The 288,358-nt window shown below is 42.1% G+C and overlaps 2 protein-coding genes and 1 pseudogene across 3 annotated transcripts; 1 reads left to right on the forward strand and 2 right to left on the reverse strand.

Moving 5' to 3' along the window:
- Positions 1-5,523: 5,523 nt before the first annotated feature.
- Positions 5,524-158,008, reverse strand: CAP2 (cyclase associated actin cytoskeleton regulatory protein 2). Of its 2 annotated transcripts, XM_030314789.1 has the most exons (13): positions 157,791-158,004; positions 132,623-132,744; positions 128,386-128,486; positions 97,224-97,301; positions 43,485-43,628; positions 43,097-43,182; positions 39,601-39,706; positions 19,726-19,915; positions 18,576-18,751; positions 17,330-17,453; positions 17,150-17,232; positions 10,737-10,877; positions 5,524-6,461 (listed from the first exon to the last, which is right to left on the reverse strand). In XM_030314789.1, the coding sequence occupies exons 2-13, from the start codon at positions 132,741-132,743 to the stop codon at positions 6,378-6,380; spliced, it is 1,434 nt and encodes a 477-aa protein (XP_030170649.1). In that variant the 5' UTR covers position 132,744; positions 157,791-158,004; the 3' UTR covers positions 5,524-6,377. The 2 variants fall into 2 exon arrangements, with proteins under 2 accessions (XP_030170649.1, XP_030170650.1); XM_030314790.1 differs by lacking the exon at positions 97,224-97,301 and having other exon boundaries at positions 157,791-158,008.
- Positions 158,009-215,327: 57,319 nt separating this feature from the next.
- Positions 215,328-215,597, forward strand: LOC115515052 (annotated as a pseudogene).
- A 9,596-nt stretch (positions 215,598-225,193) lies between these two features.
- RBM24 (RNA binding motif protein 24) lies at positions 225,194-237,366 on the reverse strand. The gene is made up of 4 exons (XM_030314791.1): positions 237,102-237,366; positions 235,802-235,925; positions 234,354-234,408; positions 225,194-227,460 (listed from the first exon to the last, which is right to left on the reverse strand). The coding sequence occupies exons 1-4, from the start codon at positions 237,267-237,269 to the stop codon at positions 227,097-227,099; spliced, it is 711 nt and encodes a 236-aa protein (XP_030170651.1). The 5' UTR covers positions 237,270-237,366; the 3' UTR covers positions 225,194-227,096.
- Positions 237,367-288,358: the final 50,992 nt, after the last annotated feature.

Consider the following 288,358-nt stretch of genomic DNA (forward strand, 5'->3'; position numbering starts at 1 on the left):
GAATTCTACCAAACATTTAAAGAAGAGTTAACACCTATTCTCTTGAAGCTGCTCCAAAGGGTAGAAATGGAAGGAAAACTTCCAAACTCTTTCTATGAGAAGAATTACACATCGTTAAAGGTGTACCTGCGTTTGTCACACGGACACACCTCTGGGTAGTAGCACATCCTGGATCTTCTGACTTCCATGCCAGCGTTCCTTCTAATTAGTGCAAGGCCTGCTTTACTCTCTTGAAGAGTTAATGAAATATGAGCTTTTTTTCCTCAGAAGATAAGCCCTGTTGGAAATATGCCTATCTGGTGAGATGTTGAAGACACTTATTTCTGAAAACTAGAGAGTATGGAATTGATTTAATTTGATGTAATAGTTGGATAGCCATTCAGTAGGAGCATCTTACAGAATGTAGACCATATTGCTGGTGTAGTTATTTTAGATGCTAACAAACGAGAGAACATTTTGATAACTCCTTAGAGAACTGGATTTTGGTTGTTAATCATGGGACATCACTCTCTGAATTCCACATCCACTGAATGCGCTTACATTAAAATATTCCTTCTTTATTCAGATACTCGCATATCAGCAGCGTTTTAGTATATATATACATAGGGAAGTTTTGACCACTTATTTAATGAATGTAGGCAGGTGATTTGGATAACTTAGGTTTTCAAATACAATTTTTAAAAAAGTTTACTTATTTATTTTGAGAGAGACAGAGAAAGAGAGAGAGAGAACAAGCAGGGGAGGAGCAGAGAGAGAGATTCCTAAGCAGACTCCATGCTGTCAGCACGGAGCCCTACGCAGGGCTGGAACTCATGAACTGTGAGATCATGACCTTAGCCGAGATCATGACCTCAACCGAAATCAAGAGCCATATGCTTAAGTGACTGGGCCACCCAGGCGCCCCTCAAATACTATTTTTTCCCAGTAGGCATATCCAATTAATTTTGTTTTGCCTCAATTAGATAAATAGCAAAATTTCTGTTTTGATTTACCATTGCCGTCAGAGCTGACAAAGTAAGGTCTGTAAGAGTGGAGGAAAATTCCTGGTTATTCGTCCAACTTTTCTCTATCCCAGGATATGGAGAGTACATAGGACATACAACTCCTATAAATACCATATTGCCATATATTTCTATCTTTTTCCTGAAAATACATATCATATATGCCTCTTTAAAATATTTCTCTAGATCTCTGTACATCTTGCAGTAATGTTACAGGGCTGTGTCTCTAAATGTCCATAGAGGATCATAGATTTTAGCATGCTTGATCGCAGATGGCAGTCAGTCACCTGGAACCAGCAGTCTGCACCTGCCTAACTCGGGTATTTTCTTCTGAAGAAGAATGCCCGAAACAGGGGGGTGTCATAATATCGGCTGCATGCAGGGCAGGCTGCTGGGGGACATGTGTCATTAGCTCACCCCTGCTAGGACATGTGTACCATTCATTATGTGTAAACATAATGTCCCCCACAGGACAACGAGCAGGAAAAAAAATAAGTCTTCCCCAACACATCTCACTTTCCCAAACAAATCTACAAAACTGTTATGTTCATGGGAAGAAGGTCCATTAGAAGTCTATTGATTTACAAGTTGAAGAAATGAGGCCATGCAGTTATTATTAAAAATAACACCCCCCCCCCTTTTTTTAAATGCACACCTCTGATTAGTTTCCAAGATGGATTATTGATGTCATGGGAAATTTGTAACTGAATGTGAATAAGGCACACCTTTGTGATATTGGTGAATGGGATTTAAAAATACACATTATGGTTTAGTAAGTGTGGTCAACGATTCATTTCTTTTACCTGGCTCTTCATGAAAGTATGGGATACCATTTTTTGACTGTGACGGTCTTAATAAAAAGCAAGGCATTGCAATAAAGGGGACTTAGAACTCAAATATTCAAAATTGTACCTTTGGGCAAAAAGCATCTTTCGATATAAAGTGTTAGGTTGTACTAGAGGGAAACGTGAAAAAACTTCTCTCCTGATAGGCAAATGTTACCCTTTGTTAGTTGCATGTTCTGTGCAAAGTCACAAAACAAACTGTAGAAGAATGAAAACCGTTTGGAGAAATCTGGATGGATCATCATTGGTTAACTAGAGCTGGCTTACTTTTCGCTTGTAGCACAGATACAAGCTTATATCAACTTGTCTGCCAAAGCCATTAAAAGTCCTTAAATTGTATCTGTATCTGAAGTACAGAAAGTGCCAATGGTTTAAAATAATTGTTTTGAAATGAGTATGTTTAATGAAAGTCATTTTTGGAACATGAAACTTAGGAAATGCTTCCTAAAGATTTCATGTCGCAGGCATTGGAAAAGACCCATAACCAACTGCACGCTCTTCATTTCCAATTAAATGTCACAAAGATATCCGGAATTAAGCACATTTAAGACTAAACCATGGTTCCTTCCAGATCTGGTTCTCTTTGGGTGTTTCCTGTCACAGGAAATGTCCGGTTGTAGATCTGTCAATGACAATTGACTGCAGCTAGAAAGGCAGACGAGGAAGATACGGATATGTGTGGCAAACGTGTATTAATTTTTGGCACGGGGAATGCCCTTGGGACAGGCAGGTAGAAATAGTCTATGGGCACTTGGAGTTAAGACACTGGGGACACTGGAACTGGGCTGGGGATGTGGATTTGGCAGTCATCTACACAGAAGTGATAGATGAAGTTAAGCGAGACAAATGGGCATCTGAGAGGGAGAAAAAGAAGGGAGAGGAACCAGAGATGTTTACTGGGCATCACAAAATCAAATGGAGTTTAACAGGGAAACGGTAGCGTCCACAATTTCAGTGGATGAGGAGTGGGATAAAACCACTGGATTTAATGTCCTTGGAGAGTTTTCAGAAATGTGGTGAGACTCAAAGTCAAATTGTAGTAATTATCAAACAGTTATAAAACAGTGTTGCTTGCTTTATGCAAGTTGCTAATGTCACTGGACCTCAGTTTTTTCTTCTTTAAAATGAAGGGGCTCTTTAGATAAACTCATCTAGACTCTAAGAAGTTGAAGTAGACACTTTCAACTGAATGAATGAGTGAATGAATAAAACTGTATGTATTTCCTACCAGTTCTAGAAAGAATTTCCATAAATAAGGAGAAGTGGTTTGTACGGACCTCTCACTTTAAGACGTCTTGTGAAAATAAGACTACGAGTAATAGATATATCTGATGGAAACTATATTGTCAAGGAAAGAATTTTCAAAACAATAGACTCTGGATTCTTTAATCATTTGATTCTACAAAAGGATAGTTGGTAACATCACAAAGCAAAGAGATACAGGAGACCCTTGCACTTGATTTGCTGACATTTATTTTTGCTCTGATTTTTTTGGTGAATGTATATGACATTCAGTTGTGCTACTCTGGATTTCTTACCCCTTTGCCAATATTTATTAGGTCCTCATATCACTGGTAACGCTGCAGTTCCATAATGTGCAAGAAAACAAGCATATTGCAAAAGCAACATTGTCTTGGTAATTATTTTCCTATATATGCCGGTTTTATTTTTTTTTTCTTTCCTTTTTCAATAAATTCAACCTACTCATAAAACCAGTAGGTAACTTAGGGCCCCAGGGCTGGTAAAATAATTGAACCTCAAGTCCAAATTCTCAGTATCTGTAATGAAGCATTTTGAAAGCCTGATACAAGCCCAAGGCCAGCCAACAGAGTCTAAGAATTTTAAGTGAACTTTTTCAACATAAAATTAGGACTACTTTTTTGTTATTATGACATTTAATTTAAAAAATTATTTATTTAAATTCAAGTTAGTTAACAGTGTAGTATTGGTTTCAGGAACAGAATTTAGTGATTCATCACTTACATATAACACCCAGTGCTCATCCCAGCAGGTGCCCTCTTAATGCCCACCCCCCATCTAGCCCATCCCCTAAGAAGCCTCCCCTCCAGCAACCCTCAGTTTGTTCTCTGTATTTAAGAGTCTCTTATGGTTTGCCTCCCTCTGTTTTTATTTTTCTTTCCCTTCCCTTTTATTCATCTTTGTTTTTTAAATTCCATATATTTGTCTTTTTCTGACTTATTTTGCTTAGCATAATACACTCTAGTTCCATCCACATCGTTGCAAATGGCAAGATTTCATTCTTTTAGATTGCCAAGTAATATTCCATTATATATATGAACCACATTTTTGTCCATTCATCAGTAGACAGACATTTGGGCTCTTTCCATACTTTGGCTATTGTCGATAGTGCTGCTATAAACATTGGGGTGCATGTGTCCCTTCGAAACAGCACACCTGTATCCCTTGGATAAATGCCTAGTAGTGCAATTGCTGGGTCGTAGGGTAGTTCTATTTTTAGTTTTTTGAGGAACCTCCATACTGTTTTCCGGAGTGGCTGCACCAGCTTGCATTGCCACCAACAATGCAAAAGAGATCCTCTTTCTCCGCATCCTCGCCAACATCTGTTGTTGCCTGAGTTGTTAATGTTCGCCATTCTGACAGGTGTCAGGTGCTATCTCATTGTGGTTTTTGATTTGTATTTCTCTGATGATGAGTGATGTAAATTATTACTATTTAATGGATATGTAGCATGTCCTTTTTAGAGTCTTCCCACTTAAAATTTTTCCTCTAGAAGTTTATTTACAAATTTATTGTAAGTTATTTTTCCTTATATTGTACATTAAAATATATAGTATATGTATTATTGTATCCTACTAAAAAGAAAATTCATTTTCTGGGATATTTACATTAATGAAGGTCTATGAGGGGGATTTTCCTAGTGAAGAGGACTTGAATTATGGAGCTGGATTCTAGACTTTTCTGACTGACAGTCATTCCAACTGCAAATGGCTTTATCTGGTACGTTGAAGAGGCCATTCTTCAGGGAAGCTGATGGCATGTTGGATACATTCCCCAATTCAACCAGAAGGGCTCAGCCGTCTTTCCTGAATCTGACATATCTGACACACGAGCAAGGGGGCAAATCAAAGTGGAAAATAACAATTTTAACACCCAGAATTCATCACAGGATTTAAACAATTAGAATTTTACTTTATTTCAGAATAAGTTTACAGTTGAAAAAAAAGATATTTACTAAAGCCACGTAATTCATATGAACAAAACTTTTATAGCAAAACCTTGGTACATGAGCATTAGTAATTTGAATACTATATGGGTATAGAAGGTATTTAAAAAACGGAAACGACGTATCCCAAAGGCTGTAGGAGGCACAATATATATATGCTTGTATTGGGTCTGCAAGCATTATACTAGAATTCATTACACTGATCCAACAAGTTGTGGATTGTTCAGCGCTGTGTACTGGAAGGATACAAAGGAATATGCTAGTTTCTCTTGTACTGAAAAAGCATGTTCTATCAATACTACAAAATAGGAGCAGCAAGTCAAGCCAACAAACAATTTCTTAGGTTTTGGAAGAAGTGTTACATCTATGGCTTTTTAACTCTCATCGTTTTGAGACTGGTTAGAAGTCTGGAAAGTGAAAAAGGAAGTCTATAATAAAACATTAATGACATACTTTACAAGGCATCTGATTATTCATTCAACAGGTTCAACACTGGGAAACAAAAAAAATTTATGAGCTTGATCTTTGAGCAAAATTGTGAGGTAATCTGTCTGCCTCCTCCCACCAATCGTTTGGCATAAAAAAAAAAAACTTTCTGCAGAAAAGTAAAAGTTTCCCATTTGACAATGGCAGAGGAATATTTTAAGAAAAATTAGAAATGACTTTTAGTTTTAAGTTTTAGTAACTGTAAAGAATACAAGTCTTCTAAGGACCAAGAAACTGGATAATGGTCTTTAGGATGGAATTTTCTTACGTTTTGTAAAAAAAAAAAAAAAGTGCCTTGAAATATGTATCATGCTGACAATGTATCCACGCTGACAAAGGTGAACATTTGGTAAAAACGAGGGAAAAAAGGTCAAAACTTTTCAGAGCATATTACTACTGCATCACACTGAAACTGTCTCAAGGGTAAAAATGTACATCTTAGATTCTCAAAGGTTTTATTTTCCAACTAGCAATTAAACCGAAGTGTCAAATTGAATCATGCAGTATTTTTACCTATCAGCTACTGTGTTCATGATATTAGGGGGACAGAATTCTCCCCTCCCCCTTAAAATGTGTAATGCTCACTAGTCATCATGTGGAACTCAAATTACACACAAAGGCAAATCATGAAGAAACGTTAAATACTTCAAAATGCCCACGAAGGCATGCCAGAAATGGTGCTGTTTCTAGAACACAGAACTGCTGGAAGCCAAAACTAAAGCAGTAGGTGTTCCTGCGACTTCTAGGTCTTCAATGCTGCTTGTTTTTTTGTTTTTTTTTGTTTTGCTTTTGTTTCTTTTTTTGATGGGTTCAGGTCAGGGGGCTCAGTCTCTCTGGAGGTTAGCCCATAATTTCTGCAGGTTCCGTGACCAACTTGGATCCATCCCAGGCTGTCTTGAACTGTTCTGGAACAGGAAATTCTCTCTGGAAGAATGAAGAACAAAGTTACTTGAACCCGGGCTTTCTTCTGCAAACAGATGGGAGCCTGAATAGCGTCACATGATGGACGAAGACATTTTAGGGGACCCAAGCGTGTGTTGTGGAGAGGTCCTGTGTGTCATGTGGAGACCCGGATAGTTATGTGTCAGTTCTGTGACTGTTCGGGCATCGTGATTAAAGCTGGATCCTCCTGAGGTGCCTGGGGGGCTCAGTTAGTTAAGAGTCTGACTTTGGCTCAGGTCATGATCTCACAGTTCGTGAGTTCGAGCCCTGCATCGGGCTCTGTGCTGACAGTGCGGAGCCTACTTCGGATCCTCTGTCCCCCTCTCTCTCTCTCTGCCCCTCCCCTGCTCATGCTCTCTCTCTCTCTCTCTCTCTCAAAATAAATAAATTTGAAAAAAAAGGGTGTGTGGGGGGGAAACCTAGAACCCCCTAAGAATGAGGCATTCTTCTAAGTACTAGATATACAAGGACTCAGTCAATTGATAGCTCTGTGAGTGAGGTGTTACTGAGACGCCATCCATGGGAAACAGGTCTGGGAGGTCAAGCAACTGGCTTAAGATGCTATTGCTGTGAGCAGAGCGGCCAGCGGTGGACAGCCTCTCCACCAAACTCGAACCTGCACAGGATCAGCTGGGGGTCCTGTTCAAACCCAGATTCTGGGGCCCCTGAGGGGCTCAGTCGGTTAAACATTGGGCTTGGTTTCAGCTAAGGTCATGATATCACAGTTCGTGAATTTGAGCCCTGTGTTGGGCTCCTGTTGGCAGCTCGGAGCCTGCTTGGGATTCTCTCTCTCTCCCTCTGTCTCCACCCCTCCCCACCTCCTCTCGCAAATAAACTTAAAAATGCAGATTCTGATTCAGGAGATCTGGGGAAGAGAATGGTCATCTGTATTTCCAGCAAGTTCCGAGGGGACACTGAGGCTGCTGATGTCCAGTCACGCTGAGTAGAAAGGTTTTATCCCGGTGTTATTGGTGTACCCTTTGATGAAATAGGAAAATGTGCTTCGGGTTATAAATTTCTTACTCTGCATCCTGCCACCATCTCTTCCCACTGGGAAATATATGCCCCAGAGAGAGAGAGAGAGAGAGAGAGAGAGAGAGAGAGAGAGAGAGAGAGATGTGTGGGGGATGGAGGGGGGATGCAGGAGAGCCAAAACAAATGTAGTTTGGAATCTCTCTTTTCCCCAGAAAGTGATTCTGCGGTCATTTCAGGAGAGGATCCAGGGCACCTGGGTGGCTCAGTCTTTCCCGTGTCCCACTTCACTTCAGCCCAGGTCATGATCTCCCGGTTCGTGACTTTGAGCCCCGCGTCGGGCTCTGTGCTGACAGCTTGGAGCCTGGAGCCTGCTTCGGATGCTGTGTCTCCCTGTCTCTCTCTCTGACCCTCCTCTGCTCGCTCTCACTCTCTCAACAACAAATAAACGTTCAAAAAAAGAAGATGATCGAAAAGGAAGGTGAGAAGCAGTACTCTTGATGCTGGCTTCCATGGCCTCCCTGGACTTCCTGAACACACAGAACTGCTGAAACCCCAAGTATCGGACAAGCTGGTGTCTGCATTCACCCATCAAGGAGATGCAATGTTTCAGTGGAATATACACGCAAGTCTGTATCTTTTCAGCTGTGGGATGCAACTGCTTCTTTTGGAACAAGCTATATTTATTTTAAAGGGAAAGCCCTTTTTTAAAATTCTTCTTCTTCTTTATTTTATTTTTGGGGGGCGGGGAGAGAGAGAGCACAAGTGGGGGAGGGTCAGAGATCAAGGGAGACAGAGGATCCGAAGTGGGCTCCACGCTGACGGCACAGAGCCCAACGCGGGGCTTGAACTCACAAACAAAAATTAAAATTTTTTAATTTTAGGGAAGGCCCTTTCTCTAAGGAGCGATGAATTCTCCCTGAGTGAAATCTGTAGTGGAAAGCCGTAAGATGAAGCAAAGAAGCTGAAGTCTTCATAACCTAGTGTGTGTGTGTGTGTGTGTGTGTGTGTGTGTGTGTGTGTGTGGTCAGTATCCCATCTGGGTCTCTTCCCGATGAGTAGACAAGGAGGCTTGGTGGTTGCTCTCAAGAACAGGTCAGGTGGGGAGTACCCCGGAGTGGAGGTGCTTCTTTGCTAGTAACCATGATTCAGCTGCTTCACATCTTTTTTGGGAGTGAAGTGACAGTAATGTGATGACATTCTTCTCTGGGCGACTGATTTCCTTCAGGATGAGTCATCCCCACCATCCACCCCCAGACTGCTATGCCCACGGCTGGACCCGTGTATTGCTTCCTTCCACCTCCAACTAGAAAATGTAAGAAGAGAAGCTGGATGGGGCGCCTGGGTGGCTCAGTCGGTTAAGCGTCTGACTTCGGCTCAGGTCATGATCTCGCGGTCCGTGGGTTCGAGCCCCGCGTCAGGCTCTGTGCTGACAGCTCAGAGCCTGGAGCCTGTTTCAGATTCTGTGTCTCCCTCTTTCTCTGACCCTCCCCTGTTCATGCTCTCTCTCTCTGTCTCAAAAATAAATAAATGTTAAAAAAAATTAAAAAAAAAAAAAAAGAAGAGAAGCTGGAATGAGGGCATAAGATAATCTACCTATAAAGGGAAGACTCCTTTTTCAGCCTGGAAGCTCAGGTTTTGACCCCTACTCATGCTTTAGGTCAGTGGATCTCAAGCTTGGCTCCATGTTGGAATCACCAGAGAAGCTTTAACGAATGCAGATCCGGGGACCACGCCCAGGGATGCTAGCTCAATCACTCAGGCAAGGCGGTCCAGACCCACTGTTTTTCTTAGAAGATCCAGTTCCCGTGCAGACTGAGCCTTCTGCCTACACAGCTTCAAAGGCCAGGGACACCCTAAGTTTCAGCTCTCTTATCCGAAGCTGCTTTGTATTAGTTTTAGCTCCTCAGCAGTGTGGAGATGGAGAACGTGAGAAGACTCTTCCCCAGCTCAGGGTTATACCGGCCAAATACCGAGCTGGGAGGCATGGCCCAGTGCTGGCGGACTTCTGTTTTTCAGCCTGACAGGATGGATTCTAGGCTGTGCTACTTAGCATGAGGCTGGGGAGTACTCAAGACAGGTGGACAAAGAGAACGTGTGAGCATGGATGTCGTCTGCCTAAGGAGATCAACCTGAGTACTGACTGTGTAGACAGTCGGCTGGTGTCTGAACCACAGGCTGATGCAGTGCCTTCAAAGTTCCTTTTTCTCCCATCCTTCCCTGCTTCCCTGTCCCTTCTCCCCCCCTCCCCCTTCCTGCACAGTTAGAATCAGAGGGAATCGCCTCTGGGTTGATCTGTACTCTTCCAAGAAGCAACAACTAGAAGGAAGCAATAACTTGCTTCCAAGTTGCATCAACCACCAAGCTCACCACACTGAATGATGCAGAAAAAAGTATTCATTTAGACTTCCTTTTCGATGTGTGAGAGCATCTGCGTGCTTCTTTTAGGGGTTGCTTTGTTGGGGAGAGGAGGCATAGAGAAGAAATAGTTGCGGAATCAATTAGGCTGTGTTTCTCAGAGGGGCTGGATGGGCTGATGGCATCAGAATCACCCGGGATGCCTGTTAAAGTGCAGATCCCCAGACCCCGCCCAAAGCCCCCTGAATCCAACCTGCAGGTGCAGACTTTGGGAGCTGACATTTTCGTCAAGCTTCTCAGCTGATCCTTACACTGAGTTTGAGAACCCCTGTTGTAAGTATACCTACAGGAAAAATAGGTCTACTTATTGTCGACCTCCCTCCCATTTTTTCCCCAAGGCATTTCTCCTTCCTTTCTGTTTGCCTCCACCCCAGCAAAGGAAAACAGTCAGTCCTCAATACCGTGAACTCAGATGTATGGGGTACCATTTGAGAAAAGCTAGCCCGTTAAGGTAATTATCAGTGAACTTCCTAGAGAATCACAAATCCAGAAATGAGCCCAGTCAGGAAACTAACAGGGGAGAAGAACTGTGGAAGGCAACTCTCCGAATTCCTCTTCTGCCTGTGAATTATTCTACAAATGAAGTTCACAGGTTGGGAGCTGATTAATCAATCTCTAAGAACGTTAATAAGGATGGGGCGCCTGGGTGGCTCAGTCAGTTAAGCATCCAACTCTTGATTTCAGCGCAGGTCACGATCTCACCACAGTCTGTGAGTTCAAGCCTCGCATCAGGCTCTGTGCTGATGGTGCAGAGCCTGCTTGACATTCTCTCTCAAAATAAATAAACATTAAAAAAATGAAGAAAAAAAGAATGCTAATAAAAAATGCTCAAGAAAAATTCTTTACCGGCTTTTAAAAGGTACTTACATAATCACCATCCTGAGGAATCAGGACATTCATTTCAGATGATTTGGCACTCACGATCTCACAGTCCAGTGCATCTTCACTGAGGTAGATGTGGCAACCTTCCGTCTTATTAATGGAAATCGTTGGCACTTTCCCCATGACCTGAAATAAACAAGAGAACAATCCTGGGACCAACGTAGAGAAATAAAAATTAGAATGTCCTCGAATAAGTATGGTGCATGGGCTTCCCGGAGCTTTAGGAAGAGCTGGGTCAGGGCTAGTGAGGCTGCTTAATGGCACTGTGTCCAGGCTGAACTGGTGGGTGTCATTTGGGGACAGAATGAAAGGACCACACAAAGGGATTCTCAAGCTGCAGGGTCTCTTTCCTGAGACAAAATGAAGGGATTAATGTGAAAACAGCAGCTAAGTGTTCAGAAAAAGTCTCACCCCCCTCGAGTGGATTTGCAACATATATTTGATTTCATGATAAAAACAACAAGGAGCATTTGCTTTTATTTGCTTACAATTTTCATTCTGACAAATCTATCAATCTTAGGTTAAAACAAATACTAATATTGCCACTTAAGAGTAAACACACTGTTCTGTAATCGAGTAGGTTTTTCTTGAACCTAAATAAGAATAAATAAGAAACACTACAATTCTTTTCCCATAAGTCTTTTGCCGGATAAAAATCTCACTGGCTGAATGTGAAGCCTGAATAAGACATTGAGCGTCTAGGTTATTTTGAAATGTATTAATTCCAGGAGCCAAAACCGGGGACTTGGTTGAGGCCACTCACTGAGTAGATAAACAGGATCATACCCACGAGGGGGGGCGGTTCTTTGTATTGTTTGCAAATATCTAAGTGCTATAAAAATATTGCTCAGTTTCAAATTTCTTGTTTTAACAGTTTTGAGACATCCCCCCCACCAATCTCTATAGGGGCAGCCTGTTCCCCAATGACCATATTACAACTCTATAATTTTCCTTCTTGTAATGGTAATTGGAAGTGATAAAGACATCTGCTGTTTCACCCTGAAGAAAAGGCTGGGTTGCAAACCCAAGGAGCAGCTCCTGTCGATGGTGCAGGTGATGTAAAGAATTCCTCAGGGGGAGTCTAGCCAGGTCACCACACTTCTCTGTTTTCTCCCTCTCTCCATAGAAACTGGACACCGAGTTAGCAATGAGCCCCAGTGCCAAAAAAAAAAAAAAAATGCAGAGGTAGTTCAAGGTCAGGTAAGCATGGGATTTGCCATAAATAAACTAAAACAGTAACAATACATAGATCTATATTTCAAAAATGTGTCAGCAGTAATGTTTTGGTGATTTCTCCATTTATCTTCTAGTGATGAAAAGCATTTACAGTTGCCTAGAACGATATGGAAGCCAGGCAAGTCAAGAGAAAAGATAAACTGTCAGTGGGTCTTTGGTGATTTGTTTGTGAGGCAGAATGGGGACCCTTGAGGCAAGCACAGGACACTAATCCACTCTACTGATATTTATATATTGCTATATTGTATTACAAACGCATAAACACTCCATGTTTCCGAAAGTCTGAAAAAGCAACAGCAGACCTTAAACCATTGCCCCAATATGGTACGAATGTCCTTTTCCACAATATTTTGGTCAACACTGCATGAGCATAGATTGTAGACATGCTCTTTGTGCCCTGGTGGTCTAGGAGCACTTTGGGAACAGAAATGGCTTCTTATCAAGGGAACTGGGTCCAAGAGTCGTTCCTCTGCTGAGTGACAGGTGACGTGTGACCTTGCCCAGGCCAATGCTCTAGCATTTAATCTGTTTCTGTATTAGTTTGGTTTTTCCATAAATGTATTTCTCTACAAAAAATTTTTTTTAAGATTTTATTTTTAAGTAACCTCTACACCCAACATGGGGCTCAAACTCACAACCTCAAGATCAAGAGTCACACCTCCACAGACTGAGCCAGCTGGGTGCCCCTATTTCTCTATAAAAATTTAAAAAATTTCCATAGAATATCTGAGTCTCTTTTCTTTCTTAAAATTTGTGTGCATTTTTTGAGGGTAGTTTGCCAAAAACGGAATTCCTGGACCAAATCATATGAACTTAGGTGAATGCCCCTTTGTTCCCTTCAACCTTTTTTAAGTCATTGAGGTTAAATCCGCAAACACAAAATTCACCTGTTTCACGTGCACGATTTAACGGTATTTGATAGGTTTACAGATGTCTGCAACCATCATTTCGCCTCAGTTCTAGAATATTTCCATCACTCCCCAAATATCTCGTGCCCAATTACAGTCAAACCCCGTCCTCACTCCCTGGCCAACCACTCATCTCCATTGTAACCAAGCCCCTTCAAAAGAATGTATTAGAGGCGCCTGGGTGGTTCAGTTGGTTGAGTGTCCGACTTCAGCTCAGGTCATGATTTCACAGTTTGTGGGTTCGAGTCTCACATCGGGCTCTGTGCTGACAGCTCGGAGCCTGGAGCCTGCTTCGGATTCTGTGTCTCCCTCTCTCTCTGCACCTCCCCCGCTCCACTCACGCTCTGTCTCTGTCTCTCAAAAATAAATAAAGTGTTTAAAAAAAATTAAAAAAAATAAAAGAATGTATTAAATGTTTTAAATAGTTAATGACATTCATTTGATTTTAACATCCAAAAGCTTGGAAAGGATTCAAGAAAATGTCTCTCTCTGGTCTCTGAACCCCGTTGCCAAGTTTCAGTCCCTCTTGGACAGATAACCACGGTTTATCCTTCCAGGTTATTTTTAGAATGATCTATTTCAAACATAGCAACAAAGAAAATGTAACACGCAAATATACATATGTCAAACAGCTTTGTCAGGGTTTAACGTTTTGGTTTCTTTCTTTCTTTCCTTTTTTTTTTTTTTAGGACTATAATCTTACAGTCGAGTCGAAGTCCCCTCTGTATTACCCACCACGGCATTCACTACCCCTCTCTCATTTTCGTCTCTTCCTTTTCCAGTTTTATATTTCCCAATGATTTTTCTTGTCATTGGCTGGGTTACAACTCTTAAAGCATTATGGAACAAAGGCAATGATAGAAGAATTTTTTCTTTATTTCTGACTTTAATGGGGAATTCTGAAGATTCAAATGAAGTTTGATTTTCACTATAGGATTTTGATAGATGCCTTTAATTGGGTCACAGAAGGTAGTATATCTTCTATGACTTTTTTTCTAGGATTATCAGATACAAATATATCTGTGTATATATATGTGTGTGTATATGGAAAAATGAAATCATGCTCTACATAATCGTACAAAAGTGTTCTTTCCTCTTAACAAGGTTATCATGGATATCTTTGTAGATCACTTTTAAAAATGGTTATGCGGTAGCCATTTTTATATAGAGTTCAGAAGTTAAAAACATTTTTTTAATGTTTACTTATTTATTTTGAGAGAGAGAGAGAGAGAGAGAGAGAGCAAGCGAGCAGGGGAGGGGCAGAGGGAGAGGGAGAGAAAGAATCCAAAGCAGGCTCCACACTGTCAGCGCAGAGCCTGATAAGGGGCTCGAATGCACAAACCGTGAGACCATGACCTGAGCTGAAATGAAGAGTCAGACACTTAACCAACGGAGCCACCCAGGTGCCCCAGAAATTTAAAATTTCTAAGTAGACATAGCTTTCTTGATAATTTCTTCTATTACTTCTCAATTTAGAATTATTTCTCCAGAAATTTATGAGTATTTAAAACTGTTTTCTTCCACTTTACTATAGCTTCATGTTTTGTATTTAATTCAATTGGTTTTAATTTTGAACGTGATGTATTTTCATTAAAAAATGCTAACTCCTTATATATCATCAGTGCTACCCAATCTCATTTCTGTAAGAATAAAAGGAAGCTTGAAATATACTCTCTAAAATTCAGAGGGGGTAGATTAGATTATTTCCAGAATACTTTTCACCTGGTTAGATATATGCTCTCACCTCAGTCACAGAATATCATTTCTGTGACTTTGGGGAGGGGAGGGTTGCTTAAAAATAATGTGAAGTGAGAGAAAGCCTGGCTCTTTGTGTAGAAACTTCACTATCCAAAATAGTTCTTCAGAAACTGTGGACTTATTATTAGGTTTACATGAACCATATTTATCCTTGAGTATAATAATATACCCTTGGACTTTTCCTTTCCTTTTTTTTTTAACGTTTATTTTCTTTTGAGAGAGTGCACACGTGAGTGGGGGGGAGGGCAGAGGGTGAGAGAGAGAGAGAGGGAGAATCCCAAGCAGGTTCCATGCTCAGCACAGAGCCCAATGCTGGGCTTGATCCCACGACCCTGGGATCATGACCTGAGCTGAAATCAAGAAGCAGACACTCAGCTGACTGAGGTACCCAGGCACCACAGAACTGGACTTTTTCTGATGATGAGTGATTTCCTTAAAATTTTCATGCATAATGCTTTGGGAGAAATAGAACTATTAGATAAATGGATGGATGTGGTTTTCAGAAATGCTACATTAGAAGGTGGCATTATAGAATGTAAGCTTCACGAGGACAAGAATTTTTGTCTCGTTTGCTCACTGGTATTTGTTGTGCTGAGAACAGTACCTGGCACATCAGACACATTCAACAAACATTTGGCAAATGAATGAATGAAATGAGTGTGTTACATGTTAAGTGGCCTTGAGCACACAGCTCACATTAAAATTTTTAAAAATATTTATTTATTTTTAAGAGACACAATGCAAGGGGGGGGGGAAGGGCAGAGAGAAGAGGGGGGACAGAGGATCCGAAGCGGGCTCTGCACTGACAGCAGCAAGCCTGATGTGGGGCTTGAACTCACGAATACTGAGATCATGACCTGAGCCAAAGTCAGACACTCAACTGACTGAGCCACCCAGGCACCCCGATAACTCATATTTTTGAAACTAAAGTGTGAGCTGAGGATTCCGGTCAAGTTTCCCTGTGTACGTGGTGAAGATAACAATATAGTAAATGCCTGTGCGGAGTTATTTGGTTGCTTTCTCCTAAGTAGTTTTCTATCAGGAAATTAAATTTATGAAGAAATGGAAGCAGAATGGTTAGGGAAGGAGATTTACACAGATGTACCACAGACAATACATGGAACTGAGTGAGAAAGAGATACATGTATCCACAGAGCCTATGTGGCAAGGATATTTAGAATTTGGGCTGCAGAGGACTTAGAATCCCTCAGCTAACCTTGGGTTTCAGGGCAGGGAACTCTGAGTCAGAGGTGAAGCCAACTGCCCAAATGCATATGGCAGGTGGGGACAGAACTGGGGCCTTGCCCAGGGCTCAGGGTTCAGGACTCTTTCCATTAAATGGACGCACACAAAACCATGTCTTAAATAGTAGTGAGTGAAATGTAAAATGTCCATTCAAATGTACTTGAAGTAAAAGTGGCAGTGGTGGGGTGTCTGGGTGGCTCAGTTGGTTGAGTGTCTAACTTCAGCTGAGGTCATGATCTCATGGTCCATGAGTTCCAGCCCTGCTTTGGGCTCCACACTGACAATGTGGAGCCTGCTTAGGATTTTCTCTCTCCCTCTGTCTCTCATGCACTTGTGCTCTCTTGCTCTCACAATAGATAAATAAACTTAAAAAAAAGTGATGGTGGTAAAAAGCTCAGTAAAATGAGAGAAATATCTGTAAAACCAGAATCCATTTTTAACAAACATTATCAGGAAACATCAGGTCACAAGGGGTTAATTAAATGTATGAAACCTGTCACGGTAGAGCCTGTGATTCGGGAGTTGAGTGTTTGAGCCCCATGTTGAGTGTAGAGATTACATAAAAATGAAGTCTTAAAAAATGAAGAAATAATAAAAAATAACAACATGAAGAGAGTGTAATCGAAGGTGGAAGTTATCGCTGGCCAAAGGCAGGAAGCCCATTAACTCTTGGCATACTGTAAAATCCCACTGGGTTAAACCAAAATTTACTAAAGGAGTGCACATTTTCTCCTAGTTTGCAAATTCAATTCCAACCCTACTTCCCAGGTTGTTAGTCTGATAATCTCACCGACTCTTCACAAAAACTCTACTTCCTCCTTACTCAGAACCAACTGTCCCTGAGAAAAGAAAATTCTCTTCGGGATGGTGCTATCATCTAGGAGAATCTCTTAGAGTCTGTGTTCATTCATCAGTTGACTCATCCCAATCACTACCTCGCCAAACATTTACTGGACACTGACTATGTGCAGGGGCTGAGCCAGTGTCTGTGGCTGCAAAGATTAGTTATCTGCTCTTGAAACAGGCATGTGCAAGATAGGATGTGTTAGAGTCTAAGAGACTGAAAAGGCGGAAGTCACACTGTCTAAGAAGAAAGACAGGGCTTCAGAGAGGAGGTGATGACAGAGCTGTGTCTGGAGGAAAGGAAAGAAGAATTCTCTAGGTGGACATGGCCAGCCCCTTGGGGGGGCAGCTGGATCATCAGAGCAAAGTGGCAATGGGTTCAGAGCGCACGCTTGACAGGCCACCTACCTGCATTTGAATATCCTTGGAATTGATCACTTCCACAATGCCTACCACGTTGTCAAACACAAGGCCAAACTTCTTACAGTTGTCTAGAGGAAGCAAACAGAAACACAGCTCTGTTAGGCACACGCATCATGTTTATGCAAAGCAACTGACCATCCTAAGCGACCCCGGGTGCTGCCCTACCGACTGTAATGGAATTTATTTTTCCTTTCATCTGTAGAGTGGACTTGTTGCAGCTGAAAATGTAAGCCACTTGTTTCAGTTCGGTCTCCGAAATCACAAGGTCATGCCTGTCCTCTTGATATTCCTAAAATGAAAACACATGCAAATACTGAATACAAGGACGTATGCAGATAAATGGAATCCTCCGCATGTTGAAATTACTGTGGGGTTCAACATTAATTCTAGCTTTTCTATATGCCCTTCCTTTCAGAACCACTTTTTAATAGGCCAAACCATAGGTCTTACTCTGTTTTTGTAATGATGGGAATGAATGGAACCGCTCCTTGGAAGCGGGCGGCGGGGCGGGGAGGGGTGGTCAGTGTCCATTTGCAAACCAATATCAGGCACCCAAGAGGCTGCTGGGTGGTGGGCTGGAGCTTTTTGTTCAGTCTGTATGCTGAGTCTGGCCTTAATGCTGCAGTAAAATGTGCTGCGTCAAGGAGTTGGGCAACTAGGTTGGTGACGACCGTGGTGTTAAGTCCCTGTGTATCTGCAGCCCAAGACAACCTTTCTCGGGAATTTGGTCTTCCGGAAACCTTTGGGGAAGCTCCACGGATTGGCAGGGAGCACCAGGTCTCGTGCACATTCTCTGTGTCTCTGTCCTGTTCACACAACCAGGCAAGTGGTGGATGAAGCAGCAGATGACATCAGTGCCTCTGTCCATGGCCCTGAACACCCTACATCCAACCAGAACGGGGAACAGATTAAAAGCTTGTGGAAAGAGTTGTCAAATCCGTAGAGACAGAAAGTAGAAAGGCTGTTGCTGGGGGCTGAGCGGGGGAGTGGGGAGTTGTTGTCTAAGGGGTACAGGGTTCCAGTGTGACAAGATGGAAAGAGTGCTGTGGACGCGTGCTGATGGCTGCACAACGCGAATTCACTTGGCGTCCTTGAGTCAGTACGCACGCTTAAACGTTAGGTGTCACTGAAATGCTAATAAGATGGTAAATTTTATGTGTATTTTACCACAATGAAGAAAATGATTTTAAAAACGTGAAGAAAAGGATGCATGAGAAATAATGAAAAACCAAAAAGTAAAAAAAAAAAAAAAAAGTTGATGGAAGCATTCAGAAACACCCCGGTTTTTGCTCTAGCCAGAGGCTTGTGCCTTTGTCTTTTCACTCAGAAACCCTGAAGACCTGGGTAAGCACTTGGTCCCGTCACTGGAGCATGCCAGGAATGAAGGTTAAGGTTAAAGGGCTTCACTCACGACTCTCCATTTCTTTCCTTCCAACTCGAACACGGGAGCATGTTTCTGAGGAGGATGAGACGGGGGGGCCCTGGAGCCTGGAGAGAGGCTTTTGGTAGGAGATGGAGTTTGTCCTCCTTGAGTCCGTAGGCTGGGATTCTTGTATGTCTTCTGGTCATCTGTGACGTGCCGGAGCCCTGGAAAGGGAACACACTGCCACGTTTCTTCGTATTTTATGCAAAGGGAACTGTCCCTAACTTCTTGGATGAATATAAACAGAACAAGAAATTTTGGTAATGCTATTCTCAAGGTTAATAATATGCACAGTCAGAGACCTTATAGATTTAGAGTTAATTAGAAGCACTGTAAACATATTTTAAATTTGAGGGAACTTCTTTAAGGAGGTAAGATACATAAAAATTCTATAAAAAAGCAAAGCACCTGGCCAAAAAAAGATCACATGATTTACTTCTTTTCTCATGGCTAAGGCTTTCCCCAGGTGTAGCCTAGAAGGACAGGGGATTCCAGTAAGTATACGCTATAGAGTATGGAATAGACTTCAGGGTTATGAGTCCATTCTCTTACTTTGCAGATGAGGGGACAGCCCAGCCAGCTGGAGCCAGAGGAAAATTTAGAGTTTGGGGCTCTTAGCTCCTAGCTCAGCGCACAGGGACAATTACACCATAACTCCTATTACTGGTCTAAAACAAAAATACATTTGCATAAACCTTACTGTTCAGAATGCATGTACATCCTGATATATCTTAAAGGTATGATTAAAAACAACCGTTCACAGTGATGACAAATGTGCTTCAATGACAGAATTATTTGGCAAGCCGGTCCACTGCTTGAGGACAGAGGTACTACTGTTTGTCATTTTATTTCACTTGGTCTTAATGCCCCGGTTGTACATGGTGCCAAAGCATCGAGGCTGCTGTGAGTGGTGCTAACTTGGAACCCAGAGTCTCTGAGTTCTTCCTAATGGTCCACGTAACAGCCCACCGAGCCCGTCTCCCTCGAGATGAAGAATGCTGCAGGCTTCTGTTTCCCCACACAGCTCCCCGTGTTTTGGGGATGGGGATGGAATGATGCATCCATCACTGTAGGCTCTGGGGGGAAGCTATGTGCCTTGGAGGCAGAGGGAGACAGAGTCAAGGTCCAGTTTTCTCACCTTTTGTAATTCCTTCCCCTTGGTTAAGTTGGGCAAATAGAGCTGAGCGTGAAAGGGAGGGCTCCTCTCTTCTGTCTTCATTCTCAAAAAGTGGAGGTGGCCCTGGAGGAGGGGGTGGGGGAGGGGGCGGAGGAAGGCCAGGCCCAGGGGACAGGACAGACGATGCTGATGCGGTTGATGCTACTGGCCCCTGAGGGAGAGAGAAGACGGAAAGCATTGTCTTCAGACTCACGCTCTCGCTGAGAGTTGGGATTTCGCCACTGTCACTCAGAACCTGCTACCAATGAAGAAGTGGCGTTCAAGACTCACAACGGGCACCACAGGTCTGTCTGGAGCACTGGGACCCCCCGAGGGCGGGGGCGGGGGATGCACCTTGGGAACAGAGCATGACTGAGCTGGAGGGCCCTGTTGGCAGAAACTGCATGCTCTGGGTTCACGGTGCCAACTCAGAGGCAAACAGAGCCATATTCACAGGGTCACATCCAAAGCTCAGGACTTGAATGGAACCAGGCCTTGGCCAGCTGAGAATCATAAGAAGAATGTAGTTCAACCGATATGAGGATTCGCTCTTTTGGGCTGCTGGGAATCACAACCACCAATAAGAGAGAGAGAGTGGCAAAAATACTCAGTGGATATTAGGTGTTTCTGAACCTTTTTGAGCAGCTCAAGAGAGAGATACTGAAACTCTTTCTCTGGAACTCATTTTCCAAGTATGCATGCCTCACACTGACCCCCAAGCGGGGGCCGTGTATGGCCTGGATGCCTGTCAAATCAGGGTCCAGGACCCATCTGATGGTTTCACGCATCTAATGTTGATTGTTAATGAACCAATTAAAAATTGAATCCTTTCTGAGCAAGATCTAGGCTTACTTATTTTCGCTGCTATGTGCAATTCAAGGTTTGTTTTCGGTTTGAAGTTCTAACAAATTCATATGACAGTAAAAGGTGCTAGACAATAGAAGAGTATGTTTGAATGTTTTGAGAAAACCACCCCCTCTCCCCCATGTAAACACACATATACAACAAACTTGGGTGATGCAATATTTTACTTTTAAACCTAAAGCGGAGGGGTGCCTGGGTGGCTCAGTCGGTTAAACGTCCGACTTTGGCTCAGGTCATGTTCTCACGGTTTGTGGGTTTGAGCCCCGTATCGGGTTCTGTGCTGACAGCTCAGAGCCTGGAGCCTATTTCGGAATCTGTGTCTCCTTCTCTCTCTGCCCTCCACCCCCTCCCCACCCAATCAAAAATAAATAAATGTTAAAAAAATAAACCTGAAGTAGAGCTCTGTATCTAGGATAAGGCATTATAAGTGAATTCAATGAAAAAATAGAAAATTAAAAAAGTTGAGAGTAATGGACATGTGGTTTAGGCTCATGTATTTCCAATGCCAAATATAAAATGTAAAACATCTAAGTGCTAAATATTAACGAAGACAGCATATTCTCATTTTCATAAGCAAGTCAGTATTCCCAAGTGTCAATATTGGGAAGTTTTAATTGGTAGTAGTTTTCAGTTGAAACAACAACAAAAAAAAAAACCCAACATGCTATTTTCAAAGTACTTATATAATCTCTATTAAGTGCAGAATTACTCTAAAGATAAAAGATTCTTCTCTTATTCAGAATGCATGTCTGAAAAACTGAGTGGGCTGGAGGTCTTATCTCCTGAAGCTGTAATTTGTGATGGCTTTTTGTTTCTAAGGAAGACCAGCCTGACTCCATCAGAATGCTTGAGTCAAGTAAACCAGGACTGCACAATTCATGAGGCCGGCCAATTTTTCTTTCTTTGTATCCTAAATGTTTCCCATTATGTTGCTAGGGTGAAATTTGAGAATTTGCTCTGAATCATCAATAGCATGGAAGAGAAGCTTTGCACATCAAGCAATATTCCAGTCCTTAGTTCCAGACCCTGAAAGCCCCACTACCCCCACCAACATTACTTTTACTATTAAGCACGTAATAGCTCATAGAGTGAGTGGAGGGCCAGACCCCTTCCTCACTTCTGAAACGCTGCAGCTTTGCAGTCCTATTTTGTGGAAAGGATAGAGGATACTGGCTTCTCTATCTCAGACTGATTTTGATGGCGCCCCTGCTCTCAGAATTCAGAGCGTCTCTCTAAGAGCCATTAAAAGGACACTGAAACCAATAAGCTACAGATACAACTTTTTGGAACTTTGATACCTTCAGATGGCTGACCCAGGAACGCCAAACAAAGGATTTACTGCAACAACTGTTGAATATAAAAGCCAAAATATAAGAGAACTCAGGACCAGCTGAAACTCAACTTATCCTGAGTGCCTTCTGGCTCAGCCCCAGTGACAGCACAAAACTAGGCTCCAGTTTCCAAGGGGACTTTACAATCAGCATTCAGGGGCTTTCCTGCAGACTCAAAAGCAAACTTGGTAGGCATTCCCTTGACAGGCCTCGGGGGCTACTTTGTAGCAGAACCCGGTCTTTACCTCTTTCTTCCTCCTCTTTTCCTCCGGCAGGATCTCACGGCACCTGGTAGCGAGCACCAGTACAGAGTGTTCTGTATTCTCACATGTGCCTGGCCACGAGTGGCAGTCACATCCACTGAAATTGCAGCCCAGCACTAATCTTCAGGTGTCCCAGTAGAGACAGAAGGGAGATGGTCAGGGAAGGGAAGGGAGCCAAGAGTTCTGGAAAGTCTAGTATTTCCAGGTGTCGATTACTTCTGTTCATGTAACAAGACATTTAATGCTCAGTATGGGACAGCCTCTATGCCTCTATTCCCAAACTTGTGTGAGCATTCGAATCATTCTGAAATCTGTTAGAAATTTAAAAACCCAGCCCGTGTGCTAGAAATCCTCTCTGGGGAGGTGGGAAGCATCTGTTTTTTTTAATTTTTATTTTTTAACATTTATTTATCTTTCAGAGAGAGAGAGAGAGAGAGAGAAAGAGCACGCGTGAGTGGGGGTGGGACAGAAAGGGAGGTAGAGAGAGAGAGAATCCCAAGCAGGTTCCATGCTATCAGCACAGAGCCTGTAGTGGAGCTAGAACCCACGAACTGTGAGATCATGACCTTAGCTGAAATCAAGAGTCACTCACTTAACCAACAGAGCCACATCTGTATTTTTTGAAGCTTCCTGGGTGATTCCAGTGCTCAGCCAAGTTTGGGAAGAATCACTCCATGCTACGTGCGGAGATTAATCTTAGTCCTCACAATAATATCATTAGGACTGTCTTGAAATCCCTCCTTAACAGAAAACAAAGCAGGAAATCAGAAAGGCTGACCCAATATTAAATGGCTAGTAAATGGCAGAGACATAATTCAAGCAATCTGCTTGATTCTAAAGCCTTCTTCAGGGAAATCTTTTATGTTATATTTAGAATATTTTTTTTTAAAATAGTCACTAGTGAAATTAAAGGGCCAGAGGTATAGGCTACGTCAATACATATGTAGTGTTGTTCTTGGGCCTCTCGCTAGAATATACATGACTCAAGTATGGGGAGGTGGTGTAAGAGGGGGCTTAATTTTTATCTCCACTATTCCTTGCTCTGTTTCTCTAATGCCTCCGTGGCTGACTGAGCTCCTACAGCCAACTCTGGGACCAGGACCCCTATATCCTATGGAGATTTAGGAAGTCTTGGGTGTTGACAGTGGCCCCTCAGCATCCAAACATCCTTGACGCTGGATTGTTGTGGCTCTGAGCCTGTGCTTCTAGAAACTGGCCTCTTGCCTTATTCGCTTTTCTTGAGTACCTACTGGTTCCAGTAATAGGGTGTTTGCACCCAAATCATGGCTCCTTGCCTTAGGGTTCAAGTTTTTCTGGGGTGGGGGCCTGACCCTCCCCCCACCGGGGACTGGAGATTTAAGGGCATCACCTCTTGGTGTGACTTCCTATTACAGATAACGCACCAGCTGGTCTAGACTGAAGGAGACGCGGTGGATCAGATCAGGGCTACGGCCTCCGTGGCCTGTGGAGTGATCCACCACAACCCGCTGTCACTGCGATGTAGGCCCTGTGGGAAGCAGAGCGCAGAGAAGAGAGCAGCACGGGGAGGACACAGTGCACGCTGTGAGCTGGGTCCCTGCAGGGAGACAGGAGGACGGCTCCCAGACGGGCAAGCCTGCCTGGAGGTGCCGGGAGCAAGAGCCGGGAAGAGCCTTCGGACCAATCGTGCCTGCTCCAGGAACATGAGGGGTCCGGGGAGAGTCACAGGGGAGAGCTTTTAATTAGCCTGCAGACGGCATTCACTTCTTAGAACACAGGCTGTGGGGTCCCACGTACACATGTGGATTAAAATAAAGACATTCAGGGGCGCCTGGGTGGCTCAGTCGGTTAAGTGTCCGACTTTGGCTCAGGTGGTGATCTCACGGTTCACGAGTTCGAGCCCCACGTGGGGCTCTGTGCTGACAGCTCAGAGCCTGGAGCCTGCTTCAGATTCTGTGTCTCCCTTACTCTGCCCCTCCCCCACTCATCCTCTGTCTCTCTCTCTCTCTCTCTCTCTCTCTCTCAAAAATAAACATTAAAAAAATAAAATAAAGGGGCGCCTGGGTGGCTTGGTCGGTTAAGCGTCCGACTTCGGCTCAGGTCATGATCTCACCGTCCGTGAGTTCGAGCCCCGTGTCGGGTTCTGTGCTGACAGCTCAGAGCCTAGAGCCTGTTTCAGATTCTGTGTCTCCCTCTCTCTCTGCCCCTCCCCTGTTCATGCTCTGTCTCTCTCTGTCTCGAAAATAAATAAACGTTAAAAAAAATTATAATAAAATAAAATAAAGACATTTAATAAAAGATGTTGTTTACTTGCAAACTATCTGAATATTTCTATTCCTTCTAAAAGAAACTTTTTCTTAATAAAAAATTCCGTTACAGTGTGCTTTACCCTAACAAGTGAAGAATCGTACATCTTAAAGCTGAAGACCTACAGGATTATGATATCACATGACTTGCACAAGGTCACACAGACCAGAAGGTGAAAGTGGGGAATGATGCTGAGCCAGCAGGAAGAAAGGCTGAGCCTCACTGGGCAGCAATGACCCCACCCCCACCCCACCCCCGATACACAGATGCTTTTTAAAAATACTACTTTGAGGGGCTCCTGGGTGGCTTAGTCAGTTAAGCATCTGACTTTTGATCTCAGCTCAGGTCATGATCTCACATTTCCTGGGTTCAAATCCCATGGCCGGCTCTTCATTGGCAGCTAGGAGCCTGCTTGGGATTCTGTCTCGCCCTCTCTCTCCCCTTCCCTGCTTGTTCTCTCTCTCTCTCTCTCTCTCTCTCTCTCTCTCTCAAAATAAATAAATAAACTTAAAAAAATCCTTTGGTATTTGTATTTGGTACAAAATACTTTGATACATTGATGTCTCAAGTATCTTAGAGCCCCAGACTGGTAACAACTGAAATATACATTTTATCAAAGTCATTGTAACAATGGCTTATAATTTAAAGAAAAGCAGCACATTTAGGACTTTATTTTGTTTATTTGTTTTTTATTTTTCTTTTAAGTAGGCTCCACACCCAGTGTATAGCCCAACGCAGGGCTTGAACTCACCATCCTCAGATGAAGACCTGAGCTGAGATCGAGTCAGATGTTTAACTGACTTTCATGTTTATGATTTTAAATGGCCATATTGAAGGTGCAAAATTCACCCATGTTGCAGCAAGAGCACAGCATAAAACCTAGAAATGCTGCTTTCGAAAGCTATTCAGATTAATTCTGAGAGCAGATGTTTGATTGTATACTTTTCTTTGGAGGTGGGGAGGGCAAAGACTCAAAAACGTCTGCAAATCTCTTCCTCTAAGTTAATTTCAACTGTCCTGGGAACAGCTGCTTCCTCTGATTTTAAATATATGAACTGTAAAATAATGAAACCATTGTATGCAGCATGTGCAAAGCTTGTCATGTTGCAGTTATATATGCCATATACATATGTGATAGTACAAGTAATATACAAGTAATACAATTGTGTACTAACATGTGCCAAAACTTTTCATTAAATGTTACTTGAATTAATAACTAATCATTTTATTACTTTAGAATTTATATTTTATTCTGAAGAAGCAGCTACTTCGGGCTCTCAAATGAAGCCTCCTCACTGTTTTGCTGCTGGTAATTATGGACGTAATTAACAACTCACTTCTTTCCCCAGTGACAAACACCAGTTTGGGTACAGTGTAGCTTTGGATCTATCTAATTTACCAAAAAGACTCCCATGATCCACTTTGTTGAGTTTGTAGAAAGTGGGTCTAATGCAGTAGAATTAGACAGAGGTTTTTATCTTTGTGAAAAATTAAGCCAAAAGTGAAACATAGCCGCTTAAGTAAAAAAAAAAAAAAATCTATTTCTCTCTCCTCTCTCTCTCTTTCTCTCTCCCTCTCTCTCTCGGCTAAACATTTTCCACCAACACAGCTGCTTAAGTAAAAAAAAAAAAAATCTATCTATCCTCTCTCTCTCAGCTACCAGTTTTCCATCTATGATTTTTCTGCTCAATAACTGACTTGTTTGGAAATTTTCAACTTTCACATTTTAAATTCCAAGATTTTTCAGGCCCCACAGTAAAGGTAGCAGGGGATTGGTCTAAATAGAACTTAACTCTTTAACAGATAGACTGATAATGAATCAGGATAAGGAGGTTCGTCTGTCAGTCCATTCAACAAACATTTACAGAGCGCCTCCTTGCAAGGAACCAGGCCTGCCGTGAAGAAGCAGCAGACGTCCTGTTTGTTAAGAAGCTCGTCATCTAGGAGGGGTGTTAAGGGCACAAATAAATAATTGCAGATGCAGTTTGGTATGTGCCGTGTGGAACATGAACAGGGACATGAGGGCACAGAGGAGGGCATGACCGGCTCTCCTCAGGAGAGTGGGGTTAGCGGGGCCGGAGAAGGGCTGCTGTGCCTAACCTGGGCCATTACCATCGAATGTTTTGTAGAGGACAGGGGTCTATAAAGAGAGGTATGAGGGAGTAAGAGGGAGTAACGTACATACAGATCACACTAATCTCCACCTTTATCTTATGTTATTTATTAAAAAAAATTTTTTAACGTTTATTTATTTTTGAGACAGAGAGAGAGCATGAACGGGGGAGGGGAAGAGAGAGAGGGAGACACAGAATCAGAAGCAGGCTCCAGGCTCTGAGCCGTCAGCCCAGAGCCCGATGCAGGGCTGGAACTCAGGGACCACGAGATCACGAACTGAGCCGAAGTCGGATGCTTAACCCACTGGGACACCCAGATGCCCCCCTCCTTTTTTTAAAAATTAATCTCCACCTTTAACAACAGGTCAGCCAACCTGTATCTTGGCCTGTGTTTTTACCAGTTTTTAGAAAAGCAGAGACTAAGAAAATAAAAATATCACGGGGCAGCCTCTTGGAAGCAGTGGATTGTGTCCCATACCACAGAGCTTTTGTTACAATTTTCCTCTCTGAAACCAGCTTAGAGATAGTAATATTTTGAGCCACCTATCTTGCTAAGTATTTGTGAAGATTACAGATCAAGCTACAAAAGGAACCATCTGACGTGCAGTGGCACTGTTTATGGGTTTTGCCAGCGCCCACAGCCCCCAGCCATCCTCCTTGTGACCTCCACCCTGGCTCCCCTCACACGCACACGCACAGATGGCTGTCCTCTGATTCTTGGTCAGATTCTTTCTCGAGCTGTCCACCTCAGGGCCAAGCTGACCCATCAATCCCCTGGCGTAATGGTTTACTTATTTTTTATATTTTTGTTTAAAAAAATGTTTATTTATTTTGAGAGAGAGAAAGAGAATCCAAGCAGGTTCCATGATGCCAGCAGGGAGCCTGACACGGGGCTCGAACCCACAAACTGTGAGATCAAGAGTCAGACGCTTAACCAACTAAGCCACCTAGGCACCCACTCTGGCTTATGGTTTATGTTCTGCAGGCAGCAGTGAAAACTTACATGTGCCCAATTACACACTTCAGAAGCAGTTTTAAAATTACAAAGCCATTTTAGTCGCAAATATACTTTCATTAACATGCGACAGCTGCGGGAATGGACGATGTTTTACAGCTGAACTTTGGGGTCAAGTGCTGTTTGTTAATTTTCCCAAATACGGCACACAAAATACGAGTGTGAGAAAGCCACTCATGTACCAAAACAGGAGGGAGGGATTAAATGAAAGACCCAGCACTTTCAGAACTAAAGACTTTCTATGCGCAGAAGTCAGACCGTTCTCACTGCAGAAAAAAATACTTCACAAATTTATGATTTAGGGTTTGTTTATATTTTAGAATCAAAATTTCTATTTTTTGCAAGATGCACTTTGATCGAGAACTTAGTGAAATTGATACATTTCCAAATTTATCAATTTCTATAAGTACTTGTGAATTTTACTTTCATATTTACATCACACTTTCATTGGCAGACAAGTATCATCGAGAAAAAAAGATTGCACATAAACTAACAGATGACCATCCCGTACAACATAAGGATAAGCCAAAGAGAATTATGGCTTTAGTCTCTATTTTCTTATTTTTATCGCTTCCTGTAATTTTGAGACTTCTTCTGCCAAAGAAAACAAAGTTTCTGGGGGCCCTTCCAAGAAAACAGAATTGTTAAAAATACTACAATGAAGTACTACATAGTATTTTAAGCACCTGCTTATTAATAATTGTTAAAAAGTCAATTTAGGGAGTATTTCCTATTTCATCTATGGAAACAGAACACTGCTTGAGTTTTAGGTTTCCACAAAGCACCAATGGCACTTGTTGAAGTAAGACCATGGTCTCACAATTATGAAGGGAATGTGGGTCCATGTGGATCGCTTTTCTTCAGAGGCACGATTCCAAACACCCTTATCTCAAGAAGTATGAGAGCAGGGTGCCCGGGCTCAGTCTGTTAGGCAGCTGACTCTTGATTTCGGCTCAGATCATGATCTCACGGTTCCTGAGATTGAGCCCCATGTCTGGGCTCTATGTTGACGGGGTGGAGCCTGCTTGGGATCCTCTGTCTCCCTCTCTCTCTGCCCCTCTCCTGCACATGCGCGCTCTCTCTCTCTGTCAAAATAAATAGATAAACTTGAAAAAAAAGAAGAACCAGAGGAAGGGTCATGAAAATACATCTCACGGTCTCGTCCATGACTTCTGATGGTTTCCCTCTCATGGAGTCTCTGTACATCATTCCTTTGAGAACCTGGAGGGGTGTGTGAGCTATGGCAGTAGATGAAGAAAAGACAGAGCAACAAACAAAGTCCCTTCAGAGAAGCTTTGAGGTGGAACACGGCTGGGGAAAAACATACATAGTCTATGTGAGTTTGGGGAAACCAGTTAATTTACTGTTTTTTCTTTCTTTTTTTTAAAACAGTGCATTTAAGGGGCACCTGGGTTTGAGCCCCGGATCGGGCTCTGTGCTGACAGCTCAGAGCCTGGAGCCTGCTTCAGATTCTGTGTCTCCCTGTCTCTCTGCCCCTCCTCTGCTCCCACTCTGTCTCTGTCTCTCTCAAAAATAAATAATAAAAATTAAAAAAAAAAAAAAAAAGAAACTCTTTTGGCTCCATCTAATGAAGCGAGCATTTAGTGAGTTTCTATCAGCTGGGAATTTGTGGCAAGCAGGTGGCAAGGGACAGGTGCAGGGGAGGCATCTGTGACCAATATTCCGCCGCCTGTAATAAAATGCACTGTCCATTTCTGTTACCGCCATCTGATGGAAGAAGTAAAGAAATATTACATATGCGGCTCTTGGACAAGGAACACAATCCGTAGTTAGTTAATGGAATAACATGGTAGAAATTTCATTGCGAAGAAATGTGATTACACATGAATGCGTTTCACTTAGCAAATGTGACCGGGCACTGTGTTTAAGGCCCCGTAGCAGCCGCAGCTGCTGGTTCCCAGCAGAATGGGGAAAGCGCCCTGCTTTCAGGAGCTCCCGGCCTCGGAAGAGAGACAAGACACTTCTGTGTTCCCAGACAACAGGCACTCAGCTCTTGCCTTCATGTCTTTGCTCAGGCTATGCCTTTGTTTAGAAGGCTCTTCCCCAACGTATAATCTGGAAAACCCTCATAGATCCTTCAAGGCTCGACTCCAACGTCTCTTCCTTTTTGTACGTTGTCTCTCCCAAGAGCAAATTTCCTGTTTCTCTGTTACGAGGACCCGTGAGGAACACGCTTATTAGAATCCTTCACGCTACACTGTAATTATCTGTCTGTGCATTCAGGTTTGGTCATGAGCCTGAGCACTAAAGAGTCACTCATTATTCATCCCAAAGTCACTGGTAATGTGGCCCAGCGCCTGACACCTGGTAGGTGCTTCGTAAGTACTTACTGAAGTGAGTAAGTAACTGCTTTATAAGGTAGAAAGTGCTAAGCATCATAAAAGAAGTACAAATTTTAAGAGGTGCCAGGGGGTGGTCTGTGGAGGGAAAAGGATAACTTCCAGCTTCGGGCATGGAGATGAGCAGAGGAGATAGGCGACTCGGTTCTTGGGAAGGAGGCCATGTGAAAATGGCACTGAAGGTTGGATGGGTCGGATCTGGCACAAGGAAGCAAGAGGAAGGGGGTTCCAGGAGTGTTGTCGTGACAACAGATAACTGCAACTGAAATGTTAGCATCACACGAGAACTGACAGATCCACGTTCATGTTGCCTTTCCAGGCATCACCTTCTGAAGTGACACACTTGTTTAACCAAACTACCACTCCTCAAGACTCTCCTTTAGGACTGCCTGCAGATCTGTTTACAAAAACATAACGCACCAAGCAATCATTCATTCCGCTCTACTCTGCCCCTTCTGACTGCAAAGAGTATGACTTGAATTAATCCCTCTCCAAAGAGGGTCTCAAAGGCTTCTGGCCATTTGAAAAGATAAAAGTCACTTAAAAAATATGTTTGTTTTTGAGAAAGAGAGCATGGGGGAGGGGCAGAGAGACAGGGACGCTGAGGATCCGAAGCAGGCTCCACACTGACATCAGAGAACCCGATTTGGGACTCAAACCCACAAACCATGAAATCATGACCCGAGCTCAGATGTTCAGGTCGGACCACGGCGGGGACCACGGCAGGGATTCCTGGGGGGGGCCTGGTTTCAGGAAGCAGGCAAGTCCCCCAGGAGCAAGGGCTGAGCTTCGCCCCAGAGGTGTGGCTCCTTGGGGGTGAATGAGAACCCAGGCCTCAGCTCAGCTCTGGGCTCAGCTCTGGGCTGGACTGACAGTGGACCTCATTCAACACCTCCTCCTATTCAGGCACCCCCTGCTTTGCTCTAGGGAGCACCTCTGTCTGCACCCCTAAATCACAACCTCCTGATTTTCCTGGGAGGGGCTGAAGGAGAGGGCAGGGAACAGGACAAGGCCAAGTACATCACTGCCTTCAATGTCACACGTGAAGGAATTTTAAATGAACGCACTTTAATTAAAATATTCCCAAAGGTGATGGTTTAAATGAATTAGGAAGGTGTATTAATTTGCTGGCCCTCAGGTGAAGAGAGTTCAAGTTCTCGGTTAGAAAGAAGTTCTAGTAAATAAAATAACCCTGATTGTTAAGGTTGGCAGTTTTAAAAGCTACTACTGCTTTGATTTAGGAAGAGAAAAATTTAAGTACTCTAAAAAATTTATGTATTGTTATCAACCACCAATAAAACTCAAGAATATTTATGAGATAATAAAAATGGTTCTAAATATAAAAGGTTTACTTAGAGCTTCATAGTGCAGCTAATTCTAAACTATTGTGTATGAAATTGTAGATACTTATTTTTGACTTACGCTTACTCTACTGAAGATATAGCTCAAGTAGAAATAAAGTCCTCGGACAATCCCCAAAACTTCAAAAGGCAGAAATTGAAGCTTTAAGCAATCCCTCATTAAATCAGACAACTGGTCTACAAATGGTCAAGACATCATTACACAAAGTCAGTTGTGTTCCTTTGTTCTACAAAACTGCACCTACCTCTAGCTCTCTAGAAAGGTTGCTTTCTAGAGGTCATTAATACATCACAGCATTATTTACAATAGTTAAGATATGGAAACAACCTAAATGTCCACTGGTAGATGGATAGATAAGGAAGGTGTGGTCTGCACGCGCGCAAACACACACACACACACACACACATAGACACAAACACACACACTGGAATATTACTCAGCTGTAAAAAATGAGTTTGCCATTGGTGACAACATGGAAGGACCTAAACAGTATGATACTAAAGGAAATAAGTCAGTATTATACTAAAGGAAATTTCACTTCTATGTGGAATCTAAAACACCAAATCAAACGAACAAACGAAACAGTGCAGAAACAGACTCATAAATACAGAGAACAAAGTGGTGTTTGCAGGGGTGGGTGGAGATGAGCAAAACAAGTGAGGAGAATTAGAAGGGACAGGTTTCCAGGTACAAAACAAGGAAGTCACGGGAACCAAAAGCTCAGCCTAGGGGATATGGTCAGTACATTGTAGTAACTCTGCGTGGTGGCAGGTGGTCACGAGACCCGGCGGTGATCACTTCATAATGTATGTAAGTGCCGAATCACTGTGTTATATGCTTGAAACCCATATAGTATTGCACTACACTTTAATAAAATAAAGGTCACCAATAAGGTGGATGATGGCAGCTTTTCCCTAGTCCCTACGTTCCCCACATTGTCACAGTGGATAGTGGCAGCCAGCCCACACTTCTTCAAGTCTGGAGATCCTGGACTCTGGTTTTCTTCTCCTCCTCTTCTCTTGTCTCTTTGACGGATTGACTCCACTCCCCAGAAAACGCGGTCCCCCGGGGTGTTTTCCTCCACCGTGTCCTCCTTTTTTGTCTCTGCATCCACTTAACGATCGTCCCTAGGCCTCCCCCTTGGTGATGTCACCTGCCTGCTGCACCTCTCTATGGAGAATGTCTCACCTGCACCCCAAACAGCACGGGGAAGGCTCATGTCAAGGCTGTCTTGCTCCTCTGTAGAGTTCCCTGTTGTACTGATGTTGCTATGATTCTCCCAGATTTCCAGACTTGGAAACTTGGGTGTTTAGGTTTGATCTCTCTCTCTTTCAAAGGAAAGACAAAGTCCTCATCTCAGCATCCACTCTATCTCTTTCTTCCCATTGCCGTCCCCACCCTCCAGGTCACGTACGAATTGTCCCAGTCCCAGCTGTCCATTAAAGCCTCCCAACAAGGATCGGGGGGCCTCTAACCTCCTCCCCTTTTCCGTCTATCTTGCACAACTTCCAAATCACCATCTTTTTGCTCAAAAACCTATGATGAAGGAAAAAACCCTGCATACCACATATAGACCCATCTTTTTAGGAAAAGACATACAGACAGATTTCACCATCTGGCCCTAGTTTGCTTTTCTGGCCTCAATTCTCACCATTTTCAGCTCAAAAAACGACCAGCTTTTCTCTCAAAGTACTTTGTTCATGTCCTATATGCATGTGCCGAATTCTCTGCTAAGAATAAGAACTGCCCTTTCCCGGGGCGCCTGGGTGGCTCAGTCGGTAAAGCATCCGACTTCAGCTCAGGTCATGATCTTGCAGTCCATGAGTTCGAGCCCCGCGTCAGGCTTTGTGCTGACAGCTCAGAGCCTGGAGCCAGCTTCAGGTTCTGTGTCTCCTTCCCTCTACCCCTCCCATGCTCATGCTCTGTCTCTCTTTGTTTCTTAAGAATAAATAAACATTAAAAAAAAAAAAAACCTGCCCTTTTCCTTACTATCTACCTAGGGCTCTCCAAACTCCTATTCATCCTTCAAGACCCAAATCAAACATCAGCCCCTCTCTTGTCTTTTCTGCCTACCCAGGAAGTCTAACTAGCAAGGTTTCTTTTCCAACACAGCCTTGGTTATTGTAATTTATTTCTGCATCATACTTAAAACTTGCTGCTTGATGGCAGAAACTGTAACATAAATAGAATGTCTGTTGTATGCCTTGTACATGGTAGGTAGCCAATAAACGGCTATTAAGTAAATGAATTGCTAAATAAATGGATGAGTAAAAATCAAAGATCTCTGGACTCCAACTTGAATACATTTGAGCAGTGTTTTTCAAACTTTACTATGCATATAAATCACCTGGGGAAATCTTATTAAAATGCAGGTTCTGATTCAGGAGGTCTGGAGTGGGGTGCTGTATTCTGCATTTCAAACAAGTTTCCAGATTACTGCCGGCCCCAGAACCACATTGCACTGAAGGATTGTGTGTTCCTTCCATGTTCTGTGCAAGCATCTGTGCTTTGTGTTTACTGGTAGTGTGACAGTTACATCACGTTGTATCTGTTTATATGTTCCTTAGGTAGAACGTGAGTTTCAGTGGACAGAAATGTACGGACTGCATCATATACCCATTCTCTGCATTGTCAGCACCTGGCCCAGAACCTGCTGCATGCTAGGTGCTGCATACTACACTTGTTTAATTACTAGTGTCTCTCAGGCTGAACTCCAAGCCATTTCCAAGTTTACTTCATTATCTGTGCATTTGGAGCTGCTTTGTTAGTCAATGATACTCCTAACTCCCTCTGAGCAGTCTGGATCTTTTCCATAAGAGAACAAAAGTAATTGGCTACCCAAAGCCCCAAAAGGGAGCTAAAAACCCAGGAGCAATTAAGTCGACTGAATGCAGCTGTGGTCAAGGTAGACTGGAGACAGCCACTCCCCGCAGCCCCAGAGCCCCATGGAAGAGATCAAGGAGCTCTGTGATCCGGACAAGCAACACGCCGTCTAAGGCTCTACCAATTCACTTCGATGAATGAATGCAACGCACAGGATTGGTACAAGTTCTAAATGAAAATTTCGATAGAAAAGACGGAGAACAGTTTTCTTTTGTACAAATCAAGAGGGAGCCAGAGGGGCCAGAAGACTGGAAAACTTATAAGACATACATATTTAATGCGATGCTACAGGGCCTACATTATTTATAAGTCAGAATACCCTCTGGCTGAGTTTTAATTTGCTCACGGCAAACTGTTACACTTTGCGCTTTGTTAACGAACATTTGGCCTTTCCACCGAGAAAGAGGCCGGAGAGAAAGATCTACCCTGAGAATAAAGGAGTGAAGCAAAATGTCTGGCTTCGAGAAAAATAAAACCCCACCTTGTCTATGACTGTAACACCCCCAACTACCTGTCTCTTTCTGGAGGTTCGGATGACTGACAACTAACTACGTCACCATCACATAAGACTTGCTTCACGTTCGCGTATGTGGAGTTTTATCCTTTCCACACCTAATTATACCCTAGGTGTTCCCAATGCTAAAGGAATTCAAGAAAGACATGAAAAAGGACAGAAAGATGTCAGCAAGTTTAACCCCAGAAAGTGAAGAAAACAACCACATTTTATCCCGTTCATGGAATTCTTTTCGTGACCTTTTTCTGGCCAGATCCACACAGAACGGAACCATAGCCTGAATGTTGATCTGGCCAATGCATAGAAAAAAAAAAAATCAGTTATTTCGGTAATTTTCAGTGCAAAGATGCGGCCTTAGCCGTTCAATGCTTATTATCTCATCTGCAGGAACTGCCGACAAATATCACAAACCCGACCGACAGCAAGGGATGATAAGTAACAGTGTCCCTGCTGGGTTCCTGCCAAAAAGCTGATTTATCCAGCACAGCGCGTTTGAAACCCAGTGCAGACGAAACCGTGCAAATTAATATGTAAAAGAGTTGCCAGTAATTAAATGGAAAACTACAAGTTGTTTCTGGCATACAGTCCTTCTGGACCACGGTCACGTTGAAGAAAAGCTTACAGAAACGAGAAGGTTCCATTTACCACAGTAAACGTCACCAGAAATCCTACGTGGATCACTCCACAGCTGCGTCTTCCTCCAAGCTCATGGTCCCCACCAGCGCCCGCACACCTGTGCATAGACCCTCGCCCTGCAATCACTGTCCCGGAGAATAACCGGCCTCAAAGTTTTACATTCCACCCTGACAACTGACGGGAGCCACAGTTGCCCGGCACAGCTGTGGTCTGAAGGCCAATGTCAGGAGGTGGGAGCTGGCAAATCCAGTTCCAACTGTCAACTCAGGGGGAGCGATCCCTTCTTAGGGCAGTGCGTTCTTGGAAGCTCAGGGCCCTGGGCAGCTAGCTCGATGCTGGTCCCTGAGACTCCCATGGGGCTCTAATCTCAAAATCCAATTTGAAAACAGAGAAAAAAAAAAAAAAAAACCACGGTGACTCAAAATACTTGAGATGTTAAGTCACCATCAGCGTTTTGACTGTGTCCATTAAAAAGGAATGCGTTTCCCAAACCTTCTGAATGTTGTGATATCAGTGAACATGAACACCTCATCTTCCTACCTGCTCTTGGATCCTTAACATCTTATAAATACGAACTGTTTGCACGATTGTGAATAAACGAAACGAGGGCAAATAAACGAAATTATTCCTATTTATTTTTTCTTCCCAAAGGCCATTTAATCAGATCATTCTAACAGTCCTCGCAAGAATGCTGTGATTCTGGCTACAATCGCTTATTGTTCATTTTGCCGCTACGTTGACACATCATCGTTAAGTGAAGAGAAATTAGTTTGATTTAGGCTGTGGATTATGCTTTGAAATCTTTTTAAAGATGTTTAATCTTTAATTAAAATGTTTATTTATTTATTTTGACAGAGAGAGAGAGAGCGCGCAAGCGTGCGAGCAGGGGAGAGAGGGGAAAGAGAGGGAGAGAGAAAAATCCCAAGCAGGCTCCTCGCTGCCAGCACAAAGCCCCACCTGGGGCTCAATCTCACGAACCGTGAGCCAAAATCAAGAGTTGGATGCTTCACCGACTGAGTCACCCAGGTGCCCCTGTGTTTCGGAATCTTTTAAATAGATTTTAGTCATTTACGTTTAAAATTTAAAACTATGGTTTTTATAACACAGTTGATAATGTATGTATTTTTATCCCAAACTTTAGAAGAAGAGGACAAAAATATTAGGAAATATACTTCATATGTCTTAAAGCTTGCTAAAAGATTATGCATTGATGATGTTATCTCTGAACTAACACTTTCTTACCATAATCATTCCTCACTTTTAATATCTGGCCAACACTTTACCATTAAAGAAGTGAAGTAGCTGCTCTGCTTTGTAATAACTGCCATTTTAAATAGAATTTTCCCATAGCATAACATGCTCAGTAAATAACAGCCATTATTATTATGGCAATCTACACTGCCCAGTGTCTGCTCCAAAGATTATATATACGATTATTCATTTTTGAGAGACAGAGCATGAGCAGGGGAAGAGCAGAGAGAACGGGAGACACAGAATCTGAAGCAGGCTCCAGGCTCTGAGCTGTCAGCACAGAGCCTGATGTGGGGCTCAAACCCACGAACCACGAGATCGTGACCTGAAGTCAGATGCCTAACTGAGTCACCCAGGTGCCCCAGGATTATATTTTATATAACATATATACACGTTTGTATAAATATAACATTTATGTTTTAAAAAATGTACTTTGTCATCCATTAGTGGGTCATGAAATCAATTTAGTGGGTCTCAGCCAGAATTTTATAAAAAATGAAATAAAATAGAAAACATATTTGAATGCATTTCATGTGGTAAGAGACAGAACTGTTTCACGAAACATGTTTTAGTATTATGAACAGGGTGTGTGTGTGTGTGTGTGTGTGTGTGTGTGTGTGTGTGTAAACTGTATTTCTTACCACTAATTGCCTTTAAAAGTTTGAAAGCCATTGTTACAAGGCTTTTATTTCTCATGAAAATAATGAAAACACAGTATTCACTCCAGAATAAAGGAAAATAGCTACATTTATTTTTCTATAATTAATATTTGATTCTTATCTTAAATATTCAAAACACCATTACTCAGAGGTAAAAGGTATTGAAAGCATTTAAGAGAATTTTCTATTCCTTTTCCATGGGCGCCATTAGAGAATTAATGAGCTGGTGTTTGTTGACATGATTATTTTCCACAAATGGGTTCTCTTTCCTTTTCCATTTATCTACCATGAAATGTAAGACATCCAAGGACTCTTGCTGTTTAGTTTACTGTTCTCTAGTGGTGACCTATCTCCATGGCAAATACATGACAGTCTCCCTTTACAACAAACTGAAATAGCATCTCATTGGAAGTGTATGTAAAATAACACTAATCCATCCACCCAAACACCCACCTGCATCATGGTCACCTTTCTGTGTTAAAACCCTTCGAGTGTCTGTGAACTCTCTTCTCAGAAATCATAATGTTCTGTGTTAAAACCCTTTGAGTGTCTATGAACTCTCTTCTCAGAAATCATAATGTCGTGGGCAGAAGAAAAAGAAACAATTAGTTGCACTTTACAACTGTGCGTTTCTGCTTGCGGAGAAAATAGGCAAAGTAGAAAATAAAAGGAAGGGTCTGCCTTTGGGGGTCAATGTTAACGTTTGTTACAAGTGTTAGGGAGCAAAGGCAGGAATCCCACACTCCCTTGGAAAGTCGCAAACTCTGTGTTGCTATTAAGCCTACCTCACTGACATCAACATTCAGGACAAGGGGTAGGTGCTGGAGCATGGCCAACCAGAAGAATGGGGGGGGGGGGGTTCTACCCCTGAACGGAATTCACAAATATGCCCCTTCACTTTCTCCAGATTCACTCTGGTTAGATCATCCACCGTGACCCCTTAAAGGTAACATTCATTTCTAACAGAAGGGGGTTTCCATAGGAAGTCTTTCTATGACAAGTGCCGAGACTTAAAAGGGCAAGGAAGATTCTAAGAGTCCCCTGTCTCACAATTTAGTTCAAACCATTTACTGAGTACTTACTCCGTGTCAGGTACTGTGCTAGGGACTGGAGACAGAGATGAGTTTCCAACTGAGTGGGAGAGACCCCAACACACACGTACAAATGACAGTCGCATGAGCTGAGCTATACTCGAAGTACAAAGGGGGCATAGAGGAGAAATACCCATCCCAGATGGAGAGCCGATGCACATCAATGGAAGTTTCTTAAAGTGATGTTGGAGCTGAGTCTTGGAGAAGAGAGACAGGTGCTTCCCCCCAGGGAAGGTCAGACAGCATGATGTATGTTTGTTTGGGATGTTGCAAAAAGGCTAAACCATATGAGATTTGCAAGCTTTGAAACAACAATTTGATTTGGTTTGGCCTAAGCACTGCATGTGCTGAGGATCCCACCAGCAGTTTGGGAGTGCTGGGAAGCAGCGAGATACGGGGAGAGAGGAGAGACCACGCTGAAGACAGGGCAAAGGTCAGGCCAACCTCTCACAGGCTGGGATTTTGTCCTAGGGCTAAGATAACGCTTGAGGCGCTAGGATTGCCTCAGTGTTCAAAAATGTCATTCAAAAAAAATTTTTAAACATGAAAAAAAGACATTTAAAACATTTAAAAGGACATTTTCTTAATCATTCTATCTTCTTAAAATTGTAACTATTTTCAAACCTATTTCCTTTAATTTTTTTATCACACAGTTTCTTTACATATGCCATTTTAGTATGCAAAACCTTTGCACTTTAGCACGTTGGGCTGGTAAATCATTTCCCATGTAGGCATCATATATGTTATTACTTTTTTGATGTTTATTTATTTATTTTTGAGAGAGAGAGAGAGAGACAGAGAGAAGAGGGGAGGGGCAGAGAGAGAGAGGGAGACACAGAATCTAAAGCAGGCTCCAGGCTCCACACTGTTAGCACAGAGCCTGATGAGGGGGCTTGAACTCACAAACCCCAAGATCGTGACCTGAGCCGAAGTCGGATGCTTAACTGACTGAGCCACCCAGGCGCCCCTCATATATGTTCTTTTGAATGGCTGTAGAGGTTTCATTGGGTTCTCACCATGACCAACTTAACCATTTCCTTTCTGCATGTCAGGTAGGTAGTCTCCCGATTTTCTCATGACAAACGACACTTCCATAAAGAGTTTCTACGTATCTATTTATCTTACGCTTTCCTTGAGGTAAATTCTAAAGTGTAAGGATCCTAGGCTACCAGGAATGAACACCGTTATGGCCTTTTTTTCTCCAGGGGGCAGACGGCTTGGTACTTACAGTTTTGCTCCAAGTCAGGCCGGTGGTATGGTGTTCCTTGATGTATGCTTGCAGAGCACTCCAAATGTTCAAATAGGACTTCACCCAATCCACATGGCGTAAATCGCTTTGTTATAAAAGAGGGTGGAAGAGAGTAAAGTTAGGATCTAAGATAAATTTAAAAAACACTAACAGGAACGTGGTAATCCAGTAACTAAGGCTCAGGAGGACCCTGGACCAGTTGTCTTTCTGGGTCAGTCACCGTGAACCAATTTCCGGAAAGGACCCTGAAAGGCTGGTGGCCCAGCTCTCGCCTGAGGGGAGCCGAGTGCCCTCCCTGAGCTCCAGGTGAGGGGCCGAGGGGACCCCGGGGAGCAGATCCAGCAATTTGGGCCGTGCGCCCTCACGTGACCTCTAACTAGAAGGTGACCATGGAAGAGACCTCTCTTTCTGTACCCGCTTCTGGTGCAGAATGAGAACAATGTGTTTCGGAGGGGAGAAGGGTATTGGAAGAAAAAAAAAGTCCTTTGGCTTTCTAATAATTTGGTTGATTTATTTGGCCAAGGGAGTAGTAAGGAGGATGCTGTTGCAAGGAGACGATTTTCCACAAACAGGTAACACCCAGTCCCTAACACAACGTGGGGTTTGTAGCATTGGGCACAACCGCTCAACCAGACCCCCGTTTCCAAGGCAGAGCGAGCAAACTGTATGAGGGGAGCACGGCACTGTGGCTGCTCTGTGTGGTTTTGTTTTGATAGAACAGCTTTGTTGACATACAACTCACATCCCATACAATTCATCCATTGATTTAAAAACTTTTTTAATGTGTATTTATTTTTGAGAGAGAGAGAGAGAGAGACAGAGCACAAGCAGAGGGAGGGGCAGAGAGAGAGAGAGAGGGAGACACAGAATCGGAAGCAGGCTCCAGGCTCCGAGCTGTCAGCACAGAGCCGGACGTGGGGCTCGAACTCACAAAACGTGAGATCATGACCTGAGCCGAAGTCGGACAGTTCACCAACTGAGCCACCCATTTGCCCCTCAATTCACCCATTTAAAGTGTATAATCCAATAGTTTAGGTCAGCAGCCATGCAATCATCACCACGGTCAACTTTACATTACATCACCTCAGAAAGAAATCCCATACCCATCAGCCATTACTGCACATTTCCCCCAAACTTCCCCAGCCCGGGACAATTCCTAAGCTACTGTCTGTCTCTACGGATTTGTCCATTCTGGCATGTCACAGAAATGGAATCGTACAATATGTGGGGTTTTCTGTGTGTCTGACTTCTTTCACTTAGCCTGTTTTCAAGCTTCATCCATGCTGCTCTTCTGTCAATGATTCGTTGCTTTAACGGCCGAACAACATACCATCGTATGTGCATACACATTTTATTTATCTGTTCAGTAGTCGATGAACATTTGGGTTGTTTCCACTTTGGGGCTATTATAAACAATGTTGCTACAAACATTTGTGCACAAGCTTCTGTGTGAACATGTTTTATTTCTTTTAGAGATACACCTTGGAGTAGAATTGGCGAGTGTGTCTGGTTTTTGCGGTAAAAAATATCAGGACGTATTTCTTTTTTTTTTTTTTTTTAAGTTTGTCTATTTATTTTGAGAGAGGAGGAGAGTGTCCGCGGGAGAGGGGCAGGGAGAAAGTAAGAATCCCAAGTAGGCTCTGTGCAGTCAGTGCAAGAGCCCCACGTGTGGCTCAGTCTCCCGAATCGTGAGATCGTGACCTGAGCGGAAATCAAGAGTTAGATGCTTAACCGACTGAGCCACTCAGGCACCCCTCGGTACATATGTATTTAAATGTTTATTTATTTTTGAGGGGGGGAGGGGCAGAAAGAGAGGGGACAGAATCTGAAGGAGACTCCATGCTGTCAGCACAGAGGCCAACGCAGGGCTCGAACTCGTGGACTGTGAGACCGTGACCTGAAGTCAGACACTTAACGGACTGAGCCACCCGGGCTTCCCTGTACGTATCTCCTACACTGAGTGGTGGATATAGGAGTATCTTTTGTGTTGTGATTATATTTTCCGTATATTTTATAAATATTCTTTCGTATCTCCTCAATGCTTCTGAAAACTGAAAATAACCTGAAACAGACGCAGTATTGGTCAATGGCCTGGTCCTCACGTTTCCTTCCCACTGAACAGTCTGGGCCGGCCGGTGAGGTGCGGGAGCCCCTCGATTTGCTGACCGACCAGCACTTCCACTTCTGCCGCCTGAGGGCTCAGAGGGGGAGCCGCTCTCCAGCCCAGCGCCCAGGGGGTGGATGTCTCTTGCTCTTGTTTTTGCCTCATTCCTTCCGTGAATGACTAGACATCGGCCCCATCACGTACAGCCAGCTGTTGACAGGGCCGGCCATGACATTATCGGAGGGGAAGGACTCTCATAACCCTTCCTGCAGCGGAGACACTGCGGCTTGTCTCCATTCAGCCCATTTTCAATTCCAAACCCAGTGTTAAGTGTCTCCAGGACCTATTATTTGTGCTGTGGAATGCGATGTCTATTGAAGCTGGATCTGCAGGAAAGCTCCTTGGTTGGGGCTCATCTGTACTGCCCTTCTTAGAGATGTCTCTCCATCCGCCCCAGTTGTATTTCGTCTCCACGCCCTCGCTGGTTCCCCTCTCAGGGGCCTGGTTCACTGTCTCAGCTCACTCCTGTTCCTCACTCACACTTCATCTCCCGATTCCTCCTTTCTTCTCTCTGCTTGCCCACCAGCCCTGTTTGGGGCAGTGTGAAAGAGCTGTGCCTTTACAGGATGGGTCCACCGCGAACCATCACAGAGCCCTCTGGCCGCCATGGGGACACGTATGGAATGGTGAGAGGCCTGAGAAAATTGAAACTTAAAAGCTTAAGTTACGGGAAACTGAAACCTAACCAAGCCTAACCAGCTTGTTCCGCCTCTGTACAATTGCTTGGCGCGCCCATGTATTCCTGATCAATCATTGTGATACCCGTACCCCCGGTTGTGGTCTGACCTAAAGGCAGGAACCAATCGAATACTGTTAAGTGTCCAACTTTAAACACCAACCAATCGCAGCTCTGTAACTGTGGAAAATTCCTGATTTCCCCATGACTTGTTTGTACCTGTCTATAAAAGGGGTGTAAAAACCTCTCTCAGGGCCTCTTGGCGTCACCGGCAACGGGGGCACAGAGGTCCAGGTTCGAACCTGCAATAAATGACCCTTGCTGCTTAGCTTTGACTCTGGACTCTGGTGGTTCGTTTTTGGGGGTCTCTTAGACTCTGGGCGTTTCAATGGCACGTATTCAAGTGGGGAGTTTATCATCACGAGAGAACTGCGGCAGATTTTCCAAAGCACATCCATTATCTGGATAACTGGCCTCACTTTCCACTTTGCTTTAGCCGCAAAGATGGGCTCTTCCCTTAACATTTACCGTAAGCTAGCCTTTGAAAGGAATCAGGAACGCACTACATTAAGTTTGGGGACAGATGTTTAACAAGCGAGCACCTGAAAATTTGGTCGGTAAAAGAAGGGACGTACCTGTGTTTGTAGTCCTTTAAGACTCTGTTAGTGTAAAAGGTGGCAGCCTCATTCATCTCCTTGACATAAGGACCGGGTTTGGGGGACTGGGCAGAACAGGACCATCACCCCAGCATAGAAGAAAAAAAAACAGGATAAGAAAGAAAATGTCTTAAGGATGAAGAAAAGCCATGGAAAGTTGGAGACAAACATTTTGTTCTGTAAGGGTAAGTGAGACACTTCCACATCTCCTAGCACAAAGCACCGAACTGCAACCAGGGTAAGAGAGAGCTGGTGCGTTCACCCCGAGAGGAATCTCCTGGGGTGTAGCGGACAGGAAGGAGCCCGAAGGTAGCCCAAAGTTCTCCTAAACACTCCAAAAAATGACAGGTGCAGGGGCCAGACTCACCACAGCTATCCACCCAAGGGCAGGGATGCTTTCGCTGACGGCCGAGAGATGATTAAACATTTTACTCCCCCGGTTTCTCTCTCTGAAAGTTTGGATTTCCTGGATCTTTTCTGAGATTGGTTTCAGAAGCGCAGCGACATCATTCTGCAAGCAAACATTGAACATTGTCACTAAAGAGCAGGGCAGAAGTTCAGGTCTCCAGGCTGGCCTCAGCAGGAGTACTTGCCATTGGTCAGGGGCTTTCAGACCAGAACAGAGGGCTGTTGTTACCGTAATACTATGTTTTCATTCTTTGAAGTGTGAAAATTGTACATATTTTTAACATTATGAACGCCGTCTCCTGAGACATGGAAGAAACCCAGCATATGATACAGCGCCTGTTTTAGAGTGCAGCATGAACAAGGAAATTGAGTGTGGTCAGTTTAATTTCGAAATGGAATGTATAGGCCACACACGTTGGAATAACACAGGTCTAAAATCCCGGTGGGTGATGGGGGCGCTTGGGTGGCTCAGTCGGTGGAGCATCTGACTCTTGGTTTTGGCTCAGGTCATGATCCCAGGGTCGTGGGATCGAGCCCCATGTTGGGCTCTGCACTGAGCGAAAAAAAAAAAAAAAAAAAAAAGATGAAAATAAAATCTGGGGTGGGGGGAGACATTAGCAAAAAGGTATCTTCTTGCTCCTGTGGGAATAGATGCGAGGGAGGGTCTTGGTTTCACCAGTTACCGTAATCCACGTGAAAAAGTGGAGATCTTCCACGGTGGCTCTTTTTTAAAAAAATGTGATGGCTTACAATATTTACGGTTACCTTAGTCTGGTTTGGCTTTCTACGTTGTGCCTCGTGAACCTGGCCAACAACTACTGGTTACTCTCACTTGTGATTAATTCAACAACTGACTTCTCTAGTCATGCAGAAAACGACTTTCAAAATTATGTGAGCGGGTTATGAAGTATCACAGACACAGGGGCCTATACTCCCTCCCCATCCACCCCTGGAGCAGTCTCTTCTCTTTGGTTTTGAAGTAGATACAAGATTACCAGTTTGTTTTTTTTGTTTTGTTTTGTTTTGTTTTTCATGTGTTCCAAAGAACTAGAAACAGCTTGTACTCCGGCAATATTTTACTAAATGGTGTTTGCAGAATGTTAAATGGAAAGGCCCCGAAAGCTCTTTCATTTCTTTTACTGAGACTTCAGAGCAAAGGTTCTCAACCTTGGCCACACATTGAAATGATACGGGAGCTTTGAAAAACAGAGGGCTGGGTCCCACCCTGAAAGACTGTGATTTCACTGGTCTGGAGGTGGTCTGGGGTAGGGGTGTGGGGGGAGGGGGTTGCAAATGCTCCCCAGGGGCAGATTTTAATCACTGCTACAGTGATGGCTTAGCACCCCAAAGGGCAGTTGTTCCTGCCAGGGACGGCAGACCGGTTGGGGAAGAAGCCACAGTCGGCCACAGCAGCTTCCAGACCTCACTTCTCCTTCTTGACCCTTTTATATACCCTTCCCTACAAGAAACGTATGTTAAGAGCTGACACTGGTTCGAATCTCAGCTCTGCCACTTACTACCGATGCGGCCTTGAGCAAATGACTTAATCTGAGCTTTGGTCTCCTCATCTGTAATTCAGAGATAATACCTACAGCCTGTAGACTACAGGACATACAGCATTTCAAGCTTGCTTTCATTTCATTTCATTTCATTTCATTTCATTTCAAGATTTACTCTTATGTAATTAGCTCAGTGAGGAAGTAAAAGGGATGTCCTCTAGCATATGTAATACTCATTTGCTTCAAGTAAGTGTCTGTGCATTTAAGATAAGAGAGGCTCCAAATAAATATCCACCTAGGTTAATAGGATTTTAGGATTACAGGAGTCCAAACTGGGTCATCTAGTTCAGGTTCTGATAGAACCGTCTGAGTAGGTCATGATCAGTGTTTTAAAAAGTAACTGAAACAGAAGAAAAAGTATCAGAGGGCATTCACATGTATTTCATGTGGGTGGGTGCGTCCCAAACATTTGTTTCAGTTACCCAGTGCCTGTGCGTGTACATGTGTGTGTACAATGTATTTCTCATCATGAATCTCAGTCTAAAATTTTAAGAAGTGTGGATGGAATCCAGTTCTCCCATTTCACATAATTAGGAGACAAGATCAGCTAGCCAGTGTTAGTAGAGCTGGGGCTAGAACCCAGGTCTTCTGGGAGGCCCTGAAACAACTTTCTGCATCCGGTGCTCAGAAAAATACAGTTAGCTCTCCACGCACAAGTTTCCTCCCTGCCAGCAAGAGTAGGGGAAGGTATTGTGAAGAGATTAAGGGCTCAGATCTGGAAAGAGACCACCTGGGTTCAAGTCCTTGCTCCCCAGTGTACTAAACCCCAGGCCATTCCTCAGACTACCAAATGTGTCTATGATTCCATGACCTCATCTGCAAAATAGTGTTGATAATGGTACCCACTTGACTGGACTGTTAGGAGGAGTGAATGAGAGGAAGCTGTCTGTACTCGGTATAGAGTCAGGTGCACTGGGGTGCTCCGCAAGCAGGGCGTGATCTCAAGGTCTCTGCCAGGGAAGCCTCCAATTACCCACATTCACCGCCCAGTTCCCTCTTATCACTTGTATGCAAGCACAAGAAGAGAGATTTCCTAGTTGGGATATGCAAATGGACAGAGGCATGCTTTTTGTTTTGTTTTGTTTTGTTTTGTTTTGTGTTGTTTTGTTTTGTTTTTGACACCTTGATTTAGGACTTCCAGGCTCCAGAACTGTGAGAAAGTAAATGTCTGTTGTTTAAGCCCCCCAGTCTGTGGTACTTCCTTTTGGCACCTGTAGAAAAATAACCTAAGGGCGTGATGGCTTTATAGGAGAAGCAAACACCTCCAAACGCCCAACAACTCCCAAATCAACCTCTGAATAAAACAGTCACCCCCACCAAATACTCCTTGCCTCAAAACTCCATGCCTCTTCCATGTTTGTTTGTTAATGGCAGCCAAAAGTCAGGTTTAAATGCTCTCCCTGGAATTTCACTATTTGTTTATTTAAAAAAAAAAACTTTTTTAAATTAAGTAAATACTACCCACGATGTGGGGCTTGAACTCACAACCTCAGAATCAAGAGTCGCATCTTCTATAGACAGAGCCAGTCAGGCACCCCTGGAATTTCACTCTTTAGAAGGGAAACATTGCCCTCTTTCAGGGGTTCTTTTTAGTCCAAATCCTACATCAGATCCAAGGTGTGTTATAGGTATTTCTAGAAGGCAGCTGATTTTTGCTTATGGCAAAACTACTAAAAAGCATCCTAATTTCCTCCAACAATTTGCTAAGCTGTAATATTCTTGATGCAGTGACATTTCTGAGAAAGGCCAGAATATCTGAATTGTTGGTGATATCTGGCCTATTGCCCCAAGGGGAAAAATAACCAGAAACACTGTATTTACAATGTTAGATAGATTTATTAAGGCCATCTTCATTTATCTCTAACTTCCCAAGAACAAACTCTAAAGTCTGAGGAGACAGAAAGATATTATACATTGGTTATGTGATGAAAGCATCATAAAGATTGAGAAAAGTTTCCTTTTGCCTTGGTTTGGCAATTGCACAAAGAACTGTCCTCATTAAGATAGACATAGAGAGAGAGAGATGAGGAGATCAGATGAGAGAGAGGAAGGAATAGATGAAGGAGGAAGAAGAAGGGAGAAAAGAGAGAAACAGAAGAAAAGAACGAAAAAGAAAGAACAAGATAGAAGGAAGGAGAACCAAAACAAGATGCAAAAATAAAACAGCAACAAGACAAAAAGCCCCAGCCCAGAAAGAAACAAAGACAGAAAACGAAAAAAAAAAAGGAAGAAGAAAAGAAGACCGCTCAGAGAACTAAGTAAAACAACTATTTGCATAACCTTAATAAACACTATAGCTTTTATTCGGTGCCAGATTTCTCCTGTACTGCAAGCTAGGCTAACACTCTCCAGCTCATCCTGAACGTTCACAGCTGGAATCAAAAACAGAGAACGTTAGGGTTATGGTGTGATTTCCATCAAGGCTGACTGTGTAGGGATGTCAGATGAAAGGCAAATGGGAGAGAGGCTTTCAGTTACAAGTATTTCCACCTGTTAAGTACTGAGCAGGTACTAGGCGTACTCAATAAATACAGGCTGAAAGGCACATGTCAATGAACACTACAAAAGGGCTTTCCACTCGTAGAAGGGGATACATTTAGGAGGTGTCCTGGGTTGTTTCAATGGATGCATTGGTGATGGCTCCTCAGACCGCATCTAGCTTTAGGCTGACTTGGGATTGGCCAGTTGTACCCAGGTCTCATTCAGATGACTTCCTTCCTTCCTTCCTTCCTCCCTCCCTCCCTCCCTCCCTCCCTCCCTTCCTCCCTCCCTCCCTCCCTCCCTCCCTTCCTTCCTTTCCTTCCTTCCTTTCCTTCCTTCCTTTTCTTTCTTTCTTTCTCTCTCTTTCTCTTCCTTCCTTCCTTCCTTTCCTTCCTTCCTTCCTTCCTTCCTTCCTTCCTTCCTTCCTTCCTTCCTTCCTTCCTTTTCTTTCTTTCTTTCTTTCTCTCTCTCTTTCTCTTCCTTCCTTCCTTTCCTTCCTTCCTTTTCTTTCTTTCTCTCTCTTTCTCTTCCTTCCTTCCTTCCTTTCCTTCCTTCCTTCCTTCCTTTTCTTTCTTTCTTTCTCTTCCTTCCTTCCTTCCTTCCTTCCTTCCTCCTTCCTTCCTTTTCTTTCTTTCTCTCCCTTCCTTCCTTCCTTCCTTCCTTCCTCCCTCCCTCCCTTCCTCTCTCTCTCTTTCTCTCTCTCTCTCTCTCTCTCCCTTCCTTTCCTTCCTTCCTCCTTCCTTCCTTCCTTCTCCCTTCCTTCCTCCTTCCTTCCTTCCTTCCTTCCTTCCTTCCTTCCTTCTTTCTTTCAAAAAATTTTTTAAATCTTTATTTATTTTTGAGAGACAGAGTGTGAGCAGGGGAGGAGCAGAGAGAGCGGGAGACACAGAATCTGAAGCAGGCTCCAGGCTCTGGGCTGTCAGCACAGAGCCTGACGCAGGGCTTGAATTCATGGACCGTGAGATCATGACCTGAGCCAAAGTCAGACGCTCAACAGACTGAGCCACCCAGGTGCCCCAGATTACTTTCTTTAAACTCAGGTTTCTATTACTCTGAGAGACCTTTCCTTGGAAGAAAACCATTTTGCAAGGTTCAAATGAAGGGTTAACTGGAAAATCTTCTCTTCCCCTTCCCCCAGTTTCTGTGGGCTTTAACAGAAGGAGAAAATGACCAAAATGGAGGAGAGAGAGAGACATCAGCTGACTGTTAGTTTCAGGAAATGTTCTACAGGACTGTCTCAGCTTGATGGGACTGTGCTTTGGAGAGTATTTCAGGACTCGGTGTCTTTATGACCCTAGTTTCTGCCTTGAAGTTGAAGAATTGAGATCCAGTATCATCAACTTCATCTCAGCTTAGTTCCAGAAATAATTGTTTTGCAGAAAGTAAAATTAAAGAGCTTTATCAGCAAGCTCTGTAGAAACTTTACCCAAAAAGGAAAACCAAATTTCCACTCACGCTATTTTGTGAGAAATGGAACAGACTCCCTGGACTTTGACCTCAGAGATGTGTCACTGAGTGGAAGGAAATAAGCCTATTCCTGGAATCCAGGGTTTTCATGGGGTCCTCTTCACCAGGTAGAGAACGGATCAATCTACCGCTACTCCTTTTTAAATAATTTGTTTTTTTCTGGTTATAAAATTAACATACACTCTCTGTGAAACGCTGGGAAAAAAAACAGATGGGAAGACGTCGGTGAACAATAAACATGCTTAATTCCGCCACGTGAAAAAAAAGCCCTACTTGAATGTTTTATTTTTTTTTCTGGCACATAGACTTAGTAGAGCTCTCTTGAAAAAGAACAATAATTACTTTAAAAATATTGGCCATTAAGACCGTAAAGAATGGTCCTAAGAGTGGGATTCCAGCAGTTTCAATGAAAATAAGCAAGGACACAAATAAAATCCCATCAATACATTCTTGGCAAGTACTGTGAGAATTCTGTAATTGTAGAAAGGATGTTCTAAATGTAAATACTACAAAAGCATTACTATCACAATGCAGACAAGCTCAACAGCATTAAAGAAAGTATTTGATTTTAAATATCTGAATCCTACTTACATTTAAAATTCTAAGAAAACTTACATCAAACAGGAATGCTTAGCCAAGCATGCCACCAAGTATCAATCATTATTACCTTGGCTAATGTGTTTTTGTGCAAAGTTTTACCAATTGATTCCACTTAGGTGCATGTGTGAACATGTGCATGAATTATAGCACAAAAGACATATGGAAACATACACATCAAAGAGTTAACATTAAAATTTTTCTTATTCAATCTTGTAGGTTTATTCATATATTTTAAATTTTCTTTGTTGAAAAAATTTTTAAAAAATGTGTATTTATTTTTGAGACCGAGAGAGACAGAGCATGAACAGGGGAGGGGCAGAGAGAGAGGGAGACACAGAATCGGAAGCAGGCTCCAGGCTCTGAGCTGTCAGCACAGCACAGAGCCCGATGTGGGGCTCGAACTCACGGACCGTGAGATCATGACCTGAGCCGAAGTAGGATGCCTAACCGACTGAGCCACCCAGGTGCCCCTTCATATATTTTGAATTTTCTAATCTGTACACCCATTTATTCTGTTATTAGGGGAAAAGTTTTAAAACATACTAACCAGTTCTGTACCTTCAGTGGTAGAAAAGAATTTAATGGGTGCTATTAAACTTACATGTATCAAAAAAGATTAAGCCTCTTCCTTACCATGAGGTAAGTCGTTTCAGGAAACCATCTTCAGAAATTATCAGAATGAGCTATTCAGTTGAAGAATACTTATAGCATTTTCTCAGGCAAAGGTTACCCAAATCGGGAACAGTATTTGTTTCTAAAAATATGTTATTTGGGCACGTTTTAATAAAGGAAGCAATTGTTTTCACCATTTTAAGTTAGGAGCAAATATTTTTTATCAGAAACATTAATTTGAGTTCACTCACTTTGGTGCAGTTGTAGACACTTCCCTAGGCTAGTTTCCCTTAATGTTCCTGTTACATAAAAATTTTCCACTGTCCAGGAACATTTTGGAGGTTTGAGAATATGCCTCATGGAAATACTTTCAGAAACACTGGTACAGTTAAGACAACTTGGAAATTGAAAACAATTGCAAAACTGTCACAGAAGTCAATCTAAATAAACGAAACTTACTGAGCACTGCAAACATACATGATATTGTAGTAGTTGTCATTATCTTGCATCGTGACAGTTTTCATAGAAGATATTTTTTATGTTCATAAGGATTTACATTCCATATCTTATTTCAGCGTTTGCTAAACTCTCCTAAAAAATACACTTAAGCATCCTCGGCTTTTGCTTATATTCCTTAAAAATCATTTAAAAATTTTTTTACTTGTTTTTTTTTTTTTTTTTTGAGAGGGGGCAAGGAGGGGCAGAGGGAGAAGGAGAGAAAGACTCCCAAGCAGCCTGCACGCACCCAGTGTGGAGCCAGACGCAGGGCTTGATCTCATGAACCGTGAGACCACAACCTGAGCTGAAATCGAGAGTCAGACGCTTAACCGACTGAGCCACCCAGGCACCCCTAAAAATAATTTTTAAAGAGTAAAACCATGGAGACTTGGGCTCCTTGGGGAATGAATTGCTTTGGAGAGTTGCACTGTCCTGATACCCAAGAGAGAAGCTCCTAACACAAAAACTCCTGCTTAATTTTTTAAAGTTTATTTATTTATTCAGGGAGAGAGAGAGAAAGAGACGGAGCGAGAGAGCTCCTACTTAAATTTTTAATGCAAATCTTTCAACAACCCATTATACTCATCAGCACTTTTTCTTTCAGCAATTTTTAAAAAACAAACCAGGGGCGCCTGGGTGGCGCAGTCGGTTGAGCGTCTGACTTCAGCCAGGTCACGATCTCGCGGTCCGTGAGTTCGAGCCCCGCGTCGGGCTCTGGGCTGATGGCTCAGAGCCTGGAGCCTGTTTCCGGTTCTGTGTCTCCCTCTCTCTCTGCCCCTCCCCCGTTCATGCTCTGTCTCTCTCTGTCCCAAAAATAAATAAACATTGAAAAAAAAAATTTAAAAAATAAAAAAAATAAAGGTAGAACCGTGCGCTTGCAGTTACAAATCGGGCAGTTTTAAAATTGAAACATAGTTGACATATACGATTCTATTAGTTTCAGGTGTATAATTAATGGTTTCATACTAGTCTGCAAATCGGGCAGTTTTAAAATTGAAACATAGTTGACATATACGATTATATTAGTTTCAGGTTGGTTTCATACTAGTCTGGCTCATATCCACCAGCACATGCAGTTACAAAATATGTTTTCTCCTGGTGCCAAGTTTTAAGGTTTACTCTCTTAGCCACATTCGCATATGCAGTACAGTATTATTAACTCTAGTCACCATGCTGTATGTTACATCCCCACAGCTTCTTTCTTTTATACCTGGAAGTGTGTACCTTTTAATCCCCTTCACCCACTTCGCCCACCTCATTCTCCACCCCTGACCCCTGGCAACGACCAATCTGTCCTCTCTATCTATGAGCTTGGTGGTTTTTGTTTTCAGTTCTATCAGTTTGGTTTTTTTTTTTTTTTTTTTTTTTTGATTCCACCTATAAGTGAGATCATATGGTATTTGTCATTCTCTGATTTATTTCACTTAGCATATGCCCTCAAGGTCCATGCATGTTGTCGCAGATTACAAGATTTCATTCTTGTTTATGGCTGAATAATATTCCATTGTACATGTATCCCAGTTCGTCCATCCATCCTGATTGATACTCAGGCTGTTTCCAAGTCTTGACTATTGTAAATAATGCCACAACGGACACGGGGTGCAGATACCTCCTCAAGTTAGTGTTTTTGTTTCCTTTGGAAAAACATCCAGTAATGGGATTACTGGATCATATGATAATTCTAGTTTTGATTTTTTTCCCACACACGCATTTAAAAAAATGTTTATTATTTTGAGAGAGAGAGAGAGCGAGCGAGCCTGACCGGGGGAGGGGCAGAGAGAGAGAGAGAGAGGGAGACACAGAATTGGAAGCAGGCTCCAGGCTCTGAGCAGGGGCTCGCACTCATGGACTGATAAATCATGACCTGAGCCGAAGTCGGATGCTTAACTGACGAAACCACCCAGGGGCCCCTATTTTTTTAATTTTTGGGGGAACCTGTTCAGTGGCTGCACCAATTTACATTCCCACAAATTGGGCATTTTTAACGTAAAATCTTTTCTGCAAAAGCATTCAGCAAACCACAGGCTAAAGAGCCTTCTCCAAATAAATGTTTTAATTGTTCAGATAATACTACAAATAATAATTTGCACTGTTGCTACCGACACATTGTAAGTTATATGTTTTAACATTCAAAGCCTTATTTAGGATTTCACGGCCACTGACACTGAGCAGTAGACACTTTGTCAGTCCCCACTTATATTTTTGTCTTTGCCACTGTTCACAGGGATGAGCCTTATCTCTCATCATTTCTAGTTTTTGTTGTGTACTACCAAAACCTACAATTGATTCATCAGAACAAGAACACAGTTCTGCTGACATGATATGTGGACCACAATTTTCTCTAAGCTCTCAATGTTTGACATGTCTCAGAAGAGTAGGTATGAGATATAAAAAGTCAAGTTCAACGAAAATCAAAATGTTTACACAATGACCCACAACAATTTGTGTCCTTATAACACCTCATATCCTGAATCTTGCTGCAACAATGGGAGTCAGAAGATGGAAACAACAACAACAACAACCCTGTAACATTAACTGTTCTCTCAGGTTGAGATTTATTGTTTTCATTATAGTTGTTCTGATAGGTAGAGTCTTTCACCGGTAGTACAAAAAGAGAATAGTCCAGACAGAGAAAACACATCTTTTGTATTCACGCATGGGTGTGCAGGCTAACAAATTAAGTTGAAAATCAACAACTTAACCTGGTTACCCACAGAGAGCACAAGAGAGGAGACTGGGTGGCCGAGAAGAATCTTATCTTGCACTTTGTTATGTTTTCAGCTTATTTTATGGGTCCAGCTGAGAAGATATCAACTCTGACCCCATCTGGGGAGGTATCACCTGGCATCTAAGAGTGATGAATTTTGTAACGATCTATAATTTTACTTTATGGGATACTGAACACTAGAGAGGAGCAGCAGGTCTCATTTTGTGCTTTACTCAAACGCACAGGGACTTCACTAACAATCTCTACGGGCATAAATTGGAGAACACTGCCAAAACTGTCCAGATTCACCAGCTTTACAAAATCTACAACAATATATACTATGATCAGAAATTAGTTCTCTGCAAATGCAAAAAACAAAAACCAAAAACCAAAAAACACACAACTGAACTGCCATTAATCTTTTTTTTCCTATTAACATTTGTTGAGCACTAACTGTATGCCAAGCACCATACAGTCACTTGTGTCTACTTTCTAATGATAAATCTCAGTTTATTTTTTTTATTTTTGATAAATCTGTTTATTTTTTTAAATTTTTTTTGATAAATCTCAGTTTATTTTTTTAAATTTTTGCTAAATGTGTTTATTTTTTTAATTTTTTTGATAAAATCTCAGTTTATTTTTTTTAATTTTTTTGATAAATCTGTTTATTTTTTTAAATTTTTTTGGATAAATCTCAGTTTATTTTTTTAAATTTTTGCTAAATCTCAGTTTATTTTTTTTTAATTTTTTTGATAAATCTGTTTATTTTAATTTTTTTTGATAAATCTGTTTATTTTTTTAAATTTTTTGATAAATCTGTTTATTTTTTTAATTTTTTGATAAATCTCAGTTGATTTTAATTTTTTTGATAAATCTCAGTTTATTTTTTAAATTTTTTTGATAAATCTCTTTATTTTTTAAAATTTTTTTGATAAATCTGTTTATTTTTTTAATTTTTTTGATAAATCTGTTTATTTTTTTAATTTTTTTTGATAAATCTTTATTTTTTTATTTTTTTGATAAATCTGTTTGTTTTTTTTTAATTTTTTTTTTTTTTGAAAAATCTCAGTTTAAACTATCAAAGCATCATTTGAAAAATCCCAGCCTAGTCAACTGGATTTACCGGGTTATTATCTTCCCCCTCAATAAGCGGCCCATGGTAGAGGCACGGCTAGATCTCCCTGAGTTTCATTTATGCAGAATATTGCTGAGATGACCCAAATCTATAGTTTCCCTTCCAAACTCAGGAGATAAGAAAAATTTCAACAACTATCCTGTGAGTCTTAAGTCACATGGTAGGTGAACCATTACTGTCTCAAGCTACTAATGCTTAGCTCCAATAATCCTTAATTAGAAACTTGCTTTTTCTTTTAAGGTTAGCACAATCTCCATGAGATTCCACTGTCCGATTTTATCAAGCACAATGCTTCCCACTGGGCATCCAGTTTGGTGAACAGCTCAGCACAAATAGTGCTTCCTGGTCAACGGAGTTTGGTATCCCCCTTTTGGTGAGTCATGATTCACCTCAGAATACTGCTAGAGAAGTACGAAAGAAACCTATTTAACTTTGTTTAACCTGATGTTTCCACAGTTTTTTGTTTTCGCCCACGGAACCTTTTCTCTTCCCCACCCCTGGTTTTCTAGGGAACTGATACTCTGTGGGACAGAGCGTGGGAAATGCGGTTCCAGGGAGTCCGTGGGGGCGGCTGCAGGAACTCCCAGAAGTCTGTAGGGCTGCTCATTGGGTATCCATCATTCCCCTCCTCTCCACTTGGTCTTGCTCATTACCACTGAGATACTTCCAAGGGCATTTAATGGAGGTAAAGAAGTCTCTAGTCCCCCTCCAACACCCACACCCACACCCACACCCACACTGGGAGGGCTGTTGGCACAGCCCGCCCCCCTCTGCACTGAGATTCTGTCTTCTACTGCCATCCCCTCTGCCAGTCCTTCTCTGACTCGCCTGGCGCCCACCTCTAATCACGCCCACCATTTGCAGCTCCAGTCTTTCCTCTCCCTTCTCCTTAGCGTCTTTGTTTTCTTTTTTTTTCTCTTGCAGACCGAACCCTGGGTGGAAAGGCAGACTCCCTAGAAAACACAGCATTCTTTTCCTTCTGCAGAGCAAACTGATGGCTAATGACATTTGCCTTTGGTCCTTCCAGGTCTTGTGCTGTCTCTTCTCCCTGGGCTGCCCCATGGCCATGGGATGCTTCTTGGTATCCAAGAGGGATTTCTGGCTGCTTCCAGCTGCAGAGAAGTTTCCTGATTTAAGGTTTCCTTATGTTGTAGATCTCATGGGCTCAGTCTTCTCTGTGCTTATAGATTCCTGTGCCTGGTGTTTCACACTGACTTCTAAGGGGAAGTGCGGCTAACAGGGTGTGTGAAGCTAGCACAAAACGTGATATACACCCAGAACGACTTTCTATGAGGTATGTGCAGGAAGACCATCTTTGATCTTTGACTCAGTTATTAGACATAAGGCCTACTGCTCTTGACTATGTAGTAAAATGGAGATGATTGTATTCATTATGCCTCTAAAGAGAGTCATCTTGTTACCTGTTTGTTTCTTCATTTATCCAACAAATATATGCCAAGGGCCATCTATGTGCCAGGGCCGGTCAGAGGTGCTGGGGTAGGGCACCCCAATACAGACAGTTTGCAGCAGCAAACGATACAGCGACTCTTACGTCCCTGCCCTCTTTTGTTCGAGCGAGGTGGGGAAGGAATTGGCTCATACGGGTTTGGAGGTGGGCAAGTCCCAAGATCTGCAGGGTGAGCTGGCAAGCCAGAGACCCAGAGCTGACGGCAGAGCTCCAGTCTGAAGGCCGGCAGGCTTGAGACACAGGAAGAACTGGTGTTAAGTTTGAGTCCAAAAGCAGAAAGAAAGCTGATGTCCCAGTTTGAAGGCAGTCAGACAGGAGGAATTCTCCCTTACCCAGGGGAGGGTCAGGCTTTTTGTTCTATTTGAGCCTTCAACTCATCAGATGGGGCCACCCACATTAGGGTGCTTTATTTATTCAACCTACTGATTTAAGTGCTAATCTCATCCAAAAACATCCTCACAGAAACAGCTAGAATAACGTTTGACCAAATATCTGGGCACCCCAATGGCCTAGTGAGGCTGACGTATAAAGTTACCCATGACAACAGGAGACAGAGTACACTCTGCGGGGAGCAGATTTCTGATTAAGGATGATTGGAGCCGGGTATCAATAAGAACAAAGAATAATAAATAACTAAATTATATAGTATGTTAGGTGTTAAAAGCCACTGGAAAAAAAGGTGGAGTCGAGTGAGGGGGATCAGAAATACATGTGGGGATGGGTTGCAATCTAAAATAGGATGACCAGAAGAGGTCTCATGAGGGAGGTGACATTTGAATAAATACTTGGAGGAGGGTATTAGCCGTGGGGCTGTCTGGGGGAAGCAGAAAGAGCTCTTCAAGAGGAAAAAACCATCACAGGGGTCTTGAGGCTGGAATGTGTCTCCAGGGTTCAAGGATCAGCCAGCAAGACCAGTGGAGCTGGAATGAGTTGGAGGAAGAGGTGGAAGAGGAAATGGTGGGGAGCAGGGGAACGAATCACATGGGCTGTCGACAGGACTCTGGCTCTTATCCTGAATGAAACAGAAATCGCCACAGAGTTTTCAGCACAGGAATGACATGATGTGATTTTCTTTTATAAGAATCATTCTGGCCGCTGCGCTGAGAATAGACTGGGGGAAGGGGGAGGGTAGAAGCAGGGAGATCGTATTTGAGACTTTGCAAGAATTTGGATGAGAGACAGAAGCAGCTGGGGCCAGCGTGACCGTAGCGGAGGCCGTGAGGAGATTCTGGACTGGACGTGGGCTATCTGAGCGCAGGAGGAGTTAAGAATAACTCCTTGGTTTTTGACCTGAGCAATTAGGATGGAGTTGTGGTCACCTGAGAAGCAGAAGTTGAAAAAGGAACAGATTTTAGGAGGAAGACCAGGAGTTCAGAGTTGACACACTCTTTAGTCTACCCTTAACCTTGCCTTCCCAAGGGCCACACTTCACTAAGATTGTCTGCAAAGCGGCTCCCGATGTCCTTAACTCCCCTCCTTGCTTCTAAGCTTGATTCCTTTCTGGTTTCCATGCTCGGGAGCACGTTCTCCCATCTCAATTCAGTGCAACACAGTGTATCATGTGTTGCTCCTCATACACAAGGATGGTGCCTTTGGCCCACAATCAGCAGGAGGTGAGCTCGGTGCCGTTTCTCTCCTGGTGATGGTTTGTGCTGAGTCATCCACTCTGGCCAGCAGCAAATGTCTGCGAGACAAGTCGCCTGGATAATGGGTACATCCCGGGGTTGGCGGTAAAATTTTTTTGTTAATTTCCCAGGTCAATTACTCATTCTATCCTGAAATTAGCTGGCCCACAGAGAGCTCAAACCTTTGGACTTAACTTCATCTGTGCCATATTTTAACTAATCAGAATAATGGATGGAGACATACTGTTTAATATGGTTGATCTGGGGTAGACCCGATCATGTCGTATGCGTGTCTGTGGGTGATCTAGCTTTCTTTCTTTCTTTCTCTCTCTTTTTTTTTTTTTTTTTTTTAAAGGCTTTACTTTCAGGTAATCTCTACACCCAACATGAGGCTCAAACTCACAATCCCGAGATCAAAAGTGGCACACTCTACCTAGTGAGCCGGTCAGGCGCCCCCTTGCTTGCATTTTTTATGCTAAATACAGTGCTTGTCACGTAACAGGTAAATGAATAAGTAAACACATTAATGTTGAAGTAATAAATAAAAATGAACCTTCTGAGAAGTGAGACGTGATCTGGATAGTAGAAATAAACTTATTTACTTACTATGGCAATAGTTTATCCTCTTTGATACACGTGTTGTTTTATTCATAAGTGAACACAACGATCAGGTATTTTCTTCTATGTTTTCTTCCTCTGTTTTCCTTCATAAGCTTTTCCTTGCATGGTATCCACCTTGATCTCATCAAGCTTTCTTGTTCCTATTATCTGTTAAAATATTTATAGAGCACCTACGATATGCCAGGTTTAATTCTAGGTATTTGGAATATATTAGTGAGAAAAAGAGAGACTTCCTCTACTGGGTTTGTAAGTGGTGAACGGACAGCAAATAATATACATGATAAACACATCTTACGTTGAAAAAAAGTAGAGCAATAAAAAGGGATGTAGGTGCTGGGGAGTTTTATTAACGTAAAAAGGCTTAGGTAAGAAGGTCTGGCTGACTGAAATATTTGACTATTTGGTGAATTCTGTTTATTCCAGCCAATCCTGTCACATGCTAGCAGCTGATCAGAGTGGAATATGGAATTTCAATGAGGAGAAAATAGGAATTGGAAAGGAATACAAGTTGCCCCCCCACTCCCACCCCAGAACTGGCTAACCTGGATTCAGCCACTCACAAAGCTAGAGTTCATTTTCAATTCCAGATAGTCTTGACCTTGGCATACAATACAGGATAATATGCTTGCTGCTGATTAGCATTACAGAATAAAATGTGCCAGGTACACTTTCTAGTACGTGCTTGACCACCTCTGTGTTACCAATCTTGATTTTTTTCTTGTAGGTACATTTTGTCAGCTCTGGGTCCTTCTGACTTCCAGTGCATAGCGTTACTTTATTAAATTAAATATACTCAGAGATTTTTTTTTTGGTGACCCCAAAATACAAAATTAAAATGTGAATACATGTACCCTACCACTGGGCAACATCATAAAAAGTTGGTAAATTTACAGGCAGGGAAAATATACAACTGTTTCCCATGGTTGGTTTTAGGAAATTTCTCTGAATTGCTAAGATGTACCTTTCCAACATCACACACTTGCATTGCTAAGTACAAAATACAATGCCTGCAAATGAAAGGCTGAAAGATCAAACTCTTTCCTTCCTTCTGGCACATTAGATGCTCCTTCCAGAACACAGAGAGATAGGCTGAGGCCAAGAGGAACTGACCTGGGCAGTCAATGGGATTTGTTCCTCATCATCAGGCCATGTTAGGAACCCCACACAAGTCTGTATAAGACCTTCAGTGGTGAACCTCATATGGGGATCAGTTTTGGGGTAGGGAGGACATGAATTGCCTACTATCAGTCAGGTACTATACTTTGCATTCTATATCTTAATTAAACACCACAAAACCTTGGAAAAATTAGCATTATTATTCCTGTTTTACAAATGAGGGGATAAGTTCAATACATACTTAGTGATATGCTCAAGGTCATCTGGACAGAACTGGGATATTGAATTCAGATATGTCTGCTTCTCAAAGCTTATGTTCTTAGGCATAACGAAGAAAGCATTGGCTTTGGAGCGGGGCACATCCTGGTTTAAACCACACCTTTCACACCCGTTGGGGCTAACTTCCCCTCTCTGAGCCCCAGAATCCTTCTAGGAAAGGAGTAATACTCATCTGTGACCAAATAAGATAACGTGTGTATAATGTCTGACACATACACATCACAGAGACCTAAAGATGGGACCTGTTGTTATTTTCACCATTATTCAAAGATTTTACTGATTGTATGTATGAATAAACAGTATGTCATTGATAGCCAAACAAAATGTATTGCTCAGTGAAACATCACTGGTAAGAGAACCGACAGCCCACAATTTGTAGTCACAAGGACGAGCTTTCAGCGCAGGCCGTCCTGGATGAGGTAGAAACTCAGGTCTTCTCTTCTGAGACTCCCAGACCACTTACTCGTGTACTCCTAGATACGACATAGGCTGAAGCACTGTGACAATGACTGGAGCACTGACGAACAGTCTTTGGGAGAGGCTGCCCAAGGTCAATGCCAGGTGGAATTGTATCACCTCTCATGTGTTGACACCATGCTGGATTCTGAGACCTCGCTCTTGCAGTTGCTACTGATTAGTCGTCACCGTATCACTGATTTTCTTTAAAGACAACTTCTCTTGTGGCCATCAGTTTTGTAAATTTTGGAACTCATATCCTTCCTAGACTTGCTGGTACAAGCGTTTTCCCGTTAGTAAGAGTGTGCCACAGGCAAGACACATGGCAGCCTCTAGTGGGAGAACGTTCTGTTTGCTACAGACCTGTCGGATATGAAGGGCAGCACAATGGAGTTGCCATGCACTGCAGGCACCAGAGTCAGTCTCGGATTTTAGTCTTTTTTTTTTAATTTTTTTTAACATTTTTATTTATTTTTGAGACAGAGAGCATGAACAGGGGAGAGTCAGAGAAAGAGGGAGACACAGAATCTGAAACAGGCTCCAGGCTCTGAGCTGTCAGCACAGAGCCTGACGTGGGGCTCGAACCCACAGACCACGAGATCATAACATGAGCTGAAGTCAGATGCTTAATGACTGAGCCACCCAGGCGCCCCTCGGATTTTAGTCTTAACTCTGCCTCTTACTGACCAAGAGAATAACATTCACCTCATAGAAGAGATGCGAAGCAACAGGTGTTCCATATTCATTAACGCCCTTCCTCCTTACGCTTCTGGAAGGTATACTTTGAGACCAACTGTGACAACTCAGAGGGCAAAGTCCAATGACTAACACAAACTACTACCTAGTGAGATGCCTCTGAGTGACTGATACTTCAGTGTCTACCTTGATAGATGCTGATTCTTGCTAATGACTTTGAAATTAAGTATTATTATCCCATTGTTTCAGCAGACAAAACTGAGGTTTGGGCACACTTACTAATTTATCTCTGAAGTTGGCCTTTATTATAAATGATTTTTTTTAAAAAAGGGGAATGGGAAATGGGAGGCAAACCATAAGAGACTCTTAAATACAGAGAACAAACTGAGGGTTGCTGGAAGGGAGGGGTGGGTGGCAGATGGGTTAAATGGGTGATGGGTATTTAGGAGGGCACTTTTCAGGATGAGTACTGGGTGTCATATGTAAGACATGGATCACTGGGTTCTACTCCTGAAGCCAAGACTACACAGTATGTTAACTAACTTGAATTTAAATAAAAAATAAAATAAAAAAGGGAATGAAATTCATTGAACAATTACTATTAATTGCATCAATGACCACATTCCCACCACCATGCTGTTACCAAAGGAGTAAGAAGGTCACACGAATGCACAGCTACAGCACGGTGAGATGTGGTCCATGAAGGAACTGGGGAGGACCTGGTCTGAGGTGGGTGGGGTCAGGTGGGACAATCCAGAGGGGCCAGCTTTGCTTGTTTTTTTTTTTTTCATGTTTATTTATTTTGAGAGAGAGAGAGAGCCTGAGAGCACGAGCTGGGTAGGGGCAGAGAGAGAGAGAGAGAGAGAGAGAGAATCCTGAGCAGGCTCTGTGCTGTCAGCATAAGAGCCCAATGTGGGGCTCGATCCCATGAACTGTGAGATCATGACCTGAGTTGAAACCAAGAGTCGACGCTCAACCGACAGAACCACCCAGGTGCCCGTTTGCTTGTTCTTTAAAACTGAGAAGAAATGTGCAGAGTTCTAAGCTGGGAGAACAGCAGGTAAAAATACACACACTCCTATAAAAAACAAAGACACAGAGGCATAAAAAGTCACAGTGTGCAGGAAACAATAAATTTTCCTGGAAGGCATGGAATGCAAATCCTGCGGGGAGTCGTGGGTGATGAGGCTGCCAAGCCAGACAAGGATCTGTACCTGGGGAGCCCCACGTGTGGTGCTGAGCAAGGCGGATTTTAGAGAGAACTCCCGGGAGGGTTTTAGGCAGAGCAGTGCCCCAACCGGAGACTGAGAGTAACCAGCCTGGTGGGGAGGAGAGACTTAGAGGAAGGCACGGGGGTGGGGCCAGCACCAAAGCAGAGGCAGCAAGGCCAGTAGGAGGTGTTTCTAAGGCATTGATGAGGGACTGACGAAGGCAGTGGCTAGGGTGACCATGAGAAGGGGCCGGATCTGAGAGGCATGTAGGACAAGAATGCCTTCTGTTTCTATTCTGCTGCCTCTTGAGGACCCAGCACACAGTAGGCACTCAATAATTGAGTGCTGAGTTGATGAATGAGGTAAAAATGAGAAGTGACAGCAGACAGAGACACAGAGGATGACTCCAAGACTCCCTGTCTAGAGGACACTATTAAAACTGCTGCTGCCTCCTGCTGATAAAGTCAAGGAAGCTGCTGGATTCCATGAGCAGATGGAGACGGCACCCTCCGTCCCCAGCAAATCATCTTTCAAGCCAAAGGCAACCGTAAGAACGTGGCGCACAAGGACTACCAAGCATGGGCTTTCTGCAGGATGCGGAATGAGAATTCAAGCTCTTGTCTGAGTCCTAAGTGGAAGAGTCACTTCAGCTGGCCTTTGGGTTGTGGTCACAGAGTCGATAAGAGAAAACACTTCTAGATTGCTAGCCTTTCATGATCCCATGTGGTGGTGTCTGGGATCCTTTTTAAGAAGTATTCCTATAGTGTTTTCATGATTTCCTTGGCCACGCTTGAATATTATGTTCTTTACCTAGGTTTCTTGCCTGAAGATAGTTAAATTATAAACACAAAATCCTGGAGTCCTACTTCCTATTATTTTGTCGGATTTTCCTATTTTATTGTTTCTTAGAACATGTTTGGTCACAAACATAGGGGGCTATTGTAATAGGAGGAATGTTTAGGTTCACGGAACTGCCCCATTTTCACTCCTTCATTCTTTGAGCAGTATGGCACGGTGGATGGTGGGAAGATGCACAGCTCACCCTCCCCCATTCCTTCTTTCCTTCTCACTCCTCATCCCCAGAAGCTCCTGCACTATGTGGGGACCCCACAGAGCCTGCCATGGAGGTGGTTTGAGGGCTACTTCAATAGAACGTTCTGGGAGTCTCTGGCTCCTGACAATGAAGGGAAGAGCATTTGAAACAGGAAAAGGAAGTTAAGACTGCAGAGACATGGTTGCCATATGGATTTTCCTTCCACAATCCATTTACTTTTTGGAAAAGAACAACCTTATTAGTAATTATTAGCCCCCATAGTTATCAATTAAGCCCTTTTTCAGGGTCAATGCAAATCAACCAAGAGCAATAAAGGGGCCGACAAGAAAGGAAGAAGAGTGGATGTGACGTGGGAGCCTGCATGACAGGAAAAGTATGCTGATATGGCAGCCAACAGGGTGATGCCCACACTCACCCCATTACACCCAGGGCCCAGCTCTCAGGACCGGGCTCTCAGGGTTAGCTCCCTTGCCATCTTGGGCCACAGTGTCACTGGCTACCAAACCTGGCTGGAGAAAGCTGGTGGCGCTGGGAACCGGAAGCTTGTGCTCTAGGCTGGTAAAAGCCCCACCGATCATTGCAGGTCTCTGGCAAGTTGTGTAACGGAACATCTGTGAGCTCTGGTGTCTCCATCTGTAGATGGAGTGTAACATTACTACCCACGCACTCCTGTGTGACATTATGGAAACTAACAGGTGATAAAAGAATCTCGAGATCCTCGAATTAAAAGGTTACTGGGAAATGTTCACACAAAATGCCATCGGTATTTATGCCATTTACATCAGGAGTTGGGGGAAAAACCCTCAGGACTGGGAAATCCGTTGATGTTACTATTTCTATTTTCCATTCTACTTATCTCAAATTCTCTGCCCGCTGAATCCCACCCCCCCCCCCAACTTCAAAAAGAAGTACTGTCCATTCTATATCTGCACTTTTATTGAAAGCAGAGAAATCAGACAATGGCATTTGAGTCTGGCATTTTGGGTTCATTTAGAAGAATCTTTATACTAGAAAATAAGACAGAATGATTTTCAAAGGCAGCGAAAGAAAATCATCTTCAGTTAAGGGCAGTTTGTGTCCAGAGAAGCAATGGGGATGTGGATCCTGGGACAATGACATAATCCTCCTTCTTCTGTACTAGGGAGAACTCCGGGCGTCTACAGGCAGCTGTTCAGTGGTCTCAAAACCATTTTGTTTATGGAGTTTCCTGACTCCAGACAATTCTACGGTGTGGTCACGGTCAGATTTCCTGGTCACGCACCTATGCGTTGCTTGTGCTGGACCCAGTTCCACATAGAGGTCCCCCAACACTTGACCGACACTCACAGCACACACCCTCAGCTCCATATGTATCCTGTTTGACTTTTCCATTTGTAAAACACCTGGGAACACGTTAGATCCAGATGAAAAGCAAGGTGTTTACAAACTAGTAAAGAAATACGATATTTATCCTGTCAGCTGAAATGAACGTGACAGATGTATTTTTGGTTAAAATTAAGATCCCGAGTCCTATCACGTTACTCCCGGCGATGTCGCCAGATGCACAGCGTGTGTCTAACAAAGACACACCCTATGGTCATTTGAGCCAGGCTGCGGGTTCCAACAATTCACGGCAGGGAGCTCGTGACAAGGGCCTGCCTGAGAGGGGGCCCCACCCACGAGTCGAACCCACTGGAGTAGACTCTTGAAAGCAGTGTAGAAAGGATTCTCTTCTATCTTGCCCTGCCCACAAACATCTTCGCTGTCAGGGAAGGGTTCTGGGAAGAAAACACATGGAGTCTTCGATTTGGGTCTACAAAAGTGGTTCTCATCTCGGAGCAGCAGACTAGACACGTCCCCAAGGACATAAATATGGGAACAGACCAGTTCTTCCCACTAGGCTCGCTGGGACTTTTCTTCCCACCAGATTTGCATAACTCCAAATAAGAGTGACTTGTGCGTGCACAGAGGGCACACAGGGGAGACACAGGAGAGAACCCACGGGGCTATTTTCTAGGGCAAGCTCTTCCTCTGGTTCTTTTCAGGGTCCCCTTGTCCATAGTTTATGAGCCCGGTCTACTTCTCTTACTGACCAATGAGCTGGTAAAAACAATACTGTTGGCAGTACAGGGAAAGATAACTGAACTGCCTTTAAGGCTGGCCTTCCTGAGGGCTTTGTGTCTAGTGACAGGACCTGGGCATGTGAGAAGGCTCTACCAAGGGGTCCTAGGGTTCCATGCAGGTTTGAATTTCCATCTTTCCACACCTCCCTTTATGGACTGGTATTTGCTTCTTTTGCACAGGTGCCTAATCCCAACTTTATCCCACTGTAATAATGATAGTCAAACTGGGTCCTTTATCGTTACCTCATCTGCACTCTGTAGAGCTAGTCTACCGTAGGTTACGTCTCCCTGGGGTGTGGCCACCTGCCCACCAATGAGGTCTTTCCTCCACATTGATATGCATTCCATGTGTACACATGACATCTTAGGAGTCACAGGGATTCTTATAGAGCTGTCCAGAAAAATTAGAAAGGAAACAATGGGGAGGGAAAAAAAAGAATGAAAGAAAACAGCTGTTTGTTATGTACCCTGGACTCTTGAGAAGGAATTTGGGGGATGGTAGCACCCACCCTCCCCATAAAATGATTTGAAATAGAAAAACAAGAAACAAAAAATACCATATAATAAGTTTCATAAATAATAAGTAAGTCAAACAAATAAAATTCACCAATTCGCAGCCTGAGTCCCATGTAAAGTTTTGCAATTGAAGAAGGAATGAGCAAAACAAACAAAGAAACAAAAAAAAACCCACCACCACCAACAACAAAAACCATGGACCTGGGGCTATCGACCTAAACATGTCCGAATGAGCTCATGACAACAGCTTCCAAAGAGAGAGAGAAGAAATAATTGTCACTATGAAGGAATCAGGAGGGATAGGAAGCTCAGCAAAACTTGCAAATTTATAGACAAATAAAAACACCAAGAGAAGAATTCGTGCAGCCCAGATGGTTAGTGTTACCATGACAAACCAGAACAACTGGCCCAAAGTATGGCTGCATCACACAGATAGTAACACTGGAACTGTCCCCGACAAGCCTAGTGTTAACCGCTGAATTATGCCTCCCCTAGATTTGTATGTTGAAATCCTCACCACAAGTACCTCAGAACATGACCATATCTGGAAGCAGGGGTGTTGCAGATGTAATTAGTTAAGATGAGGTCATGCCGGAGTAGGGTGGGCTCCTAACCCATTATGACTGGTGTCCTTACAAAAAGGGGAAATTTGGATAAGGAGGCACACACGCTGGGAGAGCACCATCTTGATTTTGGAGTTCTGGCCTCCACTACTGTCAGACAATAAATTTCTGTTGTGTAAGCCCTCAGTTTGTGGTCGTGTTTCGTTATAGCCGCTCTGGCAAACGAATACACCTGACTAATAGGCTGGAGAATCTCAAGCTTGGACGAATAGGCACATGGTGGAGTCAGGATTGTGATAAGCACAAAATCAGGAGCAGAGATAACAGAAAATTTTCTAACCGGGAAGGGAACTTTGGCGTGGATGTCGGGAGAATCCCGACAAATCTACTCAGTAACGAGTGACTTGGCATGCCCATATTTCCCTTCACAGGCTTGTCTATCACTTAAAAAAAAAAAAATAAAGTAAAGGGAAAGTTTTTAAGCGACCATAAATAAGGGAAGTTGGCATTTAATGATTTAAGGAGAACAAGTAATTTGGTTTCTCTCCTTAGACTTTGGAGGAGAACAGGCCTGGGTGGAGAAATGACAAACCCAAGAAAAAATACTTGACCAGGGTCATCTTGATCTTTAAGGGCAAAGGAGAATATTTTAAGATTTAGTGGACTTGAAACAATGACCAACTAAAAATAGAAACAGTGGGTCACAAAGACTCATACCCATTATGTCGCTGCAGGAGATAATTAAGGCTAGACAGAGACTTAAAGATCTCTTTGAGAAACAAATGAATTAGAGTATTAAGCAAGGATTAATTAATATGCTTTTCACTAATAATGAAAACAGTTGGTAAGTTAGCAAATAAATTCTTGGAACTCTCAAGTATTAGCAGAACCCTAAAAGGATCTCAGATAATAACTATAAAGAATGAATACTAGAAGGGGAAACAAAGACTCTTTCTGATTCCTAAAAGGGAATGAAAGTTTATTTAGTTAATAGTAGAAATAAATAGAAGCAATTAAAATGGTTTCTCTGAAATACATTAATGTTAAAATGTTAACGAACAGACCACTTAGGGTTATCCTTTGGCCTAGCTCAAAAAGAAATAAAGAGTTTAAAATCCAGCACAGAAAACACAGAAATGAAAAGAGAAAGCATTAAACGACTACAATAGGAGATAAACTGATTGGGCTCAAGGATAAATAATGTATCAAAAATAAACAAGAACAGCCTGAACTTGCTTATTATAACAAAAACAGTAGTTGACCAGATGAAAAAAAATAAAATCCAACAATCTGCTGTTAAAAGATATATTTAGTACCAACTCATTTTGATCAATGGGGTGGGGGAGAATGGTCTGAGATTTAACCCACTTAACTACAAGAGCAGAGATACTTTGGGCTTTTCCATTTGTTCGACGCGATTTCACACACTTGAATCCTGCCTGTCTTACAAGACTGGGTTCCAGGGTCCCCTTCTCTGTGACCGTGTCTGCAGCTTCCCCAACCCCTACGCAGCACTCCAGACTGCTACAGGGGGCCCCGTCAGCTCAGCATTTATTACAGAGCACCACATTTAGACTGATCTATGGTCCTCACTAGACCTTGAGCTCCTGCAGAAAGCAGCTCTTGGTGTCTCTAAGCCTAGCTAATCAAATGATGGACTATGATGTATCCATCAAAATGAAACATAAATGGATTTGGAAGATAGAGATGGACGTTTCAGGGCTTTTCTTTAACACAGGCATGGAAGTACACTGTTGTAAGAACTTTGGCTGCTCACTGTGATGGCGTATTGGATTTGCTTGGGGAAGGCGTTGGGGGAGGGGAGGGGACTCGGATGCTGAGACAGCAAGCTGCAAAGGGCCCTGAATGTCGTCCTATGGGGTCTATGGGATTGACTGCAGGATTCCAGATTAGTTTCTTTTCTGTTTGTTGACTCTGCTTTGTCACAGTGCCCACGATCAAAGAATGGGGCACAGACGGTGGAGAAACTAGTTAGGAGAGTCCATTCCTATAATGTTTGTCAGTGAGTGGTGGTATTTCTTTCTTCTTCTGTCCTTTCTTTTTTTAAGTTTATTTATTTTGAGAGAGAGAGAGAGAGAATGAGAACATGAGTGGGGCGGGTCAGAGAGAGGAAGCAGTGCAGAGCCTGACATGGGGCTTGAACTCATGAATCATGAGATCATGACCTGAGGTGAGATCAAGAGTTGGATGCTTAACTGACTGAGCCACCCAGGCACCCCTTCTTTTGTCCTTTCTTTATTCACGGTTGTTTCAAGAGCAAGCTTGGAATACTTTTATGTTAAAAAATTTAAAACCTTCCCCTCTGTAACACAGTCATCCTTTCTTCCTCTCTGCATTAGGGCAATGGGAATGGAGTAAGGGTTTCAGATTCCACAGTCTTATGGTCAGGGCAGTGTCAGAGCTCAGAGACTGGATAGATGTGGGGGCTGAAGGAAAAGGAGTCCAAAGAATTTAGGAATTTCTAATTCAAGTGACAGGGTGGTTCGTGGTTCCACCAACTGAGAGAAAGAATCGGAGTGGGGGGTCAGTTTGACCAAGGTGTGTATGTGCGAGTTCTGGACAAGGTGCATTTGAGGTTCAGGTAGAGCATCCAGTCCTCGGGATAAGGAGTAACGCCTGGGGTCTGGAGGTGCATAATTGGCACCATTAGCACAGGGGTGACTGGTACCACCATGGAAACTAAGGATACTGATCAGGGAGAGACGGGGTTCAAGAAAGTGCTCTTCTGATGATAAAGAATGAAATCTTGAGGGAATATATATAATTAATGAGTAGAGGAAGAAAGAGAAGCCAGAGAAAGAAATGAAATGGGAGAGACAACTTGCAGAGAATAGAGTTTCATTTGCAAGGGAAGAAAAAACTTTTAGGAGGGGAACAGTCAGTAGTAAAGTTTCTTCAGGGAGGTTGAATGGAATGAGGACAACCAGGAAGATCCCAGGGCACTGGGAAAGTCTTTTTTGGTAAAATGATAAGGAAGGAAGACAGATGACGGGAGACTGAAGAGTGACAGGGAAGTGAGGACATGAAATCAGGGAGGACAGAGTATTCTAAAGAAGTCTGGCGACGAAGGGAAGTAACGTGATGGGTTTAGGTGGTCAAGGATGATGAGGTTTTTTTGTTTGTTTAAAGGAGAAAGAACCCTGATTTGGTTGGCAGACCAAACAGAAGGAGCCAGTAAAGAGAGAAAGAGGGAACGATTGATTAGATAAGGTTCCAGAGAAGTCAGGAGGTGGTCACATAAATGGGGTACTCATGATGTTATCAGATCAAAAAGAGAATTCTGAATAAAAGCAATGAGGGGTCACTATAGGATTGCCACAGACACAACCTATCTAATATAGTAAATTTCTATGTCCCAAGCAACATAAAAAAATACATAAAAGAGAAGTGGGGGGAAAGCAAGAAGAAATAAGTAAATGAGTAATTGCATAACAAACTCTATTCAGGACATGCCTGGACAAAGAATACAGACAAAATTGAAACTTACAAAAAAGTAAGGAAAAACTAACAGACATAGGAAAGAGAATTAAACATGAAACAGAAACATGTTTAATTAAACATTAAACAGAAACATGACAGAATTAAAAAATATTTTCTTTTCACTAAAAACAGATCTCTTCCCACCATTTATCACATAAGGGAGACAAAGACACATTAAAAAAATATACCTACAATATTCTTCCACGATGTTAGAAAACCAGTATCAACTGAATTCCTTTTAAGTAACACCATACAATTAGAAAATTTTTTCTTATAAATAATATCAATTAAAGAAGCAAGCCATGGCCCAACCCCTGTGCTCTTACATTTCTTTTAGAACCCCACTCCTGAATCTTTGTTTTGGTCCCAATTCTTCAGGATTTCTCCCCAAGCTCAGCTAAAGGCATTGGGTGGTATTTCCTCTTTATAAAGGCTTATTTGTTTGCTGGTCTTCTCTACTCAATCTTCTTTAAAAATACTAATTATGTTTTATATGTATGGGCTCAAGTTTATTGGAGAATCAGGTAAAGAATGAAGATATGGATCATAAGAATTTATGATTAACCAAAAGTTAACTCAAAAATAGAATGCCTACTCAAATGATGTCATAGATAATTACCAAATAAAGAATGTCCACTATGATGACAAATAACATGGATTAGGATGATAGGAGAAGATGTGAATATTTAGTTATGTTACATACAAAGAGCAGAGAAAGTACTCTGACACAAAACTGAGGAGAACGTGAAATAATATAAGTCATTAGATAATGATGTTCATCACATTATTTCCTTTAGAATTTCTTCAATTTACTTTACTTTTTTTTTTTTTTTTAACAAAACCAAAAATCAGGGACAAAATGGAACAGTGGTCATCCTCTTTGAAGAGTTAAGAAAACTAGCAGGTTATAGAAAATGTCAGCAAAAGTACTCTTTTTAAATGAGACAAATAGATCTCCAGGTCCTGTCAATAGTAAAATAAATGTTCCACTTAGAAAAACTAAACAAGACTAAAGCCACATAGGGCGCCTGGGTGGCTCAGTCGGTTAAGCGTTCGACTTCAGCTCAGGTCATGATCTCACAGTTTGTGGGTTCGAGCCCTGTGTCGGGCTCTGTGCTGACAGCTCAGAGCCTGGAGGCTGCTTCTGATTCTGTGTCTCCCTCTCTCTCTGCCCTTCCCTTGCTCATGCTCTGTCTCTCTGTCTCTCAAAAATAATAAATGTAAAAAAAAATTTTTTTAAAAACCACATAAAGCATCTCAGAGCAATAAAGAGCTCAATGGTGAAATTTGTGGCAATGTCTACTTGGGAGATCTTATAAGCCAGTTATCTTGATGCTCAGGTAGGAAGAATAAAATTTAATTAGCATTTAAAGGAAAAAAAGAAAACAACAACAACAACAACAAACCAAACCAAAGAGAAATTGGGGTGATACATTCACGCTCAGAATTGGAAAACCTTAGAGGAGCCAAGATGGTGGAACAACAGCATGGAAGTTTCTTTTGCATCTCGCATCCATGAAATACAGCCAGATCAACACTAAACCATCCTGCACACCTAGAAAACTGATTTGAAGATCAACAGAACCTGAACCACAGAACTTAGCAGGTACGCAGCGTGGACAGGTGAACTGGGGGAGAGAGAAGCCACAAAAAGCAGGGAGCTGTTTTTGCATGCTGAGAGAGGGTGGAGAAGATGGGGAGAATACAGGAAAAGGGCCCTGCCCCCCAAAGCAGCTGGAAAGTGGAAAAGTGGAAATAGCTGCAGGGACTGAACTAAAAAGGGAGAAAGGAGAAAGGAGAGGGCTTAAATTCCATCAAGACTCTATAAACAGGGGAAGCACAGAGTCTGAAATGCCTCAGCTTGATACCTGGCGGTGCTCTGGTGGGAAGGGCGCATCCCAGGAGCAGAGTGGGGTCCAGGAGGTCTTCAGGCCACATGGGGAGAAGTGGTTCCACTGCTGGAAGCCTCTGGTAGAGGCTGTGTGGCCACCTGGTCCCAGCAGATCCCAGAGAACAACCACATTCGCTGGTGCTGGAACAAGGTCATTAAGGGGGAAGCTGGGTGCCAGATGTGTGTTGTGATTTTCCATAATCCCTGAAATGCTGCTGCTACATGATCGCATGAACTTTTTCTGGGGTGAGCTGGCACCCAGCTGCAGGCTCTGGGCATTGGCAGCAGCACGGTCCTGTGAACGTTCCTGGGGGCGGGTGGGCACCCGGACATTGCTCGGTGAGACCCTCCCCCAGAGGATCTGAGCAGGTCAAAGCCGCAGTCCCTCAGAAGTGAGGGGTCGGGAAACCCAGCCGCATCTGAGATAAAACTCAGGAGGCAGGTGTCGTCTGGCAACCTGATGGCTTTGTCACGGACAGTGTAAAAGTGGGGAGTGGATGGAAGCCCGAGACAAAGGACAGATGCACAATTGCTGGGTGGGGAGAGCACAGAGTTCCAGTACTAGAAATTGGGTAGCTAGCTGGGTAACACCATTTTCACCACTCCCATGCATGCACATACACACCTACAAGCACCACAACAATCCACCCCAGTGAGCATCGCCATCTAGTGGAGAACAGAGCCGTTACACTAAGCCCCGCCCAACTGGGCCAACTTCGCTCTTCAGGAACACCACAAATCTCTCTGCCTGCTTAGTTTAGGAACTATAAAGTGCTTCATAGTTTGACTTCTAGGGGAAAATGATTAATTTTAATCGTATTTCAGTCTGTTCACTGGTCCATCTATTCAATTTTCTTTTTTTCCCTTGATTACAGAAAGAGAAAAAATATTTTTATTTTCAATTTTTATTAAAAATATTTTTATTTTTTCCACTATATTTTTTACTTTTTCGTAAATTTTTCAAATTCTATTTCACTTCCTTCATTTCATTTTATTCTATTTCATTGTATTCATTTTCTCAAAATTTCAAATGTTTTCCTTCTTTTTCCTTGTTTTTCTCCCCTCCCCCCCCCTTTTTTCTCTAATATATCAAGCTCCTTTCAATAACCAGACCAAACACACCTAGGATCTAGCATCATTTATTTGATTTATGTGTGTGTATATGTGTTGTTTTTAATTTTTTAATTTTAATTTTTTTTACCTTATTAATTCATTTTCTTCCTTCAAAATGATGAAACGAAGGAATTCACCCCAAAAGAAAGAGCAGGAAGAAACAACAGCCAGTGACTTAACACAGATACAAGCAAGATGTCTGAACCAGAATTTAGAACCACAAAAATAAGAATACTAGCTGGGGTCGAAAATAGATTAGAATCCCTCCCTGTAGAGATAAAAGAAGCAAAAACTAGTCAGGATGAATAAAAAAATGCTATAACTGAGCTGCAATCTCTAATGGATGCCACGGTGGCAAAGATGGATGAGGCAGAGCAGTGAATCAGCGATAGAGGACAAACGTAGGAGAATAATGAAGCAGAAAAAAAGAGGGAGACTAAGGCAAAAGAGCACGATTTAAGAATTAGAGAAATCAGTGACTCGTTAAAAAGGAACAACATCAGAATCATAGGGGTCCCAGAAGATGAAGAGAGAGAAAAAGGGGTAGAAGGGTTATATGAGCAAATCATAGCAGAAAACTTTGCTAACCTGGGGAAAGACACAGACATAAAAATCCAGGAAGCATACAGGACTCCCATTACATTCAACAAAAACCAACCAACAACAAGGCAAACCAATAGTCAAATTCACAAAATACTCAGGCAAGGAAAGAATCATGAAAGCAGCAAGGGAAAAAAAGTTCTTAACTTACTAGGGAAGATAGATTAGGTTTGCAGCAGACCTATCTACAGAAACTTGGCAGGCCAGAAAGGAGTGGCAAGATATATTCAATGTGCTGAATCGGAAAAATATGCAGGCAAGAATTCTTTATCCAGTAAGGCTGTCATTCAAAATAGAAGGAGAAATTAAAAATTTCCCAAACAAAAATTAAAGGAGTTCATGACCACTAAACCAGTGCTGCAAGAATTTTTAAGGGGGAGTCTCTGAGGGGAGAAAAGACGGAAAAAAAAAAAGGACCAAAAGCAACAAAGACTAGAAAGGACCAGAGAACATGACCAGAAACTCCAACTCTACAGGCAACATAATGGCAATAAATCGTATCTTTCAGGACTCACTCTAAACGTCAATGGACTAAATGCTCCAATCAAAAGACACAGGGTAACAGAATGGATAAGAAAACAATATTTATCTATATTCTGTTTACAAGAGACCCACTTTAGACCTAAAGACACCTTCAGGTTGAAAGGGGATGGATATGTCATTTGCAAATATCTTTTCCCATTCTGTCGGTTGCCTTTTAGTTTTGTTGATAGTTTCCTCTGCAGTGCAGAAGGTTTCTATCTTCATGAGGTCCCAATAGTTCATTTTTGCTTTTAATTCCCTTGCCTTTGGAGATGTGTCAAGTAAGAAATTGCTGCGGCTGAGGTCAGAGAGGTTTTTTTTTCCTGTTTTCTCCTCTAGGGTTTTGATTGTTTCCTGTCTCACATTCAGGTCCTTTATCCATTTTGAGTTTATTTTTGTGAATGGTGTAAGAAAGTGGTCTAGTTTCATTCTTCTGCATGTTGCTGTCCAGTTCTCCCAGCACCATTTGTTAAAGAGACTGTCTTTTTTCCATTGGATAGTCCTTCCTGCTTTGTCAAAGATAAGTTGGCCATACTTTTGTGGGTCCAATTCTTGAGTCTTTATTCTATTCCATTGGTCTATGTGTCTGTTTTTTGTGCCAATACCATGCTGTCTGGATGATTACAGCTTTGCAGTAGAGGCTAAAGTCTGGGATTGTGTTGTCTCCCACTTTGGACTTCTTCAATATTACTTTGGCTATTTGGGGTCTTTTGTGGTTCCATACACATTTTAGGCTTCCTTGTTCTAGCTTTGAGAAGAACGCTGGTGCAATTTTGATTGGAATTGAATTGAATGTGTAGATAGCTTTGGGTAGTATTGACATTTTAACAATATTTATTCTTCCAATCCATGAGCACAGAATGTTTTTCCATTTCTTTGTATCTTCATTTCCTTCATAAGCTTTCTATTTCCTTCATAAGCTTTCTATGGTTTTCGGCATACAGATCTTTTACATCTTTCGTTAGATTTATTCCTAGGTATTTTATGATTCTTGGTGCAACTGTGAATGGGATCAGTTTCTTTATTTGTCTTTTTGTTGCTTCATTATTAGTGTATAAGAATGAAACTGATTTTTGTACATTAATTTTGTATCCTGAGACTTTGCTGAATTTATGTATCAGTTCTAGCAGACTTTTGGTGGAGTCTATTGGGTTTTCCATGTATAATGTCATGTCATCTGCAAAAAGTGAAAGCTTGACTTCATCTTTGCCAATTTTGATGCCTTTGATTTCCTTTTGTTGTCTGATTGCTGATGCTAGAACTTCCAACACTATGTTAAACCACAGCAGTGAGAGTGGACATCCCTGTTGTGTTCCTGATCTCAGGGGGAAAGCTCTCAGTTTTCCCCCGTAGAGGATGATATTAGCTGTGGGCTTTTCATAAATGGCTTTTATGATGTTTAAGTATGTTCCTTCTATCCTGACTTTCTCAAGGGTTTTTATAAGAAAGAATGCTGAATTTTGTCAAATCCTTTTCCTGCATCGATTGACAGGATAATATGGTTCTTTTCTTTTCTTTTATTAATGTGATGCATCACATTGATTGATTTGCAAATGTTGAACCAGCCCTCCAGCCCAGGAATGAATCCCACTTGATGATGGTGAAATGACATATCAGACAAAGGGTTAGTATCCAAAATCTATAAGGAACTCACCAAACTCCACACCCGAAAAACAAATAATCCAGTGAAGAAAGGGCAGAAAACATGAATAGACACTTCTCTAAAGAAGACATCCAGATGGCCAACAGGCACATGAAAAGATGCTCAACGTCACTCTTCATCAGGGAAATACAAATCAAAACCACAATGAGATACCACCTCATGCCAGTCAGAGTGGCTAAAATGAACAAATCAGGAGACTATAGACGCTGGAGAGCATATGGAGAAACAGGAACGCTCCTGCACTGTTGGTGGGAATGCAAACTGGTGCAGCTGCTCTGGAAAACAGTGTGGAGGTTCGTCAAAAAATTAAAAACAGATCTACCCTATGGCCCAGCAATAGCACTGCTAGGAATTTACCCAAGGGATGCACGAGTGCTGATGCATAGGGGCACTTGTACCCCTATGTTTATAGCAGCACTTTCAACAATAGCCAAATTACGGAAAGAGCCTAAATGTTCATCAACTGATGAATGGATAAAGAAATTGTGGTTTATATACACAATGGAATACTATGTGGCAATGAGAAAGAATGCAATATGGCCTTCTGTAGCAACGTGGATGGAACTGGCGAGTGTTATGCTAAGTGAAGTAAGTCATACAGAGAAAGACAGATACCATATGTTTTCACTCTTATGTGGATATGGAGAAACTTAACCAAAGACCATGGGGGAGGGTAAGGAAAAAAAAAGTTAGAGAGGGAGAGAGCCAAATCATAAGAGACTCTTTTTTTTTTTTTTTTAATTTTTTTTTCAACGTTTTTTATTTATTTTTGGGACAGAGAGAGACAGAGCATGAACGGGGGAGGGGCAGAGAGAGAGGGAGACACAGAATCGGAAACAGGCTCCAGGCTCTGAGCCATCAGCCCAGAGCCTGACGCGGGGCTTGAACTCACGGACCGTGAGATCGTGACCTGGCTGAAGTCGGACGCTTAACCGACTGCGCCACCCAGGCGCCCCAAGAGACTCTTAAAAACTGAGAAAAACTGAGAGTTGATGGGGGGTGGGGGTGGGGTGGGTGATGGGCATTGAGGAGGGCACCTGTTGGGATGAGCACTGTGTGTTGTATGGGAACCAATTAGACAATAAATTTCATATTAAAAAAAAAGGGGGGGATGGAGAATCATCTATCATGCTAATGGTTGACAAAAGAAAACCCGAGAAGCCATACTTACATCAGCCAATGTAGACATTAAAATGAAGACTGTAATGAAGAAGGGCATTATATCATAATTAATTGGTCTATCCATCAAGAAGACCTAATAACTGTTGGGGCGCCTGGGTGGCGCAGTCGGTTAAGCGTCCGACTTCAGCCAGGTCACGATCTTGCGGTCCGTGAGTTCGAGCCCCGCGTCAGGCTCTGGGCTGATGGCTCAGAGCCTGGAGCCTGTTTCCGATTCTGTATCTCCCTCTCTCTCTGCCCCTCCCCCGTTCATGCTCTGTCTCTCTCTGTCCCAAAAATAAATAAACGTTGAAAAAAAAAAAAAAAAAAAGAAGACCTAATAACTGTAAACATTTATGCTCCAAATGTTGGGTTAGAGCACCAAATATATAAATCAATTAATCACAAACATAAACAAACTCATTGATAATAATACCATAATAGTAGGGGACTTCAACACCCCACTTTGGACAGATCATCTAAACAGAAAATCAACAAGGAAACAATGGCTTTGAATGACACACTGGACCAGATGGACTTAACAGATATATTCAGAACATTTCATCCAAAAGCAGTGGAATATACATTCTTCTCCAGTGCACATGAAACGTTCTACAGAATAGATCACATACTGGGATACAAATCAGCCCTCAACAAGTACAAAAAGATCGAGATCATACTGTGCATAGTTTCAGACCACAACGCTATGAAACTTGAAATCAACCACAAGAAAAATTGTGCAAAGATAACAAATACTTGGAGACTAAAGACCATCCTACTAAAGAATGAATGGGCTAACCAAGAAGTTAAAGAGGAAATTAAAAAGTACATGGAAGCCAATGAATATGGTAACACCACAGCCCCAAACCTCTGGGACACAGCAAAGGCGGTCCTAAGAGGGAAGTATATGGTAATCCAGGCCTTCCTAAAGAAGAAAGGTCTTGGATACACAACCTAACCTTACACCTTAAAGAGCTGGAAAAAGAACAGCAAATAAAACCCCAAACCAGAAGAAGACAGGAAATAAAAGATTAGAGCAGAAATCAATGCTATAGAAATCAAAAAACCAATAGAACAGATTAATGAAACCAGAAGCTGGTTCTTTGAAAGACTTAACAAAATTGATAAACCACTAGCCAGTTTGATCAAAAAGAAAAAGGAAAGGACCCAGATAAATACAATCAAGAATGAAAGAGGAGAGATCACAACCAACACAGCAGAAATAAAAACAACAATAAGAGAATATTATGAGCAATTATACACCAATAAAATGGGCAAGCTGGAAGAAATGGACAAATTCCTAGAAACATATACACTACCAAAACAAATAGGAGGAAATAGAAAATCTGAACAGACCCAGAACCAGGAAGGAAATCGAATTAGTAATCAAAAATCTCCCAAAAAACAAGAGTCCAGGGCCAGATGGCTTTCCGGGGGAATTCTACCAAACATTTAAGGAAGAGTTAGCATCTATTCTCTTGAAGCTGTTCCAAAAAATAGAAACGGAAGGAAAACTTTCAAACTCTTTCTATGAAGCCAGCATTACCTTGATTCCAAATCCAGACAAAGACCCCGCTAAAAAGGAGAACTATAGACCAATTTCTCTGATGAACATGGATGCAAAAATCCTCAACATGATATCAGCCAACCAGATCCAACAATACATTAAAAAAATTATTCACCACGACAAGTGGGATTTATACCTGGGATGCAGGGCTGGTTCAATACCCACAAAGCAATGTGATTAATCACATAAATGAAAGAAAGGGCAAGAACCACATGATCCTCTCAATAGATCCAGAGAAAGCATTTGACAAAATACAGCATCCTTTCTTGATAAAAACCCTTAAGAAAGTAGGGATAGAAGGATCATACCTCAAGATAATAAAAACCACATATGAAAGACCCAACGCTAATATCATCCTTAGTGGGGTAAAAATTGAGAGCTTTCCCCCTAAGATCAGGAACAAGACAGGGATGTCCACTCTCACCACTGTTATTCAACATAGTATTAGAAGTTTTAGCCTCAGCAATCAGACAATACAAAGAAATAAAAGGCATCAAAATCAGCCAATGGGAGGTCAAACTTTCACTCTTCGCAGATGACATGATACTCTATATGAAAACCTAAGATTCCACCAAAAAACTGCTAGAACTGACCCATGAATTCAGCGAAGTGGCAGGATATAAAATCAATACACAGAAATTGGTTGCATTCCTACACACCAACAATGAAGCAACTGAAAGAGAAATCAAGGAATTGGTCTCATCTACAATTGCACCAAAAAACCATAAAATACCTATGAATAAATCTAACCAAAGAGGTGAAAAATCTATACAGAAAACTATAGAAAGCTTATGAAAGAAACTGAAGAAGACACAAAAAAATGGAAAAATATTCCATGCTCCTGGATAGGAAGAACAAATGTTGTTAAAATGTCAATACTACACCCTAGGCAATCTACATATTTAGTGCAATACCTATCAAAATAACACCAGCATTCTTCACAGAGCTAGAAAAGCACAATCCTGAAATGGAACCAGAAAAGACCCTGTTAGCCAAAGGAATCTTGAAAAAGAAAACCAAAGTAGGAGGCATCACAATTCTGGACTTCAAGCTGTAATCATCAAGACAGTATGGTACTGGCACAAGAACAGACACTCAGATCAATGGAACAGAATAGAGAACCCAGAAATGGGCCCACAAACATATAGCCAACTAATCTCTGACAAAGCAGGAAAGAATATTCAGTGGAATAAAGACAGTCTCTTCAGCAAGTGGTGCTGGGAAAATGACAGCGACATGCAGAAAAATGAACCTGGACCACTTTCTTACATCATACACAAAAATAAACTCAAAATGGATGAAAGACCTAAATGTAAGACAGGAAGCTATCAAAAACCTCGAGGAGAAAGCAGGGAAAAATCTCTTTGACCTTGGCCGCAGCAACTTCTTACTCAACACGTCTCTGGAGGCAAGGGAAACAAAAGCAAAAATAAACTATTGGGACCTCATCAAAATAAAAAGCTTCTGTACAGCAAAGGAAACAATCAGCAAAACTAAAAGTCAACTGACAGAATGGGAGAGGATATTTGCAAACGACATATCAAATAAAGGGTTAGTATCCAAAATCCATAAAGAACTTACCAAACTCAACACCCAAAAAACAAACAATCCAGTGAAGAAATGGGCAAAAGACATGAATAGACACTTCTCCTAAGAAGACATCCAGATGACCAACCAACACATGAAAAAACGCTTAACGTCACTCCTCATCAGGGAAACACAAATCAAAACCACAATGAGATACCACTTCACACCTGTCAGAATGGCTAACGTTAACAACTCAGGCAACAACAGATGTTGGCAAGGATGCAGAGAGAGAGGATCTCTTTTGCACTGCTGATGGGAATGCAAACTGGTTCAGCCACTCTGGAAAATAGTATGGAGGTTCCTCAAAAAATTAAAAATAGAACTACCCTACAACTCAGCAATTGCACGACTAGGCATTTATCCAAGAGATACAGGTGTGCTGTTTCGAAGGAGCACATGCACCCCAATGTTTATAGCACCAGTATCAACAATAGCCAAAGTATGGAAAGAGCCCAAATATCCATTGATGGATGAATGGATAAAGAAGATGTGGTGTATACACACACACACACACACACACACACACACACACACACACACAATGGAGTATTACTCGACAATCAAAAAGAATGAAATCTTGCCATCTGCAACTACGTGGATGGAACTAGAGGGTATTATGCTAAGCGAAATTAGTCCATCAGAGAAAGACAAATATCATATGACTTCACTCATATGAGGACTTTAAGAGACAAAAAAGATGAACATAAGGGAAGGGAAACAAAAACAATATAAAAACAGGGAGGGGGACAAAACATAAGAGACTCATAAATATGGAGAACAAACAGAGGGTTACTGGAGCAGTTATGGGAGGGGGGATGGACTGAATGGGTAAGAGGCATTAAGGAATCAACTCATGAAATCACTGTTGCATTTTATGCTACTTACCTTGGATGTAAATTAAAAAAATAAATTAAGTAAAAATTAAAAAAAAAGAATTGGAAAACCTTGGTTTTCCACTTTTTTGCTCTTATTGGAAGGATACCAGACAAATATATTTTTGTGTTTTATCCCTTATCCACATGAGAATAAGAGTATTTGTTCATAACCAATCCATAGACCAGGGATAATCGTGCTTAAGCCCTTTCATGATGGTCTTGTTGAGTGTGAATCTCCTTTCTGCTAGAAAACATGCACTCCATAAATATGGAAAGAAAAATCTCCTCTTCTGGACTCCCTGAAATTCTCATACTGTAAAAAGTGATAGGGTTGACTTTCTATGTACTGTTTCCACAAACACAGAGACAAGAGGAGGTTCCAAGAGAGTCATTTAATGGGTGATCTTGGGAGACGGTTTTAATCATCCAGAATATCTGGGGTCCGGTTGGTTTTGGATGGTTTACTCACTCTGTTTCTTGAGCACCTACAATGGGCACTGGGCACAGGCTGGGCAGTCATGGCTCACAAGTACTGGATAATCACATTCTACCACATCTTAGTCCCTTCCTGGTACTTACTGGTGGTAATTTATGTGATTACTCTCTACCTACGTCAACAATCAAGTTGATTTGGTGCCATGGACAACATAAGAGCATAAAGACTCAATCAGTATAGGGAAAACCATTAAGTGTGGGGTGACCGGATTCAAAGATACTAAAGACAAGTCAAAATAAGTTAAAATGAGAACAAAATGAGAGCAAAGCGGTTCAGAGGAGTCACGTGCTAGAAAGTTCTAAGGTGTATGGTCGCACGCTCGGCTCACAGCTCCCTCCCCCTCGCCCCTGCTTCTCACTGATAAAACCATAGGGATGTGATTGTCCTTCTCCACCCTCTTTCTTCATATCCCTCCCACTGCTCCTCTTGGGACTCCTCCCTGAAATCTTGTAAGACGGAAGAACAACGAAAAGTTGACTGAGCAAACTAAGGCCAAAAGAACCGTCCCAAATGCACTTCTTGGTAAGGTCTCTGAAGGCTCTGATTCTTTGGTGGCTATTTTTGAAAAGAATACTTCAATCTCAAGGACAGTACTGAGAACTACCGAATGGCTCTGAATGTCTCCATCCAGGCCAGAGAAATGCTGTCAAGAGACGCCAAGGAAAGGCAAGAGCTCTCACTTTCCCACAGAAAGTATTTTAAAGACGTGGATCATCCATCATAGGTCTGCCAAAAAAGACCCTTCAAATTCTACAAAGTCAAGTAAAATTATAGTGATAAATATCTCCTGTGGCCACCGTCAGTTTCAGATAGGTAAGGTAGGATATGGGCGTTTTATGAGCTATACATGCAGTTAGAATTCATTAAGGACTTGTTATTACAAGTGAGCAGTATGTTTATGCCCGCATTACAGGACTTATAATCCAACTTCTGACTTCCCAAGAGGAATCCTGAATACATTCAGCTATAGGATACCCAGCCAAAGAGAATGGTGGGGTTCCTGTTGTTTGAATGACTTAAATCCAATTTGTGTGATGTGCTACCCATCATTCTATGTGGAGAATCCGTCCAGGCAGAGATGGGATAAAGCCAGAAGTTTGCACTACAGCGTCTGTGGTTCTAAAGGCATAATTACCAGCTTCAGAGGGTTGACACTGGACATTCACGACAATTTCACAGCCTCAAGAAAGGATCGATTTCCACCATTATGTGAAAACTCTGCCCAGGAAAGAATCCATCTAATTGGAAAAATTTTCAAACAGCATTTAAATATCAGGCCAGCTGGATCTCCATCACCCATGTGAATTTAATCAGCACATTCTTCCCAGAACCTATATTCTATAATCATTGAATGCCTGAACTACATCTGTCACCCAAATCTGGTTGTGATCCCTTCTTGTCATTAAATGCTCCACGCCCCCAAATATGAACCATTCTGTGGTAGGCCTCAAAGGCACTCCTTTTGTAAAAGGGTACATAAAGGAAATGGTACCTTTGAAATAAAACGCCTTTCCAACACCTAATCACCTGTTTTTCCTCTAACTTACCTTTCCCACATTCCCGGTAGGAAAACTTTCTCACGGCTAATTCTACCTGGTTGATCCATGACTTACATTTTACGAGTTAAACCCTCAACTGATATCTCAATCCATACCAAACTGGCCTCCAAATATCTCTTTTCTTTCTTTTTTTTTTTTTTTTTTTTTTAGGTAAATGACACCAGCATCACTAAACAAAAGTATCATTCCACTCTGTTCCCTCTTGTGCCACTGTAATCCATCAACCAAGCTTTTATTCTTCAAACCAAAGGTGATGAGGAGCCTGAGGCTCCCTTCTTAGCAAACTTGACATGAAAGAAAATAGTTAGGACCATACTGCGTCATAAAAGCATCAACTCAAACGATCTCTGAAGCTCTTAGAATCTTGTTGGGGAGAGGGATGGAAAATATGTCTAAAAAAATAACGGGCGTGTTTCTGAAACGACACATAAACAAGTTATCTGTGCATTGACAGAAACTACTCTATAGGTGCTCAGGAAGTTCAAGGCTATGAAGACACCATCAGAAGGCACAGTTAATAGGCTCCTTAATAGAGGAGAGGAGAGTGGGCAGGAAAGCTGAAAGGGTGGTCATGGTAGGGGCCGGAGTGTGGTAACAGCTAAGACCGGGGCAAAGTACAGGAATACATGAATCGTGACAAAGAACAGCACCCACACCATAGTTTTCCAAAGTGCGTTCGCACACAAATGAGATAATGACACGTACAGAAGTGCCAAATGTTAGGACAGCTCTGTAGCTGGCATCCGGTAAATGTTGGGTTAAAAAAAAAAAAGCCTGAAGAAATAAGAATTAAAGAGGGCTAGAGTACAGAAGATGAACAGGCCCCAGTGGAGACCTGAAACAACTACTCAGGCCAATTTATCTAAGAAGTGATTCCAGATATGGGGCCCCTGGGTGGCTCAGTCGGCTAAGCGTCTGACTCTTGATTTTGGTTCAGGTCATGATCTCACGATTCCTGAGTTCGAGCCCCTGCACAGGGCTCTGTGCTGACGGTGCGGAACCTGCTTGGGATTTTCTCTTTCTCTGCCCCTCCCCTGCTTGTGCTCTCTTTCCCTCTAAAAATAAATAGACATTTTTTTTTTTAATTTTTTTTCAACGTTTATTTATTTTTGGGACAGAGAGAGACAGAGCATGAACGGGCGAGGGGCAGAGAGAGAGGGAGACACAGAATCGGAAACAGGCTCCAGGCTCTGAGCCATCAGCCCAGAGCCTGACGCGGGGCTCGAACTCCCGGACCGCGAGATCGTGACCTGGCTGAAGTCGGGCGCTTAACCGACTGCGCCACCCAGGCGCCCCAATTTTATTTTATTTTATTATTTTTTTTTTTAATGATTTTGTGGGCGTTTCAACGTTTATTTATTTTGGGACAGAGAGAGACAGAGCATGAACGGGGGAGGGGCAGAGAGAGAGGGAGACACAGAATCGGAAACAGGCTCCAGGCTCCGAGCCATCAGCCCAGAGCCGGACGCGGGGCTCGAACTCACGGACCGCGAGATCGTGACCTGGCTGAAGTCGGACGCTCAACCGACTGCGCCACTCAGGCGCCCCAATAGACATTTAAAAAACAAAAAAGAAAGAAAACACTAGTCCTCGAAGCAGCTGATCTGCCAAAATCTGACAAGAACATTTTTTTCTTCTTTCATTTATGAAAAGAAGTAATCACCAAAGGAGAAGCATATTCTCTAGGTATTTGCCACTGGAAACCTAAATAAATATTAAGCTGCAGTGGGGGAAACAATGTGGGGAAGGTAAGGAAAAAAGCTTGCGTGTGTTTTCTTCTCTCCAAGTTTGGGAAAAGAAGCTGCCATCAGTAAATGCTCTCTTGCTCAAGTTAGGAGGTGAGAGAGGCTGTAAAGCGGTGAATTTGGGTCTATTATTCTGGCAGGGTTGACTCGCTCCTGGTCAAAATTTACGTTTTACAATCTCTGGAGGGCACAGCACATTTCAATCAGCGTGTGCAGTAAGTAGCTTGTTTTCTCGGACACTTTATTCTGGATTATCTGTGGTGAGGGTACTTAGGGAAGTGTCTGCATTTTCAATTAAGAGCTAACTATACAAATTAAAAGTCCTGCACGGCGAGGCTTAAATCTAGCCCTCCCTCGTCGGTGCACATAAACACTAATATCAAATGATGGTTTCTGTCATGTGATCCGTCCCCCAGCACATACAAATATAGAACATGACCATAAAAAGTAACGGACCGTGCCCTCTGCTAAGTAATTTATGCCGGCGGATCCAGGCTAGAATGCCAGCTGCAGTTACCTTCTCCCGGTCTGCTGTGTTCACACGTACGGCTTTGTACAGATGGACAGAATCTATGTCCTGCAAACAGGGCCCGAGTTAAGGCTACCGAAACCGCAAGCAAATGGTAAATCTGACGGCCGACACACGTGTGGCTTTTAAAAAAGATTTGTGGAATGACTCCACTGCCTGTCTTTAAATTAATTTCTGACTCAGGTCCTACAAGAAAAACTTGCGGCCTTTTCAATCTTTTTTTTTTTTTTTTGCGGCGGCTTTATGGTGACTAGCAACCAAATATTTAGCCTCGCAATGGAGAATGATAAACAGTCAGTAACTATTTTATTAAAGATGCAAAGTGATCCCAACGTTTGAGTAAATGGAGAACGAAAAATTCCCTGGTCATATTCTAGCCTTTGCGGAGAATTTGCCTTCAAGGCAGTCTGGAATGGAACAAACTTCGTATGAAATAGTTGATAAAACAAAGGACGTGATCCTTCTTTATTAACCTTTACCCCTCCGATAATCCCCCAAATCCCTTGTGTGTGAAAACTACCTCACTTCCTTTGGGCAGTCATTCATTATCTAATTCAAGTCTTACACAAAGAGAGATGAGCTAATGTGCCTTATCAGATTAAAAAAAAAAAAGTCACCACGAGTGATGGCCAACAGGACAGGATCTTAGCAAATCCTTTCTGCCTCCAAAGTCCTGGGTTGCTAAATACCTTTAAAGCTACTAACCCACGGTCACAGCTCACAGGCCCTTTGACAGCTTTATGTTCCTAAAACAAACAGTCTGGGCAGAAGAATGACAGAATTACCCTCCTTTCTGATTATCTTCCTCTCTGCATCCTGATAAACTAATGATTAGCTTTCCTGTTGGCATTCAGCACTGACTGGGTAGCTTCAGGCTGTCAACTCAAGCAGACCCTGATGGTATCACACAGTCTTCTTCCTCTCCTTCCTTCCCTGGTGCCTTATTTTTCGTGAACCAGCATTATTCTCCAGCCTTCACACCCTAGCCAGGGGGTAATTTCCAGGGTAATTTTCTTGCCATGGAAAGGCGCACACGGAAAGCAAAGGCTTCTTTCGGCCCCCACTTCTCCACCCACACCACACCGATCTACTCAGAAGGCTGCTGATTACACACGGGCAATCCTGCAGGTATCAGGAAGCAATCAGTCTTACCCGCTCTTCACAGACTGTTCTTGAGCACAGGTTTTAGTTGGGCCTAAGTCTACGTACTCTTCTCCAGAAATTAAAAGCATATATGTATTGCCTTTGGTTGCCTTTGTGTCAGTAGTTTAGGCAGAACCACTCCATTTAATAATATCAGTAAGAGCAGAAACTTGTGCATATTTATGAAGTGTCAATACAGAGTTAATTCGGAAAAGGCTATAAAGTAGGCCGCTGGTTCGATGCTAACGGGCTACTCCTCCAGATCACCGGGAAATACCAGTACTAAACGAAAACATAACTATGATACAAAGGATACAAACTTTTTATCTTTTATTTCTCTTCTCTTTTTTTCAGGATAAATGTGGAATCACATATTTAAAAAATCCACTTAAAATACTTGCTTGGCACATATTCACAATAGTTACTTAGCAGAATATTTTCTTGATGTCTTGATTTCTAAACGTCCTCAGAGGGAAAAAAAAAAAAAAAACACTTTTAAAAAAAATACTTTAAAGCAGGCATTCATTTTACATTAGGGCCAGAATTCTTTTATTGCATTATGTTATCTGTCATATGCCCCCTCACAAGAGAACTTAGCAGTGCTAATCATGGCCAAATCTCTCAAGAAAATTCAGCAACCCCAGCGACGCGGTGACATTTTCTGGGCATGGACTTAGGCAACACTTGGGAGTTTGGCTTTGTTTGCTTTTCCTTTACAATTTCCAGACCTGCCACCCGTACTACCTAAATTACCCAAGGCATGCTCTGAGATCAAAGTCACAAAACGGTTTTGTCTGGCATTTTAAAATATTGGACAATAACTCTACACCATGTAGTTATTATGGTAAAACACAACAGAAGCAACCAGGATTAAATCATTCCAGTTAAAAAAAAAAAACAAAAAAACGTTTAAGGGGCGCCTGGGTGGCTCAGTCGGTTGAGCGTCCGACTTCAGCTCAGGTCATGATCTCGCAGGTGATGAGTTTGAGCACCGAGTTGGGCTCTGTGCTGACAGCTCAGAGCCTGGAGCCTGCCTTGGATTCTGTGTCTCCCTGTCTCTTTGCCCCTCCCCCGCTCATGGTCCATCTCTCTCTGTCTCAAAAATAAACATCAAAAAAAAAAAAAAACCTTTAAGATATTTGTATACGTGTATCTATGTCTGTATCTCTCTCTCTTTATATATATATCCAGATAAAATAAAAACAAATTCAGCTGTTGGATTTGAAGGTTTTCTTGTCTTTCTCTGGATGGTTCCTGGGGGATTAATTTGGAAAAACCCAAAGGAGTGTTTAGAAAGACAATATTTTCTCATGAGATAGACCTCACGTTAGCCAAACCAAGTTACCCACACAGACTGGCTAGACGTTCACCACACCTGAGGATATGTTCTTCCCAGCATACAGGTTGATGACATTTCCCAGCATCCCTTGCAACTAGGAATGGCCGCAGAACTGAATGAAGGTGGAGGTGATATATGCCACTTCCAGGCCTGGTCCATCAAACCTTCCCAGGAATGATCCAGCCTTCTCCTTCCCAATTCAATGGCTGAAGATGTAGAGGAGGTGGGACAAGATGAAAAAAGCCTGGTTCCCTGAATGACCTTGACTGTCAGCCAAACCCACCAGAGCAGACCTTACTGAGCAAGGAGAAAATGTCTACTATGGTACGCCTCTGAGATCTGGGGACTATTTCCTAAAGCAGTTGGACGCCCCTAACACTGAATTCTTCTATTCAGTCACCTGACACTCCCATGCTTTTTCTCATTTAATCCTCACATTAGCTCTCTGAGGTAGCAACTATTATCCCCACTTTATTTTTTGTTGTTGTTGTTTTTTAAGTAGGTTCCACACCCAATGTGGGGCTCAAACTCATGGCCCCCAGATCGAAAGTCACATGCTCTCCTGACTGAGCCAGCCAGGTGACCCTCCCATTTTAAAGATAAGGAAACATGGGCTGAGTTTAACTGTCTTTCCCCAGGTGGGCAACTTACACGAGTTGGTTTGGTTAGAATGGCTCACTGTAAATGTACTGGGGACTTTACCAGATTAATTTGCCAGTGGTCACTCAGAAAAAGAGAGAAGATTCTCCAGTTGTTTTTTTTTTAATTTTTTTCAACGTTTTTTATTTATTTTGGGACAGAGAGAGACAGAGCATGAACGGGGAGGGGCAGAGAGAGAGGGAGACACAGAATCGGAAGCAGGCTCCAGGCTCCGAGCCATCAGCCCAGAGCCTGACGCGGGGCTCGAACTCACGGACCGCGAGATCGTGACCTGGCTGAAGTCGGACGCTTAACCGACTGCGCCACCCAGGCGCCCCGAAGATTCTCCAATTTAAGGAGACTCTGATAAATTTGTTTTTCTTGCATTTGGATTTGCAGAGCCAATGAGTAGATCCAAGTCCAAAGTTTCTATTCCTGATGACCCTCACAAATTAGTATGTTTTATAAGAGTCTCAAGTATATTTATGCCTAGTAGTAATCTCGATCTATCATGCACCAAGCAATTATGTAAAGTCCTAAGGTTACTGCCATTAAGCTTTCTTGTTTAGTTTAAGATGAACAAATTATTAATAAACTCTAATGCTCCATGCAAAATCTGTTAAATGGGTACTTTGAGGAGACCACTGTGCGGGGGCATGTGCATTCACTCATAGATGGAGGGATGGCCGCCTCTCATCTCCCTCCTCTTCTAATTTCCAGACTATGTGAGCAATGAAAGGACAATCAGTTTTAGAGTCCTGCTCAATACACAGGACGGTACTATTTCCTTTTAAAGTGCAAGTCCAGATAGAGACAGAAAAGAAGAGTGAGTAGAAGAAACTTTTCTCTCTCTCTCTCTTCTGGAAGAACAAAAAACCCAGACTTCCTGGTCTTTTCAATAGAATAAAATCCACAGTGGCAGTCAGTGACCATAAATCATCTTCCCTGAACCTGGAACTTAGGATTAATATTTTTTCTCCATGTACTGGTGCACAATAATTCTATTTGAACACACATACAGGTGCACATGTGTATGCGCACACGTGCACGCACGCGCACACAGACACACACACACACACTTCATTTCACTGTCAGGTCTTGGCAGCATGAAAAATGTTGGAGAAGATATGGAAAGTGTATGGGGGGGGAACAAGAATGCCTACTGTAATTGCCCATGGCAGGTGCAATTCACCATGCGGAAGCTTCCTCTCTGCTCCTGCAAATTAACTGGGGCTAGAGGTAGTGGGCCTGGAGGGAAACCTCTTGGGAACCCCGTGGTGACAGCCTTCCTTGGGGGTGATGCCCATACCTGGCTTCAGAAGCACTGGTCTACTGGAGATTACATTTTCAGCACAGGGCAGAGTTTTGGGGTCTCCTAGAGTGGAGATGATTAAAGATCAGGTTTCACATCTCTCCCAGGTGATGTGAGATATTTCAATGCCAAAAAACACGTGTTTCACCTCTCCCTATTTAAGCGAACATTTCCTACATTTTATTTTACTTTTTTTAATGTTTATTTTATTTTTGAGAGACAGCGAGCGAGAGCAGGGGAGGGGCAGAGAGAGAGGGAGAGAGAGAATCCCAAGCAGACTCTGCATTATCAGTATGGAGCCTGATGCGGGGCTCGAACTCATGAACTGTGAGATCATGACCTGGACATCATTTATGACATGACCCTGCACATCATTTATGACATGACATAAATGATGTGCAGGGTGGCTCTTCTTGTATGTAGTATCTGTGAAAAGGACTCTGCATGGTGAGAGGGGTTCCAAAGCGAACAGGGCCCAAGCCTAGGTCCGATGCCCAGGTCATTAACATGTCACTGAACTTCACTTTTCATGCCGATGGGTTAGAAATAACTCATTTTCCCTGTAACCGCCTGTTGTAAAAATAAATGCATAGTTGAGTGTTCCAAGTTGCCTTGAAAAATTCTGCACTTACGGTACGGGGGCTTGGTCATTTTCCATGTGAGAATCCTTTCCTCAACTGGGAAAAGCCAGGCTTGATAAATTGTCACTCAAATTCCTAGACAAAAATACTGTAAGGACTAGGCCATTCTTCCGCCTAAAGATTATTTTTGTGAATTACAACAAGGAGAGAGAAGAAAAGCATGAGATGTTCTGCCCATGTTTTAGAACTTGTTCTGTATCATGAGTGTTGGAATAGGTCAATGAGAGAAAGGCTTTCAAAGTGCAAGATGTGATGAGCCATCACATTAGTCCTTCATGAAATCAGTTCAGTAGGTCCACAGAAGGGACTAGAAGAAAAATATGAGAATGTGGTATACCTGGTAAGCATGACTGTGGTTTTGTAGAACTGGGTTGTGAAACAAGATATACTTTTTTTATGGGTCAACAGTTGAAGAAAGTTTTGGAAGCCTTTAAGTTGGAAAATATAAGAAACCCGTTTTTTACTCCAAAGTAAGAGAGGAAAGTTTGAAAATGGATGTCATCATTGTCAACCGGGGCTGCAGACACACCTCTTACCCTGCTTCTCCCAGACAGAAGGAGGGGTGAGTGTGGATGGATGAGGGTGCAGGTAGGGAAGAGAAAGCAAATGGGAGGGAGGCATCATGCTTTGGTTTGTGGCTCACAGTCTTATTTAAGAACCTGATTAATTATTTTAAAGTCTGGCAAGAAGAAGGGAATGGAGGCAATCTCTATTAGTTTTCTATGGCTGCATAACCAATTACTACAAAGTCAGTGGCTTAAAACAACATCCGTGTATCACCTCACAGTGTCTTCAGGTCAGAAATCTAGGCAAGGTCAAGCCAGATTCTCTGATCAGGGTGTCAGGGCTGAATCAAGGTGTCAGCAGTGTTCCATCTTTAGCTTGGGGTCCCCTCCAGGGCTCACATGGGTTGTTGGAGAGATTGATCCCTGTTTCACTGCTGGCCATTGGCAGGGGTCTCTCAGCATCTAGAGGCTGCCCCTTTGACAACTTGGGAGCTCAGGTCTTTATAGCCAGCAGGAGAGTCTCTCTCCAGCCACCAGGACAGTCTTGGGAGACATAACAATTGCAGGAGTGATACCCCATCTCCCCGCTCATAACTTAATCAAAGTAATGCTATCCCACATCTTCACAGATGCCACCTACATTCTAGAGGAGGAGATTATACTGGGAGTGTCCATTAGACAGTGGGGATCTTAGGGCCATCTTGGAATTCTGCATACCACAGCCTCCTGATGGTTACAATCCACATAAAGCAACAACCATCAAGCATCTCGAACAGCCTAAAAGAAATGTGCACGTCTGCATTTCCCAACCTGGTGTGTCAGCCTTCTGCAGGACATGAATACATGTCCCTCTTCAAAAAGCCTCCACGGTCAGGGCGCCTGGGTAGCTCAGGCAGTTAAGCATCTGACTTCAGCTCAGGTCATGATCTCAGTTTATGGATTTGAGCCCCACATCGGGCTGTCAGTGTAGAGCCCGTTTCAGATCCTCCCTCCCCCTCTCTGTCTGCCTCTCCCCCACTCATGCTCTCTCAAAAATAAATAAACATAAAAAAAAAAAAAAAAAGAGCCTCCACGGTCAATTTAGTTTGGGAAAATGTGGGTTTAATAACATTTAACATATTTCTTTACTGAACAGAATATGGGATTTCCCCAAACATCTTTAACCCTGAAAATATTTTTCGGGTTTGTGCTAACTCAATTCACCACATTATTAATATTAATATGGCTGTAATACTACTATTATACTAGAAAGAGTTGTATTATTGTTCTTGTATTATTGTTTTATTCCCTCTGTGATGCCTTTCCTGATCACCTTTGTCTATGAGATCCTTCTTCTCTAGATTTTGGTAACACTAATGGTTTACCTTGCTTGATTGGCAGTTTGCTTACAATTGAGAAATATAAAATACTTGTCGATGGTCACCCCCTACTAAATTTAGTCTCTTTGAAGGCCAGAACTCTGGCTTAAGGCCCCAGTGTAGAGCATTGGAGACAGCTGTGCAGTGGGAAGCATGGTGGCTGAGATTTCTGGGGACCCGAGTTGTCTGGGGGTAATTTATCAGCTTAGGGACTAATGAGCAAACCTGTTACCCTCTCTCTGAACCTCTCCTGGATCCCCTTTAAACTGAAAGTGTTGCAAGAGATGATCTCTGAGGTCGCTTCGCACTGAATAATCTGTATCTGCCTGTCTCTAGGCCCTGCCCCATCACATGGGTATCTTTATGGTGCCTGGGCCACAGTATGCACTTCAAAAAAATATGTTTGTTCACTGAATACTTTTGAACTTACATTGTTGTGGGTTCCTGTATTTTATCAGTGCTCTTCTGTGTTCTAGGATGTTGCTAGCTTCCAGCTGGCCGGGATGCTTACCTGGTCTTGTGCATCTAGCTTATACAACCCTCAGGCCACAACTGACCTAATGTAGCTTTGACCTTGTGCTATGCTTCTGTAACATAGGTGGTCTTCTTCATTAACGGGGATGGAAGGCAACCCCCTGGGAGGTGCACCTGTCATAAAATATCTTCTTTCCCAATGCCTGAATCTCCTGTTAAAGATTCATTCTCTACCCTTTTCTCTTAGAGCTCTATTACAACTCTAAAGAAATAAATACAGGAGTTATTATTTAGTAACTCATTCAGTAAGAAGTAAGCTGCCTTGTAATAGGCATGTAGTGGGCAAGAAAGAAACCTCTGCTGTTGTGAGCCCCTAGGATGTTGGAGATGTTTGTTACGGCAGCATAACACCATCTGCTTCGATGCAGAAATGTCAGGAGGAAAGCACAGGGGGTTGACAATTGGTTGCTAAGGGATTTTGTGCTTGTGGGGATTTTAGGTGGCGACATCTAATGCTGCACACAGTTTATTAGCAACAGACCAACAGCATTAGCGTCACCAGGAGCTGACTAGAAATGCAGACTCTCGGGCCCTGACCCAGACCTACTGAACCAGACTTTGTACCTCCAGGTGACTCAAGTGAAGATTAAAGTTTTGAGAATCAGTGGCCTAGAGGCAACTGGAAATGAGAGTCTGAAGCACCTGAAATAAATTTGAGCTAGAGGTGTAACTGGGTGCAATCCACATTCCACAGGTTCGTAAGTGTGGTCGGTCCCTGGACCAGCAGTATCGCCATCACACGGAAACCCTTTTTTGTTTTTTGTTTGTTTTTGAGAGATAGGGCCTGAGTGGAGGTGCGGCAGAGGGAGAGGGAGAGGGAGAGGGAGAGGGAGAGGGAGAGAATATCTCAAGTAGGCTCCAAGCTGTCAGTGCAGAACCCGACACAGGGCTTGATCGGAGACCAAGAGTCAGACGCTTAACCACCCAGGTGCCCCACGTAGGAACTTTATTTCAGAAATGCAGATTCTTGGGCCTCAACCAAGATCTACTGACTCAGAAACTGTAAAAGGGGCCCAGAAACCAGTGTTTTAGCAACCCTGGATATAAGTCTCATACACACCGAAGTTTGGGAGCCTCTGTCACATACCAGTGAGTTGAAATAACAGGAGTTACTACTCTCCTGAACGAAGGGGATGGTTATCACATTGTCCCCATGAGAAAATACCACCTGTTTCGTGGTCATTTTCTTTATACTGTATCTTCTAGAAGGTACACGGGGACAATCAAGGCCTGGCCGTGGACTCTTTTTACCACGGTGATGACCTCTCAAATCTGCTTTTCTATCTGGTGGACGTACTAGGACAAAGCTGTGGGTAAAGAAGCAGGGGACATCAAACAACCGCTTTGCCTTGTGCCTCCTTGATCCTGCTGGGCCTTATTGCACTTGAAGTGCTGTGATGAGTGCTGCAGAAAACACTTCCTGGGAGGGAGTCCCCTGGAACAGATCCAGGCCTCCCCCCTTTTACCAAGAATGCGACAGAGGGGCGCCTGGGTGGCTCAGTCGGTTGAGTGTCCAACTTCAACTCAGGTCATGATCTCATGGTTCGTGGGTTTGAGCCCCGCGTCGGGCTCTGTGCTGACAGCTCAGACCCTGGAGGCTGCTTCGGATACTGTGTCTCCCTCTCTCTCTCTGCCCCTCCTTGCTCACGCTCTTTCTCTCTCAAAAATAAATAAAAACGTGATAATAATAACAAAAAAGAATGCAGTAGAGTAAGAACGGGAACCCCAGCTGTCATTCCCAATGGTCTGCACAGCCACATGCTAACCCATACACATCCCTGACTGCAGCTCACTTTGGGATGCCACGGTTCTACAGCTCTCATTCATTCCTTAACTTGTTCCTTAACTCGTTCACTTTGCGCAGTATTTAACGGGTGACTTTTATGTGCAAGGCCCACGAGGCCCATGGAGAGGTCTCTTGTGTTTAGAAAAGGGACTGGGGGGAAGGCGGCACCAGCCAGGAAGGTCATGGCTCTTCCCTGCACCTGAGACTCCCAGGGACGCACCAAACTGGCCTCTCCTCCTACTTCAATCACAGAAGAGCCGGGCTAAGGCCGCATCTAGAATGCAGCGCACTGTGATCTTCTAGTTTCACTGTTCCCTTTTGCAAAGGAGGGGGTGGGAAAGCAGGGATTGAGGAGGCCAGGGAGGAAAATGCATCCACAGCAGAACACACAATATCTCCATCCTTACAAAGCTGCCTGCCTAGGGCTGTGCGCTAACTCCCCATTTCACAGGAGGGGAGTGAGACAGCCATCCGTGGTGGGGCAGTGGGGATGGCTGGCCGCTCTGGCTGCAAGTTCAAATCACCTGATAAGCCCAGAAAATTCTCAAGGCCAAGACCAGTCCTTGAACCACTTAAACCAGACCTTCTCAAAGTGAGATCCAGGCGCCGGTATTAAAAAAAAAAAATGTTCTGGGTGATGCCACTGCACAGGTGGGGCTGGGAACCGCTGTTCCAGGGAGGGTCGGGGGTCTTGTCCCTTTATGGAGCTGAGAGCTTCCTCCCCTGAAAGTCAAAGTCCCAGTTTCTCAGGATTCTCAGCAAAACTTTTTCAATTTCAAGAGTTTGTTTTAGAGTTCAAAGGGAGCTATTCAATTTAAGCTATTGTATTAAAATGACCATCCAATTATCTTCTATATTTTTAATTTTTTTATTTTGTGAGAGAAAGAGCATGGGTGTGCATGAGGGAGGGGCAGATGGGGGGAGAGAGAGAGAAAGACAGAGAGAGAGAGAGAGAGAGAGAGAGAGAGAGAGAGACGCTGACAGGGCTTGATCCTACCACCCTGGGATCATGACATGAGCCATAATCAAGAGTTGGATGCTCAACCTACTGAGCCACCCAGGTGTCCCTTTTATATTTATATGGTTGTCACCAAACCTCTGATGCAGAATATTTAGTGAAAAGAACAATTCTTATTTTTTTCTTGTTTAACAATGTATGCTGGTCATAGATCTATTTTTGTTTTTTTGTGTTTTTTTGTTTTTTGTTTTTTTTTTTTTTTTTGAGAGAGGGCACAATGAGCAAAGGGCAGAAAGAGAGAGAGAGAGAATCCCAGGAGGGGCAGAGGGAGAAAGATAGATGGAGGAGGGGAGAGATAGAGACAGAGAAGTGGGGCTCACCCGATTCGGGGCTGGAGCTCACCTGGTGTGGGACTTGAACTCACAAACCGTGAGAACACGATCTGAGCCAAAGTCAGATGCTTAAAGACTGTAGATCTATTTTTAATGAATAATTTCATTCACTACACAATCAATATGGCCAGAACATTGTTATTACGAATCCTTGGTAGAGAGCACGATGTTATTTACATGAGACAATGTCTGTGGTTTGGGCGGGGTGGGGAGGCGGTGCTGGGTTTAGAATGTGGTAAATTCAAAATGGCCTGGGGATTGAGAAGGAGCCCTTCCAGCCATCACTTTGCTCTTAACATCCACTATTATGTTTTTTTAATTTTTAATATTTACTTATTTTTGAGAGGGAGAGCGAGAGAGTGCAAGCATGAGTGGGGAAGGGGCAGAGAGAGAGGAAGACACAGAATCTGAAGCAGGCTCCAGGCTCTGAGCTGTCAGCACAGAGCCTGAGCGTGGCTGGAATCTGTGAACTGTGAGATCATGACCTGAGCAGAAGTCGGATGCTTAACCAACTGAGCCACCCAGGCGCCCCATATCCACTATTATTTTTATATGAAAGTTTACTCTGGGCCTTATGTAGCAATGTGATGTTAGGTTAAAAGTTGTTAGAGACTGCACTGACATTCCCTAACTATCCACATACGCAATACATTTAAGAAGCGTTGACAGCCTATATCTATGCCAACTATGAAATCAAAGCTAATCGAATTCATACAGGCAATTTATAGATGATGATAGATGTGAACAGGTTTGATAACAAAGTAGCACAAAATACAGCTAAAAATCAGTGGTAAAGTCTTCCTTAGTTAATAAAACAGTTGTGAGGCTGGTAAAAAGAATAGGCCCTCTTTTATGGTTAATATTCCATGGTGTGTGTCCGTCTATCTATCTAGTTATCTACCTGATCACATCTTCTTTTTTTTAATGTTTATTCATTTTTGAGAGAGAGAGAGACAGAGAGAGACAGGGAGAGAGAGAGAGAGTGCAAGCTGGAGAGAGGCAGAGAGAGAGGGAGACCCAGAATCCGAAGCAGGCTCCAGGCTCTGAGCTTTCAGCACAGAGCCTGACGCGGGGCTAAAACTCACGAACCATGAGATCACGACCTGAGCCGAAGTCAGACGCTTAACCGACTGAGCCACCCAGGCGCCCCTGATCATGGTGAGACAGGGTAACTACATTTATCCGGGTGATGTGCAGAATTGTCAATTCACTATGTTATACACCTGAAACTAATATAACATTGTATGTGTCAACTACATTTCAATCAAAGAAAAAGAAGAGGCTACAGAAGACATAAAGAGATTGACCTTCTAACCTGGTGATGTCAATTGTAATAGTATGAATTTGGCCATGAAAAGATTATGAAGACAGAAGAAATGTTCCACGCCAGAGACAGACCTATATGCTACACGTCTCACTTTGGGGATGTCTCTCAGAGTAAATGGTTCTGCTGCCTCCTTGTTCTGTCTTACACTAACCATTCTCTAGGCCGCCTTGCCTCTTGATATACACTCTCACCTCTTGGGGTTGTTGGTACTGAGAGGCCATCAGAAGGAAAGCCCGCTGGGCCTGGAAAGCACTATGCACCATTTCCGCCTGGGAACAAAGAGAAAGAGGCAAGTTTAGATGTTTGAGCTTCAACACACAGTTACCATATAATCCAGCAATTCCATCCCTAGGTATAAACCTCCAAAATGAAAACATATGTCCCCATAAAAACTTGCTAATGAATGTTCACAGCAGCATTCTTCATGATAGCCAAGATGTAGAAACAACCAGAATGTTCATCAAGTGATGAATGGCTAAACGAAATGTGATATATCCGTACAATGGACATTACTCGGCATTAAAAAGAGATGAAATGCTGATACATGCTACAATGTGGGTGAACCTTAAAAACATGCTGAGCGAAGGAAGCCAGTCAGAAAGACCACATTTGTATGATTCCATTGATATGAAATGTCCAGAATAAGCAAATCTAGAGAGACAGAAAGGACATTCGCAGTTGCCTGGGGCTGTGGGAGAAACGAATGGAGGTTTCTTTTGGGGGTGATGCTGGAATCGCATAGTGCTGATGGTTTCACAACTTGGGGGGTACACTAAAAGCCACTGAACTCTTCACCCTAAAAGAGTGAATATTATCACGTGCCAATGACATCCCAATAAAGCTGTTAAAAAATGTCCGAGTCCCAAAGTACCATCGTTTTCAAAAGGTATCCCTCCCGTCCTCATTCACGAGGTGCCCAGACCTGTGTGTTCTATGCCTTCTAGTGGAAAGAAAGTTGTCCCTTAAGTCATTCCCATAAATATATGTTCCCCATGAGCCAGTGGCTTCTACAACTAACCATTAAGACATATTTGGAGGGGTCCTGGGTGGTTCAGTCGGGTAAGTGGCTGACTTCAGCTCAGGTCATGATCTCACGGTTCAAGGGTTCGAGCCCCGCATGGGGCTCCGTGCTGACAGCTCAGAGCCTGGAGCCTACTTCAGATTCTATGTCTCCCCCTCTCTCTACCCCTCCCCTGCTCACATTCTGTGTCTCTCCATCTCTCAATAATAAATAAACATTAAAAATTTAAAAAAATTTAAAAAAGAATACCAAGAAGAAAATAATTCCAAATACTTGTATCACCTACAAATGACCATTTTTGGCAGAATGTTTCTAAGTTTTAAGAAAATGCACTGTTTTCAGAAGACAAAGTATAATGACTTAGAATAATTTTTAAATGCAAATAATTACAAATATTAAAGTTTAATAAAATGCCTCACGATCTAGAAATAATCTTTATTAACAACAGATGAACACCATTGTATCACCTTTTAAGATCTATATGCACAGACTTTTATGAGATGGGACCATACCCAAGGTACTATTTTTTAAGAAAAAAAGTATAAATTTTGATTATGGTTGAGCAGTAGACATGAAAGAGAAAGAATTGGTAAACTTAAAAGCTTCTGCACTGTTATAATTAGTATGTCCTAAATGATCATTCCAAGGTTAAAAAAAAAATATATATATATATACATATATATATGTATATATATATATAATAAGACTGGAATAATTATGTATTTGCATTTTAAATTACCTGGTATAACTGACTGACTTCTTACTGATAAATATGAGAATATAAAGTATGTTCCTACTTTTTTTCTATCTCTGGCTCCCTATATTTCCTATGTTTTTACTCATTTTTCTTTTGCTTTCGTTGTGACATACATATCCTATTTGTAACATTAATTCACAGACTTGAGGATCAGTTCCATGTTTAAACACACCTATGTTTCTCACCAGTCATTTTACCATGAATTCTCCGGATCTAGGTTATCCTGATAATTTTTTTGCTGGCCGAACCTAATTATCTACTATTTTCTTCAAAAAAACACCTCCAAGTTGCTTTTCATTCTTCAAGTCTGGACACGTCTCCCTGTTGTCTTTATACTTTCACAGAATCTTGGCTGAATATAACCTCCTTGGGTCACTTTCTTCCTCCATTTTCAGATAGCATGGCACTAAATGTGGCAATGGAGAAATCCGAAGCCAGCTTGGTGTTTTTCTCTCTTGCAGAAAATTGGCTTTTTCTAGTTTGACACCTGCAGAGTTCTTTCTTCATCCTTGGGGTTTAACAGCTTAACCACAACGCGTTTGGGTCTTGAGTATTCTGTTATATCTGCTGGAGTAGGCTTGGCCCTTTACTTGTTTCTAGGAGAGTTTCCTTACATCATTCAAGACGCCTCTGTTCCATTTGTTAGAATCTCTGTTCAGGGACTCCATTCATCATCTTTAGATTATGAAATATTTGAGTGTCTTTGTATTTTCTAGATTCTCTCTGTCTTTAATTTCTTTGTCTTTCATCTGTATTTACTGTGATCATATGAAGTCTTTATTGTGAGTTAACAGATTTTTCAACAGGATCTCTTATATACATTCACATTTTAAATTTATATATCATTTCTGCGTGAATGTTGTTTTTGTTCTTGATTTATTAACATTCAACTTTCCTTTGCATTTCACTCTTATTCTATCACCTCGTCTTTAAGCTATTTAAAACTGTTTATACTCTTATTAAGTTCTAAGAGTGTAAGTTATACTCTTATTAAGCCATTGTGAGGAATCTGTGTCTGTTCCTTACATTTCCTTTTCTTTGAGTGTGAGCCTGTGCTTTCCCTTTGCATGTATGTTCCTGTCTGACACACTACCTCTAGCTGTCATGAAGGTGATTCCATGAGCCTTTTGCTACCATTTTGGGGGCTGGGTTATTTTCCCCTTCACTCAAGGGTTTGTGCTCTGTCAACTCTTTTAGAGCCTGATGGAATGGGACGAGAGGGACAGCTCAGTGAGGTGATGTCCAGTCTTTCAGAATTTGGGTGCTACTCATTCTTCTGAGAATAAGTTGAGTATCTTAAGCCATGATTTGCTCCACATTCCTGGGACATACACTATTCTGATGGAGTGGTCCCACAGATTTTAGATCATCCCTCCAATTCAGAACCCAGACATGAACCATCATCTATACAGGGAAGCAGCCCTATGGTTCCCTTTTCCCTTTCATTTTCTTCTCCGGATTTCATTTCCTTTAAGGTATGTTTTTAAGGGGGTGGAGAATAGGGGCAGAGCTATGAACCAAAAGCTGCTTAGCCATCAGTTACTGAAATGTATTGCTTTCAGTTATCGCTTTCTTGTTTACTTACTATTAGTGAATTTTTTTTTGTTTTTTTTACCTCTTTTCTTTTTTCTTCTCTTGGCTCATCGTGGTTGTACAATTCTGATTCAGTTGTGTTTTTTTGGTCACAGGTTGTATCTTTTAACGTTCTGATTTCACCTTTCATCTCTTCCTTGTTAGTGTCACATCTGGTTTGGGGAAGTTTCTATCTCTCTGTCACCAGGGATAACTCTTTCTTCTCTGATAAATAGGTAAGAATCAGTATAACACATTTAATACATTTTGAATAACAGATAGCTAGACCATTAGGATTAGGTTCATTTAATCCTGGTGTCAATATCAAACAATTTTCTGGGCTGGAGGGATAAATGTATCAACCAAATGGGAAATTACAACTTTTTTAATTGAAGAATAATTGACACCCAATATTATATTAGTTTCAGGGGTACAATATAGTGATCCGATATTTGTATATACTATGAAATGGTCACTACAATAATTCTAAGTTACCATCTGTCACTCTACAAATCTGTTACGATATTATTGACTATATTCCCTGTGCTGTAATTTATATCCCCATGTCTTACTTATTTTGTAGCTAGAGGACTGTCCTTCTTAATCCCCTTTACGACTTTCATCCATCTCCCACTTTCTTCCCCTCTGGCAACCATCAGTTTGTTCTCTGAATCTATGAGTCCGCTTCTGTTGTTTTGTTTGTTTTGTTTTTCAGATTCCATGTATGGGTGAAATCATGGCACTTGTCTTTCTCTGCCTTATTTATTTCACTTAGCATAAATACCCTGTAGGTCCATCCATGTTACTGTATATGGCAAGATTTTGTTGTTTTTTATGGCTGAGTAACATTCCACCTCTTCTTTGTCCATTTATCTATCAATGGACATTTGGGGTGATTCCATATCTTGGCTATGGTAAATAATGTTGTGATGAACACAGGGGTGCATATGTCTTTTAAAATTATTGTCTTCATTTTCTTTGGATAAACACCTAGATGTGAAATTGCTGGACCATAGGGTAGTTCAATTTTTAATTTTTTGAGGAACCACCATACTGTTTTCCACAGTGGTTGCACCAATTTACATTCCTACCAACAGTGCACAAGTGTTCCCTTTATTTCCATGCCCTCAACAACACTTGTTATATCTTGTCTTTTGGATAGCAGCCATTCTGACTGGTGTGAGGTGATATCTCACTGTGGTTTTGATTTGCATTTTCCTGATGGTTAGTAATGTTTAGCATCTTTTCATGTGCCTGTTGGATATCTGTATTTCTTTGGAAAGTGACTATCTAGGACCTCTGCTCATTTTTAAATCAGATTGTTTTTTTTTATTTATTTTAGGTTGTATGAGTTCTTTATACATTTTAGATATTAACCTCTTGTTTGATACATCATTTGTGAATATCTTCTCCCTTCAGTAGGTTGCCTTTTCATTTTACTGGTGGTTTCCTTCACTGCAAAACCTTTTTAGTTTGATATGGTCCCACTTGTTTATTTTTGCTTTTGTTGCTCTTGCCTGAGGAAACAAATAAAAAAAAAAAAATCCCATCTAGGAATTTTATGGTTTCAGGTCTTACATTTAAGCCTTTAATCCATTTTGAGCTAATTTTTGAATATGGTGTAAGGAAGTCATCCGGTTTCATTCTTTTGCATGTAGCTGTCCAGTTTTCCCAGGACAATTTGTTGAAGAGAGTATCTTTTCCCCATGGTATGTTCTTGCCTCCTTTGCCATAGATTAACTGACCATATAAGTGTGGGTTTATTTCTGGGCTCCCTCTACTGTTTTATTGATCTGTATGTCTGTTTTTGTGCCTGTATCGTCTTGTTTTGATTATGATAACTTTGTGATATAGTTTGAAATCTGAAACTGTGATACCTCCATCTATGTTCTTTTTTTTCCTCTAGATTACTTTGGTTATTCGGGGTCTTTTGTGGCTCCTTAGGATTATTTGTTCTAGTTCTTTGAAAAATGTCATTTGTATTTTGATAGGAATTGCACTGAATCCATAGATTGTTTTACATAGTATGGACATTTTAACAATATTAATTCTTCCAATCCATGAACACAGCATAACTTCCCATTTATTTGTGTCATCTGCAATTTCTTCCATCAATGTCTTATAGTTTTCAGAGTACAGGTCTTTTACCTCCTTGTTTAAATTTATTCCTAGGTATTTTATTCTTTTTGATGTCATTGTAAATGGAATTCTTTTCTTAATTTCTTAATTTCTGTTACATCATCATTAGTGTATAGAAACAGATTTCTATATGTTGATCTTGTATCCTGCAACTTTACTGAATTAATTTATTAGTGCTAATAGTTTTTTGGTGGAGTCTTTAGGGTTTTCTCTATATAAACTATGGACATGTCATCTGCAAATAGTGACAGTTTTACTTCTTCCTTTCCAATTTGGATGCCTTTTATTTCTTTTTCTTGCCTAATTGCTATGGCAGGATTTCCAATACTACGTTCCATAAAGTGATGAGGGGGGTAGTGACTAGTTTTTGTCATTCTACTTCATTAGTATGTTTTGGCATCTGACAAATTTTTCCAAAATGTTTACTGAAATGGGCACCTTGATCTTGTTTCTAACTTTTCTCATCATTTCTCATTCAAGGAATTTTTTCTACCGAGGAAAAAAAAGCTTCAGATCAAACCAAGATTTGTAGACCATTTACATTTAAAACAACAAATTCAATCATCATCAACATACCAGAGTAAGTTTCATGAATGTTTACATGAGGGTATATCCTCCATTTTGTAGTACACATTTTGTAGTACACTCCATTTTGTAGACAGTACACTATCTCCTCTTCTATTTGTCCTGGTACCCTGATTTCTGGGATTATATTGCTCAAAATTTCAAATTTTGGATGTTCCTTAAGGAAGAATAGAGGATTTTCAATATTTATTGTTCTGGAGGCCATTATGACCTTATGAATGCAAAGTTATGAGCTGCATGAATGTTTATCCACGTATCAAAGTGTGTATTTTCAGTGGTTCAGAAGGGCTTTGGTCAGTCTCTAATGACCACATTTCCAAAAAGAAAACTATGAAATATAGCTTTCCACAGCTTGGATATAAATAAAATACTTGCACTTCTCTCAGCCACAATAATATAGAGTATTGTCCTCATCTATGACAAGCCTTGCTGAGTTGACTGAACTATAGTTGCTGTGGAACAGTAATTCAGGATTGCCTGACTTCTGTAGTTGAACTGCTAGCTCAGAGGTGGCATTGACAATATTTTTGTAGTTATCTCAGGATGAACACTATCATTAGTGTTTTTTACTTTCCCTACAAAGAATATTTAGCTGTTGGTAGTAGAGTAATTTTCTGGTGGTCTAATCAGAAAGGCGGCCAATTGTATTAATTAGACTCCTTCCCCAAATGGCCTTTCACTCAACAAGAGAGGTGGAGTTGGAGTGGAGAATGGCTCAATACCTAGATACCCGCTTCAACTCTTTCACTTTGCTTATGAAGAGAAATCTTTCTGAGGATTCAGCTGTGCACTTCTCCCAGCTCCCTAAAACTCTGGGCATAATTAGCAGACTATAAAGCACATTCATGTTTAACTCAGCAGTCCATGTTTCAAAGGATTTTCATTCCACACTTGAGATATTGTGATCTACCTGCTTCTACTGGAACAGATCTGTGAGTCCCCTCAACCAGACAGCATCCTATTTAGGAGCAATTTTACTAAACCTGCTGAGTTCTGATAACTCAAAAGGGAGAATTTGGCTCACTCAGGCAGCTCAAAACATTGTGAAAGAAAATGCCAAACGTAGGGATTTTCAGTAACAACAAATAATTGCGGGTTTTTGCTGAGTTTGTCCATCACATGTGTGCAGGGCTCAGAGAGCCTCAATGACCTTTGTGGGTGTATATGTGCATCTATCTGTCTCTGAGCACGTGTGTGAAGAGAGAAAGGGAGACTATTTAAGACTCAAGGCTATGCATTTGGTTTAAACTCAATCCACTATCACTTAGGTAAATGGGATTCTTGGATAGATGGAACTGTGGACCACTTTGTTTTTTGCCCTAGGAGCACACAGTAGGACAGAGTAGGAGAATGAATTTTGGTAATCAGTTTAAAGTAAACCTCAGGACTAGGAGATGCCAGCCAAATATGACTCATTTCCATCTAATCCCCTCAGGAGAGAGCTGGCTCCCTGGGGAAGCCCAAGTGATCTCTAAATACTCATCAAATCTTTGCATTGTTTCACAGGGAATGTTACAGGCTGAAAAATACCATGTGGATGAAAAAATGAACAGGTGCAACTGGGAGAAAGGGTGCAGGAAAAACATGGAGACGAAAAAGTACCCAATCAGGGCATCTGTAATGAAGGGATTCCCAGGTCTTCTGAAACAGCATCAGCCTTCTTGAGAACCAGACAGTGAAGGGAAGGGGGTCCTCCTCTTCTAAGGTCAGGGGAAAGGGCATCTGTCTTTGGGTGCAATATGTGGACTCTGGAAAGGTCATGGTCAATGCCATCCCCACTGCCCTCCCTAATTAGTCTGCCAATGCCCTATATTTTATAATTAGAGATTTTGTATTTTTAGATTTTATTCCTTAGGGGCCTCTAATCAGGGGCCTTTAACCCTAAAGGAGAAGTTCCTTGAGTTTCAGCAAAGAGGGACCTGAGAGATAAAAGCAAGACAAAGAAAATGGGTTGATGAAAAGAGGTGACAGGATGACAAAAACAAATTTGACCACTTTGCAATTTTGCTTAAAATAAATTGAAGATGCCTAATTTTTTTTTAAATTTTTTTTAATGTTTATTTATTTTTGAAACAGAGAGAGACAGAGCATGAAAGGGGGAGGGTCAGAGAGAGAGGGAGATACAGAATCTGAAACAGGTTCCAGGCTCTGAGCGGTCAGCACAGAGCCCGGCGCGGGGCTCGAACTCACGGACCGCGAGATCATGACCTGAGCCGAAGTCGGCCGCTTAACCGACTGAGCCACCCAGGCGCCCCTGAAGATGCCTAATTTTGTAACAACGAACGTAAGCACCAATTCTATAAAGTCAGATTATGAAAGGCATCTGGGTTGACATATTAAGAACCATAAAGAAAGCTTACACCAGGGCTTCTTAGCCGTAAGTGTGTATTATAGTCACCTAGAGGGTTTGTTAAAACAGAGTCCTATCCCCCGAGTTTCAGACTCAGTAGGTTTCCATGAACCTGAGAATTTACATTTCTAACAAATACTACTTGCTATATAATTGCTTATTAATTCTAAGGGTCTTTTTTGTCAATTCTCTTGGATTTTCTTGATAGATAATGATCACATTATCTGCAATAAAGGACAGTTTTATGTCTTCCTTGCCAATTTGTATACCTTTTAATTCCTTTTCTTGTCTAATTGCATTTCACAGACTTCCAGTCTGAGTTGAAAAGGAATGCCCAAAAGGGGACATCTTTGCCTTGTACCTGATCTGAGTGGGAAAGCTCTGAGTTTCTCACCATTCATTAATTATGCTAACTGTAAGTTTCTTGTAGATAGTCTTTATCAAGTTGAGAAAGTTCCCCTTTAGTCCTGGTTATTGAGAATTTTTATTACGAATGGGTATTGGATTTTACCAATGGCTTTTTCTGCGCCTATTAATATGACCATGTGATTTTTCTTTTTTAGTCTGCTGATGCAATAGATTACATTAATTGATTTTTGAATGTTGAACCAGCCTTGCATACCTGGGAAAAATTCCACTTGACCATGGTGTATAATTCTTTCTATACTTTTTTGGATTCAATTGGCTAATTTTTTTTTTTGAGGATTTCTACATTTATGTTCAGGAGAGTTATAGGTCTATAGTTTTCTCTTCTTATAATACCTTTATCTTATTTTGGTATTAGGGTAATACTGGCCTCATAGAATGATTTAGGAAGTATTTTCTCTTTGGAAGAAGATTCGGAAGAGATTGTAGAAAACCGGTATAGTATCTTCCTTAAATGTTTGGTAGAGTTCACCAGTGAACCCACTGGGCTTGATGCTTTCTATTTTTGAAAGGTTACTAATTATTAATTGAATTTCTTTAATAGATATAGGCCTTTCAGATGATCTGTTTCTTCTTGTGTGAGTTTTGGTAGATGTGACAGATGAATCTTTCAACGAATTGGTCCATTTCATCTTGGTTATCAAATCTGTGGGCATGGAGTTGTTCACAGTATTCCTTTATTATACTTTTAGTTTCCATGGGATTTGTAGTGATATGCCCTCTTTTATTTCTGACATTAGTAATTTGTGTCCTCTCTTTTTTTTTACTTATTTAGCCTGGCTAGAGGCGTATCAATTTTATTGATCATTTCAAAAAACCAGCTTTTAGTTTTGGTGATATTCTCTACTGATTTCCTGTTTTCAATTTCATTGATTTTTGTTCTAATTCTTATTATTTCTTTTCTTCTTTTTCTAGTTTCCTAAGGTGGAAACTTAGATTATGTATTTCAGATCTTTCTTCTCCTCTAACATTTCCATTCAATATTATAAATTTCCCTCCTAGCACTGCTTTCACTGCATTCCCCAAATTTTGATCTTGTTTTCATTTTTATTTAGTTCAAAATATTTTTTAATTGAGGTATAATCAACAGATAACACGGTATTAGTTTCAGGTTACAACATAATGATTCGGTATATGTGTATATTGTGAAATGATCACCACAATAAATCTAGTTAACATCCGAGTTCAAAACAATTTCTAACATCTTTGACTCATGTGTCATTTAGAAACGTGTTGTTTAACATCCACACATTTGAGGATTTTCCAGTTATCTTTCTGTCATTAATTTCTAGTTTAATTCCACTGTGGTCTAAGAGCAGACAATGTATGAATTGATTTTTTTTTTTTTTTAATTTGGTAAGGTGTGTTTTGTGTTTCGGAATGTGGTCTGTCTTGGTGAATGTGACATGTGAGCTTGAGAAAAATGTGTATTCTGTTGTTGTTCGATAGTTCATAGGTGTCTACCTATGATTGATGGAGTTGAGTTCAGCTACATCCTTACTGATTTTCTGACTGATAGACCCGTCCATTTTTGAGGCAGGGGTGTTGAAGTCTCCAACTGTCATAGTGGGGTAACGCTCTCGTGGATGGTGGATTTGCTCTTCTATGAGTACAATGCTCTGTTGTTCAGAGCACACTGCTATGCACTGTTAAGAACTGTTATGTCTTGTGGGTAATTGACGCTTTTGTCATAATGCAATGCTCTTCTTTTCCCTGGTAACTTTCCTTACTTGGAAGTCTGCTCTGTCTGACATTAATCCAGCTACTCCTGCCTTCTTCTAATTAGTGTTAGCACGGTATATTTTCCACATCCATTTACTTTCAATCTATACGTGCGTTCATATTTAAAATGGGTTTCTTATAGAGAACATGTAGTTGGTTGTGTTTTTTGACCCACTCTGACAATCTCTATCTTCTCATTGGTGCATGTTGACCACTGACATTAAAGTGATTACTGCTATAGTTGGATTATATCTACCATATTCATTACCATATTCTATTTGTTGCCTTATTTGTTCCTATTTTTGTCTTCCACTCTTTTTCTGCTTTTTGTGGTTTTAACTGAGCATTTTAGATGATTCTACTTTCTCTCCTTCCTTAGCATATCATACACTGTTTTTTCCTTTTTAAGTGGTGACCCAAGAATTCGCCACATACATTTAATCCAAGTCCACTTTCAAATAACATTATACCACTTCATAGTAGCATGAATACCTTACAATAACAAAATAATATATTTTTTAAAAGTTTTATTTATTTATAAATAAAACGTGAGTTTTATCAAAAAATAAAAATAAAGCGTGAGTGGGGGAGAGAGAAAGAGAGAGAGAGAGAGAATCCCAAGCAGGCTCCACACTGCCAGCACAGAGCCTGATATAGGGCTTGAACCCATGAAGACACAGGAAATGATCTGAGCCAAAACCAAGAGTCAGATGCTTAACTGACTGAACCACCCAGGTGACCCAATAACAAAATAATCTTAATCTCTTCATCTTGTCCTGTGTATCACTGCTGTCATTCATTTCACACACACACACACACACACACACACACACACACACACACACAATGAAAATAAATGAAAAATAAAAGTTTTTATTTTACCTTCACTTATTTCTTGCTTGATATTCTTCTTTATATAGATAAAAGTTTCTGAGCTAATTATATAATATTCTTTTTCTCTGAAGAATTTGTTTTAACATTTCTTGCAAGGTAGGTCTACCAGCAACAAGTTCCCCTCAATTTTTGTCTGAGAAAGTATTTCTCCTTCACTTAAAAAAATTTTTTTTAACGTTTATTTGTCTTTTGACAGACAGAGAGAGACAGAGCGTGAGTAGGGGAGAAGAGGAGCAGAGAGAAAGGGAGTCACAGATTCCAAAGCAGGCTCCAGGCTCTGAGCTGTCAGCACAGAGCCCGATGAAGGGCTCAAACTCATGAACTGCAATATCATGACCTGAGCTGAAGTTGGACGCTTAACTAGCTGAGCCACCCAGGCATCCCTCTTCTTCACTTTTGAAGGATAATTTCTCTGGGTACAAAATTCTAGGTTGGTAGGTTTTTTTCTCTCTAACACTTTAAGTATTTCCTTCCATTCTCTTCTTCCTTGCATGGTTTCTGAGAGGTCAGATTTAACTTTTGTCTTTGTTCCTCTACAGAAAAAGTATTTTCCTCTGGTTTCTTTCATTTTTTTTTTTTTTTATTTTCTATAATTTGAAAAGGATATGCTAGGGTGTAGGGATTTTTTTTTGTTTTTTTGTTTGTTTATTTGTTTTTTTGTTTGTTTGTTTATTTATTGTATTTATCCTGCTTGGTATTCCTTAAGCTTCCTGGATCTGTGGTTGGGTTTCTGATGTTAATTTGGGGAAATTCTCAGTTATCATTGTTTCAAACATTTCTTCTATTTCTTTCTCTCTTTATTCTCCTTTGGGTATTACCATTATATATATGTTACACCTTTAGTAGTTGTCCCAAAGTCCTTGGATATTCTCTTCTGTTTTGTTTGGTCTTTGTTCTTTTTGTTTTTTTGAAGATTGTACTGGTACATCCTTTAGCTCTGAGATTCTTTCTTCAGTTGTGTACAGTCTACTAATAAGCCCATCAAAGCTGTTCTTTACTTCTGTTACAGTGTTTTTTATCATCAGAATTTCTTTTTGGTTCTTTCTTAGGATTTCTGTCTCTCTGTTCATTGCCCATCTGTACTTGCCTGCTGTCTACTTCCTCCATTATTGCCCTTCACAAATTAATCAGAGTTATTTTAAATTCCCAATTAGGTAATTCTAACATCCCTGTTATGTCTGGTTCTCAGGCTTGCTTTGTCTCTTCAAATTGAGTTTTTGCCTTTTGGTATGCCTTGTAATTTTTTTGATAATTTTTTACATTTGGTAATTTTTTTGATTGCCAGACTTGGGTGAGAGAAACTGCCATTAATAGCTATCTAATTTTTGTTAATGTTTATTTTTGAGAGAAAGAGCGCGTGCACGCACGTGCAAGTGGGGGAGGAACAGAGAGAGAGGGAGGCTCTAGGCTCTGAGCTGTCAGCACAGAGCCCAATGTGGGGCTCGAACTCACAAACCATGAGATCATGCCTGAGCCGAATTCGGATGCTTAACCAACTGAGCCACCCAGGCACCTCAGAAACTGCTATAAATAGGACTTTAGTAATGGGGTGGTGGCAAGACAAGGAAGTGTACTTTAATCCTATGATTAGGTCTCAGTCTTAAGTGAGTCTGTGCCTCTGGGATGTGAACTTCACAAGTGTTTCTCACATTTTTTTTCCTTCCTCTTTAGGTGGGACAGGATGGCTACAGTGATCTGGACTTGGGTGTGTCCCCTTCCCATGTGGAAGACTAGTGCCAGCTGGAGTTGGGGATTTCTCTTTCCTGGTCAGTTGGGCTGTGACAATACCCTACCAGGTTAGGCTCTGATTAACTAGCTTCCACTGAGGACAGGTCTTTTCTCTTTTTTTTAAATCTTTATTTATTTTTGAGAGGGGGAGAGAGAGAGACAGAGCACAAGCAGGGGAGGGGCAGACAGAGAGGGAGACACAGAATCTGAAGCAGGCTTCAGGCTCCGGGGCTGTCAGCACAGAGGCCAACGCAGGGCTCGAACCCACAAACCATGACATCACGACCTGAGCCAAAGTCGGAAGCTTAACCAACTGCACCACCCCGGCACCCCAGGACAGGTTTTGTTAAGAACAGAGTGCTCTGGCTGATTTTAAAATGCTTCCTTTCCCCCCTCCCCTTGCCAGAAGCCTGAGGGCATTTTTCTTCCATGTTTACTGTGGGGACCTGACCGAACTGCCATAGGCAATGTCACAGTGTTGTGGGGGACCCCAACAACTGGGTCCTCCTGGACTTCTGAACTCTCAGAGTCGTCTGCGCTGAGCTTCCAACAATCCATCAATTACAGTTCAGGTTGTTTTCCCACCGGGGCGCTGGTTCCCATGGCAATGTCACTCCTGAGTCTCTGCTCCCAGATGCAGGAACTCCTGTTGTCACCTGTTTCTCTGGTCCCGGGGACAGCAGTCTGCCCTGGGTCCTCCCTTCTCTTACAGATCCAAACAGAGCTGCTGGTCTTTCAAACTGTTCAGCTTATTACTTGTTGTTGGCATGGTGTGGTGACTTCCAAGCTCCTTAAACGTGGCCCCAGAAGACAGAAGTCCTTTCTCCACTTTTTTTAAGCAAGAAAAACTTATCCTGTTTAAATTTTGAGACATCTTTGACCTCGTATCCCGTCTTCATCCTCTTGGTGACAAAACATCTCCTCATCCCCTGCTTTTTGACGTACTTACATGGGAATGTGGATAAGGCGTGGGGAGGGAGGTTAAGAACACAGAGGTGTTGTGAACACCTAGGTAGGAGGGCCTTGGGGACAGTTACCCCGTGGAAAGAGTGGTAGAACGATGATGGGGGCGGGGCTCACTAAGAGACTATGATAAAAACTATTTCCACTTGGATTGTTCTGTTTGTTAAAAATAGCAAAGTTTTCTAGAGAAGCTTTTATTCTCATTACATGAGGTTTTCTTCTTTGTGTTTATTATTGTTATTTTTATCATATTTATCTGGGGGTGCTCTTATGGAGATTACTGAGGTGGGGAACTAAAGCGACAGTCAGACCACTCCTTTATGTCGTCACGGCCAAAAATAAAACACACAAGGATGGGATGTTTCCTCGCTAGCACTTTAGTTCCCACAGACCTTTGGCTATTCTGCATAAGCTGGGCAACGGCTCTATCCCTTCCCAATGTGCCATTAGGAAAAGGCATCAGGCAAGCCAGCTGAGTTGCCGTTAATAAGGAGACACGTACATCCGTGTGTGTTAAAACCTGTTCTGAGGGCAGATCTGTGTGTTCAATAATGTAGTCGAAAGCTAAAAATGAAGAAAGGAGAAATCAGATGGACAATTTGTTGTTGAACTTCAAATTGCCACAGTGACATGGGACAAGGGCCAAGCTTTGCTTAGACTACGAATGGCCCCGTTATTTCAGTCAACATCCTAATGCCTCACTTGGACTACCTGTTCCATGTCAGTGCCTGGCGTGTGTCACTTGTCCTTATACAAATGGCTGGCACAAATTACAGGGTCGATTCTAACTCACCGAGGAGAAAACAGGACTTGGAACGATGTCCTTATGAAATAAATATGCCATGATATCAAAGGCAGTTATCACTGAGTACTGAAACTATATGAGTAGCTTTTGTTCTCTTCCTCATGTATTTGTTCTGAAATTTTTCTTCATCAAACTTTTGAATTGTATTATTGGGAAAAATATGCAAAAGATATAAATAACTGAGTAAGACAGAAATTTATTATTGAATTTCACAATCGAAATTTTCTTAGAAAATGTTTTTAATGTTTATTTATTTTCGAGGAAGCGCGAGAGAGAGAGAGCACAAGTTGGGGAGGGGCAGAGAGAGGATGAAAGAGGACTCAAAGCAGGCTCCTTGGTGTGAGCACAGAGCCCCATGTGGGGTTTGAACTCATGAACTGTGAGATCATGACCTGGGCTGAAATCAAGAGTCGGCCCCTTAGCTGACTGAGCCACCCAGGCACCACGCCCCTGAACTGTATTTTCTGAGTACCTACTAAGTGCCTATGTGCCACCAGGTTTCAATGGGGGAAACAAGTCACGAATACAGAGAATGGTTAACAGATATGAATAATAAGTGATAAGGTGCTAATTATACAGAACAGACAAGAAACATTCAATCCTGAAAGGAACGGATTGCTGATATCACCAACCCACGATTGAAAGGGTAAGCCTGACAACATCTGGTTAGCTTGACAACACACAAGAAGCACTCTCATTAAAAGGGAATGTATCCCTTTGTGAAGAAAAGATTTCCTTCTCTGTAGAACCCAAGAAGCATTACTTCGAAACCACTCATTTCTAACCATCATTTCCCTTAACGTGTCTCCCTGGTCCTTTGAGACAACAGAGTTCCCTAAAGCTTATGACTCAGCCACAGCTGCCCTTTTTCAAATATCCAGTGTGCACGCCATAAAATGGAGTCTAAATTTACAGTCTGACTAGGGGCAGGAAGCAGTAATGTCACACTCCACTTATTTAAAAATATGTTGGCAATGCTCCGTTAAATCATAAAGACAAGTTAATTTAAAGACTCTGGCCCACTCAAATACCAAACGAGTTCAGTCAATTTCAGGCTCTGCCTTCGTCAAAGTATATATCAAAAGGGCAATAATTTTATATTAGGTAATTGTTATAAATTAGTATTTTTACTGCCCTTACATTTGACTAATTTTTTTCCCCCGATAACTCCACTTTCATTGGCAGAGAAAGGAGGCATGCTTATTGAATACAGCTCAATAGTTTTGCAGTCTGGAAAGCAAAGATGAGCAGGTAGATTAAGAACGTCAATGTTAGACTTCCAGGCGCAGTTTATAAAAAAAGTAATCATTCAGGCGCTGATAATAAAAGAGGTTTATTCTTCATTAATAGGATTGTTGCCTTGGCAACTTCCAACTCACATAAGTATTTACATCAACCACGGTGCATGTTTCTGACACTAGAGAAGAGCTCCGATGTGTCCCTTCTATATCCATGCCTGGAATCTTCTATTATATGGCTCAGCTGTATTAGTGGTCTCAGTCAAAGTGACTCAACGCTCAACCAACCCCACCCCAAACCAAAGAGGAAATTTAAACCTATTTCTTGGTATGTCAAGTTAGTAAAAGACAGCACTGATAGATGGTTTTCTTTCTCAAAAAAAGATTGTTTATATGGGGAAGAATAGCTTTGTTTTTATTTCCCTGCGCACCCAGCAGAGGGCAAAGCATTTTTAGAGTCAACATTACGAATATTAACGAGCATTCAAATCATGCGTTGTTTCCCTAAAATTCTTATTTTCCTAGTTCGTAATTATCACCAAATTGCCTAAAGAACTTGAAGACATTATGAGCATATGAATCAGTACTGTGTGTGTGTCGGGGGCTGGGGGTGGGGAGGGAAAGGGCGGGGGGGGGCAGTAAGTATTAGGCAGCGTTTACTATTGACCTAGCACTTCCAATTGTAGGCATTTTCTTTGAGAAAATAATTGTACAATAATAAAATGATGTTTGTGCAAGGATATCCACTGAAGTTTTGTTTCTAATTGGGGAAAAAATTGAAAACAAGTCAAATGTTACTTTTTTTTTTTTAAGATAGTATATTGTAAACACTGATTTTTCTTAATGTTTCTTTATTTTTGAGAGGAGGGAGGGGAAGAGGGAGGGAGACAGAGAATCCCAAGCAGGCACTGCGCTGTCAGTGCAGAGCCCAGTGTGGGGCTCAAACTCATGAATGGTGACATCATGACCTGAGTTGAAATCAAGAGTCAGATGCTTAACTGACTAAGTCACCCAGGTGCCCCAAATGTTACTACTTTTTAAAATGACTGTAAATAGTCTTGCAGGGACAGGACCAGGTCGACACTGGGGAGAAGCCCAGGCTTGCTCCCTCTCAGGGTCACACCCGAGGACCTTACTTGTATCACCCTAGTCTGGGCCCTGCATTCTTATATATACATTATATTTCACTGAGATAAAATTTTGAGTGTTTAAATCAATTACAGTATAACCACACAATGAAGTACTATGCAGTCACTAAAAATGATAATGTAGACTCCAACCTACTGACATGGTAAGAGAATCAGAAGTTACAGTCTAAATTAAACAAGCAGTTTACAAAAATAAAATGTGCAGAAGACTTTTATAGCAGCGCTATCGACAATAGCCAAAGTATGGAAAGAGCCCAAATGTCCACCAACAGGTGAATGGATAAAGATGCGGTATATATTTACAATGGAGTATTACTCAGGAATCAAAAAGAATGAAATCTTGCCATTTGCAACTACATGGATGGAACTAGAGGGTATTATGCTAAGCGGAATTAGTCCATCAGAGAAAGACAAATATCATATGACTTCACTCATATGAGGAATTTAAGATACAAAACAGATGAACATAAGGGAAGGGAAGCAAAAATAATATAAAAACAGGGAGGGGGGATGAGACATAAGAGACTCTTAAATATAGAGAACAAACAGAGGGTTGCTGTGGGTAGGGGGATGGGCTAAATGGGTAAGTGGCTTAAGAAATCTACTCCTGAAATCATTGTATGCTAACTAACTTGGATGTGAATTAAAAAATAAATTTTTTAAAAATGGGGAAAAAAGCAAAATCTAATATAAAAACAATCGCTGTGGTTTTAAAAAGCCCAACAACAACAACAACAACAACAACAAAACTCTTCTAAATAACTCACTGTTGCAGTTTATATTTAAAAAGGCCAAAGATCTGAAAGAAAAACACTGAGTATTTCTCAAGGCATGGGAATAGGGGAAAAAAACACCATTCTATGTTTAAATCCATTTGCTTTCCTGACAGGTACGAATATTGTTACAAGTCTGTATTCTGAACAAAACTATTCTCCTAAATTAACTTCATTTTCAAATTCAATCCCTGTGTGGTTAAAAAATACTTGGCAGATCGGCCCCTCTCCAAATTCTCTAATTTTTTTTTAACACTTAAGGAATCTAACGCATTTTATCAACATGTTTAAATCAAATCTTTTGATTTAGTAAGCCAGAACTGCTTCGTGGTTAATGAGCCTTGGGTCTACACAAGGAAAGGGTACTTGGTTGCTGAGACCAGTCTCAAAAACTAGAGACGACAAGGTTGTCCTTATTCTAGAATGCCACTGTGACACTAAGCACTGTCTTCTCACTTGTGTTATCTAAGCCCTATTCTTATGTAACTTCCACGCATGTGTACATGCCTTGTGTCTCCAACTAGGTGGCGTGTTTTGAAGACGAGGCCAGTGGGTGCCTCCATAGAAGGGTCTTTGGTACAACAGAAGCTCAGGAACTACTGCTTAATAATGAAAGACCTAAGTTACTGGAAAGCAGTGTGGTGGAGAGACCATGAGCTTTAGACCTTCAGACAGGCTTGAGATAGAATCCAACTCTACCCCTTACTAGATGTACAGCTACAAGCAAGTCTTTCTGAGCTTGGCTTCTTCATCTTGAATGTCTTCTGTCTTAAAGGTTCTCCTACCGACCAAGGAAGGTTTGTCAGTAGCTGTGTAGAGTGCCTGACACATTGCAGTCTCTCAACAAATGCTCGTTCTCTTTCCCCTTCTTTCCAATTGCCTCTCTCACTGATATGGAAAATGAAAATGAGGCAGGAAAATAAGATCGATCTCCAGTAACCACAAAAGTTAGCTAAGAACCAGATTGTGTTCATTCATCAACCATATCTGGTCAATATCAATCCATCTAGATTGAGCTCTTACTATGAACACTTGACCCATGAAAAAGTCTTTGACTGACACTGGTTCCCCCACTCCCAGGGGATTCCCAGGCACCCTGGACTCTTGACCACAAGGGTGCCCAGCAGCCAAGTGTGTAGGCCAAGTGGCGCCACCTAGTGCCTCCTAGTGCCTGTATTTTCTCTTCACTTGTTTTTTCCTGCTCAGCGAACTCCTTTTTAGGCAATACCTTGATTCCAAGAGTTTTTCTTCCAGAATCAGACATTCCTTTTCCTCCTCTTTTGATGATAACCATAGCACATACATGATATAAAAGGTTCAAAAGACATGACTGTTTAGGAAGTAAATGTTTCCATTAAGTCCACAGCCCCACCCCCAAAATGACCATTGTCAGCAATTCAATGAACATCCTTCCAGACTTTACTTTTGACAAAGCGAATCTTTCTTAAGTGTATATATCACCTCTTCACTCTCTCTTCCCTCAATTTTTGCTCAGTTATCCTCAGAAAAAATTTCTCTTCCTGCCTTTTTTGTGCCACTTGTGAATCTCAAAGCTACCCTTATAATAGTTGCTCAGTATCAAAGGGCTGTAACTCTACACTCATATAGGGAAAAAGAAAAATCCCATCTTTGGTGGCAAGAGTAGAAAGTAATCAGGCCAAATACCAGCTGAAAGTACACAAACTTGCATAGAAATCCCTATCTCCTTGTCTTTCTCTAATGAAACTCACAGTCCAGGCATCAATCAGCATTCACCATAAATAACTACTTTGCAGTTAACGTTACTGTTTTCCTGCTTCACTTAACTAAAAGCAGAGTGGAAGAGTTTTTTCTCGCATGTTGCATTACATAAGTGCTGCTCACAAAACATTTGGTTAAAGGTTTTTCTTTTTAATTTCTCATCTGTCACAGACTGATACTTTCGTAAAATAAATAAAAGAGCCTTGCTAGGAAAATGAAATTAAAAAGCCAGACCTACAAAGCACAAGTCCTAGTTTTTTTTTAAATTACCAGATTTAGCAGACATAAAATTACTCTGTTGGGTTGCTAGCAAAGTTTTCAAAGTCATACAATTTGTGCTTATCTTGTGGCAAACTGTTAGCAAAGAGACTGTAGATCTCAGCAGGCTGCGTACCATACACGCAGCGAGGTTCTTCCATACCTTTTCATTGGAACTGAACCCCTCCTTGCTTACATGAGGTCTATACGAAAATGTCTTCCAAATTTCTAAGAACTAATTTATAAGTGAACTTTGGGGGCGCCTGGATGGCACAGTCGGTGAAGCGTCCGACTTGAGCTCAGGTCACAATCTCTCGGTTTGTGGGTTCAAGCCTTGCGCCGGGCTCTGTGCTGACAGCTCAGAGCCTGGAGCCTGCTTCAGATTCTGTGTCTCCCTCTTTCTCTTTCTCTCTCTGCCCCTCCCCCGTTGGGCTCATTTTCTCCCTCAAAAATAAATAAACATTAAAAATTTTTTTAAAAAATATAAATGAACTTTGGGGTAAGAGTCCCCATTAAAACATTGGGATGGTTAGTATTTCGACATATTGAGCCAATCTACTCAATTTTTTAGTTTTCATCCAGATGTTTAAAATTACAACAATACAGCTGAAGATTCTTGGAACCCAAGAAAGTTGATTATTGGAAATACACGGTGAAGTTCCAAACAAGAACTGAATTTCCCAACTGGCCCCTTCAGACTCCAACATTATTTCTCACCTGATCTCTATCATTTTGAATGTTAACGATCAAAGGAGAAAGTAACACGTCAAACTGCAATGCAAACAGAAAACAAAATTCAATTCCTTTTTTAAATGTGGGCTTCAGTTTAAAATACTTACAGTAAAGCTCACAAAAATACCTTGTCTCAGATAGAGATCATGGGATTTCTAGTGGCAGTGACTATCAGTCAATACATTGGTGGATTTTCACATCCTTATAAACTCTTGTTTAGATCTTACATCTGTCAGAATGGCTAAAATCAAAAAGACAAGAAATAACAAGTGTTGGCGAGGATGTGGGGAAAAGGGACCCTGTGTACTGTTGGTGGGAACGTAAATTGGTGCAGTCACTGTGGAGAACAGTATAGAGGTTCCTCAAAAAATTAAAAATAAAAATACTATGTGACCCAATAATTCCGCTACTGGGTATTTACCCAAAGAAAACAAAAACACTAACTCAAAAAATACATGCACCCCTATATTTACTGCAGCATTTACAACAACCAAGATATGGAAGCAACCTGTGTCCATCAATAGGTGAATGGATAAAAAGGACACACACACAGATATTACACAGCCATAAAAAAGGATGAGATCTTGCCATTTGTGACACGGATGGACCTAGAAGATATTATGTCAAGTGAAATAAATCATGTTGAGAAAGACAAATACCATATGATTTCACACATGTAGAATCTAAAAAAACAAAGCAAAGAAACAAAGAAACAAACAAAGCAGAACCAGAACTATAAATACAGAGAGCACACTGATGGTAGCCGGGAAGGGGGGAGGGGATCAGGCAGAATGGGTGAAGGGAGTGGGAGATCCAGGATTCCAGTCATGGAATGAGTAAGTCACAGGAATAAAAAGCACAACACAGGGAATATAGTCAATGATATTATACTGTATCGGGACAGATGGTAGTTACACTTGTGATGAGCACAGCATAATGAGTAGAGATGATGAATCACTACATTGTATACCTGAAACTAATGTAATGTTGTGTGTCAACTATCCTCAGATAAATTTTAAAAAATTCTCATTTAGCTTTTTTAAATGAGAATGAAGGGAATGAGGGAGGTACTAGATAAACTGTCAGGTCTATGAGAAATTCAGAGTGTGTGTGTGTGTGTGTGTGAGAGAGAGAGAGAGAGAGAGAGAGAATGAGAGAGAGAGAGAGAAACAAAAATCTACAGAGTCTATGTTTCTCCATATTTTACTTGCTAATTCATGACTTAATACTTGGCTTTGGTATTTTTTTAACTGGTAGTCTAGGATACTGTTTAATTTAAACTTTGGCTATGGCACATTCATCTATCCATTGATTCACTAATTCGTTAATGATTTGATTCATTCACTGAAACATTCATTTTCATTCATTCGTTCACGAAGCACTGATTAACCACTCACCATGGGCACAGTGCTAGATGCTCCCAGGGTCAGAGGAAGTAGCATACTTCTGGAACCTTGTAATAGACCCCAGCACTCAACAGGCGGGCCCCAAATTATCAAAAAACCATACTACCTTATCCATATATTAGTCAGTTTTAACAACACTGATTAATTGAAAGTCAAGTATCAATGTTCCAAGTGCCTTAGAAAAGTGTTTTCCCAGGGTGCTTGGCTGGGTCGGTCAATGGAGCATCCGACTCTTCATCTCAGGGTTGTGAGTTCGAGCCCCACGTTGGTGTAGAGATTACTTAAAAATGAAATCTTTGGGGCGCCTGGGTGGCGCAGTCGGTTAAGCGTCCGACTTCAGCCAGGTCACGATCTCGCGGTCCGTGAGTTCGAGCCCCGCGTCGGGCTCTGGGCTGATGGCTCAGAGCCTGGAGCCTGTTTCTGATTCTGTGTCTCCCTCTCTCTCTGCCCCTCCCCCGTTCATGCTCTGTCTCTCTCTGTCCCAAAAATAAATAAACGTTGAAAAAAAAAATTAAAAAAAAAAAAATGAAATCTTTTAGGGGCGCCTGGGTGGCTCAGTTGGTTAAGTGTCCGACTTTGGCTCAGGTCATGATCTCACGGTCTGTGAGTTCAAGCCCGTGTCGGACTCTGCGCTGACAGCTCAGAACCTGGAGCCTGCTTTGGATTCTGTGTCTCCCTCTGTCTGCCCCTCACCCACTCACTCTCTAAATAAATAAATAAATAAATAAATAAATTTTTTTTAAAAAGTGTTTTCTGAAAAGGAGAGGATTTCTATTGCAAACACATATGAGTGATATCATTTTTTTTAAAGAATAATGGAGATATAATACTGTATTAGTTTCAGGTGTACAACATAGTGATTTAATATCGATATACAGGATGGACTGGTCACTGAAATACATTGGTTACCATGTGTCACCATATAAAGCTATGACAATGTTACTGACTATATTCCCTATGCTGTACATTACAATCCCAGGTTATTTACTTTATAATTGGAAGCTTGTGCCTCTTACTCCTCTTCCCATTTGGCCCATCCCCCCCATTCCCCTCCCCTCTGGCAACCACCAGTTTTGTTCTCTGCATTTATAACTCTGCTCCTATTCTGTCGGGTTTGTTTGGTTTTTAAATTTCACGTGTAAGTGAAATCATATGGTATTTGTCTTTCTAACTTGTTTCACTTACCATTGTACCCTTTAGGTTCATCCATATTGTTGCAAATGGCAAGATTTCATTTTTACGGCTGAGTGTGTGTGTGTGTGTGTGTGTGTGTGTGTGTAATGGATTATTTATCATATACACATCTTCTTTAATGAATGATAAATTATTAATTAATTCATTAAATACCTTGTTTTCTTTTACATCCCTAACACATCTTATATTTGATATTTTTTTATTTTTTTATTATTATTTTTTAATGTTTATTTATTTTTTACAGAGAGAGAGAGACCGAGCATGAGCAGGGGAGGGGCAGAGAGAGAGGGAGACACAGAATCCGAAGCAGGCTCCAGGCTCTGGGCTGTCAGCACAGAGCCCAGCAAGGGGCTGGAGCTTGTCAACTGTGAGATCATGACCTGAGCCAGTCTGACGCTTACCCACTGAGCCACCCTGGAATTTTTGTTTTTTGTTTCATTTTTGTTTAAGATGTGTGGTCCCCAAAGCTCAGAACTCTTTAGAATTTCTCCTTTCTTAAAAAAAAAATTTTTTTAATGTTTATTTCTGAGAAAGAGAGAGACAGAGCATGAGTGGGGGAGGGGCAGAGAGAGAGAGGAAGACACAGAATCGGAAGCAGGCTCCAGGCTCTGAGCCATCAGCACAGAGCCTGACACGGGCTGAACTCACAGACCACAAGATCATGACCTGAGCCGAAGTCGAATGCTCAACCGACTGAGCCATCCAGGTGCCCCTTATATTTGATATTTTAAAAAGACTTGGCTTGTAATGTGTTATAAAATGTACAAACTCTCATATTTTAAAACTTACATTGGTAAACCACAACCTAAATACTAAGTACGCTAATAGATACATTGAATGAGTAACAATCTAAATACTAACACTAAAAGCAAGAAAGCATATTTTATACTTGCCTTAGGCATACAGACAAATCTGCAAACATATTTCTTACAGAGTGACTCTTGGACCTGACATCCCATATATCTGACAGAGACCTCTGTCTTACACGTAGCTAATACAGCATGACAAAGAATTCTTAGGTGAATAGTGGATATGCACACGAGTGTGCGCGTGCGTGTGTTTTGTGGGGATGGTGCATGGATAGAAATAACAAGATAATCTAAATGAAATCAGGTCATTTCTTTTAGACAAAGTATTAATTTTCAGAGGCTGAAGCAGCCTCCAGGCAGACAATTAAGTTATCCTGAAGTCTAGATAGAAAACAACAACAAATGTTCCAATTATCGGTGTCATTTTAGAAAAGAAGGAAGGATGGGGGAAAGAAAAGGGTGAGGACAAGGACGTGTACTTTCTGGTCTTGGGTAGCATGGCTGAATTCTGACATGGATGGTAAGCAACCCTCGGAAAGAGTTACGGCCCAGGAGAAAGATGTACGGAGAGAAGTTGCTGGTTACCCTTGGGAACTCCTGACGTGGCCTGAACTGTAGATTCTTGCTATGAGTTTGCACAGAGCAAGGCCATTCATATGAGACTCAGTAATCTACTCTGTTCCTAGGTACAGGCCAACAGGTGCCAGCTGGTGGGGGACACTGCTTACCCCAAGCACAGCAGGCCTGGGCACGGTCGGAATGCATCCGTGCTTTTCCTTGTTGCTCGTGCTAGTGAACACAGAACAGACACAGATAACCAACACTAGCACTCCATAGTTTTCCTTCAAGGAAAAAAAAAAAGCACTCAGGCATGAGTTTGGTAAAAGCAAATTTACTATCCAGGAAGGGGGGGAAAAAAGGCAGAAAAAGCCTTAACCTGCAAGATCACGGCACCTGATTCATTACTTCAGCAAAATGTTTTGGTGCCATTTTATGTTTGGTAGACGGGGAGATCCTGGTGGTTAGTGACGCCTGGTGGCCCTTCAAGACATGTTTGGATTCTAAGTCCACCTGGTCTCCAAAGCTCTAAATGTGGTATCAGACTAGAATGTTCAAGGGAAGAGTTGGGGATTATATGTCCTAAACACAAACGCCCTTAAGTTAAAAAGCAGTCTCAGGGATGTCCCACTAAGGCTAGTGACGTAGCAGGAGTGGGCCGTGCGTCAGAGCAGATGCTGGGTAGCAAAGTACGTGTCCAATGCCGAGAATAAAAATTCTCCACATTCTTGGGAAGAAATGATGACAGAAACTGGTATCTGTGACCTTCTGGAATTCTGCAACTTTGGCACCAACAGCACAGTGAGTGATAACCAGGCTGGGACAAGGCGGGTGTGATGGGGCAGAAACCAAGACCCATGAGGGAGACGGTGCATCTGTCCTGAAGGCCACCAACTTCCCTGTCGCCTCACTCAGCACTGCTCTGAGGACATACTTCACACCCGAGCAGAGGTGATGTTCCACACTCTCCTTACTCCTCGTCTGAGTCAGTGGTCCTAATGAACTTTCCTCATACTGTGGAAACCGGGTGCGGGGGGTCGGGAGCCACTATGGACTGCAGAGGGTGGGAGGAAGGAGGCAGGTAAGTGCCACTTGCTTCTCACTAGGGACCCAGTTCCCCACAAAGGTGACGGGGGACACAGCTGCCCACAGGGTCAAAGGCAGGCATCTCCCCACCGAATGGTGACTGGGAACTGTAGAGACCAGACTCTGGCTCTGAACCAAGCCATGGTTCATCATGCAACCTATCACCGATGTCACCTAACCTCTCTAGTGTGTGTTTTCCTCTCTCAGAAGAGAAAGAAAGAAGGAAGGAAGGGATGTAGGGAGAGAGGGAGAAAGGAAGGAAAGGAGGGAGGAAAGGAGGGAGGGAGGGAGGAGGGAAGGAAAGGAAAGGAGGGAGGGAGAAATGAGGGAAGGGAGGAGTGGAGGGAGAGAGGGGGAAGGAAGGAAGGAAAGAAGGAAGGAAGGAAAAAAGAGACAGAGGGAGAAAGAAAAGGAAAAGGGGATATATATTAGAATGGATGATATGAAGGTATCTCCTTCTCTAAAAATTCCGACCATCATAAGTGGCTAAGACAGTAAGAAAGAAAAATCCCAACTCGAAGTCTGTATGAAATGTAGGGGCAGAATCCTTTTTTTTTTTTTTTTTAATTTATTTATTTACTTTGAGAGAGAGAGAGAGCAAGCTGGGGAGGGGCAGAGAGAGAATCCCAAGCAGCCTCCATACTGCCAGAGCAGAGCCTGGGCTTGAACTCACGAACCGTGAGACCATGACCTGAGTGGAAATCGAGTCGGACGCTTAACCGACTGAGCCACCCAAGGCGCCCCGGCATAGAATTCTTTATACAAGTCATTTTCTGGTTCTCTGCCACGTGGAGAATCTGAAAGACATACAGATCCTTTGGGCTTGACGTTGCTAAAGTACTCTATATCTTGTTACAGTAAAAATAAATGTTTAAAATAAAGCAATGAGCAGGAAACTAGAAGTCAATGAGAGAAGTAACTTGGCGGAAGACGAGCGGGAGAGGATGAGAGGGATCTATGTAGAATGGGCTGCTTGGTTGAGTCAACCCCAAATTGGTGCTTTGGAGGATTTTTTTATGGCAAGGGCAGGAGAGTTCCTATATAGACCCCCATTATAAAGCATCAAAAATGCAAATGGTCACTTTTTAAATGAGTATGATTTACCCATGAATATTTTCTAAAGTCAAAGGAAGATATGGATGCAATGAGTAGACTTAATATACACACGTATTTGTGTGATTCATTCCAGAGTCAGAGTTATTAATTATTCCAGAGAAAAGGTCCATGTAAAGGAATAAGGGACAACCTTTAAGACCAAAAAGGACAGACTCACGGGGGCCTCAAGGTGTCTTGAAATGAAGGAGTCTGATTTTCTTCTCTATCACAGTAAAGCAGGATGATATTTTGTCTTTAGTGTTGGCTGTGTCCTTTTTCTGTTGTGTTTCCTTCTGCTTGTATGGGATGTCCAGATGATTGAGGTACTTTCCCCTGGCATGACTCAAGATACGTTTATAAGGGTGACAACGCCCTATCGCAAGCCCTGTGTGGAAACCCATCAGCCCCTCCCTCATGCTTTAATGCTGACACAGGGGGGAGTCGCTCCATCAGGCTGTGAGAAAGGGAAGGCCCTTGGGAGGGAGGTCGTCCAGCCTCATCACTGGGGAGGGTAAGGGACCAGCTCAAGGTTACGCTGTAAAAAGTCGAGCCAGCTCTAAAATGCAAATACAACCTGCTAGTCCTAGTCAGCCGCTCTTTGAACATGGCATGAAGACAAACAAAACATTCTGGAGAAGATTTAAATAAATAACAAAGACTAGAAACATCTAGAGTGATTGTGACCCATCAGGAGTGCCCCTATCATAACTGTCTAAAAATGTTCGTCCTTTACAAAGGCAGGGAAGTCAAGGTCATAACACGGTGCACTGTGACTTAATCACACTATGCTTAAGTGTGCTGTACTTTTTTTTTTTTTTTTTTTTTTTTTAACGTTTATTTATTTTTGGGACAGAGAGAGACAGAGCATGAACGGGGGAGGGGCAGAGAGAGAGGGAGACACAGAATCGGAAACAGGCTCCAGGCTCCGAGCCATCAGCCCAGAGCCTGACGCAGGGCTCGAACTCACGGACTGCGAGATCGTGACCTGGCTGAAGTCGGACGCTTAACCGACTGCGCCACCCAGGCGCCCCAAGTGTGCTGTACTTCTTAACTGAATTGTATTCCCCTTGGATTCAAAGTATGGTTCTCTCATTTTTACGAAACAATGAATAAAAGAGTGTTTCTTTCTTATCCATTTTAATCAAGAACAGAAAATAAATGGTTCCAGACTTCCAGAGACATTTTTAAAATGTAAATTCTATAAATCTCCAAAAAGGGTTTGCGTTGAGAGGAGCTATGTGATTCATAGTCGTTTTGCGATTGTCAAATCATTTAGAAATAGCCTGAGATTGGGTCCATTGACTGTGAATAACAGCAGGCCAGCTTTGTGAAAAACAATCACGTAAGTCCAGTTAAGGATAAATGATGCCTGGCCAAGAGCTCGGTATTACATACATCCAGTTTCTGGGGGATCCTTTTCCTTTGACATCGAAGACTATATTTAACCTAAATAGCTATTATAAAATTATGCACTGTGGATTCTTTCTTAAAAGGGGTGCAAGCTTCGCCAGTGTTCCTGGGTTGAAGACTAGTTTAAATAAGCCCTTGGGTTTATGTTGCACACAAGAAGGCTTTACAAGATCTAATCTTTTCTAAACCTGTTATGTTCTTTGGTTCAACAGGGCTTCCTAATTGTAGCTATTAGTTCCTCTTTTTTGTGGTCTGGTCTGTCAATGGACTATTGAGTGATCAGTAAATTAAAGCCCAGCCAGCAGCCAACACATCGAGGCAGACGTTAAATCATAGCTTGGCTGCCCTTATTCATTATTAGTATCTGTGAAACAGCTTTTAAATACACGGATAGGATTTAACATGATGCACATTTGTGTCATTCTCAGATTTCCATACTGTACAATCAGGTATGTGAGGGGTTTTTTTCCTTCTTCTAGGCAACAGGTGTGTTCTTGGAACAATGTTCAACCCCCACTTCTGGCTTATGTGAGAGGCAGCAGCTGCAAGCTTAATGTCAATGACACATGGTTCTATAAGAGAGAAAATAAACCGCCTTCTCAGTGTATTAAAGTCATGGGCAGATGGACAATAGCTGTCTGTACTTCCTTTGTGTTGTAGAAGCAGAGTCTAAACTTTGAGATGACAAGGTTTTTTCTGCCTCTTTTTCTCTTCTCCTCCTCCCCTCTCTTTTCTTCCTTCTTTCTCTCCTTTCATTTTTCAAAAAACTTGTTAGTGAAAAACATGCCTTTCTTTAAGCATTCTGCACCCATTATTGAGAACTGTCCTCCAGTTGAGTCATATTGTTTTCAGGCTGACGAGTGGAGAGGAGAAAAAACGTGATATAAATCGGGCTACACTTTATTTAGAACTTGCTTTGTTCTGAAAAGAATTGAAAGGAACTGTTTACTATGGAATTTGAAGAGACTTACTTGGTATGCAAACACGGCGTGTTTTCTTTAAGGGCAAATTCAATGCTCTAGTACAACACTTCTATATTTAATTTTGTGAGATATTGCTAATGACAGTTACAATGTACTCTGCACCTCACAAGTACAATGTCAATGTTAACTGATAGGAACCATAATGATCCAGTAATCTTGTAATAGTTTAAGACAGTAAATGTTTGTCAGTTTCTTCAGAATCTCTTAGTGTAGTGGCAGGAATATTCCACTTTGCGTGTTAGTTTTCAGGTGCTGTCGTGCCTCAAACAGAAGCAGTCCAGCCACTGTCTTACTGCATACAAGGTATGCACATTAAGCTCAAGAACAGACCCGAGTAACCACTGAGCTCCGGGATCCACTGGAAGTGAACACGTCTCATTACACGGACTTTTCTAGAACCCACAGCAGAGTACAGCAGAGTTTCCCCTCTTCTGCCAAGAGGCGTGTCAATAGGGATTTTAATAAAAATGGAAGTCATGAGACGAAATCTTCCTTTTTCTTAGATGTGACGAACAAACGCATTGTAAACGGGAGGTGACAGGCAACTATTTAATTACAATCCTGGAGTCTCTGGTATCACCTGAGCCACCAGATCACCTGGAAGACTGGGGTTGGGTGCTGCATATAATGTCTAATTGGGGGACAAGTAAGAGAGAATCCCTTTTTATGGTTGCTTCTTTTTTTTTTTTTTTAACCGCAAACCTCAACTGTATTCAAGAATCAGATTTTCTGTGAATCTACACTGAAAATGGTTTTGCCATTGCTGAGAAATCCATGAGCAGATGGATTTGGAATTTAATCCTCTGTGAGAAACAAAGGCAAATGAAAAAAGAAGAACCTGGAGATAAATTTCTCCTAGGTTTTTTAATTGGTTTGGCTATGACATTAGATTTTCACTAAATGCATGCAAATAATGAATGACTAGTGTCAAGGAGGATGCTAAACATTTTTTTAAATTTTTCTATTTTTTGAGAGAGAGAGAAAGCCGGAAGGGCAGACGAAAAGAGAGAATCTCAAGCAGACTCCACACTCCGCGCAGAGCCCAACACGGGTCTCGATCCCACGACCCTGGGATCATGACCTGAGCCGAAACCAAGAGTCAGACGCTCAACGAACTGAGCCACCCAGGTGACCCTAAACATTTTTAAATGTATCCGAAGTGTCTAAAACTGGAAGTCTGGCCCAGATATCATTAAAGGTCTTTATCAACCCAAGGATTATCAAATTCTATGATTTTGCTTCCTCCTCAGGCTGCACTTTTCCACTGTGGTAAAATACACATGGTACCCTCTTCACCATCTTTAAGTGTACATCTCAGTACTGTTAAGTATATTCACATCGTCCTGCAACAGATCTCCAGAACTTTCTCTGGAGTTTAGCCTTCATTGCAAGACTAAAACGCTATACCCATTAAACAAGTTCCCACTTCTCTCTCCCGCCAGCCCCGAGCAGCCAGCATTCTACTTTCTGTATCTGTGAGTCTGGTTGGCTACTCTAGGTACCTCCCTCAGCTCAACGGATTCAGAGACACCTCATGTAAGTGGAATCATACAGTCCTTTTCATTTTGCAACTGACTTATTTCCCTTAACGAAATATCCTCAAGGTGCGACCATGTTGTAGCGCATGTCAGAATTTCCTTCCTTTTTAAGGCTGAATAATATTCCCTTGGACGCATAGACCACATTGTGTTTGCCCTTTCATCTGGTCACACACACACGGTGGCTTCTACCTTTTGGCTATTGGTGCGTCATGCTGCTGGGAACGTGGGTACACAAATAGCTCTTCGGGATCCTGCTTTCGGGATTCGACACTGGCTACGTCACTCTGCATTGCCAGCAGCAGTGAACAAGGACCCCAGTCTCCCCATATCCTCACCCACCCTTGTCATTTCTGGGGTGTTTGTTTGTTTTTTAAATAGTAGTCATCTCCTCCACAGAGACAAAGAGAGAAAAGTACTCACGTGAGTCTCCACATCGCCAGCAAGGATCCTACTCTTCTGTAAAAACTCCGCCACCATGCTGTTCATCAGCTTATCAAAGGCTTCCACGGAGGGTGCCACACCTTTGGAAGAATCACATTTTGTCAGTCTCTGAGAGGTTTTTTTTTTTTTTAATGTTTTTATTTATTTTTGAGAGAGAGAGAGATGGAGTGCAAGCAGGGGAGAGGCAGACAGAGAGGGAGACAGAATCTGAAGCAGGCTGCAGGCTCTGAGCTGTCAGCACAGAACCCGACGCGGGACTTGAACCCATGAACTGTTGAGGTCATGATCTGTGCTGAAGTAGGAAGCTCAAATGACTGAGCCACCCTGTGCCCCAGTCCCCAGGAGTCTAATGAAAAGCTGATACTGCTTTGCCAGAGGCCCTATGGAAGCTTAATATCACCCATGCCATTCTCATTCTTTTCACCCAGGCAGTCGTTCAATCGGTCAGTATTCCTGAAACATTTTTCAATGGCTCAAGAAAACACAATGCTTTCCTATTTGAGTAAGCACTTTCACCTACATACGAATTTGTTTCTTCCCCAAACTCACAAGGCTAAGTAGCACCATCATAGTTTTACTGGTTGAGGAAATGGAGATGTAATTGGAGCACATGACTTGACCAAAACTATAGTCAAATAAGAGGCAGATCCAAGAACTGACATAAGCCAAGTGTACTTTCTACTACACTGATCTGCCCAGGTGCTGTGAGACCTTGCACACAGTTACCAAGATTACCCAGGACAATTAAAAGGCAATAACAAACTCTGGTAAGTAGGAAAACAATGCCAATGTCACACATTCTGTTCCATCCTGTCCTCACTTCCTGGGGGAGGGAGGCAGAGTTGGAAGGCATGAAAAGGTCTGCTGAGCTAACTCACGTTAAGTTTTGATCTGACAAATTACCATAAAAACCCAAGCGACAACGGCCCAACCTGGAGTGCTCTGTATCTCTTTCCTTGCTTTTTAACAGAAAAATTGTGTCTTAGTCCCAGATTTCATGTCCCTAGTATTGAAAAACTCAACCCTACAGGCAATTAAAATCCAAACCAAAACCTAGGATTCCCTTTCTCAAACTGTACATTAGTAGCCATGCTCATAAAGCTGTAGGATAAAGCTTCCTTCCTTTCCCAGATGCCCATTTCCACAGGCCCAGAAGGTGATGAAAACAGCTGCTTACAGTGCTGTGCACCTACAGTCTAACTTCTAAGCAGGCTATTGAAGCTGAACCTTAAAGTTCAAAATACAGTACATACCAACTTCTGGAATATAAAAGGGGGGCAAGCCCACAGCTTCCTTAGGGGTCCATTTGGAAGCAGATAAACCCGTTTGTTGCTGTGGGAGACACCTGAGAGGTGTCTGCGATGTATTTAAAGTTGGAGAGTTTGAGACATGAGACAAAGGACTCTGCATAGCAGAAGGAACGGTTATAAAAGGGAATTATTTTCCTATTTCCTTTCATCACTTAGCTCTGTTCACACCTCCTCTGGGCAGCCCTTAATGACCTGTCTTTCTTCCCAGCCTGCATCTTGTGAGCATCCCTTAATCAGAGCAGTTGTGGCCCTGAATAGCAAAGCATGGAGACCAAAGATTCTGGAGGATTCTGCATATAATCCATCTTAGATTTCCTCGTATATAACAAAGTACTCATTACTTGGTGTGCGTGCAAAAATACTTCTTCAACTGTTGAACCAAACTTACCTGATCGTCAGGGGGAAAAAAACCACCATAAAACACAACATAGCACCTGTATCATAAGAAGGCAGTTCGCTGACTTCTGCATATTACAGATGTAGTGGACAGGGTTCCATCTAAAAATTTCTTTTTATTTCTTTTTAAATTTTTTAGTGTTTATTTATTTTAGAGAGAGAGAGAGAGAGAGCAGAGGAGGGGCAGAGAGTCCAAAGCAGGCTCCAGGCTCCAAGCTGTCAGCACAGAGCCTGATGTGGGGCTTGAACTCACAAACTGTGAGATCATGACCTGAGCTGAAGTCGGATCCTTAACCAACTGAGCTGTCCAGGCGCTCCTAAAAGTTTCTTTCTAAATCAAAAAAAATTTTTTAACTTCAGTTATAACATCACCATAATAACGATGTTTTATATTTCAGGTGAGAGGGTGTCCTTAAGGATTTGTTAAAAATAGAATTTAGAAAACCATCAAAGCTTACTAAATTAAGAAGAAATGAAAGCGATGCTGTTTAGGGTTGTAAAATGTTTTAAGGATGGTTATCATTCAGATATTTTACTAATTATCCTGCTTACCAATGACCCTACTGCATTCCTAGTAGGATAATAAACCACTGGGTAAGTTGTTTTAAAAGACCTCATTCTAATAACTGGTTTGGAACAATTTTCTGTATTAGAAAATATCTGTTTAAATACTTAAGTAATTTAATTATACACCTTCCAATTTTGTTTAGTCTATTAAGTTTCCCTGAAAATTACTGCTATAACAAAGAAAATACAAAGTGCAGTCTAGTACCTCTTTAAGTCAAGTGAGGTTCAAATTATTGAGTTTTTCCCCCCTTTATTCAACAATGCTACACAGTGTTCTGAGAGTTGGATTTTACTTATATTTTATGCATCTATAGGCTTTCTATTTGTGGGCAGCAATCGTACAGAAATGTCTTTTGATCTCCTGATGTCAAAGACATAGGAAACCCAAGTTATTGAAGCGAACATGAAAATATTTCCTTACAAATGAGGTTTACTGAATCTCCTACACCAATTATACAGTTAACAAAAAGAGGCTCAGAATGAAATCATAGATGTGTTTCAGTTGATGTGGAAGAAATTTACAGGCCCCTGGCAGCCTCCCTTTAAAGAACATCCCCTTTCAATTCATTCAAAACATTTTAGTTTTCATTATGCTCAGGGGGGAAAAACCAGTCTGTGCATTTGTGTTCATGCAGTAATTTTTGTCCTAAGGCATCCGATACAAGGCACAGCCCCCAAATACTCCTGAAATTCTAGAAGCACCAATGTGGATCTTGCCTAGTGAAAGCTTTTTTTTTTTGAAGCCCCCATTCCCCTAGGCTTTTCTCGGTCCCCAAAGCCTGATAGGATTCAAAATGGGTCAGATAAGGAGGAAGTGTACTTGAGACAAGAATAGAGTTGCCAGATGAGATACAGATCCCTGAGTTACATTGGAATTTCAAATAAATAATGAATAAATTTTTAGAGTTAAGTGTGTACCATGCAGTATATCCCAGGCAGTATGTGGAACATACTTATACCCCCCCAAAAAAGTAGTTCATCTGAAATTCAAATTTAACTGGGTGTCCTGTATTTTTATTTCCTAAATCTACGACCTCAGACAAGAAGGAACTGGAAAAATTACTGTCGATACTTAGAGAGTTTGCCATATATGGTATTCTTCTAGCTAACTTTTATGTTATGTTGTTAACTTTTTATGTTTGATCATATATTTAAAATCTTTTTTTTTAAGTGGCATTAGCATATGACTTTAAAGGCATATTTGGTTAGGAACAGGCACAGGTGACACAATGCGACGTGATCATGTTACTTGGAACCAACGTTTGGCTTCCCGTCAGACTCACTTCCTTCAAAACTGCAGTTCTTAAATTTAATGACTTGTTCTCTTTAAAATTCAAATCTACAGAATGATAATTCCTTCCAATTGACACTGTAATCGAGAACATTAATTTCTCTTTGATAAAATTACTCAGATAATATATGTATAGCCACTGCGGAATGTGGAACAACAGTATAAACACTAGAGCAAACGAATAACGACATTTGGCACATAGATTATGCTCTTAATAGGCACAGATACTGGTAATTTTTGCAGATTGTGGGTTGAAACTTTATTTCCTTTCCCTTCTTCAGGGATGGCTTGCATCTGGTGAATATCATGATCACATACAAAGGAAGGAGTATGGGGGCGCCTGGGTGGCTCAGTTGGTTAAGAGTCTAATGCTTGATTTGGGCTCAGGTCATGATCTCACAGTTCGTGGGTTTGAGCCCCGCCTCAGGTTGTGCGCTGAAAGTGAGGAAGCTGCTTGGGATTCTATCTCCCCCTCCCCGCTGCATCTCAAAAAAAGTAAACAAAACAAATAAAGGAAGGAAGGAAGGAAGGAAGGAAGGAAGGAAGGAAGGAAGGAAGGAGTACGAAAGCTGAAGAAAGGGTGATAAAAATATTTCCTGAGAACGAAGTGATGGGGAGAACATTAAGTAATGACAACAGTTAGTGTCCCTACCTCTACTGACACCATTAAGTCCCTCACAGTCCCCAGGAGGCCGGTGTGACTCTGCAGACAGCGACTCCAGTCGGCCGACCACCCGTTCCAGCCTCTCCATCAGTCCTTGCATCTCTGCCATTCTAGAAAAACACAGGCACAAATGGAGTCCGTGTGAATGTCAGGGAGGATTAGCAAGCTGACACCATTAAATTTAACAGCAGCAACAGGGAAAATAAAAATTACTCGGAATGGCTTTCATTGCCTACAGAGTATTTCTATACATCAGGAAAATATGTGAAACTCCAAAAAACGTAAACCTTAGAACAAAAAAAAAACCCAAAAAACCCAAATTATATTGATCTTGGTTTCTATTCCATTCAATGACTTTATAAGCTCCAGATGCAATACACAAAAAAATCACTCCCTACACCATTAACAAGTATCTCCTCGGATGCTTCCTTGTGCTATGATACAATCTATGTCTAGCATAAACTAAAAGCCTGTGAACATATATCTCACAATTAATATTGCCAACTTTTATCCTACTAAATGGTAGGAGCATATTTTAACTATTTCCAATGATTTCTTTCTGTGAAAGTATAACTCTCCAGGGGACACTAAACCCACTGGTAATTCTTGTTTACCTACTCAATTACTTTAAGCCAAACAGCTGAGCTCGGAATTGAGTTTATGAAACCATATCATTTAGCAGGTGACTGGGTTTTCATCTCTAAGGGCTGTCTTCTACTTATTACCACCTTCAGTGTGTCTGCCGCTGGATTACTTTAGGTTACAATTCTTCCGAATGGTGGAAATTTTTAATTTAAAATATTAACAGTGTATATTTCATTTTGCTGCTGATTATTTTTGGACAAAGTTTAGTTTTAGGTGGAGTGGTTTCTGGAGACAGGAAGCTTCGGTTCCCCAGCAGTCTCTGCTGGGATAAATTGGGTTTGACGCTGAATAAGGGATTGAGGATAAGAGTGGGCATGTTGGGTATCTAGCTTTTCTGCGTCCAAACACTACTTAGAGAGCTATCCTGAGTGTGCACAGGTGAGTACCTTAAAATTGCTGGCCCTACAATGTAATGTTATGAAGGCAATCGCTGAGGAATGGAACCCAATCTAATTTGGCCAAGTTCATGAGATCCAGCTTAGAGATACCATAGCTCCCGCCATATCAACCTACGACTGCTTTTGGCAAATTCAGGCTGCTGCCCCAGAGAAAGTAAAACACACCCCATCTTAATCAGTGTCTGTAGTTCTCACTCTTGCGAACTTTCTAAGCATCATCTTAAGCCAAAGAAGATAGACGTGCTCCCATTGAGGAGACAGGGCTGCCCCAGAGGGTGAGTAAATACTATTTCTCTAAGACAGGTAATGTTTTCTATTTCTGCAAACAACCAGGTAATGCATTTTTTGTGTGTGTTTTGTATTTCATAATGATGACATGTCACTGCCATTTTCAAGAGCAAGGTTAGACTTATCAAAACATGTGGGTAGCTCTGTACTTCTGCATCCACATGTCCGATGGTCATCAGATACGGATGGGGGGGTTCACTGCCTATTTTGGAAAGTCATCTCCTCTGAAACTGCCAGCAGCTATGCTTTCAAAATATGGGGCAGTGTTCTCTGCACGGCCGAAATCAGCATCTAATCCCAAGGGGATTCAAAATTAGAAGTTTCTCATCTATTCTTTTCCTCTTAACGTCAGAGCTTTCGCTTCTACTGCAATTGAGAAAAAAAAAAAAAAGAAGCAATTTAATTGAACCCTTTACGTAATCGTGCAAGGGAACTGGGTATCCTGTAGGAGGGTGAAGGCCATTTGAGAGATGGTAAAAGCCCCTCAAATCTTTTAATAGGCGTCCATCTGTTCACGGTTATCTATGTTCTCTGTTACTCAACTTGCCAAATGTTACACCATAGACCTAGCCCATGCTAAGGAAAAAAAAAACGTGTTTGCTTTGTTAGCAAGTTCCCGATGCCCCAACAGAAAGGCACCCACCACCTCCAGAGGCTCACAGCGCCATTTCAGGAAGGCCTGTTACATTTCACACTTAGGACGGCTGTCCCCGACTGGGGCTTAATCGGCCTCCCTGACAAGACTCAAACTCACACTATCTAATAGCGCTCCATATGTTGAGAGACAACAGGAGTTAGCCCACACACTGCAGGGCCAGGCTGACTGGTGTGGAATGCAGTCTGAAAACAAATCAGATGTCACTTCGCGTAAAATCACCATGGACTGGAGTCTTGTCACAGCCTCTGAAGAGATCAAAATACAACCCAGGCAAGGAAGCTGGAAAGATGCCTCTGGGTTTAAAATTTTAGAACAGTTTCTAAGAGGAATGGAAGAACAAATAAAAGAGAATAAAAAAGAGAAAGATATCCAAAATATACATGGTAGCATTCCCAGGGAGAATGATGGGGTCCAAGATGGCTATGCTTTCTTCTCCCAACACACACACACACACACACACACACACACACACACACACACCCCTCCCCACATGTGCCCTCAGCTGCTATCCTGGCTCTCAAGAATGAAGAAAGAACAGAGCAACAGATTCTCCAAATTCTTCCCAGGCAGTTCCATTCGCCTTGGTTTTTCAAAGTGGATTTAGCCAAGTTTTCATGAGGCCAGGAATTAGGAATCAGGCTGAGGAAATGGATAGGAGGAAACGTAGACAGCAAGGTCAGGGTAAGGAATGAGTCAGAGCCAGGTGGGCAGACAGATGGATTTGGACCAGGAAGCCAACAGAAGAGGGGATCTATGGCAAACTGGTCAGACATAAGATGTTCTAAGAATCAGATGAGAAGCAGAGAGAAGCCAGACACACAGCTGGGCAACCAAGAGACTAGGTCAGATGATGAGGCTCAAACCTGGTCTCCAGACTGTCTAGTCCTCCAATTCATGCAGAAGCCAACCCCAAGATGAGGTCCCCTATAACCTCCGGCTCATAGAGGATAAACACAATCATCTGACTGGGTGTGAGGGTGGGTGGAAAGAAAAAGTGGGAGGAATATAGAATTCCATGACCTTCTCTTTTTAATGATCTGTTTTAGGAAATTCCACTCGAGGTGAATCTTAATTCCTTGTTTTGTAATAATTTGGTAGTATTCTTTCTTGAGTTCCTTTATAATAGGAAGTAGAACTCATCTTGGTTTTTTTTCCTCATTTGAATTATCCCCTCACTTTTCCCTTTTTAAAGTTTAACTCTTTAGACATGCACAGAATTTAAACAGCTCTACAATAGTTCTATGAGGCTGCCTCCTTCCATTTTTGCCTTGAGAATCAACTGATTTCCATGATTTTAGCTGTTCCTTTCAGTAATTATCTCCTCATCTGTACATAACATGCTTCCATCTCTGTGTGTCTTGTTTCTCTTCGGTTCCAGGCATTATCCACTGAGTTCCCACCAAAACCAAGAGGTTTTGCCCAATCCCCACCACCAGACACATGAACACTTCCTTTTGCCCAGTACTGTTGTGTCACAATTTCTATGTGACCAAGCATCAGGGTCAAAACACGTTTATGACTATTCACAGCTGAGTCACAACATATCCTAAAATTATTCTCCATTTTCTTTTTTCACAACCTGTTTCCCTGCAGCTATGTTGTTCAGTTTTCTCTACATACTTCCCAGTTTTCTCTACATACTTAAAAGTTATTCACCTCCAAACTCTTCTCCCAGTTGTACAAGTCTCCTTTCAGTTGAGGCAAACACATCTGGAATGCTGTTACATCTTTCTTCTCAGAGGCATCTCTTCTGGAGAATCACTCCAAGTGCATGAGAGCTCAGTAGGCCCACGGTGCCTCTGGGACCAGAGATCTGCCTTCCCCTTTACCCCAGGGCCTTCTCCCCATGCCCTCTTACCTAGTATCACCTGCTTTTCCGATTCTATACCCTCCTCTTTCTTGGTGTACTTTCTTAACTGTCTTCTTAGTTTCAGAGCATTTTCTTCTGAAAACAAGGTATGTGAAAGGACAATTTTTGTGGCGAACCTGCAAGTCTGAAAATACCTTGATTTTGCCTTCACACTTTGGAGGTTTGGCTGAGTGTAGGATTCTGGGATGGAAGTTTTCCTCAGAATTTTCAAGGCATTCCTCCATTGTGTTCTAGCTCCCTAGGTTACTGTTGAGAGGTCCAAAGCCGTTCTGATTCTCTGATTTTTCATCCCTTGATGCAGTCTTTGTTTTCCTCTCTGGAGGAAGTTTGCGGGGTCTTTGTCCTCAAGGGTTTGGGATTTCACAATGACATACCTTAGGGTTGATCAAATGTTTTAATGAATGATTTTCAAAAAGGTGTGGCAAAAATAGGAAAATGGGTATCACATCCTGTTTATCTCTGAGTGAGTTTACAAACTAAATTTTGTGGGTTTTTTTTTTTCAAATAAAGTAGTCAGGATTCTAAATAAACAATTTAAACTCCTTTACATCAAATACACCCATTTACAAATATTTCATACACTTCATTAAGAATATAGCCAGTTAGTATTCTCTCATATACTGTCTTTGGTAGCATTTTCCTAGGTGAAAGGATGGCTGTCATCATTTAAAAATTTATTAATTTTATATTATATTTGTGTTATATTATTTCTATTCATATATTACTTTTATATTATACTTATATTAATTTTATAGTATCACTTAAAAGTTAAAAAATAACATTGGTCATTTCATAAAACCCATCCTTAAAGTACAGATAGTTCCTAATACTAATTTCGTGTGCAATGTTCCGCAATAAGACGATGACTAAAACAGTAAGAGAGACGACATTCCTATCCTTTCCCACAGTAGTTTCCAGAAAGGGAGAGTTCCCCACACTTACAAACATTTTTACAAGGTCTCAATCGTTTGCCTCTTTTTAACCAGGGCTGTTTAGAGGGGGCCCTGCTTTTGGAATCACTAACTGAAGTTCTTTGGGAAAGAGCTTAATTTTGTTTTGCTTTATTTAGTTACTACCTGTACATAGGGTTCCTATAAGTGTGTATAGAAAGGCATACAGAGTCTGTGACACGATCAGTGATAGATGTGTTAGCTACTGTTAGGAAGACATCCCATTTATTTTTGCTAACGGTGCAAACAGATTTACAAACCACTGTATCAAGCCTTTGTGCATTTTAAATGCTGGGCAATCATCTAAAAGACCTGGCCAACAGAGTTGTCAAATCACTATGCTGTACGCCTGAACGTAATTACACTTCAATAAAAAATGAAAAATAAATAAGTAAAATAACATAACATAACATAAAAAAACCTGGCCAATGGAAATGACTAGCTAAACATTTCAGGTCATACCTTATAATTATACCCTTATAATTTTTTTTTCCTTGTCTCAGTTTCATCTACTCACATACTTATTCCGCCAAGATTTCTAAAAGTGGCTTTCTCGAGTCCATGTGCAACGGTGAGATTTTTGGTATGTAATTAGTGTGGCAGTCATATGTGTTCCCCCAAACATTAAAAAAATTCAGAACTGATCAACATATACTGCATTAGTTTTAGATGCACAGCTAATGATTTGATATAGTATAAAGTAGTCCTCCCTTATCCCTCAGGGATCTGTTCCAAGACGCTCCCAGGAAGCCTGGAACCACAGAGAGTGCCAAACTTTGTATATGCTGTGTTTTTTCCTACATGCACATTCTTACGATTAAGTTTAATTTCTCTATTAGGCATAGTTAGAGGTTAACAAGAATAACTAACAATAAAATAGAACCATTACAACAGTATACTGTACTCTAATAAAAATTACGTAAATATGACCTTTCTCTTTCTCAAAATACCTCACTGTGCTGTACCCATGCTTCTTCTTGTGATGACGTGAGATGATAAAATGCCTACGTGATGAGATGCGGTGAGTGAATGACGTAGGCGCTGTGACAGCAGCACACGGCTGCTACTGCCCTCACGGCCTCAGAAAGAGGATCATGTATCTACTTTATCACTGTGATCGACTGCAGGTAACTGAAACTGTGGATGAGAGGCGGCTACTGTACGGGGAGGTGGCGGGAGGGGGGCGCCTGGGCGGCTCCGTCAGTTAAGCGTCCAACTTCGGTTCCGGTCATGATCTCGAGGTTTGGGAGTTCAAGCCCCGCGTCAGGCTCTGTGTTGATAGCTCGGAGCCTGAAGCCTGCTTCAGACTCTGTGTCTCCCACTCTCTCTCTCTCTGCCCCTCCCCTGCTTGCACTGTGTGTGTGTGTGTGTGTGTGTGTGTGTCTCAAAAATAAACATTTAAAAAATAAAATAAAAAAGGGGGTGACTTCTGTACATTGCAAAATGATCCCCACAAGAAGCTCAATTAACCAGCCCCATACACAGTTACGGATTTTTTTCTTGTGTTAGGAACTTTTAACATCTGCTCTCTTGGCAACTTTCAAATATACAACACGATATTGTTAACTACAGTCACCGTGCTGTAGATTACATCCCCAGGACTTCTTTATCCTCTAACTGGAGGCCCCTACACATTTCCAGAATGATTTGTTTGCTTTAAAAGAGCTCTCTGCTAAGGACACAAGCCCAATCTCCGTGGAATCACGTTTGGAAAACAACGCTCCTTCATTCCTCAGATTGTCTCATCCAAATCGTCTCGTGCTCAGTGGTAAGGGGTCTGGTAAGACAGAACTACTTAGTCTAACCAATTATAGCTGCTTTGAAAATCGCCACCCTCTGGTACAGCGTCAATGGTGATAAGCCCAGAATAACCGCCTGCTTGTCTGTGTTACAGTCTCGGCATCTAGAAGACACCTCTGCTCAATTAAAATCCTGCCTCGTCCTATCTTTCCACTAGCACATGCACACCTTGCCTCCCACAAGTCTGAGCTCTCCATGTGCTATGGTACTACCTTTTACTCTTCTTTGCATCTCCCTCTGAGTCCTGCCTGCTGCCGTGTACACGGAGAATTCTATAAATACTTTTTGATTGACTAATTAATTGGCTACCACTCACTGCCTTTCCCTTGCCTGCCCACTCATTGGCATAATCCCAGTTCAGGTGATGAGCCAGATTTTCACAGGAGAAGTTCCCACTTGTTTATTTTAGTTTTAGTGTATATATATTTTTAAGTTTATTTATTTATTTTTGAGAGAGAGAGATAGAGTGAGTGGGGGGAGGGGTGGGAAGAGAGAAGGAGAGAGAGAATCCCAAGCAGGCTCCGCACTGTCAGCTCGGACCCCGATGTGGGGCTCGAACTCACAAACCGTGAGATCATGACCTGAGCTGAAACCAAGAGTCAGATGCTTAACCGACTGAGCCCCCCAGGAGCCCCAAGATTTCCGCTTCGAAGAAGACATTAGGTTAGCTTAACCCACTTAAAACCGCGGTGGCTTCTTCCCGTGACTTACAAGAGCACACCCGCTCTCTGGAATGTGAACCCTGGGTTTTCCACAGTTCCTTTTTTCCTTCGGGGTTTCAAGATTTTTAAAACTCCACACTGTCCAAAGGATTTTGTAAATCGCTCACAGCAAGTTCATAAAACAAGCCAGGGAGAACACTACTGCGGTAACATCTTCATGTTCACAACGGCTGGGTGTTCCAGGGTCCAGACTGCTGGCTGAAGTTCTGCTCTCATGAGGCCAAAGGTGCAGAAATAATTGTGGTGAGCGTTTCTCCTCTGACTCTATAGAGGAGACCCAGACTCCAGGGATTCCAAAGATCATGAGTCTAAGCTTACACAGAAAACAGATTTGAGGTGACAGGAAATGGGAGATTCTCTAACTTTTTCTCATGGTCAGACTGGGCAGCTGGCTTACGTGTGAGCAAACAGTAGAGTCACAATGGACTCCTTTCTCTATAAATCCGCCCGAATTAAAGAAAGATTTGTTGAACTACCATCGAACCAGGCTGTCCTAGATGTTAATTTCTCTTTATTGTGACTGTAATAATTACTTCCTTTCCTTTCTCTAGAAGCTACCAATCCCCGGGGGGAAGGAATCGTGTGGTTCAGTATTGCTGATGGGGTAATAGTACGTGCAGCAGAAACAAACCACAGTCTTCATTCCTCCCTTCATTGGCTTCCTCCCTGGATACGCTGGGTTCATTCATTCAGTTAGTCCCCTCTACCTGCCCAGCACAGTGCTCATGGGTAGAAAATCAAGTGGGATTAAAATACATTTCTGGGCCCAGCTGTCGTGGGAGGGGGCCGGAAGGAGACCCTGCTCCGTCAAGCCAGGGAGTTGTTCTCTCAGAGACACATTCCCATTGTCAAGGTGCCTGCCTTTCTATCTTTCGCTTTCCCTCCCAAAGAGCACTGCTGGGGCCAGCTTCACCAAACATCAAAAAGAAAAAAAAAGAAAAAAGAAAAAGCCACCATTTTCTTTTCATTGCAAAGAAGTTTCAAAAGTCTCTGAATTTGGGGACAGTAATATCAGAATAGGAGAGATCAGAGAGTTATGCGAATGAAAGAACACTTTTAAATTTTTCACAAAACTGGAGAAAACCTACCAGAGGAGATCCTGATTAGCCGACGGATTCCTCCAAAGGTCCCAGTGCAGAGAACAAAGGCAAACTCTCTTCAGCTGGACTTTCGAAAGGACCCCCCCCCACCCCAGCCCTCTATAACTCACAGGGTTCCTAATACCCAATCGCAGAGACAACTCAAACGTGCCCCCCTCCCCCACACTGCTCCCTCTCCCCTCCCACCCTTCTACCGCTGCCACTGCCTCAAGGGTCCTTCCCGGCACTGGCGCACCCATTCTCTGCAACTCAGTGCTCCCACGAGGCTGCCTCGTGTCCTACAAATCAGAGGTAACCTCGCTTTACGGTTCACCATTTACTTCCTGTCATCTCCACCAAATCCAAAGTTGGACATAGAAGGGGAAAATAATCAACCACACGTAGAAAGGACCTCCCCATTCCATCCGCCCTCCCCACTCCGGTGGTATCACTTCTCAGGAGCATCCCTGATCCGTCCCGTGATACAAATATTTCTGGTCTAAGTTGGAATCTCTGAAGATAAGAGGTGAGGGCTCATAACTTGATATGGTAGAAAAAGCATTTTGGTATCGGGGGACCTTCATTTGAGATCCAGTCCCTGAACTGGCAGCTTACATCCCTCTAGGCAGATGATTTAACCCATCTGGGTCTCAATTTATTCACTTCTAATACAGGAGTTCACTCCTGTTTCTTCATTCGCTGACTGAAGAAAATTGTATGCAAATGTGTTTTGAGATGTGTTCTGTGCTGCTGCTGGGGCTACACAGCTGGATGAGACACAGACTGTCCTCAGGGGCCATGATTTCCCTCAGGAATGGACAGTTTGGCTGTTGGGGGCAGGCCAGCCCTCCAGGACACCGGGCTGCAAGGAAGAGCCCAGTGGGAACTAAGGCCATGGGGGAAGTCTAAGTATATCTTGAAGGCTGGCTCTGTGCCCTGTGGTAGTGACGGGTAAGGACAGAGTCATAAAATCATAGAGTCTGAATGCTGAGTGGACCAGGAATGAAATAATTCCCCTATCAGGAAGTGTGAACTCTCTTAGCTAAATGAGACCCTTCACTGAAAAGAAGCTCCCCCCTAACTCACTTCATGACCCATTTCTAAGCTCCTATGCTTTCCTATTTCCCTGCACTGCCCTTTTGCTCTTGTTTAGGCCGTGGAAGGGGTGTAGGTCAAGGAGGTGTTTCCAGGAGTTCCCCAAGGGCCACATCCTGGCGAGAAGTCATGGAGACTCCACTGGCTAATCTATCACAGCCTGGGAAGGGCTTCTATGGACCTTTTGTCCCTCCATAAAAAAATGTATTACTCTCCTTATGTGCAGAATTTACAAAGAACTCTTACAACTCAATAATAAGACAAAGATTCCAACTTAAAAACGGCCAAAATAGAGCGCCTGAGTGGCTCAGGAGGTTGAGCATCTGACTCTTGATTTCAGCTCAGGTCGTGATCTCACAATTTGTGAGATCAAGCCCTGGATTGGGCTCTGCACTGACAGCGTGGAGCCTGCTTGGGATTCTCTTTTGCCTTCTCTCTGCCCCTCCCCCCACTCCCGTGCATGTGCTCTCGCGCGCTCTCTCTCTCAAAATAAATATCAAACATTTTAAAAAATGACCAAAATATTTGAACATTTTTCCAAAGAAAATGTGCAACTAGCCAGCAGTGTAGCACATAGACTCAACATCAATAGCCATCAGGGAAATGCAGGTCAAAACCACAATGAGATCCCACTTTGCAGCCACTAGGATGGCCAGGGCCAAGAAGACAGATGATTACAAGTGCCAGTGAGGACATGGAGAAAGCAGAACCTTCCTACACTTCCGGTGGGAATGTGAAATGCTGCAGCTGCTATGGAAACCACTTGGAACTTTCTTAAAAAGCCAAGTATATATCTGCCATATGACCCAGCCATACCATTTGCATTATCTACTCAAGAGCAATTAAAACACATGTCTACACACAGGAACACTTGTACACAAATGTTCATGGCATCATCACTCATAATAACCAAAACATGACGGGGAGCAGCTGATGACTAGATAAACAAATGAGGCATATCCATACAACGGAATATTATCCGGCAATAGAAAAGGGAAGAAGCACTGATACGTTCTGCAACATGGATGAACCTCAAAAAAATTATATTTATTTTTTAAAGTTTATTTATTTTGAAAGAGAGGGAGAGGGAAAGAGAGAGGGCAGGAGGGTGCCTGAGTGGGGGAGGGGAAAAGAGAGAGAGAGGAAGAGACAGCACGGGGCTCGATCTCAGGAACCATGAGACCATGACCTGAGCTGAAATTATGAGTCAGACGCTTAACTGACGGAGCCACCCAGGCGCCCCCCCGCCCCCCGCCCAAAACACAATGTTAAATGAAAGAGCCAGGCACAGAAGATCGGGTATTATACAATTCAATTTCTAGGAATATCCAGAAAAAGCAAATTTCTAGAGACAGAAGGTCGATCAGTGGTTGCCTAGGGCTGAGGCTAGGAATGCGAAGGGACTACAAATAGGAATAAAGTTTCTATTTGAAGTGAGGGAAATGATTTAAGACAGGATCATGGTGGTAGGGGCCCAATACTGGAAATATAATAACAGTCATTGAATTGTGCACTTAAAATGGGTGAATTTTATGGTATGCAAAACTGTACCTCAATAAATGTTGTTTTCAAAAACAAACAAGTACAACTGATCCTCGAGCCCACAGGGTTTAGGGGCACCAACATCCCCCATGCAATTAAAAATCCACATATAACTTTTAACTCCCCCGAAACTTAACTACTAATAGCCAACCGTTGACCAGAAGCCTTACCGATAACACAGTCAATTGATGCATATTTTGTATGCTGTATTTATATACTGTATTCTTATAATAAAGTAAGCTGGAGAAAAGAAAATGTTAAGAAATCATGAAGAGAAACTACGGTTGCAGCAGTGTATTTGCTGTATTTATTGAAAAACTGCACTCCGTGGCCCTGCGTGGTTCAAACCTGTGCTGCTTAATGCCAAGCCTCAAGCTTCCCTTTATAACCGTACAGTCAAAAACCAGTTAAGTCAGAGTTAACTTTGCTGCTCTCACCTCCCGGCAAAGACACAGGTGGTAATTAACCTTAACCAGAGACTTCCCTGAGCGGCCACAGCCTCGCTCCCGCTCCCGGAACCAGCTGGAGGGGACACAGCGGAGCGGTGGTGTTTCACACGGCAGCAGAAATCGCTGGGCAGAAGTGGGGCCTCCAAAATGCAGATTCCTGCCCTCCCCCCACCCCACCCCCATCTCAGCAATACTAATTTAGTGGTTCTGGGTGTTCCTGGCAATCTGCATTTCTCAGAAGCGCACTTCAGAGTAAAAGGACCCACGCTTTGGGAAATCTGATCATAGAAGTGCCCAGGAATGCTGTGGGAGCATGTGTGCGTGGGGTGTGGGGGTCAAGAAGGGCGAGTACTCAAGGGAGCCCTGGGAAGTAAGGAGGCCCTTCGAATTCAGTTAGGAGCGAAACGGAATCTCAAAGGACGAAGAGGTATTATCGGAAAGCAGAAAGATAAGTAGAGCAGATGTATCCCTGAGCCTATGCCCAGCATGTGCCAAGACATGGAGACACTGCAGCTAGAAAATATTCCTTGGGCATTCATTCACCATGTGCCAGAAGCTATCTAAGAGCTCACGGGAAAATAAGGGATTGATGAGTAGCTGGCAGGAGCGGCGGACAAAGCTGAGGGGAGACGTGGGAATTTACTACAAGGCGGCAGCGGGTTGGAGAAGGTCTGAGAACGTAGGAGAATGAAGGAGGTCTGAGCGGGGACCACGGGGCTTGAGTGGGGCTGGGAGGGAAAGAGAGAAGGCAGAGTGTCTCAGATGCCTTGTCTCAGGGTCAGGTGGTGCAGGTGCGGACAGACAGAGGGAATGGAGGTGTCCAAGGGGAGGAGTTCAGTGTGAGACACTGAGTTCGAAGGGCCACCGAGATGACCGCTGGTGGCTGCAGGGAAGGGAAGCCCAGGGGACTTTCGAAGGTGGAATCGCAAGTTTTACCTACCTAGTAATAACTGCCTCGGGATTCTTGGGAAGCTCAGAGGACATGACGAGGGGAGCTTCGTGAACTAGAAAGTGATGGCCAACTGTCACTATTATAATTTATCTCTGAATGCTCCCCAGCACTCATCACAGTGATCTGCACACAGTGAGTGCTCTTTACGGCACATGTCACCGGGTCTCTGATCCCCTAAACATGATGACCTGGACATCTCACACACCACACTTCGAAGGTTCTGCCATACACAGCCCATAAAAACACCAAGAGACACTAGTGGCTGAAAGCATAAAAGGGGATATCACTTTATATGGTCAGTTACTTCTCACGACTTGACTAAAAATATTTCACGTTGCTAAACCCCGACATTTCAGTGTGAAGAATGCCGTGTCTTGGGGCGCCTGGGTGGCTCGGTCCGTTAAGCGTCTGACTCTCAGTTTCAGCTCGGGTTTCATGGCTTCGAGCCCCACATCGGGCTCTGCGCTGGCAGCACGGAGCCTGCTTGGGGTTCTCTCTCTCTCCCTGTCTCTCAGCCCCTCATGCACTCACACTGTCTCTCTCTCTCTCTAAAAATTAACTAATTAATTAAAAAAAAAAGAATGCCATGTCTTCCTGGAATAATGAAGACACAAGGTTTGCTGAAATTCCTTCTGATCTCAGAATTTACTGGCATGCAGTGTAGGCTTTATATGCAGTTGAATAGCAGCTTCAGCAACTCTCTTTAAGGGAAAAACCAAGGATCAGTTCAGATCAAGAACTAAGCCGGTTTTGAGTATGACGTTTGTTAGCAAATGTAAGGGTGACACTTCAGTTTAGAAGAGCCAGGTGATGCGTGTGGCCCCAACCCCCTTCTGCTTCTTCACATTGTCTCCAGGCCCCTGGGTCTACTTTCATACTTGACTTCTATTTATTATGTGTAACAAAACTGGAGTTTTCAAATAGAGCTCTGGACCACCAAAAGACTAAAGGCTCTTCTTTTTTTGTTGTTGTTGTTCTTTGGAACTGAAAGCCCAAAGTAAAGGGGACACAGAGAAAGCGGACAACACACAAGGAAGAGAATGGGGGAGGGTAAGGTAGAGGGGGAATGGGGAAATGGACACTGGAAGGTGTCAAAAGAAGGAGGGAGCTACCAGTGCTGTTCAAGAGGGAATTGGCCCAGGGCGCCTGGGAGCTTCAGTGGGTTCAGCGTAGAACTTTGGCTCAGGTCATGATCTCATGATTCATGGGTTTGAGCCCCACGTCGGGCTCTGTGCTGACGGCTCAGAGCCTGGAGCCTGCTTCGGATTCTGTGTCTGCCTCTCTCTCTGTCCCTCCCCCTTGTGCTCTGTCTCTCTCTGTCTCAAAAATAAATAAAAGTTAAAAATAATTAAAAAAAAAGAAGAGGGAATTGGCCCATGACAGCCTATCTCTAAACTGTGTTCAAGACATAAAAAGCAACTCCCTGACTGAAAGGTAAACAATAGCAGGCCAATTCAAGGAAGCAATCAAAACTTGAAAAGGGCCTTTATTTGGGAATGTGTTTCTGCTTTGTTTGTTTTTCTCTCTTCTCTCCAGGGTTGATCCAAGATTGAAGCTATGCAGGGGGTTCAGGCAACAAAATCTCTGAGAGAATCCTCCTCTGTTTGGCCAGAAGACCTGGAAAGGAGGTCCTGCGGATGGAAAAATGTGATGCAAAGTCCAGCGGTCTGTGTGTGTGTGTGTGTGTGTGTGTGTGTGTGTGTGGCTAGTCACAGAACTGCACCCCAGAACAGCCAGCAGCAGCATAAGCCACTAAAAACTTCTCTGACATGGGGCGCCTGGGTGGCTCAGTGGGTTAAGTGTCCGACTTTGGCTCAGGTCATGATCTCGCAGTTCATGGGTTCAAGCCCCAGGTCAGGCTCTGTGCTGACAGCTCAGAGCCTGGACCTTCTTCAGATTCTGCGTCGTCTTCTCTATCTGCCCCTCCCCCACTCATGCTCTGTCTCTGTCTCTCAAAAATGAATAAATGTTAAAAAAAAAAAAATGAAAAAAAAAAAAGCTTCTCTGATGTCACTGCCAGAGGAGAATCCCAGAGAAGCCAGAGCTGGAAAGGGGGATCCCTTCATTCTGTGCATGAACGAGTACAAGCCCTAGTCTTGCCCCATAGTGTGCATGTGGGGGACAGATCCACAGGCTTTGAGACCTGTGCCGCAATAGAAGCCAGTGCTCAATTCCCAGACTAAGCCCTAAATAGTGCTTCCTGGGGGTCCAAAGCAGCACAGCAAAAGTTTTAAAAACTGCACTCATGTTGGGACCATTATAAGGGAGAACTGGGCTGGCTGCCTGGGAAAACAACAGCAGTAAAAATGAGCATTTCAAAAGGACTGAGAGTCTCACAACACAATCCTCAAAATGTCTAGAATTCAATCCAAACATGTGTGACATGCAAGGGACTGGGGAACTGTGATCAATTCTCAAGAGAAAAGACAATCCACAAAGGCCAACCCCAAAATGACGATGTTGGAATGACCAGATTTCTAGGAACGATGTCAACTATGCTCCAGGAGATAGAGGTAAACACTCTTTTTAGAAAAAAAAATTTTTTTAACATTTATTTATTACTGAGGGACAGAGAGACACTGAGTGTGAGCAGGGGAGGGGTAGAGAAAGAGGGAGACACAGAATCCGAAGCAGGCTCCAGGTTCCGAGCTGTCTGCACAGAGCCCGACGTGGGGCTCGAACCCACAAACTGCAAGATCATGACCTGAGCCGAAGTCGGTCACTCAACTGAGCCACCCAGGTGCCCCAAAGGTAAACACTCTTAAAATGAATGGAAAGACAAAAGTTCTCAAAGTTCTCAGAAGAGGCACAGAACTTATAAAAAAGAGGGGCGCCCGGTGGCTCAGTCAGTTAAGCATCTGACTTCAGCTCAGGTCATGATCTCATGGTTCGTGGGTTGGAGCCCCATGATGGACTCTGTGCTAACAGCTCAGAGCCTGGAGCTACTTGGGATTCTGTGCCTCCCTCTCTCTCCGCCCCTCCCCTACTCGCAGTCTGCCTCTCACTCGCAAAAATAAATGAACATTGAAAAAAAATTTTTTTAAAGAACCCATTAAAAAAACGAGTATTTTAGAGCTGAAAAATACAATAGCAAAAAATGACTGGGTGAGCCAAATAGCAGGATGGAGATTGCAAAAAGAGGTGACTGTGCACTTGTTGGTATATATATTATCCAATCTGAATGACGGAGAGAAAAAGAACTGAATGAAAAAATGAACACAGCTTAAGAGGCCTGTGAGATAGTATTAGGAGGTGTAATATTAGGGTCCTCAGCATCCCAGGAGAGGACAGAGTGATTGAGGTAGAAAATATACCTGAAGAAATGATGGCCAAAAATTTCCCAAACTTGATGAAAGCTTATGTTTACAGATCCAAACAGTGGTATCTATCTGGTTATTGTACACAGACATACACACACACACGATGACCCACAGTGAGTGCCTCCCAAGGGGAGATCCAGAAAGAAGAGCAAAGTGAAGATACAACTGTTTAAAAAGAAAGAAAACCTGGAACGCCTGGGTGGCTCAGTCAGTTAAGTGGCCAACTTCTGCTCAGGTCATGATCTCCTGATTCGTGGGTTTCAGCCCAGAGCCTGGAGTTTGCTTCGGATTCTGTGTCTCCCTCCCTCTCTGCCCTTCCCCTGTTCGGGCTCTGTCTCTGTCTCTCAAAAATAAATAGATGTTAAAAAAAACTTAAAAAAGAAATAAAACCTGATGGGCTATCATTCCCTTTTGAGAGGCGTCACAAGCATCAAGTTCTTTAGCCCTTAAATGTCTTCCCTAAATCTAGCAAAACCAGGAGTCACTAGAACTCTGTCAATCAACAAACTGGTTCCCTTCCCAGCACTAAAGTTGCAGAAAGGGTTTGTCATATGACTGACCCCTGATTTTTGGTCCAAAGCCAGAGGAAGGACAAGCTACAGAGGGATTTCCAAATTTTCACTTGTAAATATCCAGAATGCATTCTGTAAACCTCCCCTGCCCATTTTTAGATTGACACGTAAAAAATTTCACCAAGATGTGAATGGTTGTAAAGAACATCACCTTTAGCATTCTGTTCATATTGACCCATAAAGGGGCTCCTGGGTGGCTCAGTCAGCTCAGGTCACGATCTCCCACTTTGCAAGTTTTGGGCCCCGACTCGGACTCTGTGCTGACAGCTCAGAGCTTGGAGCCTGATTCAGATTCTGTGTCTCCCTCGCTCTCTGCCCCTCCCCCACTCATGCTCTGTCAATCTCTCAGAAATAAACATTAAAAAAATTTTTTTAAATATTGACCCATAAAAGTAAAACTATTTTTCACTCACTGAAATACATCCATGAAAGTCATCATCATTCATTTCCAATGAATACATGAGCAGGCTGCTTTTTGATGGTCACAAATTTTGCATAATTACACCCTCTCCTCCAACTCGTGTCTCCATTCCTCTGGCCCGTTAGAAATTTATCCTCATTTTCTTTATTTTACGCTTTAATGTCTTTTATTCATTATTCTATTATCCTTTTCTGCATCAAAAATATGTTTATAAACTTAAATTTAAACTCAATGGCAGGGCGCCTGGGTGGCTCAGTCGGTTAAGCGTCTGACTCTTGGTCATGATCTCACGGTTCATGAGATTGAGCCCCACGTCAGGCTCTGCGCTGACAGCACGGAGCCTGCTTGGGATTCTCTCTCTCCCACTCTCTCTGCCCCTCCCCAGATTGCTCTCTCTCTCTCTCACTCTCTCAATAAATAAATAAACATAAAAAAATTTAAAAAAATAAACTCAATGGCAAAAAAAATACTTTTCCGATTGTTACCATCACAACTGTGAATGCAACTTCTCAAAACAACACAAATATTACAAATGTTGACAAATTAGTCCTACATGTAAACAAAAGTAATTCTTACTGGAAAACCCTCTCTCTTGAGTACTTTCAGTTTTCAATTATTTTTAATGCGTATGTGGATGAGTATATTTATTACTAGTACGAGTCAAGGTTGAACATCAGTTTCTCAATTTTTGTTCTTATCAAAGTAAATGTTGGGAAACTATGTTCACATAAATGAGGAGATGGGAACGGATGACATTTTGTGACAGAAATGTCACTCCAGTGTTTGAACTCCAGAGTACAAAACATCACATGGTGAAGAAATATCAAAATTATGTGAATCATCGGTGTAAGGAAAACTGAGAAGACTGACTAGTGAGTTCCCTAACTACTCATCCAACTGGCTTGTGTCAGTCACTCACTGTCTTTGACTAGGGCCATTTTACAACTCTGCAGAGACAGCAGTTAACTTGCAGAAAACTGATCGGAAAGCAAGTAATTATCATCTGCAGGCATGTAAACAGATCGTACCCTGCGGAAGTCCAATGGACTTTCCTCTCCCTCTGTGGAAGAAGCCGATTTCACGTCAATTTAGCAAATTCACTTCAACCTTCTTATCAATGGTCTTTTTTGAACTAACTGTAGACCTTACCAGCTCTCTCATTTTTCATATGTTTAGAAATGTTTGTCTCTTCATTTGCACAAGAGTCCTGACTTCATCCCCTTCAAAATGTGTCCTTTAATATCAATTTACAAATTGATCAGATTGATGTGTGTGTGTGTGTGTGTGTGTGTGTGTGTGTGTGTTAACAGAGATTTAGAAAACATGTTGGCGATGTCTGGACACTGGAATCATTCATTTTCTTACCCCTAAACTTGATATTCTGAAATGTCCTCCTTTCCCGCCCTTCCTTATCTCATAGATTTTTACATCCTTGATCAACAGTTTAGTAAAAATGGGTGAGAAACAGCCCTTTTTGATAAGATGAACTAGGAAGATGGATTAGAGATGGTCTTATGTAAAAAGAGAGAAAGGTGCTTATGGAAAAGAAGGTAGGAGAGAGAGAGAATCTGCATCTCTAGGAAACACCTGCTCTCAAGAAGACAAGTCTTCGGAAAAAGGACACCCGGAAGAGGAAGATTTGGAAACCGACTTTCTCAAAACACCTGTGTGCATGTACCTGGGGGAAGTCTTCGAACACGGTTAATGTACACAGAGTGAAGACCGTTGGCCTAAAGTAAGAAGCACAAGAATGAGTTCCACCCCTAATTCCGTCCTACCTAGACTCATCTGCATCAGCAAACCTCTTTTTCAAAGTTTCCAGGGACTGAAGAACTTTCATTAGATAACTGTTCACCTTCCACTCAGAAGAGACGCTGAGGGAAGAGGCATCCCGGGAAGGGAGAGGCTGTTCGGAAGCAGGACGGAAAAAGGGGGCTGGCGGGCTGTCCGCAGATCGCGCCACGAGAGCACTGAGAAATGAAGAAGCAGAAATGGAAATGAAGGAGGAATCAAAACTGGAACTTTTAAGAATCCTGGCTAAATACGCGTGAACCTGCGTTGTGCCCCGAAAGTCTCCAGCCACAGCTTCCAACATGCTGGAAGATGACAGCCAGGAGAAGCTGTCTGGGTGGGGTCTACCGAATGCAAGGAACCAATTAGATGGGACTCTTCTATCAACCTACTTACTAGGGCAGACACGGGGGAGCCCTGCCACTGGACGGAGGGGAGCACCAGTCCCAGACAGTGTTCAGTAGAGGAAAAAAACGCCCTCCTATCTTCCCAACCCCTTACCGACACACGCTGGGCTTCTAAACTGAGAATACATAAAATGGACAGCCTCGCTTACATATCAGACCATAATCAGACTGAAATATGCATTCGCCCCTTGGAAGTCCAGTTCACCTGGTTCTGGAAGATTCAACTGGCTAGTTTTCTAGTGTGGTCCATTTTGACTGCCATTTTTTGCCATCGAGTATAATAATCAATTTATCTCGTAAAAATCTAGTGATTCTTGGGGAGCCTGAATGGCTGAGTTGGTTAAGTGTCCAACTTCGGCTCAGGTCATAACCTCACAGTTTGTGGGTTCAAGCCCCGCGTCGGGCTCTGTGCTGACAGCTCAGAGCCTGGAGCCTGCTTCAGATTCTGTGTTTCCCTCTCTCTCTGTCCCTCCCCTGCTCACACTTTGTCTCTCTCTCTCTCTTTTTCAAAAATAAATAAACATTTAAAAATTTTTTTTTAAAAATCCAGTGATTTTTCTCTGGATAAAACTAAATGGGAACAAAGAACTAATGACGACTATGACCTAAGAAGATCATTTGAAATCTATGTTCACAGCCTAGGTCACCTCCTGTTCATTGTACCTTCCTTCACTGATACCCCTCTTCGCAGCCCCAGCGATCTTCACTGTTCCAGGCATACAACAGTCATTCAACATAGAGGAAGGAAGAAATAATCAACGTATCCCAGAGTTTCTCTGGATTTCCATGTGGACTGATACAAAGTAATGATGGTTATTTTCTCATTATCCTGTGTACGTATCGTGTGTTAAGTATAGACGTGAGACAACCAATGTCACCTATGTACTATAAGGTTTATCTCTGGTGTCTCCAGCACCCAGCTTCTCCAGGGACCACCTCCCTCTTCAATACTGCCATGAAGACCACCTCACATCTATTTTCAGTGCCCACAACCTTCCTCTTCTTTTTTTTTTTTTTTGTCTCTCCCTATCAAAACTAGAATCAATTTTAGATCAGACTTTTATATTGTAGAATGGCCTTTAAATTCTAGAAGTTGGGGACTAACAGGAACTTCAAAGGTTACCTAATTCATCCTGTCATCAGATAGGTGTGACTTTTTAACTTGGTGCTTCTCTGCCTTCTCCGCTTGGCTAAGTAGTCAATGAGAAGCCAGGACCATTAGATGTCTAATTAATGAGACAGGTCAGGTGAATTCTTTTTCTTCTTCTTCTTATAAATCCATAATAAACAAAAGTTCTCCCTCTGGTTTTACAACCCTTGTTATGTCCCTTCCTGTAGAGGGCTGTATCCTGAAAAGGAAACAGTCCCATTACATAACTTCTCAGTCAAAGAAGGTATGTTTTCCCTAAGTGGGAAATGTTTTTCTACTTAAGAAAAACAAAACAATGTAAAATTCCTATGGATGTAAAAGCTCACGTAAAAAGACAAATATTGTATGATTTCACTTACATGAGGCATCGAGAATAGGCAAATTCATAGCGACAGAAAGTAGAACAGTGGAAGCCAGGGGCGGGGGAGGGAGGAATGGGGGGGTTATCGTCTGACGGGGACAGAGTTTCAGTCTGAGGTGATTAAAAGGTTCTGGAGACAGATGATGGTGCCGGTTGCACAACTTTGTGAATGTAATTAACGCTGCTGAGCTGTATACTTAAAAATGATTAAATGGTAAATTTTATGTTATGTGTATTTTACCATTAATTAAAAACAACAACAACAACAACAACTTAGAAAATCCCTTATAATGGCCTACTCTGACCTTACGGTGCTTCCTCTCTTCCTAAGTACAAGTAGAAACACCCAGGATGAAATTCAAAAGCTCACAGCCTGAGTCAGGGCAGGCCTAGAAAGTGCCCGAGGCTAACACCCCAGCTTGCCGACTGGTTTGTTGCTACCAGAAAAAACAAACTAAGTCATGTTAGAAATCCTGGACTGCCCAGCGGGACACACATACAAGGAAAATGCTAGTCAAGTTTAGAAACCACTCAGGTACCTTGCTGGAAGCCACGTCCCTTTGGCTTAATGAGGTTGTCCTCTGTCAGGTCCTAAACCCAGGTGATAAAAGAGAATGAAGATGCTCGTAAGTGGTGGGGAAATTCAGCTGTCCAGTTTTAGTTCGTGCTTTTGCACACTTCTTGGGACAAGAGATAACAGATATTGCCATCAGAATCTAAATGGAATGAGAAGACAGGACCTCAGTTCTATTCACTTGGTTGGAGGCAATGAAGAAGCTAGGGATGTACAAGTCAGAAGAGCCAACTTTTTCTTTTATCTTCTTGTCATTAAAACATACGGGGCGCCTGGGTGGCGCAGTCGGTTAAGCGTCCGACTTCAGCCAGGTCACGATCTCGCGGTCCGTGAGTTCGAGCCCCGCGTCAGGCTCTGGGCTGATGGCTCAGAGCCTGGAGCCTGTTTCAGATTCTGTGTCTCCCTCTCTCTCTGCCCCTCCTCCGTTCATGCTCTGTCTCTCTCTGTCCCAAAAATAATAAAATAAAACGTTGAAAAAATTATTAAAACATACGATACAGTCACACCACAGAAGAAGAAAACTCTGGCATACGTGTTCCAAGACACTCGCAAGAAAGTCTTCAAAGGAGCACACTTCATAACAGCAAAACGTGGGGGCCAACCCAAATGCCCACCAGGAAGAAAATGGATGACCACACTGTGGCTTGTTTGCTAAGAAGCACTATGTAGCTGCTGCAACAATAGAGATAATTCTTAAAAATTTAATGTTGAGGGTTTTTTTTTTTAAGTGAGAAGGTTATATATACTTTTCAAAAGAGTTCCAAATTTTTTTTTAAAGTTTATTTATTTTTGGAAGAGAGCATGCACGACAGGTGCATGAGCAGGGGAGGGGCAGAGAGCTAAGGAGAGACAGAGAGAGAGAGAGAGACAGAGAGGGAGAGGGAGAGAGAGAGAGAGAGAGAGAGAGAGAGAGAGAGAAAGAGAGAATCCCAAGCAGCCCCACGTGGGGCTCGATCCCACCAACCATAAGCTCATGACCTGAGAGTCAGATGCTTAACCGACTGAGCTACCCAGGTGCCCCTGCACCCTTTTTATAGATCAAAAAACAAGCAAACCTAAAAAACACACGGTTTAGGACTACATACCTATGTCATAACATAATGAAAATTCACGTTCGGGAAGGACACGGAATGGCACAGAAGAGCACAAAGATGCAACAGTACAGGTAACGACACAGTGGGTTTTTTTTTTCTAGTTTCTGTTTATTCTCTTTAATGGCTTTACTGAGGTCTAACACATATGAGACAATTCACCCAATGGAAGTGTACGATTCAATGATATGTGCAATCATCAACACAGTCAATTTTAGAACATTTTCATCAGCTCAAAGAAAAACCCTACAGCCTTTAACAATCATCTCCTTACCCTTCTTCCCCAGCTCTAATCTATTTCCTGTCTCTATAGATTCCCCTATTCTGGACATTTTCATAGGACCAGAGTCAAACAATATGTGGTCTTTTGTGACTTGCTTCTTTAGCTCAGAATAATGTTTTCAAGGCTTCTACATGTTTTAGCATAGATCAGTACCTCATTTCTTTTTATGGCCAAATACTACCCCATTATGTGGATATACCACATTTTATTTATCCATTCATCAGTCGATGGACATTTGGGTTATTTCCATGATACTCCATCACCAATGAGTAAGAGTTTCAGTTCCTCCACATCCTTAATCATCTGATCTTTTTATTCTAGCCATCCTAGTGGATATGAAATGGTATTTCAGTGTGATTTTGATTTGCACTTCTCTGATGAATAATGATGTTGAGTATCTTTCCATTACTTATTGGCCATCTACACATCTTCTTTGGAGAAATGTCTATTCAGACCCTTTGACAATTTTTATATTGAGTTATTTATCTTTTTTATTATTGAGTTGGGAGAGCTCTTTATATATTTTGGACACGAGTCCCTTATCAGATACATAATTTTAAGACATCTTCTCCCACTCTCTGGGTTCTCTTTTTACAATTATCTGGTTCTTAAGCCGTAGTTTTTAGTGCTGTGATGGGGTCACAGGTGGCCATTTGAACATAATGGCTATAGTGTACGCATACTTAGCATATTATTTTTATGTGTAAAATATTACATAATTAACAAATTAAAAACAGCACTTCATGTATAAAGATGTCTGTTAGGAAATATTCAAGGCAAAACAAAACACTATAATGCCCAAATAAGTTAATGCTATTCCTGAAGGTATTTAACAACTTGTGGGCATGACTTAGGCACTCGGACAATCTGGCTCACTAATCCTTGCAAAGGCTCTTCTCCAAACTATCACATGGCAGGTGGATGTAGCAAATTCCTGCCAACAGGACAAGCCTGCCCTACCCCCTCCTGATTCTGTGTCTCCCCCTCCTCTTCCAAGCTAAGAATTATTTTTCCATTTTTAAATACCTGAAAAAAACAAGACTATTTCATGACTGGTGAAAATTATGAACTTCAGGTTTCGGTATCCATAAATAAAGTGAAACACAGCCTCACCATCCTTTATGTATTGTCTATAGTTGCTTTTAAGCTGCAACAGCAGAGTTGAGTAGCTGCTAAAGAGACCACATGGCCAGCAAAACCTACATATTTACTATCTAGCCCTTGGTTCAAACATTTTGCCAAACCTTACACCAGATCAACAAATTAAGTTATTTCTCATTGAACACAGGGAGCACCAATACCCTACTTCCTACCAGCTGTGGCCACGTCAATAGTCACCTTCCTGATTTCTCAATTTCTTTCTCTCTTTAATAAATATGACACCTTGATTCTAATTTTATTAAGGACTTCTAGATATGGGAATGCATGGAACAGTCTTTCCTTGCAAAATACGCTCTATCTTCAAGAAATCATGATCCAGCCACTCAAGCTATTCAGTTAATTACTTTTACAAACTTTTATTGCTTGCTCATTATATATGCTGTAAGTGAAATACAGTTTTGGGGCTGAAAGAAATATCAAAACTCCCACCCTTGCCCTCAAGAGGCTTACAGTCTAATTAGACTCTAGTAACTACCACAACAATTTCCCCAAAGATCACTCCACTCTTGTAATCTTACATTAAGTGAGCTTAGATTATTTTACCAAGAATTCTCAGGCATGCTCCCGAAATTAAAAGAAATCTATATAAGCAGTAAGGAAATAGTACCTGCAAACAATTCTGGTAAACTATAGTGCCCGAGGCCCATAGACTTCTGCACTCCCAAAACTACAGAACCAAAGGTTCTTAATTTTTTTTTTTTTTTTTTTTTTCTAAATGTTCAATCTCCCGCTTTGGCCCTTTGGACCCAATTCTAGTTCCACATCCCAAATGCAGTCACCCCTATTTCCTCATTTTAAAGAACGCATCAATTCAAATGCTGCTGAAACTTGCAGCCTATTGTGATGCCCGACACCACTCTCATGAGAATAAAGGAAAGGCCATCTGCAGACGCAATTATTAGCAGCCCGAAAAGTGATGCTAACGCAGCTACTCGCACCGACTAGTCCTCTACCCAAAAGCAGTCGGGGACGCAGCTGTGTGAGATGCCCTGTTCCATAGAGCTCTCCCTCAATGCCTCAGTTGCCTCTGCATTTTTTAAAAGTGACTCATTGCCTCAAGTCAGGTTCTGCGGGGAAGCCAGGTCTGTTTCTTTCCAGCACTTTCCAATGGAGGGGCCGCGGTCGGATCCAGCCCAATCACAGCCCCCTCCCGCCCCCCGTCTCCGCACGCACCGCCGAGGGGCCCGCAGCCTAGCGGGCCAGAACCCCCCGAAGTTAAGACGGGCCCGGGGCGGCAGCGCAGGAAGGCTAGGCCCCGGCCGGCTCCCGCGCGCACCCCGCCCTCCCGCGTCCGCCCGGGGCGCCCGCGGCGCGGACGGGATGGGGGCAGGGCGCCGCGGCTCGGCCCCAGATGGGGCGCCCTGCCCCCGCCCCGCCCGCGTCCCCGCCCCGGGCCCCGGCCCCCCGGCCCCGCAGGCGCCCGCGCCGCCTTTCTCACTCGCGCGCCGCCGCCGCCGCGTCCCGGCACCCTCCCCGCCCCACCCCACCCGCTCGGCGCGCAACTTCCGCGGGGGCGCCCCCCGCACCTGCCCCGGCCCCTCCCCGCCCGCGCCCGCCCGCCCGCCGCTCCCGGTTACCTGCTGGGAGCCCCGAGGTCGGGTCCCCGGCGGCGCAAATCCGAGTCCGGCCACTCGCACCCTCCTCCCGCGCCCTCCTCCCCCCCCGAAGCGGAGCCGGTGTCAGTCACGCTGCTCCCGGGGAGAGTCGCCGGCGGCTTCCGGGAGCTCCAAATACAGCCGAGCCGAGGGGGAGAGAGAGGGAGGGAGGGCAGAGCCCCGCGGGTGGGGAGTGGAAATAAAGGGGAGCAGAGCGGAGAGGGGGCTGGAGGAAGGGAGGGGCAGATGGGCCGTGGGAGACGGGAGAGGGACGTGGGGAGGGCAGGGGAAGGGAGAGAGAGCCTGCCAGGCGCCCGGCTTTGAAAGCAATGAATTCACCGCATCAGGCAGCCGTGCAAAGAAGTCTGGAAAGATCCGGGAGACTCCTGGCCCAAAGAGCCACGGATAGGTTTGCTCTTCAAAGACTTTGCGGAGAAATGACGGGGCCTTAGGAGGCAAGAGACAGGCCTGCCTGTCCCCCCGACCCCAATATATGAATAAGGGTCCTGGTAGGAGAGGGACATCTAACGCATTAGCTGGGCATCAAGTTCAGGTGCATTCAGATCTTGTAAAAACATTTTCTAATGTATTTTTAAGATGTGTCTTGCACACAGCATCTTTAAAAGAAAATAAAAACCCAATTATTTAAAAACAAGCATATCCCAAACCAGTCTACTTTTGTGTCTGTTTGTGGCCATTTCCCTTTTATATATTGATTATAATTATAAAGCTAGAGGCATTTTACTTTTTTGTTAACATTAGTAGAAGGAAAACATTGATTTTCAATTTTCATCATTTATTTCAATCTGAAAAACGTGGGTTTGAAACTCTTCATTGAAGCAATGCCAGGAAAATTAAATAGAGGAGAGAAGGGGGGCAGTGTGTGTGCAATTCATACTTCTTAAAGCAAAATTTCGAAACAAGAGGATGAATATTCACTGTCAGTGTTAAAATTGCGTCTAATTTGGTTCTGTGCCTTACAAGGCTTATTCTGACCCCATAGTCACAACTTAAATGAAGGTCATTGCTATTACACATCGCTTTTAGCCAACAGTGGTGGTGGGGAGTGCCTCTTTGGTCCCCTTTGTCTGGAAAGGAGAGAAACAAAATGGCATAAACATTGATAAATGGATGCATACACTGCATATATCCATGAGCCAGGGCCATCCCTATCATGCACATGCCTTGCATTTGGTAGGTATCTAATACATTTCTACTAAATAATGAATAAATGAATTAATAGATGGATGAAATATATATATGTATGTGAAATATATATATGTAAATATTAGAGCATTTATGTTCCAGGAATGCAAAAAGTAACATATCCATAAAAACCAGCTTGTGCAGGTTTACAGGAAACATTCGTGCATCCAGTCTAATAGGACCTTTTTTCTCCTAGAATTAACATCAACAAATATTAATAGAGCATTTCTTTTAGCTGAGTATATTTTGCATTGGAGTATGAAGTACTGTACAGGTGAAAAGGCCAAATCCTGCCCTTAGGTTTACAATATAGTAGGAAGAAGACAGGAGTATAAGGTGACCACAGTATAAAGACTGCAAAAAATATCCTAAAAGAAATATGATGGAAGGTCTGTGGACATGCAGAAGAGAAGGAGGTTGCTTTTAGTACCGGGGTCAGAGAATACATCCTGGTTGGAAGTGAGAGTTGAACATGGGAGTAGAAATAAAACAAGAGGAGTGGAGGGTCTGGGGAGGGCACTCAGTGAAAAGAGCAGCAAGGACAGAAGTGGAGAAGTGATAAAGGATGGGACATGTAGGAAGGACAGTCAGTGACCTTAGCTGGAATGGAGAGCTGGAGGAGTCAGATACAGGAAGGATTCTAGCTGGTGGAGGCCTCCAACCTTAAAATGGTTGACCCCTAAGGGGCAGGCATCAGGGGACTATGCACAGATTTGGGGCAGAGCAATGATAACAATGGTTATCTGGGATTGGAAAGAGAGAAGAGGCAGAGAAATCCTCTGAGAAAAGACTCACTAGTTTAGAGGGAAAAGTAATGAGCCTTAACTGGGTGTCTGAATTCTTTCTATAACTCTTTCCACCTAGCACAACCTCTGTCTACTGACATATGCCCCAATGGGGCTAACCCCCGTGAGCTCTTCTTCCTCACGACGCTCTAACATTTAGTGTCCATGGTTTCCAACTAGGCCTGAAAGTTCCAAGAAAGCACGGATCATGTCTGTTCAAAGGCTCAAGGCTATGCCCCGGAGGCTGACACAGAAAGGTCATTGGGTACATATTTGCTGATAACGTTTTTCTTTTACAGGATTAGTTCCGAAGGTGGTGGAGTTGGAAAGAAGAGGACGGCAGCTGGGTTCTCCTAAATCTTTTCCGTCTTCCTTGAGATTCCAACCCAAACCTGCCATTTTCCTTAGCCAATCATCTCATGATCTGCTGCACTAAGAGGCTGATGCCCTGTTAGCTTCTGTGCCTTCCACTCTTCTCCCTTCAGCCCCCCAATTTTTCCTCTCCTCTCCTCTGCTCTTTATATCTCATTCGAATTAATGTCGCCTTCCTTGCCAAAGCTAATGATATTCTTGTCTTCTTCCACCTTGGGCTCATACTCTTGCATCCAAGCCTCTTCCTCTGCATTGGTTTTGTCCCCTTGGATAACACTTCTATTGCTACCAGCCATGTCTGTATCTGAGAGCTGATAACATGGTAGGCACATGGGGAAGAGGAAGGGCCCATTGCTGGACCGATTCTACTGTTTTTCTGCCGTTCTGTATATAGTGTAAAACTTTTAAATTAACCATGTTATGTGAAGGGGTTTGCTAGAATCTTGATGGTCAGTAGGTGACTCAGGACCTTAAAATCCATAGTCCATAAAGCTCATACAAATGGCGGGTGGAATCCAGGCTTTCCCGTTCCTCTCCCAGAATCTACTCCCGAGGTCCTGACTCCTATGTGTCAGACATACTGGAGGCTAATCATCTGTGAGTTGACTTGGTGAAAAGTCTCCCCGAAAGTGGTGTAGTGGCTGGAAACAAATGAACCTGAATAGACCCTCTTTCTTAAACAGGGTCCATGCCAGAGCACAGAAAGAGAACAGGTCCCTGGATTCCAGGTAGCACCCTATGTGAAGTTATGCTAGGACCCCAGGTCTCTGTGGGGCCCACTCCACACACATGGTAACTGAGACCACTGAGGCCACTGCCCCCGTGCTATCGTGCCTACTCTCCTTTACCTGACAGGCAAATGGAAAACACCCAGTGAACACAATGTTTTTTTGGAGCTTTTCCTAGTCCTTGGGGAGGAAAGGATGATGGCAGTGCGCCCCCACAAATGTGCCTTCTCAGGAGACAGAAGTTCTGAAGAACCCATTACCAGTGCACCCCGAGAGTTTACATTTTAATAACTCCCAAGTGGAAAGTTATCAATGGCAATTTTACCAGTGATTGATTCACGCATTTTGGGCGCTAAGAATACAACACTCTATGCAAACAGAGAATAATAACAAACTCTGAGCACTTACCGTGGGCCAAGCTCTCTGTTCTAAGTATCTTATGTGGATTAACTCCCCAGCCTTGTGAAATAGGTACTGTTCTTATCTACACTTCCTAAATGAAAAACCAAGCCCAGAGAGCTTTAGCCATTTGCTCAAGATCACAAAGCAACATTGGTAGTGGGATTTTGGATCCATCAGTCCGGCCTGACTTCGTGCTCTTAACCACTACACTTTCCACGAAGCACTAGGAACAAAATAAGAATGAACGGAAAATGACCATTGAGGGGGCTGAGCTGTCTCAGGCGGAAGAGCCCGTGACTCTTGATCTCAAAGTTGTGAGTCTGAGTCCCACGTTGGCTCTAGAAATTACAATAAAAAAATAAATAAACTTAAAAAAAAGAAGAAGAAAACTACCAGTGGATAATAGCACAAATACTTACTACAAGACTAGGTATCTGAACAGTTGTGATAGGAATTGATATCTATGCATCATCAAGAATATCTAGGAATAAAACATAGCCTGCTCCCACTGAGCTGATGTACCAGGAATGTATAAACCCAGCTACAGAAATGATGGAGCTTTATAGTATGACAGAGAAAGGGGCAGGTGAGTAATACTCCCTTGAGTTCACGAAACATAAACAGAGATCAATTATAGAAGCTAAATGTCACCCCATTCCTGTGATACAAACTCCCTTGGCAGAGGTAACAGTGAGTAACCTACTGCTTTGAGTAAATGAATGCTTTATTCTTTCTTCTCAAAGAAGGAACCAGAGTAGCTCAGCCCTGTCACCCTGACCTTCCTTCTTTCTGTTGTAGCTTTGGAAGCTTGTGCCAGAGAAGTAAAAGGCCCCGGAAACAAATTTTAAATATTCCAATCTTTTGCCACATGAAGATCCTTAGTACAGATTTCTACCTTATCTACCTCCATATGTCCTGGCCCAGCATCAGTGAAAGGGAGAGAACTCTTTGATGGCTATGCTCATGGCTTGAATTGCTCCAATACGAAGGAGTTATACCGAGCTTGCCTTTGACCGAGCGGCTACAAAGTATGGCAGAACTGGCCACATCACAGGGCCGCTGTGATATCACCTCCATTGCCACCTTCCCCCCACCCCCACCCCACCACCAACCACACACAGCCCTGGCATCCTTTGGTTACACCTTGCTCTTGGTCACACACCAGCACACGGAAGCAAACCGGAGGCATCAGCACACAGCCATCTTTTTCCAGTGTCAGGATTCTTGGTCATTATTTTGATGGTCTGTCCACCCACAAACGGGGGTGGGGTGGGGAAAGGGTGTGCTCAGAAGTTGAGCGATCAACTATAAATAGAAGAAAGTGAAGGTGAACAGTATCAGATTCTCCAGCACCACAGAGACACCAGAAATGACACTTGTTTCGTGTTCAGTGAACAGAGATTTTTAACCTGTGATCAAGCTTCAGGACTCTGTGAGCCCCACGAACTATATGTAACGTTTCAGTTTTGTGCATTTGTCTGAGAAGATGATCCATAGCTTTTATCATATTTTTTCAGTGTTGGGTCCGAAAAAAATCCGAGTCAATGTCTAAACATTGATCAAGATGTCAATGATTTACAGAAGTGTAAAACAGAGACAAGTGTCTTTTCTTTCTGCATCCCACAGCAAAGCCAACATCTCAACCTCAGGCGAACACAGGCTTTGGTTCTCCAGCACCCGGGCATAAACAGGTTTGTTCAGCAGAATCATCCAAGCAGATCGTGTTTGGTAGGTTTAACCTTTTGGGAACAACTTCTTTTTTTTTAAGAGCATCTTGTGATGGTCATGCCTTAACGCAAAAGGATAATTTACTAATCCCGGGCAAGGAGGTGGGTGTGGGGTGAGATTCAGTAGCATTTAAGAAGATGAAAGGGGGGCGCCTGGGTGGCTCAGTCGGTTAAGCGTCCGACTTCGGCTCAGGTCACGATCTCGCGGTCCGTGAGTTCGAGCCCCGCGTCGGGCTCTGGGCTGATGGCTCAGAGCCTGGAGCCTGCTTCCGATTCTGTGTCTCCCTCTCTCTCTGCCCCTCCCCCGTTCATGCTCTGTCTCTCTCTGTCTCAAAAAAAAAAAAAAAAAAGATGAAAGGGCTGGTGGGCAGCACTCAAACAGCAGGGCACGCCTCTAACATCCCACTTTGTGGATAAGATGTCCCTACGTGAACATTTTATGTAACTAGAAATAGAAAAGACCACTGGTCTTACACGTAAGGATTCTTTTTATATCCCACTGACTCGTTGGAGCTATACCTAGATACTCTAGTCGCCCTTAATCTCATCATTGAATACCTTTGAAATTTATAGTTTATTCATTAAATTAGAAAGCAATTCCTCTCTTAATATTTTTCCGTTCTCTACTTCCCAAGTCTTCTCTGTCCGTGTTTAAGTGCCCCGAAGCGGAACCTTACATATCTCAAATTCATTTCATATGTATCATTAGGTAATGCTAAGGGAAAGGTTACCCATTGTCTCTCCCTCTCGGCACACGTGAACAAATAGCCTCTATTCACCCGTGAGCCAGGGACCCTTGTGCCTGGCACATCGGCCCAGCTGTACACAGCAGTCCTAAGCAAGGACCGTGAATGGCATGCCCTCAGTGGTCAATACACAATTTTGTCGATTCACTTCACTGAATCAAATCCAGACCTACAGTCAGAGCTCAGAGAAATAGACAAATTTGTCCAAAATAGGGCAGAAAAGAAAAAAGACTATTGCAAAAAAAGTGTTTAATGTATTTTTTAAAATTCCAATATTGGGAAGAAATAAGATCACGGATTTGAAAACAGAACTAATAAGGGAAAAACCAGATTCAAAAGTTTAGAGACAGCCTAAGGGAGAGAGATTATCCAAGAGAATTTAAGGGGTCCAGAGGCCAATTTGAACTCCGAGTGAGTAGAAAAAAGTGCACTATGGCATTTAACTCTTGGACTCTGAGTGTAAAGAAGGCTTGAGAAGGTGGAATTGCCAGAGGCCAATGGTTAGACAAGGGTTTATTAGTAAGAAGGCAAGCTTATTTATCTTTCATTTTGAGGTAGTATCTTAAAATAATGGAAATATAGAACAGACAAAAATAATCCCGCCATCCTACACAATAGGCAAGTATTTTTGTATTTTTTTTCATTTCTGTTCATATCTCCTATGCGATATGTTTTGCAGTTGTAAGTTAAAAGTGAAGCCATAATGTTACAGCTAAAATCGAGAATTTGGTTTTGGGTTTTTTAAATTAAAGTTTAGTTGTTTATTTTGAGAGAGAGAGATAGTATGAATGAGGGAGAGGCAGAGAGAGAGAGAGAGAGAGAGAGAGAGAGAGAGAGAGAGAATCCTGAGCAGGCTCCACACTGTCAGCACAGAGCCTGATGCATGGCTCCAGCCCACAAAATATGAGATCATGACCTGAGATGAAGTCAAGTCAGATGCTTAACTGACTGAGTCACCCAGGCACCCCTAGATTTCAGTTTTTAAAATAAGATTATGTTTAATAAGTGGAATACTCCTGGATCTCTCATTTAATCATGGCAGGAGTAAATACTTATACTATAAATACTTACATTATTACTTGTATATAAGTATATACTTTTATGCTCAGAGTATATACTTATATACCTATACTATACAATACTTATACTATTGCTACAAGATGGGGCCACTAATGATGGCAAAGAAAGAAAAACTGAGGGGTATGGAGAAGTCTACCTAGAACTTAGCCAAAATTAACAACCCCCTTTTAGGTAAAAGAAATGCTAAAATATCCATCTACCTGGTACATAGAAGGCTCTCAATAGATACTGGGTTGGACTGCATATTGTGACACCCAACACTAAAGGAAGAATCTGGAAAATATGTTTGTCTAGAAGGAACTTTATTTGTTCAAAATAATTTTAAATAAGAAAATAATCATTGGTCTATTATTAATGTAATGTGATATATACATATCATATACTTAGTGTGTATTAAATAGAGTATGTTTAATACCTGTAAAATAGTGGATTGACCCACAATTTCATGGAATCTTTAAGATAGCAAGAGGAAAATTCCAAAACAATAACCCGCCTACCAAGGAGGTATATTCCTAGTCAGGGCACCTGACAAGTTTCTACAATGAACAACCCTAGATGTCCAAGTTTCCGCCCGAAGCCCCCTCACCAACAGAAAAGGAAAGATTAACTTCAAATACTTTTCTTAGCCAGATGTCCTACTTGGAAAATTGCGTTCTCCTGATTTTCATGCATTCTTCAGGTTTTTGTTTTTTTTTTTAAACAATGCAACCTGAATCAAGTATTTTGTAATGATCCTGAGAAAAGTAATAAGGCCGATTTAAAAACTTGATCCTTCTAGGGGCGCCTGGGTGGCTCAGCCGGTTGAGCGTCCGACTTCAGTTCAGGTCATGATCTCCCAGTCTGTGAGTTTGAGCCCCATGCCTGTGCTGACAGCTCAGAGCCTGGAGCCTGCTTTGGATTCTGTGTCTCCCTCTCTCTCTGCCCCTCCCCCACGTATGCTCTGTCTGTCTGTCTCTCTCTCTCTCTCTCTCTCTCTCTGTCAAAAATAAACATTAAAAAAAAGAAACTTGATCGTTCTTTCGGACACCTCAAAGTGTCTGACATCAACAAAAATATGATCCACTTGTTTCCCATCAGATGTAAGGGATAGAGTCGTGAGCTATTTAGGTGTCTGATCTACAGGAAAGGAAGATCTATGAGCCATGTTGCCCAATTCTGCTCAGAGCAGCAAGCATTTGTCTCCTCCTTTTCTCCCCCACACTTCCCATCCTAGATTATCTCCATCATCCTGTGACTGAAGGAGAAAATAACTCCCCAGCTGTCAGCGGCTTTCTCAGCTGCCAACACAAGAACCTGATCATACAGAGGGAAATTCCTGAATTAAGGAAACAGAGTCACCAGGCACACTCTGGGTCACCCCATCTGGGTTTCTGGTGGTAGTGGCGGGGGAGGGGGGTATATCTCTGCCTGCACCCACCAGTGCTCCTGGAAGGGCGTCTGAACCTTCAGTAACGACTGGGTTTTTTTAGGTGGTTCTTTTGAATGTCATCTCCTGTGGGACTCGACCATTAGCATCTGTCTGGGTTTCCTAGGCTATAGACCATACCTTGTTCATTTTATGTCATCTCAGAAACTTTCTGGGTCCTGGCAAATCTGTTAATAATTAGTGGAATGGCGGTAGGAGGAAGGGGGCAGCTCTAACTGAGGAATGGGACCTTGTTTAGCCTTGGCTCTTTTCCCAGCTTCTGCTTGTGAAGGATCGGTAGGGCTGGAGGCTGGAGGCACGAGAGGTGCGGCGAATGAGAGGGAATGAGAGAGGGAGGCCAGGATACCCATGGATCCATCTGGCGGTGCATGCAGAGAGGGACGCCCTGGAGGAGACAGCGGGACGGGTGTGGGATGCCGTGCAGGGCAGACCGGACAGACAGAGTCGGAGCCGGGGGCCAGCCCAAGCTGCCAGCGTTGGTGGGGAAAGTGGCTGCAGATGCCCACCCCCTCCTGGGGAGGGGGATGGAACCAAGACCTGGCTGGAAAAAAACTTTCTAGTCCATCCATGATCACATGGCAGGTCTCGCTGAAAGTAGTCCGGAATCTAAACAGAAGGAGCACGGAGAGGCTGTGCTCCAGGTTTCATGTTTTAAGAATAATAAAAGCAGGGGTGCCCGGGTGGCTCAGTCGGTTAAGCCACCACTTGATTTCGGCTCAGGTCATGATCTCTCATGGTTGGTTCATGGGATTGAACCCCGAATCAGGCTCTGCACTGACAGTGAGGAGCCTGCTTGGCATTCTCTTCCTCTCCCTTTCTCTGCCCTTCCCCCACTCATGCTCTCTTTCTCTCTCTCTCAAAATAAATAAACATTAAAAGAAAGAATCATAAAAGCACTAATGGGTGAAATTCTGCATTTTTGGAACTTTAATAAGTATCTCGCTAGAGGCGCCTGAGTGGCTCAGTCAATTGTCCAACTCTTGATTTCAGCTCAGGTCATGATCCCAGGGTTGTGGGTTTGAGCCCCACATCAGACTCTGCCCTGAGCTTGAGATTCTCTCTCTCCCTCTGCCCCTCTCCTTTATTCTCCCTCTCTTTCTCTCTGTCTAAAATAAAATAAATAAATAAAAGTAACTCACTATAATTTTGTGGATTTCTTCTAGTAGTGATGAAATAATAGTGGATGAAATAAAATCAACATGACCTTTGAAAATGCCATAAATGGGAAGGGGGAGAATTCTACAGCACAGAATGGGGCAAAGTTTTTATTTCAAGTTTTTGACATGATGAAGAAGAAGAACACTGGGGACTTAAATCTACGTTGACTCTGAAAAAAAAAAGTGATTAATATCTTAACTTCTCACAGATGTAGCAATGAAAATTCATCCTTCATTCAACAAAACTTGATCTTCAGACAAGTCTTGAATGATTTACTATAACCTCATAAAAAGTGTCAAAAAGATCTGTAAAATAAGACCAGGTTGCCCACATTTTTAAAAAAGCAACTACAGAAAAGTCTGAATAACTGTGCGGTGCCATCCAAAGGTATTTGATGGTTGATAAGCCTTCTGAAATTATAATTATATACTTGAAATTTTTTTGTTTGGATTATGTACATTTCTGCAGATGATTCAACTACAGAATGAAGCTCTTTTGGAGGCATGAAAACCCATATTTTAAAACCTGATAACTGTATTCTTCTTTATTCTAACTTCTATAGCTTAGAAGACATTCTAGTGTCTGATTTTTCCTGTATTCAGAAATTCTACATGAAGTCTGATGTGGTCATTAATAAGGATTGTAATGAAAAGTAACTCTAATAATAACCCTCTCACAGTCTTAAAAACAATTGATGTCAGGAAGTCGCTGTTTACTGAAATGTCTAGTTATCATCTTCTGGATCACATCTAACAAGAACCTGAATAAAACTTCCTAAGGAGGGCAGCACCACGGGCCTTTCATTTATTTTGATTGGATTCCAAATATCCATTGAGAGATTTTTGCCCTCCCACCTACCCAAAGACAGAGAACTGGTTGCAGATTGGAGCAAACACTGACATAGATTTGCATTTTCCAGGATTCTCCAAAGCACAAGTCAGAGCCCCATGGCCTCCCACAGAGTGGCCAAAAATAGCCAATTTTCCATGGTCCTCTGGAAAATTGGCATTTATCAGTGAGGGAAGCTTATTCATTATGTAAGGGTACATTCTGCAGATAGTTTTTCAACTACCCACATAAAATCTCGCGCTAGTGCCAAAGTCCCAGATCTCATCTTCCCCTAGTGTCTGGAACAGTGACGATCAGGCTGTGTTCTGAGCCCGCTTGATGGCGGCTGATTCACTGTAGCATTTGCTCTGTGCGTTTTAAGAGCTGCAGCTAGCAGAGGCCCATAACTCTTCTAGTGCCTGGCTTTAGAAGCAAGCAGACAGCAAATTTCGTTTTGCATGGGAGCTCGAACCTGTCATGTTCAAACACTTTCAGCAGCCTTCCAGAGAGCCAAGCCGGGCTGTCCAAGAGAACTTTCTATAATGATGTAGGTGTTCATCTAAGTTTGATTTGAAAAGTGAATTAGAATAAAATGAGAGGAACAGTTTAGCTCTTCACCAGACACATTTCAAGTGCTCAATAGCCACATATGGCTAAGGGACCCTGTTTTGGACAGTACAGCCCTGGGCCATTCAATAGGAGAGAACGTTGAGAGGAGAACAGCCCATCTCTGACCACCATCATCTGATGCTTCTAAGTTTTAAAATCCACACGTCTACAGTCTACACTCACCAGCATGTTTATATAAGAAGAAGGCTAAATGCTTTTCAGATATTGTTAGGTTTCAATTTTTTTTTAGCAGCTCTCACTGATGGCTAATTGACACACAAAAAATAGCACATACTTAAACTGCATAATTGGATACGTTTTGACATCTGTTTATACCTATGAATCCATAACCATAATCAAGATAATGAATGTCTCCATCACCCCCAAGACTTTCCTCTTGCTTCTTTGTGATCCCTCTCTCTTGCCCCTCCATGTCCCTTTTCTTGTTCCCAGGCACCCATTGATCTGCTTTCTGTTACTGTTGACTAGTTTCCAATTTTTAGAATTTTATATAAGCTTCTATATATATATTTTATTTTGGTTGGGCATTTTTCTCTCAGCATAATTATTTTAAGATTCACCCTTTCATTCTTTATATTGTTGAGTACTATTCCATTGTATGGAATCCTTCAATTTGTTTATCCATCTACATGTTGTTGGACAATTGGTTTATTTCCAGTCTGGAGCTGTTAAAATAAAGCTGCTATGAACATGTTTGTATAGGTCTTTGTACGGACATATATTTTCCTTTCTCTCAGGTAAATACCTAGAGTGGAATGACTGGGACATATGCCACATGTCTTTGGAAACTTTAAAAAAAACCTGCCAAGATGCTTTCCAAATTGGGTGTGCTATTTTATATTCCCACCAGAAGTTTCATGGCTTCTGTACCCTCACCAATACTTGATATATTTAGTCTTTCCAATTTTAAACATACTAATAGGTATGTAATGGTAGCACATTGTGATTAGAGTTCCACTTTGAAATAAAAATCCATATTGCTCACCTTTCAAGCTTTATTGCTTCATTTCACAGGCCTGTTTTGAGCATATAACACTGGTTTCTTGTTACTTCTCTTAGTAAGTGCATCAAAGTGATGGGTTATTATTTTTTGGAGATCTCTGAAATAAATAACATCAATTTTTACCTTATGGTGAGGTCTGAACTAGGAGAACTAAAAAGGAAGGATGGAGGCAAGAGATCTTTTTATAGATCTAGAAACAATCCTCCTTATATTCTGAATTACCCTGTAGTTGGTTGGATAATCTACTATCCTTCTATTTTGCATATGAAGACCTACAAGAGGATTAATAAAACACAGTGATGGTTTTGTATAAAGGAAATATTTTTTTAAGTTAACCTAAAAAGATTTTTTAAAAACATGAACACACTCGACAAAATTTAAATAATACATAAAGAAGAGTGAATGCAAAAGCCTCATCCCACATCAGCTACTGCAAATCCTTCCCACTGTGGTTCCCTTGTGGTACTGTGCGTAATCACGAAAAAGAACGTGTGTCCGAATATTTCTCAAAGATTCCTATACGTAAAATAAGCACAGCTAAAGAGGTTCAATATCAGTCATTAAGGAAATGCACATTGAAATCACAATGAAACACCACCCTTTAGGAGAGTAAAATAATAATCAAAACAATACTGACAATACTAAGTTCTGGCAAAGATGGGAAGCAACTAGAACTCCCATCTGTTGGTAGTGAGAAAGCAATATGGCTTGGCCATTTTAGAGATAACGTGCCAGTTTCTTATACAGCTAAACATATACTTAATATGAGCCATCAATTCTACTCCTGAATTCACCCAAGTGAGACAAAAACTTAGACTTATCCCAAAACCTAATCTCAGATGTTTATAGTGGGTTGTTTTGTTTTTTTTTTTAATAATTGCTAAAATCTGGAAACACCCAAAGTCCTTCAGCTAGAGAATGGATAATCAAACTGTGGTCTATCTATATAATGAAATACTACTGAGTGATAAAAAGAAGCAAACTACTCATACACTTAGCAAGAGGGATAGCTCTAAATATGAGGTGCCAGCTGAAAGGAGCCAGAGTCAAGAGGCTGTATACTGAATGTCCTGGTAAAGATAAAGGTATGTAAGACAAAAAATACGTCACTAGTGCCCAGAGGTTGAGGGTGAGGATTGGGGTGGGCCACAAAATGGCACAGGAGAGATTTTTGGACCGACCTAACTGTTCTATATCTTGACTGTAAGGTCATTACACAATTGTATGCATTTGTCAAAAACCACTCAGAACTACACACTACAAGAGGTCAATCTTATTGTATGTAAATTATACTTAAATTATTTTTTTATTTTTTTTTAACGTTTATTTATTTTTGAGACAGAGAGAGACAGAGCATGAACAGGGGAAGGGCAGAGAGAGAGGGAGACACAGAATCTGAAACAGGCTCCAGGCTCTGAGCGGTCAGCACAGAGCCCGACGCGGGGCTCGAACTCACGGACCGCGAGATCATGACCTGAGCCAAAGTCGGCTGCTTAACCGACTGAGCCACCCAGGCGTCCCTATACTTAAATTTTTTAAATAGTGAAAAATACATTTCAAAAATTGCCTGTGCATATGCAAGTATACGTGTTTATATGTGCATCCTTTTTTGGTTTTGTTTTACAAAATAAAATAACAGTATAAATTTAATCTCGCCACTTGCCTTTTTCATGAAACACGGTATCTTAGATAACTTATACTGGTACATCCAGAACCAGTCGAGTGGTGGACATTTAGTTTGTTTTCAAATATTTTCCACTTGGCAAATATTGAAATAAACATATCTATATGTATAAGCCTTTTCCCAGTTGTTTAAGAAAAATTGTATGATAAATTCTTTTAAATACGATTATTGAGCCAAAGAATATGCACGCTAAAGTTTTTAAAAGATACTGCCAATCACCTACCAAAAAAGTAAATCAAGAAATAAACTTTAAAGGAAAAATCAATAAAATTAAATGACTATGCACAGAGGGAAAATAGCCAGAGATTGTTTTCCAGTTCTGAAATCTGAAGGATTGAGAAAATTGTGACACCATTTACAGAAATACAGTAAAACCTTCGTTTACAAGTAAAATTCATCCCAGAAACATGCTTGTAATCCAAAGCGCTTGTATATCCAAGTGAATTTCAAGAACCATTGGCTCAGTTGTGATCATGTGACATTCAGGGTCATGAGTTTGAGCGCTACATTAGGTGTAGAGGTTACTTAAAAATAAAATCTTAGGGGCGCCTGGGTGGCTCAGTTGGTTAAGCACCTGACTCTGGCTCAGGTCATGATCTCATGGTTCATGAGTTCAAGCTCTGTGTTGGGCTGTCGGACAGCACAGAGCCTGGCATCTGCTTTGAAATCTGTGTGTTCTCTCTCTATACCTCCCCAGCTTGTGCTCTGTCTGTCTGTCTCTCTCTCAAAAATAAATAAACATTAAAAACAAAATAAAATAAATAAAATGAAATTGTAAAACAACAGCAACAAAAACAGTCTACCCCAAAACAGCAGACTAGAATATACATTCTTTTCAATTACACGTGGAACATATTTCTAGAGAAGGTGTTTTATCTAGGATAGTATGTATGTTAGGCCAAAAAAATCAAGGCTTGATTAATTTAAACTGATTGAAATTATATAAAGTATGTTTTTTGACCACAATGGAATGAAATTAGAAATTAATAACAGAAGGAATTTGTCACATATACATAGAAATTAAACATTACTTTGGGATGAAAGAAAGAAACACAATAACGCAAAAACATAAAGGATGTAGCCAAAGAAATTCTTAGAAAAAAAATATAGTTGTAAATGCCTATATGAAAGAAAGAGAAATCAATCAATAATTGAACCTCTACCTTAAGAAAGTAGGAAAAAAAGAACAATTTAAATGTAAAATAAGGAGAGAGAAGGAAATAATAAAGATTAAAGCAGAAATAAATAAAATAAAGAATAGAAAAACAAGAGAGAAAATCAGCGAAACCAAAAGTAATTTCTTTGGGAAGATTTAAAAAAAAAAGACAAGACTCAAAATACTAAAATTAGGAAAGGAAGAAAGGATATTATTATCAACCTTATAGAAAGAAAAAGTATTATACAGGACTAGTGTGAACGATTATATATCAACCAATTAAATAACCTAGGCAAAGTGGGCAAGTACCTAGAAAGACAAACAACCCAAGCTGACTTAAGAAGAGGAAAAAGAGGGGCGCCTGGGTGGCGCAGTCGGTTAAGCCTCCAACTTCTGCCCACGTCACAATCTCGCGGTCCGTGAGTTCGAGCCCCGCGTCGGGCTCTGGGCTGATGGCTCGGAGCCTGGAGCCTGTTTCCGATTCTGTGTCTCCCTCTCTCTCTGCCCCTCGCCCGTTCATGCTCTGTCTCTCTCTGTCCCAAAAATAAATAAACGTTGAAAAAAAAAATTAAAAAAAAAAAAAAAGAAGAGGAAAAAGATCTAAATAGATATACAAGAAGAGATATTGAATTAGTATTTAAGAATCTTCCCACAAAGAAAAGCCCAAGTCCTGATGGCTTTGTGAATTTTATCAAATAGTTTTAACTATAATTATAATATAAATAGACAGAATATGAATTCTTTACAAACTCTTTTAGAAAATAGTGCAGGTAGAGAACACTGCTGAACTCATTCTATGAGGCCAGTATGAACTCAGCACCAAAATCAGAGAAAGACATTTCGCCCCACCCCCACAAAAAGCAAAAGCATGCGATCCTCTTTATAGATGCAGAAAGTGATAAAAAACACTCAACAAACTAGGAATAGAAGAAACCTTTCTCAGTCTGATAAAGGACATCTACAAAAAGCCACACCTAACATCATACTTAATGATGAAAGGCTGAAAGCTTTTTCTCTAAGACCAGAAAAAGACAAAGATGTCTATTCTCACCATTTCTGTTCAACATTGTACTGGAGGGGATAACCAGGGTAATAAGACCATTTTAAAAAGACATCTAGATTGAAAAAGGAAGAAGTAAACTATCTCTGTTTGAAGATGACAGGATCTTGTATATACAAAACTCCTAAGAAAGGCGCACAAAAAACACTATTGGAACGAATAAATATGTTCAGCATGATTGAAGGATATAGTATCAACATACAAAAAAAAATTATTTTAGGGGCGCCTGGGTGGCGCAGTCGGTTAAGCGTCCGACTTCAGCCAGGTCACCATCTCGCGGTCCGGGAGTTCGAGCCCCGCGTCGGGCTCTGGGCTGATGGCTCAGAGCCTGGAGCCTGTTTCCGATTCTGTGTCTCCCTCTCTCTCTGCCCCTCCCCTGTTCATGCTCTGTCTCTCTCTGTCCCAAAAATAAAAAAAAATAAATAAATAAAAACGTTGAAAAAAAAAATTTTAATAAAAAAAAATTATTTTATTTTTAGCACTGGAAACTCTGAAAATAAATTCAGGAATCAGTTCCATTTACAAAAGCATCAAAAACAATAAAATATTAGAAGTAAATTTAACCATGGGGCGCCTGGGTGGCTCAGTCGGTTGAGCACCCGACTTCGGTTCAGGTCATGATCTCCCCATCTGTGAGTTTGAGCCCCACGTCGGGCTCTATGCTGACAGCTCAGAGCCTGGAACCTGCTTTGGATTCTGTGTCTCCCTCTCTCTCTGCCCCTCCCCCGCTCACACTCTGTCTCTCTCTCTCTCTCTCTCTCTCTCTGTCAAAAATAAACATTAAAAAAAAAAGTAAATGTAATAAAAAAAGCACACGATTTGTACACTGAAAACTACAAAATGTTATTGAAAGAAATTGCAGATGCTCTAAGTAATTGGAAAGATCCTATATTCATGGATTTAAAAAATATTGTTAAGATAACAATATCCCCAAATCAATCTACAGGCTTAACGCAATGAAACCACTTTGGAAAATAGTTTGGCAGGTTCCTCAAAATGCCAAATATGGATTTTCTATGTGCCCCAGCAACTCCACGTCTAGGTATCTAGTCAAGAGACATGAAAACCTAAGGTCATGTAAAAAGTTGCATGCTGATGTCACGGCAGCATTAGTCATAATATCCAAAAAGTAGAAACAACCTAAATATCCATCAATGGATGAATGGATAAACAAAATGTTGTATAATCATACAACAGAATATTATTCAAGCCTAAAAAAAAAAAATGAAGTACAGACACATGTTACAACATGAAAATATTGGGTTGAATGAAAGAAGCCAGACACAAAAGGCTGCATATTGTACAACTGCATTCATATGAAATGTTGAGAGTAGGCAAATCTGTAGAGACAGAAAGTAGATTGGTGATTGCCAGGATTAGATTTTTTCGAGTTAATTTTTGTATATGAAGGAATGCAAAGATTTAACTTCATTTTTTTCTTGTGGTTATCCAGTTTTCCCAGCACCCTCTGTGGAAAAGACTCTTCTTCCGCCGTTGAATGGTCTTGGTATGCTTTCCGAAATCATTTGACTATATGTCTGTCTTTATGCCAGTACCCCCCTGTTTGGATTACTGTAGCTTCGTAATAAGTTTTAAAATCAGGAAGTGTGAGGTCTCCAACTTTAGTTTTTCAAGATTATTTTGGCTCGTCTAGCTCTCTTGAGTGTCTATATAAATTTAAGAATGGACTTTTCTATTTCTAGAAAAAGAAGTCATTGGGATTTTGATAGGAATTACATTGAATTTTGATAGGAACTGCAAAGATCAATTTGGGTAGTATTGACAACATAACAATAATAAGTTTTTCAATTCATGAATGTAGGATGCTTTTCTATTTATTGGTGTTTAATCTCTTTCAGTAACATTTTGTAGTTTTCAGCATGCAATTCTTTTGGTTATTCCTGGCTAAACGTTTTCATAAATGGAATTATTTTCTTAGTTATCCTTTTGGGATATAGAAATACAACTGGTTTTTGGGTGTTGATTTTGCATCCTGTGTGTGTGTGTGTGTGTGTGTAAGTGTTAGGGTTTTCTACCTACAAGATCATGATGTCTATAAAATAGGAATAATTTTACTTCTTCCTTTCCAATTCAGATGCCTTTTTTACTTCTTTTTCTTACATAATTGCTCTGGGTAGGATTTCCAGTACTATGATGAATAGAAGTGGTGAAAGTGGGCATCGTACTCTTGTTTCTGATCTTGGAGGAAAAGTTTCCACTTCATCGTTGAGTATGATACTAGCTTTTGGTTTTTCACATACAGCCTCCTTGCATCGAAGTAGCTTCCTTTCATTCCCAGTATGTTAAGTGTTTTTATCATGAAAAGGTGCTGGATTTTGTTAAATGCTTTTTTAAAAAAAATTTTTATTGTTTATTATTCTTGAGACAGAGAGAGAGAGAGAGATGGAGAGAGAGAGAGAAGTGGGGGAGGGGCACAGAGAGAGGGAGACACAGAATCCCAGCAGGCTTCGGGCTCCAAGCCGTCAGTCCAGAGCCCAATTCCCGCAGCCACACACGAACTGCAAGGTCATGACTTGAGCCGAAGTCGGATGCCCAACCGACTGAGCCATCCAGGCGCCCCTCAAATGCTTTTTCTGCATCAATTGAGATGACTGTGTAGCTCTTTTTCATTCTATTAATGTGGTATGTTATGTGACACTAATTGATTTTCATATATTGAACCATCTCACATAAGTTTTTGGTCTAGAGACTAGCTAATATTGAAGGGTGGGCTAGCACAATATTTACCATAATAAATAATTTCAATTGAAATTTCAATTTCAAGAAGAAATCATTCAGCTCTGTGTCTTTTTCTTGCTTATAATTTTTTTCTTGTAAGATTATTTTACTGATTATGGAAAGCCATTATTCTCATTTTATATAACTTAACAATATTTTAGAGAGGCATAAATGAATCGGTAATAAAAACCAGAATGAACTATTTGGAGAAACTGCTTATTACTTTAAAGAAAACTCTTCAAATGATTCAAACTTGCGAAACAATGTAATTACATAACACTTTAATGGATCTATTCAATTGTGGTGATAGATATGTAATTTTCTCATTCTGGAAGTTTTTAAGCTCTTGATATTTTGAAATTTAACTTTTCTCTTTAAAAGTAATAAAGCTCAGGGCGCCTGGGTGGCTCAGTGGGTTAAGCGGCCGACTTCGGCTCAGGTCATGATCTCACGGTTCATGAGTTCAAGCCCCGTGTTGGGCTCTATGCTGACAGCTCAGGGCGTGGAGCCTGCTTCAGATTCTGTGTCTTCCTTTCTCTCCCTGCCTCCTCCCCCGTTCATGCTCTGTCTTTCTCTTTCTTCTCTTTCAAAAATAAATAAGCGTTAAAAAATGTTTTTGAAAAAGTAATAAAGCTGGCATAGTTATGTCAAGTGATATCCTCAACTGTCCTATAAGTGGTAGGGGCAGGTGAAGTACGCCTTTGGAGGAGCAACTTTCAACACAAATATGACTTAAGACACATGTCCCTTCAAATTTTCAGTAGTGATACTTTCATAGCTAAAAAAAGGTGAAATTAATGTTAACGTTTTATTTAATTTGATATATTCTAAATATTATTTCAACATGTAATCATCTAATTTTCCATAAATTTATTTTTGAGATTCTTATTTGGTACAAAATCTTTAATTTATGTTATTATTATTATTATATTTTTCAGTAGGCTCCACATTCCACGTGGGGCTTGAACTTATGACCATGAGATCAAGAGTCACACGCTTACTGACTGAGCCAGCCAGGCACCAGTGGACTAAATCTTTAAAACACAGTATGCACTTTACATTTACAACACATCTGAAGTACTAGCCACATTTCAAGTGCTCAATAAACACATGTCACTTGGGCTATGGTACAACCTTAAAATTCTACACTTAGTGAATTTATCATGGCAGATTTCGGCACCCATGAAATCACATTATGAAATACTTGCCTATATCTTACCATAATAGTCTCTCTAGGGAAGGAGAGACTGAGGGTCAATGAGAAATGGTGATGTCACTATTTGCTTAGAATCGGGGGTCTGTCGCAAGCCCTCAGAGCCTTGGATAGACTGTTTACTTACAATCATAGTTCTTTTCTGATTTATTCTTTTTCTCAGGAAGTTTGGCTTTTGGCAGTGCTCGCTTAGTGCTTAATGTAGCTGCCACTCATTTCCAATTTAGAATATTTGGCCTCAATTAAACACTTCTATTTTTAATAGGTATACAAATATCCAAATGGTAACCAGGCACACACTGGAAAATCTGTTATCCCTGTCTCCTTCCATCCCAGTCCCCAAATTTCTGGTGCATATTCATTGTTAGTTGTCTCTCATTTATTTTTATCTAATGAAGCTTAAGCTTCAGGACACTTATCTGCATCCTTTCTAAGACCTGGGTAGGGTCCCAACGATGCGTTCACAAAGAAATATATTTTTGTAAATGTTGCAGACCTAAGACATTTTCAACTGTGGTAAGATCACTGTCTCTTTCCACTTCAGCTTTTCCTCCATTACACTTGCCCTCATTCGGGTGGTGATCGAGTGTCAAAGCCAATTTTGGAATATGCCTGAGAGAAGTTGGACCAGGGATACATGTGATTTAGATTTATGAGGATATATTTATGTGGTTTATAACATTTTCATGTATAGTTTTTGATAGCTGTTCTGAAATTATTTCTACTTACACTGTATGGAACCACTCAATAGCCCATAGGTACAAGGCCAAAAATGGTACCACTAAATGGCTATGTCATAGTTTACACAACTCTGTAAAAACATGTACAGTGGAGGGGCGCTTGGGTGGCTCAGTTGGTTAAGTATCCAACCTCAGCTCAGGTCATGATCTCATGGTTCACGAGTTTGAGTCCTGTGTCGGGCTCTGTGCTGACAGCTCAGAGCCTGGAGCCTGCTTCGGATTCTGTGTCTCCTTCTCTCTGCCCCTCCCCCATTTGCACTCTCTCTCTCTCTCTCTCTTTCTCTCTCTCTAAAAAAATTTTTTTAAAAATTAAAAAAAAAACGTACAGTGGAGGAGAAACAAAGTTGGAAATGTAGAGTCAAAAATAGACTGTGGAAAATTTCAAACAAACATGTAAAATTATCAATGGAGGATTTGGTTCTCACTGACAGCTGCTCAAAATTAAAGTTCTCTCCTGTCATGAATATACTCAGTAACACAGCATATATGATTATAAATGTACCATTCATTCTTTCCCGATGAGAATTGTGTAAATAACATTTATCAAGTCTTTCTGCATTTGTAGAACATAAATCGGTAACAGGGTCACAAAGAGTGACTACTGTAAGAGGTCACAAATTTTAGGTCTTCCAATATGCTGAATTTTGCTTTGCATATCTCAAACAATTTACCTGACAAAGTCTGGTGCTTTCTGAGGAAACAGCACCCTAATTGTTACTAATTCAGGAAATGATCAACCATGTCAGTAAAAAGACTAAATAATACATCGGTTGCTCCCATATATGATATTATAAATTATTATCATGCAGAGGCAATAAAAGAGTAAGTGGCCCAAAAAGTTGGTAAAAAGCACTGTGGTATTGTACCACAAATTAGTTAATAAAAGTATTATGCTTTTTTCTATATTTGGTAATATTTGGAATATTTTCTTTAAAAAATTTTTTTTACGTTTATTTATTTTGAGAGAGAGAGAGAAAGAGACAGAGCATAAGCGGGAGAGGGGCAAAGAGAGAGGGAGACACAGAATCTGAAGCAGGCTCCAAGCTCTGAGCAGTGGGCATAGAGCCTGATGCAGGGCTTGAACTCATGAGCCGTGAGATCGTGACCTGAGCTGAAGTTGGATGCTTAACTGAATGACCCACCCAGGCGTCCCTGGAATGTTTTCTTATATATGCCAATGATCTGGCGAAATTCTTCATATTTCCTTTTAAAAAAATATTCTTATCTGAATAAAATTCTTGCCTAATAATCCCAGTATCTGGAACACATACAACTCCATCTTTATCCTCTGTTTTTTCTCTTGGTTTTCCTGTCATTTACTTCTATTGCTTGGAATGCCTAGTAATTTTTCTTTGAATGTCAGACATTGTGTATGAAAATTCCAGAGGTCCTAGAGGTCTTATCTTCTTCCAGAGAAAGTAAACCTTTAAATTTCTGGCAGATATCATCTTAGACTGGGGTTAGAAAACTTTTCTTGTAAGGGACCAGATAATAAGTAATTTAGGTTTTGTAGGCCAAGAGGCAAAATCAAGGATATTATGTGCATATTTGTATAACACAAGAAAATAAATTTTCAAACTTTTTTTTTAATTGATGAAATGCAAAATACAACCATAATAATTGGGAGCACTTTTGTAAGATAGATCTAGTAATAAGAAGAATTCTTGTGGGGCCTGATTTTTTTTTTGTTGTTGTTTAATCTGGGTTCAAATTTTTAGTGTTCCCTCTATAACAGTCAAATATAAATGTGCATCTGTTAATGCTAATCTGCAATGAGGTTTTATGTATTTCATCTTTGAAAAAAGCCTTTTTTACACAGATAGGCACTGCCATATATTGACATAAAACTGCAATCATAAGATTTAATAGCGTATATTCATAATTTGAAAGATAGTCATAAAATTCTATCACAATCTACAAACACAAACTTTTAACTTAAGAAACTAGAAAAGGAAGAGAAAACTACACCCAGAGTGAGCAAAAGGGTGGAAATAATAAATATTAGAATAAAAATCACTGAAATAGAAAAAAAAACAAAACATAGAGAAAACAGATTAAACCAAAAGTGCAATAAAAACTACCCTTAGCTAGGCTGACCAAGAAAATAAAGAGAGAACACACAAATGACAAAAATCAGGAACAAAGATGGGATGTTACTACTGGCCATATTAAAATGTAAAGAATTATAAGGAGTGTTACAAACAATATTATGGCAACAATTAAACAACTTAAATGAAATGGAAAAATATCCTGAAGAGATGTAAATTCTGAAAACTCGTGTAGAAGTAGAAAATCTGAATAACTATACCTATAACAAGAAAAGAAACTGATTTAGTAATTAGAAATCTTTCACAAAGAAAAGCTGAGGTCTAGTTGGCTTTCATTGGTAAAGTTTATTAAGCCTTTAAAAACAACACCAATTTCTCACAAACTCTTTATAAAGCATAAAATAGAGGAGAAGGACACCTATCCATTCATTCTGTAAGACCAATATTATCCCGATAACAAGGAAGACAGAAACATCACAAGAAAAGAAAACTAGCCAATATCATGAGCATATATGTAAAAACCAATGACAAAATATTAGAAAACAGAATTCAGGAGCATATGAAAAGAGTTTTACACTAACAACCAGTGTGATTGTTTCAAGAATGCAAAGTTGATTTAACAACTGAGTCACTTATATAGAATACCATATTACTAGGATAGTAAGGAACAAAAATAACATGATTATCTCAATTGTTTCAGAGAAAGCATGTGAAAAAATCCAACCCCATTCCTGGTTTAAAAAAATATCAACAAAACTAAGAATAGAAGGAAAATTATGCAACCTTATGAAGGACATCTATGAAAAACTTACAGCTAAAATCATACTTACGGTGAAGACTGAAAGCTTTTCCACATAAGATCAGGGTAAAAAAAGCCAAGGTGTCCACTATCACACTTTTGTTCAACATCATGCTGGAGGTTCTAGCCGGTATAAAAGTGAAAAAAAACCCAAAAAACATCCAGTCCAGTTGGGAAGGAAGAAATAAAATTATTGTTTCTTTGCATATATCATGAGCCTATATGCAGAAAAAAAATTTTAAATCCACAAAAACATAAAAGAAGCAATAAACTATTTAGCTAGTTCATAGAATACAAGATCAGTGTGCAAAAATTAATTGTGAGGCAATAAAAAATCTGAAATGGGGGGAGTCCCTGGGTGGCTCAGTTGGTTGAGTACCTGACTCTTGGTTTTGGCTAAGGTCATGATCTGATGGTTTGTGAGATTGAGCCCTGCATCAGGCTCCACGCTGACAGCATGTCTGGGATTCTCTCTCACCCTCTCTCTCTCTCTGCCCCTCCCCTGCTCTCTTTCTCTCTCTCTCTCCCTCTCAAAGTGAATAAATAAACCTTAAAAAACAAACAAGTCTGAAAATGAAATGAAAAAAAAACAATTTCATTTATAACAACATCAGAAATAATAAAATACTTAAAATATATTTGACAAAAGAAATCAAAGACTTGCATACTGCAAGTAAAAACACTGTTGAGAAAAATTAAAGGCTCTAATAAATAGAGAGATGTCAAGTTCATGCATTGGAAGGACCAATATTGTCAAGGTAGTCGTTGCCCAGATTGATCTACAGATTCAACACAACCCTTATCAAAGTTGTGGCATGCTATTTTTCAGAAATTGACAGGCTGATCCTAAAATTTATATGGAAATGCAAAGTGCCTAGGATAATGAAAACAATTTTGATTAATAAGAACTAAGTCGGAAGACTTGTTCCATCTGGTATCATGACTTATTGTAAAGTTACAGTGATCAAAAAGTGGTATTGACAGAAGGATAAGCATTTGATCAGGGTTTGGCACATTGTTTTAAAAGTGCCATAATAGTAAATACTTGACACTTTGGAGTTTCTGTTGCAATTACTCAATGGCTGCTGTCAGTGCAAAAGCAGCTCAAATAAGATGTGAACACATGAGACACCTGTGTTCATAACCCTTTATGAACAAAAGAGGTGGTGGGCTGAATTTGGCCCACAGAACATACTTTGTGACCCTGCTATACAAATCAATGGAATAGCACTAAAGTTCAAAAATAAACCCTTACATTTGTGGTAATTAAATTTCAACAAAGATGCCAAGACAATTAAAGAGAGAAAGGGAGAGTCTTTTCAATAATAGTGATGCGGCATTGGATGTCCAGATGCAAAAAGGAAAAAATGGAATAATAATATAAACCAACAAACATAAATCTTAACACACTGGTGTTAAAACGTACTCCAAAGGACTTTTTGGCCTAAGAAACACAAATGGGTTAAATCTCTATAAAAAACCCACAGGAGTTAATCTTCATGCCCATGGGTTAGCAGAGAATCAGATATGACACTAAGAACACAAGCCATACAAGACAAAAAATTATAAATTGGACTTCATTGAAATTAAAAACTTCTGCTTCAGAAGATTAAGCAAATGACAAATAAGCCTAGACTGAAAGAAATATTTGCAAACCATATATCTGATAAAGATATGTATCTGGAATTTATACAAAAACTCTTACAATGAGAAATAAGGCGATAAACAACCTAATTGTAGGGAACAAAGACTTGAATAGACATTTTACCAAAGAAGACATATGAATGGCTTATTAGCACAAGAAAGTGCTCAACATTATTAGTTATTAGGGAAATAAAAGTTAGAGCCACAAAAAGATATCATCATACACTAAGAATGGCTTATAATCAAAAAGACACACAATACCAAGTATTTTGGTAAGGAGTAGAGAGACAGGAACTCATACGCTGGCGGTGGAAATGTAAAATTGGCACAACCACTTTGGAAAACACTTTGGCAATTTCTTTAAAAATGAGTCATAAAAGGGGTGCCTGGGTGGCTCAGTCGGTTAATCATCTAACTTTGGCTCAGGACATGATCTCATGGTTTGTGGGTTTGAGGCCCTGTGGCGGGCTCTGTGCTGACAGCTCAGAGCCTGGACCCCTGCTTCAGATTCTGTGTCTCCCATTCTCTCTACAACCCCCTCCCCACCCCCGCCCCGCCTCTCACACTCTGTCTCTTCTCTCAAAATAAATATACACCAAAAAAAAGTGAGACATAAACTTACCACATGACTCTCATATTCACTCCTAGGAATCTAGTCAAGAGAAATGGAAACATAGATCCACAAAAAGGCTTATACGTAAATGTTCTAATCACATTAGTTATAATGGCCCAACTGAAAACAACCCAGTTATCAATCAATAAACAAATGAGGTATACAATAGAATACTATTCAGCATTGAAAAAGAATAAAATACTCGTATGTGCTACAGCATGGAAAGTTCAACAGCATTATTGTAAATGCAAGAGCCATAAGCAAAAGATGGAATCATTGCGTGATTCTCTTTATAGGAAATGTCCAGGAAAGGTAAGATTAGACTCAGACAACTGGTCAGTGTTTGCCCGGGGCCATTGCTGGGAATGGTAACTGATTGAAAATGGGTTGAGGGGAAAAGTGGTTGGTGATAGGACACTATCTGTTAGTTTGCTAAAGCCAACTGACTTGTATACTTCTGACAGGTGAACTTCATGCTATACCAGTTATACTTCAGTGAGGCTGTAAAAAAACAATAGGGTCATTTTTCTTCATATTAAGACATCTAGATATAGATATTTCAGATGCAGTCAGTGGTTCGACCAGGTTGTCAGGATTCATCCAATCTCTTTCTCTTTCCAATCTGCCATCCTTTCGGGGGTAGCCTTCACCCTCTTGCTAGCTGCCCCATGGCATAGGCTGCCACTGACCTAGCATTCTGTTCGCAGTCAACTCAGAAAGAAGGGAGGGGGAGGAAACAGGATTTTGACAGTTGTGTCCGTTCCTTTTTTCCCATATGCCCTAAGTCCGTTTTACTTACACCTTACTGCACAGACCTCTTGAACATGGAGTTTTCCAGCCTAATCACAAGGGAGTCTGGGAAAATGTTCATTTACTGGTCCAGCCTTTCCTCAGGGAGGCAAGGAAGAGGGGCTGGGATGGGTATTAGGATATCCAGCCAAGAATTTCTCAGTCTTCTTTTCCACCAAAGCATATCGATCTTAAATAACAGATTTCATTACTTTGGATGGGATCGAACCATGTATGTAGCTCTTTTGTAGAGGAAAGGAGGTATCGCTAGTAAATGAATCCTCCTAAAGACATATAATTATGTTTCTTCTTACAACCACATAGCTTTAATTGTTATTGAGGTTTCTTCTTCGATACAAAAATATGGATTAAACTTCACCACGATGGGAAGGACCTTAAGATAAATGTTAGAATGGCTGCAATTCTCATTCTTAAAATGCTTTTTAAAAAGAAAGCAAACTTAGACAGGTGATCCAAACAGTTGGCATAGCGACAGAAAAAAGACACAAATACCTTTACTTTAATGTGCCAGGCCCAAGCCAGCCTTAAAAACCTCTGTAAATCTTTTATGAAGAAAGATTCACGTCAGGTACAAATGTTATAAGAATTTGCTATTTTACTCTAAATCCCTAACTAAATTCCCAGTTGAAGAGGCTGGCTTGACTTATCAGTCTACCAGCGTGTCTCTTTCTAACCCCAAATCCAGTGGGTCTGTGCTAAAATCACCCATGGTGGGAATATCTATCCCGTAGAAATTGGCTAATTGCTACAATTAGTGTTTTTCTTCTTCCTGAAGAGCAGGTTAAACCCACAACTAGCATACTCCTACCCATACCGCATCAGTCCTTCGGAGTGACAGCATCGTACGCACGTACAGAACAAATTCCTCCCCTCCCCTAACACAACACGAATCCCCAGATGGCTGCTCTATTTGCTTTTTTCCTTTGAAGCATTATTTTTTCCCTAACTTGACAACACGGATACCAACACCAGAATCAAGGGTAGTCAGTAGAAATTTCCTGGCCTAAAAAAAATTAAGCCATGAAAATATCAGAAGTGTGTGTGTGTGTGTGTGTGTGTGTGGTGTGCAAGAGCCACATGGAAATCTTTCGCAGGAAAGCTCTGGTTAGCATTGTCAAATCAGCAGACATAGGGCAGGGTAAAGTCCTCCCTAGGGGCTAGGATTAGGGCAGAAATTTGTCTGCAGATCTGGTCCCCATGGCCTACGAGTGAGGGATGGTGTTTCCTGAATATCATTAAAAATTAGTATGAGGGTGGGCGCCTGGGTGGCGCAGTCGGTTAAGCGTCCGGCTTCAGCCAGGTCACGATCTCGCGGTCCGTGAGTTCGAGCCCCGCGTCAGGCTCTGGGCTGATGGCTCGAGCCTGGAGCCTGTTTCCGATTCTGTGTCTCCCTCTCTCTCTGCCCCTCCCCTGTTCATGCTCTGTCTCTCTCTGTCCCAAAAATAAATAAAAAAACGTTGAAAAAAAATTAAAAAAAAAATTAGTATGAGGGTATATAAGTATGGTAGAGGAATTGCTATGTCACTGTTACTGGTATCTCAAGTGGTAACAGCCCTCCTCGACACTACACGCCCTTGAATGATTTGGGCCACTGTAGAAACTTGAAGGGAGGCAACACAGCTCTACTCACTGGGGAGAGGCTGAGCTTGAGCCCAAAGGATTCTATCTACTTCAGGCACACATTCTATGTCATTTTCAATGACATCGTTCTAGAATAGAGGTTCGTAATTTCCTTCAGGTTTGGAATTTAAGGAGGCACCTTTAATAAGAACTTTGCACCATATTCAATGAGGCAGAAAACCCGTCGTTATACTTTCTAAGCCTATCAAAGGACATTCGTTCTTGGTAGAATTGATATGAATGACATTTTTTAAGATGTCATACCATATCTTGGTTTTAAGCACTAAAAATCACAAGGCAATTATTATTCATGTCATAAAAATGTACATTTTTAGAAGCCCAGAATTGGACTCTTAGGTTGTCTACCTGATGCTTTCCTACTGCATCCAGCAAGAGGTAGCTTGGTCCTCTGCTTGAACATTTCCACAAGTCAAGAGTGCAAATCAAGAGTGCCATCTATTTTATTCTTAGGCTAAAGGTCTTCCTTATATTGACCTGAAACTTGTCTTCACGAACCTTCCCTTCTTTGGTCCTAGTATGAATCTTAAAAAGCATTTTTTTTCAGCTATGTAATCTTTGATGTCTGTGACAGCCAAATTATATTCTCAGCTCATTTGGGACTGTCAGTCAGCTGAACTCTCTAGTTTATCAAATGCAATTTATTAAACCCCGTCTTTCTCACTTTGTACTTGTGTTGTTGGATTTTTAAACTTAGCTTCAGGACTTCACATTTATCGCAAATCAATTTCATTGTTTTAGATGTGATCAGTGTTTCCAGCCAGTCAAGATATTTTTGAATTCCTAGTGTTATCATTCAAAGTATTTAGCTGTTTTTCCCCAGCTTCATATCATTTGAATATTGATTAAATGCCCGTGTCCCCCTAGGAAAGGCATAGATTAATGTTTTTAAATAGGACCAGAGCAAAGTTCTGGAGCACGCCACAAGACCCCTTTCTTCTCCGTGGATAGGCTGTGGATTTGTTTTTTTTCCCAACAATTACAAATCTACTTTGTTGTCCTTGAATCCAGTCCATCCATGAGGACACTGTGATGTTGTGATATAATGAGAAATATGTACTTGGTTTTCATCCCCAGATCCTGGCACAGAGCTTCTGAAGCCCTTGTAATTTCCTAAGCATAGAGTGATAAGAGCATCCTTTGTTATACTATTTGGTTTTATCCCCAGTTCCTGAATAGCTCCAAAGCAATTGAAGAGAAAGGAGTGTCTTTTGTTATTCATCAAAGCCACACCTGAATTTATGTTAATGAGGTGACTTTTGGAAAGCCTGTGAGGCTGTGGGCTGGTTGCCAGAGGAACCAACCGAGAGGACTAGAAATTTCTGCCCCACCTCCTGACCTCCAGGGAGTGGAGAAGGGTGGCAGGTTGAGTTAATCATTGGAGGCTAGTGATTTAATCAACCACACCTATATAATGAGGCCTCATATCAAACCCGAACCAAGGGGTTTGGAGAGCTTCTGGGTTGGTGAACACACCTAAGTGCTGGGAGGGTGAGGCGCCCGGAGCAAGCGTGGAAGCTTCATACCTCTTCTCCATCCTTTGCCCTACGCACATCTTTCCCATTTGTCTGTTCCTGACTTGTATCCTTGAAACTAAACCAGTAATAATGAGCACATTGTTTTCCTGAGTTTCTGTGAGTTGTTCTAGCAAATTAGCAAGCCTGAGAAGAGGGTCTTGGAAATGCCTACTTTGTATTCAGGAGGACTGGAGGCCTGTACTTGTGACGGGCACTTGAGGTGCAGGGCTATCTTGTGGGACTGAGCCTCAACTGTGGGGTGTGATGCCAGCCCCAGGCAGTCAGTGTCAGGATCGCCTCGTGTGGAAAACCCACACATTTGGTGTCAGAAGTGGTGTGGTGGTAGTCGCCGTAGAGACGTCTGGAACTTTCCTTCTCGACTTCATTCACGGGTATATTTCTAACAAACCCATGGCAGCTCCCACCGCTCACCTCTTGCTGTTCTACTGAAAACAATTACGTGGCTGTAAATGAATTCTCTTTGTTAAAGTGTAAAATACAGAAGGAAACGACCTGAAGAGTGAAAGTTTCCTTTTTACTTCTCTGCTCTGGTTTCTTGTCTTTACTCAGAGGAAACCACTGGGAAATCGATGTATCCTTCTGCATACTTTCTTACATATTTACATGTAGATGTGTTATTATTCACACTTCTTAAATATGCTCTCTTACCTCATTTGATAAGGACATGAGGAAGGTTTTCTGTGATGGTACATATTCTCTTTAATGGCTTCAGAATAGTCCTCAATTTACTACAATTTACTACTCCCCTATTGTTGGCCATTTAGGTTTTTGCCAAATTTTTGCTTTAATAAGCAATGCTGCTGTGAACATCCTTTTATCGTGAGCAAATGAGAAAGAATTCGTGTAGTATAGATTCCTAGAAATAGAATTGCTATCTAAAAAGCACGTGCACTTTAAAATCCAAATGATTACTACAAATTTTTCTCCAATATATAGTTCTTCGAGAGTACCCTAAAGCCTAGCTCTGCAAAGTCTGGTCCTCTGACAAGCAGAATTGGTTGGTCTGGGGGCTTTTTGCAAACAGACTTTTGGGCCCCATCCCAACACACTGACTCTACCACGTGACAAGATTCCCATGTGATCCACACGGTCATTGAAGTTCGGAAGGCATAGCTGTATATAGTCTTTTCTTCACTAAAATAAGATGTCATTAATCTTTTTAATTTTTACCCATTCTTCTTTATTTTCCAAGAACTTAAAAACTTTATTTAACAATATTCTTTAGAATTTTGTCTGGGGTCTCTACTCAATGCATAATTGATCATTCACAGACTACAGCCTTTGTCAATATGAAGATAACACTTTCCCCTTCTCTAATCTTTTGGTTTGTCTTTCATTCTCCAAGATTCCTTAAAGACAACGGACATTTATTTAATAAATTCATCTCCTGGTGGCCTCTGTGTTCTGGGACAGAATTGATCTGAGTTGGGAGACCTATTTTTTTTTTTTTTTTTTTTTTTATAGCAGTAAGGTGCACTCCTAATTTTTCTCACTGTGTTTAGGGAAGTAAGTTCACAGACCATCCGGAGGATATTTAAGAGCCATCAGAAATACTCTTGAGACTACTGCCTCAGGAGATCCTTTAACAAATACTCACAGATCCCTTACCTTCCTTTTGTTGGTTGATTCTTTGGACAGGAGGGGTTGCCCCTCCACCTTCTGACTCCTACCTCCTCTCAAGACAAAGAGCTCTCTGCTTCTCATCTTGGGAAGGAAGACTGCGATGTGCTAATTGGAGTGGATTGTTCCATACCAGTTTTTGACTCAATCTTTGACCTTCATGCTGCTAATAAATGTTTATTGAGTACCTACTGCATCCAAGATACCATGCTTGACACACATCAATTTTCTTAATCCTCAAACCAGCCCTCTAAGATAGATACCATTATTAGTCATTTTCCAGAGTGGGAATTTGGGGATGCAACAAATGATAGTAAATGGTGGAATTTAACTTGACTCTTAAATGCCACCCATATGTCCTGCAGGTGACCAGCAGAACTCCTGGTCAGAAAGCGACTCAGCAGAGTCCCTTTGCATGCAAAGCATCACTTTGATATTACATAGTTTTACAGAAAGTGTTGCAATTTATAGCATTAGTGAATATAACACTAAAACAAGATTGCTTTATCTATAAGCATAAGTAGCATTCTTGGGTCTATTCCTATAAATACTGTTTCTTGGGGAGCTTAAGGATCAGAATTGACAACCGTTCCTGTTTCCAGATTTTCTGAAAGAATAAGTTAAAGAGAAAAAAAAACTTGTGAGCGTCAACCTTTGTAGAGATGGCTATGGCTACAAGGAGTGCCAGGGTCATTAGGGATAACTAATGTCTCTGGTCATCCTTGAGTCCCTCTCTTCTATGTCTCTTTACTTACAGCTTCCACAAGAATCAATTTTAAGTTGAATATATCTATAGAATATAGGATACAGAGAGATAGATAGTGATAGAATAAAATTCTATCCCTACAAACTGCTGGTCTTCTGTCTGCTTTTTATACTCATATTTACAGACATGTCCCAAAAGTTTCCACTTATGTCAAGGATGTGCTGATCTTGGTTGTTTTTTTTAATGTTTATTATTTGAGAAAGAGACAGAGAGCAAGCAGGGGAGGGAAAAAGAGAGAGGGAGACAGAGAATCCAAAGCAAGCTCCAGGCTCCGAGCTGTCGGCACAGAGCCCGACACGGGGCTCGAACCCACAGACTGGGAGATTATGACCTGAGCCGAAGTCGGCCGCCTAACCAACTGAGCCACCCAGGCGCCCTGTGCTGATCTGTTTTAAAGGAAGTCTGAGGCTAACATCAACTTCAATGAAAAATTCATATTTCCTTCTCAGTACTTTTGGGGTGAGGGCATATGTGTGTGTTGTCATAATATATAGACCTTAGTAATGATTGCTGAAAGATCTGTAATACTCATTTATGAAGATTTCCTAGAAGCTAGAGATTCTATTCTCTCAAATATCCGATATGCTCTCAGCATTAATTTATGCACCAGGAGAATCTGAACAGATACTGAAAGATCTCTATGCTTAAAGGGCTTCTTGGAGTCATTTCTTGAATTTGGGCCTCATCGTAAACATACTAGCTACATAAACATTAGGTAGGTTTACTCTGTTGGCTCAATTGACTTCGATATTATAAGATAAAAAGAGAAAAAGAAGAATAGCAATGATATATAAAGTATATATTAAAAATTATCCCCCAAAAGGAAAGTTATCTCACTAATGGAATAGCCATAATGTTCCCTCTTTGATGAGTTTTCCAGACTTATGACGTCAAGGAAGTCTGTGAGTGAAGCATTGATAAGAGAAACAGAAGGTCTTACAAAATTATGCCAAAATTTTTTCTAAGTTTATTTATTTATTTTGAGACAGAGAGAGCCAGTGTGTACAAGTAGAGGGGGAGCAGAGAGAGACAGACAGAGAGAGAGAGAGAGAGAGAGAGAGAGAACCCCAAGCAGGCTCCATGATGTCAGTGCAGACATGACATGGGGCTCAAACTCATGAACTATGAGATCATGACTTGAGCTGAAGTTGGACGCTTAACCAGCTGGGCCACCCAGGCACCCTACAAATTATGCAAAAAAAAAAATTATTTGCAAGGTAAGGATGATGAGCAGAGTTGGGGGAAATAATGTATTTCCATATTCTGTTCTTGGGAAAGAGAACCTAGAGATTCTCTTGCAAACTGAAATGATGGCTTGGGTAATTTTAAAAATCAATTAAATTGGAATATATAGTAGTTTACTAAATTGTCTAAAATATTTTCATAAAATACAATCATGACTTTGTTATACATATAAAATGAGTACATATCAGAGAGTTTATTTAATTCATTAATTAATAAGGGAACCAATAAGATGTTCCAACCAATTTCAAGGAGAATTTGAAAAGTGGGGGTTTAGGTAGAGCATGAAATAAATTTGCACGTAGATGCAAAAAATTGGCTATTTCTGCAGGTAGGGGAGAGGAAGCAACGGTCTGTCCATCAACCGAATTATTTGCAGATCTATTGACAAAAAAATATTTGCATTGGATTTGTTATCTCCAATTTACAGAGTTGTAAAACAACTCAAAGACAATAAAAGACACACGCCCCCTAAACCCCACAGATGACCCAAAAGAATGTAATCTAAGAAGAGTTGTCAGTTTTCCATTGAAAACACTCCGTAAACTCTTGGTACAATCCATAGTCTTTCACAGTTTTTACCTACATAGATGATATAAAACCAAACATAATTATCCCTGTTCTTGTCTAAAGTTCTTAGCATTTCTTTTTTTTAATGCTTACTTATTTATTTTTGAGGGAGAGAGAGCTAGTGAGCAGGGGAGGGGCAGAGAGAGAGAGAGAGAGAGAGAGAGAAACCAAAGCAGACTCCGTGCCTGTCAGTGCAGAGCCCTACGTGGGGCTTGAACTCATGATCTGTGAGATCATGAGCTGAGCCAAAATCAAGAGTCTGATGCTTAACTAACTGAGCCAACCAGGCGACCCTCTCAGTACTTTTGATGTAGATGTAGACCTGTTAGATTCATTGATTCCAAATAGAGCAACAGTATACATTTGAGTTTTGAATGGTGAACATTCATCTTCTATTTGCAGAAGCAGAAGATTAGAATGGCCACTGAGAGCTCGAATTCCCTCTTGAAGTGTGCATCTCATGTGGTATTATAATGAGATCGTGCTAGATGGAAGGGGAGGCATCAGCCATGAGGGATGGAAATCAGGGCATGGCAGACTTTGAATTGTTGGTGATCCTAGCCTCCAGGGTTGTCAAATGAACTATCAAGAAGCAGTTCAAAGATTTTCAATATTTCTGGAAATTTATTTGTAGATTATCCTAAATCTTGGGAAATGTTATCTTTTTTCTTTTCTCAGATCATCAAATTAATTTGTGTTTCCCAGATGAGCCATTCATTTTCTGAATTTTTCTCTTCTGACTGCCTGATCCAAGAGCTGCATAAACTCCCTCCCTTCATTGATACTCCCTATAAATTTTTCATCCTGAAGTTCAAGTTGCCTTCTTACCACCAAGAGTAATGGTAAAGAAACTTCAGATGTAGCTCTCACATTCTGATCAAAGCTATTTCTCTCAAGGTGATTCATATTCTCAGAATTCCACAACTGTGCAAACATTTATGTCATTGCTAATATACCAGCAAAGCTTCAGCTGTACCAAAGGCCAGAAATAAAATTAGAGCAGTGAACTAATTAGCATTGTATGTACTAAGAGAGAGTGGCATTTAGTTTTTGTATTTACCACTTGAGAAAGGAAGGGTGGAGTGTGTCAAGTTTAAAACACAAAGCATCGACAAGGTTCCCTTCAAATCTTTTGAGATTCAAATAGTATTACTACTGGGAACATGCAACATCGTCTTTAAGGAATGAAACTTGGCATCAGAGAACCAATTGTTCTGCATCTGGGGAAAAAAACAACAACATGGAGTGCATTTTGGCTTTTGAGCTTTTCAGAGCAAGAAAATTGCTTTTCTTCTGACTGAGAGGCCGTAATTGTAGCTCTGATAAAAAGATGTCTCGAGACAAATTCTTCTTTTAAAAAGTCTTGATGACAGGTCACGATCTCGCGGTCCGTGAGTTCGAGCCCCGTGTCGGGCTCTGGGCTGACGGCTCAGAGCCTGGAGCCTGTTTCCGATTCTGTGTCTCCCTCTCTCTCTGCCCTCCCCCGTTCATGCTCTGTCTCTCTCTGTCCCAAGAATAAATAAATGTTGAAAAAAAAAATTTAAAAAAAAATAAATAAATAAAAAAAAGTCTTGATGAGATTGGTGACTGTTTACCCTTAACTTAAGATCGTCCACACCGACAAAGCTTTGCACAAAACTGTGTTGGTGTCCGTACTGTTTTTCTGCAGGATTTAAAAGCGAATGCTCTTTGGATGATACTCCCACTCCTTTGATGTGTGTCTGGTTGAGGGGACTTCATGCCACAGAGGAATCTGTCACTTAAGAGGGTTTGTCTGTCTGCCTTTCAAAAAGCTTTGCAGAGGTCATCGAGGACGGGCATGGTAAGTGGAATGGAAGTGGCTCTGGAGGCTTTTGTCATCTATTTTTTCTCTTCTTTCTCATTTTTTTTTTTCACATGCTAATGCTGGCTACTAAAAGCATCTTTCATTCCTTATGCCTAGCAACTGATTTGCTTCGGGAACAGACAATTGTGTTGTAGCGAAGGAGAAGAATTTTGCTTCCCATCAGAGGTTAGCAATTATTCTTGACTCAGAACAGCCTGGGTTTGAATCCAGCTCTGTCTTTAACAGCCACGTGACCTGGGACGAGCCATGCCACGCTGTTCTCAGTTTCCCCATCTGTAAGACAGGGATGATGACGTTAGTGCCTACCTCAGTGGGTTATTTCAGAGATTCAGTGAGCTGACTTTTGTAAAGTGCTTAGATCACAATTTGGCATTCGTACCTGTTATATATTTTGAATTAATTAATTAAGTTAAAATAATGGGTTTCAATTGCGAAGTCTAGAAACAAGCTAAATGTCCATCAGGAGGATGCTGGTTAAATCAGATACACTATGTTCACGTAGGAGTATTCCATGCAAGTATCAAAAACAGTGGCAAGTTCTCTTGTCTAATATGGGAAGATCTGGGGCGCCTGGGTGGCTCGGTTGGGTGTCAGACTTTGGCTTCGGTCATGATCTTGCAGTTCGTGGGTTCGAGCCCTGCGTCCGGCTCTGTGCTGGCAGCACAGAGCCTGGAGCCTGCTTCGGATTCTGTGTCTCCCTCTCTCTCTGCACACCACCCCCCCCCCATGCCCACACTCTCTCTTCTCACTCAAGAATAAATAGATATTAAAAAATAATAATATGGGAAGATCTCCAAGGAAAAAAACCTCACATACATGTAATATGTGCATGGAAAATGTGAGGTCTGGAAGAACACACAGGTAACCATAATCAACAATTGTTTCTGAGTGGCAAAGAGAGACTTGGAGATCCAGAAGGCTTCTGTTTTGTTATATACCCTTTGTTCTACTAAACAAATTTAATCCAGTTTCAGTTATTACTTTTTCAATAAAAATGTAGTTAATTATGGTTTTTCGGGAATAAAATAGTAATTGTGAAAGAACCTCACGTGAACTTCAATTTGTTACTTAAACAAATCAAGCCAAATACAAGAGGCTCTGGACTACTTTGCTGGTTTCATTTGCATTAAACACAATGTTAGTATTTTCTTTGGGAACTGAAAACTGGTACTGGAAATCCTCAACCCTTGTCCTCTTCTCCAAGGCATGATTTGGGGCTATGGCATACTGAATCTCACTATCATTGAGATGCATTTTATGACTTAGTATGGAATTGAACGTGCTTCAGTCTGTCTACGTTCCGTCAGGAGTTTCATTCATTTTTTGCAAGAGGTGGATCCTTGTTAAGAGGATGACGATAAACCAGAACATGAGTTGCTGCAAGGAAAACACAGAAAGCTAGTGATTCCTTACAAATGGATAGCTGGTTGCCCCAGACATTTTCCCAATCAGTCTACAGCGATGCCTATAATTTGCACCAATAGTCACCAATAGTTAAGGCATAGACTCTAGAGACAAGGGTGTTGATAAAGAGGAAACTATTATGTATGGAAGGCAAAAGGTGAGGAAATTGAAGTGAGGGAGAGTTGGGTAGCTACCATGAGTATTGATTTCATGGATAACATCAAGCATTTATGCGGTCAAAATTAGGTTGGATCTTGGCTCTGACACTTATATGTTCATTGGGAGTTACTTCACACCTCTGAGATTCATTTTTCTACTCTGCAAAATGAGGGTAAGACCTGGATGTATGGTCATACACAACACCCTATTTTGCTGTATTTTCCCAGAGTCCAGAAGAGCACCTGGCATGTAGATGTTGAACAAATATTTGTTGAATAAACAAATGAGGTAATAGAAAGCTACTTGAATGTAGGAAGGGAAAAGTATATTATTAGTTTTCTTTTTTGGCTCCTGTAGGGCATTTGACAAGGTTCTTCATGGTATGCTCCCCATGAAGATAGAGGATTTGGGGCTGGAGACAAGGATTAGAATCTTCTTCACTGGCTATGATCAAGGGTACATAAATAGGTTATTGCCATTCTGGGGATGGGTTTCAAGACTTACCATGGGATTCTGCCCTTTCTACCCTATTTTTTTTTTTTATTTTAGAGAGAGAGAGAATGAGTGTGATTGGGGGAGAGGGGCAAAGGGAGAGAAAGAGAGAATCTTAGGCAGACTCCATGCTCTATGCATAGCCCAATGCAGGGGTCAATCCCATGCCCCTGGGATCATGTCCTGAGCTGAAATCAAAAGTCTGTTGCTCAACTGACTGAGCCACCCAGGAGCCACATGCCCTTTCCACCCCATTAAACATCTTTGTCATTTACTTGAAGAAGAGTATAAATGGTATGGTTCATCATATATTTATGACACCACGCTGAAAGACAGGCTATGTTGGAGAAAAGAATCAGAAGATTTTGATTGATTAACTTGAGGGACAGAATTAAATGAGGTTTGCCAAGATATGTTTAAAGTCTTGCATTTGGGTTCAAAAACTCTAAAACACATGAACGTGATGGGGGACACTGTGTTTAATCGCTGTGCACATGGGTAAGCCACAGAAGTTTTTGTCTTCAATAAAATTGATATGTATCAACTTCAAATATTGTGTATATCAAATAACTCGCTGAATCTTGAGTTGCATTGGTTGGAAGCATGGAATCAACTCAAGTTAGGGCATGGTCTCAATTCTTGGAGAGCCACATTCCACTCTCAGAATCCCAGTTCCAAAACAACATGTAAAAATTAGTTAGAGACTAGAGATGAGTGGTCAGATCGTGAAGGGACTTGGCACTCTGTGTGTGAGATTTGATTGAAGAAATGGAAAAGTTAGCCTGAAGGATAAACTTAGATGAAAACAAGGTATCACTAGACTATCACATAGGAAAGAAATTAGATTTTATCTACAAGGTCCCAACAGGTAAACTATCTTTAGTGGGGAGAATTAACAGAGAGGTTTTTGTCTCGGTAAAAAAGGAATTTTGATGGGTGAAAACTGATGGGATAAGTAACAGTGGTTTTCTTCACTGTAAAAAAGAATGCGTGTCCTTTTAAAAAATCAGAAAGCAAAAAATGTTGAGATATAAACAGTGTTAATGTTTTTAAACCCCACCATCTGTTTAAACTCAAGCATGCTAGTACATTGTTGAAAAAAGTTTCAAGTTTAATAGTTCACCAAACTTGGCAGACGTTCATCCAGCGGTTGGTCCAGAGCTCCTCTGTGAAGTTACAGACAGGATGGCACTTAAATTAAATAACATTTTGGGTCCTTTCAAATTTGAGGGCCTTATATCTAATTATCCTACAAATGCAAGAAGCATCAATTCTATTGAGATCGTAGCTTCTATAACTGACCTTGGCTCGAGGCCGCCCGTGAATTTGTGTTAGCTCAATCCTTGGATTCTAACAGGCTTTATCCACTGCTGGTTAACTAGAATGGAAAGCCGATGTAGTTGCCAAGCAACCCAGATTTGGAGAAATATGCCTCCTTGTTCTAGTGTACCAGATAAGTGGATAAACAAGCATTCTTTTGAAATGACTCAATCTTCTCTTATGGGTATACTTATAAATGAAAGAGAACCAAGACAGATCTTTAGGTAATTCAAGGCAAAAATTTCTCTGAATAAATAATCTAGTAATTTAAAAGCCCAAATGGCTTGACCCATGTGAATAATTTCCTCAGTCTTTCATCTTAGTGTGTGAGTAGTACATCTCGGCAGCCGTTATGTTTCTCTGTGAGTGCACGGTGTATGGTGTAGCCACAGAGATGTAGAAAAGACGATAGACTCAGCGGCTAAGTGTGCAACTGTATTTATTCTATAATTTGGAGTTGACCTGTGAGTTGGAATATCTTTTTTTAGAATCTTGGACTACAGTCAGTAGCTGCTAACAAGACAATGAGGTCAGTTTCTGGCAGCAATGAAATGGCTGCTACCCCAACTAGACTGTGAGCTCTTTGAGGGCATTTATTTTTGTGTTTCACAATGTCCAGAAAGCATAGAATACTAGACATTAATTTATGATGATTACAGATCAAAGATGTCCTTGCCATAATGTATACTCATTTACATTTCCCAAATTTATGAGCACAAAATATACATATAATATTAAATAGGTAAAATAAACACCTACCAATCAAGATACCCGACATGATGCAAGTGAATCCTCTGAATATATTTACTATTATTGTGCCACTGCAAAGCTTAAGCTGAGAAAAGAGCCTTTCATGAAACAGTGGTCAAATATTGATATTCATTTATCAAACCTTTTCCAACAACTCACTGCCATGCTTTAATTTAAAAGATGGTGGGGCTTCAAAATATTAAGTCCTTATAGCTCAACATTTTTCTTTTTCTGTTAACAATGACATGTATTCTTTTGCAATGAAGACAACCATCATGATTTTATAATGTAGAAAACCAAGTAATATTCCAACTATTCCCAGTAGAGAGATCGTCATTTGACTCAACTGTGCTACCCCAGCCCCTGTTGGTGCCCGCAGGGCAAGGCGTGAGACATATGGATGCAGCGGAAATCTTGAACACTGGGGCCGATGGCCCCTCCTTGTTCATCGCCTGCTCTAGAGTTGGCCTGGATTAAAGGGCTGGAAGCCTTGCTTCAGTCATGGCTAAAAACCGTGCGGTGGGTGTAGCTACAACTCCCCCCCCCCCCGCAAGCCACAAAACCTACTGAGCCCTCCCTACTCCCACCGCTAACCCACCCTCCACTCTTGTGATTTCTAGGGGTTCTGCATTGACAACAGCTTGGGGAGTCACCAGATCCAAAAAACAAGAGGAAGGAATGAAGGACAGTTTTCTCGCAGCCTTGCAGGGCAAAGTGTTGGAGGGAGAAAAACTAAGTGGTCTCTTTAAGAGAAAGATCATGTCTCAGTCCCTTTTGTAGCCCTATCATCCTAGCCTGGTGCTTGAACTCAGCGGAGAGGTGAGGAATGTAGCCCATGGGGAGGGGACCATGGCTGCATTATCTCCATAAAAGGGTGTGAGGGATTTTTCAAGCTTATGAGGATCTGGGATGTAATTTTACTTCTGCCACTGGTTTATGGTCTTGGAGAAGTGAGCTAATCTGTGCTGTGATTCTTTGAGACACATAAGTAAGGTTGACTTGCGTCCTCTTTACAGTGCCTTTGCCCGTAACCTTTTGGGTCCACATGAAGGCTTATGTTTCCAGAGAGACAGCAGCATTCTCCTGGAATGTTCGGTTCATATCATCAGTAGCACCTGTCAGCCCTTTCAAAGCTCAGATCCAAGATTCATAATTTCCCACTTCAGAGGCACCTCAGGTGCTCACAATAAGAAAGGAAGTACACACAGAAAACAAAGCGCACCACTGACAAATGATCATGGGAACTCTGAAATCATCTTTTAGGCGAAAGTAGCTCTTTCCTATACTCTGGTGGAAGCCAGCCTGGAGGTATGCTAACAAGTATCCGATGCAACTCTGTAATATGTAAGAAGCAGCTTTCTCTTAGGAAGAAGATCCTTGATGGTGTTTAAAGGATTCTACTTACTAATGGAGGTGTGAAAACATTGACTTTCAAAATTTAAAGAGTATCTAGGTTTCTTTTAGGACGATGTGCCAAGGCAAAATGAGAAGCACAGTACCATTAGGCTTTGTTTGTGTGCATATATCCAGGAGAATTTTAAAAATCCAATTAATTCTTAATTCAAGGCGTTGTCTTAGTAACTCCTATTCCAGGATGCTCCGTGCTTGCAACATAATTCATAGCTTCACCAAAGCAGGAGAAAAATAGAGAAAGACAGAACCTTAAAATACCTTTGCCAATTAAATTCTGAATTATTTTTGACTCGGAGATAGTCAGTCATTTTATTTAAGCTGTTAAGGATGATAAAGAACACATTGATTCCTTATGTTTCCACTTATATTTCCATTACTTCAAAATCCTCAGTGTGTTTTGGATTTTCACTTAATCCCTTTTTACCGCCAATCCAAGATGTTAAAATAGATACAAAGACCAGCTTAGTATTGGATCTATACCCGGAAGGTTAATTCCAAAATAATGGAATTCATGACTCAAGTCACCAAATTCCCATAATCCCAGGGCGATCTCAAGAAATGTTTAAGATGCGAAGAGTAAATGGTACAGTGAACCCAGAAGTTACGTCCAAAACCAGCTAATACTTTCTCATTCATCCTTTGTAATGAGAAGTTCATTGCTGAGGGCAGAAAGATCACGATGATGGCACAGGTCCAGAGCAAACCTCAAAGATTTATTCAACATTCCAAAACCTGCCCTTGATTAAGCCTTTTCTTATATGGTAGGTTCTTATGGAAGGTTCTGTTCATTAGTAGTGAAAAGCTATTCCCAACTCACTTTTCCTCCATGTCCCCACTACAGAGGCTTCAAAGCCAAATACTCGCTTTTTGTAGCTTTTTGTCTAGCTTGGGATAATATGATAGCACAGGAACATGTGACAAGCAGAAGTCTGCTAGCGTTTCTTGGTAAACTTTCTGTCCCCATTAAAGGAATCCTAGCAAGACCTTTCTCCTCATTGCTGTCTTGAATGCAGGCATGACGTCTGAATCTTTGTCAGTTGTGTGGCCACCACGAAACCACAGTCCTAAGAAAAGACCGAGAAACATTCAACAACACATGTCACTGGATAAACACCAGCAGCTACCTGTTCCCAGAACTTTAATATGAAAACAAGGCCTTATTTAAGATACTATAGATCAGGTTTTGTGGTGTTTCCAACCCAAGCATCCTTAGCTAATAGAGTGTTATACATTCATCTTTTTGTAATTCCTACAACAACCTGCAAGGGAGCCATTATTACCCCTATTTTATAAATGAGGAAACTGAGGCACAAAGAGTTTACATTGCTTGTCCAAGGCTAGACAATGGTCTCACCACTTTGCTAGTGTTTCCAACTTTTTATGTAGGTTTCATTTCCTGACTAAACATTAATGCTTCATGCACTTATATCATTCTTCTACTCTTCCTCATATGTGTGTGTGTTTGTGTGTATGTGTGTGTGTGTTGTATTATTCCTACCAGGAAATTTAGGTTCTAGCCTAGTTTTACTACGGCCTGCCTGCAAGGCCTCTCCTCCACTCAGTTTCCTCTTCCATAACATGATGGGCTGGATTAAAGTTTGCAAGTCTCTTCCAGACCTAAAGTCCTATGATTGCTGTCATGTGCTCATAAGACTGTGAGCTTCACAGCACCAGGGATTATTTCTTGTTTGTTTTCAAGCTCATTGTTTCTGCCCCTGGCAGATAGGCAGTCATTTTACTGAGTTATGGATGGTCTAATTAACTTCCTCTCTAAGGACCTACAAAAGAAACATAAAAAGGATGGTCTAAAGTACCATGGGGAATGTTATGAGGAAATATTAATTCAAGCTCATAAACTGGAGACTGGAAACAATGCTTCTTAGAAGAAAGATAACCTAGAAGTACAAGGACTCGTTCATCTTCTCCAGGGATGTTTGGTGCGTATCTCTCAGGTGTCTGGTCTCTTTTGAGCATGGAGCTAGTTGGGATGTTATAAAAAGTGGCATTACAGTCGGGAGGATGTGCATAAAAAGTTACTGTGCAGCACAGTGAGTGTGATGATAAAAGGACATTCGGGGGAAGAGAAAAGACCCAGGGAATTCAGCCTGACGAGAGGAGGGCAGCTCCACAGTGGAAGTGATAGAGAGCTGAGCTAACTTTTGAAGGATGATTATGGATTTCAACAGCAAGAAGAGGGGCAAGGATGACTCTTGCTAAGGAAATATGTCCAAATCCAACTTAGGCACAGAAGAACATGTTTGAGAACCGAAGAATGCTGAAGTGTAAGAGCATGAGTGGGGGGTTTGGAGAAGAGTCTGGAGAACTAAGAATGGGCCTAGTTATAAAGGGTGGTAGCCAGGCTGAGGGGAATGGACTTATTTTGGTAGGCAATGTGGCCCAAGGAATATCGTCAGATTTCAAGCTTTAGAAAGATTACTTCATAATATGAATTTTGGAAAAATGGCCAATGCACAGTAGCCTCCCTGGTACTGGATATCCATAAAATGCTTCACAGTTATATTGTCTATGACTAAGATTGATAGAAGGGTAGCAGAAGACCTAAAAGGAGAGTGTTTGAAGGTTCCAGGGGTAAGATATGAATTAAGACATGGTGATGGGGCATGAAAGGACACTCATAAGTGATGTCAAGGAGACAGATGATAATACTTGATAACTGAATCAAATGATGAGGCAGGGATGCTGATGATCAAGAGTGTAACATTCGGGAACCAAGCACAGGGAGGAAGTTTTGTTGAGCCAGATGATGAGGTTTGCCTTGGACACATTAAATTTAGAATGCCACGCAGTATCTGAGGGCGAGATATTTAGTAGAACATTGTACAAATATAGGTCTGGTTGCTTAAAGTAGAGACAATCATGAGCACTTAGCACAGTGGTTCTCAGTCCTTTGAAAACCAGCATCCTCTTGACACAACAAACAGTAATGCCCCTGCAGTAAGTAAATAATATGCTTATATATATGTTTTTAAGAATCCAAACAACACCAGGTAAAGGAGAGGTAAAAGGAAATCAGGGTTTTTTTGAAATAAAAACTTAATATCTAATAATCAGACATAACTACACTTACAGTGAATATAAAATATATATAAAATATGTATCTAAGATTATTTTCTGAAGGACACATTCATTTGCTCATTCCTTTAACAGCTGTTGGTGTCATCTAGGGTACAAGTACAGTTTTAGGCATTGGGGAAACAGAAGTGAAATAAAGAGACCCAATCTCCTGCTTTCCTGGAAAATTCTCTAACACGGCAAGACAGACAAGCAAATATAAAAGTAAATGATATCATGAGTTCTTACAGTGATGAGAGCTACAAGAAATAATTTAGACTATGGATGGAGGGTGATTAGTGGGGGAGGGAAGTATCAGCAGTGACCTAAGATGGAGACAAGCTGGGTGTGTTTGAGGAGCAGAAAGAAGGCCAATGTAGGAAGAATGTCATATGTTAAGATGAAAAACGTGGAAGGAAGTACAAGTCTATCATGAAGAGCCTTGAAGGTCAAAATAGGAAGTTGAAGTTTTGTCTTAAGTGCCATATGAAACCATGGAAAATTTAATCATCTGATTTACATTTTAAAAAGCGTGTTTCTAGAGCTTCCAATTAGTGATAGCATGACAGACTAGATTTCCTAAATGAAATCTAATCTCATTAAAATGGGGAAATGTAATCCCTTCCATTAAAAACAAACTAAAAATTCCAATAATTTTATATTTCTAATACTTTAAAAGTCTTGCAAACAAGTAAGGAATTTGCAGATGCCAAAATGAAATGAAAACAGGAATCCTAGGAGGGTAAATCCTTAGAACTGGCTTTTACACTAAGGATGTTTGCTCATCTGTAGTGATCTTATACTCTTTGTTTTGCTTGATGCTCAGGCACACAGAAGGAGATGAAGGCTAGGGGCCCACCCAATGCTGGGAGTATAATAAGAACCCTCCATATAAAAGCTCAGTTTCCCAAAAGGACGGAATCTTAAAGAGGTGAACAAGAAAAGAAACCACAGTGCAGAAAGACGAAGCAGGTGCTCCCATAGAAGGTTGATGGGAATATAAAAGTTTTACCACTTTGAAAGATGGTAGCAAGTTTCCTATAAACTAAACATAATCCCACGCTATGACCCAGCAATCCTATTCCTGAGGTCATTTACCACAGGAAGATGAAAACATACGTCCCCAAATGACTTGTGTGGGAATATTGACAGAAGCTTTATTGTATTGGAAACAGTGTCAAGAGCTCACCACCACAGAATGGATAAATAAATTGTGGTGTATGTATACAATAGAATACTAGCTAGCAATAAAGAAGAACAAACTACAGATACACTGAACAGCATGAATACATTTCAAAAACGTTATGCTAAGTGAAGAAACCTCACACAAAAGAGCACAAAATGTATGATTCTATTTACATGAAATCTAGAATGCACTAAACTATCGAAGGAGGGAAAAAAAGTCAGAACAATTGATGTTTCCTAGGGTTAGGGATAGGGGGACAGGTGCTCATTGCGGAGGGTAGGAGAAGACTTTCTGGTGTTATTGTAATGTTCTATATCTCGAGAAAACTGGAACTCATGAAACAGAAAAATTCTAAATCCATCTATTTTGTGTAATTTAATTTTATTCTCCCAAAAGAAAGAACTATAAATAAATATTGACTCAATTAATAATCTCATGTATGCTGAAGTGCTTAGGGGGGCATGTACTTTCAAATGCATCCAAACACTGTGGGTGATGGACAGATAAGGAGTAGATGCGTAGGAAGATATGTAAATAAAACAGAGTGTAGTAAGTGTTCACAAGAAAATAATGGAAGAAGAAAGAAAGTCTGAAAATGTGCCCATCTTGACTTTGAAGGTAGGTGGAAAGGTAAAAAAGAATTCATAGTATCCCAAAGGAAGAGTTTAATTTAAATGGTCCTATGTTGGGCTCTTGGGTGGCTCAGTCGGTTAAGCATCTGACTTCGGCTCAGGTCATGATCCCGTGGTTTGTGGGTTTTGAGTCCCACATCGGGCTCTGTGCTAATGGCTCAGAGCCTGGAGCCTGCTTCGGATTCTGTGTCTCCCTCTCTCTCTGTCCCTCCCTTGCTCATGCTCTGTCTCTGTCTCTCAAAAATAAACATTAAAACATTGTAAAACTAAAAAAAAAAAAAAAAAAAAAAAAAAAAAAAAAAAGGTCCGTTGGTTGTTAGTCCCCATAAGCAACTGGGAGAAACAAATGCAAGAAGAATGTAAGTTCAACCAGGGACTCAATGGACTTTCTTTGATAGAGTTTTAAAGATAATGAGCTCATAAACAAAAATCTCACAGAATGCAAGGAAACAGGAGGCTGTGAGAACCGGCAACCCCCCCCAAAACAAAAACAAAAACAAAACAAAACAAAACCAAATGCCCACAACAGATTGCCAAACAGTAGCATGTGAATGATCACATAGACTATGTTTAATATGTTTAAAGAAGTATGAGAGGCTTATACTTATGAGCAAAGAACAAGAAACTATAAGATTTTATCAAGTAGGTTACATAAAAGGATATCTAGAAATAAAAGGAAAAATAACATAAGGTTAAAACTCAGTGGATGGAGTGAAAGACACACAGAATAGGCACAACTGAAGACAGTGTGAGTTAACCAGAAGACATCTACACCACAGCTCAGAAAGAATGAGAGGCAGATAATATATAAAGATGTTAAGCACCAAGGCAGATAGAGAGGGAAGGTCCAACATATATGAAACTGGAGCTTTGTAAAAAGGCAGAGAGAGGAGAGGAGGAAGTTGTTTGAGACAAATGCTGAGAACTGAGAACAGAATTATTAAAATATATCAATCCTTAGACTCAGGCTACCCAAAAGTATTAGCAGTACGATAAATAAAAAGAAATGCATAGCTCCACTATATCCAAAGTAAATTGCAAAAGGCAAAAAGAAAAGAATATTTTTAAAGCAGCCAAAGAGAAAAGGTAGATTACCACAAAGATATGGTGGTTAGATTTACAGATGACTTCTCCACAGCAAGATTAGAAGCAGAAGACAATGGAAACATATACTGAAGGTTTTTAGGACACAATTGTAAACCCAGATTAATACATATTGTGACACTATATTTCAGGATGAGTGTAAAATAAAGACATTTCCAGCCGTGTCTCTTCTGCTTACATTTCACCAACCAAATCAGTTTGGATGATTATGTCTAATATCAAGGTTTTGGGTGTGCAGAAGGGGAGGAAACCAGAGACCTTGATGAGCATTAGTTACTATAGCATATAGGGCAAATTACATAGGTAGCAAGAACAGTAAAAGCAGGGCAAATTAGAAACACAAAATTCAAGAGAGTAGCTACCTTTGGAGGAGAGAAGGGGACATGACTGAGGAAGGGCATACATGGAGCTTCAAATTTATTTATTTGTAATATTCTCTTTCCTAAGCTGTGTGATGGGTGCATTTGGTATTTGTTTTATTACATATACAATGTATAATGCTATGTTAAGAATGACAGATATTTAACTAGACATAGTAAATATATAACTATATGACTAAACTATATTGAAATAATACAAATGTTAAATGTATGACTACCTAATATATAAAAACAATATAGGGGCACCTGGTGGCTCAGTCAGTAAGCATCCGAATTTAGCTCAGGTCGTGATCTCACAGTTCGTGAGTTGACCTCATGTGGTACTCTCTTCTGTCAGCACGGAGCCCGCTTTGGATCCTCTGTCCCCCCCCGCCCCCCGCTCTCTGCCCCCTCCCTGCTCATGCTCTCTCTCTCTCAAAAATAAATATACATTAAAAAAATAAATACAGTTCAATTGTTAGTGTGTGTATATACATATACAGGTATTTGTGTGTGTATTCATTTATTTATATGGTTGATTGATATAAAAAACGTCAGATCACTCTGGCTACTTTGCAGGGTGGAACTGGGGAAAGTAGTGAGAAGGCTGTTGCAATAAACCAAATGAAGCATGAGAAGAGCTTAGCCCGGAGCAATGGTAATGGAGATCAGAGAAAGTGGGTGAGTTCATGACACATTTTGGAGATGGAGACAAATGAGGAAATTGGATTTGAAAGTGGAGGAAAAGACAGGAAATAAGAACTGCTAATATTTCAGCCTGTATTACTAGGTGGATGGAGATATCATTAATTGAGAACAGGATTAGGAAGGAAAAGTTTGATGACTGCAGGCAAGAATTCTCTTTCTGCCTACTAAGGTTTGGATACCTACTAGATATTAAAAGTGAAGATACCAAGTAGACAGATAGCATTAACAGTTTGGGGGAGAGGTCAGGGCTTGAGATGTAAATTAGAGAGTCCTGGGCCTATAGTGATATTCATCATTTGTAATATTAAAAGATATGAAATGTTTAAGTGTATGTAATAGCTAGCTAGATACATAAATTATGATATTCATAATGGAATATCACATAGCCATTAAGCAAGGGCGTAGATTCACATAGAATGACACTAAAGGTGTTCAGAATATATTGTTAAACTTAAAAAGCACTTGGCGTGTGTATTGTATGATTTGTGTAAAAAGTAATCACATTATATGTTTGCGTGTGGGTGGAAAATTTCCGGAAGATACATAACTAGGCATCAACAGTGGTTACTTGTCCAGAAGTGGGGTAGAGGCAGGATATGGGGAGAATGGATTTTGCTTACCCTTCTTTATTATTTTAAATTTAACTTGAATATGTAATTTATAAGTAAATACCAAGTAAATACCTTGGTGATTTGTGGTGGTGGTCGTGTTTTTTCAAAAGGGTAGTTCAGGGTAAGAGGGGAACAGAACCAAACTAGGGCCATGGAGTCCTGGTTTCCTCACTGGCTCTGTGTGTGACCTGGGCCCCAGTCCTCTCTTCCACTTCGGCTTTAATTTTCTCATCAGTAAAGCATCATCATTCAGCAAACAGATCTCTGTATTCAAATTTGCACCGAGGTTAATTTTACCTTATGCTATACTCTATTCAGGCTTATTTGTTTATACACAAATCAACACGTGGATTCAAATATAGTAAAATCTTAAATTGTGAGTAACTTGTTCTGCGAGGGTTCCGCAAGGGGAGCAAACATTTCTAATCAATTTTAACTTGATCAATGAGTGATGTCTGCCAGACAAGTACTTTATGATGCTGAATGTCACATGATCAAAACTGAGCCAATGGTTCTTCTCTCTATTTGTTCTTCTCTCTCTCTTTCTTTCTCTGTGGGATTGTGGGTGATCATTTCCCATGCTCAGATGTTTGGTCTCAGGCTGCAGTGTTTGGCAGAAATCAATGATTTTCCACAAAGTTGGAGGGTACCCACAGCTGGGACTAGTGTATCTTTTGTCAGTTCAAAGCACCTATGGACAGTCCTTTGCTTTTCCTGACAAGAGGAAGCTTAGGAATGCTTTGCTTCATTCTAGGTCAGGCTGCCTGCCGACAGAGACCCTTTCCTCTGCTGCCTTATTGCCAGTTACATTAAATCCAGGTATGATAAGAGTTTACTAATACTGTACTATAGTCAACATCCGTTAGTGAACTGAAAGTTGTCCCTCACAATAACCCTCCTCTTCTTGTCTCCCTCACACCAGCCATGAAGGTTTTCAAGGGTAATGCAGATAATTTGTTTATTTTTCTTTGATATTTTGCATTTTACTTATTATTTTGTATTATATTACAGTATTGTAATCATTTTTATATGAATATTTTTGGGTTGTGGCACAAATCATCTGAGTTTCTATTATTTCTTATGGGGAAATTCGCTTTGATATACAAGTGCTTTGGATTACAAACATATTTCTGGAATGAATTAGGCTTGCAAACCAAGGTTTTACTCTACTCTGTTTTCCATCATTCTGATCCAATCCATCCAATTCCATTCAATTCACCCTATATCATTCAATCAGCAGGGCATCTCCTACGTCCCAGACACTGTGTAGGTGACAAGACAATACTAAAAGGCTATCCTCACAAGTGTCCTTGTAGTTGGGGAGGTAGTCATGCAAACAGTTGTAATACCCTGTGTAATAGTACAGAAGTTCTAGGGGCAACCTGAGTGACTCAGTCGCTTAAGTGTCCGACTTGGGCTCAGGTCATGATCTCACAGTTCGTGGGTTCGAGCCCTGCATCAGGCTCTGTGCTGACAGCTCGGAGCTGGATCATGCTTTGGATCTGTGTCTCCCTCTCTGTCTCATTGCCTCTCCATCCCTCTCTCTCTCTCAAAAATAAATAAACATTAAAATTTTTTTTAAAAAAATGCAGAAGTTCTAGAGGTGAAACAAAGGAAGGAGTGATGAGCCTTTTCCGGTGGAGACCAGACTCCATTGCAGTTTACCGATAATATCTGCTCGTCCTTCCTGAGAGAAAATTCTACTTTCCCAACTCACTGAAGGCATGGGTGGCTGTGAGACTTGCTTTTGCCACTGAAGTGCGAGAAGTGCAAAAGTTTACGAGCGAAAGTTTGAGAGCACTTTGTGCTTTGCCACATTTGTCTTCTGTCACTGACCAGCCACATTCCAGATGGCTTCCGCCATGTCATCCTGGAGTCAGCAACCACGATGGCCTGTAGCTTGAGTGGGATTCAAACTTGGTCATTCTCAGCCACTGAGATTTGAGGGTCCATTCGCACTGCACGTCTGTGAGGGCTGACCGATGCTATTGGGCTGGGTCTTCCAAACAATGTAAGGCAATAACTTAGTAAAAACGTTAGGACCCAGGAGCACCCAAAACCGTATCCTTTGTGGGCAGGGAGTCTCAAGATAATCCCAGGAAGGAGAGCACATCACACTTGATAGTTCACTTTTGTTCCAGAGGACGGCGGCATGTCTCCTCAGCAAGTGATGAGAACACAATTTCTGTCATATTCCCCTTTTTAGTCAGTTGCCACGTAAACTTATACATAAATTAGCCATACTGTAAGCCATACTGTTCAGCCTTTTGAAAGGAGAGCAGGAAAAGTCTGTTCCTTGGTCCAGACTGCTCCGTTGAATTTCCTAAAAAGAAAACACTACTGTCTGACAGGAGGTGGATGGCGGAGAAGTGGAAATGTATCTGGAAGCAAGAACTTAACCAAGATATCAGGCTCTGGGGTTCTTGGAGCGCCTTCTGCAACTCCCAGATGGCAACCCAAAGCATTTATTAGGGCTCTCATGACTTTTTGTTTTTCTTACCTCTTTCTCTTTGCCCATGAAGCTGATATTTTTCTAGGTAGAAAACAAGACAGCTGTTAATATTGGCATACTGAAGAAAAGACACAGCGTTTTAAATTCATGACCACTAACCTTTGCATTCCTTGAGAGCCACCTGGTAGTCCTAATCTGTTCCTGTCAACAATCCACTCTCCTAGCCTTTTATTGTAGACCTTCTCCTCCCTCCTCAAAACATAAAGTCCTGGCACTCACGGAGCTTAAATTCTGGGGACACGGAGAGCCAGAAATGAATAAACAAGCAAATATATTTTTCAGATAGGTGATAGAGGTAATGACAAAGAATAAAGCAGGAAAAGGGACAGAGAATGATAGAGGTGGGCAGGAGGAGGTGGTGTTTTTGGACTGGCTAGTTCGGGACGTTTCTCTGATAAGATGACATTTAAACAAAGAACAAGAGGATATAAGGGAGTTGGCCTTGTGGACACGCAAGGGAAGAGCATTCCAGGCACAGGGAACTGCATGGCAAAGGTCCTGAGGCAGGAGCGGTGCTTGCTGTGTTCGAGGAAGTGCAAGGAAGAAAGTGCAGCTAAAAGAAGTGGAGAAAGTAAGGGGAGAGCGGAAGGAGATGAGGTCAGAGGTGGCAGGGAGCATCCAGAACACACAGAACTTTGTAGACCATGCTCACTTTCATCACCCCCACTCTTTTTTTTTTTTTTTTTAATTTTTTTTCAACGTTTTTATTTATTTTTGGACAGAGAGAGACAGAGCATGAACGGGGGAGGGGCAGAGAGAGAGGGAGACACAGAATCGGAAACAGGCTCCAGGCTCCGAGCCATCCGCCCAGAGCCCGACGGGGGGCTCGAACTCATGGACCGCGAGGATCGCGAGATCCCGCAAGATCGCGAGATCGTGACCTGGCTGAAGTCGGACGCTTAAACCGACTGCGCCACCCAGGCGCCCCTCATCACCCCCACTCTTAACTAATGATTTTACTTCGTATTTCACTGAAAATGGAACCAAATCAAAGAGAACTTTTACGTCACCACCACACCTACTGGCCTATCTGTACCTTTATAGTTTGGCTTCTCTCCTCCTACCTTGGGAGACCGACCACATTCCAGCCTATTTGACCACCTGATCTCCATCTCTGCCTGTGGATGACATCGCTCCTGACATTGTCCAGTGTCCTGTGTTGTTAATATTTTCCTCTCTACCACGCAATTCTTTCTTGCTATAATCTTCTAACTTAAAACATCCTCCTTTGACTCCTCCATTCTTTGCTTCTCCCTAACAGAAACATTTCCTTTGTCTGTCTTGTCTACCTGTCTTCATTCCTTCTATCCCGCCCATTCCTGAACCCAGGACAGGCGACGCTTGCTCCCACCCCCTTCCAAAAATCTGTGTCAGGGTCACCGGTAGCTGCCATGTTGCCAAACCCGTTGCTTATTTCCTAATTCTCGCCTAGAAGCTGGTTGGTTTTACTTGACACAGTTCATCACTTCCTCCCTCTTGAGGCATTTTCTTCCTGGATCTCTTAATTCCCCTTGGCAGCTGCTCCTTCTCAGTCTCCTTCGCTGGAACTTCCTTTCCTTCCCCACCTCTCAGTGTCGGGATGCTGCAGGGCTCAGCCCCTCAGTCCTCTTCTCATTACCCTTAACACTCATGCCTACATGGTCTTACCCAGTTCCTTGGTTTAATAACACTTTTAGTTTCGTACACGGTTCTCAGAGTAAGGAAGAATTTTCTACAAACTACCCTCAAGTCTCAAGCTTCAGAACAATAAAGATTTTTTGTTCACTGTCAATTTCCATCCTGAGTGGGTAGAGGCATCAGTCATCCAGGGAGCCAGGGCAACAAATGTGTCCACAATCCCCTGGGCGGGAGAAGGAACCATGGTGAATTACACGCATACAGCTTAAAGCTTCCGCCCGAAGTGATGCAATCATTTCTGCCCTCAATTCATTGGCCGTATCGAGTCACATGGCTATGCTAAACTTTAAAGGGGTAGAAAGTACAGTCCTGTGACGGGCCTAGAATATTGGTGAACAGCTCTAATGGTTACGATAATCCTCATGGTTTTTCTCTTACACTCTGACTTCTCTGCTAAACTCTCGACTGTGGATCAAAGTGCCTATTTGACATTTTCTCTTGGATAACAAGAGACAATTCCAGACTTCGTTTTATCCAAATCAAAATTCTTGTTTCTCTCTCACCCTCATCTCATATTGCCAGATTTGTCACCTGCCTTTGGCTGACTTCTTGGGAAGTAGCAACCTCATTCTACCTGCTACTCAGGCCAAAACCTTAAAGTCCTCTGACTACTTTCTGTTCCCAGACCCACATTTTATCCATCTGCAAGTTTTGTTGGCTCTTTAATTAAAATATCTACAGATTAGAATTTCTTCTCACCCATTATTATGGCCATTCTAGTGCGGACTCCCATCATGTCTTGTGAGGATGATTGTATTAACTGTTTTCCCTATTTCCCTGGTTGCCTCACTGTATATATCCTATATTCTTCATGCAGAAGATAAAGTAATCCTCCTTAAACTTTGTCTTTTCTTGACTCTCCTGGCTCAGAACCTGTCAGTGGCTCCCTATCTCATCGCAGTAAAATCCAAAGTCATCATGGTCTATAAAGTCCTACAGCTGTTTTATAGAAGACACAATCAGGCTCTGGGCTGATGGCTCGGAGCCTGGAGCCTGTTTCCGAATGCTGTGTCTCCCTCTCTCTCTGCCCCTCCCCCGTTCATGCTCTGTTTCTCTCTGTCCCCCCCCCAAAAAAAATAATAAATAAATAAAAAAACGTTGGAAAAAAAAAAAAAGGGGCGCCTGGGTGGCGCAGTCGGTTAAGCGTCCGACTTCAGCCAGGTCACGATCTCGCGGTCCGTGAGTTCGAGCCCCGCGTCGGGCTCTGGGCTGATGGCTCGGAGCCTGGAGCCTGTTCTGATGCTGTGTCTCCCTCTCTCTCTGCCCCTCCCCCGTTCATGCTCTGTTTTCTCTCTGTCCCCCAAAAATAAATAAATAATAAATAAATAAATAATAAAACGTTGAAAGAAGACACAATCAACATCTGACTCTCCTTCCAGCCAGCCTACTTTGTCAGGGTCAAAGTCTGCTCAGAAATACACTTGGACCAATGTGTCAGTGATACCTGGATTTTAAAAAAGGAAGGAAGAAGAAAATAAGACAGAAGGAAGGAGGAAGGAGGTCTATAATGTTCTGACTGCTTCCTGTCACTTCCCTGACCTCACCTCCTACTGCTATAGAAGGCTGAACTTTCTCCTTACTCTTTTTGAACACACCAAGCACATGCTTGCTTCAGGGCCTTTGCATATGCACTTTCTTGTTCCCATAATGATCTTCCCTTAAATGTCCATATGGCTTTCCACCCTCACCATCCTCTTGTTCCCTGTTTAAATGTCATCTGATTAGAGAAACTGGTAATGTGCTACTATCCCCTTCCCATCTCCATCACTCTTCTCTTTTTTTTCTTTATGGTTTTTTTTTTTTTTTTTTTTTTTTTACCTCCTGCACAAGTATATTCACTTGATTCTTTATTTTGGTCTCCCTTGCTTCCACAATGCCAAGTTTCATGAGTTATCAAAGCTAAGTATTCCTACATCCCTAGTGCCAAAAGCAATGCCTAGCACATATTAAACACTCAATAACTATTTGTCAATGAATAATTAAGAAAACAACAACTAACGTATCTAGCCTTTATTGAATGTTTACTTCTTGTCTTACTTCATGCTTTACATTATTGTACTTACGAGTATGATACTTATAGAGGAGGAAATAGAGACTTAGACAGGGTTTTAACTTCTTAAGGTCACTCAGCCGGCAAGTGGTGGTGGAGCCTGGTTTTAGCCCCAGGTCCGTCTGCTTCCAAGTCCATGCTCCTAGCCATCATACGCTAATGACCTTGTCCTGCTGTGATTCTGGCAAACTCCCTAGTGAACAATCTATTAATGGACTCTTAAATTAGAACCTCAAAGTAAGGCAGGAATTAATAATTAACGTCACCATAAAGAAGAACTAGACAGACCTAGAAGATTATGAGCTTTAAATGGAATCAAAAAACAGATTTGGAAATTCTGTTGTTTTTAGTCCTCCATATTGGATGTAAAACCCAGATCACATTTTCATACTTAGTGACCTGATATAAAGCCCAACTCTCCAAATAACTCAGTGCCCTTGACCAATCTTAAAGTCAAACAAGAGAATCCCTGGTCAAATATCTTCCTCCCTCCCTTCATTTTCTTTAAGGAGGTGTAATTGACAAATGATAGTGTGTTTCTGACCAGACGTGACCCCAACAAATTAGGATGGCCAAAAGGAGAGTCGTATGTTGAATGCATCTTCTAAAATTGCCTCTGATCTAAGCTATCTGGTGACGTAACTGGAAAGTTCAGAGAGTGCTGCGTCAGTCTGAGCATATTCTGTTTCCCTGGAACAAGTGGCATCATTGGCTCTGTCTTCTACGAACAGCCACATTTCTTATTAATAGGGTTCTTTCTCCACAGGGCCATGGATTATTGATAGGGCTCATAGTTAGGCAAGGCCCCTGCCACCCTAGACAAACACGACACAGCTCCTTAAGCCTCAGTTCAACAGGCACAGATTCCCCTCCCAGTGGCCCATGTGCATGCTTGCCCCAGGCACTGAGAGGCTGGCTGTTGTTCAACCTACCTATCAAAGGGAAAACACCTTTCTCTGGCTAAATGAATAGAGAAGGAAGAGGGGAGGGACACTGGCAATTGTCATTGCCCTAGACAGACATCGTTACTGAACATCTCTCAAGTTGGCCAGGAAGCTCTCTCTGGACCCCAAATTTTAATTGTAACCTATTTACACACCTTCTCTTCAAGCTCTTTCTTATATCTTTCTTCTCTCTAGTTTAGGCATTTTATTATGTGTAAAAATGCACTGAAACGTGCATGGAAAAAATGCATGGAAAGTGCCTGTAAAAGAAAGTGATTACCAAAGGAATGCTCATTCAATTATTTTTCCTAACTTCTTTTCATACATATTTTAAGAGCTGCTCTGTAAGAGCACAGTAGGAGGGACTTGAAATAAGTCAGAGCGTTACTAAAACTGGAAGGAAGCCATCCTGACGTTACCTAGCCAAACTCTTTATGGATGAAGAAACAAAATGACCAAGTCAAGTGGCTTGCTCAAGTACATCATAGTGACTTGGAAGGCATGGATTGAACTTGAAGCCTTCACTTCTTAGTCCAGTGTCCTTCTAACTCGATAGCCTGCTGGCTTCCTCTGGATGTGGGTTCCTGCCTGCTATTGTCAAGATTCACTTTGTCTGTAGATCTAGGTTTTTTCCCTCTGGCTTCTATTTCAACTCTAGGAATTTGGATGTGCATCCTAACACCTGGCAAGTTGGTTATCAGTTTAGGAAAAGGTCAGTCTCCTAAAAAGTTGGGTTATAAATACATGTGACAACTATTTTCATATGTCCAATTGACATTTAAATTTTTATTTTAGGGGTGCCTTGGTGGCTCAGTTGGTTGAGCATCTGACTCTTGATCTCGGTTCAGGTCATGATCCAGGGTCACTGGATCAAGCCCCACATTGGGGCTCTGTGCTGACAGCATGGAGCCTGCTTGGGATTCTCTCTCTCCCTCTCTGCCTCTCCCCTGCCCATGCACACTTGCTCTCTCTCTCACAATAAACTTAAAAAACTTAAAAAATTTTTTTTTAAGTTGATTTATTTATTTTGAGAGAGACACAGAGAGAGTGAGCAGAGGAGAGGCAAAGAGAGAGGGAGAGAGAGAATCGTAAACCAGCTCCACACTGTCAGCAAGGAGCCTGACACATGGCTCAAACTCATGAACCACGAGTTCATGACCTGAGCAGAAACCAGAAGGGATGCTCAACTGACTGAGCCACCCAGGTGCCCCACTTAAAGAAAAAATTTTTTGACTACCGCTTCCTGTTCTTGGCCACCCTCCCGCGCACTCTCTGGAATCCTCCAAATCCTGCCGGCACATCTTAGGGCTGAGTTTGACAAAGCTGCTGAGGATGTTTAAGCATCTCAAGACCAAGCCAGCAGATGATGAGATGTTGTTCATCTACGGCCACTACAAACAAGCAACTGTGGGGGACATAAACACAGAACGGCCTGACTGCTAGATCCTCAAAGGCAAGGCCAAGTGGGATGTCTGGAATCAGCTGAAAGGGACTTCCAAGGAAGATGCCATGAAAGCTTACATCAACCAAAGTAGAAGAGCTAAAGAAAAAATATGGCATATAAGGAACTGGATTTGGCTGCCGGCAATGCCTTTCATATAAACCGATTAACAATGCCTTGTTTTTCTAATACTGTGGATGACGTGAAATGATGAAATTAGCCATGAACCTAGATCCTGAGACTCTACGGGACACGGCCCTAACAGAGTAAGGGCTGAAATGGTTACTGACGTGCTCTGAGTAGCTTTATCTGTAGATCAGTTAAAAGTACATTTGTTACTTTAAAAAAATTTTTTTTAAAGATTCTTTCTCCCTCTCCCCTGCTGTCTAAATAAAAAAATAAACAAATGTATTTTACTTTATTTGAAAACTAATCAGTATATATCAGAAGTCACCTCTTAACACAAGCTATATCCCTAGGGTCCTGCCACTTATAACACACCAATTCCTACATTTCAAAAAAAAAAAAAAAAAAAAGAGCAAATACAGCCGCAGAAAAAGAAGAGAACTTACTATTATTATTGTTATTAGATACCAGGATGAAAAAGGCATTAAATACAGATACATGAATTCATATTGAAAATAAAAATTCTGTTAATGCGGCTGTTTTAAAGATGGCACCAAATACTTTTTACTTCTCCAAGAGGTGGGGTCTAAGTCCCCTGGCACTGAGTCTGGATGGCCTTCCTGACTCACTTGGACTCCACGGAACGTGGCTAGGCCAGGAGAAGCCGGGCAGCTTGCACCTTGCTCCCTGCAGTCCTGGGCCATCGTGTAAGGGGTGGACAACTCCAAGGCCGTCCCTCTGGAGGCACCACCTGCCCCAGGCTCCAGCTGTTCCCAGCCACCAGGCCTTCCGTTGGCTTGGCCATTCTACTCATGGCTGCTCCTTGTAGAGCGACGAGGGCTTTTACCACTGTGCCCTTTCGAATTTCTGACCCACAGGCAGCGAGCATAAGCAAGTTGCTGTTTTTTGTTGTATACTGCTAAGTTCTTGGCTGGTCCTATTACAGTGCCATGGATCCTGCAGCATTCATAGAGTTCAATGCTTCTTCTCTTCGTTCATATTTATAATTCTTCACACCTCAGTGCGCACTATGTTTATTCTACCACCCTTAGAGAATACTTGGTCTCATTCTTCTCGGCATTTGCACGTTTGTACGTTGTTTTATGCTTGGATTCGGGTCCGGATTAACGGGTATCTCCTCTGTGTCTGAAAAAAAAATCTATAAACACGTCCCAGATATATCTAACTTGACATAAATGAAATCATGAAGATGATTAAAATGTCACGAGTGCCACTGCAAATAATTATTCTTTGGAATAATTACAAGAAAGACAACTGGTCTGTAAACAGTGACAAGTTTCATTTTAAGAAACCAGTTCCCACCATTTTAGTCACTCCTACTTTATTCTAGAAGAGATTTTTAAAAAGTAACTTATTCAAAGATTTGGCAAAGATTAATAATGTCAAGGGAATGTTAGCTGCTACACCCTGGCTATCACATAGAAGCAAAAATCGCAGAAATATGTAGTGTCTGTAACAAGCCTTATGCATAAGAAATGCCCACAGGGGCACCTGGGTGGCTCAGTCGGTTGAGCGTCCAGCTTCAGCTGAGGTCATGATCTCACAGTTTGTGGGTTCGAGCCCTGCATCGGGCTCTGTGCTGACAGCTCGGAGCCTGGAGCCTGCTTCGGATTCTGTGTCTCCCTCTCTCTCTGCCCCTCCCCCACTCATGCTCTGTCTCTCTCTCTCTCTCTCTCTCTAAAATAAACATTAAAAAATTAAAAAAAAAGAAATCTAATGCCTGATAAAGATTAGATTTTAGTGTTGATATCATTGTAATAGAATAGGAAAATGGAATGCTATTACGACCAAAAAAAAAAAGAGTAAGAACGATTCTGGAAATGAAAAATCATTACAACTTTAGTTTTTAAATTGTAATTGGTGGCATCCACTGGCTGCATGATTTGTCTGCCCGAGAGCTGAGGAGCACTGAGCTGATTCAGTTCAATTATACATTTTTGGAATGCCACAATCCCAATTCATCTTTCAGAGTTATAGAGCTTCTATCCTTTCAACCCAAACTATTTCTATCGAGATCCGAACTATTACCTTATTAGCACTAGCTAGAAAGAGTTTGGTCTTTGTAATCTGGAGGTGTGTGTGTACACGGGGGTATCAGTTCAGCTGTTCTTTCTGGCAGACTATCATCGATGCAGATTTCTGCAGAATCCGTTTAGATACACCTATTGATTCTGATTGAGAAAGCAATCAAAATGAGTAAATCCAGCTTGGATAGACCTTGCCTATGGATTTTCCTCTCCTCCAAGAACCTGGACTTAATCAAGTATATAAAAAGTTCCCATTTGCTTCAGAGCACGGTGGGCAAGTATTTCTGCACAATCAAGAGTTTTACTTTCAATACTGATGGATACCATTCTTTGGAATCATAATCTGAATAGCATACTAGCAACACAAAGACATTTGAACAAATTTGTCCGTATTTCCTGAGTTAACCTCAAAGGGAACTAGGGGATTACCCAAGACATCTGTACTTTTTGAGCCTTTTTTTGAGTGGGAATAAAGGAGTGACAATTGCCAGGCCAGAATCTTCTAGCTGTGCCTTAGCAGTGTGGGACCTGGAAGTTGTTTCTTTCTGCTTTGTAGAGGTCCTCAAGCCCTTATCATATAGTTTTTTTTGTTTTTGTTTTTTGAGAGAGCGAGAAAACATGAGTGGGGAGGGGCAGAGGGAGAGAAAGAGAATCCCAAGCAGGTTCCACACTCAGTACACAGCCAATGCAGGGCTCGATCCCATGACCCTGGGATCACGACCTGAGCCAAAATCAAGTGTTGGACACTTAACCGACTGAGCCACCCAGGCACCCCTTATCCTCTAGTTTTTAAAAAATCCTTTCCAAAGTAAGATTATTTTTCTCACTCAGAATCCATCATGTTAAGAAAACCAGGTAACCCCATAGAACCACTAACATTCCCTTATCAGAGTTACCCGAGAAGAGACAATTACATGGATTATACAAGTTTGGAATCAACTAGAGGTGTTGGTAGTTGCTACAGAAGCCAAATAGTTTCCAACATGAAATGAAATTTCTCTCCAGCTTCTAGCATTTACATTTCTGTACGCAGTGGGGACGCCAGTTAACTTTTTATCCAACCGAGAGGGTGTTACATAAACTCTTCTGGGCTGCAGCCACAGAGAATCTGCATTTCTAAGGGGAGAAATTTCCTGTTTTGGACAATTAAGAGCCCTGTGGTTCTCTCTCGCTTTTCTTTGTGCAAGCCTCTGGGGCGTCTCATCTTTTCAGAAACGCACGGGTTGATTCATGGCGCGCAGGCTGTATGAAAGCCGAGGTGACATTTTTTTCCTGATAGATTGCAAGGCTAGTTTTGAAAATGCATTGTTACGACCGTTCCGTCCCTTCCCACATCAGCATGCTGAAATGTCTCATTCTGAGAGAACCAAGAGACAACCACCGTGCCAGAAGTGGCAGCTGGGGAAGGTTTAAAAAAATACAGACAGATAAAGGAAGCAAGGGCTGAGAGGCAAGAAAGACAGCTGGGAGATTTAAGGGACCGTGGCCTCTAAGCAGCTGAAAGAGACAGCGGTCCAGAGAGAGACTGTTTGCGAGATAAGAGGCTTTGTGCAAGCTGAAGAAATATGCCAGAGATGATAAGAAATGCAGCTGTTATGAAAGCGTGAATTGTCAAGATTCTCAGTATGCCCAGATGGTAAGGACGGTCCACATGTGTGCTTCAGGGGACAAGCACAGTGACTTCTTCGGCCAGGCAGCTTCCCCTCTCAAACTCCGTCCAGCTGAGGACACAGTGCATTCCTCCTGCTCAGCCATTCCCAAGCTGCCGTGGCTCCTGTTTCTGGCATTACTTCTTCTCTTCCTCCTTCAGCTCTTCTCAGTTTTCACCGAGAGTCCAGCGAATAATGGCACAGGACTTGAACCACACACATTTAAGAACGACCTTCTGCAATTTAAATCCGATGTTATCAAAATTGGCAGTGTTCGCTAAAAGTTTATAATCAATTGATATTCCTTGGCATATACCCTTCTTCAATTTTATAGTAGTTCATAACCATAAATCATACTATCTTTCCCATAAAAGCACAAGTGGATGGAGGTCACGATGATAAATAAACATTCTAATCCTTAGCAGTATGACAAACACATGACCGCAGAAATTAAATTTAAAATATGAGCACGGAGACACGTATGTTACACAATTCGTATTAAGGGTTTTAATTGTGCATGTAACTTGCCTTGGGATCCTTAGATTCGGTTTTGGTCCCTCAGTCTGTTGAACCCAAGGCATGTTTATTAAGCTTCCCTTGAAATTTCTCAGACAATTTCTGCAGACACGGAAAGAGATTGCAAAAATAGCCCAATGGTGGTTGATCTTTGACATCATCTAGACCTGACGTTCACCTCACATGTCAACCACCTTCAAGCGGTGCATTTGGAAGATTACATTAGCTTCTCCGTTAAATGAAGATGGTTGTGCCGACCCCACGGCGAGGTGGTGAGGATTTAAGATAAGGCATGCTGTATCTGCCTTAAATGGATGCCCAGCCAAAATGCAGCCATTTACAGTAAAGAAGTGAACAACGGGAGTAAAGAGAAGACTGTTCAATCTGAGGTTGACTATTACCGGTATTCCTTTTCTGATATGGAGCTACGGGATGGAAACGGCCACAGGGAACAGACCAAACAAAGGATCCGTGAGGTTAAGGTTTTGTACTGACCCTCTGTGTTCTCGTGGGACTTCCGACACTTAACTTTGGCTTCACATTGGCCAATCATGCTGTCCCAACACGTTCTCTTTCTACCGGGCAATGATATATGCCACGAGCAATGCCGAACACGGTCAATGACAGAGCATGTGGAGCGTTTTGAAAGTATTAGTGATGAAGTAGGTGTAGTGTGAAAATTGGCATCACAAGATTTTTTTTTTACACACGGTGCCCCGATTGTAAGCAGACACACGTTAGCACAGTTAGATGTCAGGCTAAAGGGCCACAGAGTGAATTCAGCTGTGATGGAGAATGAAATCAAATTTGTTCAAGGCAATCCTGAAGACTTTCTCAGCCTGTCTGATATCTTCTATCCCCGTTCTTTCCAGTAATTCATACTGATGTGCAGGAACGTCCCCCCCAACTAATTCAGTGGTTGCTTGCTCATATGTAACAGATGGAGGACAGGGAATCAGTGGTTCTGTCTTACGAACCCCAGGGGAAACGCAAAGCGTTCGCTAGGAAGGGAAGAGTCAGGAAGCAGCACAGTGAGGTGGCGTGCATACAGGATGTGGTTTCCGGCCACCCCACCTTGACATCCTGGTACAACCAGGTCCATGCTGACATGGTGACTTTGGCAAGCTGCTTACTGCCTTTGCACTCTTCCATCTGGAAAACGGGGATACTATCACCCGCCTTACATTGCTATGAGGATTAAATGTAAGTACCTGGTGCGTGCTATGTGGTTAGTGGTGCAGGCTTCTTCCTGGCGTCCCTTTGCAAATTTGGCATTATTTCTACAAAGGCCCATCAACAGGTATCTGCCAGCATCAGCACAGAAGCCGCACAGCACATGCAAATACCGATATTATGAGCTTGAGGCTCAGTCACCAATGACGTTTTACTTTTATTATTTATTTTTAAGTAACCTCTACACCCAACATGGGGCTCAAATTCACAACCCCAAGATCAAGGGTCGTACGCTGTAAAGACTGAGCCAGCCAGGAGCCCCACAAATGATGTTTGAATACATTGGAGGAAAGTATACTGGATAGCAAGGTAAATACACTTTCTCATCCTTTTTTTCTGACTCACTTGTCTGCTTAAAACGGGGAGTGACGACAGATGAAGAATGCCAAGGTTCCATGTTCCTGGAGGGGCAAGGTCCATGGCGAAGCTTCATCTAATCCCACCATGTTTGCCTGTTTCTAAAAGTTTTCCACTACAAAGAGTAAACTCAAACTTTTTAACATCCAAACCTTTCCAAGTTCAAAAACTCAGCGCTTGTCCTAAATGCCTTTTAGCTAGAAAACAGAAACCCATATATCCAATTATGGTCTGTTTACCGACTGCCCCCTGCCCGTCCCCAGATGAATGTCCTCCATCCAGCAAAGTCACCTCTCCCCCTTCCCCATACGTGGCCCCTCTAGTGGCAAGTCCTCGCCTCACATGGTTCAATCCACATGACCCTCACTGCATCATCTCACCTCTTTTGGGAATGCTTTTAGGAGATGCTTTTGACCTTAGTACCTTTTTTCTTCATTACTTTCTTCTACATCCTTTTTACATCCCTCTTTTCTCAAATGGTAAAATATACATATGTGAGTGTAGGGTGCAAATGCGTACTCTAAGAGTCCCAAAGGCACCTGCCATATCTCTTGTACCTCACACACCTGCAGTACAGGTGGCAGAGCCAGGAGTCAGAGTACGTACCCAGGAAGCAAGTTCATACTGGTTGGGACTGTTGGATGAACAGTTGGGTTTTTTTTTTAAATTTTTTTAATGTTTATTTATTTTTGAGACACACACACACACACACACACACACACACACACACACACACACGGTGTGAGCGGGGGAGGGGCAGAGAGAGAGAGGGAGACACAGAACCCAAAGCAGGCCTGATGCGGGGCTTGAACTCACAGACCGCGAGATCATGACCTGAGCCCAAGTCGGATTCTTAACCAACTGAGCCACCCAGGGGCCCTGAACACAGTTTTAAAGTAGAGAGAAAACACACTTTCTACTTGGCAAAACTAGATTTTTGTATTTTAAACTCCTTTTGGAAGTCAGTTCCAGGTATTTGCCCTTTTATGAACACGTTATCTAGAAAAAAGTAAGGTTTGGTACTCAATCCCTATGGTAATGTAATCTGAGTTACCTCCAACAGTGGCAGAATGGAAAACAAAGCACAGCCCCCAACTCCCTTCAAGTATATTAATAGCTCAATGGTAGCATCCTGGATCTAAAGATCTATGGCATTTATCTTCCAGGAGACAAGTGCCCGGAAAAAAGAGGACTTTATAGACTCTTTCTCTGAAGAAGCTGGTCAAGGGTCAAGGATGACCAAATTCTGCGCCATAAGACTTAACTAATTTATGTTATCAAAGCTGTGAATGTATATATATCACTTCCCTTATCTAAAATTCCTAAAGTGCTTACACATGCTTTGTCTGATTTCTTCCTCACTGCGATTTACGATTAGGGTTTCAGAGCCTGGAATTTAAAGGACTTGGCTAACATCATTATCGAACTTCTGAAATTCAACTCAGAACAAATACCCCAAATGAAACCTCTTCTGTACGAAGTGCTTAAGCAAAACAAGTTAGAATTTCCATGGAAACGGCCCGGAACTCTTGAAGGAGAAGAGAGGACAAAAGTAAGCATGAAAATGCATTTATTTATTTTTTGGTTCCTCTTCACCTCTGCCCCTCCAAACCTCAGGCTGTCATCTTAATGAACGCTTTCAAGCCTCAGAGGGAATTAAGAAGAACAATATTTGACAGGACTGAGGAAGGAGCTAAATATAGTTCCCCTGTGAGAGAAACGTATTCGAGACTCTTCTCTTCTCCCCTTCCTTCCCCTATCTGGGCAATCTTTCTATCTCTCAGCGTTATTTTTGTGCCGCTCCTGTGGCACAGCAGTTTTAGCTGTTACTTGGTTGGGACTGGATAAACATAACATCTTGAGATACAGTTTTGTCCTCCTTTGGAAGGGTCATTCAATACAAGACCTTGGAGATCAATTTCCAGATTCATATTGCATATACTCCCTCAGTATAATTTCCATTTGCCTACTACTTGAGAATTTTCAGAACGCTCTCATATAATTAATTCACTTAATTCACTGAACAGAGCCACCGTGTTGGGTACTATCAATTCACGTCTTACGAGGGTAAAGTGCTTCAAGCTCACCCCGCTAGTGAGTAAGGAAATCAGGACTCAGCTGGTTCTTTGTTTCTCAGACCCACTGGTTTCTGTGCCTCTACCAATACAACCAACCTGCCTGACCACGGTACACATTAGGTCATGGCTACTCTCCCCTCCTTATTAGACACTGAGAACTTGTATTTATTTTTAGAAATACATGCTGTGGGGTGCCTGGGTGGCTCAGTCCGTTAAGTGTCCGACTCCTGATTTTGGCTCAGGTCATGACCTCATGGTTTGTGGGATCAAGCCCCGTGTCAGGCTCTGTCCTGCACAGCGCGGATCCTGCTTGGGATTCTCTCTCTCCCTCTCTCTGCTCCTCCCCTGCTCTCTTTCCTGCTCTCTCAAAAAAAAAAAAAAAAAAAAAAACATTAAAAAAAGAGAAATATATGCTGTGGTATTACAAAGTAAAAACCTTACCCTGTCTCCAAGTGCTAATATTGATATTAGTATAGATCAGAAACACCCCCAAGGAAGGTACAACCAAGCATAGGTGGGCTTTTGGTTTTCTTGAGTACGGCTATTTTAGACAAGCTTTTTCCAGAACTGTCTGACGTATTCTTCACCGATAGGTCAAATAATGTTTCATTCTAAAATACAACAACCAACATATGGCTTATTGAGGACAAAAGTGACCTTTCATAAATCTGAAAAATTGAATGTAGAACATGTCTTTTGAGTAAAATAATCCTTGATGCACTGACTGAATTAAGTAGCTTAGAAATTATTTTACTGATCCAAGATAATACCTTGAAGTGCAATAATATCCCAGCCTGGGAATAAGTTGGTCTCTATTTTTCTTCGGAAAATTAAAAGCAATTAAAATTTGAGACTGTGTTGGCCCTAACTAGGATATTGGTTATCATAAAGTGGAAAGCACAATAGATTGTTATCACAACTTTCTACTGCTCGTAATTTTTGCAAAGTAACGGAATTCAAGAAAAGATATTACATCACAGATTTGGTAAGTACCGAGACCAACTGACCAACAACAATCTATTCCATAATTGAAGTACCATACACCCTTTAAGACAATCAATATGGCAGTCAAATGAATTTTGCCATCAAAATTATTACATGCTGCCACATCATTGTACACAGAAATTTAAAAATGAAAACATTCCAACAGGTGACTTCCTTTTTGGTTAGCTTTTACCATAGTGTATCACAACTACTACCGGTGACCATTTATCAAGAGCGTACTATAGATTTGGCCTTGGACCAAGCAGCTGATACACTTTATTTTAGTTAATATCTAAATAAGCATGTGAGACAGGTACTACTGTCCCATTATGGATGAGAAATCAATGAAAACCTCACCCAAAAAGTCGATTACAGAACACAACCCGCTCCATTCGTATTATTAGAAGGTGGTAGAGTCTAACACCAAGCCTCAGTTTACCCAACTCCAGCTTCGGATGGACTGTCCCCCTGTGCAGCCCACTCTTTCAAGTGACCTTCATGTAAGCAATGTTCAGCGACACGAACAGTCCTTTAGGATTCACTGTTGGGGGAGGACCTATACCGTTTGCTCAATGCAAGGAAGACCTGGGTTAATAAAATGTACTTAAAAGGTACGAACACAGGGCATCTGGGAAGCTTTCTGCTCACTGAAAATGTTACATGTAAACCATGGCCATGGATGCTAGTTGGAAGGAGAAGCTGTTCTAACCTTTATGACAAAATTAGAAACGATCGATGCAACAGAAGTTTTTAAAAATTATATTTAATACAAGTGAATAGATTAGAAGATCTGAAATGTTATAAAGCAATATACACAATGAATAAATAATTTGCACAGGAGAGTCATGTCTACCTTACATAACACTGTCTAGTATGGGAATACTTAAAGTAAATCCAGTGATAATGGAGAAAGTCCATAAAAATGCTAACCTGTCTTCCCTTGTATGAAATTGTTCAAGTATAAAAATCCAATACAGTGTAAAATAGTATTCAATTTAGTTTAAGAATAAAAATTGCAAGTATTGCAGTTTTGGAAGAAAAAAGTAAAGCAGCATTTAAAAACTACATAAACTACAGAAGAATAGTGTTAAACTAATGAAGTACCAATAAATGAGATCTACACGAGCAAAAATTAAGAGAAGGAAGCATGAAACTAGCAATATATCTGCTTTAAAATAAAACCTAAAAACTAAAATAAATTAAAATGTGTTAATGTCAGAGTACTCTCTTATACAGTGCACATACGAATTTAAATAAATCCAAGTCAACATCTTTAGCTGAATAGGTTAATATTTAATATGCTACATCTAGACCTACTAAATAATTTATGCCATGAGATGAATACATAATTTTACAGTGTCACATCTAAAGTTCCTTTCTTTAGAGTGCAGCATAGTAAAACTTAAAAATAAATATCTTAAATAGCGTTACTATTAAGGCACAGTATAAACCACATTATCGGTAACCTTTGAAGAACTATAATCTCAGTAACCTTGTTGTTTCGTGTACTGTGTTCACTAATAAATAGTTTTAAATATGACTCTGAAATAGATACTAAAAAGTGTAAAATTATTTAAAAAGGGGGAGGGGGTAGGAAATACGTGTCCTTAAGACAGTTCTTAAGGGTTTGGAGTCTGCAAACTTTGCCTGCCTTTAATCGTAAGCCACGAGTCAACACAATAAATAGAAAGAGAAGGCTGTTGTAGTAAAAGCCTGATCCTATTTCAGAATCAGAACTGCTGACACCAGCAGATACAAGTTTCCCAAAATTGAAACAGGATGGGGAGAGGGATTAGAATGTGACAAGCTCATCAAACAAGCACAAGTGATGTGTTCTTTCCAGAACTGTGTGTGTTATTGATTGTCTGTACAGCTGCTGCACCCATTAATTCCACATCACTTGCCCCACAGTCCCGCTCATCCACAGGATAGATGAGAAAATAGCTTTGGTGCCTGTCCACCATTTCACCCACTGCCACGCTCCTAGGTTGATTGTTCGATGCCCATGTTTTGAGACGGTAAGAACGTTATCTTCTTACCTGAAGAAGTTCTAGAGGCCCTCGTGACCGCTAAAAATGACAATCAGTGCGTTCACCGTTTTTGTGGTGTGTGTGTGTGTGTGTGTGTGTGTGTGTGTGTGTTTGAAATCTGCTCTTAAAGGTAATTCAAGCTACATATTGCTCACTCTGCATTCCCTGGTTCGACTAGATTCAAATAGCATCTCCTAAACTGGTAAAAGGCAGTTTGCTTCCCTGATACTATAAAAAGAGCAAAAAAATAAAAAATCCCGTTAGAAAAAGTGAAGTTCCATTGTTTTGCCCCTGCCACCGTCGCGTCGTCGCGGCCTTTCCTTTCCTCAGGCTCTTTGGGATCGATTTCCAAAACTGCGCCCACTCCCCTCTCTCTCTCAACTACGACACTTACTGGAGTAGGAAAAAAAAAAAAAAAAAGAGGAGGAGGAGGAGGAGGAGGAAGAGGAGGAGGAGGATTCTGTTTCACAATAGCATAGCGCTTTTTTTGTTTTTTGTTTTTGTTTTGTTTTTCTTAAAGCTGGTAAGTCAACGTGAACTCGCCTTACCTACTACACGTCGGGCAACTGTGTGTGGGGGGGAGGGGACGCGAGGCGACCGCGACCACGCGGCCGCGCTACTGCATGCGGTCGGTCTGCAGCTGCTGCGGCTGGTACTGGCCGAAGGCGGCGGCGGCGGCCGCGGCGGCGGCGGCGGCGGCGGCCGTGCCGGGGGCGGCGGCGGTGATTGGCTGCTGCACGGCGTAGCCGTAGCCCCCGGCGGTGACGTAGCCCGCGGCGGCCGGCGACGCCGCGTACGGGTACTGGTCGTAGGCGGCGGCGGCGGCGGCGGCGGCGGCGGCCGCCGAGTACTGGGCGTAGGCGGCGCCCGTGTAGTCGATGTAGGGGGTGGTGGAGGCGGCGGCCGCGGTGGGCTGCACGTGCGGGATGACCACGCCGGGCTGCACGAAAGCCTGCGGGTACACGTAGTGGGCGGGGATCCTGCGGAGAAACGGGACACCGAGTCAGGCGCCGCTCGCCTCCCGCCCGCCAGCGCGGCTCGTTCAGAGATCAGACAGACTCCGATTTAGTGGTTATTACGAGCATAGGGTTGCCACAATATCTCCTTTCCAGTGGTCGGGGCGGAGCGCTCGGGCGGTAGCCCGGAGGCGCGGAGCGCCCCGAGAGGACTTCAGCGACAAAAATCGGATGACACCCCTCCCTGCTGCCAAGTTTGAGTTATGATCGTTTCGAGGGCCAATACTTCGATCATTCGGCAGAAGTTTGCAGACTAAATCGAGGTTCATGAGGGCTTACGCACATGAGAGGTATTTAACACCTGCTAAATTGAGGAAGGCTTTGGAGAATTTTGTGATCGGTTCATAAGACTGCGTAGCAAATAGGAAAATTCTCAGCTGTGAATATAGGACTCCAGAGGTAGTCTGTGATCGTCCAATTCCGTAGGTGGAGGGGCGGGGGGGGGGTTGGCCGAGTTCCCCACATTAAATTTCCACAAAATCCACATGTTTATTATCATGGCAACCCTACTTGAAATTGCTATGCAGACTCAGCACACATTAATCTCTCTGCAACCTCAGTCACCCTTATTAAAAATAATAATGATAAAAGAAGCAGGCGACAAAAATAAAAAAAAAAGGAGTTTAAAAGTTCACAAGTGTGGTAAACACAGCAGAATCACACTTCTCAAACGAACTGTAGTGCAGCTCACTCTATCACAAGAGGCTGTTGTGGGAAGCTACAGAAATGCTATTAACATTCACGGCAGTGATTCCCAAAGAGATGTGCAGCACGCTTTTTGCCTTTCTTTCTCTCTTTCTCTCCGTAAAATTCATAAGGACACAAGGGTCAATCAAACCTGTTTGACTATCAGGCACCTGAAGGTCAGCCAGCTTGTTTATCTCTATGCAAGACAGACAGAAGGGGTTTTGGGGAAATGATGAGGTTGAGGGAAAAGGTAGGAATAGGGAAACACAACTAAATAGTTCCAAAATTCATACAAACTTAAAAGGTTCACATAATAAAATGAGTAAGGAAATATTTGTGTGCAAATACTCGTTTCATCTTCCACATCAACCAATAGATTGGCGTATTTGTTTTACATCTGCCCCTACTCATACATAGTTGATCCGAATCAATTGTATTATGTATTATCCTGTAAAAGTTCAAGAAACAAAATCAAGTCCCTTTAAAAATTATACGTTCAGAGATCACATCAAGACACACTCCCAGCGATCTTACTTAAAAGTTAATTTGGTTAAAAAAAATAAATCACAAGAGGTATTTAAAAAAACACCATGCATTTCAGCTCTCACTCTTGCGATTCATTACTGCCCCTTTCAAATGCTACCATGAATATCTGATTTATTTTCATCTTTCTTTAAAGCAATCTCCATCAAAACCCCCTATATTTCTAAAAATATGACACTATGATGCCATCTGGTTGTGGGCAAAGCCAACTTACAGGAAGTACAAGCAACAGTTAACAATCTTTAAAGAATTTTAAAGAACTCAACGCCGAAAACTTCACATCGAGATTTTCGAAAACAGACTTTGCTTTGCCTTTTCGGAGTTTTACTGAAAGTACTTATTAACGAACATCCATGGAAAAGATGAATTTATCGCAGAGGGTGGTGAACTCTGACCCCAATGATAAAAATACACTCAATTTTACTAGACTCGCAGCTCTTTCCCAGTGCCAGGAGAAACGACGTCATCAAGTGTTTCTGAGGACACTTAGACATGTTCTTAATTGCTTGTCAGAAACCAGACGCACGGTCATGCACATACTCAAAACTTGCCTGTAGGTCAGGTGACTGGCTCCCTCACAGCGACAGGTGTGGCTTTATGAAACCCTGTCCTGGGAGGCCTCCGTGTCCACAATGTGCAGACACGGCTAAGAGAGCCTACCCTCTCATGCCAGTTTACATGTGGTGATGGACAGCAGGGGCTGTGGCAGGGCTATTTTTGATCCTGTCATGCGACAAGGGTTTCCAGTGGGTAAAATGTCTTTATAAGGCCAAAGTAAAACATCTATCAGCAGCAGAGGCCAGCCAGTATGAATCTCACTGATACTGAAACATTAACCCCTGTACTCCCAAAGCTCTGAGGACAACATGATGGTGACCAGGGTCCTATCTTTGAATGAAGGTGGTGACGGAAAATAAGTTTAGCCTACAAACAGGCAAGATAAAAATGTGCGTGCGTGCGTGTGTGTGTTTAGAATGCACTAGAGATAAGCAGTGTTTCCTACGGGACTCTTGTCTCTGCACTGATTTCACATTAATAGCTTTCATTTGATAATGCTTGTCTCTGCACTGATTTCACATTAATAGCTTTCATTTGATAATGCCAACCAATGAGAGTGTAGAGTTCCCTGGACTATCAGAATCCAACATGAAGTCTGGCAAGGGTTAGGAGTACGTTTGGAAGGCACACCAAACCCCAGAATTGTTAGAGGCTTAGGAGAAGGAGAACCCAGAAGACCACGGAGAGCCTAAAATATCTCAATTCAGGAAGGAAAGCAGGAAAGGACTGAAGGGAAAGGTGATGCTTCTGAAAAGGATCTTGCATTAGGAGGGCTTTTGTTAGTTTGAGGAGCCCACGAAGGTGATCTGGGAATCTCTCCCCCAGTTAGATATCTACCGGTGTCCGTTCCCTCAATCAGTTGTACCATGTGCGTCCCTAGCTAAGGTTAGGAAAGCACAAGGGCAAGGCAGATACCTCGGGCAATTTCCAAAGAAAATGGACTACATCATTCCTTCTTTTTCAGGTCCCTCTGACATCTCTTCGTGACTTTGGACATCCTAACTGGTTTCCTCTTCCAATCTATCACCAGACTGCTGGCACAGTCTTCATTTCATTCACTTGTCCATAGGACTCGGTGGCCCCTAAGGTCATACCAAACTAACTGCAAATTTCTGAAACGTTGGCATGCTAGGCTTTTCATGCTTCTGGCTCCAAATTATTTCTTCCAGTATTTCTTTCCACCTTTCCTTGGATCCAGGTCAGCTGAGCTCCTCAGTGCTCCTTGGACAAGCCCCACGTTTCTAGATCCTCACCTTTGCTCACGCTGTCCCTTTGCTGGGGATGCCAATCGTCACTGCCATCTCCACCTGTTGAAATCCAAGTCCTATCCACCCTAGCTCTAGCACTCACCAGCTATGGAGCCTTCGGGGATTTGTTTCACTTTCTAGTCTCACTTTTCTCAAACGTGAAATGAATCTAGTATTTCTAACCGTGAACTGCCGTGCATGAAATAACATTATCTACGCAAAGAGCCTAACAATGGTGAAAAAAGTGGGCACTCAATACAAGAGTACCGTATCCTCCACCATCCTTCCAAATCTAGGTCAACTTCCACCTTTACCATGAAGACTTCTTGGGTCCCACTAACCTGCTGTCTCTCCTCCCTGTCTGAAGCCACAACCCTTCTGGGGGTTTCTCAAGTTTTCTTACCAGAGTACAAGGGAGAATGGAACTGTGTCTTTTTTGGCTATAGCTTGACACAGAGGAAAGAACACCGCTCTTTAGAGGTCAGGGAAACCATGATTCTGAACCTGGAAACCAGACTCTGTGATTTACTAGCCCTGTGGGAAGTTAATTAACGTCTCTGTATCACAGTTTCTTCACCCATGGAAAGGCCATTTGAACAGGCTGACATGAACAGCCTGCATCAAATAAGTATTGAGAATTCTATTATATGACTTATGTAAATCTTTTATTAGAACTGGGTCGTACAGCAGATGTTCACTTAATGGTACTGTCTCCCCTGCCCCCCTTACTGGACAGTATAGTCTCTGGTACAGTGTTCACACGACTGGCCTAGAACTCAACACTTAAAGGTACACTGAGTAAATGTTTAAGGGTATTTCAACCTGATCTAACCTAGCCTAGAATTTTCTTTTTTTAAGTTTATTTATGTTGAGAAAAAGAGCACGAGCAGGGGAGTGGCAGGGAGAGTGAGAGAGAATCCCAAGCGAGCTCTGCACCGTCAGCGTGGAGCTTGATGTGGAGGTCAAACTCGCAAATCGCGAGATCATGACCTGAGTGGAAACCAAGAGTCGGGCACTTAACTGACTGAGCCACCCAGGCGCCCCTACCCTAGAATTTTCTACTCACAGACCCATAATCTTTCCTTTCTTATCTTTAATAAGAAAACGCTTCTTTCAAACAGAAAAAAATATATAAGATATTGTTTAGCAAATGTACACGTCTCTACACATCTGCCCACTCTGTCACATCAGAAATTCTTTCAAGCCAAGGTTTTCGCTTGAAAAGCCCAGAGTAATCTGGGGGCCATTTAAGGACCACATAAAGAAAAATAGTTCAGATGCTAGAATTTCAAACAAGGAAGATTAAAAATTCTCAAGCTTCTTTCCAGGCCTAAAATAAGAACATGTGGCATTCAAACAGAATTTAGAATGACCAGGTGTGATTTGTTGGGTACAGGCTCTGGGAACTAGAGCGGTGTTAAGAACCCTTTAAAACAGAAAAGAGAGGACTCACTTGGTCCACCTGGTGGAATGCTATCTATTTCTAATAAGAATCTCAAGTTCAAACAATTTATGCAAACAGTAATAATCACCATCCTTTATAAAGACAGCTTCATATTAGCAGGGATGAAAAACAAAACATCACTATCAAAGCATGCCTGACTTAAACTTTCCATAGGACATTTTATTCTGGTTGTTCTTATTTTCCTCACACTACTTTCTTTCTCAAGGATCTATGCAGACTACCACAGCCAGTCCAAATTTCTAGGTCTGGCTCCCAAGACCCTCCATCAGTGGTCTGGTTTCTCCACGCACTAAATCTTTTCTCTTCCGTCCCTGTGCTTATGCTCGCTTCATCCTATACCCCTCAGGCTTGTCCCTTCTTCCTCTTACCTGTCCAGGACATACCCACTGGTCCGAGACTAGGTCAAGTCCCATGAAGCCTTGTCCAACCCCTCCAATTCACCTGTTTTCTTGCTATTCTGAATTCCTTTTGTCCTTAAAACAATGCCAAGTAATTTAGCAATTAATAGTTCTTGATTGGCTTGTGTTAGTTTTGCTTCCCAAACTACAGTCTCCCTGTTTTGTATCACCCACTTGGCACAGGAAAAACACAACAACATGCTAATACCTGTTGATGATTTAGCTATATAACTGTGTCAAGAATCTTATTATGAGATCATGACTCAGTTCATCATCACTTCTTAATATGTATGTTCTCCTCCCCAATCCCACCTTACACAAGGTCTAGACCAATGAAGGGGAGAACCCACAGAAGCAGCTGGACCCATCAACCCACAATGCGTTGTCAGTGTCCAGGATGGTTGGGATGAGGCATCTGATAAAAAGCTATGGATATATGACGGCCCTTTCTCATCATAATGGAAATAATACTCTTCCTCAGTTTAAAAAAGTAACGGTGGTAAGGTGAAGTATCCATATGTTAAAGGGAGGGTTATAAGAAGGTGGTCATGGAAAATATAACTTGACCTTTCCAAGTCAAATGATGATTACTTGTCCTGGGCTACTCTTGGAGACACATGTGGTAGAACTCTATCTATGTAGATGGAATCTGACCTTCCAGGTTACACATATAGATACTTAGGTGCTAAGCCAGAGAAGAAACTATAGCTGAGGATAAAATACTCCTTGAACAGTTAGAATATTTAAAAAGGAAGTTGAAGTCTGGGGCACTAGAGTCCCAGCAGTGTCCCTCAGGTAGAATATAGCCAACACAGACTCTACGTGGTCTGCCTACATCTAGGTGGTGGGAGGGGGGTCACCCGCTTAATGATGTCTGAATAGAAGGGAAATAAGGGAGCTCGGATGAGAACAGCTGGAAACCCCAGAGCCCAGAGAGACAACACAAATATGAGCAGCCTGTTCAACTGAGTTAGGGTCCGAAAGGTGAAAAGTGAGTGCTGCGTGACTCAAAAAAACTGGCTAGTGTCCGTGAAACCTGATGAGTGTTGCTGAACCTTTAAATTAGAAGGCCTAAAAGTGGATACACATTGCAAAAGAAAGAACCCCATTCCCAGAAAACTCCCCAGTAAAACAGAAACTTAGGACATGCAAGCGATGAATCTGTATTCTTACAGAGGGAAATCACACAATTTAGCACTCACTACAAAAATATGGTTAAGTGGAAGTCACAGGCTATAGCTTAAAAGCAAGAAAAAAAAAAGGCCCTTTGCTTCCCATGGCAAAGTCAAAAGTCAACACTCCTCAACACCACCACCAAAATCAAAACCACAAAGAGCCCCTTCCCCGAGGAAAAGAAAACACTTTCACTACAGCTCTTTTCAATTAAGTAAAAAGCACACAGTTTAGCTATCAACACTTCATTACTGTAATAAATAAAATACAGCACACGGAGGTCTATTGACTATTGTGAAAAAGAAAACACCAACACCAACATCCATGCATCGTTAATCACCATCTGAGCTTGTGTGTCTGAGTCTACTGGTTACAGAGTTTAATTCCAAACAGAACTATTCCACCTTTTATCATCGTATCCTTCTGATCAGTTAGCTTAACTGTGTACGAGCCCTGTCAGGTTAGAAAGAGATAAATCAAATTGAGTCAAGTTGAACAGCAGTAACAGTGCCGGGACACAATCGTCTCGTACACAAGTCATACCTGGTACTTTTGTTTTGTTTTGTTAATCATAAGCTCAAAATTTGTCTGGTTGGGAGGCTGCGTACTTGGTCAGTAACTTGACTCATCTAAAAATATATTATCAGCATCAAAAATATACGAACATATATAAATAGTATCACAAGGAACGTTCTGTGACATGATGGTCTTGTCTGTATATAACAAAGAGGCAGGTTAACCAATGATAGCTATCAAAACTTAGGAGGGCCGGATTCATGGACTTACCCAAAAGGTCTTTGTATAAGGGCTGGATGAAGTTGTTGAACACCAAAGGCAAAACCTAACAATAAAACAGACCACATTCTCGATTTGTGCATGGTTAGGCATTTATTCCTCCTACATATAAAATGCAATCACAACTTTCACTTAGAAAAGATAACCATTCTTTGGATACTTTACAGAAAAGTACAGTATATATATATAACTTATAAACATATATATACATATATATATGTCCTTTTTATTAATGTTATCATTGATCCCCCCCCCCGCCAAATTTTAATAGGCTACAAGTGGACACTAAAAATTATCTGCGAAGTTTAGTTGACAATCATACAGTAAGACCTTAGAAAATTAGACCAGGGAAAAATTCTTGTGGAATGAAACCAGACACAAGAGGACTTGATAATGAAGTTATAAGTCACAAATATTCCTGCAATTCTGAATCATGATCCGTAAAAAGTCTAATTTAGAACATGCTGGACAATGCTTTGGAAGATTACAGATTTTACGGATTATGGTATTAAAAATTCCCCCAAACCAAGTCTCCTTTTCTGGATAGCACACACGCAGACAAACACGTGTTTTTGAATGTTCACAGATATTGGCACATGCACTCACTTTCTTGACAATCTCATTTCCTAGCAAATCCATTTGCATGAAAGTGTCAACCTCTTTCCAAAATTTCAGATGGAAAGATTTGAGTGAAGAGAACAAGATATAATGAAACAAAGTTGCTTACCCAAGAAAAAGATTACCATTTGGTCAATAGTTCGGCTCTTAATTATGTGTGCTAAGGCAAAGGGCAGTGTTGTAAATAATCCAAAAGGTCAAATTTTCACATGGACAAAAGCCTGCTTGCCCACTGATAGCTGCTAGCTGCATGACGTTGGAATAAAACATTTCCCATCTCTAAGTGTCAGCGTCTTTATCTGCAACACGAGGGTCCAGAAGTACATGACATTTCCCCATTTTTTAAAATTACTAATAGTCTGTGATTTTATGTGAGAGGGTGAGACACCACCCTCACCCCTATGCTTCTCTTGGGTCAGTGCTTTGGGTTGGATCTCCCACTCTGGGCACAGGTCAACCGGTGGTAGGAGAGACAACGCTAAGCAGGGAAGGATAACCTGCTGGAGTTGCCACATTTGGCCCCCACGATCCACACGCGAATTATCTACAAGTGGCTGAAAACTGGAAAATAGAGTCCACGGACTGACTGTATGTCATACCTGAAACAGAGGAGTCAAGCCTGAGTCATGAAGCCAAGATTCATGTTTGCACAACGTATGTTTCCTTCAAGAGCTGTTTACGACTCTCATTTAATGTCTTGGTACAATACCTAGCCACGGTTCCACTTTACTGAACACACCGGCCACGTCTTCATTCTATTCAGAAGTGGGTGTCCCAAGTTGGGGGGAGAAGGGGAGGAGGGGAGGAAGGACATCTCTCACCTGGTTGCATGATCCTTGGTTTTGCTCCCAAATATGCCAGATTCACATTGGCCTTCCTGCCATCAATGATGGGGTTGGGATCCTTGCAAGCTCTTTCCGCAGCAGCTCGGTCAGCCATGGTGACCTTAGCAACATACACACACAGACACACATACAAAGCCTTAAATCAACCCCTGAAGGAAACCAATAGTCACGATGGAGAAGTCATTCATGATAAAACTAAGGGGGTTCTTAAACTTTCTTTTTTTTTCTTTTGTTGGAATTTACTCCTTGATCCCCCGTCAAAGAAAAAAAAAGAAAGAAAGAAAGAAAGAAAAAAAGAAAACAGAAAAGAAGAATGAAAAGAAAACAGGAAGGAAGAAACAAGCCCCTCTCCACACCCCCAAGGGTGCTAGCAGGGCCTAGCAGGGAGTCGGAAGCCTGAATTCCATCTTAGAACTCTCGATCCTCCCTCCCTCCCTCAACCGCCCCCCACCCCGCCCAGGTCCCTACCCAGCCTAGGAGGCACTGTTTGCTTTAAAGAAAGTCCAGAGTCACATCCGCCGGGTGCTCCCAACCACCAGCAAGCACTCCTTAACGACAATAGCTATTGTCCTACTCTGGAGCTCCCAGCTCTCCGGCAGCTGAATTTGCACGCTTAAATCCCCAGGGGGCTTAATATGCTCTCTTTCAGTTCAGCAAAGAGCCACAGGATCCTCGTTTTAAAGAACCCATCTTTGTATTTTAAAAAAAGTATGTGTGTGTGGTGGTGGTGGGGGGGGGGGATGGCATCAGGAGTAGAGCCCTAGACCTCATGGGGTGTCCCCTCCCCGCCCCAACCGGAACGCCAGAAGACACACGCATTTTTACAAAGCAACAGCGCGCTTAACGCCCGGCCTCCAACCCGGGAGGGCGATTCCGAGGGGCTGCGGCCCCTCCCTCCCAACCCCGCGCACCCGCAAACCCAGCACTGTTTAGTTCTCTCCTTCCACCCCCGCTCCGCCCGTCCCCTGACACCGCGGGGCGCTGGATCCCCTCGGAACCCCGCGAGGCAGGAGCCGGCCCTCCCTCCCCCGGCAACGCCGCGCGCAAACTTTCAGTTCAGCCGGGGGCAAAGGGGCAGCGCCGCCCGCGTCCGCGGGGTTCCTCGCGTTGTCACGCCGACCCCCCCCCCGACCCCCCGCTGCGAACCCCGACCCCCGAGGCCCTGCGCCGCCCAGAGCCTCTCCTCCCCCGCGGTCCTCGGTTTCCCCGCCGGGCTCTGGGTCGCCCCCACGTCTCCCTCCCCCACCTCCCCCCAGCCCCCAGCCGCGCAACTTACAAATCCGTAGCCCCGGGACTTGCCCGTCTGCCGGTCGGTGATGACCACCGCCTCCTCGATCTCGCCGAAGACCTCGAAGTACTTGCGCAGGCTGGCGTCGGTGGTGTGGTAGGGCAGCCCCCCGACGAAGATCTTGGTGTACGTCGTGTCCTTCTGGGTCGTGTGCATCTTCGCGCCCGCCCCGCGGCTCGGGCTCCGGCTGCGGCTGCGGCTGCGGCTCGGGCAGCGGCTGCGCCTCCTCCTCCTGCTCCGCGTCTCCCGCACCCTTTCGCGGCCGCCGGGGGCCGAGGGCGCGCCCGGGGGCGAGGGCGGCGGCGCGGCGGGGGCGAGCGGCCGGGGGCGGCCGAGGGCGCGGGGCGCGCGGCTTCCGAAGTCGCCAGCAGCCCCGGAGACTTGACTTCGCTCTCTCCTCCCGCCCCCCCTGCCGGTCGCCGTACAAATTCTCCGGATCGTCCGGGTTAGGATCCCGTTCTATAGAATGTGCAAGCGGTTTCCACTCACCCGGCTGGGAGGCCAAAAACGAAAAGGAGAGGGTGGTCCTCGAGCGAAGAAGCGGGTGCGTTTAGAGGTAGATTTTTTTTTTTTTCCTTCTTGGAAATTAGGTAGGTGTCTTGGGTGGGGCGTGGGTAGGGTCGGCGGAGAGCGCGTCCGGGCGCGGAGGTGGGCGGGCGGGGGGCGCGGCGGCGGGGCCAGGGGTGGGGGAGTCCGCGCCGCTCGGGGCTCCGGTGGTGTCCCTCCCGCCGCGGAAGCTGGAAGACGAGTGGCGAGGACGGCTCTCCACCTCTCTGCTCCCTTCCCCCGCGGGCCGGGGGTCGGCGCCCGGCTGGGGAGGGGGCGGGCCGGACGCCTGCGATTGGCCGCGGCCGCACCTGGGGTGCCCGGCGCCGCCGCCCCCCAGCTGTTGGGAACAGCTGCTTCTCTCCCGGCGCGGCGCTGGGCCGCGGGGCTCGCGCTCTCGAGCCGGCGCTGGGGCAGGGCTGGGGACGGCCGGAGGCGGCCTTGCTCTCGGCGTCGCCTGCTCCAACCCGTCAAAGTCCTGGGGACTCGGCGCCGTCCTAGCGGGGACCCGGGGCGCGCAGACTGCGTCCGAGGAGGCAGCTGCGTCGCGTTCCAAAACGACGACGCGAGCTCTGTGCGCTCGACCGCGGTGGCGGGGCCGGCGACCTGGACGGAAGCGCTGGGGGCCCGGAGGCCTGGGGCGGTGCGTGGAGAGGCCGGTTCCCTCCCCGGCGCGGGGGGCCGGCGAGCTTGGCCAACGACGCCCGAGTCTGATACTCTGGGGTCTCAGGGTCCCCAACCTGCCTTGACCCGGAAGAGCCAGTGCTGGCGAGAACTAGCGAGGCAGAGCCCGAGGGGAAACAAAAAACAACAAAACAAAACAAAACAAAACAAAACACCAACAAAAACAGAACAGGTCTAGTGTTTGGGTGTGCTGGAAAGAACCACAGCTTTAATTGCTCACGGCCCGGCCAAGCTAGGTAACCGTAGACACCACCTTCTATTTCAGAGGACCATAAATTAGTACTTTAGCCCTTACAGTGATCGAATTTGTGTTTCCTCCCTACTTATTCCCCCCTAACTATTTGGGGAGATTGGTACAGATTTCTCATTGTAAATCCTCTCTCTTTTTTTCTTTTCCCTAAGCAAAGGATTAATCTTATTTCCTTCTGTTTGAATTGCCAGAATGTTTAGTGACTTGACCTCAGCTGTTTTATCAGGATGCACTGTAACTGTAAAAGGTGTAATTTTTGAAATCGACTTGTTACATAACCACTGGTTTCTACCAGCAGACCTTTAAAGCATTTGTAGAAAATACAGACTTCAGAACAACCTGTGTGTGTGTGTGTGTGTATAATATTATTATTCTAATATTATATATATTTTTCAATATCAGCTTTTTGCAACTTCTTTTTTATCAAGAGCACATTCAATTAAGCATAAAATCCTGGTCATAGTTGAGGTTTGGATGAAGGTATTTCATGTGAGTAGGATGTTTCATCCACCACGGTTTGGAACATGATTTGCTTTTAAGTCATTTCTGTCTACCAGGAGTGTCGGAGAAAGTCCATACATAAGTTGCCCCTGGGCTGTACCATTTATTCCCTTTAAAGCAGGTCAGTATGTTAACCTATTAGGGAAACACATACTTCTGTTTCTCTTTCCAGGGCACCTTTGCAGTCAGTCCAAAAGGATGAGATACACTGCATTTGCCGAAGCTAACAGGAAGGCAAATATCCTGGTGCTTTTCACCTTGTCGAATTCTGCAGGAAGTTGGCCTCTTGAGGTCATGAGTTTCTTTAAGTGTGAACCCCCAGTGGGTGATGTGGAGAAATAAGAAATCTACAGTTGTTTTTTTTTTTTGAAAAATGTTTTAAAAACCCAGTTGAAGAAAAATAAGGTATTTTACAGGCATATGAGAGCCAGAAAGGGAAGTTGTAAATAGTATCCTTTCCTCATTGCTTAAGTAAAGTACAAGTTTAAAAGGGACTCTGTTACTGGTATGATGAAAGGTAATTTTTACAAGTTAGAAAAACAGGGGCGCCTGGGTGGCTCAGTTGGTTGAGCGACCGACTTCAGCTCGAGTCATGATCTCACAGCTTGTGAGTTCGAGCCCCGCATCGGGCTCTGTGCTGACAGCTCGGAGCCTGGATCCTGCTTCACATTCCGTGTCTCCCTCTCTCTCCGCCCCTCCCCTGCTCACACTCTGTTTCTCTCTCTCCAAAAGAAATAAACATTAAAAATTTTTAAACAAAAAAAACATTAAAAGTTAGAAAAACAAAGCGGGCCATGAGACAAAGGAGGCGTGTTCTTTAACAGTTAACTTCCATCTTGCAGGGTCACTGAAGAATTACTTGTACTTAGATGAGGCTCAGGCAAAACCCTCTGTGAGAGGGGAAGCTACTGACAGAAGGCTGAAAGGGAGGGGTGACTTCGGCTGTCTCAACTCTCGTCGTACCTAGATGAGGAGCCCACCACCGCAGAGGGGACTGTGACCATATCAGAGATGGAAGGTGCCTGGGATATAGCCAGCAGCTTGGATGTTCACTAAGTAAAGTAGTGAGACCTACAAGGCAATTCTGATCCCACGTTGGGATCGCTGTGTCATAGGACTCCACTTCTGGAAATAAGACGCTTCCCTGCCATGGTCCCAGAGAAAAAAAATGCAGCCTCCCTTCCCACATCCCGTGCAGCCCCTGACTGGTGTGCTTGTAGTTTTTTCAATCGAGCCGTACATATTGGATAGCTCGGCTTGAAACTTTGTTTGTTCTGTATCATGCCTCAGTATTCCTGATTTTGAATTGCACAGATCATTAAAACATTACTGATCATCTGGTGTTACATGATTGACCGAAAACAAAGGTTAAGAAGAATAGATATTCCGGGGCTCCTGGGTGGTTCAGTCACTTGAGCATCTGCTGCGGCTCAGGTCAAGATCTGGAGGTTTTTGAGTTCGAGCCCCCCATCGGGCGCTGTGCTGACAGCTCTGAGCCTGGAGCCTGCTTTGGATTCTGTGTCTCCTTCTCTCTCTGCCCCTCCCCTGCTCACCCTTTGTCTCTCTCTCTCTCTCTCTCTCAAAAATAAATAAACATAAAAAAAGAAGAATAGATATTCCTTATTTTCTAAACCTATTTAAACAGAAGCCATAATTCATATGCAGGGCAGTCTGACAAAGCGCCAAGTGCCCCCCACACGCAGGCACTGTGCTCGGGCTGGGCATTATTGACACTGGGTTTTGTTTTAACATCTGCCCAAAGGTGGGCACGGCTACAAGGGCCAGAACCATTCTTGGGGGGCTTTGTGAACCTGAGCCATCACACCGTGTAGCCTTGGGGTCATAAAGTCTTTCTGAATTCAGACCTTCACGGTTATTAAGTACCAAATATTTCTGTACAATTACCCATTACAAAGTCAAGTTTGAAAAACAATGCTTGAGTAATCCTTTTGCTTTCTCAGCTGCTTTTGGCAGAGAATACTTGGATAGTCCAGACCTTGTGCAATATGATGTGTTCTTCTTTGGAAAGAAGGAACCATAAAATACTTTAAAAGTTATAAATAGGTTCCAAGCTTGTCACATCCAAATTAGTCCGTATGGATGGCCCCGAATCCTTGGTTCCTACTCCATGGCAAGATCGATATTATTTTATTACTTACAGTAAATGTGTCCGCTTCGTTCAGACTCTTTATTTGGCTGTTGAAGGACAGAACGACACGGACCGGTTTCGCATTCATTTACCTATTTTCTGCCCTCGCCCCCTTAAATTAATCATGGGAATCAACTCCAGGGCCAAGGCTTAGGAAGACTTTTGAGAAAACAGAGTAATATTTCATGAAGGTAGAGAAGCAGTGTTCTGGCTCATGAAGGCCCCTTGCCCCAAAGACAGCAATGCTCAGAGAGTTAAGTCTCCTGCATGTAGGATTGGTCTTCTGGATGTCACTGTGTTTCGTGCAAGTCAGTGAGATCCTCCAGAGTCCTACACATACAAACACTGAAGAAATATTGCTGAAGAGGGTTGGTATATTAAAGATATCTACCTGCGGGGCACCTGGGTGGCTCAGCCGGTTAAGCGTCTGACTTCGGCTCAGGTCACGATCTTGCGGTCCGTGAGTTCGAGCCCCGCATCGGGCTCTGTGCTGACAGCTCAGAGCCTGGAGCCTGTTTCAGATTCTGTGTCTCCCTCTATCTCTGTCCCTCCCCTGTTCATGCTCTGTCTCTCTCTGTCCCAAAAATAAATTAAAAAAACGTTGAAAAAAAAATTAAAAAAAAAAAAAGATATCTACCTGCAAGCTTGATGGGGGGAAATATACAGTCTTGATCAGAACTGGCCACGAACAGTGTATTTAGGCCAGGCACTTGTTTTGTTTTGTTTTTGTTCTTAAAAAACAGATATATGGCTTCAATGACATGTTTTGTTTTGGCTGATTGGAAACGTTCACCTTCTTTTGAGAGTCTGTGTGAGCATCTGATGTAAAACCAATAGGTTTTCTGTCCTTTGGAGAAGCCCCATGATCAGCTGTATTTCTGTTTCTCTGGGTGGGTCGGTAATTTTCTCTTCATAACAGATAACAAATGTGGTAATAGGTTACGCTGCTATTTTAGTGTGCAGAAGAATTGGCAGTCAGAAACGTAGTCAGTTCAGCTCACATCCACCTCTGGGCAAATTCTATTCATGCTGCATTAAGCCACATCTAAGCTGGTAAGTAAAGTGAAATGGAAATTTGTAACTGTTATTCAGGCATTAAAGTCATAATGTCTCTTCTACATCAACATCCAGAAAACAGAAAGCAGGCTAGGGTTACCTGCAGAATGAGGGAAGGGCAAAAATCAAAGTGGGGGGTGGGGGCAAAAGAGTTCACTGCCAACTTTGCCCTGCCCACAAACAGCCTCTCTCCGAAAGGAAGGGAGAGCATGCAAACGTAAACCCACCGGGTGCTTCTCCACATTTTAAATTCAGAAAGTACTTTGGTTTTAAGTCTTTAAACAGTGAGCCTCGGAGCCGCCAAGTTATTTTTTACGGAGCGGATGATACTCTCCAAATGTATTGAATGACTCTCTCTTGATGACAGATTCATTCTAACGATGTTGCTTGTGTTCTCGGCAGAGGACACGGTGTGGTGGAAATAGCCCTGGATCCCAAGACAGGAGACCTAGGGCCCAGCCCAGACGGTCCTGGGCCACCTCCAAGACCCTTGTATGATTCACTCCGGTAAAAAGTATGAAGGTGGTCAGAAAAACCTACGACAGTCTTCCCTGAGCAGACGTGTCCTAGAATGCAGGACGCTAGTCTGACCCTTGCTTTACACGTGTGTTTTAGAGTCACCTTGGATTTATGAGACAGCCCGATGTTAACACTCAGGTGTTATTTACTTTTTAATTTAAACTACTTGAGAGCATTTTGTAAGACTGATATTTTCTCTGCTAACAAAGGAAAGACACGTTCATGACAGAAAATTATAAAAACGCTTAGAGACATACAAAGAGGAAAATAAAAACCACCCACAGTTCTATTCAAAATAATGTAACATTTTAGAGTGACTAGTATGAGGTCATTCCTTGTACATAAATATCCACATATAAGTGAACAAATATGGGTTGCCCTTTACATTGTTTTACTGTGAGCTTTTTTCACCTAATAGTAAATGGTGAATATTTCCCCCTATAATTACTTTCTTCAATTCGTTTTCAATGCCTGAAAAGCATTTTATTGTGTAATGCTTCATGCTTTGTTTAAGCAATCCCCTTTGGTTGGGCATTTATGTTGTTTCCAACTATCCCCTATAAAGGGCTCTGAAATTAACATCCTGTAGACAAATCTTTTTACACACGCTCTTTTAAATAAAGTTTATTTATTTTGAGAAAGAGAGAGCACAAGCAGGAGAGGGGCAGAGAGAGAGAGAGAGAGAGAGAGAGAGAGAGAGGGAGAGAGAGAATTCCAAGCAGGCTCCATGCTCTTAATGTAGAGCTTGATGTGGGGCTCAATTCCACGAACATGAGACCATGACTTGAGCTGAAATCAAGAGTCAGATGCTTAACCGACTGAGCCACCCAGGTGCCCCTTTTTACACATTCTTGATGATTATTTCCTAAGGCTGGTTCTATAAGGGACTTCGTTTTGTCCACTGCTAAATCCCCTCAGCTCCGAGAACTGTGTTTAACACAGAGAAGTGCTCAATTATTTGCTGAACAAGTGAATAAATTCTTACAAGTTGATGTATCAGAGTGAAGGATATGGTCATATTTAGATCTTTTGATACATATTGCCTTCTAAAAGGCACTATCAGATTTTATTTCTACTAGCAGCATATTGACATCAGTGTTCTAGAATCTTCACTGACACTGCTATATAAGATAGAATTCTTTTTTTCACAAGTAAGAAACATCCTGGGGTGCCTGGGTGGCTCAGTCAGTTGAGTGTCTGACTTCGGCTCAGGTCATGATCTCATGGTTTGTGGGTTTGAGCCCCGCCATGGGGCTCTGTGCTGACAGCTTGGAGCCTGGAACCTGCTTTGGAATCTGTGTCTCCCTCTCTCTGCCCTTCCCCTGCTGGCTCTCTGTCTCTCTCTGTCTCTCTCTCGAAAATAAATAAACATTAAAAAAATTAAAAAAAAATTAAAATCCTAAGTCACACTGACTTGAGTAATAAAAAGGAATTTTTTGTCTGATACAAATTGAATTTCAGAGGCAGGGCAGGGCTTCAGGTGTGGTTTGACCCCATGCCACCAAGACTATGACTTCATTTGTTGAGATCTTCATGGTCCTCGGCTGGTGGTTGGTTGGCTTTGTTTTTCCGCTGACTCCCTGAAGATCGGCAGGTAGCTGTCAGCAGCCACTAAAGCCATGAATCTTTTTTGTTGCCACGCAGGGGAAAACATCTTCTTTTTGCCCAATTATCAAATAAAAGTCTTATCTTCTTTAGATTGTATCATTTTAGGTTGTGTGCTCACCTGTGAACCAATCTTAGAGGCCAAGGTATGTGATTCGCTAATTTGTTCAGGTCTGGGCTCCATTCTGTTTTCCCATCATGGAACGAATCTCTCAGGCACAGAGATGAATAGACCCTGATTTGCTCAGACCCTTGATGGCTCATCCCTGGAACTGGAGAACCCTACCCAGCGCTATGGTCGTGAGATTCTGGGTTCTTTTGGGAAGAAGAAATGGTAGAATGAATGCTTTGGAAACAATAAAAAATGATCCTGAATGTTGGCATTTAATTTTTTAAATATATGTATTTTTCTAGAGTCAAAATGCCTCTTGTTGCTTAATTTTTGTTTCCACGTGTCTATGGACCATTTGTTTTTCTTTTTTGTTCAAATTTTTTTTATGTTTATTTATTTTTGAGAGAGAGAGAGAGAGAGACAGAACATGAGCGGGGCAGGGGGAGACAGAGGGAGGACACAGAATATGAAGCAGGTTCCAGGCTCTGAGCTATCAGCACAGAGCCCAACGAGGGGCTCAAACTCACAGACTGTGAGATCATGACCTGAGCCGAAGTCAGACGCTTAACTGGCTGAGCCACCCAGGTGCCCCATTTGTTTTTCTTTTGAGACCTGACTTGACAAAAAAAAATTGTTTTTGTCCTTTTTCCTTCAATTTCTAAGAATACTTTATTATTATTTTTTTTAATGTTTATTTTTGAGAGAGAGAGAGAAAGAGAGAGAGAGAGAGACAGAGACAGAGTGTGAACAGGGGAGGGGGAGAGAAGGAGGGACACAGAATATGAAGCAGGCTCCAGGCTCTGAGCTGTCACTACAGAGCCTGATCCGGGGCTGGAACCCATGAACCATGAGATCATGACCTGAGCCAAAGTCAGACGCTCAACCGACTGAGCCACCCAGGTGCCCCTCTAAGAATACTTTAAAGAGCTGTTTTGATAGACCCATGCCCTGTTAACTCATTTTGGAGTTGAGAAAACTAAGGCCTAGAGAGAAATGGCTTCTTGAAAAGGAAAGGACTCAATGGGGATTCAAGTTAAGTTTTTTGTACCTTTGAAAAAAATGTGTTAAATTTAGATATAACTTAGATATGCTCAGTGGCAGAAATTTAAATGTATGCATGTACACGCTCATATGACCACTACCCAAATCAAGATGTAGAACATTTCCATCAATTCTAGAGATTCCTGTGCTGTCTCCCAATCAGTAACCACCCCACCCTACACACACACACAGACACACAGACACACACACACACACACACACACACACACACAGACACACACACACACACACACACCACCACCACCATTCTTGCTTCTCTCCTCGTGGATTAGTTACTCCTGTTTTTGATTTTGATATTTACACTTTTGTGTCTGGCTACTTCTGCTCGATTCACAAGCATCGTCGGAGTGTTAACACCTTTTTCTCAGTAGTTTAAGGAAGCAGGATTCGGCACAAGGGGATATTGAGCCACCATGCAGTCTCGACAGAGTTTTCAGCCAGCCCTGAGGGGAGTTCTGAAGCTGGATGATCCTGCAGGGTTCAGGGAGCTGTGACTTTATACCTTCTCAGTGACTGGTCACCGGATATGCTCCCCAGTCCCCCGCCCCAGGAAGGAGGCACGACCTTGGGCCAAGCAGTCATCTTCAGCCCAAGTATTCCCTGCATGGGATGGCCAGTTGGAGGCTTCAGGCGGCTGTGCTTCCAGCACCTGGTATGATAAGGGGAACGTGGACAGTGAGTGCATCATGTGTCCTTCGTAGGTTCACCGGTGCCTCTTGGATTTTCTTCATATAAGTTATTAGACCGCTCCTCCAGGAGTCTGGTGCTCGTTTTCCTGAAAGGACTTAGAACTGAAAGGTTAATGGCATCAACTACAGCCTCGGTGGCTCCAGGGGCACCTTGGAGATGCAGCTGATACCCATTTTCACCTTCTTCGTTGTTCGAGATTCCACTCTTCCTCCACTAGCATGCCACCTAGTCGTCCTGGTTTGATCCGAGTTCTCCAGACATGGATATTGGATATATGGCTGTATGGCTATGGATATAGATGTGTGTGTGTATATGTAAATACACACATATCTATATTTATATCTATATCTATCATCTATCCTTTAAACACTTTTCCAAAATACCTTCCAGCAACATCTAGACTAGTGTTTGACCAAACAACTGGGCATCATGGCTTAGCCAAGTTAACACATACAGAAAATAAGACGAGGTAGTACCAAGAGGCATCCAAGCGGATCACGTGCCCCGGTAGCGTAAAGCAGCCTTATTTCCTCCTGGTGATTACATCAATCACCTCTATCAGGGTGGCGACTTGTCTTCTTGTCTGCTGGTCCCTCCACATAGGAGCTCACGTGGCAACTGTAACTTAGAGTTCTATGTGACTCTTGCTGTGTCCCCTGGAATAGAATTTCTCTTTGGAACCAGGATTCTATACACGCAAAGCCCAGAGTCATAGGAACAGGGAGCATAAACCTGCCAGAGTCACTGGGGGTGATGATAATCGGGGCCACTTTTGATTTCACCCAGTTGTTCCCAGACTCACACGTTTCGCCTCTGGGGAACTGTGGTATAGTAAAAAAACCAAATAAATAAGTATTTGGTCTTTGTGTTCAGCTCCTGCAGAGCTCTGAAAACCCATAGAGTTTACTGTCTTTTGTATGCTAATGAAATGACTGGGGTGGGGGAGGGAGGCTGGATAGTGTCAGGATACCCTTTAGTCACTAGGAAAACCTGTATTGATTCAAGGGTAGGAACTTTCAGCCCCGTCTGCCCTCAACATCTAGGGAGGGAAGAGGGCTGGAAATTGAGTTCTATCACCAAATGGCCAGTGATTTAATTGATCATGGTTATGTCATGAAACCTCCATAAAATCTTCTACACAACGAGGTTCGGAGAGCTAGGGAGAGTCTGGAGAGGTCCTGTACCACTTCCCCTGCCCCCTACTTTGCGCATTTGTGGGTTTCTGAGTTGTATCCTTTATAATAAACTAGTAATTGTGATAAGTAAGGCACTTTCCTGAGTTCTGTGAGCCTGAGGGGGTGCTCATGAGAACCCCTGAATTGTAGCCTTTCTGGCAGAAGTGTGGGTCACCAGGGACCTCGTTTGCTGCTGGTAAATGAGGTGGAGGAAATTTTCTAAGACTGAGCCCTTGAACTGTGGGGTCTGTGCTAACTCGGTAGGCACTTACCTTACTGACAGATCAATTCTATTTTTCAATGTTGGAATTTAGAATTTTTTTTTTTTAGAGTTAGTGCTTTTTAATTATTTTCTTACTCCTGCAAAGTAGTCATCATTCTGAAACATGGATTTTGAGGAGTCTCAAATGAATGACTGGAGTGTTCATTAAGGTCTTTTCAATTTGAACGAGCTAGAATAGTAAGATCTTTGTAGCATTTTGCAGCCTCTGAAATCTTTGCTTATCGATTACCACTCCAACCCCCCATGACAGGTTTTTAAACAAATATAGGCAGTCTTCCTTTTTAAATATGTCCCGTAGCTTAAAATCCAAGACTTTTTTTTTTTTTTTTTTTGCAGATTTTTGGGCTCTTTATCTTTAGTTCTCCCTTATTTGGTACCTGTCCCCCCAAATCTCAGCATTCTTAGTAGACTAGACTCCGAGATCTCGGTTTCTTCTGTCCAATGAAATTGACACTTTGTGCTTGGACCCCATTTCCTTGGGCCAAGGATTGGAAAATAACTTCAGGGAGAGATCTGGAGTGAATGTAAGACTCATGTCATGAATTCCCATTCCCTCAAGATTCGTACCCCTGAATCGCTTGCTGTCCAATGCCTTCTAATGGATGTTGTGTATATTGTGTTTTGTCTTTATAGTTCTTCCTTAGTGATGTGGATTTAGTGATACCAATTACTTTGTCGTGGCCTGAACCAAAATTCCTTTAAATCAATTATGAATATAGAAACTTTTGGTGAAAACTCCCTTACACTAAGAATATTAATGTATTTCTTTATTTTATTATCATTATTTTTTAGAGAGACTGAGAGAGCATGTGTGCGAGCAGAGGGTAGGGGCAGAGAGAGACAGAGAGAGAGAGAGAGAGAGAACCGTAAGCAGGCTCCATGCTGGGCGTGGACTGACATGGGACTCAATCTCACAACCCTAAGCTGAAATCAAGAGTCAGATGGTTTAACCAACTGAGCCACCCAGGCGCCCCTGTATTTGTTTACTTTTTAAATTCATCAGACAAACATGTCTTGAGGCTTGTTTTATGGCAGTTATTGTACTCATGTTAGATTTCCAGCAAACTCTTACCAAAAATGCAGGAGATTTTCCTTTGTTTGTCTGTTTTCATCCAGAAAAATGTATCAGAGTAAATAAATATCTTCTTCACACTTCACTTTGCCTTAGCCAAAAGACAAGAAACTATTCATTTTCATCATCAGATTTTGAAATACCAAAGCAATGAAAAAATCATGAGTTTATAAAAGTCAGCTTCCAGATTGATTCCCTTATCCATCAACTTCTGGGCAAGTTGTATAAAATTGATTTCATTTTTAAAATTTTTTTTAAGTTTATTTATTTTTGACAGAGACAGAATGCGAGCATGAGCTGCGGAGGGGCAGAGTGAGAGGGAGACACAGAATCCGAAGCAGGCCCCAGGCTCCGAGCTGTCAGCACAGAGCCTGACACGGGGCTCGAACTCATGAACTGTGAGATCATGACCTGGGCCGAAGTAGGATGCTTAACTGACTGAGCCACCCAGGGGCCCCTATTTTTTTTTTTTTACGTTTTTATTTTATTTTTGAGAGAGAGAGAGAGAGAGAGAGAGAGAAACAGAGCATGAGCGGGGGAAGGGCAGAGAGAGAGACACACACACAGAATCCAAAGCAGGCTCCAGGCTCTGAGCTGCAGGCACAGAGCCTGATGTGGGGCTCAAACTCATGGACCATGAGATCATGACCTGAGCTAAAGTTGGATGCTTAATCGACTGAGCCACCCAGATGCCCCAATTTTAATAGAGCATATTTGTATTAATGGCAAGGCCCGGGAACAGTGTGAGTGAACTAAGATCTGCAGCACAAGGAGACAAAATTACAATGCACATATGTCTTTCAAGAGAGCCATAGGCTCAAAGTGTAAATCTTCACTGCTTCAGACTTCTTTTTTTTTTCCCTAGATATGTAGGTTTGTTCTCTGCAAATGTAGTTCTTGGCCTCCAAGCATAGGAGTTTTGTGCTTTATGATACAAGCCTTTGCGACCATTGCTTAGATGTACATACGTGAATTTCATAAGACAACATGGGAGGAAAGGACCAGAAGTGTCTGGCAAAGCCAAGTATACCTCCCTGTTCTGTCAGCACTGGACTGAGGAGGGACACAAAAATAGTGCTATATATATATCTAGATAGATAGATAGATAGATATCTAGACATGTGGTTTTGCCAGATAATTATAGTGTTCTTATGTTGGTTTGGCTTTCTCTTTTTGGGTGAAGATTTCTGGGCCTGAAAGCATCATTCCAGATGTTTTCTCTGATATCTTAATATTGATTTTGCCTTCACCCAGCAAAATTCCTGCATAACCACAGGTATACGTCCTTGTTGTGAGAGGCAACTCCAGAAGTTTGGAACTAGATGGGAGAAACAGCAGAAGCAGGGTAACGACCGGTTGACGGACGGCAGGAATGCCAGGGAAGGAAATCAGGCAGTCTGTCTATATACTTAAAGTACTCCAGTTAGAAAGTAATTCTTCAGGTTCTGACAAAGAGGCGAGTGCCGATAAATTAGCTAAAAAGCACATGGAAGAGTCAAACACGATCAGGGTTTCTGTCAGATTCTCACAGTGGTTCTGAGGGGACCTTGTGCAATCAAGAAGCCCTTCTGTACTGTTTTTGTTTGTTTTGTTTGTTTGTTTTTGAGAGAGAGAGCACGCAGGAGCCTGGGAGGGGGGCAGAGGGAGAAAGAGAGAGAGAGAGAGAGAGAGAGAGAGAGAGAGAGAGAGAATCTTAAGCAGGGTCCACACTCTGTTTGGAGTCTGACTTGGGGCTCAATCCCATGACTCTGGGATCATGACCTGAGCCGAAATCAAGAGTTGTGCACTCAACCGTGTGAGCCACACAGGCACCCTTGCACTGTGTTTTATTACTATTATTTTTTTAAGTTTCTTTATTTCTGTGAGAGAGAGAGAGAGAGAGAGAGAGAGAGAGCTAGCATGAGCAGGGGAGGAGCAGAGAGAGAGAGGGAGACACAGAATCTGAAGCAGGTTCCAGGCTGAGCTGTCAGCACAGAGCCCGATGTGGGGCTCGAACTCACTAACTGCGAGATCATGACCTGAGCCGAAGTCAGACACTTAACCAACTGAGCCACCCAGGCGCCCCTCTTGCACTGGGTTTTAAACCATATAAACAGTAGGGGCATGATCATGTCGTTCATGAGTTCAAGTCCTAACTCAGGCTCTGTTCTGATGGGCTCAGAGCCTGGAGCCTGCTTTGGGTTCTGTGTCTCCTTCTCTCTCTCTGCCCCTCCTCCACTGTGCTCTCTCTCAAAAATAAACATGAAAAAAAAAAAAAGAAAACTTTAAATCACATAAACAGTAGAAGTAATGTTATAAAGATTAATATACATGTATATATATTTATAGTTACAATTAAGAGATCTATTTTTTGTATGTACAAAGGAAAGCAATTTATCTAATTATATCCACAAAAACACAGTGAAATAACCCAAACATTTTATGAAAATAATTTACTTTGGTTATCTGTTCTATTTCTGTTTCTATTACCAAATGAATGTACATGGCCCCCATTTGTATATGGAACAACGACAACTCTCAACTTGCACCAAAAATCCATCTCAATGTAGTATGTCATAATTAAAGCAATTTTCTTTTAACCCTGAAGGGCAATTTAAGAGATGAATCAGTGGTATAAAAGTTATTTAACTTAAGGAACTAACTGCACAGTTGGGTTATTTTTCTCGTCTTTGAAAGATGTTTATAAAATATTTTTCCTCACAGCTTCAAAAACAGATTTCTTTTTCTAATAGTATTTTTCTTCCAATTTCAACTTTCCTTTTCTTTGTCTTGTGTACTTATGGATGAAAACTATCATTATTTTTTTTATTAGAAAAAAAGACCAAAAAGTAATTTCAAGTGAAAAATGCAAGTAAATATTTTCTTAGGATATACTGTACTTGGAAAACAATATCATGGTACCATGTCCCAAAATAAATTAGCATAGTCCAAATATTATATACATGTATGGGCATTAAATATTTACCTGTTCTTTTTTTTTTTAATTTTTTTTAACGTTTATTTATTTTTGAGACAGAGAGAGACAGAGCATGAACGGGGGAGGGTCAGAGAGAGAGGGAGACACAGAATCGGAAGCAGGCTCCAGGCTCTGAGCTGTCAGCACAGAGCCCGACGCGGGGCTCGAACTCACGGACCGCGAGATCGTGACCTGAGCTGAAGTCGGACGCTTAACCGACTGAGCCACCCAGGCGCCCCAATATTTACCTGTTCTTGAAAATATGTTTGTTATTTATATATATACTTTCTATATACAGTGTATATATTTGTATTTTATAAGTATTATATTTTATTATGATTATAAAATATATATTACATAAATTCTTCTTGTTAGTATTGCCGTATCATTGTCTCAGCTGTATTGGTAAATTTGGGAAGGATAAAATATTTATAACTGGTAAAAATCTTTCAGGTTTGGAGATTTTTTGAAATGTTAGAAAACCCTAATCTACCCTTTAGTTTCCTGGAACCATCCTGGATACTTGCCACAAAACTCTCTAAATGCCAAAATGCATTGGTTAAAGATCTCCAGAACTACCCTAATATCCTACTGATCTATTAACAAGATGGGTTAAAAAGATAGGTTGTTCTACTTCGTTTCTTATTGGTTTAAGGAAGAGAAGAACTTTTCTGAAAAATGGTTGGTGTGTATGATTTCTCTGCCACTCTTTTATTAATCTCAATTAGGTGGACATACTTCAGTTATTTTAAATCTTAGCTCAGCAAAACCTTGTTAAACTATTCTAACCAGGAGGAAGGGGGTAGAACATGAAGATTTCAAAAGCATTGAAATTTTAATTAACTATAAGTAGCAGCTAAAAAGGAAGAAAGGACTGCTTTCTCCTCACTTTGAAATCAATGAACTACTCAATATTATCCATTTATACATGTCAAAACCAAAGGATGAATCCCACATAAAAGGATTCTATCTGGAAAAGTTGTCTGTGATAGTGTAAACTCTATAAAATGTGCAATGTATTAAGAGGGGTGTTCAGAACTTCCAAAATATCGTATATTTTTCTTTGTCAAGAGGAATCAAAGGGTCTAAACATCTAGTTTGAAAACATATTGGTAGAGGAAAAGTGCTTCAGGAATGGTCGAATAAAGACCTTTGAAGTTATGTTCTCACATGAAAGCAGCGAGAATATCTGCAAAAAATAGTCAAAATCAGTGTTTTCAGAAATTGGAAATTAATCAGACACTTGCAAAAATTTGAGGAGTGTTTATTGAAGACAAATGGTGGATTTTGGTAAGAACAATGGGCTTTGTGGCATTGTCTCTTACTAGAGTCTCATCTTCTTCTGTTACTTAGTAATCTCGAAAAGCAATAGTTTTGCAATCACAGCAGGCGTGAGAAACAGCAGCCAAGTAGCCACTGGAAGGGGCAAACTGGTGTTAGAGCATCTCCCAAAAGCAACATTCCCAGAAAATTGTCATTATTTGACCTTTCTAGCAGCTCCCTGAAAATCTCCACTCACAGAGCTTGCCTTTATCTGACCTCACACAGAACTCACCCAGTGCAAACAGCCTTTTTCCTGGGGCACTTGTCAAAAAATTTCAGTGGCAGTTGGTTAAAATGGTAGCTTCCTGAGGCTGTGGTTACCAGTAAGGACTAAAAAACTTTAAAGAAAAAGCCTGGAAATGAGGGGAGTCTGCATTCCAGTAAGGACTAAAAAACTTTAAAGAAAAAGCCTGGAAATGAGGGGAATCTGAATTCCAGTCACTACATTGCATTATTTTAAAAGCCCAGTTTTAACAAATTTCTGACAAAAAAAAAATTATGGGTCATGCAAAGAAATGGGAAAGACTATGCACAGGGGGAAAGAAAAGCAGTCAAAAGAAGCTGTCCCTGAGCAAGCCCACAAGTCGGACTTACTAGGCAAAGACTTCAAATCAGCTCTTATAAATATTCCCAAAGAACTAAAAGAAGTCACATCTTAAAAAAAAAAAAAAAAAAAAAAAAAGGAAAGTATGAGAATGATGTCTTACCAAATAGAGATTATCAATAAAGAGACAGAAATTATTTTAAAAGCATCAAATAGGGGCTCCTCAGTGGCTCGGTGGGTTAAGCATCTGAATTTGGCTCAGGTCATGATCTCACGTCCGTGAGTTCGAGCCCCGCGTCGGGCTCTGTGCTGACAGCTCGGAGCCTGGAGCCTGCCTCGGATTCTGGGTCTCCCTCTCTCTCTGTTCCTCCCCCACTCATGCTTGTCTCTCTCTGCCTTTTGAAAATAAATAAATGTTTAAAAAATTTTTAAAGCATCAGATAGAAACTCTGGAGTTGAAAAATACTAACTGAAATGAAAAATTTGCTAAGAGCTCAACAGCAGATTTGAGATGGCAGAAGAAAGAATTGCTGAACTTATGGGCAGAATGGAGATTACCCAGCCTGAGACACAGAAGGAATAGTGAAACAGGGAAAATGAACACTCAGAGACCCATGAACGCCACAAGCATACAAATGTATGCACAATGGGAATCCCAGAAGGAAGAGTGAAAGAAAAGAATAGGAAGAATATCTAAAGAAATTATGGCTGAGAAGTTCCTACAGTTGATGAAAAATACCAATCTTCATGTCCAAGAAACTCAGTAAGCTCCAGGCAGGAAAACTCAATGACATCACCACCTATACACATGTTGTAGTCAAACTGTCAGAAGCCAAAGTCAATTGTAATACAGTACAAATACAACACAAAATCAACTCTGTTTGCATGCACTTGTAATGAACAATCCAAAAATAAAATTAAGAAAAACAATTCTGTTTATAATAGTATCAAAAATAAAATGCTCATGAATAAGTTTAACAAAACAAATGCAAGAGGTGAACATTGAGAACTGCTAGGGGCATCTGACTGGCTCAGTCAGCTGAATGTCTGACTTTAGCTCAGGTCATGATCTCACGGTTCATGAGTTCAAGTCCCGCATCAGGGTTGCTCCTGTCAGCGTGGAGCCTGCTTCAGATTCCCTGTTCCCCTTTCTCTCTGTCTCTCCTCCACTTACACTCTCTCTTTAGCTCAAAAAAAAAAAAAAAAAAAAAAAGAAACTTAAAAAAAAAAAAAACAAAAATATCTAAAGATCATTGAAAGAAATTAAGGAAGACCCACGTAAGTGGAAAGACATCCTATGTTCATGAACTGGAAGACATAATATTAAGATGACAATACTTTTCAAACTGACCTACAGATTCAGTGAAAATCTCTTTCAAAATTCCCACTGCCTTTCGTTGCAAAAATTGGAAAGATGATCCTAAAATCCGTATGGAATTACAGAAGACTCAGAATAGCCAAAACAATTTTGAAAAAAGAAAGCAAAGGAGGAGGGGGCTCATACTTGTTGATGTCAAAAGTTACTCCAAAGCTATAGTAATCAAGAGTGCGTGGTACTGGCATATTGCTAGACGTGTAGATCAATAGAATAGAATTCAGAGTCCAGAAATAAGTCCACACATTTATACTCAATTTTTGACAAGTGTTTCAAGAATATTAAATGGGAAAAGAATGATCCACATGCCTGTCAACTAAGCGATGGAGTTATGGATAAAGAAATGTGGTACGTCCATACAATGGAATATTGTTTCTCAATAAAATGGCACCAAGGGCTGTTACATGCCACAACACGGATGGGCCTTGAAAATATTATGCTAAGTGAAAAAAGCCATGTGGAAAAGGCCAAAAATTGTATGATTTCATTTATACAAAATAGGCAGAGTGGACAAATCTATAGGAACAGAAAGTAGATTAGGAGTTGCTAGGAGGAGGGATATGGGGGGGTTGGTGATTACTAATGGTTTTGAGGTTACCTCTTTGGGTAAAGAAAATAGTTCAAAATTGGGGTGCTTGGCTGGCTGGCCCAGTCCATAGAGCATGCAACTCTTGGTCTTGGGGTTGTGAGTTCAAGCCCCACATTGGGTGTGGAGCCTACCTAAAAAAGAAAAAAAGAAAAAACCAAAATATTTCCAAATATGGTAATCGTGATGGTGGTACAACTGTGAACACACTACAAGTAATTAGCTGTACACTTTAAAGGGGTGAATTGTGTGGTATGTAAATTATACCTTAATTAATCCGCCATTAAAAATAATACATTGAGAAAGCAATATCCTTGCGAGCATGAGTCTTGTTTGGAAGGGATCCACTTGGGTTATTGAATGTAGAATGGCAATCAGAATTGGCTATAGCATATGGTGAGTCTTTAAAACCAGTAAGTGGGGCACCTGGCTGGCTCACTCAGTAGACCAGGAGACTCCTGATCTTGGGGTTGTGAGTTTGAGCCCCACAGGGGATGTAGAGTTTACTTAAAAAAAATAAATAAATAAGTAAGAATATTTTATATAGAAGAATGCATTATCCCCATGGGCATTTGTATTCATCAGGTTTTTGCCAGAGAAACAGAACCAATAGGAGATACGTATATATATCTATACATATATAAAAGGAAATTTATTTTGAGTAATTGGCTCATGCAATTTTAGAGGCTGAGAAGTTCCACAATCTGCCACCTGCAAGCTGGAGACCCAGGATAGCTGGTGGTGTTATTCATTGTGAGTCCAAAGCCCTGAGAACCAGTGGAGCCGTGTATAAATTCCAGTACAAGGGCAGAAGACCAATGTCTCAGCTTAAGCAGGCAGGTAGGAAGGGAACGAACCTTCCCTTCCTCCATTCTTTCTTCCATTCAGGCCCCCAATGAATTAGATGATGCCCACCTACACCAAGGAGGGTGCTCTACGTCACTGAGGCCACTGATACGCTCATCTGGAAACACCACCCCAAACACACCCAGAAATAGTGTTTAATCTGGACACCTCATGGCCCAGCCAAGTTGACACACAAAATCAACCACCACAGCATCATTCTGATGGTAAACAATATGCTTACTTGAGTGGTACAGCCATGACTTACATCATTTCTTGACCTCTTTTTCTGCAATCGCCTAGAAGCCAGTTGGACCGGTTGGACAGTTGGATTGTCGTCAGTGCTACCAAACATGTCTTTGAGGGTAGCCTGTTTTGTCTACAACCGGTTAAAAATTATTCATAGCCTCGCTTAATGGGTAATGTGGAAGATTAAACCAATCAAGCTGGATGATACTATCTTATGTTACAAATGAAGATGAAAGGCTGTTTTTCTATAATGCTCACAACCTGTCGAGGCTGCAGTAGATCAATCGCAGTCTACGAACTTGGGTGTACGAGGCGTGTCACTTTCATTAAAGGACAGCGTTAATGCTAAGCTCACAGAGGGTGCTGACAAACCACCTGGTTCCAGTCTTGGCTCTGCCCCTTACTGGCCATCATCAAAACTTTGTTAGTATTTCTTAAATTTTGCCCTGTTACAAGGGAAAGTCCCAAATAGAAATGCCAAGAATGTTTCAAGTGATGGTAGCATTACTGGGATCGGTGAATAGCTTATCATGGCGACTACTCGGATCGCACTTATTATCATACCTAAATTTTAGTACGTTTGTAAAAGTAGTCTCTTTACTTTCTGGTCATGTTTTTATACAGGATCACAGATGTGTAGAGATGGAACGGATCTTACAGATCTTATGATAAAAGTGAGACATCAGATACCGAGTCATCCCTTGACTCTCCTGAGGTCACACCAATATTAGTGGCAACAGTAACTGGAAAGGACAAGTAGAGGTCAGGTGTGTGGGTTAATGTGGGTCTTGTTCCCATTCTCCATATACTTCTTCAATAAGAGACTACACTTGACCTTGAGCACTAGCTTTCCACTTAATATGGTTTCTCCAACACATTTTTTAGCTTTATGTTTGGGGACTTCCCATTTTCTTTTTGCCCATTATTTTCAAGTCTAATGCTTAAAAATTGTTTACTGGATCTCTGCTGTATTGAATTTTGAACAATTTTTTTAATGTTTATTTTTGAAGGAGAGAGAGACAGAGCATGAGCAGGGGTGGGCAAAGAGAGAGGGAGACCCAGAATCCGAAGCAGGCTCCGGGCCCTGAGCTGTCAGCCCAGAGCCCAACGCGGGGCTCGAACCCACGAGCCGTGAGATCATGACCTGAGCTGAAGTCGGATGCCCAACCAACTGAGCCACCCAGGGCGCCCTGGGAAGCCCGATTTTAGAGGCTGGCCAGCCAGTATGAAGACTTCGGAGCCACTGTCAAGTGTTGACCGGAGCTGTGATGTGATCTGACTTATCTCCTTAAAGGATCTATCTAGACTGTAGGGCGATGCATACAAAATCAGGGAGACTCTTAGGAGGTGGTCACAGTTATCCAGGGGAGAAGTGACGGAGCTCAGACTCTGGTGGCGGTAGTAGTTAGTGGTGGGAAGTAGGGAGACTCTGGAGATAATATTGCAGGTCGAAACAATAGGATTTCCTACCGACTGAACATGGGATGTCACAGAAGGAACGAACGTAGGGGTGACAGCAAGGACTTTACTTGAAGAAAGTGCTTTATGAATAGTATCATCGTCACGGGCCCTCTCTAAGCGACTGGCAAATAGGTGGAGTAGAAACACGTTGGACGCCATCCGTCCTACCGATTGAGCTGCACCCGCTGTTTCCCGACAAGACGTAGCCTGGATGCACAAGGTAGGCAGACGGAAAGCCTGCCCCGTCTGCCCTTCCTTTGCCGCTTCCTTGTTGATGCATCTTTTACCTTTGCCACAGGGAGCGGTTGAAGGCATCAAGCTGTGCCTTGATTTTAGTAGAGGCCGCAGAGCAGAACCGACCTGCCAGCTGTGGCGACCGCCAGGCGATGAATAGCCCTGATCTTCAGTCTGGGACATTTTTGAGGAGCTGTGTGTCCAAAGCTCTAGGGACTGATTGTGATTACCTGGAAGAGTCATTTATGTATTTATTTTAAGGTTTATTTATTTTTGAGACAGAGTGTGCAGGCGGGGGAAGTGCAGGGGAGGGGTGGGAACCGAGGATCTGAAGCGGGCTCCACACTGACAGCAGCCAGCCCAAGGGGGGGCTCGAACTCACGAACCCGCGAGATCATGACCTGAGCCGAAGTCGGATGCTCGACCGCCTGAGGCACCCGGGTGCCCCTTGAAGTGTCGTTTAAATAACACACTACTGTATACTTATGGACACAAATTACATCATGAACTACTGCTTTCTCGGGGATCCTAAAGACAGCCAAAGACTACCATGTATGATGAACAGATTTTTATGGAGACATTTTATTTTATTCCACCTATCAGGATAAAGAGCGGGGCAGACGGCTTTCCAGCTTACCAAATGTTACCAAGCCCTGAATGCTTCAGCCTCAAGTAATTATATCCTTTTTATTTATTGATAAACACCAGATGCCTGTCATGTCAGAGATCAGAGAATGTCAAGGAGTCATTCATTAGGCTCTACGACAAAGCCTCACTCATTATGCTCTACCTCGTTCATTCCAGCTAAGCCTTCGCGTCTGAGGACCTCTGTCTCTCGGGCCTTCACAACAGGGTATTCGACTCAAATGGCATGTCTTTGATAGTTGAGCGATTGGTGGCATTGTTAATATGCGACCGCCTTTCTCCCCAGTTATTTGCCCTGACGTGGGGGAGCCAGGATTCAGATGATGTTTGAAAAAGAGAGCAAAGATAATAAAAGGTATTATAATTAGTTCAGAAATCTAGAAGTAGCCCTTGAAACACTTTGCTCTTCCTAACTATAGTTTACAGAGACTAAATTTAAAGTTGATTTGCATCTTCTAAACCTACGTGAGCTAGAGAAAAGGGAGTCTTATTCAGTGTGACATATGGCAGGGTGATAGTGTTTGGGGATTAAAGAGAAAATATATTGTAGCCTTTCCAGTAAAGAAGGGCCCTGCTTTTGGTCTAAACACATAGGATAAGAATGGTGATGATGATTGTAAGAGAAAGACCAAAATAATAACTAGTTACTTAATACTCGTGGAATATGAGCGCATTGTTCTCTACGCCCTCCCCCTATATGAAGGCCCTTAATCCTCCTACGAGGTGTGTATTATTAGTATTACTACGCACGTTTTGCAAATGAGGAAACTGACACTGAAAGAGGGTATGAGACTTGCTCATGGTCACATAGTCAGTAAGTGACAGAACTGGGATCTGAATCCAGAAGGTCTGATTCCACACTTTTAACTTCTATATGATGTTACATCACATAAAAATGTCAACCACAAAATGATATATTGCTTAGCTTGATAGAAAAGGAAATGCCTTGGTGCCAGAACAGAGAAGAAACTCCAAGTTGGAGCCACAATAAGAAGCAGAAGAAGAGAAGCCCCAGGGAATAGCAGACCCGAATACAGACCCTAAGAACTGAGCGGGATTTTAACATCCACACAGGGAACTGGATACATAAACTTGCACTTTTGCAGGGAGGGGAGCTTGGGACAAAGCTCTTTATCAAAGCTGGGAATATTGGAGGCTTCCCTTGGGTATGAAAGGGATCAGAAAAGCTTTGCCCCCAAACCCAGAAAGCTAAAAAGAAGGTTGATGTCTTCTTAGGGCGATGGTGAGTAACGATATTCGTAAATGCGTGAGCCAATCACAATGCAGGCATGAAGTCCACACTTTTATCGCCCGCAACGTAAAGGAACATGAAGCTTAAAACTAAACATAATCGTTAGACTCCAGTCCGTGAAAACACTGGGACTTTCATGGAAGGAAACACACTGGGAGGGAAGCCCAGTGTGAGCCCCCAGGAAGAAATTACAGACCACAAAAAAAGAAAGGAACTGTGTGAGGATAAGTCAACAGATAAAACACGTAGTACTTTAGGTACGGGACATCAGAGACCATCTGAAAAATGCTGTAGTTTAAGTGTGTTTAAAATTATTCAAGAGACGAAAGAAGAAAGAATGCATTGCAAGATAGGATACTGTGAGTTAAAAAGCAAATTTTTAAAAGAACCAAATAGAACTTCAGGAAGTGGCAAAATGAAAATAAAAACCCAATGGATAAGTAAACGAGATTTGATACAGATGAATGGAAAACATGGCAGTAGATAGAGCTGATGAATTCATCCAAAGAGGGCAAGATATGGGGTAGGGGGAATACTTCCAAAGAATAAGAAATGGAAAATCAGAGAGGTTAAGGAACATGGAGGAATGAACCAGAAGGCCCAGCATATAGCTAATAAGAGTTCCGGTTAGAAGACACATTATATGAAGAGAGGCAATATCTAGAGAGATAGTAAATGAATATTTCTTTTTTTATTTGTAGTTTTTTAGGATTTTATTCTTAAGTAATCGCTACACCCAAAGTTGGGCTCAAACTCACAACCCCAAGATCTAGAGTCATAAGCTTTACCGACTGAGCCAGTCAGGCACCCCTAACTGTATTTTTCTTAAAGCAAAGAAAGATTGAAGATGCATACCAAGTTGGGAACAGAAGAAATTCAAATAAATCCACACTTAAACACGCTGGAACAAAGACCACCAAAGAAAAACAGAAAATCTTAAACATAGACTAGAAAAGATACGTAATAGAATGTTACAACAGGACTCTTCTGTCTTGACTTCTGCAGAGGCCACTTAAGGCCAATAGCAAAATAATAAGGAGCAAGTACTTCCTCATTACAAAGAGAGGTAAGTAAGTACCTATGCAACTCACAGTCAAGGACAGAAGATTACGCAAGGCCACGCATGCCGGGAGTGAGGGATTACCGGAAGCCATCTGAGCCTGCCTATCACGGAGTTCTTTATATATCTCAGCTACATGTCCTTTGCTGTATCTATGTATCACAGATATCTTCTCCAGCTCTGCAGCTTGCCTAGTCTCTCTCTCTTAATGACATCTTTTGATGAGCAGAAGGTTTTTTATTTTAATGTAGCCCAGTTTATGGTTAGTACTTTTTGTGTCCTCTGTAAGAAATCTTTGACTACCGCCAAACTCACGAAGGTGTCCTTCTATGCAATCTTTCAAAAACGGGTTGGCAAATTTTTATTGTAAAAGTCCAGATAGTAAATATTTTGGGTATTGTGTCCCAGTCACTGTTACAACTACTCAACACCATCATTATAGAATGGAAGCTGCCATATACAATGTGTGAATGAATGGACATGCTTGTGTTCCAATAAAACTTTATTTGCAAAGCAGGTTTCAGCCTGATTTGACCTATGGGTTGTAGTTTGCTGACTTCTGGCCTATGTGCTCCCACTGTTAGCGCTGTGATAATTTTTGTGTGTGTGCACACACTCTTTCTTTCAGATAGATGGTGGATAGATGGATAGATGAAAGATAGATAGATATAGATATAGATGGATGATAGAAAGATCGATGGCAGATTGATAAACCGATGATAGATAGATAGATATGCATATATTTTGCTGAATCATTTAAGTTGTATAAACCGAGGTGGCTGACTGGCTCAGTCGGTAGAGTGTGGGACTCTTGATCTTGGAGGCATGAGTTCAAGCCCTGTGTTGGGAAGAGAGATTACTTAAAAATAAAATCTTAAAAAAAAAGTTAAGTTGTATAAGCTGCATACATTATGACACTTCATGTCTACATTCCTTAGACCAGTTTCCTGATCTTTTATTTTTTTCTTTCATATTGTTCACAATGTTTAAGACCATTTGTTCAGCAGAATCTCATTCAATATGGATTTATCTGATGGACTCTTGATGTTTGTATTTAGAATCAACATTAGTAGAATATTTTTTATGTGATAAAATGTGTGCCGGGCATCACAGTGGGAGACAGGTGATGTCATTCTGACTTACTGGTGATGTTAATTCTGATTACTGGGTTAAGATCACTTGTTTCCAGATTGTAAATTTTTCTTTTTCTTTTTTGTAATTAATAAATAAATCTGTAGGTCCATACTTTGACATTGTGTAAATATTCTGTGTGCCAACAACCTTTTACTCAATGATTTTAGCATCTCTTCATCTTCTTGCTTGAATTACTGCTGGGATAATTTATGCCTCCTTTTTTCTTGCCTACTACACTAGCTAGGAAATATAATACAACATTCAGTAAGTGTTGATAGTAGGAATCTGTGCCTCTATCCTGACCTCAGAAGGGAAATGTTCATTATTTCACCATTAAATATAATGTTTGCAGTAGTTTTGTGTATTTTTCCAGCCATTCTTTATCATCTAGGGAGCATTTTTTTTTTTTTTTGGTTTGCTTTTTAAAGAATCATGAATGGGTGTTGGATTTTACTGAATTTTTTTCCTGCATCTATCAAGATAATTATATAATTTTCCTCCTTTTTAATGTTAATACTGTGAATTATATTGATTAGATTTTCAAATTTTAAGCCAACATTCTTGGAATAGAAACTTATTGTTTAATTTCCAGATATTGAAACATTTTTAGTTATATCTTTATTAATTCCTGGCTTAATTCCACTATGGTCAGAAAACATATGTGGTGTTTTAATCCTGAGTGATTAAAATCTCTGAATATTAATGAGACCTGATTTGTGGACCAGCATATGGCTAATTTTGATAGATGTTTCTCATACACTTGAATACACACATGTATATGTAGTCTACTGTTGTGGGGTAGAGTGCTCTATATCCCAAATGACACAAGTGCATTAATTGTGTTGTTCAGACTCTCTATGTCCCTACTGATATTTTCCCCACGTGACCTTTTAGTTACTGGGAGGGGGTTGCTAAATTCTTCCATTATGATTGTGGACTTGTCTCTTTTTTTCTTTATTTCTGTCAAATTTTTATTTATATATTCTGAAATCATGTGATTGAGTGCACAAAAACTTATAATTATTATATAATTCCTCTCCTATTTATCTCTATTAATATTTTGCACCTTAAAGTTTACTTTGCCAGGTGTTGGTATAATGATACTGGCTTTCTTTTGCTTCGTGCTTTTATGGTATTGATTTTTATGTCTTTGACACACAACTTCTTTTTGTTCTTAGAACGTGTCTCTTATAAGTAAGTGGTCTACTTATAATAAGTGGTCTACTTAATAAGTGGTCTATTGACCTTTAATGTGGTTAGAGGTACAGATATGCTGCGGTTTATATTTACTATTTTATTATTTGTGCCCTATTAGTTCTGTATGTATTCCGTGGTCCCGCTTTCCTTTCTTTCAGTCTTTTGGACTCATGCAGTATTTCTTTCATCTTTCTGTCTCCCACTGCCACTTACCACCCATTTATACACTGTTAACACAAAGCAGTAGACAAGCATAAGGCTTAGAGCCCTGAAATTCCATTTATTCCCCCTGCCTTTTGTGTTATTATTGTCATGCACTTTAATTCTGCATATATTTGAGTGCTATAAAGTGTTGTTATACTGTTGTTCTGTGTACTCAGTATTTACCTAGATTTACCCCCATTTCTACTTGCATTTACATCCATCCACATGGCATCCTTTTCCTTCCGCCTGAAGAATTTCCTTCAGTATTCCTTTTTGGTTATATCGGTTATAGTTGACATATAACACTGTAATAGTTTCAGGAATACAACATAAAGATGTAATACTTGTATATATTGTGAAACAGTCACCACAGTAAGTCTAGTTAACATCCATCACCATACATAGCCAACTTTTTGTTTTTCTCGTAGTGAGAGCGTTTAAGATCTACTCTCTTAGAAACTTTAAATATGAAATGCAGTACGATTAACTATGGCAACCATGCTGTATATTACACCCCATGATATGTTTATTTTGTAACTAGAAGTTTGTACCTTTGGACCCCCTTCACCTATTTTGTGCACCAATCTGTTCTCCGTATCTGTGAGATCATACAGTATTTGTCTTTCTTTGTCTGACTTATTTCACTTAACATAGCACCCTCATGGCCCATCCATGTTGTTGCAATGGGCAAGATTTCATTCTTTTGTATGGTTGAATAACACTCCATATATACACATACACCATGTTTTCTTTATCCATTCACCCATTGGTGGACAATTAGGTTGTTTTCATATCTTAGCTATTGTAAATAATGCTATAATGAACACGGGAATGCATATATCTCTTTGTGTTAGTGTTTTCTTTTTCTTTGGATAAATACCCAGGAGTAGAACTGCTGGATCTCCATGTTTCTTTTAATATTTATTTATTTTTGAGAGAGAGAGAGAGAGAGAAAGAGAGAGAGAGAGAGAGACAGGGTGTGAGTTGGGGAGGGACAGAGAGACCGAAAGAGACACAGAATCTGAAACAGGCTCCAGGCTCTGAGCTGTGAGCACAGAGCCCAGCGCGGCTGGAACTCATGAACTGCGAGATCATGACCTGAGCTGAACGCGGAAGCTCGACTGAGCCACCCAGGCATCCCTCTCAGTACTTCTTTTATTATGGGATTACTGGTGACAAATTCTCTCCATTTGTGTTTATTTGGAAATTTGTTCATTTCACATATGCTTTTGAAAAAAAATTTATTTTGCAAGATATAAAATTTAGGTTGGCAGGTATTTTCTTTCATTATTTAAAAAATGCCATTCTGTTGTCTTCTGGTTTCCAATACTTGTGATACATCTTAATATTCTTTCTGAGATAATTCCCTTCTTTCCTCCCACTGAGAACAAATAGCGAATACGAGTAAAAATCTGTTTTAAGACATAAGATAGATACCTGGATTGAGAAATTATAGGGCCAAATCTGGAATAGGAAGGCACCTCAGAGAATTGGGCTCAGTATTTGTATTTTCTCCTGGAGGCATCTGTTGATTTTAGAAGGGGCAGCTGAGAATCTGAGAAGAGCTGTCCTCTGACTCAAAAATCTAGAAGGACCAAAACCAAAAACCAAAAACCAAAAACCAAAACGAAAATGGAGACCATCGCTTGCCCAAGGATGGGGATTTCCCTGGTTACCCTCACCTAAGCTTAGGGTTGAGACCCTGAAGAACTTTATCTTAGGAGAATGGGTAAATCAGAAATAAGACCAGTTTTGAATCATCTTATTGTCTGATTGGGTTAAGATGATCTGGGATTGCTAATGCTTTCGCCCCAGCCTGTTAGAGGCAAATATAAGTCTCTCTGGGAGAAGATAGCATCATCCCAAACATAACATCATCTTTACCATCCTTCAAATGTAATGTTCCACAAAATAAAGTTAACCAGTCACATGGAGAGATAATATAACATGGCAAGAACACCTCAAGAGAAGTGATAAGAATAGAAGTACACCTACAGATAACAGAGTGTCAGATAAGGTTTAAAATGTTCAGAAAAAATTATAAAAGCAGATGAGAATTTTGACAGGTGAATGGAAAACATGAAGAGAACCAAATGAGGGGCACCTGGGTGGCTCAGTCAGTTGAACATCTGACTTGATTTCAGCTCAGGCCATGATCTGATGGGTTCATGAGATTGAGCCCTGCATTGGGCTCTCTGCTGACAGCACGGAGCCTGCTTAGGATCTTCTCTCTCCCTCTCTCTCTCTGCCCCTCCCCTGCTCGCATGCTCTGTCTCTCAAAATCAATAAACATTAAACTAAAAATAGAAAAGAACCAGATGATAATTTCACAAGCAGAAAATAAAATAGTTGAAGAGTGCAGTGGCTGATTTTATGAGCAAATTAGACTCAGATGAAAAGAGAATTAATGAATGAAAAATAGATCAAAAGACAATCTCCATACTGAATCCCAGAGCAAGAAGAGTGACAAAAATGGAAAACAAGAAAGCCTGTGAGACATAGGGCACCCAGTGAAAAAGTCAACATATATATTATGTCGGAGTTTGGAAAAACAAAGAGGTGAGGGGCAAAAGCGATGTTGCAGAATTAAAAATAAACAAAACACCCAAACCATGAAAGACATCAAGCCACAGATTTAAGAAACACTAAAAATTTTAGGGATGATAAATATAAATCAAACCACATCTGAGCATATCCCAGTAAAACTGCTGAAAAACAAAAAGAGAGAAAAAAAATCTTGCAAGCAGCAAGAGAGGAAACAATGCGAGTAACAGTTGATTTTTCAACAAAACAGCGGAAGCCAGGAGCCAGGAGCATGAGATCTTCAAAGTTCTCAAGTAAAATAACCAACTGCTGGTTTTGGCTGGACTCACTCAGACCTCTGGAGCTGAGTGGGGGTGGTTCTACTCCATCTGTCTCTCATCCTCTTCTGGGTCTAGCGGGCTAACTTGAGAATGTTCTTCTCATGGTAATGGCAGAGGCACGAGAGAGCAGACAGACACACAGGAGCACCTTTTAAGCTTTGCTCATGCGACATTCTTAAGACCCCATTGGCCAAAGCGAGTCACATGACTAGACGCCGACTCAAAGAAAAGGGAAGTAAGTTCTGCCACTTGATAGGAAGGGCTGTGAAGTCATGTGGGAAAGTGCAAGGCTACAAGAAGGAGTGAAGAATTGGAGCCATCAGCATAAAGCACCACAAGGTAACTAGTGAGGAAGAGCTACACAGATTCATTTTTGTAGGCTGTTTTCTCTGGACAGAAACGGATCAGGAATATCTACCTAAATAGTTCTAGCTGTTGTATAAGAAGCGTTCAGACACTTTCAGTTGCTACTTTCAGAAAGCAGATGCTTCGTACCACAGATGCTTTCACGAAACTCTAAGAGAAACTCCTTTTGCAGGACAGGAGGTAAATTAAGTGAAGGGGGAAAAATTGTGTTTACTCTTTAAAACAAGTGAGTGATGGTAAATTAGGGTGAAGTAAAACAATTAGACATATTTTTGGGTAACATCTTTGTTACCCAAACTAATAAAAGGCACTATGTAGAATTAAGTGACAAGATTTAAAAAATATACAGGGGCGCCTGGGTGGCTCAATCGGTTAAGCAAGCATCAGACTCTTGATTTCAGCTCAGGTCATGATCCCATGGTTTGTGAATTCAAGCCCCACATTGGGCCCTGTGCTGATAGCATGGAGCCTGCTTGGGATTCTGTCTCTCCTTCTCTCTACCCCTCAACTGCTTGTGCGCTCTCTCTCTTTCTCTCAAAAGAAACAAATAAACTTAAAAAAATACAGAAGCTACTCTTTCCCAGTTTACTATTGCTAAATTAGACTTCTAATCCCAAAAGCGTATGGCAGAGAAGGCATAAAATTTCAGTGTATTAAGACACTGAGGCTGTTTCCCCCCCTCTATCTAGAAAGAAGGAAACAAAATGGATCCCAGTACATACGTACACTTGTAGTTGGTAATGTAGGGATAGAGCAGAAGAAAATGGCCAGGACAAAAAGAAATTAGCCGAAGTGGTCCTTGGAAGGATTCGCTGGGCATTAGAGGCACTGTGAGGGAAAACAATGCTTATCAAACAAGCCCATTATGTGCCCTGAACAGTAGCTGGGTGTCCAAGCATAAACTTCCTTCCAGATTTGTGTTCTCTTTAAAAATTCATGTAAATTTTGTGTTCTCCTGCACCATAAATATATGTTTGTTTTTTAGTAAAAAATCTTGTCTTAGCTTCCTAATCTTAAGGTCATATTTAAGAAGACTTAGGAAGAAATGTCACATCTATGCTAAGGCTTGGGGTATTTCCTGGCACATAAAGTTATATTCACTTAGGACTAGGGTTATTCGTGTAAGAATCTCAGGTGATAGTGTTGAGGTCAGGAGGACTGGGTTTTACTCTTGTCTTTGCCCAGTTCATGCTAGTTTTGGGGAAGTTATTTGAACTCTAAGAAGAGATCTCAGTTTCCTTGCCTGTAGGCAGAGATTGGTGGAGACCATCTGTAAGGTTCCTTCCAGGTCTGAGCGTCCAATCTCTTCTGGGAGCTAAGTTCAACCTCGGTATTTGCCTACGAGCTCCGCTACCATCACTGAAGCATGCCTGAGGCCCGTTTTAACGACCCATCCATCATAGAGGAAAGAGCCAATTTTCCCTTACAAGAGGACCATACAGATTGGTAGAGTCCTCTTTCCCTGCAACCCGGCATGGTTTCTCATTATAGGACAATACAGAGACAGCAAACAATGACAGGATAGGAATGTAGGTACCCCAAACAATCAAATTAGAGACAATGCTGAATTTTTACCTATAATAGAAAAAATTAACATACTTTTCATGGGGAGATTGATGGACTTTGGCCTACTAACAGATGCAGGGCTTTTTGGTTTGTTTGTTTGTTTTTGTCTGATTCCATCAGCTTTGAAACTGAGAATGGAAACGAGACACCTGCATTAATAAAACAACAAGGTGGGGTTGGACACTTAAACTAAACAAAAGAAATCGGACCTGGGAGTGAATTACTTATTTATGGCGTCTCCTGTGAAGCTACCTAACCCTTCTGTGAGGCCTGAGATGATCTCTTTGTTGGTCCTTAAGGCAAGGGTGTGTGTGTGTGTGTGTGTGTGTGTGTGCGCGCGCGTGTGTGTGCGTGTTGCTCTGTGATGGCTTGTGGTTTAGGTCAATGGTGAGCTGGTTATGGGAGCCATTTTGTCCGAAGCATCTGTACAAGGAAGTGTGTTCCCCCTCCCTCTTTTCTTGAAGGCTCTAGAATCTAGCTCATGACAAGCAGGAGGTGTGCTCAGGAATTTCACAAGATGGTATATCCAGGAGGCAGTGACAAAATTAAGACAAACGGAAGCAAGGCCAATGGTCTTAACTCTGAGAAAATCCCAAGGAGCTGGTGGCAGCCTGATTTCTTGCATCCATTATAAGTGACCTGGGAAAAGTGTAAGCGAGTAACACGGTATTGGGCAGAACTTCCCTCCCAAGGCGCAGAGTACAGAATGACCTAAATGGTCTCACTCATCTCTGTTTTCTACCTTCAGGGGTTCTCACGTAACCTTGTTTAATGTCATTTAAATAAAGATCACCTTGAGTCTAATGTGCTCTCTTAGAACAGAAGAACTTCACAATCTCAAATGGATTCTTAATAGGGGCTTTATGTATATGCATATATGCACCATGAAACATAAGTCTTGCTATTATATGTCTATGCCTCCAAGTTCACTTAAACTCAAACTCCCTGTGGTTGCACATGGGCACATTCCATATGGACAACATTTACATAAGCACGCACAACTTTTGTCTTGGTCTAAATCAATTCTGCCAAAGAGCATCTTCTCCTTGTCTTGTAACTAGGAAGAAAGGGTCAGATGGAAGGACAGAAGAGAATCCCGCAGAAGAAAGGCCAGTCTCTCTAGCAGCGCTTTGTCAAGAAGTCATGCTTTTCCACTCTGATCTACAAAGGTATGAAGAGCAACCTTCTCATGGTGCTGCCAATGGAGGATATGGAGCCCAACACTGAGGAGACAGCAAAGGATCACCAAGACCTGAGGGTCAGAGGGTATTAGAGATGTGGTCATCAGTTGCAAGGCTGTTGGAGGCCCAAGATGGAACTCCTGATAGAAACAGGGGGGTGGGGGGTGTCCCTTCACCTCCTAAGAGCAGCCCCCTGATACAGCTTCCACATCCACTGAACCTCTCCTTATCCTGGTCCCTTCCCGTTATCCAAGTTGAGCAGCCCCATTTGGGGCTGCCCTTTCCTCCTTAGCTGTCCTAGGCTTCAAGATCAATTATTTCAAGCAAGTGGTCGGCACCACCCAGTTTCCTCTCCTCACTGATGCCACCCACCTCAGCCAATCCCGTCCATCCCTTACCTAGGAGGAGTCCAGCCATTCATTTCTTCGGTTCCCGGCCCTGAGGTGAAAACTTCTACTGGGAAAAAAACCCCCGAACCAAAAGCAAGAGCTAAACCAGAAGCTAGACCAGGACCGGCTCTTCTACCCTGTGTAATTCCTGGCCCGTTCTTGTCTTCTCATGCCTGCCCAGAAGTTTCGTCCATTTCCCAAGGCAGCGATTTCAGAACATCATTTCTTCTTCCTCTTTTTTTTTTTAAGTTTACTTATTTATTTTTAGAGAGAGAGAGAGAGAGAGAGAGCATGCACACAAGGAAGAGGGGCAGAGGGTGAGAATCCCAAGCAGGCTCTGCTGCACTGACACCCACTCGGGGCTCGAACTCACAAGCCCATGAGATCATGACCTAAGTCGAAATCGAGCGTTGAATGCTCAACCGACTGAGCCACCCAGGCGCCGCTCAGAGCATCATTTCTTATCTCGAATCCTGAACCTACCCTGAGCCTCTCACTCTCAACAGAAGGCTCTAGCCTCCGCTTCACGGAGAACAATAGAAGTCACTACGCGGCCAGAGATCCCTTCAAACCTCCTCCATCCAGCCCCATCTCCAGCTGTCGTTCCTTTCTCCACTCAGAAAGTTGTTTCCCTGTCCCTGCCAAGGCTCACCGTCTGATACACTCTCAATTCTCTGCTGCCTCTCTTTTCCGGTGCTTGTTTCATCGATTCGTTTTCTCTTCTGCACTCTCAGTGCCCTTATTTAATTCTTCCCTCATTCAGTTGACATACTCAAATCACTGCCGTTGTTTTAACAGATACAAATCTCTACATCTCTTTCTTCTGTGGTCACTGACAGCTTTTCTCCTTCCTCACCACCTCATGTAGCAAAGTTTGTATTTTCTGCCTTCCTCATCTCCCATTTTCTCAACTCCCTGGGGCCTCGCATTAACCCCATCGTGGTAACGGAAAGCATTGTCCGTGGTCACACCCGGATGAATGTCCATAACTCCTGTCTCAGTCAAGCAGCAACTGTCTTGCTTGACACATTGTGGTGGACCCTGGTGTTCCCACGCAGATCCACCTCCCATCCCCTGCCGGATGGAGACACTCGATCCCAGCTGCTGGGAGCTTACCCCTGAGTTCTTCCCCAGTGACTGCTCCCAGGAGAAGGGATCCCCTCACTCAAGGTTACTCTCCACTCCAGAGGCAGCCCGCATTCACTGACTTGTTGATCAACGGACATCTTTGGGGAACCAGCCAAGCTTCAGACCTTTCCACGAGATGGACTGAAACCTTTGTGGAAACTCATTGCAAGTTTGATTTCTCCAACAAAAGGAATTCTGTCCGGTCCGCCTTTCTTCCCTTCCCCAACGTCTGTTGCTTCTGAGAGCATTCCCCAATAAACTTTCTGCAAGCAAATGTCTATTTCAGAGTCTTTTTACTGGAGAACTTCGTATGAGACACAGGGGAAGCCATTTATTTCCCTGGAAAAGCTAGTAATGGAGTCAGAAATTCCTCTCTCTCTTTATCTCAGCATTTGCCTGTCAGGCTCCTTTGCTGGTACATGCTGTCCCAGGAAGCCTTGATCAGGCTGAATCCACAAACTTAATTTTGCTCAGGCAACAAATGAAGTTGAGTCTCAGTTACGAGGTCTTTGTTCAATTTCTTCATTTTTTGAATAACTTTTCTTTAGGACAATACTGGATCAAAGACTCTACGTTGGAACTGTGGTCAAATTTTTAGGAATTAAGAATTTTTTAATGTTTATTTTTGAGAGAGAGAGAGAGAGAGTGAGTGCATGGGTGGGGGACAGAGAGAGAGGGAGAGACAGAATCCCAAGTAGGTTCCACGCTGCCAGCACAGAGCCCAGCGCAGGGCTTGAACTCACAAACCGTGAGATCATGACCTGAGCTGAAATCAAAAATCAGGTGCTCAACCTACTGAGCCACCCAGAGGCCCCTCGGAATTTCTTCTAGAAACACCAGCCAGGTCATGACCCCTTCAGTGATCTTCCATTGCACTTAGACTAAAATCCAAATGCCTTCCCATAGCTACCAGGTTGTAGATGATCTGAGGGCCATATCTGTGCCCTCATGTTCTCACTGTTGCCCCCTCTACTCAGACACTCTGTTCCTCTCTCTGCTCCTCCGGCTTCAGGGATCTTGTCCTTGGCGCTCTGTGGCCGGCGTGCTTACTCCAGGTGTTTGGATGTCTGACTTCTTATCTTTCAGCTCCTATATCCGGTCCTCACGGAGGTCTTTCCTGGTCGTCAAGGTAAAACAGCTGTGCCCTTCGTCCCATGCCACAAACTCCATCTTATTACATTTTAAATATTTGTTAATGTCTTGAGTGTTTATATTTATTATTAGGAGGGAGAGAGAGAGAGAGCGCAGGAGGGGGCAGAGAGAAAGGGAGGCAGAAGATCTGAAGCAGGCTCCGTGCTGACAGCAGACAGCCCAATCCGGGGCTCGAACTCACCAACTGTGAGGTCATGACCCGAGCTGATGTTGGATGCTTAACCCACTGAGCCACCCAGGTGCCCCCATTTTAAATATTTTTTTATAACAACGTAATACCTGAAATTATTATGCTTCTAAAAGCATAATTTTCAAAAAGATTTTATTTTTTTTTTAAATTTTTTTTTCAACGTTTATTTATTTTTGGGACAGAGAGAGAGCATGAACGGGGGAGGGGCAGAGAGAGAGGGAGACACAGAATCGGAAACAGGCTCCAGGCTCTGAGCCATCAGCCCAGAGCCCGACGCGGGGCTCGAACTCAAGGACCGCGAGATCGTGACCTGGCTGAAGTCGGACGCTTAACCGACTGCGCCACCCAGGCGCCCCAAAAAGATTTTATTTTTAAGTAATCTCTACACCCAGAGATTAGGGTTCAAACTCGCAACCCTGCAGTCAAGAGTCACATGCTCCACTGACTGAGCCAGCCCGGCCCCCTGCTTCTTAAATTTTTTATTTCTGCTCTCCTTCAGACTAGGTTGTAAATTTCACAGGCGTAGGCACCTTGTCTATCTTGAACATTGCTTTCTCCCTCACTGACAATAATATTTGTAGACACTCACACATAGGCAGTCAACAGACACTGAATAACTAAGTGAGTAATTTAAAATCCAGGCATACTGGCCTCACATATAAAATATGTCTGTTCCATTTCACTGATTTACGGTATAAAATGTGGCCATATCTTTTTTACTATTCAGAGTAATACAGTTCTAAGCCCTTGCTTCCCTCTCTTGTTAGCCAGATACTCTGGTTAATTCTTTCCTCTTTTTGTGGGCCCATTTCTTATTTTTCCAGTCTACCTCCCCATGAGCTGGCCACTCCATAGCTAGTGCTGTTTCTCCTCTGGCCATTGTCCAATAACACTCAGGGGACAGTGCGGTGGTCTCCCGGACAGGTGGGGATGCTCTTGATGATGGCCAGGAGACATCAGTGAGTGTGGAACGCTTTGGCCACAGAAGCAGAATTTCTCTCTGGCATCTGCAACTTGCATCTTGACTTCTGAGAACAAGACAAGTTGTTGATTGAAAATTCCGGCTGGATAAGTATCCTGGGAGGACTGATAGCAACAATTTTTCTATATTCCCTCTGTGTTTGAGGTCTCACAGATTATCCTCCTCTGGGACATCATAAGAGCATTTCAACGGAATGATCACTCAGATCCACAGATTGCCTTAAACAGCATATTTTCAGAAGAGAGAACTTCCCTGCTCTATTATTTAAGCTCTTTTTGCCATATGGAGTTCCACCTCCTGATGAGTTCTATATGCTTTTCTGAACCTCTGCGAATAACTAAGGCTCAGTAGGTATTCATTCGAACTAATATTTTAAAATGCTTTCATTTTGTCTCTTTCTTGCCGGAAGGCTTTTGCTCTTTGTTCTTTCTCTGCCTGCCCTTTCAAGGTCCTCAGAGATGGGTCTCAGAAGCCTTAGTGACCAGGACTCTGCTCCTATCTGACTTGCTGCCCCAGGAGCCCAGTGGTCCGCCACACTTCTGCAGACCCTTCCTTGTGTTTTCTCACATGTGGAATAAAGTCCCTTGGCTCCAAAGCAGGAAGAGCTGAAAGGATTTCTGTGACTGGTAATGAAGCTCAGCTTCAGGGGTCCTCACCGGCACTGGCCCTTTCTAAGGCTCTGGGAGGGACCCCTCGTGGTCATTGCAAAATTAGCAAAAATAAGGTATTTTAATTACAACCGACAAGACAAATCTCTCTTTTTCCTTAGCGTTGGGTGGTGATGGGTGACACTTTGGGGACCCAGCTTGGAGGAAGTTAATTTGGAAAAACATTTAGTTTAGATTTATTAGAAAATGTGTATACGGTGGGCAATCACTCTGGTGTAGGAATGGCTCCTGGCCATCTCCCGTTGGCCACTCGGTTATCTCCCTGGGCAGGGCCAGGGGGTCAATTAAGGTATGCGTGTCTCCTTGGGTACCCAGCACCAGAATTACATGGATAGTGAAAGACAAACAAGGTTTGAAATGCATGGAGCCAGAAGGTACTCTGTGGAAAATTCTTCCACTCGCCAAACATAGAAAAACGTAAGCCAAGTATTTGATTCTCACGGATGCCTAGTCAAAACAGGAGTTCTTTCTGGAATGTAGAGTTCCTTCTTTCCCATGGGGGATGCGTTCCAAGACCCCCAGCGGATGCCTAAAACCGTGAATAGTTTCGAACTCCATATGTACTATGTTTTTTTCCCCTGTACCTACATCTTTATGATAAACCTTAATTGATAAATTAGGCACAGTAAGAGATTAACAACAATAATAGAGCCATGATAACAGTATATTGTTATCAAAGTTATGTGAATGCGGTCTCTGTCTCTCAAAATAGCTTATTGTGCTGTGTTCACCCTTCTTGTGATGCTGCGGGATGATAGAATACTTCCATGATGAGATGTGGTGAGGTGAATGACGCAGATGTGTGACATAGCCGTGGGCTACTGGTGACCCTCCGAAGACGTGTCCGAAGGAAGATCATCTACTTTTGGACCATGGTTGACTGCAAGTAACTGAATCTGTGGAAAGCAAAACCACAGGTAAGGAGGGGACTACTGTAGACCCTGTGATGGAATGCGTGTAATTACACATGCACTATACATATTCTTTACTATTTTACAGCAATCGCATGAAATGGAAGTTATCAGAATTCTTGTACTTGTAGGACATAAGCCTGTAGCATTACTCTAAACAGCAAGTGTGTCTGTATGTGAAATCACATGTTTTATGCATCCCAACTACCAATAATAAAAAGCAAATTTCAATTAGCCCTGCTAGAAGAATGACGGAGTTACCCTCGCATTTACTCTTCTAGGAAGTGTTATAAAATCCACGTCCGATGAAGTGGCAATCAAAGATATATAGTCAGAAAATGTAGAGAGAAATACTGGAGACGTGTCAGTCAATTAAATATAAAATAATATGTTATATTTTTCGATATTTTTTGCCTGTTTAAGTTTTGAATTTATAGTGCTTCCTTATACCTGATTTTACATTCATGAATTTTTATTATGTTCTTAAAACAGTGCCCGCAAATTATAAAAGCTTGAACCTCCCCCGCCCGTAAAACCTGAATCTCTTCCTGGCAAAAAACAAAAACTATTTATTATCTCAATAAAGTGTCTTAACACAAAAATTCCCATTAATTGAGTGCTTGCTGTGGGTCTGACATTATTCTAGGTATTTGATTTAATCTTTTTATTATTTTTTTTAACGTTTACTCATTTTTGAGAGAAAGAGAGAGAGAGAGAGAGAATGAGCCGAGGAGGGGCAGAAAGAGAGGGAGACACAGAATCCGAAGCAGGCTCCAGGCTCTGAGCTGTCAGCAAAGAGCCCGATGCAGGGCTAGAACTCACGAATCGCAAGATCATGACTGAGCCAAAGTCGGACACTTAACTGACTGAGCCACCCTGGTGCCCCTATTCTAGGCATTTTATAGAATTCTCTTATTTAATCCTTGAGACAACATTTCATTTCAGTGAGCTGCAGAAAAACAAAGTTGTTTACTCAGGATCACACATGCAAACTCGTTGTGTCTCTTCTGCCCAGCCGCTTTGCTTCTGTAACCCTCCGTGTGGCATAGTTTGGCACTCAACCACATTTTTTTTCTCGTGTTGCCTGCTTGCTACTCTCTCTATATGCTCCTTGACCCAGCTCTCAGTTCCTTGAAGATAAACAATAGAACCCAAATTTCTTTCATATCACCCTGCACTGAACACATGGCAATGAGCTGCACTTGGGGTATATGACCTCTTTTTTTTTTTTTTTAACGCTTATTTATTTTTGAGACAGAGAGAGACAGAGCATGAACGGGGAAGGGGCAGAGAGAGAGGGAGACACAGAATCGGAAGCAGGCTCCAGGCTCTGAGCCATCAGCCCAGAGCCCGACGTGGGGCTCGAACTCACGGACCGCGAGATGGTGACCTGAGCCGAAGTCGGACGCTTAACCGACTGAGCCACCCAGGCGCCCCTATGACCTCTTTAACTTTTGACAGTCAGACTCGATGAGAAGTCACATGCATCTGGAAAATGCCTCAAGACAAGTACAAGAACCACATCAGGAACGAAGGAAAAAAGATTTGCTTCCTGCCTCCGTACAACATACTATCACCTGATGCTGGTGGAGGAGATCACTGATTTCCAATGAAAAATGTGAAAGGAGTAAGTATGCGTTTTGAAGCTACAGGTAGGCTTAGGGTTTTCGTTCTGAGCTGTCACTGCTGGCTGGTGAGTACAAGTGTGAAATGGTAGTTACCATAGCAACCAGCACAGCGAGACTTCCCCCCCTCCCTTCGGTTTATGAATCCAAATCAATAAATGTTTATAAATAACTCTCCAGTTGGCCAAAAGAAGTTAAAGCATAAGCCAGAACAATCCTTCTGTCCTGTGAATGTGAGTCATAGATGTGTTGGCCATATTCTGGGGACAGAAAAAGGCTATCCGCGGAATAAACAATTGGCCACATCATTTTCTTTGCAAGAGCACTCAGAAAAAAAAAAACAAAAACCGGCTGAGCGAGAATCTATGTCACATGCTTACCGACAACAAGAATACGAAGTGTGCACGTCCAAGGGACACAGAGACAAGACTGCGGAAATGACAGATGCTGGGTCTGAAAGAGAACGTTGATGCTATAGGACCTGAATGATTACACTGAAGTTGGACTAGAGTAGGTAGAGACGTTAGCCTGCGTTTGTGGGTTATATGTTCCCTACGATATGCAAGTGGAATTCATACAAGAGTGGGATTTAGTATAAAGAGTCCCAACAAAATCAAATCAGGCCACCAACTATTGTAAGGATTCTTTCTATAGCACTCCAAACAGATGGTCAAACAGCCTCTCCGGGGATATTTTTAGTGAAAGGCAAAGTCATTTTCCTCTAATCTCTATCTAGTAGCTGTTAAATTTATTTCCTGAGCCAAGATCTCCTCCTACTTCTATTCCTTAACGTCTCTCCTTTGGTCTTCGTTTGTTCTTTGGCACAACAAACACCTAATCCATCTGGTCCCTTCCCTGGGACAGCCTTCCAAACCTTCGAAGGCAGCCACCGAGTCTTTCTTCCTTCTCTTATCATTGGTGTGGTTCCAACCTCTCCCCTTTCTTGGTTTCTTTCCTCAGAATGCTCTTGACTTTGTCGGCGTTCTCGGCACGTGGACTCCCAGGACGGTCTGTAGAAATCCTCGGATGTGGGTTAAGATTTCAGGGAAACCGCTTCCTGTGCTCCCCCTATCTATGGACGTGGCTAAGTTGATGTTCAACTGTTTTGTTGTGTTTTGTTTTACAGCCACACTGCACCCTTGGCGCAGATGAAACTTCTGGTAGGCTGAAACACACAGGGAACCCCACCCCGGAATGGGAACAAATTATAGAAATATTTCTCCCAGGAAGAACCAAGTAGGGCAGGGATTCCCTGGCAAGCCACCAGCCTGAGGAACAAAAAGGAACAGCCCTTCTGATCATTTTGGCAAACATTTGAGCTGGCTGACATCGAGTGGGGAAGGACTAATTGTCCACAAGATGTGGTTTGAAGGGTGTTAAAGAAGTTTCCCACCCCCAAATGTCTTCTTCGTCCAAAGTGCCAAAATGATTAGAATTTGGAAATAGTAAACACTTCCTGGCTGTTTTGTCCCCCAAAGGACATATTAAATCACTAACAGTTTACTGTGAATGAGATGGTCATATTTCTTTCTTCCAGGGGAGAGGCAGTAAGAACACAGTAACTTCTTGCATTTGGAGAGAGGGAAGAAGTGTCAACATAGGGGGACTGGTTTAGAAAGAAGTCCTAGGATGCTCTGAAGCCTCTGCAGTTTTGCTTAGGGCAGCCCTGCCCCACGGTTCGTGCTCTCTGTGGTGCGGGGAGGGGGTCACGTAGTCAAATGCGCACCAGTGAAAGAAACAGGTGGGTGGAAGAGAGACCACAGTGCCGGCATCATAATAAGCAGATCTTGGACTAGTTGGGAATGGTTGGAACATGGAACCTGGGGGCTCCCACTAAAATGCTGACCATTGCTCAGCCCCAGCCAACTATTGCCAAGGAGGTATGCAGGCCCTATGTCGGCAGAGCTCTCAACTTTTCAGAAACCTGGAAGTCTAAACAAAATCTTCTAGTCTGGGAATGTTGACTCAGAGTGACACAAATCTCTCTCGTAGAATCTAAAGAAGACAACTCAGAAAAACCAAGAGTAGAATGGTGGCCACCGGGGTTTGGCGTGTGGGGGACATGGGGGAGATATCGGGTCCAAGGGTACAAGCTTGCAGTTAGAGGATTACTATGTTTGGGGATCTCATGCACATCATGGTGATTATAGTTCATAGTACCGTATCATAGTCTTGAATGTCGCTATGAGAGTAAGTCCTAAATGTTCCCATCACAAAAAGGAAGTGGTGACTATGTGACAAGATGAGGGTAGTAGCTAATACTATGGAGGTCTTCGTTTTGCAGTTTATACAGGTCTCAGATCAACTCCTTGTGTACTTTAAATGTACGCAATCTTCCGTGTCAATTATCTCGCAAGAAAGCTGGAAAAAAACCAAACGCAACAAAAACAAAAACAAAAACAAAAAACAAAATATCTCTGCTGCTCAGCCAGTTTGTGGCTTCTAATATTAGGGTGCGTATCATAAAGACCTATAGCTACATCTACTCCAGTGACACAGCAGACACTCCTGAAATAGTCGCGTAAACAAGACAGACGTTTCTGCCTTATCCCTTCGTAAGCCCAAGAGTCTACTTGGGGAGCTTGAAGTGTGTCTCCTGCAGTTTGAGGGAAAATAGAAATAGTGGATGGTGCCTGATGATTCGTTTTTGAGCAACCCAGGGGTAGGGAGCTGCTACCATCTGCCTGTCCCGACAGAGCAGAGAGGAAGAGAGTTACACTTATGTTCCGTGTGAGTGCACGTGCACGTTACTCCCACGTGTCTGAAAAAGCTGGGGGAAACCGTCTGAGTTAGAACTGGATCACAGCTGGTTTGAATAGCTAGTGGGGAGGGGGGAAAATCAGTCGCGTTTTCATCCCTTTCAATAAAGCGATCACACACCCATCTGTAGGTAGAAATGTGTGTGCTTTTCTCTTTCTGAAATTTCCTGATAAAATTAAGCTATCTTGGAGATTTCCCCTAGCCCCACATCATCATCGGCCTTATACATATTCAATTGTATGGATAATATATTTAAACAGTCCCCTCTTGAAGGATACTCATCTTGATTCTTGGTTTTTGCTACTACTCGTAATGTTGCAATACATTTCCTTGTCTGCACATAGCGTTGCATATGTCTAAATCTATTGCGGCATCATTACTAACATGGAATTGCTGACAAACAGGATGTGCACTTTCTATTTTGGAAGATGTTGCCAAATTGCCCTCCGGACAGGTAATACAGACTTACGTGCCCACCAACAACATATGCTGTCAGCGGTCCAGTAACACAGTCCTCTCCAGGGAGCTTGTTAGAAATACAGGTTCTCAGGCCCCACCCCAGACCTCCTCCATCAGAATCTGCACGTTGATGATGGTGGTTCCGGTCACGTAACTCTTGAGTCATCCTGCAGCCTCTTTGTTAATAGCTGTCAATCTGTATCTCTTCATGGTTTTATTTGGTATTTCCTTTCGGATGGGTGAAATCGACTATCTCTTTATGTGTTTAAGGGTCATTTGTAAGTCTTTACGCACATCAAGGAAATTATCCCTGTCGGTGATGGGACTTACAGATGTTTTTCTATTGTCGGTTGTCTTGAATTTCTAATGCTTTTTCCATGTTGTGCAAATTTGCTTTGTTTTTATATAGTTAAATATTTTTTGTTAAAAAGTTTTTTTAATGTTTTATTTATTTTTAAGACAGAGAGAGACAGAGTGCGAGCAGGGGAGGGGCAGAGAGAGAGGGAGACACAGAATCCGAAGCAGGCTCCGGGCTCTGAGCTGTCAGCACAGAGCCCGACGCGGGGCTCGAACTCAAGAACCATGAGATCATGACCTGGCTGAAGTCAGACACTCAACCAACTGAGCCACCCAGGTGCCCCTTTCCACAAAGGATTTAAATTCTGGGAATTAAAACTGAGGATTCCTTTTTTGTTTTTTTAATGTTTGTTTGTTTGCTTATTTATTTATTTACTTATTTTTGAGAAAAAGAGAAGTGTGTGAGTGGGGGAGGGGCAGAGAGAGGGAGAGAGAGAATCCCAAGCAGGCTCCATAAACTGGGAAAGAGTAGCTTCTGTATTTTTTTTTTAAGTTTATTTATTTATTTTGAGAGAAAGAGAGAGAGAGCACAAGCAGTTGAGGGGCAGAGAGAAGGAGAGACAGAATCCCAAGCAGGCTCCATGCTGTCAGCACAGAGCCCATATGCGGGAGCTTGAACTCTGGAACTGTGAGGATCATGACCTGAACTGACATCAACAGTTGGAAGCTTAACCTCCTGAGCCACGCAGGTGCCCCAAACTGAGGATTCCTTCTTAAGGGCACATTCCTTCTTAAGGGCACATTTTTAATAACATTTTCGTTTGGAAGAAGAAACTCCATTAAACTCAATATTAAGAGGGACATGTTGAATTTCCTCTTCTCCAACCACACTCATTTTCCTCGTACTTATTTTGGGACATACCCTCCTTCTGTCAGACTGACGTAAATTTTACAATCCCGCAATTTGGGGACACTCAGTTGTTACCGATACTGTTAACAACAAGCCCATAATAGCATAATGTACGGTGTATTGAAGTCAATTTTCATCTTTAGGGGCTCTGTGCAGTGACATTGTTATAGAGCCTTGGCTGAGGGCCCTGTGAGGCTTCCCACACTGCTTTGGTGGTCATCCCTACGATCTTAGCCTGGAAATGCATAGCCTGAGAGTAGGGCCTTTGTGCCTTTAGTATACTTAGGGAACTGGGCTCAGGAAATAAGAGTGGCGAAGGGCGGCTGGAAGACGGAAACAGAGAAAGAAGGGAAACCAATTCAAGAGAGCGTGATTGAGCTGGTTCCTGCTGTTGTCCCTTGGAGATCTAGCCCCGTGCTAGACAGCCCTTGTGAGAAACCTTCTAGGATATTCTTCAAGAGCGGGAGCAAGGAAGTGTTTAAATTCTTGGCTCAACTTCCCTTGCTCAAGGATTGTTCTGAAGATGTCGACTGCCTCCTGTCCCAGGCTTGTATCTGTGTCAGAGTGGCTGGGTGGCGGGCATCCCGGGTAGACAGCGTGGGCCGTCAGCAACAGAAAGGTCCCGCTGCTGAGTCTACACGGTCAGGCTACACCCGCAGGTACCTGGCTACCATAGAAACGGGCAAAGCATTTCTACCTACTAACACCATCCGGGCCTTGGTGCTAATAAAACAAAGCGCAGGACGGGGAGATAAGCTCTGAGGTTCTGTGGTGGCCCCCTGTTGCCAGGACCGTGGCTAACACTGCAGAAGGCACCTGCAAAATTCGTCCGGTTCAGCAAATGTACGTCAAGGCAGCACGTGTGTCGAAAAGATGGTTTTGTAGGCATCAAGTAATAGTCCAGCCCTTCGGCGGATGACTGGAATCTTTTCACAAAACTTTTTCTGGAGGCCTCAGGTTATTTCTGGAATGGGGTAAGAAACGCAGCATTACACACATAGGTACGTACATACATAGACATTTACATGCCGAGAACAGCCACGGCGCGAAGACGGCAGCAACTGTGTAAAATCCTCCTGGGTTGTCTCTGGAGACCCAAATCAATGGGCTGTCTGATTAGGGGGACATAAGGATACGTGGCCGTTCGGAGAGAGGTGACGTTTCAGCCTGGTACTCAGAGAAATGGCAGATGCAGTGAGCAAGCAGGTGGGAATGTGCGCACCTGCTCAGCACCATGGGATGCGGGGATAGAACTGCGACTTGGCCGGATGGCTCACTTTCCATCCCAGGCCCCGTTTCCTTCTTGGTCCTGTGTCAGCTTGTCAGTCCCTTCATCTCGTGCAACGGCACTTAGGAACACTTATTACATGCCAGACACTGATGTAAGGACAACACAAATGTGCGCTGACCTAGCTCTAAAGAAATCAAAAATAAAAAAATAGTGTGAAATCCGTAGTATCATCTCCCCCGTTTTACAGATGAGGAAACGGAGGCACAGGAGGTTATGTAAATTACCTAAGGTCATGCACAAGTGAGTGGTGGAGCTGGGACCTAGGGTCTGCGCCCCGTTTTTGGCTGCCATGTGGATGGGTAGCACCATTTTATTGTCTTTCCTGATCTCCCATGATGCTCGTGGTTGGGGTTTGAGTCCAGCTGATTCTGTATGATTCTCTGGTTGTTTGGCATTTACCCTGTCTCCTCAACTAGATTTTGAGAAACCCGAGGGTAAGGGTGCGGGCTGCTCGAGTGCCTGAAATGGTCAGACAGAATCTGAGCAGCATGAACTTTCAGGGAGGCCCCAGTCGTTGTTCAGGGTTTATTGACTCCGCACATTATCTCAGCCAGCATAGGTGCCTTATTCCACAGAACAGACCATAAGCAGCAGATCACAAGTGGGGACGTCGTAGGAGGCAAACACACCAATGGCAGGGGGGTGATGCAGAGACCACAAGCATGGCTGCAAGGCGGAGGCAGGAAACACCATGTTGCTGCATCATAAATGTCAACCTTGTCCCCCTCAATGGAAACTTCAATGATGTTCCTTTTAATAAGGCAGCAAAGTGAGACATCTTGGGAGGTTTCCTTCCCTCATCAAAGGGTTCAAATAAAAATAATTGTTGAAGGGGCCTGGGTCGCTGAATCAGTTGAGTGTCTGACTCTTGATCTCGGCTCAGGTCATGATATCGTGGTTCATGGGATCGAGCCCCTGGTCGGGCTCTGTGCTGACAGGGCAAAGCTTGCTTGGGAGTCTTTCTCTCCCTCTCTCTCTGTCCCTCCCCTGCCTGTGTGCATGCTCTCTCTCTGAAAATAAATAAATAAACATTAAAAAAGCCTGTTGCACCTGCAAAAGGTATGCTTTCATTGTCTAGATATCTTATGGGTGGAGAGCAGTTCAATTTCTGGCAGTGCTGGGCAAAGATGAGGTGTACTTCAGTTCTTGTCCCTTTCACATCAGCTTAGTGCCGGGCCCTTCTGTGGGTCCCTTCCTCCATAAAAAAATAAATAAATAAACATTCTGTCTTAGGCCTACACTGCTACAAAGATTAATATTACCTAGGCTGGATTCATTATTATGACTGTCATTATTCATATTCAATAACATAGCAATATAATTATTTTTTTTCTTACGTAGGCTCCGTACCCAGTGCAGAGCCAAATGCAAGGCTTGATCTCATGACCCTGAAATCAAGACTTGAGTAGATATCAGGAGTCAGATGCTTAACTGACTGAGCCACCCAGGAGCCCCAACAATATTATTATTCAATATTCCTTTATTCACTTTTTCCTTCTGCTTAAAAAATAAAAATAAAGCATTTTCTTTTTTTAAATGCTTATTTATTTATTTTGAGAGAGACAGAGAGAGATAGAGAGAGCCACCCCCAGTGGGGGAGGGGCAGAGAGATGGAAAGAGAATCCCAAGCAGGCTCTGTGCTGTCAGCACAGAGCCGGACGTGGGGCTCAGTCTCACGAACTGTGAGATCATGGTCTGAGCCAAAATCAAGAATGGGACGCCTAAACTGCTGAGCCACCCAGGTGCACCAAGAATAAAACATTTTAGTGACCCCAGGCCTGTGCCTACTGTGCCCTGCTGAGCCCAGGCCAGGGCAGGCAGCCCGTTTATATGGTGTCCCTATTGCTTCCAAGGGCTTAACACACATTACTTTATTTTGAGAGCACTAGAGACACATATGACTGGCAGTAATTTGCTACACACGGAAATTAATTTCGAAAAGCAGAGGATAAGTTTCACGTATGTTTTTTTCTTTCTTTTCTTTTTTTCCTATTCCTTCACCCCTCCCATTTTTCCATTTTTAAAAATTAAATGTCACAAACGTGAGATGATTACAGATTCACATGCAGTTGTAGGAAATAACGCAGAGAGATTCTGTGTTGTAAAGATACCTTTCACTGGGTGTCGCTCGATCTTCCTTCCTTTGTAAACCATGCAGACTTCCTGCTGGTGACACGTGATGCCAAACTTTGTATCAGAACACAATTCTGCATCCTAAGTACCACTTTCTACTTGGATTTAAACAGATTGTCATTTGACACTAGTGACATTAGTTCTCGAATGTTATTTTTTAAAGTCCTAAAACGTTTGAGATGGTGCTTGAATATAAATTCAACGCTATCGATGGTCACTCTTACTTTTCTAGTTTTTAAACACGTCAGTACCTTTCTCTAAATGTTTTGAAGGAAATAGCAACTTTGTTGCTCTTGAATGATCCTAACCTCCAACAGATGATACTGTACAGGGTGGGATGCTTTGACGTTGAACTTAAAGCTTTGTGCCGCATAGTGGCGTAGGAAAAACAGGCACGTGGATTTCCGACCCCCTCCCTCCTTTTAGGGAAGGAAAGAGGAAATGAAGCTAGTTCTTAGGCAGGGAGAAGGTTTTCTCAACCTCAGCACTATTGACACTTGGGGCTGGATAATTCTTTTTTTTTTTTTTTTTTTCAACTTTTTTTAAATTTATTTTTGGGACAGAGAGAGACAGAGCATGAACGGGGGAGGGGCAGAGAGAGAGGGAGACACAGAATCGGAAACAGGCTCCAGGCTCTGAGCCATCAGCCCAGAGCCCGACGCGGGGCTCGAACTCCCGGACCGCGAGATGGTGACCTGGCTGAAGTCGGACGCTTAACCGACTGCGCCACCCAGGCGCCCCGAGGCTGGCTAATTCTTTGTGCGGGAGGGGCAGTCTTCTGTGCATTGTAGGATGCTTTAAAGCATCCCTGGTCTCTGCCCTGTAGATGCCACCGCACCCCCTCCTCCCACCCTTCCAGTTGTGACGACCAGAAATAGCTCCAGATATGACCAAATGTCTCCTGGGGGGCGACGTGGCTCCTGGTTGAGAGCCTCTTCCTCAGAGGATCCAGGGACCCAGAGCGGGGGTGTGGGAATAGGACCATAAAGGGTGTCTCGTGGTTCGTAGGGTCTTTTGTGTCCTCTTTTCCTGGAAAATCCTCCACGTCCTTATTTCTTAAAAAAAATTTTCTTTTAATGTTTACTTATTTTTGAGAGAGAGAGAGACAGAGCGTGAGCGGGGGAGGGGCAGAGAGAGAGGGAGACACAGAATCCAAAGCAGGCTCCAGGCTCCGAGCCGTCGGCACAGAGCCCGACACGGGGCTCGAACTCAGGGCGAGATCACGACCTGAGCCAAAGTCGCACGCTTAACCGACTGAGCCACCCGGGCGCCCATCTATGTCCTTATTTCTGAACGGACTTCCCTGCATCCTTGAGAAACAGGCCGTAGAGTGCAGGCCCCAGAGCCAGGCTGCTTTGGCTCAAATGTCAGTTCTGTCAGTTGCCAGTCCTGTGTGGCTTCAGGCAAGTTATGACCCTTAAGCCTTGGTCTCCGCCCCTGCGAAAGGAGAATATACTAGAAGCTGCCTCACATAACAGAATCCACGCACAACGCATATCACAATGCCTGGCACATTGCAAATGCTCCGTAAACGTTAGGCACACACACACACACACACACACACACACACACTCACAGACCCCAGAGTCAGTCTTTGCGGTGGAAAATATGTTTATGTCTACCTTCACCCTACCTGTGAGGCAGTCAAGACTAGAGTATTAAATAAACTAGGGAAATCAACTGCCTTTTACAGAGAGAAGGGGGCAGTGTTTCATAACAAAGCCTAAGACTGCAAATTCTCTGCTCTATTGTGAAGCCCGGTGAAAGCATTTATCACCCGCCAGGCATTCATTGCCTTATTCTTAATCCTCTCTACAGACATTTGATGTGGGTATCATTATCCCTAATTTTAGGACAAGAAAATGAAATGCAGGGAGGCTAAGTCACATAGTCGAGGTCACAGCCTTGATAAGTTGCTAACTGAGGACCCTAGCCCACCTCTGATCAAATTCAAACCCTGTCTTTCGGGGCTGCTCTGAGTGATCGAAAGTGGATGGGTGACAGGCAGAGAGATGGACCGATGGAGTGAGGAGAGGAACCAGAGAAAGGTTACAGAGGAGGCCTCTGGCTAGAGAAAACGCCAAGAGTGACCAACACTTTGAGCGGAAAGAGCTGAGATTCCTCGATGGGTTGATGGACGGTAACCTGGGACTAGCACTGCCTCTCTCTCTTTTTTTTAGGGCATCTAAGAAGGAGAGAGAAGAGACAGGTGTCATAAATTCAGCAGGAGTAGGGTATGGTGGAGAGTCGTTTTGTGCCGTCTGCCGTGATGAGCTGAAACCCAATCAAGCCTGCCCTTAGAAACAGCAGCCAGAGAGTGTCCTGGAGGCAGAGGGGTGGGGAGCTTTAAAGGAGAAGGGGGAAGAGAGAAGAGATTTTGAATTCAGCCTTGGCTGCAAAGCCAAGGAAGTTTTTGGAAGGGAACATGCCCCACAATGTATGTTCTCAGCTGCTTGAACTGCTTTGGTCCATCTCGTCCATTTCAGCTGACCCACCAAGCCAGGCACTAACAGGTGAGCTCACTGGGTGCTGGAAAGTGGGTGTTAGAGTAGCTTCGGATCCTTAAGAACGAACATACCAATCTCTGACTCCAAGCCTTTTGAGCAGAAAATCCAGCCCTTGGAAAATAAACAGCCATTGATAAACTCAGAGTAAATCTGGTCTAATTGGCAAGGAACACAATGGCTTCCAGGCCGGGGGCTGGGGGGTGGGGCGGACGGTGTGAGGCAACGGCTGAGTGTGTTTGGACCATATTCCTGTTTTCAAGGGCCCCTGGGCCAGCTGGAGGCTTTACAAGGGACCCCACTCAGGCCAGCCAGCAGGGAGTTGAAGTAATCTAATTTTAATTATGTGACAAAAGCATGAAGAATCATTTAAAGGTCTGTCAGAGGGAAAAATGGCTCCAGTCTGCCAGGAGTCCTTAGATGGTCATACAGAGACCCATGGGCTAAATACTGGGTTTTGGTGCTTAAAAAAATTAAGTCACGTAATAACCAGATTGCACACTATTGAAACAGAGAAAGGCTGTGAGAGGCATCCACTGGTCGATCAGATAAAGACAGAGGCAAATACGAGACAGCTGGCTGCAGGACAGTAATTCTGAGTCGTTCTGGGGGTTTGAACCATCTTTGAAAAATAAGGTGAGTATTCTCCATCTCTTTAAAACCAAGCAAGAGTGCATTTCTGTGCACAGCAGCGAAAACAGATGGCTTATAAAGCACTTTCAAGTACATTACCCAGTAGTTAAAAAACTCCTTCGGTGGATCTTGAAAGAACGTTCTTAGTCTTAAGTAAAAAGGATGGTTTTCGAGATCCCCAATCTGTTTTAATTTACCAGTGATTACATAAAAATGAAAAGAAATGTCCTTTTGTATAAACGCTGGGTTCCGCAGCACTATCTTAAAATTCTGTGAGTTTATTGCTGAGAAGCACTTTTTCTTTGGATCCGCTGACCTCGACCGAAAGATCCCGGAAGGCTGGAGGGGGTCACGTGCCTGTCCCACCTCGACCGAATAACTGTAAAGACAGCACTGAAATCATGAAACAGATCGAGATGAGCGTCTTCCTCAGAGATATTGTCCCCATCTTGCTCGAAGGCAACACTGA

The sequence above is a fragment of the Lynx canadensis genome, chromosome B2 (assembly GCF_007474595.2).
Source record: "Lynx canadensis isolate LIC74 chromosome B2, mLynCan4.pri.v2, whole genome shotgun sequence".
NCBI lineage: Eukaryota > Metazoa > Chordata > Mammalia > Carnivora > Felidae > Lynx > Lynx canadensis.

Bases quoted from the DNA above. Each gene is read 5' to 3' on its own strand.
- CAP2 (XM_030314789.1), bottom strand. From the start codon at position 132,743: ATGGCAGAGATGCAAGGACTGATGGAGAGGCTGGAACGGGTGGTCGGC. The intron at 19,916-39,600 runs GTAAGTACCAAG...TCTCTCCCTCAG, and splicing joins GCCTGACTTGGAGCAAAACT to GGGCCAGTAGCATCAACCGC. The intron at 17,454-18,575 runs GTGAGTGAAGCC...TTTTCATTTTAG, and splicing joins AAGGAAAGAAATGGAGAGTC to GAATATCAAGAGGACAGGCA.
- RBM24 (XM_030314791.1), bottom strand. From the start codon at position 237,269: ATGCACACGACCCAGAAGGACACGACGTACACCAAGATCTTCGTCGGG. The intron at 235,926-237,101 runs GTAAGTTGCGCG...TATGTTGCTAAG, and splicing joins AGTCCCGGGGCTACGGATTT to GTCACCATGGCTGACCGAGC. The intron at 234,409-235,801 runs GTGAGAGATGTC...TTTTATTGTTAG, and splicing joins ACCAAGGATCATGCAACCAG to GTTTTGCCTTTGGTGTTCAA.